The 261,083-nt window shown below is 42.6% G+C and overlaps 3 protein-coding genes across 3 annotated transcripts; all 3 read left to right on the top strand.

The window, feature by feature from the left end:
* The first annotated feature begins 27,887 nt into the window (after positions 1-27,887).
* On the top strand, positions 27,888-57,604 carry LOC134582719 (extracellular calcium-sensing receptor-like). The gene is made up of 6 exons (XM_063439361.1): positions 27,888-28,166; positions 30,001-30,837; positions 45,160-45,387; positions 48,058-48,181; positions 50,063-50,957; positions 57,568-57,604. Exons 1-6 carry the CDS (start codon positions 27,909-27,911, stop codon positions 57,602-57,604), a joined length of 2,379 nt encoding a protein of 792 aa, XP_063295431.1. The 5' UTR covers positions 27,888-27,908.
* A 14,508-nt stretch (positions 57,605-72,112) lies between these two features.
* On the top strand, positions 72,113-144,481 carry LOC134582718 (vomeronasal type-2 receptor 26-like). Its single transcript, XM_063439360.1, has 8 exons — positions 72,113-72,185; positions 75,632-75,755; positions 102,498-102,795; positions 106,046-106,844; positions 119,210-119,460; positions 136,992-137,007; positions 140,543-140,653; positions 143,586-144,481. The coding sequence occupies exons 1-8, from the start codon at positions 72,113-72,115 to the stop codon at positions 144,479-144,481; spliced, it is 2,568 nt and encodes an 855-aa protein (XP_063295430.1).
* A 10,896-nt stretch (positions 144,482-155,377) lies between these two features.
* On the top strand, positions 155,378-250,155 carry LOC134582716 (vomeronasal type-2 receptor 26-like). The gene is made up of 7 exons (XM_063439359.1): positions 155,378-155,438; positions 171,753-171,876; positions 180,758-181,055; positions 192,376-193,170; positions 226,759-226,980; positions 246,110-246,233; positions 249,260-250,155. The coding sequence occupies exons 1-7, from the start codon at positions 155,378-155,380 to the stop codon at positions 250,153-250,155; spliced, it is 2,520 nt and encodes an 839-aa protein (XP_063295429.1).
* Positions 250,156-261,083: the final 10,928 nt, after the last annotated feature.

Here is a 261,083-nt window from a genome sequence, read left to right as displayed (position 1 = left end):
TTCCAGGTCGCCTCTGATCTTAGAATATAAGTTGTCAAGTGCCTGGTTTAGGTTAACATTGGTTATTATAGTTGAAGAATCCAGTGCGCTTGTGTCCAGAGTTTGATCCAGAGAGGATTTGGAGGACAAACTTGAAGTATTTGATTGTGTTTTTGGTGAATAAAAAGAACTGATAGGTTGAGGTTTAGACTTGTTAGTATTATCTCCTTTATCTGTCTTTTTCTGTATTTCTGCTTTATCATTTTTAGGAGCCATTGAAAAAAACAAAAAAAACAACAGGCAGGTGGATTCCCTTCACTCAGAAGCAGGTCACTATATGGGGTAACTACCCTGTGTCCAGCGTCACTTAAAATGTTAACCTGGTAGAAAGTCAGTAGCTTCCCCTATCTCTTCAGCAGATGTGTCAGGCAGAAAGCAATGCCAAGTGATATTAAACAATATCAAGCCATATCCCTAGACTCCATGAAGTTTAGCACCTACTTCAGTGCCTACCCCTACACCTACACCTTAGCAAATAGGATGTTAGAGGGACAAATTATTAGCTTCACGTTACTTGTCTGTAACTGGAGCTGCACTTTTGAGTGTCAGGCTTTGCAGGGAAGAGCAGCCAAAGGGTGGAGAATGCTGGGTCACAAATATACCAAGTAGTGCTGTACGCGTGATATTTGCTGTAGCCAAAATCGATATCTTCTTTAGCTCTGTTTGGTGGAGGCTGCAGCTACTTTCAGATGAGTGAAGAAGCAAACAGGAGGCAGGCACACAGTCAGGCAAGAGATAAGGCAGACAGAGAGATGAAGCTGAAAGCAGGAAAACAGGAAAACAGGGGGTTTGCAGGAATAAAAGATAAGAGGCACGCAGAGAGCAGTAGGCAGGTATAGGTCTACAGAGCATCAAAGTGATCCGGGGCAAGCCAGTGGTGTCTCTTCAGCATCAAATCACCCTTTCGCACAAACTCCACAGAGCCTCACGGAGTCGTGGCATGCACTCAGGCATACATATTATGTCATCTCAAAGACTCTTGTAGGGAAAAATACAGTCTCACACACTGCTTGCGTATAACAGTACCCCCCTTGTATTGGTTTTATAGTAATTTTGAAAGTTACATGGTCAAATATAAGGCTTATCCATTTAATTTTTTTCATTGAAATTTGCCAAATTGGTTTTGTTGCTTTTGAGACCGCATGGTAGCCCAGGAATAAGAATTACCCCCATGATGGCATACCATTTGCAAAATTAGACAACCTATGGTTGTGACAGACCCATCCGTCTGGACTAAACCTATTGGGTTCGTCTGGTTTGCCCAGTACTTATGGTCTCTGAGAGATAATGTGAAGGGTTGTTACCTTTTGCAAGTGACACTTCAAATACAGTCGAAGCTATCGAAGTGCCAAAGTTACCGAAGACCTCGAGGTAGCCGGCATCGGACAAAGGACCACGTGGCGGTGGCCATTTTAACTTCGAACCCGCCGACCCGTACTATCGACGGCACTTCGACACTTCGACGAAAGTCGAAGTACCGACCCACTTCGAACAGGACTTAGCCATTTTTATGCCAGAAAGTGACCGACCGCTCATCCCGAATCCAGGGAACTATTTTGGGCAAGAAAAGGTACCTGCGGTCGGTCATAAAAGGACTTTCGAGTAACTTTTTATTCACTGAAGGGATTGGTGTGATTTTTGAGAATGTTTATGTTTAAAGTACGCTGAATCCGAATATGTGCTTCTTATGTGAATATGATGGATGGGTTTAAAGTTATGAAAAATGTATAAAAGTATATTTCAAACTGTATGTATAATGGGATTATGTGTCACACCAAGGGGATTGAATGTGTGGGATGTAACATCGATGCCAGTGGTTATTTTATGCCTCCCCCTTGGTGTGGCCTGTGTGTGTGGAATGGAAATAAAAGGCAGGCTGGATGATCCAGTCCTCAGTTCATGTTTTACCCTCATAATGGAGCTTGGTCTCGTTATTGGGGGAACCGGGATTACAAGTGACTAAAGACTGCGTATGGGGCTCGGAAGTCGGTACCGTAACAATGGTATTGTAAAAAGGGTATGTCCAGTTGATTCTAGTAGCCACTTAGTCACAAACACTGGCCAAAGTTAGCGTTCATATTTGTTTTTTGCATTTTTACACACAAACAAATATAAATGCTAACTTTGGCCAGTGTTTATGACTAAGTGGCTACTACAAAGGACTGGACATGTTGAATACCCTGGGCTGTCTACTTCTTCAAATAAAATGATATGGTGGGGTTAATTTTAAATTCTGGGCAGCCATATAATCTCAAAGGCAACATAGCCAATCTGGCAAATAGCAATTTACAAAAATAGAAATTGGCAAATCTTATGTTTGACCCTGTAACTTTCCAAATCACCATAAAACCTATACTTGAGGGGTACTGTTATACATGTGAGACATTACTCTACACAAATATGAGCAGTAATAAGTATTATACTGATATCATCATAAATGCTAATTTTGGCCAGGGTTTGTGACTAAGTGTCTACTTAAAAGAGTGGACATACCCTATTTTAAATACCCTGGGTTGTCTACTTTAAAAACATATATGGGGGGCAGAGCCAGCACCCGAGTTAGCCGGCCGCACATTTCAATAGCTCCGTGCGAGACACTGAAATTAACCCATCCGGTGCCGCAATCTGTGAGCACACCGGGCTCCTAAGCTGACACACGGCAGCCCCACACTATGGGGAAAAAGAGCAAAAAGCAGAAAGCAGGTTCGAGCATGGGATCCATGAGCTTTTCTCCACACAGCCTCACAGCCTGCAAGTTTAAAGATGGCGCCTGAAGCTTATACCACACAATCCTCGCACGAGGACAGCTACTATGCAGAGCCTGCAATTCCAAACCGAGCACTACAGGTACCTCAGGGACCCATGGACTTGGGGGACGCTGCACCAGCCACTAAGGCGGATATTAAAGCCTTGGTGAAGGACATTCAGTGCATGTTCCAAGCAGACATGGCACTGGTAAGAGCAGACGTAACCACACTCACCAACAAAGTGGCAAACGTGGAAATAGGCCTGGGGGACACCAAACTAGCGCAAAGCACCACAGACGCGGTGCTGAGCTCCCTCCGCAAGCAATATGCGGACTAACAAGCCCAACTGACTGGCATGGAGGACCGGAATAGGGCAATGAACTTAAAGGTCCGAGGAGTAATGGAGACAATCACCGGCTCTGAATTACCACATTATTGCAGACGGCTTATAGCCACGCTATTGACACCCCCACAAGCAAAATTGGTCACGATAGACTCTTGCTACAGACTCACCAGAGCAGCCTTCACGCCACGCGAAGGAGCCATGATGTAATGATTAAGTTTGTGCGTGACTCTGACGGGGACTGCTCATGGGGGCTGCAAGAGGCTCCCCCCAGTAGCGTTTGAGGGGGCACAACTGGCGTTTAACAGAGACTTCTCAAAACATACCATTTTGTGCGGAAATCCCTCCGTCCGGCCACTCAGCTACTCCAGGAACAAGCCATTCCCTACAAATGGGGCCCACATCGTCCATCATGGACTGTGGCGGAGATCACTCTCTTCGTCCCCAGAGGAGAGGTTCAGAAATCCACTGCCCTACCAACCTGACATGGCAGCACCTGAGCAGGACTTACAAACCTTTCATCTGTTGCAGCCAACAAGAGAGACCCCTGACCCGTTCTAAGTTTACGATCTCCTATGCAGTTCATGTTGTTTCCTTTTTCCCTTTTTTCTTATGCTAGTTCCTAAATTGCGCTCTTTCCATGTCTTCACAACAATGGCTCCGTAAGCCACCGAATAATCCTATATGTTAAGCCACCCCCCCTATTTGCCCCCAGAGTGCGCAAAGTAGCTTGTAACCTACCGATAACTCACTGCAGCAGTCTCAGCTAGCAACCTGGACAGCCCTACCCAGCTATGACATGCATACCCACCCGAGCATACCTGACTTAGGTCCCACGCTCAGTACATTGTAAAGGTGCCATAGTTCCCAATGCGGGACATACCCCGACACCAAGCATACAGGAACTTAAAGCTATACAGACGCAACTTCATTTACCATATCAGTGTCAAAGCACTATAGAAGGGGCGAGAGAGGTCTAACTAGTACCCCAAAAATTCAAATCGGGTAGACCTCACCCACGTGTAACAACTGTAATTAAGCGTAATGGCCTTGAAATGCGAGTATAACACGTGATATTGTTTTATTATGCTGCACCCACAAAAATAAAGAATATATATATATATAGAAAAAAATTCCAGAGCCAGGCACTCCTCCTTGAAAAAAAGCTTTCAAATCTATATATAAGCCTAGGTGCAATCCCGCGTTATATATATAGAAAAACAATAAAGGGAGCACACTAGGTCTTAGTAAAAGTGCAAAATTATTTACTGCATTCCAAAGAATACATCGCTGTGGTATACAAATAAATCAACGTTTCGACCCTGCTGGGTCTTTATCAAGATCATCAAGAAACGTTGATTTATTTGTATACCACAGCGATGTATTCTTTGGAATGCAGTAAATAATTTTGCACTATTACTAAGACCTAGTGTGCTCCCTTTATTGTTTTTCTATATATATATATAAAAACATATATGGTTTGATGGGGTAAATTACATTGACCGGCTTCAAAATGTCCCAAATAGGACATGGGGGCATGATGACCAGCTGTGAAAATTCCAAGTTGGAAAAATGGAAAGCGCACCCTCGAAATAAGGTATTTCAGCCCCCAGAGAACCCGACACACCTATACATGGCTGGTATCCCTGTACTCAGGAGATATTGCGGAACACATATTGGGTTTTTCTTTGGTGGAAACCCTTAAAGTTCTCAGTACACGTATTCTTAAATTTCTATGTGTCTCAAACAAATTACCAATTATTATTGTTAATTTCTTTTTGGCATAGATTGGTGGTGAAATGGTTGCATTAAAAGAGCATGAAAAGAGTCAAAATACCCCAAGTTTAATACCTTAGGTTGTTTTCTTTTAAAATATACATACATGTGATCGGTTATTCAGGGATTCCTGACAGATATCAGTGTTACAATGTAACTTGCGTTCATTTTGAAAATGGTTTTGAAGTATCAAAGTGCTACTTGGACTTACTGCCCTATAACTTACAAAAAAAGATCTTATTAACATTGGGTAATTCTAAAATCTGTACAACATTTAGAAACTATTTAGCATGGGTTTTTCAACAGATTTTAGGGGTGAAAGTTTGGCAAAGTGTGTTTTTTTAAATGTATTCATCATATTTTATATTCTGTTTTATAGTAAATTATATAATATGATGAAAATAATGGTATCTTTAGAAAAAACAGTATATAATATGTGTGGGTACAGTAAATGAGTAAGAGGAAAATTACAGCTAAACACAAACACCACAGACATTTAAAAACAGCCCTGGTCCCAGACGGTAAAAATATTGAAAAGCGGTCTGGTCACTAAGGGGTTAATGCAGCATCCACCTTCTTTTTTACTCTAAAACAAACAGAAATGCAGATAGATAAAATAGTGTAGTATATCCACAAAAAGGTGCTGAAAATGAGGGCAGGGCCAAGCGAACGAGCGAGGAAGATGATGATGAGAACAGCCGAGCTCTATACCTTATCGCTATATTTCAGCGACGAGCCGTTTCTCAAGCTTCAACACCAGGAATCTGTTGCCAGAAGGGGGGTGGGTTACAGATAACCATCTCCAGCTCAGGGAGATACCAACAGGTCACAGTTCCATACATTAAAACATATTACACACAGTAAAACCTCCCGCTCCAGAGATACCAACAGGACACAGTTCCATACATTATAACAGATTACACACAGTCAAACACATTATATATATGGGGAACACTTAGGGGCTCTGCGCCCATGGACGGGAATGGGGTACACACATGAAACCTACACCACTGGATAGCCCTGGGTCCCCACTAGCAAATAGTGGGGCCTTCAGATGCACAGAGCCTGGGAAACCATTGTATACAGTCTGGGGCTCCATGCTCTATGCATCCCCAAAATCAGTTCCACAGCGTTGCCTGGTTTAGTCCAGTAAATTCAAACTTCGTGCCTAAACCATGAGCGCTCCTGAATGGTCAACAAAGCATATTACATAAAAAACAAGGGAAAGGTACAATACACAGAGGAAAACATAGGAATGAGCAGTGGGCATGGTACTTACTGACGGCGGTCCGCCATGTCAGGATTACAGTATGATCCAGCAAATAGAATTGTGTAACACCGAGGACTGATAGGTAACGCAGAGATCTGAGGTATCCCAGAAGAAATCCCACCTGCAGAACTCCCGCATATAATGAGGAGACTTATGGGGGCCATACTAGCCCCCAAAAAAGCAAAGAACATTACATTAGATGGGATATTCCAAATCCCAAAGCCCCAAACAACTCCAGAGTCAGCATCCAGAGACTGGGTGGTCAGATTCAGCAGCGGCAGAGAGACGGCAGCAGTGCAGGCAGCAATAAAGGGGACTTCTCCATTTTTTTTTGAGAATATTTCACTCACATTCTACATCAACCTGTTGGGGGACACCCTGAGATGGAGGAGGTCTATGCAACCCCTCACTACTCTGCTCCGCAACACAATATTCCATACCGCTGGCGATCATCACGACTACTCCACATACTGCAGGGGGATTTCACTCAGGCTGTACAGGATCTGAAGGAAGCCAGCGCCATCCTGGAAACTCTAGGCCTCCCACAAGATTCGCTATCCCACCCGGGAACAAAAGGAACCACTACAGCAGCACACACCTGGAACCCCACAAGAATTGTTAGCCCTATGTTGCAGCCACAACCTGAGGCTAAACAGGACTCTCCTGGTTCCAGGAGGATGATACTCTATTTTACAAACCTTTTTCTAAGTTCACTTGATTTATATGCCAATTTCATTTACTTCTTAAAAGTTTGTAATTTTTATAACGTGTTACTGCTGTGCATAACAGTCACACTAGCGCAATCCACTGGGAGTTATATTGGTCACTAGGCCTGTATCACCCCCACCTCCCCATTAAAACAATTAGATGACTTAATACGATGACGAGCAGAGGGGTAAAATCACAAGGTCCAATGGCAGCCACATTAGGTCCTTACCAGCATAAGGGCATTAGCAAGGCCATTTGAGAGAAAATAGAGGTAAGGGAAAAGCTCAAATGGGATAGACTGCATTCTACCCTTGGTTAGACCAAAAATTGAAATGACCACATAGTTGGCAAACAAGCTACAAAAATATAAAAAACCCTCAACCCATTGCCTAGTACACTATTGTACGTCAAATGCAATTGTCAATTGTGTGTTGTGTTTTTGTTGTTAACTCTATGCAGACATGTACTTGTTTATTCCATCGTTGCTCACTCATGCCGATGGGTTGAGCATAAATAAAGAATAATAAAAATAAAAAAACCAGGGCACATTAAAACAGATGGTTTTTTTTCTAAAAAAATTAAAAGTGCTGAAAATGAGATGATATGAGAGACGGTCACCTTTTATAGAGCCCCATTAATCCCTGGCTCTGCATTGGAAAACACTTGGTGTCAGATTGTGGAGTGACCTCCCCCAAGCAATGATCTGGAACCTGGAGAAGTCTGATATCCAGAAGTGCTAAAGGCAAGTTTATAATTTGCAACACTACATACAATTAAGAAACATTAAAAACTATTAAAACAACAAACAAGTATTGCATGCACTTGATAAAAAAAAATTCTGGTGGTTCAGTCCTGCTGCTGCCAAGAAGTGTTTTGCTGGATAAACCTTCCTCAACAGAAAATAAGATAACTAGAAAGAATATTAGAGGACAATTCATAGTCTGACTTCCAAAAGGGGATGCATAGTATAAAATAGACATGTGACTACCCTCAGCATGACCAGTAGAGTGATGCAAATGATGTAGAGTCTAACCCTGGCCCCCAACAGATTCCATTCCTAGCCTTCCAGCTAAAAAAGACCTCTCCTTTGTGCACTGTAATATCCACAGCGTATTTCCAAGAACTGATGCACTGCTAGCATGGTGTTTACATTACAAACCCAAAATCGTTGTGCTCTCTGAATCGTGGCTGACCGCAAAAATACCTGACTCTGCCATTGCAATATATGGGTATTCATGCCATAGAAATGACAGAGCAAAAACAGGAGGTAGCATTATAATTTATGTTGACAATTCCATAAAGTTTATCCCTTTACAAAACTTAAGCTCTCCTGCCACCTTTGATTTCCTTAATGACACAATTGAGATCCCATGCAGTAAATCAATCATTGTTTCAGGAATCTACCGCCCAACTAGCTCTCCAGTGCATTGCCTGTCTGACATAGCTCATCTCCTTCGTGAAACCATAGCTCAAAACCCAAAAAGTGAACTGTTGGTCTTTGGAGATTTTTAATATTGATTGGCTGAATTCTAAAAATAATAGTTTGCTTGCTCGCTGTTTAAGACTTTGCAGCTAACGCAATTAATCTCCTCCCCAACTTGCATAAACATTAAAAGCCTTAACTAGATTGTATTCTCTCCACTTCTCATGATAGAATCCAGGAGGCAGGTTTCAGTGACCACTGCTTAGTGTACTGCGTGCGCAAAATAAAAGCTACTAAATCCTCTCTGAAGGTTAAAATAATCAGGGCCTTCAAAAAACGTATTCTTGAATCCTTTCTAAATTACATCAAGAACCTCCCATGGCACAGATTAAACCCATTAAATTCCAGATCAAGACTGTGCTGTTGAATTATTTCTGTCCAAACTCCTTCAAGTTTGGAATTTGCATGCCCCGCTGCATAGGATGAGAGTAAAAGGGGCACATATGAATTGGATCACAGCTGACCTCATTCAAATCTACCAGTTTCAGGATTCATTGTGGTCAAAGTCCAAGCGTACTGGCTCTATGAACTATCACTGTGCATATAGAAAATTGTAACCGCGGCTGGTTCCCTTATTTACCACTATAATGTCTTAAAGCATAGAACTTAGCAGGGCTAACCATACAGATATCTTAGCCATAATTTTATATAGTTAGTAAGAGATCCTCTATTTAACATTTATAAATAATTGAGAATACAATATGAAATAAGGATTGTCTTGGAAGCAATAAAGTTTTGTCTTTTTAGATATTTATTATATAAAAATATAAATATAGACATATAAAATCCATTATAGCAGAGTTTATTAGATTAACCCCTTAAGGACCAAACTTCTGGAATAAAAGGGAATCATGACATGTCATGTGTCCTTAAGGGGTCAAACTAAATGCTTGCAAATATCATTAATAGGTTAACATACCCTTCTGAACATGTCATCATGTCAGCCTCTCTGTCATTTTCAGATGGAGCAGCGTCTGTCTCCAAGTCTCTCCTCTGTTTCTTAACATTTTAAAGTTCACCTATTTATACCTTAGGTGTCGTCATTTTAGGGTCACCGTAGTTCATATATGAAAAAGTAACTTTTTTTACTTTATTCATTTTAGGACCTCCCTTACCTTGGCAAAAATACAAGGCCTTTACTAAAGGGTGTATACGTCATGGAACTTTTCCGGAATTAGTTCAAGATGTCATCTTAAAGTCTGGACATCATTATCTACTAAGGTTACCACAGTATATTGTGTACTGAAAGAGTCATAGGATAGCCTTGAAGCTTGTTAATGCATAATTGTTATTGTAATTCGTCTGGGACAAAATGGCGTAAACATATTATGCACTGAGGTTATTGCTTAAAGAAACAGTTATGAAAAACAATATTTTCCATTTCTAACACCATGTCAGTTTGCAATATCTCTTAAAGACAAAGTACACAGTTTAAGAAATACAAAATTTAATTCTAAAACTTGTAATATTTGCATTTGCCCATAACACAATGGCAACATATATGCACAAAACAAACAAAATTGGCCAAGGCCCAATATTTCTGTGAAAATCTCTACAATAACATATCAAACCCTAGAAACTTTTGGAAACTAAATCCACTCCCAACCCCCCACTGTCAAAGTGGACAACCAAACCCTGCAACTTCCCTTAGATGTAGCAAATGCCTTTAACAATTATTTTGTCGGATGCTCCACCACCCTTATTGCCAAGGTAATAAATTACACTCATGCTGAAACTACAAATGTGGATCAGGACCCACTAAATTTGCAAAGACCCAATATAGACAAGTTCAATTTTAGACCTGTACCTCTTAGTGTCATTAAGAAACACCTAATAATTTAAAAATGAAAAAACAGTTTGGACCTGATCAAATCCCAGCAATGTTGTTGAAGATCAGTGTGCCAGCAATTGCTAGACCTGTCACAAATCTAATTAACGAATCCTTAGTGTCTGGATATATACCCAAACTTTGGAAGAATGTGAGAGTAGTGCCTATCCATAAAAGTGGTGACACTACTTTCGTTTCTAACTATCGCCCAATATCATTGCTCCCGATATTGTCAAAAATCTTATAAAAATGCGTCCATATGCAACTATGTGAGTATTACAAACAATCTAATTATCTGACCCCTGATCAATCAGGTTTTCGCCCGAATCACTCCACAACTGCCCTCTTAAAAGTTTGCAATGACATCCAAACTGACATGGAACATGGAGACCTAACTGAAGCTATGTTCCTTGATTTTGCAAAGGCCTTTGGCAAAGTAGACCACACTGTTTTACTGCACAAACTTAAAAACTCAGTGTAACGGATCGCCTGGCACCCCGACTTGGTACCTCCGTTAATGGATGCTCCTAGTGCTTCCTGAGGACTCCAAGCACTCTGGCAGACACCACAATCACTGAATCCGAGAAACCTTTTAAATTCTCCCAAGCATATGAATGCTGTAGACCATTGAATAGGAACCATACGAATAGGCTTGTACTCCTAGCAGTCAACTGGAACAGCATACAATAAATCCTTCCCCCCAATAATGAGACGACACATCACTTTGAGGGTAAAACAGGAACTCTGGACTGGCTCATCCAGCCTGGCTTTTATTACACTAATCCACATACAGGCCACACCCAGGGGGAGGCATAAAATAACCAATCACATACATGGTTCAGCCCACACATCCCCTCCCCTCAGATAACATTAAACCCAATTATCCGGTACACTTTTTCAGCCAAGTTCTGGATGTACCCCAAAACCCGGGGGTACACCTTTAAATCCAGCATCGCTGGATAGCCCTTATTCAGGGGGACAACATATTCAAAATTCAAGTAATTCGGATGAATGGTTCGTGAGATATGGGGTTCCAAAGATTTGACCGACCGCATGGGTAAAGTATCCGAAAACAGTTCCATGCATTTTGGCCCTGCGGTCGGTCACAAACAAGGGAATGAAAACAGGCGAATTGCCTGTGTTATAGAGCCTGGAGAGGGTTTGAATGAATTCCCTTGTTTGTGGGGTTCTTTCTACCGAACGGCGGGTCATTCGGTAGTTTCTATACAAATTTCTGGAAGTATGGAGGTCTCAGCGGTGTTTGCCTAGTCAAGTGTCCGATTTTAGTTCCAGACACTCGACGGCAAAACACCGCTGTTCGGTAGTTTAAGATGGCCGCCGCCACGTGTTTGTTTCCCGAATGGCGGCCACCCAGAGGACAAAGAATACATTACACTGATTGCCAATTACCCGTTTGCAACATTGTTGCAAACTGTAATTGGAGGCACACTTATTCCTGGGTGGTCTGGTTGTTCGGTAGTTTCACTCAATATAATGAATGGAGTGATTCTACCGAACAATCAGATGAATGTTGCATACATATCCCAGGTTAAACTCAACACATAAATACATATGTAATATTAAAGGCAGTATACTGGAATATGTATCACAGTCTTAAAGGGACAGTAGTCCCAAAAGTCCCAATATGTCCATAGATGCTGTTAAAAGGGCCAGTAGCAGCAATATACAGTACAATATGCCCCAAATAACCCAGGGGCCATAGTCAGCAGGTAGGAGGCTAGCAAACAGGCTTCTCCGGGGCCCAGTGGCGAGGTTGGTTTCGCCACACTCAGGTATTGGTGATTGTTCGCTAACCTGGTTTCGCTCATGTATCGGATCAATCGCAATATGTGTCTATTTCTGACAGCGACTCCCTACCTCTCCCAGTCATGTGTGGTGTTCCCCAAGGTTCTATTCTCAGCCCCCTACTATTCACATTATTTATAAATGATCTGCCTAATGTCTGCAAATCCTCAAATGTACACATGTACGCAGACGATAGAGTATTATTTTATTATTATTATTATTGCCATTTATATAGCGCCAACAGATTCCGTAGCGCTTTACAATATTATGAGAGGGGATTTAACTATAAATAGGACAATTACAAATAAACTTACAGGAACAATAGGTTGAAGAGGACCCTGCTCAATCGAGCTTACATTCTATAGGAGGTGGGGTGTAAAACACATTAGGACAGGAATTTGCAATCAAATAAGGTGGGCTGCCCTTTAGGAGAGGGCAATAGACAGGTATGTGAGGTAGGGGTTAGTCTTGGAGGCCATAAGCTTTCCTAAAGAGATGGGTTTTAAGGCACTTCTTAAAAGATGCAAGACTAGGGGAGAGTCTGATGGCGGTAAGCAGGCTATTCCATAGGAAGGGAGCCGGCCGTGAGAAGTCCTGCAAGCGCGAGTTGGCCGTACGAGTGTGGACAACGGATAGGAGGTGGTCACGGGCAGAGCGGAGAGACCGAGAAGGGACATACCTATGGATCTGTGAAGAGATATAAGAGGGGCTAGAGTTGTTCAGTGCTTTATAGGTGTGAGTTAGTACCTTGAATTGACTCCTATAGCATACAGGAAGCCAATGTAAGGACTGGCAGAGGGGTGAGGTGTGAGAGAAATGACTAGAGAGGAAAATCAATCTAGAGTAAGTTATGCAAGCAAATCCGATCTACTACATGTTGAGCCTGTGCTCCAAGACTAGTTTGCAGAGGTAGAAAAGTAGATCACAAAAAACAAACTCTTCCTAAACACTGACAAAACTGTCACAAGGATCTTTGGAACAGTACCTAAATTACACAAATTACAAAATTCCCATCTATGCATTAAAACAAATTCAAATGGCACACTGAACACAGTCCACTCTTTCAAATACTTGGGTATGATGCTAGACCCCAATCTATCTTTTGGCCTCCACATAGAAAAGCTTGCATCTCAACTTTCTCCAAAACTAGGTGCCCTGTACAGAAACAAATCCTGCCTAAGCCCTTCAGTAAAGGAAAAGATTGTACAGCAAATGCTGATGCCAATCGTTGATTATGGGGATGTAGTATATGCATCTGCACCGCAATCAAACATTAATAAACTCAATACATTGTATAACTCGTTCTGCCGCTTTGTGCTACAATGCAATTACAGGACCCACCATTGTGACATGCTAAAAGAACTAAACTGGCTGTCGCTGGAATCCAGACGCACCCTTTATCTTTCCAGCCTTGTGTTTAAGAGCTTTTCTGGAAACTCCCGCCCTACCTGAAGAAAATGCTCTCCTTGGCTGTTCCCACCTCCTATAAGCTCCAATCCAGTACCAGCACTTTATTCAGTCTGCTTCAATATAAAAAGAATACAGCTATATCCTCCTTTTTCTACAGAGTACCGCAATTATGGACCTCCCGCACACTTTAAAATCTTCCCCAAGCCTACAATCCTTTAAGAGATCCCTCTCTACATACCTCAAAACAGAATGCACCTGTTATGGTTCATTATATATTTCCTACCTGTTCTATGTTAAATTTTGTATATATTGTGTTAATATTGTTTTTGTATTTTATTGTACCCTATTGTATTGATGCAATATTTTGTGGACCCAGGACATACTTGAAAACAAGATAAATCTCAATGTATCCTGTAACGGCTACCCAGGTAGTGAGAGGGTATCAGCCGTTGGAGACGTTTTTTTTTCCGGTAAGCTGCTGTATAGTAATGAAGTTGCTTGTTCCCATCCACAAAATCCAAGAGGAGAGTTAGGTTCAGCTGTTAAAAAGCAAGGTAATAATGCAGTAAATCCCCTTCCAAGAATGAGACAAGGCTACGTTTTGAAGGGTCAAGAAGAACTAAATTGTAATGACAAGGATTCTCCTTTTATGCGATTCTGCCCATAAAAGGGAGACACCTACATAATTAGGACAGTAACCAATTACAAACATGGTACATCCCACACATTTCCTCCCCTCAGATAAACAGTTAACATAATTATCACACACGCATTTTTACCCGAGTTTTGGATGTACCCCAAATACTTGGGGTACATCCATAAATCCAGTATCCCCAGATAGCCCCAATCTGGGGGAACAACATATTTAAAAATCATCCCATTCGGTTAAGGGGTTCGGGAGTTATGGGACTTTTAAGTTTTGACCGACCGCACAGGCACACTAGCCGAAAATAGTTCCATAAGTTTTGGCCTTGCGGTCGGTCCTCGTTCGTATGGTGAAAAGGCATGAAAATCTTGCCATCCGTGCATTTCCTGATGATCGCTAAAATCCCTGTATGTGGTATATTCTATCTACCGAACGGCAGCACGGTCGGTGGTTCCAGCACAAATTTACGGTCTTATGGAGGTCTCAGCGGTGTTCACCTACTCGAGTGTCCGATTTTGGTTCCAGACACTCAACGGCAAATCACCGCTGTTCGTGAACTAAGATGGCCGCGAACACGTGTAAAAGTCCTGAAATGGCGGCCACCTAGGAACTGAAACAAAGAGTTTGTGCGTTTCATACGGATTGTAAGTGCCGATCTGGGAGGTAAAATACCACATAATTAAATAGCAGGGTGGTCCGGTGTTCGGTAGTTTGGGTTCGTTTTTATACATACTGAGTCTCTGCCGTACGGGTTGTATGAATAGACGAATACTGTTCAAAAGTCCCGAACTGTGATACAAGTAATCCACATGAACCAGGTAAGCACATTCCACCGTGGTTATAGTCTCTGTTATTGGACATGTACCTGGTTAGTGGGTATAATGGCAGGTTTAGCAATACGTATTCCCAGGCAAAGGTAAGGTTCTGTTACACTGCTCCCCTTTTGTGGAACACTCGGGCAGACCCGGATGATCCTTTTCGGGTCAACTTGGGGCTGTCCGGTCAGCTGTCAGGGTAGGAGTTCTGTTTGCCTGGACAGACCATCCGTGTTCCCATTGAACTTGTTATTGGATATGTACCTGGTTAGTGGGTAAAAGGGCTGGTTTAGCAATACGTATTCCCAGGAAAAGGTAAGGTTCTGTTACATATCCATATTGGTAAAATATTTTATAAATAAATAAATAAGGGAGGCTTGTTATTGCACCATTATATTCATGGTCATATTGACTCCATGTGCTTTTTCTATTTTTATTTTTTATTTTTAATGTTTTAATATTTTTATTTTTTATTTTTAACTGGATCACAACAACCAAATCAAAACTCAAACGACATTATACTGATATAGTGCATTTAGTTTGCTTTGTGATAAATTTTAGAGGTGGGGAAATCAGGTGAATCGCTGCTTGCACAAATATCAGATTAATCACAATTCATCCAAAGGCACACATTTACTGAATACTCAGTTTAAAAGGCATGTTCTTTGCAGGGAGATAAAATAAATACTTTTAGGGGACACATTGTATCTGATCTTCTAAATCTAACATTCCACTATCTGACTACCCACAATCAATTTCAAGTCCTTTAAAGTTCTCAATTTGAAGTAGGATCCATTCTGGTCAATAGACGTTTTCCATTGCCCTGTATAGTAGGAGCCATTCTGGTCAATAGACTTTTTCCTTTGCCATGTATAGTAGGATCCATTCTGGTCAACAGATTTTTTTCCTTTGACCTGTATAGAAGGGTCCATTCTGGTCAATAGACCTTTACCTTTGCCTTGTATAGTAGAATCCATTCTGGTCAATATACCTTTTCCTTTGCCCTGTATAGTAGGATTCATTCTGGTTAATAGACCTTTTCCTTTGCGCTGTATAGTAGGATCCATTCTTGTTTATAGACTTTTTCATTTGCCCTGTATAGTAGGATCCATTCTGGTTAATAGACCTTTACCTTTGCCCTGTATAGCAGGATCCATTCTGGTTTATAGACCTTTTCCTTTGCCCTGTATAGTAGGATCCATTCTTGTTTATAGACTTTTTCATTTGCCCTGTATAGTAGGATTTATTCTGGTTAACAGACCTTTTCCTTTGCCCTGTATAGCAGGATCCATTCTGGTCAACAGACCTTTTTCCTTTGCCCTAGGATCCATTCTGGTTAATAGACATTTTCCTTTGCCCTGTATAGTAGGATCCATTATGGTTAATATACCTTTTCTTTTGCCCTGTATAGTAGGATTCATTCTGGTTAATAGACTTTTCCTTTGCCCTGTATAGTAGGATCCATTCTGGTCAATAGACTTTTTCATTTGCCCTGTATAGTAGGATCCATTCTGGTCAATAGACTTTCTCCTTTGCCCTGTATAGTAGGATCCATTCTGGTCAATAGACTTTTTCCTTTGCCCTGTATAGTAGGATCCATTCTGGTCAATAGACTTTTTCCTTTGCCCTTTATAGTAGGATCCATTCTTGTCAATAGACTTTTTCCTTTGCCCTGTATAGTAGGCTCCATTCTGGTCAATAGACTTTTTCCTTTGCCCTGTATAGTAGGATCCATTCTGGTTTATAGAGCTGTTCCCCTCTCAGTCCCTATCCTACCCCACAAACTCTCTCTTTTACACTACACACATACACAATGCATCCCCCCCACACACACACACAGAGAAACATACAAAGCATTCCTACTCACACACAGACACACCCGAAACACACAATGCATCCCTTACGTTCTCTTACATAATTAATGCCCCCTTACAGACACACACTGCATTCAATTACATACACAGAAATAAACCTTGCACCCCTTACACACACACACACACACACACACAGAAACATACAATGCATTCCTTACACTCAAACACACACTACAACCCCTATAAACACACTACATCCCTTACACAAATTGCACACATAAAACATCCCCAACTCATGGATGGCCATGTAGGTGGATTTATGGGTGGGCATTGTAGGCGTATGCCCCCTAGGGGCCCAGACCTTGAGCTGTGTAAGGGGCCCTAAAAAATGGAGCTGCTTCCTGTTCGTTAATTTTTTGTGAGCACTGTTAAAAACAGTCTCCAGAGAGCCTATTCTACACCAGACCTGTGGAGCCAGATTGAGACCATCATCAGCCTCTTGTCCTCATCTGGTGGTAAGTAGGCAATCCAATATATATTATTAGTGGCACTAATCTCTAATTTACCTCACATTAAATGGATACTATAGTCACCAGAAGCACTACAGCATAATGAAGTGGTTCTGGTGTCTATAGCCTGTGCCTGTAGGCTTTTTAATGTAAACACACTGTCTTTTCAGATAAGACACTTTGTGAAGACTGGCGTTGGCCCATATGGCAGAGCATATGATCGGGGCATTGTGATGTCACATGGTGGGCAGGACATATGGGGGGGGGCAAATTTCTTTTTGCATAGGGCGGCAAAAATCTTTGCACCGGCCCTGCCCTGAGTCTAGTATGGATATCTCTGTATTTTCTGTAGCTCTATATATTATGAGTGAATTGATGAAGTTAAGCCGATTCCACAGGTTAGAAGATGTTGGCTTCAGTATTAAGGGTGCAATCAAATCCCGGTGAGAAATCTTGCACCACGTCATCTAAAACATTCACAAACCGCTATTGATATTACATATTTTATATACATATTTTTACGTTAACCTTACGTTATATCATGTTTTATTCGAACTGACCCTTTTTTCATAAACAGTAATGTTTTCATATTTAAAACCGTTAAAGTAAACTGGGAGGACGTTAATATGGAAGAAATTGCTCAGTCTTGTTAAATGTGCATTTTTTTTGTTAACTTCTAAGCTGACAACAAATGCAATAAAATAATGATGTGCGCTGCTAAATACCATGTTTTACACATTATATATTACATGTCTAAGGTCACACTTCCTGTTTATCTAGAAAAACCTTTTGCTCAGTCAGCTGGTAAAACCCATCTTAGTTTTACTCAATTTCCCAAAGAGCTAGGGATAATGAAAGGTTACAGGTAGTGTAATTATAATGATTTTTAAATCTGCTCAGTCACAGGATTCCTCGCTTTACACATAATTACAGCTTGATGCCCCTCAGGTAATTATCTGAAACAAGGATGGGCTCCTATAAAAAGCTTCTCCAAGAATCCCCCTTTAAAATAATTTAAGGATTACAGCACAGGGATCCAACCCACAAGCTGAATTCGTAACATTGCTAAAAATCAGCCATTAGGACTAAACATTCTAATAAGAATCTGATTTTTCTTGGGAATTAGAGAACAGATTTCCAGTGATTTTCATGGAAGCCACACATTCATCATGAAGATTAGCATCTCTGAATCAATTCAATAACAAGGTAATTCAATATGTTATACCACCTCCTGAACATGCCGTCTATTTACTAGAAATATAAATATTACAGGTAGGTTATAAATTGGGCAGAATTAGATGTATTTTTGTTTTGCTTGTTTGCCAATAAAATATGTTGTAAGGTTTTTAAAGTTACCCAAGAAAAAAATAAAGCGATTTGAAACTAGACAATAATTAATTGTCAACGGATGCTTCGTTGATTAGACAAATGCAGCTTCATTTATTATTATATTCCACATACAGAGTAATAAAGACTGTTTTAGCATTTCATACACTTTGTTTTATCCTTATATTTCCCATATCTCTACTGACAGACTGGGGTTCAATAAGCATTAAAACCAAATAAACACATTGTAATATAGAGAGCATGACGGAGTAACAGACATATTGTAATAAAGAGAGCATGACGGACGGTGTAACAGACACATTGTAATATAGAGAGCATGACGGACGGTGTAACAGACACATTGTAATATAGAGAGCATGACGGACGGTGTAACAGACACATTGTAATAAAGAGAGCATGACGGTGTAACAGACACATTGTAATATAGAGAGCATGACGACGGTGTAACAGACACATTGTAATAGAGAGCATGACGACGGTGTAACAGACACATTGTAATATAGAGAGCATGACGACGGTGTAACAGACACATTGTAATATAGAGAGCATGACGGACGGTGTAACAGACACATTGTAATAGAGAGCATGACGGACGGAGTAACAGACACATTGTAATATAGAGAGCATGACGGACGGTGTAACAGACACATTGTAATAGAGAGCATGACGGACGGAGTAACAGACACATTGTAATATAGAGAGCATGACGGACGGTGTAACAGACACATTGTAATATAGAGAGCATGACGGACGGTGTAACAGACACATTGTAATATAGAGAGCATGATGGAGTAACAGACACATTGTAACATAGAGAGCATGACGGACGGTGTAACAGACACATTGTAATATAGAGAGCATGACGGACGGTGTAACAGACACATTGTAATAAAGAGAGCATGACGGTGTAACAGACACATTGTAATATAGAGAGCATGACGGTGTAACAGACACATTGTAATATAGAGAGCATGACAGACGGTGTAACAGACACATTGTAATATAGAGAGCATGACGGACGGTGTAACAGACACATTGTAATAGAGAGCATGACGGACGGAGTAACAGACACATTGTAATATAGAGAGCATGACGGACGGTGTAACAGACACATTGTAATATAGAGAGCATGACGGACGGTGTAACAGACACATTGTAATATAGAGAGCATGACAGAGTAACAGACACATTGTAATATAGAGAGCATGACGGACGGTGTAACAGACATATTGTAATATAGAGAGCATGACGGACGGTGTAACAGACATATTGTAATATAGAGAGCATGACGGACGGTGTAACAGACACATTGTAATAGAGAGCATGACGGACGGAGTAACAGACACATTGTAATATAGAGAGCATGACGGACGGTGTAACAGACACATTGTAATATAGAGAGCATGACGGACGGTGTAACAGACACATTGTAATATAGAGAGCATGATGGAGTAACAGACACATTGTAACATAGAGAGCATGACGGACGGTGTAACAGACACATTGTAATATAGAGAGCATGACGGACGGTGTAACAGACACATTGTAATAAAGAGAGCATGACGGTGTAACAGACACATTGTAATATAGAGAGCATGACGGTGTAACAGACACATTGTAATATAGAGAGCATGACAGACGGTGTAACAGACACATTGTAATATAGAGAGCATGACGGACGGTGTAACAGACACATTGTAATAGAGAGCATGACGGACGGAGTAACAGACACATTGTAATATAGAGAGCATGACGGACGGTGTAACAGACACATTGTAATATAGAGAGCATGACGGACGGTGTAACAGACAAATTGTAATATAGAGAGCATGACAGAGTAACAGACACATTGTAATATAGAGAGCATGACAGACGGTGTAACAGACACATTGTAATATAGAGAGCATGACGGTGTAACAGACACATTGTAATATAGAGAGCATGACGGAGTAACAGACACATTGTAATATAGAGAGCATGACGGACGGAGTAACAGACACATTGTAATATAGAGAGCATGACAGACGGTGTAACAGACACATTGTAATATAGAGAGCATGACGGAGTAACAGATGCATTGTAATATAGAGAGCATGACGGAGTAACAGACACATTGTAATATAGAGAGCATGACGGAGTAACAGACACATTGTAATATAGAGAGCATGACGGTGTAACAGACACATTGTAATATAGAAAGCATGACAGACGGTGTAACAGACACATTGTAATATAGAGAGCATGACAGAGTAACAGACACATTGTAATATAGAGAGCATGACAGACGGTGTAACAGACACATTGTAATATAGAGAGCATGACGGAGTAACAGACACATTGTAATATAGAGAGCATGACGGAGTAACATACACATTGTAATATAGAGAGCATGACGGAGTAACAGACACATTGTAATATAGAGAGCATGACGGTGTAACAGACACATTGTAATATAGAAAGCATGACGGACGGTGTAACAGACACATTGTAATATAGAGAGCCTGACGGAGTAACAGACACATTGTAATATAGAGAGCATGACGGACGGAGTAACAGACACATTGTAATATAGAGAGCATGACGGAGTAACAGACACATTGTAATATAGAGAGCATGACGGACGGTGTAACAGACACATTGTAATATAGAGAGCATGACGGACGGTGTAACAGACACATTGTAATATAGAGAGCATGACGGACGGTGTAACAGACACATTGTAACATAGAGAGCATGACGGAGTAACAGACACATTGTAACATAGAGAGCATGACGGAGTAACAGACACATTGTAACATAGAGAGCATGACGGACGGTGTAACAGACACATTGTAACATAGAGAGCCTGACGGAGTAACAGACACATTGTAATACAGAGAGCATGACAGATGGTGTAACAGACACATTGTAATATAGAGAGCATGACAGAGTAACAGACACATTGTAATATAGAGAGCATGACAGACGGTGTAACAGACACATTGTAATATAGAGAGCATGACGGAGTAACAGACACATTGTAATATAGAGAGCATGACGGAGTAACATACACATTGTAATATAGAGAGCATGACGGAGTAACAGACACATTGTAATATAGAGAGCATGACGGTGTAACAGACACATTGTAATATAGAAAGCATGACGGACGGTGTAACAGACACATTGTAATATAGAGAGCCTGACGGAGTAACAGACACATTGTAATATAGAGAGCATGACGGACGGAGTAACAGACACATTGTAATATAGAGAGCATGACGGAGTAACAGACACATTGTAATATAGAGAGCATGACGGACGGTGTAACAGACACATTGTAATATAGAGAGCATGACGGACGGTGTAACAGACACATTGTAATATAGAGAGCATGACGGACGGTGTAACAGACACATTGTAACATAGAGAGCATGACGGAGTAACAGACACATTGTAACATAGAGAGCATGACGGAGTAACAGACACATTGTAACATAGAGAGCATGACGGACGGTGTAACAGACACATTGTAACATAGAGAGCCTGACGGAGTAACAGACACATTGTAATACAGAGAGCATGACAGATGGTGTAACAGACACATTGTAATATAGAGAGCATGACAGATGGTGTAACAGACACATTGTAATACAGAGGGCATGACGGTGTAACAGTTCATTTCCTGCATTATTTTATCAGTAGTTATCATGTATGATGTATTTTCCCTCAGTAAACAATATTGTGTTATTTTTTATTATCTCCCACCTCTGACTGAAGACTTTGCCATGCATTCACTACTTGTTCTGTAAGTTAAGGTTTATAAAGCGATTATTCACTAAGCAGCAAGCTGTGACGAATTTCTGACTTGGCAAATTTAAATCAACATCAATACATTTGTAAATAATCTCCAACTCGTTACAATGAAGGTTTATTTCAGAATCTGCTATTTTTACCTAAATTTGCAGTTTCTGCCAGCTGTGCACAATTCTCTGTCACCGAATATTTCACCTTTATTAACGTCACATCAACAAATTCAGACCAACATACACTGCTCTCTCCATCATTTGTCTGCAGAATAAAATCAATCAATCCATCAATCAATTTTCTGAACTCTCTCCCCTCCTGGTCCAGAATGCTTCAGTAGTCTCTGATCATCAGATCTCCAGCCCATCCTTCCCAAATTAACCTTTCTCCGCAGCAAACGACACAATTTACACGGTAAAACTCATTCAGTGACTGTAACACATTTGGAGTTTGTGAAACGATTGCCGTTTTTCGGACCCATTTCTAAATCTCCCCAGATTGAACATAGAGCCTTCCTCACTTCTTCCTTTTCTTCAGTTACTCAACACAGTAACACTATGGTCTGCAGACTGTATACCATCCATTAGGCTCATTGCTACCACCCAGGAGTACTGGGAGTTTGAGTGCAGGGCTTCATTTTGTGTGTGTGATGTTATACCATGTTAAAATGGTAGCACAGGACAGTCAGTATGCTCTGTACTTTGTTTCCATTGTAGCACTGTACAGTCAGTATGCTCTGTACTTTGTTGCCATCGAAGCAATGTACAGTCAGTATGCTCTATATTAGGGGTGTCCAAACTTTTTCTGCAGTGGACCACCTCATCAGAAATCCTTCCCTATAATCATTGCGTATGACGTCACACACTGACTTCACACACTGTGTAGAGGAGGGATTTTGCGCACTACACTATCTGAGAAGCTCTGTGTCCCGACTCTGCTTCAAGTTTAACTGACATGTGCAGGACTGGTGCAAGGAGTTTTTTCTATATCCCCCCCCCCCCCACCTTCCTGTTTCTCCTCAAAAAAATGCATTTTCACCTGTGTGTCCCTTAATCCTCAACTTGAATTTGCCCCCTTTAGTGTTTCTTATCCTCTCTTACCCGCTTTATTGTATCTTATCCCATTATTTGTGTCTCTTTCCACCACAGCTCAATTGTTTGTACCTCTCTCTGTAAGCTCATTTGTGTGCATCGTTCTCCCTTTTCCAACATCTCTCGGTGTCTCTTCTCTCTCCCAGCCCCTTTGTTTGTCTCTTTATCCCCACCCCATCCTTTCTCTGTGCTTCTTCCTCCAGAGCCCCATTTGTGTGTCTTCCCTTACCCCTTCTATACCGCTTTTCCTCCCCAGCCACTTGTGTGTGTCTCTTTTTCCCCTTCCCCTCTGTGTTGTTTTTGTCTCTCTTAGCCCCATTTGTGAGTCTCTCTTTTTTCCTCCAGCCCCTTCTGTGTCTTTCTCCCCAAGAACCCTTGTCTCTTTGTGTCTTCCCCAGGTCCTGTCTGTCTCTTTTGCCCCTTCACTTCCCTCCTGTCACTCAGTCATTGTAGAGTGGCCAAGTGGCAGACCAAGTTAAATAAGCATTTCTTTGCTGTACCTGACCTGACAGGAAGCTGTTCTGTGCTCTTTGTGAGCACTTCCTGTTAGACCTGAAAGAGGATGCAGAAGCTTCTTTACTTTGGTCTGCCATTTGACCACGCTACAATGACTGACTAGATGGAGGTAAGTGCTGTGCGCTCCCATATTGCCAGCTTAATTAGCATTGTACACATGTAGTCAGCAGATGGAAGTGTGATAACACTTCTGCAACTTAATGTCCAGTGGGTCGCATTTGGCCTGCGGGCCTCATGTTGAACACCCCAGCTATATACAATGTTGGCCTGCAGGACGTGTAAACCACCTATTGTCTTTAACATGATCAGACTGGGCAGTGAGTCACTTGATAACCAGTGATCCTTGTTAGTAAATAATGTCTGAGATTTTTTTTAAACCCTATTACAGAGCCAGTCCCAAGCTGAATCTTAGCAGAGAAACTCTTATTATTATAGTGTCTATGGGCTAAGATAAGATGTTCACATAGAGAAGAGACAGGTAAATCTAATAAAGATTCTATAAATAAGCATTATTACAATGCTAAGATGGGCTGTGTCTCTGATCTAATGTTTTCCATGAGTTAACTCTATATTTGACATGCTTTAATCCAATGTGCATTCTGTGACAGGATGGAGCTCTTTCTGTATTTCATCTCAGCTTTTAACCTGCATGTCTTCCTTCTACCTGTCTGGAGTGGCGATGGAGTCCGTGGGTCAGCTCTGGATGGACTTATGAACTGTGAACTGGCCAATGAAGAGAGTGTTGGCTATACTGTGTCAGGGGACATCACTCTGGGTGGTCTATTTGCTCTCCACTTGGATGTGCAATATCCAGAACTACATTTCCGGAGAAAACCAGAGCCATTAAGATGTAACACGTAAGTCTGCATAACCCACTGAATTTCACTTTATTAAAAGAAACAAATAGCAATAATTTGTATTTGATTTTTTTCTGTATTTGTATACAGTTATTCTCAAAGGTTTGCATACCCTTGGAGAATTGGTATATATGTATAATTTTTAAAGAAAACATGAGTGAGCAGGCAAAACACATTGCTTTTATTTCTTATGGGATTCATTTTCATCTGTAGGTTATAACAGAATGGCACAATCATAAAACAAAACATGGCAAAAAAGAAAAAAATGAAATGACCCCTATTCAAAAGTCTGCCCCATTTAGCATCAATGACAGCGTGCAGTCTTTTGTAATAGTTGTCTGTTAGGCACCTTAATCTTGCAGGTGGTATAGCTGTCCATTCGTCTTTTCAAAATGCCTCCAGGTCATGCAATGTCTTTGGTCGTCTTACAAGAACAGCATGGTTGACATCTACCTAGAGTGGCTCGATGATATTAAGGTCAGGAGACTGTGATGGTCACTCCAGAACCTCCGCCTATTTCTGCTGTAACCACTGGAGGGGCAACTTGACCTTGTGCTCAGGGTCATTATCATGCTGAAAAGTCCAAGAGCATCCCGTGCACAGCCTTCGTGCAGAAGAATGTAAATTATTTCCCAGTACTTTCTGATAACATGCTGCATTTTTTCTTGCCATAAATTTTCACAAGATTCCCCATGCCTTAAGAGATCACACACCCCCAAAACATCAGTGAGCCACCACCATGCTTCACAGGGGGATTGCATTCACTATAGGCCTTGTTGATCCCTCTCCAAACATAACGCTTATGGTTGTAACCATAAAGCTCTATCTTGGTCTCGTCACTTCAAATTAGAGTGTTCAGAAACTAAAGGATTTGTCAGGCATATTGTGTAATGGCACCCCCAGGCATAAAACGGGTTTTCCCTTCCAGAGACACAGGCACAGCTACTGAAGACACCAATCCACCGAACCGGAGAAGCATATGAATGTCGTAAACAGATAAACCTGAACCATACGAATGCTGTAAACAGCCGAATAGGAAAAACCTTACGAATAGGTTTACACTCCTAGCAGTCAAACTGGAGCAGCATACAATAAATCCCCCCAAGAACGAGACAAAGCTCTGTGTTGAGGGTCAAGCAGTGAACAGCCAGAGCTGTGGGTTTATTGTTCTTATATACACATTAGTACCACCCACAGGGTTTTGGAAAACAACCAAAAAACACGTACAATACACTCAGACACTCCCACACAAAATCTTCCCCTCTGCCTGTGATACAATTACCTTACACAATGGGTAATGTAATTATAACAGGCAGAGAAATACAGTTTTTCCACATTATTCATAACTTAAAAAGTATGCATCACATTCACATATTTTCAGAATCAGCATACTCTAAATACAAACATACGTCAAAATCATACAAATTGGTCCAGTGGTTCAAAAGATAGATCGTAGTCCTTTGTGACCAAATGAAGCATGGCTTTTCTGCCCAAAACCAGTTCCACAGAGTTTTCTATCCTGGAGATAATTGGGAAGTAATCCAATTATCTCCAAGGACAAAACTCCATTGAACACATGGCAGCAAAAGACAATAAAATACATAAAAATATATAACTGTGCAGCCATTGCATAAAACAGGTGCATTCAACATATCCCCAGATAGCTCAGATCTGAGTGCACATTATTACTGAATGGCGCTCAGATCACATACATACAGTTCAATTGCCATGGAGCCAAAGTCTTTCCCATAGTCTTTCATTATACGAATGGGCTCCATGGCATAGCTATCTGGGGTATCACCGCTCAAACAGAACAAGCACCGAATGACCCGGCTTTCGTGTCTTTGCAGGGGAAAATCTAGCGTTTCAACATGGGGCCATAGTTTAAAGGCAGCAGGCAGGCAACCAGGCTCCTCCAATGCACAGTGGCGAGATTGGTATCGTCACATATTGTAATTGGCTTTTTTGTGAAGGTTTCTTTCTGGCAACCCAACCATGCAGCTCATTTCTGTTCCAGTATCATCGTATTGTGCTCTTTGAAACAACCACACCTTGTTTTTCCAAAGCAGCCTGTATTTCTCCTGAGGTTACCTGAGAGATTTTCTTTGTATCCCGAACTATTCCTCTGCCAGTTGTGGCTGAAATCTTTCTTTGTCTACCTGACCTTGGCTTGGTATTGAGAGATCCCCGAATGTTCCACTTCCTAATAAGTGATTGAACGGTACTGACTGGCATTTTCAAGGCTTTGGAAATCTTTTTATATCCTTTTCCATCTTTATAAAGTTCCATTACCTTGTTATGCAGGTCTTTTGATAGTTTTTTTCTACTCCCCATGGCTCAGTATGTAGCCTGCTCAGTGTATCCACGTGAGAGGTAACAAACTCCTTGACTATTTATACACAGACACTAACTGCAATTTAAAAAGCCACAGGTGTGGTAAATTAACAAGGTCAAACATTCAAGGGTTTGTAAACTTTTGGTAAGGGCTATGTGGCAGACCTCTCTGTCTCTGGATTGTTATTGTAAACTATTTTGTCTGTTTGTTCGCCAGTCCCCGGTTGTTCGTGTGTTTCCTGCTTATATTCCCTAAGAGACGAATGTACTACTGAATTTCAATGTTTACTCATCTGACCGCACTGTTTGTAAGTGCTATAAGTTTGCAAAGGCACACAACAGAATAAATGATCATATTTAGAAAAAAAATCTCAATGCACTCCAATATGTTAAACATGCCTTATTAGAAAACACAAAATAAAAGAAGAAATCAAACCAAAAAATACCTTTGGGATATTGTTATAGTAGAAATGACTGCTGAATGAATGTTTTTTTAAACATGCAGTTTCAGTAGTTGTATTAAATCTTTTTTTCATAAAACTCAGTAAATGTTTAATACCTAAGATAAGATGCATATAACATGATGGAACCCAACTGTCCAAGAAGGTTGTAAAACGCTTTCTATTTCAATGCTATCCGATGCTTTTTTTTCTCCATAATATTGTAGGATTTTACCATATTACAAATTTGAAGTCAAAGAAAAATATAAAATTTTTAATTCAGATTTTTTTTTGTTCGTTCTGTTTAAGATTTCATATTAGGTATTATCGTTATCTCCTATCTATGGTTTATACCATTATACAAATTAACATTTTACCCAACCTCCTGCCAAATGTCACTCTGGGCTTCGAACTGTTTGATTCGTGTTACAATGAAGTGAAGTCATTAATAGGAACAACATGGATTTTATCAGGAAAAAAGAAAATTGAGCCAAATTTTAATTGTCATAAAGGAACCATGCCATTGGCTATAGTAGGCGACATGCCTTCCAAGGCCTCAATTCCAGTGGCTCGGATACTAGGACTGTACAGATATCCTCAGGTAAGCAACTACAAAAACCACAGATAGTCCTACATGTAAAACACAATGTAATAGTAATAAGGCTCCTATATCATAGGGGGTTATTCTGACTGTGGGTTTGTCTTAAATGAATATTCTAAACACCTTGATCATTAGAGCTTGCTTGTACAATCCGCTTAGGAATTCAGTAAGCTATCCTGTGCTAAGCCCTGCACAGGCCTAGCTCATTGGGTGGGAGCATCAGCTGATCACATTTGGCCACTTATCTAAGCATTCACCACGAAGCCTTGCTCAGACAGACTCTGGTTCTCATGTTGAGGTAGAAGAACACACTTAGGTTACACAAGTAAACAACTCTAAAATGCTTTGAATACTTATAATTAGGGTGATGTCGAGGCACTCCTCGCATCATAACCACTACAGCGTGTTGTCGCAGCAAATGTGTTCAGAGCAGTGGTGCATTTTGGATCTGTGCTGCCCTAGGCATGACCGAACTCGGGCACCCCCCTAATTTACATTTACCCCACCCCTTCCTGTCAATGCCACACCTCTTCCTATTAAAGACTAACACACACACTTTGACTGACAGACACACACTCTCAGATACACTGACATACACACACACACTGATTTGACACAATCTGACAGACACATACAATCACTGACTCACTCACAGACACAAACTGGCAGACACACACAATGACGCAGACAAACACTCACTGACACACACACTTACAGAAACACTCAATGACAGGCATACACAATCACTCAGACACACACACATTCACTGACAGACACACTCACTCACAGACACATACTGACAGACACACACAATCCCTCAGACACACATTCTCCCTCACAGACACACACACTTACAGACACACTTAGAGGCAGACACACACAAACACACATACAGGCGCCCTCACAGACACACACAATCACTCAGACAAACACAATCACCCAGGCACACACTGACAGACATACACTCACTCACAGGCATACAGGCACACTGACAGAAATACAGACACTCTGACAGACATACACACACTGACAGCCAGAATGGCAGACACAGACACACACACTGCCAACCAGACACAGACACACACACACACTGCCAGCCAGCCAGCCAGACACAGACACACACACACAGGCTGAGCTCCTTGGGCAGGGAGGGAGGCAGGCATACAGGCAGTTGGGCGGCTAGCCGAGTTCCAAGGCTGGCGGTGAGGGAGCGCTGATTTGTGAGCGCTCTCTGCTCATTATGACGTCATATTCCAGCTCCTGGTATCACTCTGCGCCCGTTTTGAAACTCAGCTAGCCACCTGCCACCAGGCTAACAATTTATTTGCCTGGGCATTTGGGGGCGGCATTTTTTACCGCCCCTGGAAAGTGCCGCCCAAGGCAAATGCCTTGTTTGCCTAGCGGCAAATACGTCCCTGGTTCAGAATGTTCCTTTCAAATATTTACCGATGGTACTGGGTATAATAGAATGTTGTTCTTTTTAAGCTAATTTTGATTTTCAGACTGTTTTGTACAAGTTACTAAGTATATAAAAAGTTAAGATGTAGAAAAGTGAGCCTCTAACCAGGAGCTCATAACTTTTATTCCTCCACTTGCTCCATTTAATTAACAAAATGTATTTTGAAAGGGGTATCCTAATACTTCATACAACAGTATTAACATAGCTGTAGTAAATATATATTGTGTAATAATTATAATAAACATCAATTTACTTTACTTTAATAGAAAATAATTTTTTAAAATGTGAACAATTAACAATACACAAAATATTTACAAGTTCCAATGTATATAAAATAAGAAAAAAATTGACTGTTCCTTCTTATTATATCTGTAGATAAGTTATGCAGCCGCTCATCCAGATCTGAGCGACAAAATCCAGTTTCCATCCTTCCTCAGGACTATCCCTAATGACAACTATGAGGTTTTTGCCATGGCTCGGTTAGCAAAACATTTTAACTGGTCTTGGGTGGGCGTGATAACCTCTGATAACGAGTTGGGAAGATCAGGTAGTCAACTGTTAGTGAAAGAGATCGAAAGGGATGGTGGATGCGTTGCTTTTCTAGAAACACTTCCAATCTACAATTCCATTGAGGCTGTTTATCGCATTTCAGACGTCATCAAGAAATCTAAAGCTACGGTTATTCTTGTGTACTCCACTATGGAGAACCTCATATCTTTAATGGAGGAAGCTTCAGTCCATAACATCACTAATAAGGTTTGGGTTGGATGTGGAAGCTGGTCTATTACTTCAGACTTTCCTAAAAAAGACATTTTAACAACCTTAAATGGGAGTCTTGGTTTGGCCCCTCAAAGTGGAAAAATCCCAGGATTCAAAGACTTTCTCTATAGCATTCGTCCATCTAGATTTGTAGATGACATCTTTATGAAAACATTTTGGGAAAAGGCATTTGAATGTGTTTGGCCAGCAGATGGTTTACTCAACTTTACAGAAAAAATCAAAGAAGAAACCGTGTGGTGCACAGGGAATGAGAGACTGGATAGTATTGATCCAAATATTTATGATGTCTTCCACTTCAGATACACATATAAAGTGCATAATGCAGTTTATGCAGTAGCTCACGCCTTGCATCAGATGAATTCATGTGTTGCAGGCAATGGGCCTTTTGAGAATGGATCCTGTGCAGACATTTATAATCACAAACCATTTCAGGTATTGTACATCATAAGTAAAACTTGTTGTTTTTTATGAAACTACATTGTAATAACTCTATATTAAATTATCCGATTTTTATGTTTTAATTATACTTAAAAATTTGAAATTGAAATTGTAACGGTGTTAAGACCCCTCTGGCATAAAGGAGTAAAAGCGCCGTTTAAACTTCCCCTTTCGCAATAATGCAAACTCCATTCGTATACTCCAACCGTACGAACTGCAACCTGGGGAATGTACCAGTCTCCCGACCGGGACCCATACGGATCCAAAACTCCTGAATACGAAATCCACGAACCGCGGCTAACAGCCGATCAAATATAACATCCAAGCGGCTTACGTTTCCAATAACCAGTCTCTAGCTGTGTAGTAAATATCCCCTCCAATAACGAGACCAAGCTCCGCATTGAGGGTAAAATAAGAACTGGCTTTACTGTGGGCTACCCGCCCGTATTTATGCAGGTCTCCCACTTGGTGGACACTCCCCTAGGGGACCAAATGGGAGACTGTAATGGCAGACAGACATATGGCACTTTTAGATATACAGGCACGGAAAATTCCCACAATGCATCCCGGTTTCCTCCCCTCTGCCCTGGAGATAATCAAGAAGTAATTCAATTATCTCCAGGACAGAGGCAAATCGCCATTTTAAATTATACATAAAAAACGTGTAAAATTGCATAAGTTTATAAGTACCGAACATATTACATTCGTGCAACGTATCCCCAGATAGCCTGGATCTGAGTGCATATTCTTAGCGAATAGCGCTCAGATCCCATACGTACAGTTCAATCGCCATGGAGTCAAAGTCTCTTACAGTCTTTCGGTATGCGATTGACTCCATGGGATGGCTATCTGGGTTAAGTCCATCCGTGCAATCCAAACTCCCGAACAGCCGGTGTTCGTATGCCTTGTCGACTGAGAAGGGCGGTCGGTACTTTGTGCGGTGTTCAGTTGAAAGAGTGTCCGTTTTTAGTTCCATAGAATCTGTGCCGAACACCGCTGGTCTTTCGCATGGTGTAAAATGGCCGCCGCCTCGTGGTCGGCATACGAACGACGACCACCCTGAATACGGTTGGAATGGAGTGGTGTCTGCGGTTAACCACAACGTTCTAATTGGGGCCAAGAGGTTAACCAGCAGCACACTTCTCCCCCGGGTGGCCGTCCGTTCGGTAGTTTTAATCGGTTCTTTCAGGAAATAAACAGGGGTATACGGATAGGCAAATAGACGAAAAGGGGCAAACAGACGAACCAGAAATCTACCCTAATAGTGAGAGGGTATCAGCCGTTGGGGACGTCCTTTTTCCCGGCAAGCTGCTGTGTAGTAGTGGAGTTGCTTATTCCCATCCATGAGATCCAAGAGAAGAGTCAGGCATAGCTGTTAAAATAGCAAGGTGGTTATGCAGTAAATCCCCTTCCAAGAACGAGACAAGGCTACATTTTGAAGGGTCAAGAAGAACTACATTTTAATGACAGGGATTCTCCTTTTATGTGATTCTGCCCAAGCAAGGGAGAAACCCACATAATTAACACAACAACCAATAAAACATAAGGTACATCCCACACATCTCCTCCCCTCAGATAAGCTTGTAACCCAATTAACAGAGACACATTTTTCCCCAAGTTTTGGATGTACCCCAAATATCTGGGGTACATACATAAATCCAGATAGCCCTATTCTGGGGGACCAACAAATAAAAAAATCAGTCCATTCGGTTCAGTGGTTCGGGAGATATGGGACTTTAAAGTTTTGACCGACCGCACAGGCAAAGTAGTCGAAAATAGTTCCATGAATTGGCCTTGCGGTAGGTCTTTGTTCGTGTGTTAAAGTCACAAAAAGGCTTGCCATCCGTGCGCAACTCGACGTTCGCTAGCATCCCCATAGACTATTACGTTTTTCTACCGAACGGCAGGGGGTTCGGTAGTTTTGGCACGAAGTTCCGGTGTTATGGAGGTCTCAGCGGTGTTTGCCTACTCGAGTGTCCAATTTTAGTTCCAGACACTTGAAAGCAAAACACCGCTGTTCGGGAGTTAAGATGGCCGCGAACAGGTGTAAAAGTCCCGAAATGGCGGCCACCCAGGAACTGAAACAAAGCGTTTGTGCGTTTCCCATTTAAGCTGAATGTGCTGATCAGGGAAGTAAATAACCACTTAATTAAACAGCAGGGTTGTCCGGTGTTCGGTAGTTTATATTCGTATAGGAATACGTTAGAAGTCCCGCACTGCTGTATAACAATATCCACACGAAAACAGGTAAGGATCTTCAATTTGTTACAGAAATTAATCTAAATTTGGGCCTTCACGTGGTCGTCTAAATTTCCATTTTCAAAACTGCTATGTAGACTAATCATTAGGGATCAAAAAATGTGGTTCAGTTCGGAAATTTGGGAAATAAAAAAAATGCTACTTTGGCAATTTGGCACTTCTGTTCATTTTGGGACTTTGGCAATTCGGGACTTCGGAATTTGGACCATCTGTAGGGCTCCCTAACTCTAACCCTAACCCTACCCCTAACCTAACTCTAACCCTGACTCATCCCTAACTCTAACCCTAAATCTAAACCTACCCTAACCTTAACCCTAACCCTACCCCTAACCCTACCCCTGTCATAATTCACTGAATTTTTCCTCCCTCTCTTGTTTTGCCACTTTTCAGAAATCTGAAGTACTTTGGCACTTCCGAAAGTCGGCACTTCGACAAATTTGGCACTTTGGCAATTCGGTTCGGTTCGGCACTTCTCAAAGTCGACAATTCAGCAATTTGGCAATTCGGTTCGGCACTTCGGAAATTCGACACTTCAGCACTTCGGACATTCGGAAGCATCTGAATGCCCAAATTGCTCGAAATTCATCCCAATTCTCATTCGGAATGAAACGAATTGTACATGTCTACTAGTCATGAAACAAATGACAAACAATGGACGCACATGTTTGCTTGAGTCAGAGTTTTTTCATGTAGCACCAAAATGGACAATATATATATATTGTTACGGCACCCCCAGGCATAAAAAGGGGTTAAAAGCCGATTAGTAGATCTTCCCCTTGCAGAGTCACAGGCACAGCTACTGCAGAACACCAAACTCCCGAACTGGATACAAGTGAATGCTCCAAACTCCTGAACTGCATACAAAATAGCACTCCAAACTCCCGAACCGGAACCTCACGTATAGCTGCTAGCAGACGAACAGGAAAAGCACCCAAGCGGCTTACACTCCTGGCAATCAGTCTCTAACAGAATACAGTAAATCCCCCCAAAGACGAGATAGAGCTCCGTGTTTGGGGTAAAGCAGTGGTCTGGTTTATTGAGGGCTACCTGCCCAGTATTTATGCAGGTCTCCCACCTGGTGGACACTCCCCGAGGGGATCAGATGGGAGACTGTAACACAGACAGACATGTATCACATTCAGACACACGGTAGTAAAACATCCCCAAACTGCATCCTGATTTCCCTCCCTCTATCCTGGAGATAATTGGGAAGTTATCCAATTATCTCCCAGGACAGAGGCAAATCGCCATTATAGGCGTGGGGACACAAGGACAGTAAAATACTTTAAAATATACAAAGTTACATTTAATACATAAAATACAGACATGTCACATTACCCAGATAGCTGGGATCTGAGTGCACATAACTACCGAATAGCGCTCAGATCCTATTCACACAGTTCAATTGCCATGGAGCCAAAGTCTTTAATTACACGAATAGGCTCCATGGCTGTGATATCTGGGTTAAAACATTCACAAAGAAAAAGTCCCGATCAATCCAGCGTTCGTCTAAACAGCCACGAATAGAAGCAGGGAAGGCTGGAGGCTCAGCGGTGCCTGCACGTAAAAGTGTCCGCTTTTAGTGCACTGATTCCGGGCTGAGCACCGCTGGCCGTCCTGGGAGCTCCATAACACCGCCACCTATCGGCCGCTAAGTGTAACCGCGGCCACCCAGTAACAGTCAATTAAGCTGTGGTTAACCAGAACTACTGGGTGGTCAATTGACAGCACAGGCTAACTTCAGGGAGGTGAATTGTAGGCATACGCCAGCTTCACCGCCTTCAGTATTTTGCCCTGGCAGAAAGGCACGAATAAGCCTTTCTGCAGGGAAAATAAAGTATTTTAAAAGTCCAGTCCATAGTCTAAAGGGAGCAGGCAGGCAACCAGGCTCCTCCAATGCAATGTGGCGAGGTTACTCTCGTCACATATATATATATATTGGTTACTTCTAACTTGAATTGGTTACTTCTAACTTGAATAACGAATAGCAATGATTGATGGTTAGCAGACCAACACTTAATGGTAATTTTATTTGCAGCTCAAGTGAGAGGTAACCAATAAAGGTTAAAAGGAGGAGCATCAATAAAGTCTATATTTATGTAATATATATTGCATAAATATATAAATATAGATTTCCATTTATAGATTACTTTTTGTCACTTGATCGCTGAAACAATGGCAAAAAAAATGCTTCACTTAGAGTACTGCAAAATCTATACCAAGAGACAGAGGGAATCAGGAGTATAATGAGGGAGTAAATGTCAGGCATACCCAGTGTACTGAAAGTTTAGAACAAATGTATAAAACGTAACCTTTAATAAATTCTGGATAAAGATCCTAACTTTAATATACTAATACCACCACCATTGTTTGAAACAATATTGGAATATATTGGAGCGCAAGTAGCAAGAAGAAACTCTGCTATTGGATCAAGCTGAGTGATAGTTATCGATATTGGGGGGGGGGGGGGGGGGGGGGACTATCAATGCCCACTATCTAAAAACTATACCCGCTGGAGACCAAAATAATGTTAAACATATTTATGGATCATTGAGATCTGTCAGAGTTTCCATTACTGGTAAATCCAGCTGCTGACAGATCCCCAGATGGATGAAAACCATAATTTTTTGGTAATTAGACCCCTTGGTTTACCGGGTTCTGATCAGTATAAGACTAGTTATGTGATCCTGCGATCTGTCAGGGCTTTTAGTGGTAATATGTGAAGATGCTGACAGATCACCGACTGGATAACAGATCCTAACAAAAAAAAAGTGTTGGCAGATCGCCAAACGGATGAAAATCGTTATCGTTACAGTAATGTATCCTCTTAGATCAACTCAAACTGATTTGTGGACCTTAAGGGAAGGGGTAAAAGGATAAGGCATTCATCCCTGTTAAGAAAGTATCGAGCTGTAAAAGCAACAGCTACATACGAGATACAAAGTAACTAGTCAACGTCTGTTACAATGTAGTTGTAATAAAAATATCTTTGCTGGTTGTGCCATAGCCGAGACTGAAAACACAAACTGAAGACAAAACAGGATTACGGTAGGATATTTGGCCTATGTAATAGATATTAAAGCTAGTTTCTAAACTGTGCCTTTGAGGGCACCCCTTAACCACATGCCTGTTTTCTAATGTATATTATACATAACACATGTTCAATAGCTGAATGGAAGTGGTGTAGATAGAAATCAGTGGTAAAGTTTCCTCTGAAAAAAAATACATTCCAAATTGAAAATACAATATTTGTGTTTTGTGTTTAAATACAATTCAACTTTATGTTGATTATTGGCACCCTTAGGTCATACAATTACATATTATCTTAACTAACTTTGATTAAAAGCTATGTTTTAATAGAATTACCATCTGGCCAGGGCAATCAGTTGTCCTCTCCTCTTCTCTTAGTTTAATTTATAATTTACATAAGGAAAGAATTGTGATTTTAGTGTATGTTTGTCTGGTGAGAAAATCTGAGCAAGTCTTTTTTAGGCAGATAAGTGAAATAAATCAGTGGACCCATGATGGGAGATGGCAAAGAAGCATACAAAAATGTGAAAAGGTTTCTCGACCCATTAAACATGCACGGAAGCCATACCACGGGAACTGGTAAAGAAATGTAAAAAAAGGAGTCTAATAAATTTTTTGCTTGTTAATATTTCATCGATCTATTTCTAAGATGAAGTGGGCATTTTATTACATTGATCTGAAAAGTGTCTTTATTTTTAGTCTCTAATCTATTCTTATTTATTAAACTCTTTCAAAAAAAAATTCTCTTCTCTACTTAAATTCCACAATTTTTATAGAAATATCCATTTCAGGGAAGGCAACAAAATTTTGAGTTTCATAAATAAGAGAAATTATAAAGAACACTTCTCTGGTGGCAATAAAAGACAGAGTGAGTGCTAAATATAATAATTCATTAACAGAATATGGTCATGGCACAAACAAAGCACAGATAAAAAGACCAATTTGAAATTTTTTACCAAAATCATAAAAAAAAAGCTTCAACTTATCTGCAACACTTTGATACATCTGCCTCTGAGTCTTTGGTAAAGTGCTGCCCAGCACAAAATATGTCTGGCCATTTTTCCCCTCCCCGCCCAGCACAAAACATGTATGGCCCTTTTTCCCCTCCCAGCCCAGCACAAAATATGTTTGGCCCTTTGTAGCGGAGAGGTAGTATAATCCACAGTATCTCCACTGGGTAACAGGAACAGCATAAAATAATCCAGGCAAATAAATACAGCATACAATAATCCTGGTAGCGTTGTAAGAATCCTTCCTTCCCAAGAAGTAGACGACACATAGGCTGGGAGTCAACTGAGCTTTTAATCACAGGTCACAGTATTTATGGGATTCCCCATGCAAGGGGTTTCCCTACTGACATTTCAGGGGTTGTACAGTAGGGGACTACATGGGGAACTGAACAACCTGGACATGTCTCCCATCATGCACTGCTGTACGAGAGGGATACTTCCACTAGAATATACAGTTAAGTGTACAGTTAAGTGTACAGCAGAACCAATATTTTACATGAAAATACATAACTTTTATAATATTCGTTAGATTTAAACAAATGGACGTTCGGTAGATGGCTGTGGTCTGAGCGCACATTTCTTGAAAGTACCGCTCAGATCCCAGCCTAAATAACCGAACATCGCACGAAACACACATTATTTCTAAGTTACATTCAAACTACCGATTGACCTTAGGGAAACACATTACCGAAGGACCGGGGCTCCCGAACGGCTTGGAAGTCCAGCGGTATTCGTGCCGTCGAGTAGCCGATTTTAGTTCCAGGCGCTCGACGACCAAATACCGCTGGGCTAAAAAAGGTTCCAAGATGGCCAACTGCCACATGGTCGGTAGCCGAATGATGGCCACCCTGAATCCCTCTAATTACCGATTGCAACAATGTTGCAATCCTTAATAGGAGCCACACGACCTCCTGTGTGTGGTCTCCCTTCGGTAGTTTGTTCGTTTCACGAACAGTGTTGAAATTCACTGTTCGTGAAACTATTGCATGAATGCTGGTGGTTTTCCTGCCGCCAGCATACGAACGCTATTGTTCACCTGAAACACATTACACATACATACGCTTGGTTCTTAAAGCGATACACACACATTTAAGAAAACATAGTTTTAAAGTGGCTGCTTTTGCCACACCCTTTTCCCTCTCCCTACAAATTCTCCCTCCCTATCGTGGGTTTTACATTAAGGTTTTTTTTTTTAACAATTTGTGTGGAAGTTCAATACTGATGTTCCTCTTTAGGGGTTTGGCCATTTATTTGTTTAACTTGTTGTTGGGTGAGGTAACTACACTCCAGTCTCCTCTGACCTCTGGACATAAACAGACAAAATGCATAAATTTATTTATTTGACTTCCACTTTCTGCCACTTTATTTTGTATTTTGGATGTATACTTTCTATCGAATCTGCAATGCTTATTCTGCCACTGTTGGCACTATTTGACATGACTTGTGCCATCTTGTTGTATGGATGGTGTTTTGTTTTAATTCATGATAAACCATCAACATATACAATAGCATTCCCGGGTGTGAAACTAAAAGAAATCCAAGAAAATATTCCATATTAGGATTCCATGATTTTATTCAAACATTCTGGCAGTGGGTAATGTTTTAATGCCAAAGGAGATGTTTTATCAAATCTGGCTGAAGGTTTTATGATAGGCTGAAATGTTGACTAAGTCTTTACCTTATTTCTGGCATAAAAAAACCCAAAGGACTTCTTGGTGAAAGTAATACATTGTCCTAGATACTATCATTGTCTAACGATAGATCCTTATAAATGTGAAACCAACTCTTATACTTATTGGCAAACTTCACAGTGCATATACTCCTAATAACAATGACTAGTGATGTACCGAACTGTCCGCCGGCAAACAGTTCCCAGCAAAATTAGCGTGTTCACGTTCGCCGCGGCGGGCGGACACATGCGCAGTTCGATCCGCCCCCTATTCGTCATCATTGGGCAAACTTTGACCCTGTGCCTCTCGATCAGCAGACACATTCCAGCCAATCAGCAGCACTCCCTCCCTTCCACACCCTCCAACCTCCCTCCCAGCATCCATTTTCGATTCATTCGGAAGATGCATGCTTAGTGAGAGGAGGGAAAGTTTAGCTGCTGCTGATTAGATAGGGAAATTGATAGCTAGGCTAGGGTATTCAGTGTCCACTACAATCCTGAAGGACTCATCTGATCTCTGCTGTAAGGACAGCACCCCAAAAAGCCCTTTTTAGGGCTATAACATCAGGCTGCTTTTTTTTTTTTTTTTTTTCCTCTGTAATCTAATTGCAGGTGCCTGCCTGCCAGCTTCTGTGTGAGGTTCACATTGGATACTGTGCCTACTTGCCCAGTGCCACCACTCATATCTGTTTTAACAATAGGTTAAGCTTTACATTTAAAATAAAAAAATTTTTTCCACTGTAATAGAAGAGCAGTTGCCTGCCTGCCAGCTTCTGTGTGAGGTTCACATTGGATACTGTGCCCACTTGCCCAGTGCCACCACTCATATCTGTTTTAACAATTGGTTAAGCTTTAGATTTAAAATAAATATTTTTTTTTCACTGTAATAGAAGAGCAGTTGCCTGCCTGCCAGCTTCTGTGTCAGGTTGGATGCCTTGCCAATTTCACAGTCAGTGCCACCACTCATATCTGTTTTAACAATTGGTTAAGCTTTAGATTTAAAATAAATAATTTTTTTTCACTGTAATAGAAGAGCAGTTGCCTGCCTGCCAGCTTCTGTGTCAGGTTGGATGCCTTGCCCATTTGCACAGTCAGTGCCACCACTCATATCTGTTTTAACAATAGCTTAAGCTTTAGCTTTTAAAGAAATCATTTTTTTTCACTGTAATAGAAGATCAGTTAGTTGTCTGCAAGCATCTGGGTGTCAGGCCTACTTCAGCGTGTGCTCTGCAGACCTGTGCCAGCGTGCTTTGACAGTTGCCAATCATATCTGGTGTCTCTTTAGCGTGCTTTTACAAAGAAAAAAGGTTTCCAGTGTAAGCTAATAGCAGAGAGTCAGTGTCCTTCAAGCGGCTCTGTCAGGCCTACTTCAGCGTGTGCCCTGCACAACCCTGCCAGCGTACTTTGACAGTTGCCACTCATATCTGGTGTCTCTATAGCGTGCTTTTACAACCAAAATTTAGTTTCCACTGTAATAGAAGAGCAGTTGCCTGCCTGCCAGCTTCTGTGTGAGGTTCACATTGGATACTGTGCCTACTTGCCCAGTGCCACCACTCATATCTGTTTTAACAATTGGTTAAGCTTTACATTTAAAATAAATATTTTTTTTTTCTCTGTAATAGAAGAGCAGTTAGTTGTCTGCAAGCGTCTGGGTTCGGGCCTACTTCAGCGTGTGCTCTGCAGACCTGTGCCAGCGTGCTTTGACAGTTGCCACTCATATCTTGTGTCTCTATAGCGTGCTTTTACAACCAAAATCTTGTTTCCACTTTAATAGAAGAGCAGTTGCCTGCCTGCCAGCTTCTGTGTGAGGTTCACATTGGATACTGTGCCTACTTGCCCAGTGCCACCACTCATATCTGTTTTAACAATTGGTTAAGCTTTACATTTAAAATAAATATTTTTTTTTCACTGTAATAGAAGAGCAGTTAGTTGTCTGCAAGCGTCTGGGTGTCAGGCCTACTTCAGCGTGTGCTCTGCAGACCTGTGCCAGCGTGCTTTGACAGTTGCCACTCATATCTTGTGTCTCTATAGCGTGCTTTTACAACCAAAATTTTGTTTCCACTGTAATAGAAGAGCAGTTGCCTGCCTGCCAGCTTCTGTGTGAGGTTCACATTGGATACTGTGCCTACTTGCCCAGTGCCACCACTCATATCTGTTTTAACAATTGGTTAAGCTTTACATTTAAAATAAATATTTTTTTTCACTGTAATAGAAGAGCAGTTGCCTGCCTGCCAGCTTCTGTGTGAGGTTCACATTGGATACTGTGCCCACTTGCCCAGTGCCACCACTCATATCTGTTTTAACAATAGCTTAAGCTTTAGATTTTAAAGAAATCATTTTTTTTCACTGTAATAGAAGATCAGTTAGTTGTCTGCAAGCGTCTGGGTGTCAGGCCTACTTCAGCGTGTGCTCTGTAGACCTGTTCCAGCGTGCTTTGACAGTTGCCAATCATATTTGGTGTCTCTATAGCGTGCTTTTAAAACCAAAATTAGTTTTTCACTGTTATAGATTGAATAGCAGTTACTTGTCTTCAAGCGGGTGTCTCAGGCCTACAGTGTGTGCTCTGCAGAACTGTTCCAGTGCACATTGCCAATCATATCTGGTGTCTCTATAGCGTGCTTTTAAAACCAAAATTTGTTTTTCACTGTTATAGATTGAATAGCAGTTACTTGTCTTCAAGCGGGTGTCTCAGGCCTACAGTGTGTGCTCTGCAGAACTGTTCCAGTGCACATTGCCAATCATATCTGGTGTCTCTATAGCGTGCTTTTAAAACCAAAATTTGTTTTTCACTGTTATAGATTGAATAGCAGTTACTTGTCTTCAAGCGGCTCTGTCAGTCCTTCCTTCAGCGTGTGCTCTGCAGAACTGTTCCAGTGCACATTGCCAATTTACGTTGCACTCATTAGAACCAAACACTGTGGGGTGATTTCACCAAGGACCACACGACGGAACAGGATCTGATTTTTAGGGTCCTTCAAATTGAAAAGGAGGATCCGGTATTTATTCTTATATCTGCTGTCAGTACACAGGAAAAGTTTAAATATTTCTTGTTCTACGTTCTCTGCAACTCCACGCACCGACTCATCCAATACGTGAAGATCTGGGGTTTCTCTGACTCTCCTCAGTAGTGTATCAAACAGAGTCTGCACTGTGGTAACACGGACATCTTCAGGACATAACTCAACTATTTGCAGATAGGCAGTCTGCAGCTTCTCTTTTTCACCTGTTCTCTTCTTTCTCTTATGCGTATTCTTGTCTATATGCAGGTGGTCTCTTGCCTTTCTTTTAACCAATTCGTTCCTTCCATGTGGTTTCAAAAGATCTTTGGCATCATTACTTTCAACGCAAATAACGTCATCATAGTTAGTCTCCTCATTATTCACCGGGAAGAGAGTGTTTGCACTGACTACCCACAGCATGCTCTTGCCATTGCCTACTCCACCTTCAACGACAGGGTGCAAGTTCCAAGGAGAAGGATCATTCACTTTATTATCTGTCTTTATTTCACAAGTAGTGCCTGGAACATCCTCATGGGTCACAAGATGTAAATCTGGACTAATGTCAACCCCAGGGTCTGGAAAATCATCAATTTGGAATTTTTCGAATAATCCCAGTGGGCTGCCACATTCTTCCTCCTCTGATGGTATTAAAGTTTGCAGAGATTCACTATGGGGTGGTGTCAAGCATTTTGGAGAACAATTACGCATCTCCATCCCAATACGTTTCAGATGTCCTATCAGCTCTTCCACCCTATGCGATACTATGGGCAGGCTACCCGTGACGTCATTACTCACGGCCCTATTTCACGCGGACACTCTGTGTCAGTGTGTATCATGGTCTCTGTGGACAGGGAACAGTCTCTATTCTGCTCTGTGTCAGTGTGTATCATGGTCTCTGTGGACAGGGAACAGTCTCTATTCTGCTCTGTGTCAGTGTGTATCAGGGGTTTTGAGGACAGGTGTCAATCCATATCTGCCAAGTGACCCTATGTAGGGGGAACAGTCCATATTCTGCTCTGTGTCAGTGTGTATCAGGGGTTTTGAGGACAGGTGTCAATCCATATCTGCCAAGTGACCCTATGTAGGGGGAACAGTCCCTATTCTGCTCTGTGTCAGTGTGTATCATGGTCTCTGTGGACAGGGAACAGTCTCTATTCTGCTCTGTGTCAGTGTGTATCAGGGGTTTTGAGGACAGGTGTCAATCCATATCTGCCAAGTGACCCTATGTAGGGGGAACAGTCCCTATTCTGCTCTGTGTCAGTGTGTATCAGGGGTTTTGAGGACAGGTGTCAATCCATATCTGCCAAGTGACCCTATGTAGGGGGAACAGTCCCTATTCTGCTCTGTGTCAGTGTGTATCATGGTCTCTGTGGACAGGGAACAGTCTCTATTCTGCTCTGTGTCAGTGTGTATCAGGGGTTTTGAGGACAGGTGTCAATCCATATCTGCCAAGTGACCCTATGTAGGGGGTACAGTCCCTATTCTGCTCTGTGTCAGTGTGTATCATGGTCTCTGTGGACGGTGAAAAGTCTCTATTCTGCTCTGTGTCAGTGTGTATCATGGTCTCTGTGGACAGGGAACAGTCTCTATTCTGCTCTGTGTCAGTGTGTATCAGGGGTTTTGAGGACAGGTGTCAATCCATATCTGCCAAGTGACCCTATGTAGGGGGTACAGTCCCTATTCTGCGCTGTGTCAGTGTGTATCATGGTCTCTGTGGACGGTGAACAGTCTCTATTCTGCTCTGTGTCAGTGTGTATCATGGTCTCTGTGGACAGGGAACAGTCTCTATTCTGCTCTGTGTCAGTGTGTATCAGGGGTTTTGAGGACAGGTGTCAATCCATATCTGCCAAGTGACCCTATGTAGGGGGAACAGTCCATATTCTGCTCTGTGTCAGTGTGTATCAGGGGTTTTGAGGACAGGTGTCAATCCATATCTGCCAAGTGACCCTATGTAGGGGGAACAGTCCCTATTCTGCTCTGTGTCAGTGTGTATCATGGTCTCTGTGGACAGGGAACAGTCTCTATTCTGCTCTGTGTCAGTGTGTATCAGGGGTTTTGAGGACAGGTGTCAATCCATATCTGCCAAGTGACCCTATGTAGGGGGAACAGTCCCTATTCTGCTCTGTGTCAGTGTGTATCAGGGGTTTTGAGGACAGGTGTCAATCCATATCTGCCAAGTGACCCTATGTAGGGGGAACAGTCCCTATTCTGCTCTGTGTCAGTGTGTATCATGGTCTCTGTGGACAGGGAACAGTCTCTATTCTGCTCTGTGTCAGTGTGTATCAGGGGTTTTGAGGACAGGTGTCAATCCATATCTGCCAAGTGACCCTATGTAGGGGGTACAGTCCCTATTCTGCTCTGTGTCAGTGTGTATCATGGTCTCTGTGGACGGTGAAAAGTCTCTATTCTGCTCTGTGTCAGTGTGTATCATGGTCTCTGTGGACAGGGAACAGTCTCTATTCTGCTCTGTGTCAGTGTGTATCAGGGGTTTTGAGGACAGGTGTCAATCCATATCTGCCAAGTGACCCTATGTAGGAGGAACAGTCCCTATTCTGCTCTGTGTCAGTGTGTATCATGGTCTCTGTGGACGGTGAACAGTCTCTATTCTGCTCTGTGTCAGTGTGTATCATGGTCTCTGTGGACAGGGAACAGTCTCTATTCTGCTCTTTGTCAGTGTGTATCAGGGGTTTTGAGGACAGGTGTCAATCCATATCTGCCAAGTGACCCTATGTAGGGGGAACAGTCCCTATTCTGCTCTGTGTCAGTGTGTATCAGGGGTTTTGAGGACAGGTGTCAATCCATATCTGCCAAGTGACCCTATGTAGGGGGAACAGTCTCTATTCTGCTCTGTGTCAGTGTGTATCAGGGCTGGGCTTTGAGGACAGGTGTCAATGTTAGGTGATTTCTGCCCTTTATGGATTAAAAGCAGACTCTGCATCAACTGTGCAATTTTCCATGGGAGTTTTGCCATGGATCCCCCTCTGGCATGCCACAGTCCAGGTGTTAGTCCCCTTGAAACAACTTTTCCATCACTATTGTGGCCAGAAAGAGTCCCTGTTGTTTTTAAAATTCGCCTGCCCATTGAAGTCAATGGTGGTTCGCGCGGTTCGCCGGTTCGCGAACATTTGCGGAAGTTCGCGTTCGCCGTTCGCGAACCGAAAATTCTGGGTTCGCGACAACACTAACAATGACCCAACATTCCAACTGTGAAAAAAAAATGCAATTACTTTCTGGTTAATGGCTAAACTCCTAGGACAAAGCTGTAAATTTGATTACTGTTATTTGCTGTTATTTGCTGTATTTATACAGTACTTGTACAATGATCATCCAATATCTTCTTTCATTCTAGCTGCTGCATTACATAAAACATGTTAAATTCAATAACATGGCCGGGGAGACTATATTCTTTGATGAGAATGGAGATGTCCCTCTATATGTAGATGTCCTGAACTGGCAGCTTTACCCCAATGGCAGCAATCAATATGTCCACATTGGAAGTTATGATGCTCGTTCTCCAAAAGGCCAGGAACTCAATATTGATCAGAGCAAGATTGTATGGAATGCAGGACAGGCAACGGTATGTGCCATCTAGCTTTTACATATGCTAATACACTAATACACTCTAAAAATAGTAAACCAAATGAAGAATGCTTTGACTGTCTATTTTACCTTTCTAATAAATAATCTCTTTCCTGCTGACCATCAAGCAGCAGATAGGTTCCTCAAGGGTTGGAACGATTCTGAATTCTCCATTATAAGCACAGACACTGGTTGTGGCAAAGATGCCTCTGGCTGCCTCCTGCCCAAGGACTATGGGACATGTTAAAAGTTGACTTCCATAGAAAATCTGAACCACTGAACCGATCTGAGTGACTTTTGGATATGATGGTCATTCAGATCAGGGCTATCTGGGGATGTGACTCTTGAGGAGTTTCCATGGATTTTGGGGGTACTTTTAGGCGGTTGTAAAAATGGTGTGTTTTTCTGTACCTGGAGATAATTGAGTTTGTACAGTTCCTGACTCAATTATCTCTCTGGCACAGAGGAGGAGTATGTTGAATGTATTGCGTGTATGTGCCTCTCCGCCTCTCCCTGCTTTCCTGTTCTATTGTTTCCCCAGCAGGGCATTGTCCCTAGCTGCTTTGTCCCTCCTCAATCGCTAATCAGCCAATTGCCTTGGTATTGTCTCACCCCACCCTTCCTTGTACTATAGTGCTCTATGTACTCTATTGTATGTAAATTACGCTATTGGGGGTTAAAATGTGTGTATAAATTGTGAGTGCTGGCCTGGATTAAACAGAACTACTCCCAGCTTAAGTCTCAACTCATGTGTGGGGGGGGGATTCTATACTGCTCTTTGGATTACAATACTCTCCTGGAGGAGAGGTCTTCCCACTGGGAGCCGGATCTAGGTGTTGGTCCAGGGTGGGAAGGGACAGGGAGACCCCAGCCATGCTGCTAAGGGGACTACAGTGCTTCTGGTGTCTGGTGCGGTGCTTACAGTATATTACTTGTGATACTAGGAAGCATGATTTGCAGAGGTACCCAGTCGGGGGGTACCAGGCGGTCCGCCACACTGGTCTTTGTCATTATATTCATAACCTATAGAACATGCTGTATAAGAATGACAGCCCACATCTCCACTGATATTAGCATCTGGTTCTGTGTGATACACTGTTAACATGACTGCTGCAGTAGGCAGATTGAATGAACCGTGAAACTGTAAATGAATATTCATTGATCCAACATTGTGCAATGAACTATGCTATAAACATTGACACTAAATGGCCAAATATTCCAAATTATGTCACCCAACCAGATTGGCAACAATTATTACATATTTGAGGTCTACTTTAAATCAGTGTTTTGCACTTTGAAACCCTAGACAAAGTTTAGGACCAATAATAGTTACAAAGCTGTTATACAAAATAGGGACCAAACACATCTAGTAGGATGCACATTAGCAAATTATTGTTCATTCCCTTGGCTTTGACGAAAGTGCTCTAATGGTCGGCATCTTACCAGTTCATTTCTTTTGAGCTTCACTCACACACTTTGCACCTTAATATGCACTCTAATGCACTTTTACATTGTTAACATGGTTTAACACATATACTTTTCTACACTTTCTATCTTGGTCTATACTGTCCAGCTAGCTTTGAAGGGAGAGAGGGACTTTCATTTACTTTCTCCTTTTTTCCTCGGTTCTTTTTGACCTTTAATGGTCTCTTCATTGGTCGGCTCAATACTTAGAGCACCATATGTGACTGTGTGCCAACTAACGAGACCAGGTCCTGCAGTTTACACCTTTTTACAGGAACATATAAAGCTACTTTCTCTTGGAGAGCATGTAAGGGGGGTTGTATTTATTTAGATGTACATATATGCTTATGATACTTTGGATCCCTATTCCTCAGCCCATGAGTAGTGTCCCATTTTGGCCAGATATATTAAAGCCTATTTTTGGTGCCACCCAGTGTCTCAGTGTAGGTACTGCTGTTCCTTTCCAAGATAGCATGTATATATTTTAATCTGGTGGGGTATTTGGGATTTTGGGAGATTTTTTATTTATTTGTTATTATACTTTATGTTTGACTCTATCGGATATGTATATTTATCTATACTTAGCTGGTACTTTTTTGAGGCAGTAATAATTTCCAGTTAGCAATGTTTTCTCTCTTCATTTCCTTTTATGCAACTTAACAATAGTTGTAAATCCCACTGGCAGAGCTAACACCAAGTGGGTAAATAGAAAAGCCTTGCTTTTGAGAGTGAGGGTAACTGCCATACATTTAGGAAAAGTAGACAATGGCATGTCCACGCACCATTGTCAATAAGAACTCCACATAACTTAGGGGTACAGGGTAGCAGATCTACCGCCCACTGATTTTTAAAAAGCCTCTGGGGGTGGGAACTTAGTAGCCCTCTTGCTGCCAGTGGATGGGGACTGAAGGGGGCAGCTTAGTGATTCCCAGGTAAATCTTTGAGCCCACACCTGTCACCTAGGGGTGGGTGCACATGAAAATTCCACCCAAGTTATTTTTCTATTGAACACCTATTGGGTGCCCATCTGTAGGGCCAGAGATTGGGCTGTAATCCTCCACTCCATTATTACATTTTAAGCCTGTACCTGGATCCAATGGGCCACTTATTTGGAATATTAAAGCACATTACTTTGTATTATTATTAAGCTTGGTTACCCCATTATGGCTTTTAATTCTTTAAGATACTAATTATTAAATCTTAGGTTCCCATCTCAGTTTGCAGTAATCCATGTCAACAAGGTCAAAGAAGAGCCACTCGACAAGGACAGAAGATTTGCTGTTTTGATTGTATTCCCTGCTCTGATGGAGAGATCCTCAATCCTAAAGGTGAGAATCATCAACAGTAATGCAGACATGATAACAATTACTCAACATTCCTTTCTTGAAACAGTTTATGAACATAAAATGTAATTCACTATCCAGTTTTAAAATATTCTATAAGTGGGGGGCGGAGCTACCGGCGCAGCGGAAAGGGCGCCATTTCCAGCAGCTCTGACATCTAGGAGCGGAAAAATGGCTAAAAGGCGTAAAAATAAACCTCACCGGGAAAAACGAGTGGTGGGCACATACTCCCGACAACCGGCTGATTCCACAGATGCCATTTATGCAGAAATCGGGCACGAAACGCCGCGCCATAGGTACTGGGGCCTACTAAACACGTGAGCAGAATTAACATCGTGGCTCGGGGCGAGCTTATACTCTGCCGACGCAGACTTTTACTCCCAGGAAGAAATGGGACGGAGGTCCCAAAAACCAGTCCAGAACAACTCCTTACCGCACAGGGACATAAGCAGCATGCTGCAGACTCCCACGCAACAGCAGACTCGAACCGCCACAGCAGTCTCACCCGAGCGGTCAGAGAATGGAGACTCTACACACAGTGCAGCCCAGGCCGCCAGTGACAGCACGAACATGAAACCCGCCGAAGAGTTAACTCCGGCCACAAAACAGGAAATTCAGATTATGCTGACTGGCCTCCAGCAAAATCTCCAGCTTATGTGGCAGGCTGACTTAAAAGGACTAGCAACTGAAGTACAAGCGGTATCGGCCCTCACCCACGCTGCAGAACAAGAGGTACGAGATTTGCGCCAAGACCTCACATCCCTAAAAGACACAGTCACTCAGCTGCAAAAGGCACAAGCTAATGTCAATAGACAAATAAATGTACTGGAGGACAGGGGCAGGAGAAAGAACATCAAAATATGAGGTGTAGCAGAAGAGGTACCACTGGACGAATTGCCCCACTACATAAGGTGCATGGTGGCCTCCCTCCTCCCAAATAAGCAAACAAAACACTTCACATTTGATGGCATATATCGCATCGCTAAACCACGACTAGCACCACAAGCAGCCTCACGAGACCTTATCCTGAGATGCCAGTCCTTCACGGACAAAATTGCTCTGATGACAGCAGTCAAAGGGAAATCACTGCATGACTTCGAGACACACCAGCTTACATTCTTCCAGGACTTAAGCAGAGATACCTTATTGTGGCGAAAGAGCCTGCAGCCAGTCACGTGCATCCTACAAACAGCTGGCATCACATACCGATGGGCGACTCCAAGAACGCTATGGGTGACCAAAGGCGACAAACACTATAAGATTTCCTCCTTGGGGGACGCTCCAGCCCTATTGGCCACACCGGGGCTACCCAATGTCGCCACGGACATTCCTGCTGAACACCCTGAGACTGTACCTTGAAACCGGTAGCGATTATACGCCCAGATTTAAGTTAACGTGTTATTAGTTGAGATTGCACTCCTGTTGTTATACCAGTGATTTTATATTATTTTATAATATTTACAGCCTAGACCTCACCTTACCGGTCAGCCATTACCGGTCATTATTGTTTCTAATAATACGTTCTGCTAGTGTTTTCTTTGCTGGAAAAGAAAAGCAGAAATTATGAAGGATACATGAGTCAGTCTTTCTTTTAAAATTATTTTGAGAAATTACAGTAATTTACTTTATTGAATAAAAAGTAATACAAACATAAAGCAGTATATTCTCTCTGGAAATAAAATAACTTTTTATTTTATTTGAATTAAGACATGCTAGTTATGCAGAGTAACAAATGCATCCCTTGCTTAGTGTGGCTTTTGTGACTCTTTTTCTCATGTGTAAGAAGTAAATTAAAATAGTGATAGTTTTCCTGATTAGCAGTCAAATATGCATTAAAATAATAAAAACAATTATATCTATTTCCAGATGACAGCGAATGTCTCAAGTGCCCAGACGATATGTGGCCGAACACTAGTAAAGAAAAATGTGTCCAAAAACCAGTTCAGTTTCTCTCGTATGAGGAGTCACTGGGATCTTCATTGACCTGTATTGCTGTAACATGCTGTGTATTGACTTTCTCTGTTCTCTGCCTGTTCATTATAAAACACAGGACACCCATAGTGAAGGCCAATAATCGAGAGCTCAGCTATCTCCTCCTTGTCTCCCTCATGTTCTGCTTCCTATGCTCCTTGGTATTCATTGGTCAACCTGAGAAAATGACTTGCATGCTACGACAAGTGATCTTTGGTGTCATCTTCTCCATTTGCCTTTCTGTAATCCTGGCCAAGACAATCACTGTGATCATGGTCTTCAGTGCTACCAACCCAGACAGCAAATTGAAGAGATTAGTGGGACTCCGAATACCAATTTATATAGTCCCTTTTTGTACAGTGGTTCAGGTAGTGTTATGCATTATCTGGATTATCAGTTCTGGACCCTTTGTTGAATTCAACATGGCAGCTGAGGTTGGGACAATAGTTGTTGAATGTAACGAGGGATCTAAAGTGTTATTTTCATGTGTATTGGGTTATATGGGTCTTTTAGCTTTTACCAGCCTCCTTGTAGCATTTTTGGCCAGGGAGCTCCCTGATACCTTTAATGAAGCCAAATTTATAGCCTTTAGCATGTTAGTGTTCGCCAGTGTTTGGATAACATTTATCCCAGCTTATCTCAGCACCAAAGGTAAGTACATGGTGGCTGTGGAGATCTTTGCCATATTATCTTCAAGTGCTGGGGTACTTACATGCATATTTTTCCCCAAATGTTACATTATCTTACTGCAGCCTGAAATGAACACTAAAGAGTATATAACTAGAAGAAAATGGACCCACAGCTTATCCTAAAAAGGTTCTTGAATTATCTTTTTTGTTTTATATCTCAGACACATTTTTCCTCCAACAGGAATGACCAACAATCACTTGGTAGAGGGTTTATTAGATCATTTCATTTTTAGAGATTTGTAACTGGACATTTTATTCAGAAATGTCACACTTCACAAATTTGTTGAAAAAACAAATACATAAATAAAATAATTACTTGGTAGGAAGTTGCATTATGCAATAGAGTGTTTCATTAAATGTGTCTCCATTTCATCATAGGACCAGAGTAACAATATTTTTGATGACAAAGATATCTCCTGTTTGATTTCTTATAACTTGGAGAGTCATTTTGTTGTTAAATGCAATTTTTCTGAATTTGGGCCAATCGGGTGATAGGTTGAATTGTGTGTGCTGTAACATTGACTCAACACAAAGCTTTTCAGCTAACACTGCTTTTTCTGATGGTGCCTGCTTTGTTTGTTTGTTTGTTTGTTTGTTTCCTCTACAAGGTTTTCAGCACTGCAACTGACCATTGTGATGTAAAACTGCCAGACTCAATGCCTTTCATAATGAAATAAAATTAATGATTTAGAAATATACACTTATCAGACACAACATTAAAATCACCTGCATAATATCATGTAGGTCCCCTTCTTGCTGCTAAAATAGCTCTGATACGTTGAGAAATGGTCTCAAACAAACTCTGAACATGTCCTGTGGTATCTGACACCAAGACATTAGAAGCACATCTTTTAAGTCAAGCACGTTGCAAGATGGTGCCTCCATGGATTAAATGTGTTGTTCCAGCATATCCCATAAGTGCTCAATCAGATTGGGATCTGAGAAATTTGGAGGCCAAGGCCTTGAACTCTTTGTGATGTTCCTCAAACTATTCATGATCAATTTTTCCAATGTGGATTATCCTACTGAAAGAGGCCAAATCAGGGAACACCATTGCCATGAAGAGGTGAACTTGGTCTGCCAAGGTTTCCCAGCTGAACATAGCCTGAAGCATAACACTGACTTCTTCCCATAGTGCATCCTGTTGCCATTACTTCCCCAGGTAAATGATACACATGTACCCAGCCATCAACCTGACCGAAAAGAAAACCGAATTAATCAGACCAGACAGACTTTTTCCACTGCTCCAGTCCTGATGTCTCACCTCCCCCCCCCCACCCCCCATTGCAGGAACTTTTGAAGAAGGGCAGGGTCATCAGCTGCACTCTGACCAGTTTGCAGCTACACATCCACATATGCACCCCCCCCTCCCCTCCCATTACTTCACAGGCTCCATCCCAATGAGATTTGGCCTGCACAGTCACTATTTTCTCGTGTAGACATAGAGGTACATTATATTAAAAACATTAATATGGTGGCCCTCATAGGATTTTTAATTTCATTAAGTTTTTTGCTGTTGACAAAACCAGGTGTTTATTAAATAACACTGGTAGTAGTTTCACTAATTCTAAGTGCAAACAAATACAGGTAAACCATACTAAGATTACAGCTGATAAAATGTCTTCACTGGCAGTCTCCCACTGATCACAGAAGCTGGGTGGATATCGAATACTTCCCTAATTCTTTATATGGCTGCTCAAAGAGAATAGATTTTTTGTGGACCACCTGCCCAGCTATGCTAAATTCCATTCAGCTATGGGACCAGGTAACACACAAATATGTACTAAGCACATCCCCTTCCCCAATGAGCCAGTGCCTCACAACAGGGTCTTTCCCCCGGGTCTAAGTGCCAGGGACTTTGAGGGAATTGAGTACACAGAGCTCCAGAGGTACATCCAGAGAAGCAACCAAAGGGTCTCATATCCCTCCTCTAACCATCTTAGTGTAGAATCTAATGAGTGGGGTAGCCACAGATATACCGACCCATGGGAGACTGACCTGGGCCAGGTTTTAGAGGGCAAGGATTGGCAGGACATCTGGAAAGCTTGCGCACTATCCTCCGTTTGTGTAACCCTTCAGGAACAATCATTCAAGAGATTATTTAGATGGTATATTACACCAGTCAAACAACTCCATGTGAAATTGAGCCCCACAGACACATCTTGGCGCTCCTGTGGTGCAGAGGGTACATACATACATATGTGGTGGGAGTGCCCAGTCATCAGGCACTTCTGGACCAGGGTGGTGAATATGAACACTGTAATATTACAAAGACACATCTGTATGTATCTGAACCCATGGGCCTGTCTCCTATCTAGACCCACAGATGGATTAACTCATCATTAACAGAAATTGCTCAACATAATATACCTGGCTGCCTGTCGGGCTATGACCAGAAGGGGATATGTCCTGAACCTCCTCCTCTATCGCTTGTGGTAACTAAAATTAAGGATAATTACCTTATGGCTAAACTGATCTCACAGGTCCATAACACCACAACAACCTTTCAGGGACCTGTGCAAACAGTATGTCAATGGAACAGGGGTGTAGATTTCACAGTCAGAATAATCAAATATCCTATAGTGCAGTGAGGTTTGTTTCTAACCTCACATTTTCACTTTTTGTTAATGTTTTATCTTTTATCTATAATCGAATTATAAACTAGACACCTACTAGGTGTCTCTTTATTTACACATATATGCCAAATACATGGATATCAACCATCTGACGAGCACAACTGACGTCATATAGTTATGTCAGCTCACATTTAGATGTGACCTTATTTGCTGTCATTTCAATGTAAACTGCATACAATGACGTTTGTGTTCATGTATCTGCTTTTATATTTTGCAAAGTAATAGACAAATGAAACATGCTGAATTGCACATATACCATGATATTTTGTCTGTCTCAAAATAAAGAATTTAAAAAAAAATGTCCAACTGCTTTATATAATGAACATTCTGACTAAGGCCTCAACTTAATAAGCTCCAAATGATACTGCTACAAGAACCTCCCAAATGTTTTTAATGTATAAAAATACTTTATTGGTGACTTCTTTAGATAAATCATTAACAAACTTTTTTCCAACAGTATTGCAATATTGAACGATTTAAAAAGGTCTTAATGTAATATTGTTAAATATGCCTTCCAAATTAGCCAAAGATTTTTGGCTAAACCCTTTTTATTTTTGTTTTTAATATTGGAATATTATAAATATATAAAATATAAAATTGTATTAAAAAAGTTAAATATTTTTCATAATGTTAAAATATTTAGAATTATTTGTAAAGCTTATCAAATAATATTAAGCCAAGGGTTTAGAGGTTTGTAGAGGTTATTCATGAAACCATGTATTTATGAGATGATACCGATTGCATCTTTCAGTTCAATAAGAGAAGAGCTGAACAAATATCGGCTTTAAATTAAAATGTATTTGCCATTTTACAATTTCTGGTTTAATGAGAACTCTTGAGTTGAAATGAAATGTAATGGAATTCCCATACACATGAAGACTACATATGTCAATACATAGACAACTGTGAAGAGAAATTTAGACTCAAATAAGGGGACGGCACAAATGTTAAGAAACTAGTTACTTGATGGTAGCTGCTCATAAACGTGTGTGCTGCATCTGTATGTCCTATATGTAGTGGTACAAAGTTGTCAGGAACTATTCTTACATTAGGTGATTTATGCCCTTTATGGATTAAAACCAGACTCTGCATCAACAATGTAATTTTCCATGGGAGTTTTGCCATGGATCCCCCTCCGGCATGCCACAGTCCAGGTGTTAGTCCCCTTGAAACAACTTCTCCATCACTATTGTGGCCAGAAAGAGTCCCTGTGGGTTTTAAAATTCGCCTGCCTATTGAAGTCTATTGCGGTTCGCCCGGTTTGCCCGTTCGCGAACATTTGCGGGAATTTGCGTTCGCCGTTCGCGAATGGAAAATGTTATGTTCGCGACATCTTTACCCACCTGCCAACGTCAAGGCAGACCCCCCAAGGTGGGTCCTAACTCTAACCATTCACCTTGCTTCCTTGAGCCTCTGGCAAACATCTCTAATGAGACAGAAAGGGATATTTTTATATACACCCATAGACATTATTAACCTTTAATAGGGAACACATGGGATGGGCGGCTGCATTGTAACAAGGCTGAGTAATACAAAACATGGATACAAATGCAGAAAGAAAAGTCCTGCGCTCACTCCCATCACTGGGCGGCAGCAAATGACTACAGTACACATTAGCCCCAATATATAGTAAAAACCAAAGAAAAACAAGTTACCTGCGCTCTCTCCTTAATCCCTATGTATTTTTAAACAAATGGAGCTTTTTTAGTTACCTCCAATGGCCATGTATATCTTCTGGATGATAGCAGAATAGCGACCCCTCTAGATTTGCCTCCATGGTAATTGCTAAAGTATGATTGTCCCATCGATTTAGTTCTCAATAAGGGGGTCTGATCTCCTCTAAAATGAGTTTCCTGGAGGAATACTATATCCACCTGCTGTCTGTTCAATTCATGTGCTAGGATTGTGCGTTTTTCGGGCGTGTTAAGTCCCCTTACGTTCAGGGACATGAGTTTAAGATTATCCATCATAAAATGGGTAAAGGTAGGAGCTTCTTGGGCTTAAATGATGCAATGAGGACCTAAACCCAATGGGGGGTGGGGGGATTTGGGGAAAAAACATAAACCAGGGAAACTATATACAGTGTGCATGCAGTGTGCATGCTGCAACCAGATGGTGTCAAGCCCGCTGTGGATCATATGGATCCTGCGTGCTCTTTGTGGCACCTCTTGGGGGGTTGTGTGGTCTAGACCCGTCGAGACTCTAGGCCATCTGCGTATGTGTTAAACATAATTTGGAAATCGTTAGCAGTCTAACATTGGCATATTTTAACTTAACATAACATATCTAATAATGACATAACTATGGATCGAATCCCGGTTCCAGCGTGCCCAGGGTCCTGCATGCCCTCTGGCTGTCTGGGCCCCAGCCACGTGGAACTTTGGCAATAAATTAAACATTAAACAGTAAGTATGAGGGGCGTGGCTAACCGGGAAGCCTGATGGACGCGTTCTGATTCAGCTCCTCCAGACCCAGGCACAATCCGCTGCAATCGGAGAGACACAAGTGACATGGGCAATCCCAGGAAACAAAATCAGGTACAGGGGCAACAGGGGAAGACCCCCACAGCTAAATCGGGCACCCTCACCCGATATTTTAAAGATACTCTCGATCGAGAGTCGGAGGCCGCGGCCGCGACCTCCAAGATGGCGGACACTGATTCCGTAATAGAATCACAGCCACAAAGCCCCCACATGTCGGAGTGCTCAATAAACTCACCAAACAATAGTGAGGATTTAGATATAAAGGATATGCTGAGAAATCTCCCATCTAAGTCTGATATCCAGAATCTCCCTTCTAAATCCGACATACAGAATATGATTGGGAAATTAGAGGCCACACTTCATGCCAAAATGGCGGAGATGGGCTCAGAAATTCAACAGATAAACCTAAAAGTCACTGATCTGGAAGAAGAAAAGGACGTAATGCAGGCCCAAATAGTTAATATCTCCTCAACTCTGGAATCTCACATACACTTTATGTCAGCCACCCAGAGACATATTGACGATCTGGATAATCGTGGGAGAAGAAATAATCTGCGCATAAGGGGGATCCCAGAAACCCTAAATGAAGATTTACCAGTGGTATTAACTGAGCTATTCACCCTCATATTAGGAGACTCTAATGCAAGTCAAATGCTTCTAGACAGGGCCCACCGTTCGTTGCGCCCCAGGGGTTTATCCCAGGATTCCCCCAGAGATGTCATTTGCAGGCTGCATTATTTTAATACTAAAGATTCGATTCTGAGATCATTGAGGGACACATCACAACCACTTTTATTTCATGGAAATCCAATACAGATTTATCCGGATCTTTCCTGGTACACCTTACAGGCAAGACGGGCACTTAAACCAATCACAGAACTGCTACGAAATAGGAACATTAGATATCGTTGGGGTTTCCCCTTTGCACTGATTGTGAATAACAAAGGTAACATCCACCAAATTGCCTCAACTATGGATGTCCCCCCATTTCTAAGAGCTCTGGACCTTCCAGACACAGTTATAATGGACTGGAACTATCCAATACCGAACCAAGAAAGCCTTCAAATATCACAAAGACAGAAATGGACCACCCCAGCGAAAACAAAGAAACCACCGAACAGATTCATCTCACCACATCTTCAACGAGAAAGGCAGCTGAACACTCAAAACCATCTGAGACCAATCTCCAACGACTAATCCTCTCTGTCTACTCTGCATGAAATGGACGAAGATGATTGGGATTCTCCTTCTTCTAAACTCCACTTTAACCAACCACATACAACCCAAATCTATATGCACCTCGCGCATGCCACGTTTGTGACTTATTGAGACGCATGCAACATTGAACACCGAGACTTTCACCTAAACCTGATCGGACAAAGTCGTTGAACCTTTGAAGCAACCACCCTCATGCAGGGAGATTAATGCCTTGCGTTTTCAGGTCGTATGCCCAAAGACAGTCCAGACACACACGCTGGGTTCACAATTCCTAAGTTATACGCATTTTGTACAGCATTTTATATATATATATAGGTTTTATTGTCTAATGATTATTGTTAATAAGTCTTTAAGCTAAGAAAGGTCATTAGTGGCACAACAAATCAGGGACTCCAAGGTTTCCTATTCTAATATTGGAAATGAAACTGAGTCACTCACAAAAGACTCCCTCGAGTAACTGAGGATAAGAAACCACACTTAACTGGTTATGCTTAAGCTAATTATGTATTATACACTTTGATTAGTTACGGGAATTAGACTTACACTTAGAGACCGGCTAGATGACAATTGGAAGTAAACTGTATTTCGTATAAAAAAAAAAAAAAAAAAAAATATATGAAAATAAATAAAAAAAAATTAAAATAATTAAAAAACAACAAAAAAACAAAAACAAAACAAAAAAATAAAAAAATAATAAAACAAAGAGTAACTGGAGTCATCCCACAAAACAGACTATGATCTTAATAACTAATTACTTGAGATCTTCTCACCCACTGTTTATACTATCTGTTCTATTGAATATAGGTCACCTGACCTTCTCTCCTAAAGAGTATTTAAGCGAATAGGATCGATAAGTCCCGGGTCCTAGATACACACCTGTAGCACACAACCCCAAATAAATTACGGTTCTCTCTCTAATAAAGAGATTGAACTACATTCCCCTTAAGGGAAAACAGATTACCCACATTGTGGGGTTTAATCTCCATCAAATCTTTCATAGTCTTACTACACAGTACAGATAACTCTTTATGAGATAGAGAGTTCACAACACAGAGAGAAATACATTTCGGATCTAATATACTCACATCTACGTTTTTAATTACGATTTACCTGTGAAATAACCTTTTTATTCATAGTATCAAGAGGTCAATCTAATTATACTGAAGTGTATTGTTGTTATTGATATTGTTAGTGATACGTTTTATACGTGTTAATTTTCTATTTGTTAACTTCTCTTTTCTTCTCGTTGTTATAATATATATACAGTGGTGCTCGCTAAGTGCCTGACAAATAACTCTACAGACAGCTTATACCACACACCTGTGCTTCTGAGACTGAGACATATCATCGACTGTGAACATTAAATCTATTGCGCAACCAGATGCCCGGGGCCGACCTGGAGGACTCTCTGGTCTCCTATAGGATAATCTACCTGCAAGGTAACCAGTATCACCACCACGCCCCATCCATATACCAAACTTCCCTAAGAAAATTAGGAAGGCTTGGGAGGTTATCGCACCAATAACACCCAATTAACTCTCCAAAATATACTAGCATTGAACACATTCCAAGCACCATATTAACAACCGCACCTTAGTAATGTCCAATATAATTATTGTCACACAAAATGCTAGGGGACTAAATACCCCTGAGAAAAGGTCCATAGCTCTAACGGACTTCCACAGACGTAGGGCAAACTTTGTTTTTATACAAGAAACACATTTTCGTAAAGATGCTGCTCCCAGACTTCAGAATAGGGACTACCCAAGAGGTTACTTTAGCAACTACACTGAGGCTAAGGCGAGGGGTGTGGCCATCCTGGTCAGCCGTCAGACGCAATTCACTTTTCAAGATCAATTACTAGACGATGCGGGCAGATATATGTTCGTGAAGGGTAATTTAGGAAACACTCAAATCACATTGGCAAATATCTACCTACCAAACAAGAAACAATCACACTCCCTCAACAAAATATTACACAAATTATCCTCCTTTTATGAGGGGATTCTTATCATGGGGGGAGACATCAATGTATCCCTAGATGAAATCCTTGACACTACCTCCTCGTCGCAGGGCTATCTGACGCAAACGAGACTACACATGAAAAATATCCTTTATGAAGCTCAACTATTTGACAGCTGGAGAGCGGTCAATCCTAAGACAAAAGACTACTCTTTCTTCTCACCTCCCACCGGCACTTACACACGAATAGACACAATTTTTCTCCATCATAGACACCTGCCCCTGATTACATCAGCATCTTATGGCCCGATCACGTGGTCAGACCATGCACCACTTACACTCAAGCTGACCATACCCTCGATCCCTAAATCCGCTCCTCAATGGAAACTTAATGATATGATACTGAACAATGAGGAAGCTGTTTCCCAAATAAAAGAAACAGTCCCGAATTACTTTAGAGAAAATACCAACTCAGACACGACGCCAATCATGACATGGGAGGCACATAAGGCGGTACTTAGAGGAGAATTGATTAAGATAGCATCAAAACTAAAACGTAAGAGGGAACAAACAATTACCAAACTCACACAAGATATTAAAAATCTGGAAAGTAAACACCGGGGCGCCTCTTCCCTAGAAAATTACAATCTACTGCTCTCTAAAAGGTCGGAACTCACATCGATCCTCATATTAAACGCAAAACGTAAGCTCTCACTCACTAAGGGATCTTACTATACACAGGGAGGCAAAGCGGGGAGATTCCTGGCTCAGGCACTTCAGGCAGAAAGACAATCCAGCTTTGTCTCCGAAATTAAAACGGAGAAGGGCGAACTCACCAGCCACATGCCAGACATACTCAAAGCTTTCCATAAATTTTATACTAACTTATACAACTTGAAAACCTCCCAACCCACCTCACAAGACATACTAGATTTCCTAACACCCAGGATTAAACATACTTTACCACCCATAGATAAAGCATTTCTTGACGAACCCATCTCCATCGACGAATTCCTTCAGGTAGTTAAAACTATCCCCATTGGCAAAAGCCCAGGCCCAGACGGCTTCACTGGGAAGTACTATAAATTACTGTCTCAAATCCTAGCACAACCCTTTACTACTGCATTTAACGCCCACAACTTGTCATCTATCATCCCCAAGTCTGCATTAGAGGCAACCATCACTTTAATACCGAAACCGGGTAAGGATCATACGGCATGTGGCAGCTATCGACCTATCTCATTGATAAACGCAGACATCAAAATCCTCACCAAAATTATGGCCAATAGATTGAAACCTCTATTACCTGGCCTTATCCACCAAGACCAAGCCGGTTTCGTTCCATGTAGAGAAGCAAAACATAACACAACTAAAATTATTAATCTTGTACATTGGGCCCAATCGCGCAAAATAGACAGCACTCTATTGGCTATCGATGCGGAGAAAGCATTTGATAGAGTTAGTTGGGCGCTACTACACCACACAATGCAACAGTTAGGTTTTGGCCCACGCTGGCAAGAATGGTTGAACTCCATATACTCTGCACCGACAGCCAGATTGAGGGTTAATGGCCAGTTATACCAGCCAGTAACCATCACTAATGGGACGAGACAAGGGTGCCCCCTTTCCCCTATTCTGTTCATTTTAATCTTAGAACCGTTCCTTCAGGGTGTCAGAGACAACAAACATATTCAGGGCTTTAAGATTGATAAACAGGAATACAAAGTCACTGCTTTTGCAGATGATCTTTTATTCACGATCGCTAACCCACTCTCGACTTTACCTCACTTAATGGTGGAGATGGAAACATATGGTAAAATCTCCAACTTCCAGGCAAACCTAACTAAATGCGACATTCTTCCAATTCACACAACGGGAAACACGAATATGTTACTACAGTCCAAATTCAACTTCAACTGGGCCTCAGGGTCGATTAAATACCTAGGTGTGCACATTCCAAACAAATTGGAATTGATTTATGCATTAAACTTCCCACCTCTAATAGCTAACATTACTAAAGATTTACAGACTTGGCACAAACCTTGCTTTGGTTGGCTATGCAGAATCAATATAATGAAAATGAATGTTCTACCCCGACTTCTGTATCTCCTACAAACTCTTCCCATCGCAATCCCACGCACCTTCTTCATCACAAGCAGATCCATAATCACGAAATTTTTGTGGGCACACACATCACCACGGCTAGCTCACTCCATCTTGACGAGAAACAAAGGAAATGGAGGAGTAAATCTCCCTGACATTGAGTTATACCACCAGGCATTACATTTACAGAGGGTTTACGAATGGACCAAAAACACACGAACCCAACAATGGGTTACCATTGAAAATGCCCTCCACAGCTTCCCACTACATACATGCGTTTGGTCCCATTCTAATCCTACATCCCCCCTGAAGGGAACCCACAAGTCCCACCCGACGATTGACACAACCCTCAAAATGTGGCACAAACTTAGAAAAAAACTGGACATCTCTCCAATCCCATCTCCGCTATATCCCATCACTCACAATCCCTACTTTCAACAAGGGGACTCGGGCAAATCTTTCGATCTTTATCACAACAACGAGACACTACAGTTACGTGATGTGATACAGAACGGCAAAGTCAAGACCTTACTCCAAATTCTACCGAATGACAACCCGACAGTAATACAACTTCTACACTATCACCAATTAAAACACTTCATCAAGACTCAAAACCTACTACCCCTGGGGGACAGACCACTCACAAAATTAGAACAACTATGCTCCTCACACCCGCTTACTAGGAAAATCTTATCATCAATGTACACACTGCTTAGAGAATCTCAAGAGAATACTCTACCAGGGTATACAGTTAAATGGACAGAAGAGTTGAAGGTGCACTTCACAAATCCACAATGGCACCGCATACTCAAAGCAGCACACACATCTACTATTTCCTTATCAGCACAGGAGAGCAATTATAAAAGATTACCGAGATCACCATACCCCAGCGAAGGTCCACATGATACATACCACCTCTCCAGACCAGTGCTGGAGATGCTTCCAAACAGGAGCAACTCATGCTCACATCTGGTGGCAATGCTCGCAAGTAGAAAAGTTCTGGAACAGGATACATACTATTACACAAAGCATTTTCCAAACCAAATTTACACTAGCCCCAGATCAATACATCTTCCTCATGCCTCCTCAGGGTTTTTCAAAAATGCAAACTGCCCTTTTCCGCCACTTAGTCATGGCCGCCACGCAACTAATTCCCAAACACTGGAAAAAGCCAAACCCTCCCTCGCTCAGGGAGTGGATTCAGAGGGTAGAAGACACAAAACAACTGGAAGGAATAACACATGCTAAAGCAGGGAACTATACGAGATATACCAAAGTTTGGGCTCCGTGGAATACTTTCACGGGATTGGGAACTCAATAGACAATCAACCATACCGTTTCCTTGATAACCGACTGATATTAGGGGAGGGGCCTTCTGGACACGGTCCACGGGCAGCTGGGAGCGCAATACGAAATATGCAAAGACAATAACGTACCTAAACGAATGATGTAGACAACGGTCTCTTTTACAGAGGCGACTAAGGACTTGATGATGTGATTATAGACTATAAAGTCTGGAAATATGTTGTAAGATAAGTAGAGTTAACTATACTTCCATGACCTCACAAGTAATCACAGGCAACTTACTAAAATGTGCAACCGCTCTCATGTTTTACATATTGAATTATATAATGTTATATACCAGGTTTCTATACTCAACTTGTCATTTTGTTTAACCTAATCTGATCAAACCGTTGGTTATGGAAATCACTAAACACAGTGTACAGAATTGTTCAATTCCGAATTCTCCAATCAAAATATCTATGTATGTACTGTTTGCATTTTCTGATTTCATGATTGTTATTTGTGACTATTATGAAAAAACAATAAAAATTTAAATATAAAAAAATAAAAAATAAACAGTAAGTATATAGAGACAAGTATATATAGACATGGCATTATATAGGCAGTAGCTGTGGCAAGCGCCTCTGTGACTCAAGTATGTTTCGCAGAGTAAAAGGATATATTGAGTCTTTTAGGTTGGTCTTGTGTATCATTACAAAATCCCATGGCCACTACTCTATCCCAATTCTCCTTGACCTTTCTGCTGCTTTTGACACTGTTGACTTTAGGTAGCCACAGCAAGCTAGGTAAGTCATATGGTCTCAGAAAGGCTTTTTCAAGATTGATCTATTGGGGTGGGAGGCGGTGGAGCGTTTGTTTGAGAAAGGGCGCTAGTGCAGAAGCCAAGATAGATGCATGGTCATACACCTGGATATGTGGGAATGCCATGCCAAATTGGCTGAGGCTTTCATTAATCCGCCAGCCACTCCAGGTCGCCCCCCAGCCAAACAAAATTAATGAGGTCTTTATTTACAGACTAAAAGAACGTGTGGGGCAGTTGTAAAAATAGTATGCGAAAACGATATTGTTACAATGCATTCTGTAGTGTCCATGTCAAGAACAGCTGTGCCCATTTTTTAAGTAGTGTAGTATATTCGCTCCAGACATTAACATAATTGGCAGCATAAAGGTTTTCGGGTTTTTGGTAAAAATGATTTATAAATATTTCATATTTTCAGATCGCCACTCAAAGTCATGTGTGTTGGTGATAGGTAAGGGTGGTTGCCGGCATGCCAATGCTTAAGGCCTGAATTTTGCCAGTGTTAAGGTAGTAGTAGGATACCTGTCTGTATTCCCATATTAGCTTGAGTAAAGGGGGCAGTGTTTCTAATGGATTGGTAATATATAGCAGAATATCGTCAGTGAATGCTCTGACTTTTATATCTATGCCACATACTTCCATGCCATGTATGATTGAGTTACTGTGTATGGAGATTAGTAAAGGCTCCAGGGCCAGTACGTACAGGAGTGGAGACAGCCCTAATGCATTCCATTTGTAATCTTGAATGGGGAGGAGAGGAAACATGTTTGCAGGATTTGTTCAGAAGGGCCAGAATAAAGAGCAAATATTTGTTTTGTGACTTGGGGGGGACCATAAGATTTTATTACCTTTTCCAGGAAGCTCCAGCTGAGGGGGTCGAATGCCTTCTCGGCATCTAACACTTAGCTCTTAACTATTGGCCATAGGGGATGTTCGCTTTCAGATTGTAAGGGTGGAAGCTATGCCCATGTAATAGGCTGTTGGTTGCCGTGGGTTTCCTGAAGAGAGTGGTAGTAATTTCACCATGATCTAGTATACAAATAGGTATGGGTAATAGGTGCTCACTATAGTTGGAGGGGTCTATGTATGTGGGCTGCAGTACACAGTGCAAGGCTTCCCAACCTCGTGAATAAACAAGCAAACAGAAAAAAGGTGTATACCGCGCCCCCAAAAATTATACGTACATATATCACTGGATAATATGGTACTTTGAACCTCAGAATAACAGAAAAAGAAGAACACAATAATAGTGCAATACAGTATATATAAATGCAAATCAAAATATTATATTATATCCACTCACATTTGCTTGAGCTAACTAAGAGCTCAGCTGTGGTGAGCGTGGGCGGTACAATCCCCGTCTAAGGATATGGTGGTAGTGTAGGTAGTATTGATGCTCCAAATGTAGTGTGCAGATATATATATAGAGACAAAATGAGAGAGAAGAACTCCAATAGTGAAGTAAGTACTGTATATATATTAAAGGAATAAAGTAATGTACTTACATTTACTAGAGAAAGACCTGCTCTAGTATAAACAGCATGGGTGGTATAATCCCCACCTAAGGATGTGTAGATTTCAGGAAGCAAAATAATAAAAATCAATAAAAAGCAAAAAGCTATAAAAAAAGCAAGCTTTTATTGTACAAAATAGTAAAATCCTTTAATAGAATGTATAGGAGAGTCCACTTGACGCGTTTCGCCAGTATGAGGCTTTTTCAAAAGTGTCATGATCTAGTACCTGGATTTTGAGATCCAGGAAAACTAGTTCTCTCACATTGATGACATGGGTAAGCTTTAAATAAATAGTGTTATTATTTAGTGTTTCAACCATCTCTTCAAAGAGGGGGAAATCTCCAATCCAAAAAATCAGCACGTCATCTATATATCTAAACCATTTATATATAGATGCGGTGAATCTGCTGTTTATTGTATATACCATAGTCTCCTCCCACCACCCCAAAAAGAGGTTGGCATAGCTGGGTGCACAGGAAGACCCCATGGCTGAACCCCTGAGTTTTAACCCCTTAAGGACACATGACGTGTGTGACATGTCATGATTCCCTTTTATTCCAGAAGTTTGGTGTTAAGGGGTTAAACAGTACTTCCCATTAAAATTAAAATAATTATGGGTAAGTACAAACCTGAGGAGAGAAAGGATGAAAGTTTGTTCCTGTAGCTTAAACAAAGCAGTTTGGCCAAAAAGTATGCAACTCCTTCTAACCCTTTCTTATTGGGGATATTGTTGTAAAGAGACACTACATCTAGGCTGGCTTAAGGAAGTGTATGGAGGCACAGTAAGATTTTCTAAAGCCAATAGTGCTTGTTTGGTGTCCCTTAGCTGTTGTACAAGGGGTTGCAGTAATTTATCAAGAAATTTACCAGCTCTCTTAGTAAGGCTATGATTACCGGACATGATGGATCTGCCTGGAGGTTTGTATAAATCCTTATGCACTTTAGGAAGGCAGTAAAATGTAGCGACTGTTATATTGGACTGCATGACAATAAATTTGTACTCATTCTCTGTTATGATTTTGTCCTGTAAAGCCAATTGTACGATTGTTTTTAGGTCCTTGAGATAGCTCATCATAGGTGTAACGGCTACCCAGGTAGTGAGAGGGTATCTGCCGTTGGAGACGTCCTTTTCCCTGCAAGCTGCTGTGGAGAAGTAAAGCTGGTATAATCCCATCCACGATATCCAGAGAGAGAGTCAGGTTCAGCTGAAACAGAGCAGAGTAATATTTCCAAATAATCCCCTTCCAAGAACGAGACAAGGCTACGTTTTGAAGAGTCAAGAAGAACTGAGGACTGGAACACCCAGCCTGCTTTTTATTAGAATTACATGCAGTAAGAACACACCCAGGGGGAGGCATTAAATCACCAATCATGTACAGGTTACAACCCACACATCCCCTCCCCTTCGATAAACAGTTAACATAAGTGGGTACAGTAATTCACACAAGTTCTGGATGTACCCCAAAACCAGGGGGTACATCTTTACATTTGGTATCCCCAGATAGCCCTTGTCCAGGGCACTAACATACCGAAAAATCAGTCAATTCGGACAAATGGTTCGGGAGATACAAGGTTCCCACGTTTTGACCGACCGCACAGACCAGCTAGCCGAAAATAGTTCCATGAGTTTTGGCCTTGCGGTCGGTCGCCGTTCGTACGGTGAAAAGACATGAAATCCGTGCCATCCAGCCGAATCTCGGTGGTTGCTTGAATCCCCATACTTGATTAAGTCTTTCTACCGAACAGCAGGGCGTTCGGTAGTTGTGGCACGAATCCCTGGTGTTATGGAGGTCTCAGCGGTGTTCGCCTGGTAGCGTAGCCGATTTTAGTTCCAGACGATTGCTGGCAAACACCGCTGTTCGTGCACAAGATGGCCGCGAACACGTGTAAAAGTCCTGAAATGGCGGCCACCTATACTTTACACAGTGGATTCATGTAAACCGTACGAACGGAGGAAATGGAACGAGCCGAGGATTAAACTGTAATTCCCTTGCTTGGTCAACAGACACCAGGAACTTGTAAGGATCTGTTACAATAGGGTCTCCCCTAAGTGTTTCGTAAGAGGTTTAATCTGTTAGATGTGTCATGCACATATCTATTTACTGGTCTTTGTTTAAGAGAACTATATTACCTCCCTTATCAGAAGGTTAATGACAATATCAGTTTATTTTTGTAATTCAACTAAGGCATTCCTTTCTTGGGAGGTAATATTGGGTGTAAAAGTGTGTGTGTAGGTTTTGTTTTCCAGTTCACTCGTACACATTTGTACAAAAAGATCAATACAGGGGAATACTTTTAGGTTTGGAGTGAACCAACTCAAGGGCCTAAAGTTGGATAATTTTTGTTCAGTTGTTCAGTGTATAGGTCAGTAAGAAGTTTGTATAGTTTGTAATCCTCTGTAGATAATCCCATTTCCTTCATAGTTCTAAGATTTCTCTTCTCGTGAAAGGCATGAAGGGCCAATTTACAACCAAAGAGATTTACGTCTTTTGCCCAATTAAACATATTGGTGGTAGGGGAAGGAACATAAGATAAACCTGTGTACAGGAGAAATTGTAGGGGGAAATTGAACCAGCATCCAATCACTGCAGAGGGTGGGATATTTAAATGTCCGTTATTTTCAGTATCTGCCAGCACTTGGCGAAACGCACGTTGGGAATTAGCTAGCGGAGGTTTTGGCATTCAGATCAGGGATATTGTTTCAGTACCTTTACAAGAAAAGACAAGCCACCTCACTAAGATTTATCAATATTTTATTTATATTTTTCGTTTTCGTTTGTTATTTGCTATTGGTGATGCTGAGGGTGTTGGGAGAAGGGCTTCCTTTTTCCGTTTGGAAGTCCCTCTGTGGGAACGTGGGAGGTAGTTTTTCTTAAGGCAGGATAGGGCACTAGCTATTTAGGACCCATTTACCTGTTCTTGGCTCTTTTCTTCCCTACTCACTCCGATATTAGCAAATAGACAAACAGTCCTAATTCTAAACCTGATTTTTTTTTGTGAACTAACATTTATTAGGATATTTTGATTATAATTTTGATTATAATTTTTCACATCCCTGATTTGGGTTTTTAAGATAATTGATTAAAAGTGATATTTTAATATTATTATTTCATTTAGGGGTTGCTCTCCCACTCTTAGAGGGTAGACTTGAGAGGTTTCAATATTTTCTTACCTCCTGGTCTCCCCTTAAGTTCTTATATTTTTGTTCCTATGAATAGGAGTTACCCCCCCCCCCCCATTCTCGTGAGCAATCTGACATGTTCTCCTTGCTTGAATCAGTTTCAACACCAGGAATAGTTTGTGTGTATTGTGATATCCCTGTCTCTCTGAGAAAAAGCCAGTTTGATTATCAGTAATAATGGAAGGAAGTATGGAGGTCAGCCTGTTAGCAACTATCTTGGCATAAATCTTGGAATCTGTGTTGAGGAGTGATATGGGTCTGACATTTTTGCATACATTGGGGGGTTTACCAGGTTTTGGGAGTGTAACTATGGTGGCCATTAACAACTCAGAGGGTAGAGAGCCAGTGTCAAAGGCCCTCTCATACACTTTGAGTAAGTATTGGGCTAAAATGTGTGCATATTGTTTGTAGTAAGAGTTAGGGAGGCCGTCTGCCCCAGGTTATTTCCCCAGTGGTAGTTTCTTTATCCTGTCCATCACTTCTTGTAATGCTAAGGTTGCTATCTGCTGTTGTTCAATCTAGTGAAGGCTAATGCGTGCAATATAGGAGTCCATTTCTTGTTGGTCGTTGGTGTGTGTTTGTGCATCTTTATGCAAATTATAAAGTTTGGAGTAAACTTTTGCAAATTCATCACCACAATCTCTTGTGGGTTTAACTTTTAGGTACCATTGTCTCCCACAAGGTATGAGATTCTACAATCGGATAGTTTAATTCTGAGCCTGTTTGCCAGGGCTTTGTTAGCTTTACCATTAGAGTGTTAGGTGTTAGTGCGTAGCTTTTATAGGAAATAGTTCTGACAGCATTATTCTCTTGGAGCTTAACAGGGAGTCTAACTTAGGGATTAGTTTTATTATGGCCTGAGATCTGCGCAGTTTGCTTATGGCAATCCACTTATGGTCTGTTATTTCTTTTTAACATATGTAGCATGTCTTATGAACACTCCTCTAATTACTGCTTTTTGAACGTACCACACAGTAAAGTCTGATTCCTCTCTCATAGTATTGTTAGTGAAATATTCCATCAACTCCTCTTGGATGGAGCTAGCGACAGAGTCCTCGAGAAGGTGTGAGTCATTGAGCTGCCAGGTTTCCTTTCTCTTAAACTGTAACAAATCTAGTAGTTCCAGGTATGCTGGGCTATGGTCCGACCAGGTGATATCACCAATAACACAGTTAGCTGTTTGAGCTAGGGCCAAATGGTCTATCAAGAATGCCTCTATTCAGGTTTATGCATTATGGACTCAGGAGTGGAAAGTATAGTCACGTTCTAGGGGGTGTAGGATGCGCCAGCCATCATACAGGTCATGAAGCGAGAGCAGTTTGGCAATGTTTTTCGTAGGTGGAAGCAAGTATTTGTCAGTTTTGTGCAGTAGAGATGTAGGTAGTTCCTTGAATCTGTATTGGGGAAATAGGCAGAGACAAACATGTATAGGATATTGTTGAAGAGGCCAACCAGTATGATATATCTGCCATGGGGGTCGAAATAGTACAAAGATAGATACTAGACATGTACAACTAGTTTCCTTCTGAATGTGACAAATTGCTGAATTTCAAAGTACCAAACCGTACCGAATTGCCGAAGTGCTGAATTGCTGAAGTGCCGAATTTCGGAAGTGCCTAAGTGATTCAGATTTCTGAAAAGAGGCAAAACAAATGAGGGAGGGAAAATTATGTGAATGATGACAGGGGTAGGGTTAGGGGTAAGGTTAGGGGTAGGGTTAGGGTGTAGGGTTAGGGGTAAGGTTAGGGGTAGGGTTAGGGGTAGGGTTAGAGGTAAGGTTAGGGGTGGGGTTATACACTTTAACATCTAAACCTACATACTTGTGGAATGTGTAGGTGCTAATTTATTGTTAGACATGGGTTAAAACAAGTTAAGGGAGGCTAGAGTGCGGCTTCTGAACATTACCATATTGCCATTGTTAGAGTCGTGCTTGTGACCCTTAGCTAGCCTCAGAGAGGGGAGGTCTATTGCTTATTCTCTGGTGTTGGAGGGTGCCCTTACACCTGTACACATTAAACATAGGAAACATAATAAACTTTGAGAATGAATAGTCAAATGAGGCTATACACTGGAGAAAGCAAACAAGTAAGAGTCATTTGTGACATTGAGGTACATCAACGGGAAAATGCAGTAGAGGTGGTGGCAATAGATTGTCAGGTACATTTTTGTTTTTCGTTGCAGCTAACAACTTTACAGACAAGCACATTTTTAAATCATTAAAACATTAGTTCAAGCGTGTGGATTCCCGCATATGTAATTATGATGTGAGAGTATTAAGACCTTATTACTAGTCTGCTTGTAACCACACTATTGATAATATAACAAAATGCTGATTCGTAGATTAAGCTAGTGTGGTTAAACTATTTAATTACTGATTATGTAGCAATATGCTGACCTGTTGTTCCCTAACTACATGCGGGCGTGGAAAGCATTAGACATGCTAGTTAAACCTAGTGTCGTTTTCTAATGGTCAACATGAGTGGGAATGCTTGCTGCAACATCGTTAGGCTTAGTAGAGTAAGGGATTTTTCGCATGTTAACTATGGTTGCTAATTTAGGCGATATATAAAAGTTACGGTCTAGTTATAGTGGTGCGTGGCACGGGAGGCTTAATGTCAGCTAAAGTAGTGAGTGAGTAACTATTGACAAGAAACAGAGAGAACTTAAGCTAGCTAGAGCATGTAAACATGGCTTAGAATAACCACTGTGTGTAGGGGGTCGTGCTCCAACATGGAGAGACCTGTTGCCTAGTTAACCCCTAGGCTTTGTAAGGTGCCTATGTAGGCAATTGAGAAGAGTAGTCTTGCTAACCGGTGAGGTACTCTCGGGTAGATAAGTGTTCATATGGGGACTAAACGTGGACTATTAAAAATAATGTAATACAACGTAAACTGGTAACAAGCAATCAGAGGTCAGTGAGAACCTTGCCCTCCTACAATAGTGTTCTCGTTGGTCCATGTGCATGGGTGACAGCTGAGTGACTTGGGGAAATCGGTGTCCCTTGGAGGCCAGGAGTTAGCGTAGGTCATGGGTAGCCAGTCTATTCGAGCCAGTTGGTGGTTAAACAGGTTTTGAAGGATAGTCATTGCAGTTTCTCACGTGTTGGCCTCGCTTGCAAGTGCAGTCGGTTGTCTGGGCACAAATTCCGCTGCCCTGGCTGAGTCCCAGGTCGGTGGGTTCTTGGGTCTTTCCGCGGGCATTAGTAGTGAGTCCGTGGGTAGGTCCAGCTGTCTCAGTATTGCCGGTGCCTCTTGTATACAGCGCGCTGAGAGTGTGATGTCATCCTTAGTGACCAGCAGGGTGTGAGCCGGGCCCCAGCGGTATCGTACATGGTGGGCTCGCAGGGTGGAGGTTAGTTGTTGTAGGGTCCTTCTCCATGCTAGGGTCGCCCCTGAGAGATCCGCATAGAAAGTAAGATTCATATCGTCGAAGAGGTAGGATGGGTGGTTGCGGACAGCCGTCAGAACTGCGGACCTGTCCCCGTAGGTCTGGAATTGCATTACAACATCTCTCGTGGCAGCAGTCGGCGCTTTGGCTTTGGTGGGCTTTGGGATGCGGAAGATGCCGTCGATTGTTACAGCTTTGACCATCTTCGGATTTAGTAGGGCCGTGAGGAGCCGCCAAGCGACATGTGGCAGCTCAGCATCAGGTATGTTTTCACCGATGCCCCTGACCTTAAGATGTTTTTGGCGTCGTTTGTCTTCGAGCTCTGCCAATCTAAAGTCATTTAGGGTGGATTGTTGCCTTAGCTCCTGTACCTCCAGCTGGAGCTTATGGATTTGACCGGTATGGGTGCTTGAGGTGTCCTCCACGGCTCCCAGTCTTCCAGTTAGGCCCCGCAGGGTGTCCCTAATCGAGGCAACGTCCGCTGAGATTTTGGCGTGGTTTTCCGCCATGAGTTCTCTAATGGCCTCCATGCTTACTGGCGTGGGAGCCGTGGCCGGCAACTGTTGTGTCCTCGCTGGTGGCGTGGTCCGGCATGCCGGGATGTGCTCCCCCCGTCTTCATCCGACGTCTCGGTATAGAAATTCGAGCATCCGCCGTGTAGGGACGCCATGTTTGAACCAGTGGCTCCTCGGGCCTGCCGCCACATCTCGTCAATATTCATGCCCGACGTAGGCTTCTCAGGTTTGAGTTTTTTATTTTTCTTCCCCATTGGATGCGTTTAGGCTTTGTGGTCATTCTGGGGTGATTCCGACCTTTAGAGGAGGGTAAATTGTGTTGTTTTCTCTGTCTTCGCTCAGAGCTCAGCCAACATGCGACCGCTCTCATCAGTCGCTTCCACACCTTTAATTTTTTTGTCAGATAATGTATGGTACTGTGTTGGGATATGTACGGTGAAAATGGCATGGGTATGTGTTTTGTTCAAATGGGTTTCCTGATTGCATGCCACGTCCACCTTATGTCTCCTAAGGTCCTGAAAGAGCAGCCTCCTCTTCCCTGGGTAGTTTAACCCTTTTACATTAAATGTCATTATTTTCATATTTGCACTGAGTGGGTAGTACTCTTAGCTTGCAAACAACACCGCTTCTGGTACAGTCACTTATAATAAGGCTCACATCGTAGCTCTTTGTGAAAAGAGCGGGCCGTAGGTAGAACGGCATGGGGACTCTCTCAGTTTTTATAACTAGGCAGTCCTGTGAAGAAAGATTTACATGGAACGTTATACTTAAGTCCTTATGAGTGCCGTGCTTATAATGTGTACAAGAAGAAATGTCAATGGAACATGGGTGGGAGGGGAATAAGAGCATCAAAAGTAACAATACTGTAATTTGTCTCACAGCATAGGAGGCTAAATGTGCCGAGTCTAGTTCGGGTCATGGTATGGTAGCACTTTATCGCAGGGCAGGGGTGATTATAGCTTTCTCCCTCTTTTTGTGTGGGGATGCCCAACTAACTACATAGGCTCCCTGCTGTGCCTTCCAAGACCTAGAGACAATATGTACAAACTGTCCCTCAGCACCCTCTTTCCCTGTACAGCCATCCCACACATTATATGTCTCTGGATAGATTGTTACTGAGTCCCTCGTTGTCAAAATAATGCCCTGATCAGAGAATCTGTGGCTGAGTTAGAGCATCTTAAAGTTTTACCGGGTTTCAGATATTCTCTGATCCAGTTCCTGTCGTACAGCTGGTGATTCTCGGTCTCACAAAGCAGGGTTCCTGAGGCTCTGGGTGGGACAGAATTCTCACACATTATAAGTTCTTGGGTAGCTCATCACCGAATACCCTTCCTGTCCAAATAGTGCCCTAATTGGTCATCAGGGGGTTGAGTGATGCCTGATCAAAGATTCAACAGATCATGGCACAGTTCTGATCCGACGACCAGTTCCAAGGTGTTTCAGGCTTTCTTTCTGTCTAGGTGGTATTGAGGTTACACAACAACCTGGGATAATCCCCTATCTTTGGATTCCTCTAAACGTCCATTTCTTTTTTTCTTTTTTTATCTTTTTTCATATTTTTGATATATCTTTTTTTCATACATCTTTTGCAACATTTCTCTGTGGATGGACTCATGTATATTTTTCATAGTGGATAGAGGGCTCTCTGCCACATAGTGTCTATTGGCACTTACTTAACTGATATTGTCGGATTGTATTGGGGTTGATTTGTGTTATGTTTAGTGTATTAACTTCTACTATGGTGGTTATGGTGAGATGGGATGTACACTATTTATCATAGGAATTATTCTCTGAGATATTTATTATCTCTACATATTTAAGAAATTTATTTTTGCAAGTATCTGCTTAACATAATTACTTCATATATTAGAGTGCGGTATCATACCCAGATATCCAGCACCTATCCAATGGAAGAGTGCCTGTACACTCCCTTTATTTGTATCTACCTATAATAGAACTATAGCCTCTGTCTGAATCAGCCATCATTAAGGAACATGGAGCATCCTGGAAGTTGTAGTTCTACTATAGAAATAAGAATTTATCATACGGCTGATATATTTGTAATGTTAAGGAAGCAAGCTTTTATGTAATAGACTCCATATCCCCACATTAATTTCCCCCAGTGCCATTTAATACCTAAAACTCACACATCACACAAAGTATTTTTTATGGTGGTAGTTTCCTAGGAGTTGTTGGTCAACTTCCATATATTATCATCATTATTATTATTTATTTAGCGTCAACAAATTCCATTCCACAGCACTTTACAGTGGGTTCACTAGCAAACATGTAAGTGTGACCAGACAAGTTGGACGCACAGGGATTGGGAGCCTGTTCAATGAGCTTACATGATAGAGGGAGTGGGGTATAGTGACAGAGTAACAGAGGGATTGAGAGCCCTGCTCAGTAAGTTTACATGCTAGAGGGAGTGGGGTATAGTGACACAGTAACAGAGGGATTGAGGGCCCTGCTCAGTGAGTTTACATGCTAGAGGGAGTGGTGTATAGTGACACAGTGACAGAGGGATTGAGGGCCTTGCTCAGTGAGCTTACATGTTAGATTTAGTGGGGTATAGTGACACAGTAACAGAGGGACTGAGGCCTTGCACAGTGAGCTTACATGTTAGATTTAGTGGGGTATATTGACACAGTAACAGATGGATTGAGGCCCTGCACAGTGAGCTTACATGTTAGAGGGAGTGGGGTATAGTGAGCTTACATGTTAGAGGGAGTGGGGTATAGTGAGTTTACATGTTAGAGGGAGTGGGGTATAGTGAGCTTACATGTTAGAGGGAGTGGGGTATAGTGAGCTTACATGTTAGAGGGAGTTGGGTATAGTGACACAGAAGGTAAGGGAAGTATAGGGAATTACTTAGAGTGTAAATGAAAGTTGCAGGGAAGGAATCAGTTGGTAGCTGTTAACAGTTTAATTGATATGCTTTTGTGAAGAAGTAAATATCTGAATTGCAAATCCTGTGTAAATACAGTGATTTGTTCACACATTAATTGCATTTGTACAATGGAGACAGTGAATATTTTAGTTTGGGAAGTTACCAAGACAAATTCTTTATAGAAGATTTGAATTTAAGTGGCCTCATCTACACCTTCCCCATGGATGGTTTATAAATATATTATTTGTTTTATATAATTTATCAGTTTTCATTAGTTTATTCATAGTAGTGACAGGATAAAGGTCCTGATGATCTTTTCATTCTACCTGTAATGAAACATTGTTGAGCAGGTAAAAGAGTTTGACGTAAATATGTTTTTCATTGGATTATTGCGTTTTCAAACCAATTATTAAAATTTGAAATTGCATTTTCCGTACTGTATAATTTTCTTTAAATTATACATAAGTTAATTACATAGAAGAGACACCGTAGAGAGTACTACAGAGGACAAAAGATGCTGATTTCAGCTGTAAGAGCAGTCATCGTGCGGAGGAGGCCATGCCATCACACAAGATGTGTTAATCTGTGCTGGACATCCGGCATAGCTCTCTGCACATCAATATCTCCCCGATCAACAGGATTCCACTGGAGAAGAAAATTACAGATTATATTATTTTCTACAATGTACTTTGTACTCTTTGCTGTGCTGATTCTCTTATCATTTCCTTATTTGGTGAGAAGCTTAGAAGAGTCTGGTTGCTCTTTGAATGTTCTTCTCTCAGATAGATACTACCAGGATGGCAATTTTATTATCGGAGGGATCATCTCTGTAACATCAGCCTCCCTTCGTGTGACTTATAGTTATCGACATCGCCCTGATGAATTAAGCTTAGTGCCATGTGTCAAGTAAGTATGTCTTATTTCTACTAAATCTATGAACCAAGGAAAATATTAAACTTCTTCAGGAATTTTGAGATGAATAGTGATACGCAAAAACGAGTTATGTTTTAAGTGTGAATTGTTTGAAATTAAAATTTTAGGCCATTGTAATCAAATTATGAAAATTCTTCAAGTCCACTTTGTTTCCAATTGTTAATATTGGCTTACAATTTGAATCCACTTTGAATTGCCTGCAACTCATTGATATTTATTCCATAGTAATGAATTCAATTCCGTTTCAAATTCAGGCAACAAGTCCTGATTTTGAAAAAAAAAAGCTCACTCAGTAATAGTAACAGCTCGGCTATTTTATCTAGTTTAGACTATGTGTTAAAAACCTGTTTTAATTTGCTAAAATTCAGTTCAACAAAGAATTCCCTATAATGAATATTCCTTTATAATATTTATTCACTAATAGGGAATTGAACTGACAAGTGACTTACACATTTAAGGCTAATAAATAGCCAAATTAGGGGAACAAACTCCTCCAGATTTCTGGATTAGCTCAGCTGGATACATTGCCCATTTATGTTGGCTAATTTTGAAATTCCATATTTTCCTGAACACAATTACTGTTTAGTGCACCAGCTCTAGAACCCAAACTGGAGAAATAGCATTTGTATGATATTTAGCCAAAAGTCATATTAAATGGTGATAAATCCTGGATATCGGCAGTTTTCTGTTCATCCAAAAATCTTATTGTCTTTTCTTTCAAAATGATTTAAGAATGCAATAAAGAAATGCAAACTTTAAGATTGTATTTGCTCTGTAAATAGGGAAGGGGTTTATTTACTAAACTGTGAGTTGTGTTCAGAACTTGCAGAATTGAACCTAAAATAGCTGAGTCCAAACAAATGGTCAGTCGGAGATTGGTTTTCAATGTGTCTATTTTTTTGCTTCATTTTTCTGGTCAGTAATAAACTAATGGCAATCTATAATGGATGGAGATAAGATAAATAATAATTAATAAATACAAATTAACGTATGACCCTTGCTCGGATAACCATAACATCCAATAATCAGTCCAAATATAAGTGTAAGTCCAGAATAAAATGGGAGCCCAAAATGAAGTACAGATCTTATATGAGTCTTATACGAGTCCAAGATAAAGTGCGAATCTTATCTCCAGTACCTATAGCATTAGTGACCCAGCCCTGCGAGCGAAAACAACACAGGGCTGATGGTGCTGATGTCTTATAATATACTTTTAAATATAAGAGATAAAAGGATAGTCCAAATATACACCAGAGCAAATTAGTATGAGGAACTAATTGCTCAAAAATAAATAAACTAGTGGTAGTGCCCAGTGCAGGAAAAAACAGTCACTTGGTGAGTAAAAAAAGATCAATGTATTAATATGTTAAAAACAGAGGTAGGCAGATACACACGCCGTCCTCACCGGATGCCAGGATACAGAGGAAAGAATCACTCGCACATTCCTCATCCATCAGGGTCTGGACTGCAGGTGTATTTGCTTTTTCCACTCAATATACACTGGACTATCTTCCTGCCTCTGTTTTTAATCGCTATTTCTTACTTGGAATATATATTTTACATATTAATACATTGATCTTTTTTTACTCACCAAGTGACTGTTTTTTCCTGCACTGTGGCACTACCACTTGTTTATTTATTTTTGAGCAATTCGTTCCTTTAAAAGAATGAGAACTACCACGACAAGAGGACATAGTCTCAAATTAGAGGGACAAAGGTTTCAAAATAATATCAGGAAGTATTACTTTACTGAGAGGGTAGTGCATGCATGGAATAGCCTTCCAGCTGAAGTGGTAGAGGTTAACACAGTGAGGTAGTTTAAGCATGCGTGGGATAGGCATAAGGCTATCCTAACTATAAGATAATGCCAGGGACTAATGAAAGTATTTAGAATACTGGGCAGACTAGATGGGCCGAATGGTTCTTATCTGCCGTCACATTCTATGTTTCTATCTTTCTATGTTTCTATGTTTCTAATTTGATCTGGTGTATATTTGGACTATCCTTTTATCTTTTATATTTAAAAGTATATTATAAGACATCAGCACCATCAGCCCTGTGTTGTTTTCGCTCACAGGGCTGGGTCACTAATGCTATAGGTACTGGAGATAAGATTCACACTTTATCTTGGACTCGTATAAGACTCATATCAGATCTGTACTTAATTTTGGGCTCCCATTTTATTCTGGACTTACACTTATATTTGGACTGATTATTGGATGTTATGGTTATCCGAGCAAGGGTCATACGTTAATTTGTATTTATTAATTATTATTTATCTTATCTCCATCCGTTATTCATTATTCTGTATTATTTATTTTGTATTTTATTCTGCTCCTGGATTTGCACACTATACTGTATGGTGTATTTTATTTACTGTTTATAGGATTGGGTGAAATCCTTTCATCCAGTTTGTTGAGCTAATTTATTCATTTTGTCTTACTCCCTCTATACCCTCTGTACCATTCACTCTGTGAATACCAGAATCCTACATTAATGACAATGGATGTATTTAAATGTAAGAGGATATAACCATAGAGCCAGCTCCGACGTTCATCCTGCCTTCCTGATAAAATGAGTATTACCATCCGTACCTTGGGTGTCTGCAGAGACAGTCCGTAATAAGTGTGCTTCGATATTATTATTATCATTGTGTATTTATTTAGATTGAGTAAACCCTGCTCTGCATTCCGATACTGATATTTAATAAAGGGGGAATTCGATACATTGCTAAAACGGGAAAACAATCTGTTTCACTTCAACTACTCCGGCCTGCATTTCTGACACTTGTAAAACGTTGATTTAAATTGATAATTCATTGAAAGTGACACTTGGATTTTTAGTCATTGTCAGCAAGTAGCATTTGTTTATGAGCTGTGTAGAATTTCATGTTAATAACAAACATACAAATCTCTATTAACAGTTAAATAACTGCAGTTTATTTTGTATGTTTCATTTTTTGTTTTCTGTAATAAATACTAGTTTCCTAAATCAGAGCTGTCCAGATGTACCAAGGCCAACATGACCTCACATGCGCACATTTCGATACCTTAAAAGGAAACTTTGCTCACCAGAACATCTACAGCTTAATGTATAGAATACAGCTTAATGTACGGTATACAGCTTATTGTACTGTATACAGCTTAATGTACGGTATACAGCTTAATGTACGGTATACAGCTTAATGTATAGAATACAGCTTAATGTACGGTATACAGCTTATTGTACTGTATACAGCTTCATGTACGGTATACAGCTTAATGTACGGTATACAGCTTAATGTATAGAATACAGCTTAATGTACGGTATACAGCTTATTGTACTGTATACAGCTTAATGTACGGTATACAGCTTAAGGTACGGTATACAGCTTAATGTATAGAATACAGCTTAATGTACGGTATACAGCTTAATGTACGGTATACAGCTTAATATACGGTATACAGCTTAATGTACGCTATAGAGCTTAATGTACGGTACAGCTTAATGTACGCTATACAGCTTAATGTACGGTATACAGCTTAATGTATAATATACAGCTTAATATACGGTATACAGCTTAATGTACGGTACACAGCTTAATGTATATAATACAGCTTAATATACGGTATACAGCTTAATGTACGCTATACAGCTTAATGTACGCTATACAGCTTAATGTACGGTATACAGCTTAATGTATAATATACAGCTTAATATACGGTATACAGCTTAATGTACAATATACAGCTTAATGTATATAATACAGCTTAATATACGGTATACAGCTTAATATACGGTATACAGCTTAATGTACGCTATACAGCTTAATGTACGGTATACAGCTTAATGTATAGCATACAGCTTAATATACGGTATATAGCTTAATGTACGGTATACAGCTTAATGTATAGTATACTGATTAATGTACTGTATACAGTTTAATGTATAATATACAGCTTAATGTACGTATACAGCTTATTGTACTGTATACAGCTTAATGTATAATATACAGCTTAATGTATAGAATACAGCTTAATGTACGGTATACAGCTTAATGTATAATATACAGCTTAATGTACGTATACAGCTTATTGTACTGTATACAGCTTAATGTATAATATACAGCTTAATGTATAGAATACAGCTTAATGTACGGTATACAGCTTAATGTATAATATACAGCTTAATGTACGTATACAGCTTATTGTACTGTATACAGCTTAATGTATAATATACAGCTTAATGTACGTATACAGCTTATTGTACTGTATACAGCTTAATGTATAATATACAGCTTAATGTATAGAATACAGCTTAATGTACGGTATACAGCTTAATGTATAATATACAGCTTAATGTACGTATACAGCTTATTGTACTGTATACAGCTTAATGTATAATATACAGCTTAATGTACGGTATACAGCTTAATGTATAATATACAGCTTAATGTATAGAATACAGCTTAATGTACGCCATACAGCTTATTGTATATTATACAGCTTAATGTACGTATACAGCTTATTGTACGGTATACAGCTTAATGTATAATATACAGCTTAATGTACGGTATAAAGCTTAATATACGGTATACAGATTAATGTATAGTATACAGCTTAATGTACGTTATACAGCTTAATGTATAGAATACAGCTTAATGTACGCTATACAGCTTAATGTATAATATACAGCTTAATATACGGTACACAGCTTAATGTATAGTATACCGCTTAATATACGGTACACAGCTTAATGTATAGAATACAGCTTAATGTACGCTATACAGCTTAATGTATAGTATACTGCTTAGTGTACGGTATGCAGCTTAATGTACAATATACAGCTTAATGTGCAGTATACAGCTTAATGAATCATACACAGCTTAATGTATGATATACAGCTTAATGTACGTTATACAGCTTAATGTGTAATATACAGCTGAATGTATAGTATACAGCTCAATGTACGTTATACAGCTTAATGTACGGTATACAGCTTAATGTATAATATACAGCTTAATGTACGGTATACAGCTTAATATACAATGTACAGCTTAATGTACGGTATACAGCTTAATATACGGTATACAGCTCAATGTACGTTATACAGCTTAATGTACGGTATACTGCTTAGTGTACGGTATACAGCTTAATGTACAATATACAGCTTAATGTACGGTATACTGCTTAGTGTACGGTATACAGCTTAATGTACAATATACATTTTAATGTACAGTATACAGCTTAATGAATTGTACACAGCTTAATGTATAGTATCAGCTTAATGTATAATATAAAGCTTAATGTATAATATACAGCTTAATGTACGCTATACAGCTTAATGCACAGTTTACAGCTTAATGTACGATATACAGCTTAATGTATGGTATACAGCTTAATGTACAGTATATACAGCTTAATGTACAATATACAGCTTAATGTATGGTATACAGCTTAATGTACAGTATACAGCTTAATGTACAGTATATACAGCTTAATGTACAGTATACAGCTTAATGTGCGGTATACTGCTTAATTTATAGTATACAGTTTAATGTACAATATACAGCTTATTGCAATTGTTCTGGTGTATATAGAATGCCCCTACAGACATTTTAATGTAAACACTGTCTTTTCAGAGCAAAGATAGTGTTACACTGCTGCCTAGGGCACCTCTACTTGTTGACTGAGTCCATTTGAGAAAATAAGAAGTTATTGAGTTGCTAGCCTGCTTGAATTTAATGGCACATCTATGTTCAGAGCTCAGACTGCAGTTAGCGGTTCCATTCCACCCCCTCTATTACAGAGCCTGCAGTTAGCGGTTCCATTCCACCCCCTCTATTACAGAGCCTGCAGTGTGCGGTTCCATTCCACCCCCTCTATTACAGAGCCTGCCGTGTGCGGTTCCATTCCACCCCCTCTATTACAGAGCCTGCAGTGTGCGGTTCCATTCCACCCCCTCTATTACAGAACCTGCAGTTAGCGGTTCCATTCCACCCCCTCTATTACAGAGCCTGCAGTGTGCGGTTCCATTCCACCCCCTCTATTACAGAGCCTGCCGTGTGCGGTTCCATTCCACCCCCTCTATTACAGAGCCTGCAGTGTGCGGTTCCATTACACCCCCTCTATTACAGAGCCTGCAGTGTGCGGTTCCATTCCACCCCTCTATTACAGAGCCTGCAGTGTGCGGTTCCATTCCACCCCTCTATTACAGAGCCTGCAGTGTGCGGTTCCATTCCACCCCCTCTATTACAGAGCCTGCAGTGTGCGGTTCCATTCCACCCCCTCTATTACAGAGCCTGCAGTGTGCGGTTCCATTCCACCCCCTCTATTACAGAGCCTGCAGTGTGCGGTTCCATTCCACCCCCTCTATTACAGAGCCTGCAGTTAGCGGTTCCATTCCACCCCCTCTATTACAGAGCCTGCAGTGTGCGGTTCCATTCCACCCCCTCTATTACAGAGCCTGCATTGTGCGGTTCCATTCCACCCCCTCTATTACAGAGCCTGCAGTGTGCGGTTCCATTCCACCCCCTCTATTACAGAGCCTGCAGTGTGCGGTTCCATTCCACCCCCTCTATTACAGAGCCTGCAGTGTGCGGTTCCATTCCACCCCCTCTATTACAGAGCCTGCAGTGTGCGGTTCCATTCCACCCCTTTATTACAGAGCCTGCAGTGTGCGGTTCCATTCCACCCCCTCTATTACAGAGCCTGCAGTTAGCGGTTCCATTCCACCCCCTCTATTACAGAGCCTGCAGTGTGCGGTTCCATTCCACCCCCTCTATTACAGAGCCTGCAGTGTGCGGTTCCATTCCACCCCCTCTATTACAGAGCCTGCAGTGTGCGGTTCCATTCCACCCCCTCTATTACAGAGCCTGCAGTGTGCGGTTCCTTTCCACCCCCTCTATTACAGAGCCTGCAGTGTGCGGTTGCATTCCACCCCCTCTATTACAGAGCCTGCAGTGTGCGGTTCCATTCCACCCCCTCTATTACAGAGCCTGCAGTGTGCGGTTCCATTCCACCCCCTCTATTACAGAGCCTGCAGTGTGCGGTTCCATTCCACCCCCTCTATTACAGATCCTGCAGTTAGCGGTTCCATTCCACCCCCTCTATTACAGAGCCTGCCGTGTGCGGTTCCATTCCACCCCCTCTATTACAGAGCCTGCAGTGTGCGGTTCCATTCCACCCCCTCTATTACAGAGCCTGCAGTGTGCGGTTCCATTCCACCCCCTCTATTACAGAGCCTGCAGTGTGCGGTTCCATTCCACCCCCTCTATTACAGAGCCTGCAGTGTGCGGTTCCATTTCACCCCCTCTATTACAGAGCCTGCAGTGTGCGGTTCCATTCCACCCCCTCTATTACAGAGCCTGCAGTGTGCGGTTCCATTCCACCTCCTCTATTACAGAGCCTGCAGTGTGCGGTTCCATTCCACCCCCTCTATTACAGAGCCTGCAGTGTGCGGTTCCATTCCACCCCCTCTATTACAGAGCCTGCAGTGTGCGGTTCCTTTCCACCCCCTCTATTACAGAGCCTGCAGTGTGCGGTTGCATTCCACCCCCTCTATTACAGAGCCTGCAGTGTGCGGTTCCATTCCACCCCCTCTATTACAGAGCCTGCAGTGTGCGGTTCCATTCCACCCCCTCTATTACAGAGCCTGCAGTGTGCGGTTCCATTCCACCCCTCTATTACAGAGCCTGCAGTGTGCGGTTCCATTCCACCCCCTCTATTACAGAGCCTGCAGTGTGCGGTTCCATTCCACCCCCTCTATTACAGAGCCTGCAGTGTGCGGTTCCATTCCACCCCCTCTATTACAGAGCCTGCAGTTAGCGGTTCCATTCCACCCCCTCTATTACAGAGCCTGCAGTGTGCGGTTCCATTCCACCCCCTCTATTACAGAGCCTGCAGTGTGCGGTTCCATTCCACCCCCTCTATTACAGAGCCTGCAGTGTGCGGTTCCATTCCACCCCTCTATTACAGAGCCTGCAGTGTGCGGTTCCATTCCACCCCCTCTATTACAGAGCCTGCAGTGTGCGGTTCCATTCCACCCCCTCTATTACAGAGCCTGCAGTGTGCGGTTCCATTCCACCCCCTCTATTACAGAGCCTGCAGTGTGCGGTTCCATTCCACCCCCTCTATTACAGAGCCTGCAGTTAGCGGTTCCATTCCACCCCCTCTATTACAGAGCCTGCAGTGTGCGGTTCCATTCCACCCCCTCTATTACAGAGCCTGCAGTGTGCGGTTCCATTCCACCCCCTCTATTACAGAGCCTGCAGTGTGCGGTTCCATTCCACCCCCTCTATTACAGAGCCTGCAGTGTGCGGTTCCATTCCACCCCCTCTATTACAGAGCCTGCAGTTAGCGGTTCCATTCCACCCCCTCTATTACAGAGCCTGCAGTTAGCGGTTCCATTCCACCCCCTCTATTACAGAGCCTGCCGTGTGCGGTTCCATTCCACCCCCTCTATTACAGAGCCTGCAGTGTGCGGTTCCATTCCACCCCCTCTATTACAGATCCTGCAGTGTGCGGTTCCATTCCACCCCCTCTATTACAGAGCCTGCAGTGTGCGGTTCCATTCCACCCCCTCTATTACAGAGCCTGCAGTATCACACTGCATTACAGAAAGCAGGGGCTGATAGTAAGTTTCTGAGACCCCTTCAATTAAACTTTACACTAAGAAATTAATTTGACTGTGGATGAACTAGATTAGTTTCTCCAGTTAAATATTTTTGTGTATTTTAATAATTTAATTAGCTGCTCAGAAGAAGGCCAATAAAATCAGCTGCAGCTACATACAGTATAACTCGTATTAATCTGCAGGAAACTCGTCCATGATTGGTGGTCCCCATACTAACATTCAGACCATGCTTTACAGGAAATAATCATAATCTGGGCAGTACAGGATTTAACAACATGATTGTTGTGGTGTAGTGTGTATAAATAGGTCTCTTTGTTGTATAGTGTTTGTAAAGAGGTCTGTTTGTGGTGTAGTGTGCATAAATAGGTCTCTTTGTGGTATAGTGTTTGTAAAGAGGTCTGTTTGTGGTGTAGTGTGTGTAAATAGGTCTGTTTGTGTTATAGTGTTTGTAAAGAGGTCTGTTTGTGGTGTAGTGTGTGTAAATAGGTCTGTTTGTGTTATAGTGTTTGTAAAGAGGTCTGTTTGTGGTGTAGTGTGTGTAAATAGGTCTGTTTGTGTTATAGTGTTTGTAAAGAGGTCTGTTTGTGGTATAGTGTGTGTAAAGAGGTCTGTTTGTGGTATAGTGTGTGTAAACAGGTCTGTTTGTGGTGTAGTGTGTGTAATAGGTCTCTTTGTGTTATAGTGTTTGTAAAGAGGTCTGTTTGTGGTATAGTGTGTGTACATAGGTCTGTTTGTGTTATAGTGTTTGTAAAGAGGTCTGTTTGTGGTGTAGTGTGTGTAAAGAGGTCTGTTTGTAGTGTAGTGTGTGTAAATAGGTCTGTTTGTGTTACAGTGTGTGTAAAGAGGTCTGTTTGTGGTGTAGTGTGTGTAAATAGGTCTGTTTGTGTTATAGTGTTTGTAAAGAGGTCTGTTTGTGGCGTAGTTGTGTAAAGAGGTCTGTTTGTGGTGTAGTCTGTGTAAAGAGGTCTGTTTGTGGTGTAGTAGGTGTAAATATGTCTGTTTGTGGTGTAGTGTGTGTAAATAGGTCTATTTGTGGTATAGTGTGTGTAAATAGGTCTGTTTGTAGTATAGTGTGTGTGTAAATAGGTCTGTTTTTGGTATAGTGTGTGTGTAAAGTGGTCTGTGTGTGTTGTATTATGTGTGTAAAGTGGTCTGTTTGTAGTATAATGTTTGTAAATAGGTCTGTTTGTGGTGTAGAGTGTGTGTAAAGAGGCCTGTTTGTGGTGGTGTGCGTAAAGAGGTCTGTTTGTGTTATAGTGTGTGTAAAGAGATCTGTTTGTGGTGTACTATGTGTATCTAATGCTGTAGTGTATGTGTGTTTCTGGTAAGAGCTAGTGGGACTAATAATACAAACAGTCTGCATGTGACGAGGTTCTGTTCAGAGGCAGCCTGGCTCCCCATGGCATTAGACCATTAGATAATTAGATTAGATAACTGAATAATATTTTTTAATATATATATATATATATACCCTCTGATGTAGACGCTATGTACGCTTGCTTTCTCTTATATATAATGTTGGTGCTCAGTAGCAGCATATCCAAATATAGAAATATATAATTACTTTTTTCCTTGACTTAATATTTATTGAACATTTTTTTAATCTATATAAAATATTTAGAAATAGACAAAAAAAGACAAAAAAGAAAACAAAAACAGCAGACAATAATATCAATATCTTTTTTTTTTTCCTTTTTTCTAATTGTTTAATCATAGGGAAGTAAAAAGGAGCAGGCAAAAGAAAAACAATCGATTCCCCCTTCCCCTTTTCCCTCCTATTTAAGGCACATTTTCAAACATTGTATTTTAACCTCCCCATTTATACACACTTTCCACAGGGCCAATTATATTATTTAAATACAATATCAAGGCATTTGTAAAAAAAAAAGGGGAAGAGAGAAGGGAAAAATTAATCTCCTTCTTTTATTCTTTCCTTTCTCTCGTTTATTATGAAATGTTCTTCAATTATCATAACAGGGTTCAATTACCTCTTAACGTATGCATTATTTCATTGTAGAGGTGAACAATTTCCTCTTTATTATTAGTATAATGCATAGCTTTCTCTGTCTTTAATTGATGGACTAATTGCAATATAAAATTAGGTCTCTGCGGAACTTCATTTGTTTTCCAGTGTCTAGCAATTACCATCTTGGCTGCCGTCAGGCAATGAATCATTATTATCTTAATAATGAGGAAGGCTGAACTTGAAGGACATATGTCTGTCACGATTCTGGGAACCAAAACACACTAACATACACACAGAAAAGGTGCAGGACCAGACCTTAGAGTGGCCGGGCTAAGCACACAAAGAATAGTCAGGAGACAAGCCAAGTAAGGGGAACCAGAAGACAGAATAACAAGAGACAAGCCGAGGTCAAAGGGTAGGAGAAAGTCGCATGGTCGGATAAACAAGCCAGAGAGTACCACAAGTAGCACAACAATACTAGAAAGCAAAGACCACAACAGGGCAGAGAGAGACAGGAAAGGTAAGTATTTAAACCCATTGCTTAACTCTGATTGGATAATTTCCAATCAGAGTTAACAATCACACGTGGGAGATATTTATACCTCCCACTGTGATTGAGGCACTGTGCCTTTAATGCCGGGTCAGGTGGCTGACCCCAGCGTTTACAAAACTGGGCGGTCTATCAGCGTGCAGCATCATGCATGCTGCCGCTGGGGGATGAAGAGGAAGACGCGGGCAGCATCCGAGGCTGGGAGGATGCCGCTCGCCGAGCGCACGAGGAGAAGGGGACCGCGGACGGCTGGAGGGTGAGTGCCGCGAGCGGACTGCAGCCTCCCCTCGCAGCCGCCCGCGGGATCCTGACAATGTCTCTTTTCAGCCTGTGTAACTATGTAACTTTCTGGGTCACATTTTCAAAGTTCAAACGTAAAAGTGCGCTTTCTGTCCTCTTTGCCAGCCTGGGGGCACCTAATTGATTTATAATTCTGTATAATGCTGTCCATAATTGCGCAATAGATGGGCAGGTCCACCAAATGTGTGTAATAGATCCAACCTCTTTGCTACATCTCCAGCACAGTGTGGAGTGTAGAGGAGACATCTTAGCTAGTCTTTTGGGCACCAAATACCATCTCTGCATTACCTTCACATAGGTTTCCAGTATATTCAAACAGAGAATAACCTTCTTTGTTCTAATTAAAGAGTCGCACCATTCTTTATACGATATTTTTATACCAATTTCAATTTCCCATTTCCTCAGGGCTGAAGGCTGACTGGATTTAAATCTAGTGCTCAGTAACACTGCTGCGCATTAGTAAACTGTATTTAGATTTCTTTCACAGAAGATTAGTGATGTACCGAACTGTTCGCTGGCGAATAGTTCCTGGCGAACATAGCGTGTTCGCGTTAGCCACAGCACGGTTCGATCCGCCCCCTATTCGTCATCATTGAGTAAACTTTGACCCTGTGCCTCACAGTCAGCAGACACATTCATGCAAATTAGCAGCAGACCCTCCCTTCCAGACCCTCCCACCTCCTGTACAGCATCCATTTTAGATTCCTTCTGAAGCTGCATTCTTAGATAGAGGAGGGAAAGTGTAGCAGCTGCTCATTTGATAGGGAAATTGATAGCTAGGCTAGGGTATTCAGTGTCCACTACAGTCCATGTGATCTCTGCTGTAAGGACAGCACCCCAAAAAGCCCTTTTTAGGGCTAGAACATCAGTCTGCTTTTTTTTTTCTGTGTAATGTAATTGCAGTTGCCTGCCTGCCAGCTTCTGTGTCAGGCTCACAGTGGATACTGTGCCCACTTGCCCAGTGCCACCACTCATATCTGGTGTCACAATAGCTTAAGCTTGCATTTAAAAACAAATAAATGTTTTCACTGTAATATATTGAATAGCAGTTAGTTGTCTGCAAGCGTCTGGGTGTCAGGCTTTCAGCGTGTACTCTGCCAACCTCTGCCAGTGTACTTTGCCACTCATATCTGGTGTCACAATAGCGTGCATTTAAAAAGAAAAAAAGTTTTTCACTGTAAGCTAATAGCAGTTAGTTGTCTGCAAGCGTCTGGGTGTCAGGCCTTCAGCGTGTATTCTGCCAACCTCTGCCAGTGTACTTTGCCACTCATATCTGGTGTCACAATAGTGTGCACCTCTCAAGATACCACTCACCCAACCTGCCGCCACCACCAACACTAGCACCACAGCCGCTTCACTTGGTATGTCAGAGGAGTTATTTACACATCCGTTTGAAGAAATGAGTGATGCGCAACCATTATTGCCAGAGGATGTAGATAACAGGGATATGTCTCAGGCAGGCAGCATTACACACATGGACGTACGGTGAGATGATGATGATGTTGTACCCGCTGCTGCTTCCTTTGCTGAGTTGTCAGATACAAGTGAAGCGGTTGATGATGACGATGTGTCCATGGATGTCACGTGGGTGCCCGCTCGGCAAGAAGAAGAACAGGGCGAAAGTTCAGATGGGGAGACAGAGAGGAGGAGGAGGAGACGAGTTGGAAGCAGGGGGAGTTCGTCGCAAGGAGCTAGTGGCACAGTCAGACAGCATGCATCGGAACCCAGGGCCAGTCCGACAGCACGCCAATCAACGCATGCTGTGTCCACCACCAGAATGCCGTCATTGCAGAGCTCAGCAGTGTGGCATTTTTTTTGTGTGTCTGCCTCTGACAACAGCGATGCCATTTGCAACCTGTGCCAAAAGAAACTGAGTCGTGGGAAGTCCAACACCCGCCTAGGTACAACTGCTTTGCGTAGGCACATGATCGCACATCACAAACACCTATGGGATCAACACATGAGTACAAGCAGCACACAAACTCAAAGCCGCCATCCTCCTCCTGGTCCAGCATCTTCAGCCTTGTCAACCACTGCTGTCCTCCTTGCCCCCTCTCAACCATCTGCCACTCCGTCTCTCGCCTTGAGCAGTTCCCGCTCATCTGCCCACAGTCAGATGTTTGAGCGTAAGAAGCCAATGTCAGAAAGTCACCCCCTTGCCCAGCGTCTGACAGCTGGCTTGTCTGAACTATTAGCCCACCAGCTTTTACCATACAAGCTGATGGAGTCTGAGGCGTTCAAAAAATGTGTGGCTATTGGGATACCGCAGTGGAAGGTACCCGGACAAAATTTCTTTGCACAAAAGGCAATCCCCAACCTGTACTCGATTGTGCAAAAGGAAGTAATGGCATGTCTTGCACACAGTGTTGGGGAAAGGGTCCATCTGACCACTGATACCTGGTCTGCAATGCATGGTCAGGGCAGGTATATTACCTACACTGAGCATTGGGTAAACCTGCTGACGGTTGCCAAGCATGGAATGCGTGGCTCTGCAGAGAAGTTGGTGACACCGCCACGACTTGCAGGCAGGCCTGCTGCCACCTCCTCTACTCCTCCTACTCCATCCTCTTCAATAACCTCCTCAGCTGAGTCCTCTTCTGCTGCTGCGTCTTGCTCCACATCAACGGCACCCCCCCAGCTCCCCAGGTACTATTCCACATCTCGGATACGGCAGTGTCACGCCGTCTTGGGTTTGACTTGCTTGAAAGCAGAGAGTCACACCGGACAAGCACTCCTGTCCGCCCTGAACGCACAGGTGGAAAATTGGCTGACTCCACAGCAACTGGATATCGGCAAAGTGGTTTGTGACAACGGAACAAATTTGTTGGCGGCATTGAAGTTGGGCAAATTGACACATGTGCCGTGCATGGCACATGTGTGTAATCTGATCGTACAACGCTTTGTGCATAAGTACACAGGCTTACAGGACGTCCTGAAGCAGGCCAGGAAGGTGTGTGGCCATGGCGCTCTTTGAAGATATCCAGTGGCGAAACAACATGCCTGTGAGGCGCTTGATTTGCGATAGCCCGACATGTTGGAATTCAACACTCCTAATGTTCGACCACCTGCTCCAACAAGAAAAAGCCGTTAATGAATATTCGTATGACCGGGGTGCTAGGACAGCCTCTGGGGAGTTGGGAATTTTTTTGCCACGTACTGGACGCTCATGCGCAATGCCTGTAGGCTCATGCGTCCTTTTGAGGAGGTGACAAACCTAGTCAGTCGCACCGAAGGCACCTTCAGCGACATCATACCATTTGTTTTCTTCCTGGAGCATGCCCTGCGAAGAGTGCTGGATCAGGCCGTAGATGAGCGTGAAGAGGAAGAGTTGTGGTCACCATCACCACCAGAAACAGCCTTATCAGCATCGCTTGCTGGACCTGCGGCAACGCTGGAAGAGGATTGTGAGGAAGAGGAGTCAGAGGAGGAATGTGGCTTTGAGGAGGAGGAGGAAGACCAACCACAAAGGGCATCCCAGGGTGCTCGTTGTCACCTATCTGGTACCCGTGGTGTTGTACGTGGCTGGGGGGAAGAACATACCTTCATTGAGATCACTGATGAGGAGGAACGGGAAATGAGTAGCTCGGCATCCAACCTTGTGCAAATGGGGTCTTTCATGCTGTCGTGCCTGTTGAGGGACCCTCGTATAAAAAGGCTGAAGGAGAACGACCTGTACTGGGTGTCCACGATACTACTAGACCCCCGGTATAAGCAGAAAGTGCCTGAAATGTTACCAAATTACAACAAGTCGGAAAGGATGCAGCATTTGCAAAATAAATTAAAAAGTATGCTTTACACAGCGTATAAGGGTGATGTCACAGCACAACGGGAATCTAACAGGGGAAGAGGTGAAAGTCATCCTCCTCCTCCCACGTCCACGCCGGCAAGGACAGGACACTTTAAAGATGTGTTGTTGATGGAGGACATGCGGAGCTTTTTAAGTCCTACGCATCGCCACAGCCCTTTGGGATCCACCCTCAGAGAACGACTCGACCGACAGGTAGCAGACTACCTCGCCTTAACTGCAGATATCGACACTCTGAGGAGCGATGAACCCCTTGACTACTGGGTGAGCAGGCTTGACCTGTGGCCTGAGCTATCCCAATTTGCGATAGAACTTCTGGCCTGCCCCGCTTCAAGTGTCCTGTCAGAAAGGACCTTCAGTGCAGCAGGAGGTATTGTCACTGAGAAGAGAAGTCACCTAGGTCAAAAAAGTCTAGATTACCTCACCTTGATGAGTGATGGATCCCGAAGGGACTGACAGTGGGCGATACATTCGACTAAAAAAGGCCTGATGAGATGAGGTGCCTTGGGCTAAAAATGGTGACCCTATGTAGGAGGAACAGTCCCTATTCTGCTATGTGTCAGTGTGTATCAGGGTCCCTAAGGACAGGTGTCAATCCATATCTGCCAAGTGACCCTATGTAGGGGGAACTGTCCCTATTCTGCTTTGTGTCAGTGTGTATCAGGGATCATTAGGATAGGTGTCAATCCATATCTGCCAAGTGATACTATGTACGGGGAACAGTCCCTATTCTGCTCTGTGTCAGTGTGTATCAGGGTCTCTGAGGACAGGTGTCAATCCATATCTGCCAAGTGACCCTATGTAGGGGGAACAGTCCCTATTCTGCTCTGTGTCAGTGTGTATCAGGGTCTCTGAGGACAGGTGTCAATCCATATCTGCCAAGTGACCCTATGTAGGGGGAACAGTCCCTATTCTGCTCTGTGTCAGTGTGTATCAGGGTCCCTGAGGACAGGTGTCAATCCATATCTGCCAAGTGACCCTATGTAGGAAAGACCACACGGACACGTAATCATGTAGATAACATGATCAGTGGTGCAAGTTATGTAATGGGCGATAGGTATACGTTTGCACCACTGTTATCTTTCCTATGTAGGAAAAACGGACTTGACACTACGGGATCGCATGCGTGGACATCGGTCCGGAATTATGACGGCTTTCCGAGTCAACAGAACAGATAAACCTGTTGCTAAAAAATTGCCTACACTAAGATTTACAGCTATTGATCATGTCCCTCCTCTTGCCCGTGGGGGTGACAGATCTAAAGCTTTATTACAGCGTGAGGCTTCTTGGATTTACAAGTTGGACACTGTGGCGCCTAAAGGATTGAATGATAATATAGTATTTTCTGTGTTCTTATAATTCCATCGATTTTGCCAGTTCTTTCACATCTTTTGCTTCTTCCTCTTTGTTATTCTCCTTTATTATCCTTCTTTATGACTTAACTTCAATTATACAAGGTCTTTTTCTATTCTATTTTATTTATTTCATTTATTTTTTTAATTTCATTTTTCACTTTTTCTTTATCTTTCATTTTTATTTTGCATTATATACTCTTTATTGTTAATTTTTCTGATGTATACTAGCCTGTAGGATCCAATAGGTAGTGATAGAGTTGGGTATTTTTGAAACTTGACCATAAGCCTTTATAGGTTCATTGGTATATATGTGCATGGGTGTAAGTACGTGTATGTAATTATGTACATGTATTTATATGTGTGCACGTGTATACTTAGTTCCTTCTTTCTGTTATTTTTTTTACCTGTTATGCATTATTATTATTTTTTCTCATCTCTCTTTTGTTACAGTATTCACTACTGATTATTTATTATGTATTTTTAATTAATTTTTTATTGTTTTTTTATGTTTTGTAATCATTCGTTTGTATTAATTAATTTTGGGTTTTCCTTTTCATAACTATTTTTTGGTTAATTATAGCGTGTGCTATGCACCTAAGTCATTACTTTTGGTTCATTATAAGTGACTATTATGGTCATTTAGATTAACTTGTTGACTCTAAAAATGCATTTTGTACTTTAGCAATTATAGCAATGTACTTTAGTCTGTTTTTATTTTCAGCAGACTTCTGCAATAAGATGTATCTGTTATAAGCATTTTTGTATTTACAGCTCCTGAGGGACACCCCTATTTGGTGATTTGGACTTTCTCTCTATCACTAATCACATATTTATTTATTTTACCACACTATATTCACTTTGCCAGTTGGTCTACACCTCTTAGTCTGCCCATTTTTAAGTATCTGTTTTGTTATATATAGAGATATATATAGAATCCTCCTTCTAGACACTTTTGTGTCTGTTTCTATATACAGATCCCGGACCGGGGATGTTTTCTAACTTTTTCCTTTCACTATACACGGCGTCATTTGATCGCCTAGAAATCACGTTCGTTCCCCGCGATACGTCATAACGTGATGACGTGATCGCGGCTTCCGGCACTTCCAGGTTGGTCTCTATTTGCAGGTTGATCGGTTCACGAGTTTTCTTCTCACTTCATTGGTATGTCACTTAATTGTTAGATGTATATATTGTCACTTGTGTGTATGTTCAGTGATCTTGAAAAAGACCCTGAGGGGTCGAAACGTCGATTTTTTTCACTGATGTACTGATGATTTTTTTCACCTAAATAAACCAGTTTCCACTTCACTGAAGACCTGTGAGTGCACCCCTTATTTTATATTTGTATATTTTGAACGCGGGTAGCACCTAGGCATAATAATTTTCTTGTTTTTTGTAAGGAGAGTGCCAAGCTGTTCTACATTATATCTATATACGCACACATGTATAATAATTATACGTAAATATTTATGTAATAATTTTACATAATTAGGTCATTTTAATAATTACAATTAGCAGGACCAGCCTGACAACCCAGGCCAAAAGTCCAGGGAATTTAATTTGCTAGCACTATATTTAACCCTGTAACTTCCCAAGACACCATAAAACCTGTACATGGGGGGTACTGTTTTACTCGGGAGACTTCGCTGAACTCAAATATTAGTGTTTCAAAACAGTAAAATGTATTATAACGACGATATTGTCAGTGAAAGTGATATTTTATGCATTTTTCACACCCAAATGGCACTTACTCGTACAATATAATTATTGTGATACGTTTTACCATTTTGAAACACTAATATTTGTTTTCAGCGAAGTCTCCCGAGTATAACAGTAGCCCCCATGTACAGGTTGTATGGTGTTTTCAAATGGTAGAGAGTCAAATATAAGGCCTGCGTTTCAGTTTTTTCACATTGAAATTCGCCAGATTGGTTACGTTGCCTTCGAGATCGTATGGTTTCATTCTTTTGTGGATCAATTCTCAAAGTTTATATTAAAGTGTTGTTGTACAAAACAATTTAAGTGGATTTAATTACATAGTGCTCTCTATAAGTAGTATCTACTAGGTATGTTGTGTTTTTTTACAATTCTTATCGCTCCAATTCATATCAATATACTTTCAACCTTAGTGACTATTTACTAAATAACTGCATTCAGTTCCTGACATATCTCAAAGCTTCATCTCCATATGCCTAGGCATATCATACGTTTATTACTTCATAGAAGGAAGAAACACCACCATATGGGGTGAGGGAGAAAAGGATGAGGGAAAAAAAGGTTCAATCAAGGCATATCCATCTCTATTTGCTTAAGCTCTTTTCATGTAATACTAGACTTTTTCACCCAAGCAGCCAGGTTACCTGGAGAGTCAAAATTTTCAATTCTGCCATTCCAATGAACTCTCATTCCAATGAATGATGTGGGAAAACCCCATCTGTAGATAATACTTCTCTGTCTCAAAACAGACAACTCTTCATTGAAGCTTTTTCTCCAGGTTCTGGTAAAAAAGAAAAGTCTTGGAAGATGCTTAACTTCTTAAATTTATCTTCCAAAATAGGTTTATTTCTCATCGCGGCCATGATTCTCTCTTTAGTGTGATAAGAATGGAGTTTCACCATTACATCTCTTGTATAAATCTCTGGGGCAATTTAAGGTCCAGGCAATCGATGATTTCAGTCAATTTAGTAGTCATGTGATTCTCCATCAGGAATAACATTTTTGAAGAATTCCAAAAGAAAGCTTTCTAATTTATCGTTGGTTATTGGAATTCTGACATTGATATATGTGCCTCTTTAACTATGCTAGGTTTTGCATCCACAATATCTTCCATACTCTCTTGACTCAATTTTTTTTTTGTTGAGTAGGAGAAAAAAATCCTGATAGCCTTTTTCTGACTGTGGTTCCTTTCCTTCTCTTTTCTTCTTGTCTTCTTGGATCTTTTTTGTAGCCATTTCAGATTTGTTTGAAGTAAGTAGGAGGGGGAAAAAAAGCAGAAGAGAAAAGTGGGCCAGAGGCCTATTAAATATTCTCTTATTGAAGCAGCTTTATCGTTATATACAGTTGTAATACTGCGTTCTGTAACTTTAGATTATAACCAGACTGCCTTTCCCTCTCGGACAATTTTTTTTTCTTTTCTTTTTTTTCTTTAATATGAGTAATCAAAGTGGAGTGACTGAACATAAGAGTCTCTTTCCTTCTCTTTTTTTCCTTTCTTTTTTCCCTTTCCTTTCCCTTTTACTCCTGAGGTCCTGCTCTGTTTGAGCTTATATCATTTCTGAGTTTCCTCTCCCTCTTATTTCCCTTCTTCTCCCATCTCCTCCACTTTATTTCTCTCAGTTTCTTATTTCTCTTATTTCTGCTTCAAATCTCTCCTTTCCCCTCTCCTCCAAGGCTTTCACTGACCGCCGGAATCAGTCTTTGTTCATATTTTTTTTACTTTGCTTAATAATTCAAGTGCTGGTGATCCAGTTGCTTGTCCCACTGGTCGTTCTTTTTCACCTCTGTGTTCTCCTTGTACTGCAACTCTGTCAGCTTTGTGCTTTGTACTTCATGCAGGGTTACTTCCCTCATGAAGCTCAGCAACACCCACCAAAGTACCTCACTTGCGTCCCAATATCCTGGCGTACTGGTAGTCACAGCCAGGATAATCAAGGCGAGGGGGAGCCCTTCAGTTTACGTTGCTCACTCCACGCGGCCACCCATAGTCCCGCCTCACGATGCCAATGTCTCACGTCGTACACCCCGAAACAATCCACCATGATGTCATTTTGGTGCCAAAATCAAGTAATCTGAGGCCTATATGAAGCCAGTGTTGTGAGGTACATGCTTTTATCCACTTGAGAAAGCCCTAAGGGGAGAAAAGTATTGTGGTATTTAATTGCTATATTTTATTAAAGGTATTTTGGCCATTTTCAACTTGTGAGTCAGCCATTTTACTCTTTTATTTATTTTTAACTTTATTTTTTTTCCAGTGAGAATATTACTCTAAAGACTCCTTGGTGGGGATTATACCACTCAAGCTTTAACCATTGAGCAGTTTGCCTACTCAATAAAATGTGAGTAACCACTTGGAACTTGCCTAGGCAGCGAGCCTGCATAGTGGGGCTGATGGTAGCACCATTAGCATGGAGGGAGACATAAATGGGAGTAGCAACACTTGAGGGAGGAAAGACCAGAAGTTCTGTTTTGGGCAAGTTGAGCTTAAGGAAGTGGGCAACCATCTAGTTAGAAATAGCAGAGAGACAGTCAGAGACACTAGTCAAGAGGGACAGGGAGAGATCAGGGGAGGACAGATAGATGCATGTGTCATCCACAAAGAAGTGATATTGGAAACCAAAGGAGCTGATGAGTTTACCAAGGGAGGCAGTATAAATTGAGAAAAGTAGGGGACCGAGGACTGAACATTGGCGGACACCAAGAAAGAGGAATTGGGGGGAAGAGGCAAGCCAGAAAAAGAAACACCAAAGGAGTGCTGGGAAAGGTAGGAGGAGCACCAGGAGAGAGCAATATCTTATAGACCGAGATTACAGAGGATGAACAGATAGAATAGTGACCATGAGATTTTGCAATGAGTAGATCATTGGATACTTTGGTCAGAGTCGTTTCCACAGAGTGCTGAGCATAGAAAACAGACTGAAGCTAGTCGAGCAGAGAGTTAGACTTTAAGAAGTCTGTCAATCTCACATACACAAGTATTTCAAGGATCTTAGACGGTAGCCAGATAGGGCAGTAGTTGGACTGGGAGTTAGGGTCAAGGTTGGGCTTTGTTAGAATCAGAGCTATTGTTGCATGTTTAAAGGGTGATGGAAATATGCCAAAGGAGAAGTAGAGATTGAGATTTTTAGTGAGAGGTAAAGTAAGAGAAGGAGACATATTATGGATGAGATGCAAGGGAATAGGATCAAGGGAGCAGGTGGTGGGGCAGGAGGACCAGAGCAGAGCAGAACCCTCTTCCACTGTAGCGAGTGCAAATGAACATAGAACTGCAGAGGGAGTGAGGTTGGAGGAAGAATTGTGAGGGGAATGAGAGAGATGAGAGTTCTCTTCCCTGATTGTAGATATCTTGTCAGTGAAGTGAGTTGCAAAGTTTGTGGCCGTTAAGTTGGTAAGAGGAGGAGGAGTAACAGGGCGAAGAAGAGCGTTCAAAAGTGTGAAATAGGGGGGCAGGGCCCTAATGGACTTGTACACTGTTTGTCAACGAGTGGGCAACTTCAGCTAAGCACGCTGACCCGGGACAGCGAGTACACACTGTGACTAAAGTAACCTCGCCACTGGTTCTTGGAGGGGCCTGCTTGCAAGACTCTTGACCCAGGACTATGGCCCATGTATTAGACCATGGTTCAGGACTGTGGAAAGGCTTTGTTTGTGCCTTTTTACCCTCTATGGTTCGGTATGTGGCACTTACTGAACAGATTAAACTAATGCTGTTCGTATACCGAATGAACTGTCGAATGGACCGACCACACACAATAATCGTGTGCTGCTTATTATTACCCTTATTGACCTCCCTGACTTATGTTAACCGCAACATTCTAAGTGGTTAGCTGGGTGGCCATCGTTCATATGTATGAACATGTGGCAGTGGCCATCTTTAGCGGCAAACACATACAGCAGTGTTTGGATGTCGAGTGCATGGAACTATAATCGGACAGTCAATGGCGCAAACACTGTTGGGACCTCCATCTCTTCGTACATTTGACTGGATTCCCTTGAGAAGAGTGGCGTTCGATGGAAACACACTCCCGAACAATAGACACAGACTAAGTATACATACGAATTGGTTACATTCATATTTCTGTTATAATGTAAACTGCCAAACTAGACCGACCGGAAGCCCTGATTCTATGGAACTATTTTGGGCATGGGACCATGCGTGCGGTTGGTCAAAATAAGACTTCCACGAAATTCCAGAACCCCTGAACCGATCTGGGTGATTTTTGGATATGTTGTTAACCCAGATTGGGGCTATCAGGGTATATAACTTTTGTAGGGGTTTGTGTGTTTTGAAGGTATTTTTGGGGTTTAGAAAAAAAATTAGTTTTTTTGTGCCTGGAGATAATTTAGTTACTACAGTATCTGACTCAATTATCTCCCAGGCATAGGGAAGGGATTGTATAATTATGTATGGGAGTGTCCTGGACCTGGGGGCCAATGTCATTGGTTTGTGTACTTTTGTTGCAGGTTACCATCAGGTCTAGGGGGAGTGCCCTTGCATTGTGGCTACCAAGTGTCATCTCATGTGTGGGGGAAACAGCTGTATCTGCTCTAGGGATTGCTATATCACGATACTCCCCTGGGTTATAATCATATAGCTCTTGTAAGAGCAGCTGGCTACACTCTCTGGAGTAGGAGAGGTTCACCCACTGGAGCTGGATCTTGGTCTTGGGTCCAGGGTGGATGGAGGACGGAGTGTTCCCAGCCAAGCTGTAACGCTGGAAGTGGGAACTACAGTGTTGATTGTGTCTGGCGAAGTGCTCGGTCAGCACTAGGAGCATCAATTGGCAAAGGCACCCGGTCGGTCCACTTGAATAGCAGCCAAGCACCTGGGAGAGACGGCCACTCTCCCGGGATGACGCAAGCCCCCAACAAGTCTGCTTTGGAGCCCTGAGACCCCCCCCCCCCCTTTGGAGCGGTGGGGGTTATCCCAGTTCGCTCTGGGAACACATAACTACCCACTACAAGGGAATCTCCCACTCACCAGCCTAACTCATGGCGTTCCCAAAACGAGAGCACAAGCTCACCCAATCCTGAAGACAGAGTTTCAAGGCCTGTTTCGACAACATCTTCCGGGAATTCTGGGCTAAAATATGAAGCAGATCCCCAGCCTCTACTCCACATGATAAACCTGCCACCCAAGCTGCTGAGCCAAGAGTGCGACCACGTTCTGGAATGGAGAGTCACGGGGGAAACTCCCCACCTAAACTCCCCACATTCCTGACGGACTTTCCGGAGGGTCACCTGATGCCGGGCCCGGGAACCCGCTAAGATCTTACGGAGGATCCGCAGACCTGCTGCAATGCACCCTCACAAGACCTGGACTTCAGAGGGCAACAAACCCAAGGGCAGAGGCATGTATGAAGTTCGCACACCAGTTATGCACAGTCTGGAACCGGACTGTAAAGTGCGGCCAAAGCGAGGTGTGGGGTGAATCCCTGAGGATAGAGACTCTGCTCTGTAGCTATTAATTGAAGTTTATCCTGTTTATAGTGCAGGGATCTCCATATAATGAACACAATTACAACTACTTATGACAAGTACCCGGTGACATTACAACATTCCGGTACATGGTAGCATATTCTATTGTACTAGCACTAGCCTAGTGTACTTAATAATTAGAAACTACCATGTTATTTATTATATTTTACGCAGCACATCAGTTAACCTTCCTGTCAGGAATTCCCTCATCTGAATGCCTTTTTTGGGTTATAGACATACCCTGACATGTTTACCTAATATCTTAATCAGTCACTCTTGCCTGGACACTGTCTCTAAGCTGTGGGCATTGGCCACATTCTGGTTTATAGTATATTACCCCTGCTCGGTTCGGCACACTTGCTCCCATACCTTTAATACTCTCCTCAACATCAGTGAGCCCAATGTGAAAACAGCTGGGGATTCCCCTTGTAGACTCAGCACGGGTAGTCGCCAGACTTAGCCTGATACTTATCTCCCACCTAGTCTAGCATATATGTCCGTGAGGAAGCAGTTATTTAAACTAAGCATGCCACTCTACTGTTTTAAAGTGTTTATATTTTTATTTTTATTTCATAGGTCTAGACCTTCTTGCAGATAGTTAAATGTTATATGCTCATTCAACCTAGACATACCTGACTAGCATGTTATAACCTACATTTAACAAACAAAAAATGTGCAAGAAATCTGAATGCCATGACATTGTCATAAAATGTTTGTTACTACTTGGGTTTGCGCTGCTGGTGTGGCGTGGCAAACTTGCTGTGTTTACTATTTACACAATAAAATATTGATTGACAAAAAAAAAAGTGTGTAATAGTCGTTTGGGTTCACGGGAGAGTGTGTTTATGAGGGTTTTGAAGTAATTTTCTTTTGCAGAGGAAAGAGCCAAGCTATTAGAGCGCAGCATAAATTTATAGTAGAGAAAGTCAGATGCGGAGTGAGACTTTCTCCAACAATGTTCAGCAGTTCTGAAACGGTAATGGGACTGGAAAGTTTGGAAATCATCTGTGGAAGAAATATATGTGAGGCCTGCAATAAAGCTGAGGGAGGGGGTTATGCATCTAAGCACAGAGATGGTTATTCAAACAAAAACACAATCATTTATCAACATGTATGACCCCCTAGGCCAAAAGTATCAACAATGTGGGGAAATACATTTTTTGTTAAATAATTATTGGATTATTCAAATCCCCACCCCCTATGTACACTATATATATATATATATAATCCTTTGAGGTTGTAACATCACTGCAGATTTGGGATTTCTGTGGGAAAAGCAAGTCTTATGGCTTGACTGGTGTGCAGATGTGCATTGGATCTTGTACAATCTACAACCCCTGTACACAAACATACACACTATATCCCTGTTACGACACTCACCGCCAGGGGAACGAAGCCACCGTTTAGTAGATAACCCCCTCTCTCCAGAAATGCAGTTTTAGTCCAGCCGATCGTCAAACTCCCGAACGGAGCGTACGAACACGGCAACTCCCGATCAGCAATCCATCCGAAATCCTTTCACAGCTAGAAATAAACGAAAACGCTGTCCCAATAGTAAATCCCTCCACAAACGAGACCAAGCTCCGTCTTGAAGGTCAAACAGGAATGTGTTTAATGGGGGCTACCTGCCCGGTATTTATGCGGGTCTCCACAAGGTGGACACTCCCCTAGGGGACCTTGTGGAAGACTGTAAAACATATTGGACAGTAGCCAATCGCAGTGGCTTCAATATAAGACCTTCCCATTTTACCCATAAATCCTTCTTCTCTATCCCGGAGATAATTAGGAAGAAACCTAATTATCTCCAAGGATAGAGACCATCGCCATTTTAAAACATAATAAGAAAAATACAATAAAATACATAAAGTCAGAAATACCGATTGTATGTGTTTCGTGTAACGTATCCCCAGATAGCCTGGATTTGAGTGCATATTCCTACCGAATAGCGCTCAGATCCGATGTACATAGTTCGATCGCCATGGAGTCAAAGTCTTCCACAAGTCCTTCAATATACGAATGACTCCATGGGACGGCTATCTGAGTAAAGTCCATAACGAAGGAAAGAAACTCCCGAACTGACCGAACTGACCGTGTTCGTACGCCTCAACGAAATAGAAGGCGGGCAGCAGCTTCCAGCGGTGTTCGGCAGATAAGGTATCCGTTTTTAGTTCCATAGGTTTTGCACCGAACACCACTGATTCTCCTCATGTCCCAAAATGGTCGCCGCCTCGTGGTCGGCATACGAACGACGACCACCCGTACGAATGGAATGGAGGGGTGTCTGCGGTTAACCGCAACGTTCTAATTGAGGTCAATGAGTTAACGAGCAGCACACTCCTCTCCTGGGTGGCCGTTTGTTCGGTAGTTTCAATCGGTATTAGGGGAAGCATACGAACAAGGGCATACGGACAGGAAATCCACGAAATCAAGGCAAACAGACGAACCAGCAATATAAGTCTATACAGATGATTTTGTCACAATCCCCTAGACACAAACTATACAGACCATCTAAAACATTGTGAGATACGGATACAGTACATGTGCGCATAACTTCAGGGGTAATACTAATAAGAAAACTTATAAATGGCTAGCCCACCCAGAAAGGAGGTGGGGGCATCCACTGAAGGTACTTGTCAGCTTGTTATCAAGCATGCCAGGCTAACAGACAGCCTCTTCACCAGCACCCACCACACAGGACCCATGCTAATATTTTGTCCCAATCTGTCGCAAATGTCTCATGTATGAGTGGCTAATTTATCTGTCTCGTTAAGTCTGTGTGGCTGCTTTTCTATGTCTGAAAGTGAAGCTCTACGTTTGCTTGTGGTTAATCGGCAATGCTATGCCTATAGCTGTTTCAAATTTAAAGGCATCACTGCAAATTATGTATGCATCAATGTAGAATTTATTTTACTAAAATCTATTTTCCCTTTAGGATAAATCTAATGTCCTACCAGAATTTGGTGGCCTTTGTATTTGCAATTTCTGAGATAAATGAGAATCTGGAAATTCTTCCTAATATAACTCTTGGATTCTACACAGCTGATCCTTGTTTTAGTGAAAAACAAGCAGTAAAGGGAATACTTAACATCATTTCAACAGAAAAATACTCCACACTTATACCTAACTATAGCTGCGGAACATTACAGAAGCTGGTGGGATTCGTGGATGGGAAATCTTCTCAAGTGACTCTCCTGCTGGCCAGAATGTTTGGTACTTACAAGATTCCACAGGTAAAATACAATAAGATAGGAGGCAATGTATGCTCGGCCTTATCGCATGTCTACAAAAGGCCAAGCTTTAGTTTGTTATGTACTTAAGGACACAAGCAGTTTTGGCATTTGTGTTATGTATGTGTTTAACAGCTATTTCCATATTTTACATTTATTACACCAACACATATTATATAATGTTTTTTAAAGGAGTAACACAATACCCATAATGTCTGACTTTGCCATTATCTTGTGAAGTTACACCATTTTAGTTTCTACTGTTAGAATGTTGATAAATACATTTGATGGATTTGTGTCTCATTTTAGGCAGCTGGTGGCTCTAAACAATAAGGAGGGGTGGGCCTATTGCTCTCTTTCTAAAAATGACCACCCCCTGGTGACTTGGAATCACCAAGCCCCTAGTCACCCACCCATAAAAATACCCTAACGTATCTCCCCTAGCATAATAGTGAGCGGGGGGCTTACGCAATTCTAAGACACTGAACGTCCATAGGAAAGCATTGAGTAATGCTTTTCTATGGGCGGTTTGAATGCGTGCGCGGCTCTTGCCGCGCATGCGCATTCGGAGCTGAGAGGCGGAGGGATCCCAAGCGCCATGGGAGTCCGGCACTGGAGAAAGGTAAGTGCTGAAGACACACACACACACTCTGACGAACAGACGCATACACACTAGCTAACAGACACACACATTTACTGACAGAGACACACTCAGCGACAGACATACATACACACTCACTTACAAAATATACACTTCCACTGACAAACACACACTCACTAACAGACATCAAACATACTCACTAACACACGCACAGACACACTCACTAGCAGACACACACTCAGCAGACACACGCACTCTAACACTCACACTAACACACACCAACACTCACACTGACACACTCACACACACACTAACACACACACACTAACACTCACTCACACTAACACTTACACTAACACTCACACTAACACACACACTAACACACACTAACTAACACACACACTAACACACTAACACACACACTAACACTCACACACTAACACTCCCACTCACACATTTTTTTTTAAATTTAATCCCCCCAGCCTTACCTTTTGGAGTGCTGAGGGGATTCCCTGGAGTCCAGTGGTGCTACTGGGCTCCTGGGCGGCTGGTCACTGGGCGGGTGGGCAGGCAGGCCGGCGCGCGAGGGAGCACTCTCCCCTGAGTGCTTCCTCTTCAGCTCCCTCGCGCACCGCGTAGGGATGCCGGCGTCATCTTCCGGCCCCGGTATCAGTGCGGTGCGCGAGGGAACTGAAGAGGAAGCACTCAGGGGAGAGTGCTCCCTCACGCGCCGGCCTGCCCGCCGGGTTTCAGCAGGGCCAGCCTCGGGGGGGCCTGAGGTGGTCAACTCCTTATCCCCCCAAGAGAAGAGGCTGGCCACAGTGCATACATACCGGGTCGCAGGGGCGGCCGGGCCCCCTAGTATGTACACCACTGCATCTATCTATCTCTGCATAGAATTAACTTGTAGGGTGGGACAACCAAATGCCCAAGTCTAGTTTAACTCCAAGAAATTGACTTGCTAAGTATCCAAACATTGTGTACATTTTTAAAAGACATCAAAAATGAATTAAGATCCTGTTCGCCTCCATTCCACACCAAGAGGAGATAGTCAATACGTTTGTGGGGATTAATTTAATTTTTTTTTTTAAATGGCACAATTCCCACATGCAAATTTACTTCCTGTTGCATTACTTCCCTCCGCCGACCCACACAGACCCTCTCCTGCCGCGCAGCACACCGAAGGATACTCACCTCCCTCGATCCTTGCAGACTTCCTCCTGCCACGTGGTTTGACAGAACTACGCAGCCGCGCAGCAGGACGTCTATATATATATATATACAAAAATAGAAAAATAGGAGCTGCACTCACGGTCTTAGTATCAAAGTAGAAAAATAATTTATTCCATGTGTCACAAACGACGTTTCGGTCCGCTCAGGGACCTTCCTCAGGATAAAGTGAACCCTTTATCCTGAGGAAGTTCCCTGAGCGGACCGAAACGTTGTTTGTGACACATGGAATAAATTATTTTTCTACTTTGATACTAAGACTGTGAGTGCAGCTCCTATTTTTCTATTTTTGTATACACTATCGAATCCTTAAAGGAACTGGCACCTGGCAACTGCATTGAGCAAACTTTACTTAAAAACTTTAAAAGCGTGAGTGCAAGGATATTGTCTATATGTATGTATATATATATATATATATATATATATATATATATATATCACTCTTAAAGTGACCACGTCATCATTGTGATCCTAATCTGTTTTGGATCGCAGTGATGACGTGGACCTATCAGAACATAGGTAGGTCTATTTAAGGCTTTTCTTGACCCCGGCTTTGTATTTGACTTGTGTTCTCTGGTACCCTGACCTCAGATTCGTATTTGACTCGTGGTTTATGGAATCCTGACACGGCTTTGTCTTGACTCTGAGTATTCCTGTTATACCTGTCATTGATTTATTCTTGACTCTGTTTCTTGTTGTATTAATACGCAAGTCTGGACATTCTAAGGCTCAGTAATAAATCTTTCGGATTCCACCTTTTGTGGTTTCCACTTTCCGGCATGTTTGGGTACGACTCCCGTGACCGTTCCCCATAGCACTGCCACACCATTGGAGTTAGTACTGTCCATAGGAAAAAAAATAATTGTGAGTTAATAAGAAAAATAAACAATCAATTATAAATTACTGTAATTCACTAGAAAATATAGAAAACTTAGCTGTCAACGTAAAGGGTACCTTTTTCCTGTTTTTTTTTTTTTTAATTTATTCTGTAGTCACTTGATATATCCGTTCTGGAACCTTACAATGCCTCGGAGTTCTGGTTTCTGCCAGCATTTATATAAATAATCCAACAGTTTTAAAAAGTCTGGCATGAACATTAAAAGAACAGTCAAACATACATCTGAAAATTTTGAATAGACATAAAAAACAGGCATTGTAAAAAATCCCCCTGATACACCTAAGCCAATAGCAATAGAGAGAAGAGACAGGAAGACCTTTTGATAGGAGCTAGGGCACTAAAGCTATACTTGTGACATATATTCATACAACCTCCTATTGAATAGCAGAGAGAATAACTAATTTTGTATTAACTTGTCTTGCACTTTAATATGTATTTATATTGTTCACCATTCACAGTGTTCATTTCTTTTCAAATTATTAACAAACATAATTATATTTTATTCATATTATATTAATTTTCAGATTAGCTACTCCTCTTTGGATCCCATCCTAAGTGATAAAGTCCAGTTTCCATCTTTCTACCGCACTGTCCCCAATGAGAATGTCCAATACAAGGCAATAGTCAAGTTGTTAAGATATTTTGGCTGGTCCTGGGTCGGAATGTTGGTTTCCAATAACGAGTCTGGGTTGAAGGCCAGTCAAGTGATTCAGGAAGAGCTCTCTCTACATGGATACTGTATTGCCTTCTTGGAATTTCTCCCATATCGTAGCCAAATAGATGATGCATTTATAGCAAGAATTGCTCACATTTTGAAAACCTCCAAAGCCAATGTTATTGTTATTTATGCAGACCGAGACTATATATTTGAATTACAAGTCACACTGTTCATGAATCCCAGCCCTGAGAAGATCTGGATAATTTCCTCCCAGTGGAACTTATCTGAAGGAGTTGATTTTTATTTCCTATCATTTGAGCCATTCAACGGCAGTTTGTCTTTCACGATTCATACAAAAACAAGTCCAAACTTTGAAGATTTCTCTCAAAATGTTAATCCTGTCAGTTATCCAAATGATTTCTATATTGATCGTGTATGGATGGAGCTTTATGACTGCAATTATATAAGAAAGAGTGGTGACTTTGAATTATGCATGGGCAATGAGACAATCCAATCTAAAGAATACAGAAATATCCATAAATACATGTCTCAATACAGTTATAGTATATACAACGCAGTATATGCTTTGGCACATGCTTTGCATGAATTGACCTCTGAATTCAATAAGGAGCAAATTATAAATGAGATCCAAGCATGGAAGGTGAGTGTGAAAATATAACCAATTGGATTAGATTAGATTAAAACTTGTACATTTGTTTTTATTTGTAACCATATGCCGTATTTCTGTAAAACATTTTGAAAATTATGTTATAGGACTTGGTGTCCTGCCCCACCTTTGGCAGCAGTTGGGGCGCTAATTATAATATTCAGAGGGGAGGACACAGTCTCCCCCCCGCCCCCCAGCACCCACCAAAGGGCACCTGACGGGAGCTCTAATTAAATAAGGGAGGTGTACATGCCATTGTCCACTGCTCCAAATGATGGGATGCCTGTCCTCTCTTAATAACAAAATGTCTTCCGAAAAAAAATAAAAAACACGTCACAATATAATTAATTAATTTTCACCAATGGGGGGCTCCAGACAGACTAAACTGTGAAAGTGGGAAAAGCCCTTAGAAAGGTTGTTGCAAAGCTTACAATATGAGTAAGTGTACTACACTATATAATATGAGTAATGTGAATTACCCACCGGCCACATAATTAACAATCGCATCGCCAAGGTTTTTTTTTTTAATTATTAGCTGCTGAATTTCAGGCTGAAATTCGGACCAAATTCAGGATTATTTGGGGCCTGAATTATAAAATGTGGACTTTGTTGAATTGTGTGACTCTACAAATGTCCCCATACAAAGCTATTCGATTTGATTTGATAAGGGACCATTGAACTTCAGTGACGGACACATACAGAGTTAAAGCTCTTTAGAGATGCAATTTCTCCTTGTTAGTAGAGCATCATTTATTGGTTGAATAATTTCAATTCTGTGCATATTGTACGTGTGGCATTAGCACAAATAACAAGTAACACTTGTCCAGTGGCACTGCCCTCCCTCTGTGCTGCCCAAGTCCTCCTGTCAATCTATCCTTAGAATGTAAAGACATCGGCGACGGAGGATCAGGCTGCGGGGAGAACTTGGCCTCAGCCTGGGATTACAGGTAAGGTTTTGCTATCTTTGATTTTGGAGTATCCCTTTAATCCAATTTAAAACAAATATGAAGTTTATTTACTAACGATTTAATTCTAGCAAATTAAAAACAAGCAATACTAGGTAACAGCAGCCAAGCTGGGTTTGAATATTTCCAAGACCACATATTTTAGCCTTGTCTTGTCTATTGGCTTTCTAGTCACTACAAATTCGAGTTTAGAGAATAAGTCTCATTATTAGTGGTTAATACTAACACCGTTAACATTACAGTTTACTGGAACGCACTTCACCAAATTCAAATAAATCTTAACCTGCACGATTACAATGAGAGTGATGAGAGTTGCAGAAAATTGAGAAAAAGTGTATTGATACACTATAATATAGTATGAGTTATACATGCTACCATTTATTGGCAATGCTTTATGGGAGTGGGAGTATTTGGGTTAAATTCCTTTTCCAGCAATACAAGCTGATAATCACATGGGGGAATTTTACATGTGAGCGGGTTTTCCCAATAGGAATTCACTTTTGATGTTGTTTCAAAGTATTTTTAAAACCCTGGCAAATGATTTGCGTATTAGATATTATGAGCACAAACACGGGTTGATATGCTGTATACATAGAGGCATACTGGCAGAGGGAGTGCAGCACTAGGCTCCGCCAATCACACTTTAGGCTATGCGCCTTGCATTAGGCTCCGCCCATCACACTGGTGAAGTGGTGCTGTTCCGCAGAGCGACTGACCCGTGCGTGCTCCAGCTGAAATTCCACTATTGAATGCTGCTGCTCGCACAGTCTCTACAGAGTTCCACCTTGTGGGCACGTCGCATATGAGGCAGGGAGCAGGAAGGTCAAAGTTACGCTGCAGCGCAGACAGGCGAGCAGCAGCAGTGTGAAAATGACGAAAGCGCGCACAGCCTCTTCAGTGAATGTAACACCCTGTTCCAAGTTGAGGATCAGTCTGGTGATGGCTTCTGGCACCCAGTGCTCTTTTTACTGAAGCTGCATCAGGGTCCTGGTATGTGGCCTCACAAACGCTGGTGCACCCTGCAACAGACCCTGCTAATCCATTTCACACTGTGACTCCTAACTTCATCATCAGGCATACTGGGTCCCGGTCGTCCGACCACCGCCCAGACAGTGTCTGGATCCCGGTCACCGGGCTTCTGCCCTCAATGTGAAACTTCGAATGGCTCGTTAAATCTGGTACGAACCCGTACTTTGCAGTTCGGGTTCGCTCAACTCTATTATTTATCCTTTGATCGCGCCATTTGTTACTTGGATAAATGGTAATTCTCAAGCTAATACATGCCGATGAGTGCTAGGGGACGGCCGCTCAGCTTTTGCACCCTGCTCCCTCTTATGCTGTGCTTGTGCCTCTGTGTGACCACCGCCTCTTCCTCCAAACTGCACACGTCACTCGCATGACCTTGAGTCAATGTGGGGTCTAGGACCTCATCAGCCTCCACATCATCTTCCACCCACTCCTCAACCCTGGCCTCCTTGCCGGTCTGCACACTGCAGAAAGCCACAGCACTTGGCACCTGTGTTTTTCCAGCACGTAAACTCTGCAAAGGACATATGGAAATGGTTTTAGAAATGTATCCAGGCAACAGTTTTCCCTATAAACTGACCTCTCAGTCTGACTTGTGAGGGTATTGCCCCCGATATTGTTATATTGGTATTTGACGGTTCTATTTGACTGTCAGATATGAAGCGCAGGCCGCAAATGTAATGTAGCGGAGTAGTAGTATTATCCACGGTATCTCCGCTGGTAGACAGGATAAGCAAATCCCAAAACAGGCAAAATGCAGGTAGCGAAGTTACAATCCCTTCCTCCCAAGAACTAGACGACACATAGCTTGGAGGTCAACTGAGGTTTTTAATTACAGTCACAGTATTTATGTGGTTACAGACACACAGGGTTTCCCAAGTCCTAATGCAGGGTTTGTCCAGTAGGGGACTACATGGGGGACTGGGTTTTATACATATTTTACCCAGCATACATTGCTGTACCAAGGAGATACTCATCCCAGCATGCATTGCTAAGGGGAGTATCCCTTGGTACAGAGGAATACAGTTTTTATATTAAAATCCATAACTCATAACATAATATTTCTGTTATACAGCTTTTTAACCCTTCATTACATAGCTGGGACCTGGACGCACAGTTAAGTGAACTTGCGCCCAGATCCCAGCACAATTGACTGAACGCCGTTCAGTTTCCCTTATCAGGCTCAATTCGTTTAAACGATTGCCTGAACTGAGGGAATTAAACTAAAACGGTAAACTCTGAACGGCTTGGAAGTCCAGCAGGGCTTGTGCTGCCGAGTAGCCGATTTTAGTTCCAGGCACTCGACGACAAAACCCCGCTGGCTTTCCGCGAACAAAGATGACCGCCGCCTCATGGTCGGTACACGAATGGCGGCCACCCGCAACAAACCGCAATTAGCTGCGATACAATGTTGCAAAGTACTTAATTGGAGAAACACGGACGTCTATGGGTGGTCTCCCATTCGGTACTTAGCTTAACCCACGAACAGTGCGGGAATTCACTGTTCGTGGAGATGTAGATTTAACATTAGCGGTATTCATGTGTTTGAAACACACGAATGCCGCATACATGGTAACATACAAAGCATAGCAATAACATTACATTAGTCAGTTTAAATCCCAATTTACAGTCTCTGAGTGGCTGAATTTGCCACAATGCTCCCCCAGAACCAAGCCGGCATATACAGTCTGATCCCAACGGATCGGCTTGGGGATGTCCGGAGGAGTAGCCACAGATCACTTTTCAAGTTCAGTTTGTCTGGATAACCCGTCGGCATTGCCAGTTAGCTTTCCCGGGCAGTACTGGATTGTAAAGTCAAATGGCTGCAGCGCCAACCTCCAGCGCAGCAGCCTGGCATTGTCTCCTGACACCTGGTTCAGCCAGACCAACGGGTTGTGAGCTGTGAGTAGTGAAAATGTTTTTCCATATGGCTGCAGTTTCTTGAGGGCCCACACCACGGCAAGGCATTCCTTTTCGATGGCGGCGTAGCTTACTTCTCGGGGTAAAAGTTTTCTGCTTAAGCAAGCTACAGGATGCTACAGGATGCTCCGACCCGGTGGGTGGCTAATGGGGTATACCCGGGAAGGTTGGAAAAGGTGGCTCCCTTTTCCCTAATTAAACTTTGGGCCTGGGTTTGCTCCTGTGAATTCAAGCGCTCCCCTAACTGTACTGCGGCTAGATCCTCTTTTTGGGTTTCTCTGGCGAGAAGGTCTGGTAGTGGCAGGTTATCCGCATCCTCTGAGGCACATATTGCGGTCACCTCCTCCGTGCGCTCGTGGTAGGGATTCAGCATGTTTACATGGAGCATGCGTCTGCCCCCTGCCCCAGCGCATGGGCCAATTATATAGGTGGTATAGCAGATTTGCTCCACCACCTTGAATGGGCCCTGCCAGGAGGCCTGTAGCTTGTCAGTAGGGACGGGTCATAGGATTAGCACCTTCTGCCCGACCTGAAAGCTGCGGTCCCTGGCCCCCCTATCTAACCATCTGCGCTCTCTTTGCTGAGCCGCTTGGAGGTTGGTACGTACGGTCTGGGTTAACACCTCCAAGCAGTCTCGGAATTCCAGCACATAGGGTACAATAGGGGTACCATTAGTGGTCACTCCCCCCTCCCAGTGTTCTCTGATTAAATCTAGTGGGCCCCTCACCCTCCTTCCGAACAATAATTCAAAGGGAGAGAACCCAGTGGATTCTTGGGGAACTTCCCTGTAGGCGAACAGCAAGCTGGGTAAAAATCGTTCCCAGTCTTTCTGCGTGTCTATGAACGTCCGAATCATTTGTTTTAGCGTTCCGTTAAAACGTTCACAGAGACCATTAGACTGGGGGTGGTAGGGGGAGTTAAGGATGGATTTTACCCCACATACTTTCCAGAGCTGGTGAGTGACCTCTGCCGTTAATTGGGTGCCTCTATCCGAAATAATCTCCCGGGGCAATACCATGCGGGAGAATTTTCGCATAAGGGCATCCACTACGGTCTCGGCATGTACATTAGTTAAGGCCACTGCTTCGGGATATCTGATGGCGTAGTCCACTATGGTCAAGATGTACTTCTTGCCGGAAGGACTGGGTTTCTTCAGTGGTCCTATTATGTCCACCCCTACTCTACTAAGGGGTTCATCTATTATGGGTAGGGAGTGCAGTTTAGCTTTATATCTGTCTCCCCTTTTTCTGACCCTCTGGCAGGTATCACAGGTATTGCAATATTGTTTAATATCCTGTGAGATACCTGGCCAGAAGAAATTTTGAGTCAGTCGATGTTTGGTTTGGCTGATTCCTAAATGACCTGACAACGGTATGTCGTGCGCTATGCGCATTAACTCCTGCCTGTATTTCCGAGGCACAATTAACTGTTTTATGGGGATGGGAATAGATCCGGCTACTATCTTCTCGGTGTAACGGCACCCCCAGGCATAAAGATCTTCCCCTTCCAGAAATACAGGCACAGTTACTGCAGAACACCAAACTCCCGAACTGGATACAAAATAGCACTCCAACTCCTGAACTGGAACCTCACAAATAGCTGCTAGCAGACAAACAGGAAAAGCAGACGACCAGCTTACACTCCTGGCAATCAGTCTCTAACAGCATACAGTAAATCCCCCCAAGAACGAGACAAGGCTCCGTGTTGAGGGTCAAGCAGTGGTCTGTTTAATGGCACCAAAAGAACCTTCTTTTATGACAGTTTCCCTTAGGTAGGACCACCCACAGGGTGTTACAAAATAACCAATCATACACGTAGATTTCAGAAGACACTCCCAGCATTTACACACAAAATCCTCCCCTCTGCCTGTTATACAATTATGTTACACAATGGTTTAACATAATGATCACAGACAGTAAAAATACAGTTTTTCCACATACCCTCTAACTTTAAAACCAGACATCCAATCTCCATAAAAAGATACATATTTAAACTCAGCATACTTTAAACATAAACACTCTCAAAAATCATACCAATCCCCCCAGTAGATAAAAAGATAGCCGGAAGTCCTTTATGACCGGCCGCAAGCACATTTTCCTTCCCAAAACAGTATCATAGATTTGGGCTGTGCGGTTGGTGAATTTCCTGTAGAAAAACGGCTAAGTCCCATTCGAAGGCACGAACAGGTCAGTTCGTGCAAATAGCACATTAAAACAGGATGTTCGAATTGTCGAATGTACTTCGACTTTCACCGAAGTGTCGAAGTGGACGCGACGGTAAGGGTCAGCGGTGTTCGTGTATTTGAGTAGCCGATTTTAGTTCCACAGATTCTTTAGCATACACCGCTGACCGTGTTCGACTAAATTAAAATGGCCGCTGCCACGTGTTCCTTTGTCGAATGGTGGCCACTTCGAAGACTTTGACAACTTCGGCACTCCGGCTGCATCCGAAGTGCCATATAAAAAGTGCCAAACCTTCCCCAACAGTATTTAAAGGGCCAGAATGAGTGACATAAACTCTGGTATGGCCGAATACTGTTTTTAAAGGGCCCAATCTCCCAGGGCCATAGTCCAGAGGCAACAGGCGGGCAACCAGGCTCCTCCAATGCAATGTGGCGAGATTGGTCTTGTCACACTCGGCATACCGGTATAATAACCCTTTATCCCAAGCATATTTTTCTCCTTCTAGGCCTGCCTGGTTCTTGTGTATTCGGTCTTTATAAACCTGCAGGAAAGGATCTAGGGTGACCTCGCTAACAAATTCTAAAGGGCCATCCCAGGGTAGGACAGTGTGATCACTTACCTGAGCCTCAGAGTCGGTGGGTGGTGCCGTGGTGAGGTGAGCTCCCCCAAGTCATTTCCCAAAATAACATCTGCTGGTAAGTGTTGCATCATCCCCACCTCCACCTGCGCTGCCCCTGCTCCCCAATTCAAATGTATTTTGGCAGTGGGAACTTTGTAAATGGCTCCCCCTGCCATCCAGACTGCTATAAAATCCCCTGTGAGTTGTTCCTTTGGAACCAGATGATTCCAGACCAAAGTGATGGTGGCCCTGGAATCCCTCAGTCCTTCCATACGCTATCCTTCGATATGGACCACCTGTCTATGGCTTTGGCGGTTGTCCGATGCCGCTTGCACCGGGTCTACCTCGTGGAGCGTGCCTAGCGGTTCTTCCATCTGCATGGTGGTGGATGGCTGTACAAATGCTCCAGTCTGAAAGCAGTGTACGGCTGCTCTAGGAACAGGTGGTTGTCCTTGGTTGGGCCATGATGGTCGTGCCCTGTTCCAGGGACAATCTCTTTGTACGTGTCCCAGTTGGTTGCAGGTATGGCATCGGATGTGTGCCCAGTTGTTGTATCTGGGTTGGTACTGATTGTAGGCCCTCCCTGATCATGGGGGTCCACCACGGCAGGCCGGTGGGTGCTTGGCTGGGGAAATACCTTAGGTAGTGAGCGCTGTTTTCGCCTAGTGTCTTGGTGCTCGTCGGCTAGTTTAGCGGCGTCTTGTAAGGTACAGGGTTTACAGGGTTTACAGTCCCTTATCCAGTTCTGCATCTCTGTGGATAATCTCCGGTAAAATTGTTCTAATAGCAGTAGTTGCATGAGATCCTGCTTAGTGGTTGCTTGCGCTGCCTCAATCCACCCGGTGGCTGCTCTTTGTAGTCGATGTGCAAACTCAGCGTGAGAGTCCTTCTCCTGTTTTCTCAGGTCCTGGAATTGGAGTCGGTAGGCCTCGGGAGTAATGGCATACCAGGCGAGGATGGCTTGCTTTACTTTTTGGTAATCCCTGCTGTCCTCATCCGGTACGGCTCTGTACGCCTCCGATACTTTACCAGCCAGCAGGGGTACTTGATCGTGTGGCCCAATCTCATGCAGCTGGCACAGTCTTTCAACGTCCTGCAAATATCCACCAATATCGCCCTCTGTGTCTGTGAAGTTTTTAAACGCTTGGTAGGGAATTTTTGGTTTTCCCTGTATGATGCTGTGTGGAGCCAGTGACCCCTCTATGGATGGCTGGTTTGTTTGTTTCTGTTTAGCCATGATGTATTCTTGCACATCTGCCATGATCCTGTCGAAAGTCTCCTGGGGTGGTGTGGTTGGGTACAGAGCTATCCTGCTCTTAAATTCTATTTCAAATTCTTTTGGCTCCTTCCTCATTGGAGGTGTTGCAGCAGCTGCTGCTCTGTCTCCTTCCATGAGCTCTGCGATTGGAACAGCCTTTGCCTTGTTGCTGGCTATTGTTCCTCTCGCCTCTAGTAACTCCTTTAATGTGCTCCGTTTCAAAAGTGTATAGTTCGTTTCCAGTCACCGGCTGTTCGTGTGTTTCCACGTGTTCCCGAACTCCGGTTTCATCCAAATGGTTGTACTCACGAATTGATGTTTCTTTCATTATGTTCATTTTAATTCTGCCGAACGCTGCTTTGCTGTGCGGTAAAAATCCCGTCGCTTGACACCAATTGTAGCGGAGTAGTAGTATTATCCACGGTATCTCCGCTAGTAGACAGGATAAGCAAATCCCAAAACAGGCAAAATGCAGGTAGCGTAGTTACAATCCCTTCCTCCCAAGAACTAGACGACACATACGTTGGAGGTCAACTGAGGTTTTTAATTACAGGCCCAGTATTTATATGGTTACAGATATACAGGGTTTCCCAAGTCCCAATGCAGGGTTTGTCCAGTAGGGGACTACATGTGGGACTGGGTTTTATACATATTTTACCCGGCATACATTGCTGTACCAAGGAGATACTCATCCCAGCATGCATTGCTAAGGGGAGTATCCCTTGGTACAGAGGAATACAGTTTTTACATTAAAATCCATAACTCACATAATATTTCTGTTATACAGCTTTTTAACCCTTCATTACATAGCTGGGACCTGGACGCACAGTTAAGTGAACTTGCACCCAGATCCCAGCACAATTGACCGAACGCCGTTCAGTTTCCCTTATCAGGTTCAATTTGTTTAAATGATTGCCTGAACTGAGGGAATGAAACTACCGAAAACAGTAAACTCTGAACGGCTTGCAAGTCCAGCTTGTGTATTTAGCACCCCAAAAAATTTCCGGCTTGTGTATTTAGCACCCCAAAAAATTTGAATTGGTCAAACTGCGCTGTAACCACAGTATTCAACGGTTCTATTTGACTCTCAGATATGAAGTGCACACCCCAAATTTACTTTTTATCACCCCAAAAATTTGAATGGGTCAAACTGCGCTGTATGCACAGTGTTTGACGGTTTTATTTGTAGGAGTTTGGACAGAAATAATTCAACTGCACAGTCTATATCAGGGATTAGGTTTAATCTGTGACATGGGAAGTTCTTGATGTCATTTAGAAAGGATTCAAGAATACATTTTTTAAAGGACCTGGTGATTTTAACCTTGGGAGAGGGTTTTGTAGCCTTTATTTTGTGCACGCAGTACACTAAGTAGCATGCGCAGCCTATTGCATTAGGGTGTGCACCCTAAAGCACAAGCACACGCGGCATATATATATATATATATATATATATGTATATATACACACACACAAAGCTGTGTGTGTGCTGTGTGAGGGTGCGGTTAGTGTGATGTGTGTGTGAGGGTGCTGGTAGTGTACTATGTGGGTGAGGGTGTTTGTGTGTGCGTGCTTGTGATGGTGCTGTGAATGTACTGTGTGTCAGGGTGCTGTTTGTGTGTGTGTGCGTGCTTGTGAGGGTGCTGTGAATGTACTGTGTGTCAGGGTGCTGTTTGTGTGTTTGTGTGTGTGCACTTGTGAGGGTGCTGTAAATGTACTGTGTGTGAGGGTGCTGTTTGTGTGTGAGGGTACTGGTAGTGTGCTGTGTGTGTGTGTTTGTTAGGGTCCTGTTTGTGTTTGTGAGGGTACTGTTAGTGTGCTGTGTGAACGTGAGGGTGCTGTTTGTGTAATGTGTGTGAGGGTGCTGTGTGTTTGTGAGGGTGCTGTGTGTGTGGGTGCTGTATATGTGTTGGTGCTGTATATGTGTGGGTGATGTGTATGTGTGTGGGTGATGTGTATGTGTGTTGGTGCTGTATGTGTTTTGGTGCTGTGTATGTATGTGGGTGCTGTGTATGTGTGTGGGTGCTGTGTATGTGTGTGGGTGCTGTGTATGTTTGTAGGTGCTGTGTATGTGTGTGGGTGCATGTGTGTGGGTGATTGTGGGGGGTGGAGGTGTGGGTACATTACTTAATATCCCCCCTCCCTTCTTACTTTATGTAGGGAGGGGGGATCCTTCCTTGCTGCCTTCCCTGGTGGTCCAGTGGAGGTGGGGGCAGATCAGTTATCCCCCCTCCCTCTTACCTTATGCCTGGGAGGGGGATCCTGCGGCTGCTGCTGCCATCCCTGGTGGTCCAGTGGAGAGTGAACTCTAGCCCCGCAGCGCTAGAGTTCACTCACGCGAGATCTGAGCGTTGCCGCGGCAACGCTCAGATCTCGCGAGAGGAACCCGGGGGAGCTGCTGGCAATAGCTCCCCGGGTCCTCTCCTGCCTCCCTCCATGCCTGTGAGCCGGTGAGGGGAGGCTGAGAGCAGAGCCGGTGCTCGGATAGCGCCGGCTCTGCATGAGCCGGCAGGGGAGATCCTGAGATCTCCCCTGCCGGTCTCAATACATAGGCGTGCCGCAGGGATTAGGGTGTGCCCAGGCACACCCGGCACACCCCGTGCGCACGCCTATGCTAAGTAGTGGTAACTGAAACTGTTGGGGAGAACACCGGCCTCCTGGATTCTATCAGGAGAAGTGGAGAGAATCCAATCTAGCAGGGTATGGTTAAGGCTTTTAATGCTTATGCGAGTTGGGGAGGAAATGAATTGCGTTAGCTGCAAAGTCTTGAACAGCAAGCAAGAACTATTATTTTTAAGATTCAGCCAATCAATATTAAAATCTCCAAAGACCAACAGTTCACTTTTTGGGTTTTGAGCTATAGTTTCACTAAGGAGATGGGCTATGTCAGAAAGGGAATGCACTAGGGAGCTAGGAGAGTGGTAGATTCCTGCAACAATGATTGATTTACTGCACGGGATCTTAATTGTGCCAGAAAGGAAATCCAAGGTGGCAGGAGAGCTGAACTTTATGGAATTGGTAACATAAATTAAAATGCTGCCTCCTCTTTTTGCTCTGTCATTTCTATGGCATGAATACCCACGTATTGCAATGTCAGGGTCAGGTATTTTTGCGGTCAGCCACGATTCAGAGAGCACAATGATTTTGGGCTTGTAATGTGAACACCATGCTTGCAGTGCATCCATTTTTGGTAGTAAGCTGTGGATATTACAGTGCACAAAGGAGAGGCCTTTTTTAGCTGGAAGGCTAGGAATGGAATGTGTTGGGGGACCAGGGTTAGACTCTACATCATGAGTAATAGGAATTTGGACATAATCTTAGTTTGGTAGTATTGCAATTAAAGTGTTTTTATACTTTTGTGGGGTTGTGGGTGGGGGTTGGAGGGCTTGATGGAAACAGATAAATTACAGCAACAAGGCAGGCCATGATGTAAAGGAATCTGGTTCTCAGATTGTGGTGAGAGGTGCTTAAGATGGTAGTGGTAGGAACATGACAGAAGTGTGAAGAGGGTTACAAAGAATATTAACACGGCCAAATGTGGAGCCATATACAGGAGGGGAGGCGATGAAATCAAAAATGAAATAGGTTACAAATAATGCATATATGGTGAGGAAGTAGTACTTACACTACACATATGGCTAGGTACAGAACACAAACATGGTCAAGCTCAACAGCGTGGGGATGATAATGGAACAGTCTGCTGTTTTCCTCCTTGCGTCCTCCTTGGTGAACTCCCTTGGTAAACTCCTAGAATTCAGGTTACTTATTGGAAGTTGGCACTTGATGGATAGTGGCACACAGATGGAATGTGGCATGTGCTCCCTTTGGTTGTATTCTCCCCAGTATCTTAACTAAAAAAGAATACTATTGAGTTGGTTATTAGATTATGTAAAGGGTATTGTACAATGTGTCTTGGTGTCCAGCGGGAAATTAAGTTATCATGTCTTGACCTAATTATGTCCCAGACACCAAGACACCAGGGAGTGGTTTGCATTGTTCTGGCTATTATGGCCAGGTAGCGGTTTGCATTGTTCTCCTATTTTGTGTAGGGGGATACATGCAAGTGTTTTCCCTGAAATAAACAGTTCTCTTGTTTTACCCGATACGACTGGTCTTGTCCACTATACAGGGGAATTTTACAAAGTTACAGAGTGTTATGATCACTGTATGCTGTATCTGAATACAGGACTGAGAGAGGTGACCAAGGGACACTAAGAGACCCTGCTACCCATGACAGGCATATCGGAAGTTATTAACATGTTCATTACTATAAAACAATAGATTGTACTCAATTTCCATTTTACCACAAATATCCACAAATATAATAAGTTATGTAAAACAGCCAATGCCAGTATTGACATTTTGTATTCTGTATTCTTGATAGCCTCAATTAAGGTTTGCCACTATATCTCTTTTTTTTTCAGGTTAATAAATACTTAAAAAACATGCATTTTATAAACACAGCAGAGGAAGATATTTATTTTGATGAAAATGGAGATTTTAATTCTCAACTTGACATTTTGAACTGGATTGTAAACCCAGACCAATCTATTGATACCATTAAAGTTGGACACTATAATCAACAATCTCTCCAAGACCTAACAATAAATAAGGAAATGATAACATGGAATCCAGCATTTCAACAGGTGGCTGCAACACTTTATGTATAAAAGTCTACTTTTTATAAAATGTTACTGATTCTTTAGATATGTGTTTAACCTCCCTGGCGGTATGATTATGTCAGGAATTTTGTACCAAAAGCGGTACCATTTTTTTGCATTTGAATTACCCGCCCAGTTCCGCCCCCATGAGCCTCTGCGGCTCACAGAGACGGAACCAGGAAGTCAGATGGAGGCATCCGCCGGGGCTCTCACCGGCAATCACAGCGCGGGGACATCGCTGGATCGCAAGGAGAAGTTAACCCCTTCAGGACGGAGTCAATAGTGCACGTTCTGATCAAAACAAAACGTAAACAAAAACTGGAATTTGCGCTATATGTCTGTTCACCCGTAGTTCCCCTCTTTCAAATTATATGCACCCACACTTATTATATATCATTTTGTTCAGGAGAAACAGGGCTTTAATCTATCATTAACTATTCATATATGGAACATCATTTATTATGAATAAAAGTAAAAAAAATGTGAGAAAATAAGATTTTTTTTTAAATTTGCATTTCCGTCTGACATTTTAACTGTGAATGTCATAATACTTTTAGGTTTTACTGCAAAAAATGCACATATTTGTAATCAGCGATGTCTCACGAGTACAACAGTACCCCCCATTAACAGGTTTTATGGTGTTTTCGAAAGTTACAGGGTCAAATATAGAACATTCCATTTTCAAATTGAAATTTGCCAGATTGGTAATGTTACCTTTGAGACGGTGTGGTAGCCCAGGAATGAGAATTACCCCCATAATGGCATACCATTTGAAAAAGTAGACAAGCCAAGGTATTGAAAGTGGGGTATGTTTAGTCTTTTTTAGTAGCCACTTAGTCACAAACACTGGCCAAAGTTAGCGTTCATATTTGTTTTTGTGTGAAAAAAGCAAAAAACGAATATTTGGCCAGTGTTTGTGACTAAGTGGCTACTAAGAAAGACTGGACATACCCCACTTGCAATACCTCAGGTTGTCTACTTTTGCAAATGGTATGCCATCATGGGGGTAATTCTCATTCCTGGGCTACCATACGCTCTCAAAGGCAACATAACCAATCTGGCAAATTTCAATGTGAAAAAAATGAAATGCAAGCCTTATATGTGACTCTCTAACTTTCCAAAACACCATAAAACCTGTACATGGGGGGTACTGTTATTCTCGGGAGACTTCACTAAACACAAATATTAGTGTTTTAAAACAGTAAAACATATTACAACAATAATATAGACCATAAAAGTGCAGTTCGCTTGTAAAAAATGCAAAAAACTTCACTTTTACTTAAAATATCATCGTTGTAATACAATTTACCAGTTTGAAACACGAATATTTGAGTTCAGCGAAGTCTCCCGAGTAAAACAGTACCCCCCATGTACAGGTTTTATGGTGTCTTGGAGAGTTACAGGGTCAAATATAGTGCTTGCGAATTAAATTCTCTGCACTTTCTCCCTGTGTTGTCAGGCATGTCAATCAAATTTTAATTAATCAAATCACATAATTACGTTAAAAGATTATTTAAATATACATGTAGAATTTTAATATATATGCATTTATAGGTATTTAAATTCTACGCGTATACTAATGTAATCTTTTATGTAATTATATGTATTTATCTATATATATATATATATATATATATTTGCGGTTATTTGTATTTTATATATATATATATATAGATATATATAGAATGTAATTCTAAGTGTATTTTGTTACCAATATATATATATATTAATAACAAAATACAGTTAGAATGAAATTACATATGCATATTGTGATCCTTGTTAGTAGATAGCACGGTCCTCTAGGGCAAAATATGCACAGTCCTTTTATTTTCTTATAATCCCGGCAACTTTATTTGTAAATTTACACATCAGGCAGCAGCAAACGAAACATAAATGCAATGATGTAACACAAATCCCTACAACAAAAAGCCTAGCTCGTCTGAGCACTAACTCACAGCAGATTCCCTATCTATCAGGGGTTAAACTATAACAAAATTTGTGGGTTTCACCAACCTAGTGTATTTGTCTGCTCTCAGCACTCCAGTGCTCCAAGCCAGCCTTGACTGCTTCTTCTCAGCACTCCTAGTGCTCCAAGCCAGCACTCCCAGTGCCTCAAGCCAGCACTCCCAGTGCCTAGTCTCCTTGACTCTCTTACTGGAGAGAACACCCTCTCTCCTACCTGCTTCCTAAGAGGAAGCCAGCAATCCCCCTGTACCTGCCTAGCAGGGAGTGGTTTATTCCCACTGCTCCAGCTGATCATCTGCAGCTGAGTAGTGGGTTGGAGACTGTCCAAAAACCCTGGCCTGGATCTTTGTCTCCCAAGAAAACCACTAAACTGTGGAGTGGAGCATTGGCCCTCCCTTCTCTCCAAATACTCCACCCCAGGGGCCCATAACTAAACAACGCTTTGTGTTGTACAAAACACAAACTACATATACTCCCCCTGGGGTTAAATGGCTTCTCTGCCTTCACTTTATCACATATCCTCCCCCCCCAGCTCAGACCCATCGGGTCGAGCGGCCTTAAAACACAAACCGTGAACATTCACGTCACCTAGGGCTGTACCAGCCCTGACTTGCTCCTCAGTTACAGGAAGTGGCCTATTGTAGATGGCCGCTACCTTGCTCCCTTGTAGTTTAAGGAACCCCCACCCAAGTGGATAACCAAAACAGTTAGCTACCTCAAATCCCAGATAACGCTTAGCAGTGTTAGCGGTCAAACCGGCAGCCCTTACATTACTCACAACTAACTGGACCTTCATCAGGTGTGCTACCCAGTCCACCATGTGAATCACCACATCACCAAGGTGGGCAGCTGCATACTCTTGCTGGAACAGAACACTTTTCATCAAAGTAACCTCACTCCCTGAATCTATCAGTGCTTGTGCGCTCTTCCCTACCACCATCACCACTTTTATCTGTGCTGTACCACCACCAGTCACCATACACCTCTTTAAGCAGGTCAATACAATCCCATGCAGAACCCTTATTACTATGTCATATTGTAGTGGCTCTTCACTGTCAGGACAGTTATATGCAATATGTCCTTGCATGTGGCAGTTGAAGCATCGGAGTTGTTTCTCAGTCTGGTCTTGTAGCCAAAATGGGGTTTTTAGGTACGTTCTACCATCATAGTTATATTGTCCTCCCTTTCCATTTTCCGCTTTCCTTTTCCCTGCTTTATCTCCTTCACTTTCAGGTCTTTCTTTTTTCGTACCCTCATTTTCACTATCATCACTACCGGAGCTGCGCTGCAAGGACTTCTTATTCGTCTTAGGGTCAGGTTTAAAATCATCCTCACCGTCGTCAGATGACACAATTTTCCTCTTCATTCTAGGAAATTCATCCTCTGAATTGTCTTCTATCTTAGCGGGCTTTTCATCCTCTGAATCAGAAGGAATACTTTTAGGAGGAGCTTTATCGTCATTAATAACCATTGGCTCAGGTACATCATCATCAGAATCAATAACTGCACGCTTAGCAGGAACTTGATCTTCAGTATCGCTTGCTGTGTGCTTCGGGGGAGCCTCATCGGAGTCACTTCCTGCCTTCTTTGCTGGAGCATTATCTTCAGAGTCGCTCGCTGAATGTTTGGCAGAGGTTGTCCGCTTAGACAGATGCTTTGAAGAAGCTACATGTTTATTGTCAGCTACACGCTTCAGAGGAGCTTCATCTTCAGAGTCACTTTTTGCGTGCTTTGCAACTTTCTTTCGCTTATTGGCAGCTATGCGCTTAGCAGGCGTCTCATCTTCAGAGTCACTTGCAACCCGCCTTGCAGGAGCTTCATCATTCTCTGATCCACTGGCACCCCCTCTCCTGTCCTCCTCTGCATCGCTATGTTCATTCTCGTACTGGTGCCCTGAACTTCCAACTTCATTCGCTTCGCCCTCAGAGGCAGAGTCACGCTCATCCTTCACTGGAACAGGTCCCTCCGTGAAGGGCTCCACAACATCCTCCATCTGTTCTGTGAATCCCTGGGAACCAGGGGCGTACCTAGAGCATTTGGCACCCGGGGCGGACCCTGAGTGTGGCACCCCCCCCCCCATAATAAAAATGTAAAAAAACACCCACATATTTTTTCAATATTTTCAATACCAGTGCTTTTGTAGAAAAGGGCTGGTGAGAACCTTCTAGAAAACTCCTGCCCTGCCCCTTTCTACAAAGCCCCTGGTCTCGCCCTTCATATAAAAACCCTGCACCCCGATCACATAAATTTCATTCACTCCCTACACATAAAAATCCTGCACACCCCCTTAATAAAAAACCCTGCACACCCCCTTAATAAAAAACAAAAACGTGCACAACCCCTCTTAATAACAAAAACCTGCACACTCCCCTTATAAAAACCCTGCACACCCCCTTAACAAAAAAACAAAAATCTGCAGTGCACATCCTCCCTTAATAAATAGAATACTGCAACCCCCTTAATCAAAAAAAACCTGCACCCCCATTATTTAAACCTCCCCCTTTAATTCTTTAATCCACAGCCCCCTTTAATTAATCCACACCCCCCTTAATTAATACACCCCCCTTAATAAATCCTCACCCCCCCTTAATTAATACACCCCCTTAATTAATCCTCACTCCCCCTTAATTAATACACCCCCTTAATCAATCAACACACCCCTTAATTAATACACCCCCCTTAATTAATCCACACACCCCTTAATTAATACACCCCCTTAATTAATTCTCACTCCCCCTTAATACACCCCACTTAATTAATCCACACCCCCTTAATTAATCCACACCCCCTTAATTAATACACCCCCCTTAATTAATCCACACACCCCTTAATTATTACACCCCCTTAATTAATCCACTCACCCCTTAATTAATTCACTCACCCCTTAATTAATCCTCACTCCCCCTTAATACACCACCCTTAATTAATACTCACTCTCCCCTTAATTAATAAACCCCCCTTAATTAATCCACTCACCCCTTAATTAATCCTCACTCCCCCTTAATACACCACCCTTAATTAATACTCACTCTCCCCTTAATTAATAAACCCTCCTTAATTAATCCACACCCCCCTTCATTAATACACCCCCCTTAATTAACCCACACCCCCTTAATACACCCCCTTAATCCACACCCCCCTTAATTAATACTCACTCCCCCCTTAATTAATACCCCCCCCTTAATTAATCAATACACCCCCTTAATTAATACACCCCCCTTAATTAATACACCCCCCTTAATTAATCAATACACCCCCCTTAATTAATACACCCCCTTAATTAATACACCCCCCTTAATTAATCCTCACTCCCCCTTAATTAATACACCCCCTTAATTAATCAACACACCCCTTAATTAATACACCCCCCTTAATTAATCCACACACCCCTTAATTATTACACCCCTTAATTAATCCACTCACCCCTTAATTAATCAAATCACCCCTTAATTAATCCTCACTCCCCCTTAATACACCACCCTTAATTAATACTCACTCTCCCCTTAATTAATCCACACCCCCTTAATTAATCCACACCCCCTTAATTAATACACCCCCTTAATTAACCCACACCCCCTTAGTACACCCCCCTTAATTAATACTCACTCCCCCCTTAATTAATACTCCCCCTTAATTAATCAATACACCCCCCTTAATTAATACACCCCTTAATTAATACACCCCCTTAATTAATACACCCCCCTTAATACTCACTCCCCCCTTAATTAATACACCCCCCTTAATTAATACACCCCCTTAATTAATACTCACTCAAACCTTAATTAATCCTCCCCCTTAATTAATCAATACCCCCCCTTAATTAATACACCCCCCTTAATTAATACACCCCCTTAATTAATACTCACTCAAACCTTAATTAATACACCCCCCTTAATTAATACACCCCCCTTAATTAATACTCACTGAAACCTTAATACACCCCCCTTAATTAATACACCCCCTTAATTAATATACCCCCTTAATTAATACTCACTCCCCCTTAATTAATACAGCCCCCTTAATTAATACAGCCCCCTTAATTAATACACCCCCCTTAATTAATACACCCCCCCCTTAATTAAACCTCCCTCCCCTTTAATTCTTTAATCCATTATCCACCCCCCCCCCCCTTTAATTAATTTAGCCCCATCACATAAAATTACTACTTACATTTTATTGATGCCTTGACGACTGGGTGCCTCACCGCCCGGATCCTTCCGCTGAAGATCCGTGAAGGCGGGCTGACGGCGCTGCGCACGACGTCATCACGTTGCGCGACGCCGCGGCCCGCAACACTCCTCCCCTTCTCATCCTTGTAGTAAGTCCTGCCGGGCCGCAAAGGTGCTGCGGCTGTGCGCAGCGTAATGATGGGGGCCGGGGGGTGACACATGACACCGGACGTCATGGCACCCCCCTAGTCAGTGGCACCCGGGGCGGGCCGCCCCCCCCGCCCCCCCCTTAGTACGCCACTGCTGGGAACCTTCCTTGCTTTCTACGGTTAATGCTGCAGGTGTCACCTCTATATCCTCAGGGGGTTTGCCAGGGAGGCTGTCTAGAGCAACCTCCTCATGCATGAATGCAGCCTTTGATCTCAGCTCCATCCCATCATACTTGGCCTGGCCTGGTATGGAGCGCTGTTCTTGTGCCGGAGGCCCAGACTCCCGGCTTAGCTCATCTTTCCTTTGCCTGGTTTCCTCCCCAGGGGTATCCTCTGATTGCTCGGCCTTGAGCAGCCACCTCTCAATGTTAGCAATGCTTTCCTCTGGGCTGTCTGGCGGTCTCCCTGCTCCCTCAGGGGTGTACAGAGACGCAGTTATGGCCTCTCGCTGGGTCATGACAGCCCCGGTATCAAACAGCCGGTCAGGCATTCCGAGCTCCGCCTTTAATTCCATGGCTGTGTCCCCAGAATCTGCCAGCTGTTCCAGGTAGTCAGTGCACCCAGGCCTTGTAGCAGCAGCAGGTGTCTCAGAAATATTTAATTCTGCTATGCCAATGTCATCTACATTGTCACTTTCGACTTGGTTGGGCTTAGGTGCAGACATACCCATCTTGTCACGACAGCTTGGTTCTGTAACTGTCGCTCTCTCTTGACTTAGATCAGAAGCAGCTACTTTGCCTTTCTTATTTTGACTTCGTTTTGCCACTACTTCTCTGCCTTGCTTTTCTCTGCCAAACTGTCCAACAGCTGGTTGCACTTTTTGGGTAGCCTCTTCTACTAAACAGTGCACAGTATTTTTTAGCTCAACTGGGGTGCTTTGCTTCTCTCTATTAAGCTCAGCTCCTTCGCTGTTGTCTTCTCTGACTCCCCAAGTCAGTCTGCTTCTCATGCCTTTAACTTGTTCACTTGGGTGAACATCAGCGGCTTCTGCTTCTGCTTCATTTTTCTTTCCCTGGCTGTATCCACTAGCTTCACTTGCACCTTCCGGGTGGGTTTTGCTTACGACCAACACTTGGCCTTGCGTACATTTATTTCTCATCTTTGCAGTTTTCTTTAGGATGTTTCTGCATGCTTTGGTCTTATCACCTTTACATGGGGTATTTTTACTTGTCTCATGCTTTATAGCACAAACCGACTTTACACTGCTGGCCTCAGTCACAGTCTTTCTTTCTCCTTTCGTTGCCTTGGGAAGATTTCTCAGTACCTTTCTATTTCCAAATGCCTTTCCAGCTTTCTCTTGAAACATGCAAGATTCAGTGTCTGAGCTTGAAAATGTTTTAGTTTCCAACTCTTTTTCTAAGACTTCATCTGTTGTGATGTCACTCAGAGCAAGTTTGAGGCTTTCACGTGAAGCTGCAATGTTTTGATTTTCATATAAACACTTGTCAACTTCAGTAATCAGGTTGTCTTGTTCGCCCTTCGGAGTCCTCTGACCTTTCTTACTTTGGCGCATGTCATCAGTGTCACCATCACTGCCTCTTGACAATTCCGCTTTTTCCTTTAGTTTTGCTGGTCTCATTGCTACCTTTTTTTCTTTTGCTTTTTGTTCCTTGGAGGATCCAGCTGCCTTTTCACTCTCTTCCACGTTATCACTACTTTCAGGCTCAGTTATATCCTTCTTGCCTTCTAATTCCTGTTCTCTCTCTTCTGCGTGTTTCTCAACATCACGCTTTGCTTCCTCCATGCTTTTCAGCTTGCTAAAGACTTCTTCTACTGCCTCTGTTATCTCATGCAGGATGTCAGTAGCTTGGTTACGGGGTCCCTTGTCCCCACGCTCCCTGCAGGGGGCAATCTGCAAATCCTCAGTAAGGGCAGCTCTATGCTCCTGCTGAGCGTCCCTCAGGTTCTTAACCTGTGCAGCCAGGAAACTGTTTGTGCCTTGTTGTTTAGCGGTTGCCTGTACCACAGCCTTCAGCAGGTCCTCCATTATAGCACCACGCAGGTAACAGTCTTAAAGGTACAGTGTTTTTTTTTTTTTTTCGATTAGCAGGTCTGACAAAATAAAAGTCCTCAATAAGCAGACCAACGGATGACTGGCACACCCACAGACCCTCAATGTGCTACTGTGCCTGCATTCTCCACCATATTGTGATCCTTGTTAGTAGATAGCACGGTCCTCTAGGGCAAAATATGCACAGTCCTTTTATTTTCTTATAATCCCGGCAACTTTATTTGTAAATTTACACATCAGGCAGCAGCAAACGAAACATAAATGCAATGATGTAACACAAATCCCTACAACAAAAAGCCTAGCTCGTCTGAGCACTAACTCACATCAGATTCCCTATCTATCAGGGGTTAAACTATAACAAAATTTGTGGGTTTCACCAACCTAGTGTATTTGTCTGCTCTCAGCACTCCAGTGCTCCAAGCCAGCCTTGACTGCTTCTTCTCAGCACTCCTAGTGCTCCAAGTCAGCACTCCCAGTGCCTCAAGCCAGCACTCCCAGTGCCTAGTCTCCTTGACTCTCTTACTGGAGAGAACACCCTCTCTCCTACCTGCTTCCTAAGAGGAAGCCAGCAATCCCCCTGTACCTGCCTAGCAGGGAGTGGTTTATTCCCACTGCTCCAGCTGATCATCTGCAGCTGAGTAGTGGGTTGGAGACTGTCCAAAAACCCTGGCCTGGATCTTTGTCTCCCAAGAAAACCACTAAACTGTGTAGTGGAGCATTGGCCCTCCCTTCTCTCCAAATACTCCACCCCAGGGGCCCATAACTAAACAACGCTTTGTGTTGTACAAAACACAAACTACATATACTCCCCCTGGGGTTAAATGGCTTCTCTGCCTTCACTTTATCACAATATATAATTTATATTAAATTTTGTTTCAATATTTTATTTATTTATTTTATTATTTTATTTATTTATTATTTTAATTATACGTATTTATATATAATATATATAGATGTACATCTATTATATATATAATATATATACATATTATATATATATATATAAAAATATATTTAATTTATTTTTACACTTGTGTTTTATTTTTTTTTTATACTTCCCACCAGCAGGGGGACTGTCTGATATTTCAAACAGTCCCCCTGCTGGCAGATCCACAGCCAGCTATAGAGGGCCATGTGATCGCTCTTTGAGAGCGATCACATGGCCCCCGGGGGCCTGATTTGCCGTGGGAGGGCTGCCTGGGCTGTGAGGCAGTCCTCCCGAAGCAGATCGCGGCGGAGGTAAGTACATCTTACCTCCGGGGGCTGGAAGCTGCCAGCTCTGTTATCTACCCCGAGCGTGACTCGGGGTTACCGCTTCTGGCAGCGAAAATTAACCCCGAGTCACGCTCGGGAATACCGCTAGCCTGGTTAATAAATCAGAAGAAATGATTACACGGCAATCTGAGTCTCTGGCAGTGCTATCAGTTCCAGTCTGATCCTCTAGTGATGTCACATGGCTACCGGATCAGTTCTAATAAATGTGATATGTGATGTGGCAGCTGATGCAGTGGAGGCTCATCCTAAGGGGCAGTTGGGGCAGTTGGGGCAGCACTACACAATTTTATGTTGCAAGAAAACAATTAACAAAATAGAAAATAAACTATATATCATAATTACTCAAATTAAGTTTCCAAAATTTGAATGCACATTAGATTTGATGGCACATTACATTCGGTTAAAAAATTCAAAATTTTCTGGCAAATTGCATTACAGCGATTTAAAACTGGTGAATGGAAACTAGTGAATTAAAACTGGGGAATTGAAACAAACTAATTTAAACTCACAAGCTGAAGCACACAAATTCAAACACACAAATTCAAACTCACAAATTCAAACTCACAAATTTAAATTCACAAATTGAAACACACAAATTCAAACTCACAAATTGAAACTCACAAATTGAAACACACAAATTGAAACACACAAATTCAAACTCACAAATTCAAACTCACAAATTCAAACTCACTAATTGAAACACAAAAATTGAAACACACAAATACTCACTCACAAATTCAAACTCATGAATTGAAACACGCAAATTAAAACTCATGAATTCAAACAGGCAAATTCATACAGGCAAATTTTGTTCCTGAAAGAGGGCTTAAACAAACTAATTTTCCTGGCACTATAGTGCCCTGAGGATGCCCCCACCCGCAGGGTCCCACTCCTGTGGCGCTGGGAATCTCCTCCCTCTTCTTCTAAAGTCTAAAAAAGATAAAAAATAAAAAAGTCTCACTAATACGTAGAGTAAGGTAATGCAAGGTAAAGTACCTTACTCTACGTATTAGTGAGACTTTTTTTTTTTAGACTTTTTTACCTCCATTACATTTCATTATCTGGACTAATTCATTGTGATTCTGTTCACTTATTATGTATTTTATTTTGATCCTGTTGTTTTAAGTGAGATTTTCCCCCAATGTCTCCTATACTTATTGATAGGTTTACCTGTTGGTGTTTAATCCTTTTAGACCATTTTTGTTTGGTCTTTACTACTTTTAGTCTACTAATATAGGCCTTTTAGCGCAGCCCTTAACCCCATCTTTTCTACTTATTTTACTAAGGGTTTTGAGGGATTCTCTTATTTGGGTTGCTGCTTTATATTCTAGTTATTTAGCGCTGACTCTTCCCCCCCCCCCCCCCCTTTTTTTTTTAAACCTAGATGGACCTGGCACCCAGACCACTTTACTGAGTGGTCCTTTAACCCCTTAAGGACACATGACATGTGTGACATGTCATGATTCCCTTTTATTCCAGAAGTTTGGTCCTTAAGGGGTTAAGAAAGAATAGACTTACCATGTAACATTAACATTGAAATACCATCAATGTTACTATGGTATATGGCAATAAACATTTCTATTGTGGCACAATGTTGTAAAGTAGTATCTTCTTGTATAAATGCGCATTACATTCACCAGAAAAAGCTTTGTTCAGCTTCCAAGTTTCAAAAATTGAGGAGCTCATTAGATTCGATCGTGCTTTAGAGTAAATATGGTATTTCAAAAAAATAAGAAAACATACACTTTTGACTCATTGTTGTATCTGTCTCTTTAATAATAACTTCTACAGTTTCCTATCCCTCTCCCCTCTCATTTTGATTGATGTTAATGATTCGGGGAAGCATAAAGGAAGCATGGGCTGAATTATAGTAATTTGTCAAAACACACAACATTCCAGATAAAACAGCTTGTTTTACTTTGATTGGTGGTTTAACAGTTTGGGTATAATAATCCAGGTCAGAATCTGTCCATCACAATGCACATTCACAAATTATCATTCAGCAGACAGTCACACACACAGAGTCACGCAAGTGAACAATAATTTTAAGTACTATTTGACTGCTGGAGCTCTACCAGCCAGCAGGGTAATAGTTAAATAACCCGTGATGGCGGGAGGATGAAATATGTGGGGGATAGATAGACATTGTCCTCCCCTATAACCTCATGGGTGGGGAACGTTAAAATGTTGATCTTTTTATACAGATCACTGTACTCTACCCTGCCCACACCCATGGGCATCAGATTGTGGCTGCTGGACAAAATACATTGGGGATCTGCCCCTACCCATGGTCAGTGTGTTGGGACTAGTGTAATTTTAATGAGAGAAGAATTAGCTCCTCGCCCCAACCCATTGGCGGCAGGTTGGGGCCTAGTATTCATATTCATGGTGGTGAGTGGGGGGCTCTAATTGAGTAAACAAGGGATGATGGATATGCTTTTGTCCACCTCACTTAAAAAATATATGCATACTATCAGAAGCCTGATTTTCCTTGAATTCTACTGTTCTACACACCCAAAAGAGGCCAAATAAAAATTCCCAATTGCCAATTCATCCAATGAAAAAAGAAGAAAATTCTGATTAACAAAAAATAAGAAGCAAATTAAAAAATGCAGACACAATATAAGTAACCGATCTTGGTTACCACAGACAGCTTTCCCATGCTATCTCAGCTATTATATCACATGGGAAATTTCCCATGCTATGCATTATGAGAAGGCACGCTCTGATTAATAAGCCCATGGCAGGTGGAGGCATTTGAAGATTTAAAACCTCCATTATAGTAATATGGGATATTGTTGACCCCAAAGTCTTTTTATTCATTTTGCTTTTAGGTTTTTTTAATGTAGTGACTGACTAGCATGCTCTGTCCAGCCTTTACATAATATACACTCACATTGCCGAGAGTTTTAAACTATTTGTTTGCTGGATCCAAGAGCTTCACTCCTACAGTTAAGCAGCTGACCTTACTGGCTGGAAAATTGTTACACCTCCCAGTGCTTCCACAGCCTTTAGTGCCAAGTAGTCTACAAATACCCAGCAGCTCATGACTTGGAGTGATCTTGTGTGTGCATGTGTTGCCAGTGACTGAGCTTGTATGTGTGTGTGTGCCAGTAAGTTTGTCTGTAGTGAACATGTGTGTGTTTGACAGTGAACTTGTCTGTAGTGAGCATGTGTGTGTCGGTGAGCTTATCTTAGCAAGCTTCTGTGTGTATTCCAGTGAGTTTGTCTGTAGTATGCTTGTGTGTGTATGTCAGAGAGTTTTTTTGTACTTGTGTGTGTGTGTTTACCAGTAAGCATGTCTGTGTGTGTCATTGAACGTGTGTGTGTCAGAGAGAGTGTCTGTCAGTGAGCCTATTTATGTGTATCAGTGAGCTTATCTTTTTGTATCAGTGAGCTTGTTTGGGTTAAATACGATTTTCCGTCAGCTAGCCTGTGTCTCAGTATGTTTGTACCTGAATGTGCGTAAGCACCTTGATTCTATTCTTTTTCAGCCATTCTGTTCTAGATTTGCTAGTGTGCTTGTATTATTGTCCTGCTGCATGACTTAAGTTCTTTGGAAATATCTCATGCTGTGTAAAATGACTCTCTGATTGGTTGATTGAGAGCAACCAATCAGAGTGTTTTAAGTCAAATTACACAGCATGGGAACATTCCAAATAACTTTCAAACGCTGTGATGCATTCTGTAATGCAATTTGCCAGAAAATTTGTCAGAGCACTCTGATTGGTTGGCTTGGAATCAACATATCAGAGTGCTCTAAGCTTCCACCGCCCTGCAGAGCTCATTCTGCGTGGAGCCGTCCATGGGTGGAGAAGGATTAATTTTAGCATCAGGGTTTTTAAAAAAAAAAAAAATATGTTTACAATTAGTTATATGATGTATAAAAAGTATGTATGTTCATTTTATGAGATACCTGCACCTTATATAGGTTGAAACGCGTTGTGCTATAACCTGCTTTTTAAAAAAGTTTAAAGTTAAATAAATACTTTTAAATCTTCACCTTGGACCCTGGAATCTTTGTTTCAAAATAACATCAAGTTCCTGAGTTCCTGTGGGTGTGACTGCTGGAAATCTACCTGATTACCTGATCTAGCTCTTCAGTGAGATGATATGCACCATAGGTCCAGAGCCAACTATAATAGGCTCTAAAAAGTGTGAGTTTTCTGACTACTTTTATCCAAAAAAATAGATGTTAAATACAGGTTACATTATCTGTATTTGTTTTATATCTGTTTATCATAGGAAAAAGAAACTCCACAACAGTAATTACTCAAAAATGTTATGTTTTAAAGGTGAATTATAAATATCTATGTGCGCTAATCACTTTATTTGGTTTCAATGCAGGAGGAATTAACCTCCTTTTTATCAGTATGGGGGTCATAGTGACCCCCATACTGATTCATATTTAGTGTTAAATGACAGTGAGTAGCCACTGGTTGCTTGCTGTTTAGGCAACATGCCCCTACTCACGGCATGCCGTGAGAAGGAGCATACGGGGGATTTAACTTCCCTTTTATTTATATGGGGATTATAGTGATGCGATAAACCCACTGCACCCCACACACTAACACTGCACCCCCACACACATTCTGCATCCCACACACTGGACCCCTCACACACACTGGACCCCTTACACACACACTGAACCCCTCACACACACACACACACACTGGACCCCTCACACACACACACTGGACCACACACACACACATACTGGACCCTTCACACACACTGGACCTCTCACACATAGACTGAACCCTTCACACACACACAACATCTCTCACACACACTTACACACTGCACCCCTCAGACACACACACTGCGTCCACACGCACACTGCGCCCCCTCCCCACACACACTACTGCCCCTATCAGCTACTAAAGGCCCTATTCCCTACTATAGCACCTATCCCTGCAGACCCCAGGTAAGTGTTCAAACATTTCTTAAATGGTTTGACAACTTACTCTAGGAGAGCACTCCTAGCACCATAACTCCTGGCACTCCTGGCACTCCTTGCACCATAACTACTACATAGGGCTTTTGTGGTTATTGTGCCTGGATTGTTCCTTTAAATAATCTACTAGTGCCCTGTGATAAACTCCCCTTCTTACTGGGACACAAACTTACACACCAATAATAACAGAGTTACAATATAAGGCACTCCCACACATGGCATTGCATGTTTCTACATTAAATTTAATCTGCCAATTGAATGCCCAGTCACCCAGTCTATTGAAATCCCTCTGCAGCAAGGCAATATCCTGCTCACATTGTATTACTTTACTGAGTTTTGTGTCATCTGCAAACAATGAAACATGATTTTCAATGCTTTTTTCAAGATCATTTATAAACATGTTAAATAGAAGGGGTCCCAGAACAGAACCCTGAGGGACACCACTTGCCACCTCTGTCTAACTTGAAAATGTACCATTAATGACAACTCTCTGTACTGTATTTTAAAGCCAATATTTTACCCAAGAACAAAAATGTTAATCTAGACTGATTTCTTTGAGTTTGAACACTGATCTATCGTGTGGAACTGTTTTAAATGCCTTGGCAAAATCCAAATAGATCACATCCACTGCAACACCCTGATCTATACTTCTACTTACTTCTTCATAGAATGCAATCAAGTTAGTTTGACATGACCTGTGCTTCATAAAACCATGCTGATTTTTGCTGATAACCACATTCTTCACAAGGAATTTCTGAATATTATCCCCTAATAACCTTTCAAATACTTTCTCAGCCACAGAAGTTAAGCTCACATGTCTGTAATTTCCAGGCAAGGATTTTGAACCCTTTTTGAATATAGGAACCACATCTGCCTTCCTCCAATCCTCCAGAATACTTCCTGAAAGAAAAGTATCTTGAAAGATTAAAAACAGAGGTTCACTTATTTCCACAGTTAGTTCCTTAAGTACTCGTGGATGAATACCGTCAGGCCCTGGAGCTTTGTTTAAAACAAATTTGATGTCCTGGGTTAATTTTACCAGCCACCACTTAGTGAAAGTGATAACTCTCCATTTACGTTGATATTCTGTTGCCAACACAAATATTCAATATCAGCTGGGAGTTATAGTAATACTCTTTTCTGAAAACTATTTAACCAACAAATACTTTTCAGCTACTAATGGCAAAGGTAAGTATACTTTAAACCACTAACTGTTGCAGATCTTCAACCTCTGTTAGGTAGTTGCTATTTGACAAACCCTAGTAACATGGAGATGTTATGGAAGAAATCCCTCCCTGTCCACATGTATTGAGGAGCACAGAATGGAGGCAGAGTGACCCATAGTACCACGGTGACTGGGTATCCACTGGCACTACGAAGGAGGGCAGGGCAATGAAGGAAATTAATATTTTCATGTTTGTGGACTGGCAATTCTCTGCTATGGTTTCTTTACAATTGAATGTATTATTGTTACAAATGTTTATTATACATGCAAAGGAGCTTGACATTCCTGTGAGCTAATGGAAGAAACTTTAATACCTCTCCTTGTGGATTTGGACTCCATCGGATTCTGAAATATACCTCTCACCCACTATGCATGTTTGAGTGGTATAGGAAAGACAATTAGCAGGTAGAATATAGTGGGGGCAAGTTTGATAACCCCTCAGCCCTCACATTGATACCCCATCTTATCTTTAAGGACATGACAGGGTAAATTGTTTAAGCAACCCCTGGATTCATTAGGAAAGAACAATTTTACAGTTTTTCTGCCCCACCCAGGTCCTTCTCTTATGAAACAGGGACCATCTGCCCCACTCTTAATAACATAGATCCTCTGCACCCCTGAATTGTGTGGTGTGAGGATAGAGAGACTATTATTAATATGTAGTTTGGGGAATCCTGTTATTGTAACGGCACCCCCAGGCATAAACGGGGTTAAAAGCCATTTAGGAGATATTCCCTTCCAGATATACAGGCGGCTACTGTAGACACCAATCCACAGAACCGGAGAAGCATACAAATGCTCTCAAACATACGATTGCTGTAAACAGCCGAATAGGAAAATCCATAAGAAAGGTTTACACTCCTAGCAGTTGAACTGGAACAGCATACAATAAATCCCCCCCCAAGAACAAGACAAGGCTCCGTGTTGAGGGTCAAACAGGAATAGACTGAGCTGTGTCTTTATTGGCCTTATATACACATTTTACAGACAAAGACCCACCCAGAGGGTTTTGTGGAACATCCAATCAAAACATACAACACAGATAAACACTCCCACAATGACATCACAATCCCACCTCTCTATCCTGGAGATAATTGGGAAGTAATCCAATTATCTCCAAGGACAGAGGCAAAACTCCATTAAGCACATGGCAGTAAAAAGAGAGTAAAATACAATAAAATACACAAGGTTACATTTATTACATAAAATACAGACATGCAACATATCCCCAGATAGCTTAGGTCTGAGCGCACATTATTACTGAATGGCACTCAGACCACACACATACAGTTCAATTGACATGGAGCCAAAGTATTTTATTACACGAATAGGCTCCATGGAATAGCTATCTGGGTTAAATTAGTTCATTCAGTAAATCTGTGAATGAACCGGCCGCGTGTGAACTGCAGACTGCTGCCATCCAGTGTTCAGTATGCGTAGCCGCAGCCACCCGGTATAGTCAATTAAGCTGCGGTAACCACGGCTTCTGGGCGGTCAATTGGCGGCGCTCGCCGGCTTCTGGGCGGCCAATTAATGGTGCCTGCCAGCTAACCGTGGTTCCTGGTAGGCCAATAGATGGCTGTTTGTTCGGTAGGTAGAATATACCAAACGCCCGGGCAGAAATACATGAATAGACCTTTCTGCATAGGAAAATAAAGTATTTAAATCCCGGTCCATAGTCAAAGGGCAGCAGGCAGGCAACCAGGCTCCTCCAATGCACAGTGGCGAGATTGGTCTTGTCACAGTTATTTATTACATACAAATGCTGAACAAAGCAGAATTTATTCTTTAGATCATTGTATACTGGCAGATTCCTGCATCAACAGTATTTTATAAATTTACTTCATCAATTGTATTTTATATTTTTACTGTATTAACAGTATTTTATATATTTACTGCTTCTAATAGAATTTGGCCATATACATAATATAAAAATGCTATTATTTTATAATAAAAAAGTAACACTAGTGGTCATCACTTATAAACCAAAGCAGAACAATATGAGTAGGGAAGCAACCCTATAAAAGGGTTTCCATCAAAGGCCTTTGAAAACAATCAAAGACAGGTAACACAATATATAAGATATAATAAAAATTATACTCAACAGCATAGGTGGTATGATCCCCACCTGGGATTCTTTGGAGTAGAACCGGGTAAAAGTTGTATATGCCAGGTGGTTTGAAGAATAAAATAATAAAATAATAAAAGATAGTGGCACAAGTACTACAGTGACCAAAATCTATTTATTAGTTAAAAGGCAATTATAGTTACGTAGTTATATAGCCAAAAAGAGACTTGCGTTCATCAAGTTCAGCCTTCCTCACTTATGTCTCTGCTGTCAATCCAAAAGAATGAAAAAACCCAGTCTGAAGCACTTCCAATTTTGCAACAAACTAGGAAAAAATTCCTTCTTGACCCCAAAATGGCAGTCAGATATCTACTTGGATCAAGCAGCTATTAGCCCACTAATTAGAAATGATATCCCTGTATGATATGTTTTTGGAAGTATTTATCCAATTGCTGTTTAAACGTCTGTATGGACTCTGATAAAACCACCTCTTCAGGCAGAAAATTCCATATCCTTATTGCTCTTACTGTAAAAAAACCTTTTCTTTGCCTTAGATTAAATCTCATTTCTTCCAGCCTAAATGTGTGACCTCGTGTCCTATTTATAGCCCTGTGTATGAACAGATGTCCAGATAATGGTTTGTACTGCCCCGAATATATTTGTATAATGTTATCATATCCCCTTTGAGGCGCTGTTTTTCCAAACTAAAGAGATTTAAATTTTTTAACCTTTCTTCATAACTAAAACGCTCCATTCCTTTTATCAATTTTGTAGCTCGTCTTTGCACTTTTTTGAGTGCCATGATGTCCTTCTTTAGAAAGGGTATCCAAGATTGCACAGCATATTCAAGGTGTGGTCTTACCAGCGATTTATAAAGAGGCAAAATTATATTTTCAGCCCGAGAATTTATGCCCCTATTTATGTATGACAAAACCTTACTGTCCTTAGTAACTGCTGATTGACGTTACATATTGCTACCTAATTTGTTGTCTATAACAATTCCCAAATCCTTCTCATGTGTGGTTATCCCTAATTCACTACCATTTCAGGTGTAAGTTGCTTGTGCATTCTTGACCCCGAAGTGCATAACTTTGCATTTCTCTACATTAAATTTATTCTGCCATTTTAGTGCCCAGTCCCCCAATCTATCTAAATCCCTCTGCAGCAAGGCAATATCCTGCTCACATTTTATTACTTTACAAAGTTTTGTGTCATCTGCAAACACTAAAACATGGCTTTCAATGCCTATTTCAAGATCATTTATAAATATGTTCAATAGAAGCAGTCCCAAAACAGAACGCTGAGGGACACCACTTACCACTTTTGTCCAGCCTGAAAATTTAACATTAATGACAACTCCGTCCTTAAGCCAATGTTCGACCCAAGTACAACTTTATCCTTAAGCCAATGTTCGACCCAAGTACAAGAATATTAATCTAGACCAATTTCTTTTAGTTTGAAGACTAACCTCTTGTGAGGAACCATATCAAATGCCTTGGCAAAATCCAAGAAGATCACATCCACTGCAACACCCTGATCTATACTTCTACTTACTTCTTCATAGAATGCAATTAGGTTAGTTGTCTCGTAAAACCATGCTGATTATTGCTAATAGCATATATCCAAACGTGTTTCACAATAAAAGGTTTTATCAATGGAGTAAAAACACTCAACCTGGCATGTTGAAGTTTATATAGGTATAATACAAATTAAAATTGGTGCCAAATTGCTTTGTCCAATAGCAGAATAGAATGTGATTGCATATAGAATGTGATTGCATATAAATAACAACATAATACATTTAAATATTTGAAGATCTAACATTAGGGGATCAAAATGTATATAATATTACATAAAACAAGCATTTCTAGGTTTATTTTCGGTATTGATTGCCGAAACATGTCGTCAGAGCATCATTATTATTATTATTATTATTATTATTATTATTGCAATTTATATAGCGCCAACAGATTCCGTAGCGCTTTACAATATTATGAGAGGGGATTTAACTATAAATAGGACAATTACAAATAAACTTACAGGAACAATAGGTTGAAGAGGACCCTGCTCGATCGAGCTTACATTCTATAGGAGGTGGGGTGTAAAACACATTAGGAAAGGAATTAAATCATAATAGCAGGCTCGCTATGCCTTATGGGGGCTGTAGTGCTGGGTTAATAAACTACATGTCGGCAAATATATTTGCCGACATGAGAGCCAGCCACAAAACTTGGCTCTTTGTTGGAAACCGGACAGGGAGGGGGAGTGTTTATGACCACATATTTAGTGGTGGGAGATAGATGGGTTAACTAATGTATAACTAAATTAAAAAAAATAGACGTTCACGGCGGCCATCTTAGGGGGGGGGGGGAGGATGAATGGAATAGGTATGCTAAACAGGTATGGCAGCCATATTAGGTGTGGAAAAACATTAAAAGGCCAAAATGCATTTGGAAGTATGTTTATTGCCTTTATTAACTAATAAATAGATTTTCGTCACTTTAGTATTTGTGCGATTATCTTTTATTGTTTTATTCTTCAAACAAACCTGCCATCTACAACTTTTACCCTGTTGTACTCCAAAGAATCCCATGTAGGGATCATACTACCGATCTTGTTGTCGTAGATCAGTTAGCCTGCTCTAGCTTTGTGAGTATAATTTTTATTATATCTTACCAAGTATTTATATTTTATTGAGAGCACTATCCTTGCCTTTTATTTTGTCGTTTCGGGTTCCCGACACTTCCATCATCAAGAACATTCACACCATATCCTTTAAGTGGGGATACACACCAGAGTTGGCTTAAGTTGTACCAAATGAGAGAGTAACCCTATTATTTTACTGTCTTATCTATACCCAGTGAGACGTAATGCACTATTAGCTTCTTCACTTCTTATCGCCCCTCTCTGCACATACGGACATCTGTGAAGTGTAAAGAACACCACCGTCTGGCTCTAAGACCCTATTGGTTTCAAGTACCTTATATAAGACTTTTGGAACTATAAAAAAATATACCTACATGTTATTGTTGTATTGTGGCGCAGCCCTACCCTACCTTTGTGTTAATGTTTTTATAATATAGTTTTTATTCAGATAAAACATTATGAATTACAATGAAAAAAAAATAAAAATGGACAGACAGACAGATAAAGCTATTGTGTGTTTTATTTCCAGACCCAGCACTCAGTGTGCAGTGAAAGCTGTATCCCTGGGTACAGAAAATCCTACAAACAATCCCGGTTCTCCTGTTGCTACGATTGTGTCCATTGTCCTCAAGGTGAAATAACCAATGACACAGGTAAGTGAATGTCTTGGAATCATTCAAATATAATATCCTGTTCAACTCATTAAAGGGACACTATAGTCACCAGAACAACTACAGCTTATTTAAGTTGTTCTGGTGAGTAGAATTATTACCTTCTAGCTTCTGTTTACATTACAGCCTAGTGATAACTTCGCTGGCCACTCCTCAGATGGCTGTTAGAGATCCTTCCGGGGTCATGGCTGCCTAAAATGCATCTAAACATTCGGTATCTACTCCCTCTGCATGCAGACACTGAACCTTCCTCATAGAAATTCATTGATTGAATTCATCTGGAAATGCTGATTGGTCGGGGCTGTGTTTGAATAATGCTGGCTCTGCCCCTGATCTGCCTCCTTGTCAGTCTCAGCCAATCCTATGAGGAAGCATTGTGATTGGATCAGGCTACCACTTCTGATGATGTCAGCAGACTGCTTGTTTTTCTGAGGCAGACAGGGCAGAGCCAGCAGCTTCAGGCTTGAATACAGTAAGATTTTTACTATATTTATGGAGGCATTAGGGGCCCAGGGGGGCTAGATTGTGGTTTTACATAATACATGTTTGTGTTCCTGACCCTATAGTGATCATTTAAGGCTCTAGGTACTTTTATGTTTTGCACCAACAATGTAATATGATAATATAGAGATCTGCATATCCAGCACTCATTATTTAGGGATATTAGATTAAAAAAAAAAAGGATTTTGTATTATGGAATGTGAAGCTAGAGATGGTAAAGTCGAGATTTGAGGGTTAAATCCTTTAAGTTATATCCTTATGCCACTTACTTGCAACAAACAACAGACTGGCAAGACAGACGGCATAAACCCCTACCTGATAGATTTAGAATTGACTGACTCAAAGGACACTTGTCCTGCCTTAATTAAGTTGGATAGGCTTCATACTCCTCCCTTAATTTGGGGTGAACCTGACAATTTGGTTTGTATGAAACAGCACATACCAGTTGACCAAATTGGGTAGACCGAACATCAACCGTACATCGAGTTTTCAATCTCCCACCAATCAAGATCCTTTAAGTACATACTTTGCATCCTACTTACATGCATTAGTGAACTAGCTTCCCAGTATAGTCTTAAATGTGGCAACCTCAAAACCTAGCTTTGTAGGCCTATTCAGCTGTTTTTGAATCTTCCCAGATACAATTCTGCAATCTTAGACCAGGGCAGGCGCATTCATAAGGTGGAACAAGCGGCCACTTGCCCGGGGATCGTTATATTGGAGTGGCACACAGCGCTCCCTCCTGCCAGTCCTGCCAGTAACCTGGTCGGACTTAAAGGAAGTGCTTACTGAGAGAACACTTCCTGTCAGTCCGGCCGAGTAAAGGAAACTGGATGGGGGGGTGGAAGAGCACTATAGGATAGGGGAGGGGAGATAAAGAACACTATGGGATGGGGGTTGTAAGGAACACTATGGGACATGGGCGGGTGGTAAGGAACACTATGGGGGGGTGGTAAGGAACACTATGGAACAGTGGGAGGTTGGGGGAAAAGAACACTATGGGACAGGGAAGGGGGAGGAAAGAACACTATGGGACAAAGGAGGGGGGAAAGAACACTATGACACAAGGGAGGGGGGAACTACACTATGGGACAGGGGAGTGGGGAAAGAACACTATGGGACAGGGGAGAGGAACATAACACTATGGGACAGGGGAGGGGGAAAACACTATGGGACATGGGAGGGGGGAAGAACACAATAGGACAGGGGAGGGGGAAGAACACAATGGGACAGGGTAGGGGGGAAGAACACAATGGGGGAGGGAGGGGAAGAACACTATGGGGGATGGGAGGGGGGACACTATGAGGGAGGGGGAAGAAAACTATGTGGAGGGGGGACTGGGGGGAGAACACTATGGGGAAGTGGGTGGAGAACACTAAAAAAGATGGAGGGGAGAGGAACAATAGGGTGGAGAGAGAGGAACATTAAAGGGGGGCACTAAGGTTCAAGGGAGGGAAGGGAAAAGGAACACTGGGGTAGAGGGTCCTTTAAAAGAGAAGGGAGAGGAACATTAAAGGAAATGAGGGGGCACTAAGAGAAAGGTAAGGGGGGTAAAGAACACTAATAGACATAGAGGGTAGGAGAGAGGAACACTAAGGGACATGGAGGGGAGAGTTGCACACTGGGGTGCCTGAGTAGGGAGAAAGACACAAAGAGGGACATGAGGGGGGTGAATGACACACCGATGGGCCTGGGGGTGAGGAAGTTCACAGATTGGCTGGGGATGAAAGTGACACACAGAAGGGCCTGGGGGTGGAAATACAAAGGGTCTGGCGTGAAAAAGACACATAGGGGCTGGATTAAAAAGAGACACAGAGTGGCTGGGAGGAGATAGACAGGCTGGTAGTGGAAGAGAAATACATAAATGAGCTGGTAAGAGTAAAAAACACAAACGGGCTGGGAGAGAAGGAGACACACAAATGGGCTGGGGGGAGTAATACACACAAAGGGGGTTGTGAAAGATACACAAGGGAGGTGTAAGACACACAATGGCGAAAAATAGGGGAAAAGATACACTAAAGGGGGTAAGACATTTTAAAAAAAGGTGGTAAGAAGAAAGAGGTGGGTTAAGAGGCACACAGGTAAAGATGCTTTAGGGTGGGGGATGGGGGGGAGGTGGAGGGCACCAAAATCATCTTAGCCTGTGTACCCAAAAGTCCTTGCACTGACACTGTGCAGTACTGCCCCAGGAAGCACCTCTAGCAGCCATCTGAGAAGTGGCCAGTGGAGTTATCTCTAGGTTGTAATGTGAACACTGCCTAAAGGGGATAATTCTACTCACCAGAACAAATACAATAAGCTGTAGTTGTTCTGGTGACTATAGTGTCCCTTTAATATATAACATTTTGCACAGAACTCCTCAATGAAAATATTTTAACATTATCTTTTTAAATATATTATGTTCTGTTTATAGATATGGAAACATGTACAAAGTGTCCAGACCGTCTATGGCCTAATGAGAAGAAAGACACATGTATCCCTAAACTCATAACATACCTCTCCTATGAAGATCTACTTGGTGAATCTCTGGCTGTGGCATCAGTGTTGTTATTTCTTATCACTTGTTTGGTTACAACTATTCTCATAAAACATCGAAATACCCCAGTTGTGAAAGCTAACAACCGAGATCTAAGCTTCATTCTTCTCGTCTCTCTAAAAATTTGTTTTTTATGTTCTTTGCTATTTATTGGTTATCCACATAAATTAACTTGTATTCTAAGACAAACTGTGTTTGGAATAATTTTCTCCATCTCTGTCTCATCCATTTTGGCCAAAACAGTGACAGTTATTATTGCATTTAATGCGACCAAGCCGGGAAGCAAGTTAAAAAACTGGGTTGGATCCAGATCTTCTAATTCCATTTTACTGTGTTGTTCCTTGATACAAGTAATAATATGTTGTGCATGGTTAGGAATTTCTCCTCCTTTCCCACATGAAAATATGGAAGTTGAAGTTGGGACGATAGTAGCTGAATGTAATGATGGGTCACAGATTGGATTTTATAGTGTGCTGGGTTACATGGGATTTCTGGCCTTTGTTAGTTTCTTTATAGCTTTTTTAGCTCGGAACCTTCCTGATATGTTCAACGAAGCCAGGTTGATCACATTCAGCATGTTAGTATTCCTCAGTGTGTGGATCTCCTTTATCCCAGCCTATCTGAGCACCAAAGGGAAGTACATTGTGGCTGTGGAGATATTTGCAATCCTGACATCTAGCACTGGGTTTCTGGGGTGTATATTTATTCCCAAGTGTTATGTTATACTTATTAGACCAGAAAGAAACACTAGGGCATTCATGATAAAACAATAATTGAAGAAATTTGCATTCTTTAAAATGTGTGTATTTAGCAACTCAAATTTATGAATATATTTAATAAATTAATATTTAAAAAAAAAATACTGCTTTCTGATTAATTTGATTTATGCTTGTAGGGGAAGCTGACAAACAGTGAGATGACTAAAAATATTTTGTAAAACTAATATTTATGAATACGCTGTACAAGATATGTTTAGGCAGATAAGATGCATAGTTAACAAGAGTTAAAATATACTCTAAAAGGAAGACCTAGATGGCGAAATAAAACCAAAAGCAACATGAAATATATCCACCCAACCCTATATATCAACATTAAACAGTGCATAAATGGAGACTCGCCCACACAGGCACTGGGTAAAGCAAAAATAGCATTGTCAGTGGTGTCAATTACTGGATGTTTTTTACTGGTTGTGAGTGGGGTGTTTCAGTGATTGTTGGTAAAATTTAAAGATGGTGGGGAGGCTTAACTGTAACTCCAAAATTTGACTCTGACCCTGCCTAGTCCCTTCTTTTTTATGTTATTACTTAGAAATAGAAGAGTAAATAGAAGAGAAAATGATTGGGAAGTGACAGTGCCAATTTAATGCCATTCCCATTATTAGTCCTGCAGGAGTCCCCTGCAGGGCCAGTGCTATCCAAGCACCGGCCCTACTATGTGCCTTCACAGACCAGTGATCTACCTCCCAGGTCCGAAGGAGCTGTGCTGGCAGCCGGCAGGGAAGGAGTTCTTTGGAGCCCAATCCCAAGAGCTTTGAATCCATTATCAACAGTGCTGTCTTACATCTCTCTGTACAGGGTGCTGCATTGGCATTGCCCAGCATGCAGATAGAGCACTGGGCCCACTCTTTGGGTGCAACTGCATGCCCCATGAGAAGGCCACACTCTTAAGGTCTTTGGGTACAACTGCATGCCCAATGAGTGGGCCAGATTAGCAAAGAATAGTATCTTCATCAATGGGCCTAATAGATCCAACACCTTGTCTTGTGAAGACTTCAACCCCTTCTCGATGCCCTTCCTAGGGTCCCCGCCAGCCCTGGACATGAAAAAAACAGTACCGTGGTGTCAAACTCCGGATTTTTAGCCACCTTGTCTGAGAGGAGGGGCGGGGGCATTCCGCTTGTAGGCGTGCCTGCACTTCCTTGTCTGGTGGCTTGCGGGGCCAATAGTGGATTAATTGTGCCAGACGATCCAGCTGTGTCCATTCAGACGACCTGGGCTGTCATATAGGCCATGGATCGAACATGGGTACCCCAATTTCGTCCAGAAAATACCCTTCTCCAGTAGTTGTGGGCAGAGACGTGCAGGTACCCTTTTCTTGGTACTCATCAACTAGCACGGGTTCGATCATGTACTTGGAGTCGGAATGGGTTTGGTCTTGCCAGTCCTCCTCGTCAGAGGCAGATCTAACTGCGTGCCACTCGTCCACCATGTCGAGATTCTGAGGCGCACCAAGATTGTCTTCATCTGAAGATTGGTTTGGGGGAGGGACTTTTTCAACTGAGCATTGCCCCTGGACTTGCTCTGCATCGGGGGACTGGAGAACCAGAGGATACCCACATATGGCAACTCAAGCAATCAAAAAGGCACAGTGTATATGGCTGTGAAGCTCAATATATTCCCGCATAGCAATTACACCTCAGTCTATGTCAGTCTGTTGTCAGCAAACAGCATGTATTTGTAATTATTATTATTATTTTATTTATATAGCGCCAGCAAAATTCAGTAGCGCTGTACAATGTGTGGACTAACAGAAACGTAATTGTGACCAGACAAATGGATGCACAGAAACAGAGGGGTTGAGGGCCCTTCTCAATGAGCTTACAATGAGTGGGGTTTAGTGACACAAAGGGAGAACTAATGAATAGGTTGCTGTGGAAGACCACCTGTTACCCTGACTGGGTACGTCCGCCAAACACGCTTACTAGCTATCGCCAGGACACCATCAGCACTTCAGCCCCTAGCCACTGATGCTTGGCCAGGGTCTCACCATTGCTCCCACTCCCACCCTGGACCAAGGTCCAGCTTCCAATGACCAAAGCTCTCCTTCCAAGCAGGTATTTTCCCCACCTACCTTTTACACTGCAGCCTTTCTTCCAGGCAGGTATCGTCCCCCCTGCCTATACCTCTGCAGCTCTATTTGCATTGATTATAGTTATTGTGGCTTTCTGGCCTAACTCTCTTGCTTTATCCCAGGGCTAGAGGGATCCTGCAACAAGCAAACAGGTCAGAGGATTCTGTCACTGGGATCCCTACCAATCCATACAGGAGACAAGTTCCTATAGGAACTAACATACAAAACTTTATTTTAACTCGGGACTAGCCCATATGTTCATTACACTTAGATTGCTATGACAACTTCAATAAAATTACAAACAGTCAAATCATAGCAGACAACATACAGCAACTTGTTATAACACAATGGCATATATATAAAGGGACAGGGAAGACAATAATAACCAGAAAATATCTCTCCTGCCTGCAGAATTAGCAATATGCAAATCTACCTGAATATGCAAATTAGCAAGTCTTGCTATTCAGGTAGTGCATATCGCTGTTGCTAGATCCTTGCAACCAACAGGTGGCGCTGTACAGGCTCCACAGCCAAATCCACCCAGTTAATTGCAAGCATTATCAAGACAGGAGAGCAAACTGTAGCGGAGAGCTGATTTCTCACAGCTATTCTCCACTTTAGATCCAAGGAAGGCTCAGGAACAAGTCATTAGTAAATCCACAGCAGAGTTTCCAACAGGTAAAAAGGTACAGCAATATCCCCACAGCACTCCCAATAACTGGACGACACACAGTTTCAGGAGTAGAACTGACAATCGTTTATTCCAAGGTTTCTTATAAAGCCTGCTCCCATGCAAGGGAGGGAACTACAGTAATTATGACAGTAACCAATGCAGTGCTTGTTACCTCCCACACATCTCCTCCCCTCAGAGTGAGTCATAATCCCCTTAACTTGTACAGTACTTTACCCCAAACTTAGATGTACCCCTAAAACCATCACATATCCTTAATATTAGGGTACCGCTAGGTAGCCCTGATCTGGGTGAATATAATATCCAAAATTCACCCAGATCGGACCAGTGGTTCGGTAGTTACAGGAAGGTGAAGTTTGACCGACCGCACACGAGTTGGTATCCGAAAAGGGTTCCATGAGAATGGGCCCTGCGGTCGGTCTCCGTTCGGCAGTTAAAACAGACATTTATAACTGCCATCCATACTTTAATTCACCTAGATAGTGATTCCCGCATTCGGTACTTTGTTACTACCGAATGGGGATTCGTTATGTCTCTCCGTTCGGCAGTTACGGAGCTCTGGAGGTCTCAGCGGTGTTTGGTTGTTTGAGTGTCCGATTTGAGTTCCAGACACTCGACGACCAAATACCGCTGAGATTTTCATGCGTAAGATGGCCGCCGCCACGTGTACGCATGCCGAATGGCGGCCACCCAGATACAATGTTAATGAGCCGGTTAACTTGCGGTTTGGAAAGAATGTGAACCTTAATTGCTGGCACACTTCTCTCCGGGGTGGTCCCTCTATTCGGTAGTTTCCATAAGCAATTAGTACGGATGGAAACTACCGAATAACACACAATTCACACTTTAAATAGACGAATAGCAATTCAACACAGGCAAAATTATAACGAATATAGTCACACAGGCATTTTGCAGGACAGGCTTACTGCGTTCCGCTACACTGCTCCCCCTTGCCCACAAGCCGGCATACACAGTCTGATCCCACACGGATCGGCTTGGGGATGACCGGGGTGCTCACGGATCATTTCTCCAGATCAGTTTGTCGTGACAACCCGTCGGCGTTTCCATTTTGCTTACCCGGGCGGTATTGAATGTTAAAGTCAAAAGGCTGCAGCGCCAAACTCCAGCGCAGCAGCCTGGCATTGTCCCCAGCCACCCGGTTCAGCCAGACTAACGGGTTGTGATCCGTGAGCAAAGAAAAAGCCTGTCCATACAAATAGGGTTGCAATTTCTTCAAGGCCCACACCACAGCCAGGCATTCCTTCTCGATGGCGGCGTAGCTTACTTCCCGGGGTAAAAGTTTGCGACTGATGTAAGCCACTGGATGTTCTCCGCCATCGGCCCGATTTGGCTTAGTACTGCCCCCAATCCAAACATAGAAGCGTCTGTGTGAACAAGAAAACGTTTAGTTGGATTGGGAGCGGCCAAGGCATTAACAAGTGCATCTTTCAAGTGTTGGAATGCCTGCTCACACTCCGGGGTCCAGGTTACTTGGCGGGGAAGGTTTTTACGTGTTAGGTCAGTGAGGGGTTTGGCCAGGGCACTATAATTGGGCACAAACTTCTGGTAATACCCTGCTGTCCCTAGGAAGGCTAACACCTGGGTTTTAGTTTTCGGGGTAGGCCACTGTGCTACCGCCTCTACTTTGGCTGGTTCCGGCTTTTGCTTACCACAACCCACTCTGTGGCCCAGGTACTGTACCTCGGCCATCCCAATGCTACATTTCGCTGGTTTTAGGGTCAAACCAGCCTCCCTGATCCTGTCTAGAACCGCTCCTATATGGGCCAAGTGTTCCTGCCAGGTATCGCTAAATATGGCAATATCATCGAGATATGCGCAGGTATAGTCTTGGAACCCGTCTAGGAGGCGGTCCACCATCCGCTGGAAGGTAGCCGGCGCGTTTTTCATCCCAAACGGCATGACCTTAAATTGGTACAGGCCGAATGGGGTGACAAAGGCGGACTTAGGGATGGCGTCCGGGGCCAAGGGAATCTGCCAATACCCTTTACACAAATCAATAGTGGTAAGGTATTGACCCCTGGCCATCCGGTCCAGTAACTCATCTATCCTAGGCATCGGGTATGCGTCGGATACTGTCTTTTCATTCAATCTCCTGTAGTCCACGGAAAAGCGGGTCGTGCCGTCCCGCTTTGGTACGAGGACCACTGGAGAAGCCCAGGGGCTATCTGAGGGCTCAATTACTCCTAACTGTATCATCTCCTCAATCTCTTTGCGCATATTCTCCCGTACCACTTCAGGGATGCGGTACGGGGTCTGGCGCATGGGAAGTTGACCAGGGGTTTCTACTCGGTGGGTAGCCAGAGGGGTGTATCCAGGTACATTAGAAAAGGTCTCCTGCTTTTCTTGCAGTAGTTGTTGTACCTTGATACGCTCCTGTGGGCTCAACCGATCCCCCAATACAACTGCTCCTAAATCCCCAGCCAGCTGTCCGTCCTCTAACAGATCGGGGAGGGGTAGGCTGTCGCCTTCTTCAGAGGTGGGGGCGCAGATAGCCGTCACCTCCTCTGAACGTTCCTGGTAAGGTTTCAGCATGTTCACATGGATCATGCGTCGCCCCCCCATTCCCTGCGCAGTGGCCAATTATATAAGTGGTGTCACATCGTTGTTCTACCACTCTATAAGGGCCTTGCCAGGCGGCCTGTAGCTTATCGTGTCGGACAGGTTTTAGAATTAAAACTTTCTGCCCGACCTGAAAGCTGCGGTCCCTGGCGCCTCTATCGTACCAGGTGCGCTGACGCGTCTGAGCTGCCTGTAGGTTTTCCTTTACCGTCTTTGTGAGCGCTTCCAGGCGATCTCGGAGGGCCAACACATAGGGTACAATAGGGGTGCCGTCAGCGCTACGGTCTCCCTCCCAGTGTTCTCTAATCAAGTCCAGGGGTCCCCTTACTCTCCTCCCGAATAGCAGTTCAAAGGGGGAAAATCCCGTAGATTCCTGCGGCACCTCCCGGTAAGCAAACAGTAAGTGCGGCAGGAATTTTTCCCAGTCTCGGTGAGTCTCTGCGAAGGTTCGGAGCATCTGTTTTAAGGTGCCATTGAACCGTTCGCAGAGCCCATTAGTCTGGGGGTGGTACGGAGCACTAATTATGGGCTTAATTTTACAGAACTTCCAGAGTTGTTGGGTGACCTCTGCCGTGAACTGAGTGCCCTGATCCGAAATGATCTCCCTGGGTAACCCCATCCGGGAGAAAATCTGCATCAGCGCCTCAGCCACCGTCTCTGCATGTATATTAGTTAAGGCTACTGCCTCGGGGTAGCGAGTGGCGTAGTCCACTACGGTAAAAATGTACCGTTTGCCCGATGGGCTAGGCTTCCGGAAGGGGCCTACAATATCTACGGCAACCCTATGAAAGGGTTCCTCAATTATGGGTAGGGGGTGCAGCTTCGCCTTACGCTTATCCCCCCTCTTTCCCACCCTCTGGCATGTATCGCAGGTATTACAATACCTGCGCACCTCCTGGCTAATCCCTGGCCAGAAGAAACTTTGGGTCAGCCGATATCTGGTACGGCTGACCCCCAAATGTCCGGATAGCGGAATATCGTGCGCTATCCGGAGTAATTCGGTTCGGTACCTCTGAGGTACCACCAGCTGTCTGGTAGCAATGGGGTCTGACCCAGCTATCTGTTTACTCATTTCCCGGTATAATAACTGTCGGCCCCATACAAATCTTTCCCCCTCCGCCCCCGGTTGGATAGAGGTGACCTTGTCTCGGTATACCTGTAAGGTAGGGTCAGTGATCACCTCGGCTACAAACTCGTCAGGAGGGGCCCAAGGGATACAGTCTAGGGAAGGGGAGGAATCTCTTACCTGGACCTCCGGCAGTGCGTTGTTGTGTTGGGTGCGGGCCTGTTGCCTGGTGACTACTGGGTGTGCTTCCTCAGTAGTTTGTGGTTCAAATGCGGAGGTGAGTTTGCCCAGATCATTCCCTAGGACCACCTCAGCAGGTAATTGCGGCATTAGTCCCACTTCCACATTCCCGAACCCCGCACCCCAATGCAAGTGTACCCTGGCTGTGTCTAGCCGATACACGGCTCCCCCTGCAACCCTGACAGCCACAGTCTTATTCAGTTTGGCTTTGTCAGAAACCAAATGACTTTGCACCAGGGTGATGGTGGCTCCCGAGTCTCTGAGCCCCTGCATAGGCTTCCCTTCCAGATACACGGTCTGCCTATGGTGCTGTCGATTATCTGCCTGTGCTTGTAAGGGGTTGGCCTCATGTAGCACTTCCCACTGTTCCACAGTCGTGACTGGAACGGCAGAGCTGTAGGGAAGTGGTACCTCGTCCTGGTAGTGATGCGCTGCTGCTCTCGGTGGTGGTGGTGGAGGCCCTGGTCGGATCCAGGTGGTGCGGTCTCTAGACTGCGGACAATCTCGTTGGAAATGTCCCCACTTCTGGCATCGGTGGCATTGCACAGAAGCAGGTGTGCGGTATCTCTGCTGCGCTGCCGCTGGTGCTGGTGGAGGAAGTTGTCTTGGTGGGGGTTGAGGGTTAGGAGAGAAGGAATTCCCCCCTAGTGGCCGCATGGCAGGTTTGGTACTCACTGCCTTGGTTTGTCTGCGAGCGTCCATAAAATCATCTGCCTTTTTGGCAGCCTCGGTGAGGGTGGTGGGGTTACGATCCCTCACCCATTCCTGTAGTTCTGAGGATATCCCCTCATAAAACTGCTCCAACAGCAGCATTTGTAACAAGTCCTCCATGGACCGCGCTTTACTCGACTGCATCCACCCAAGAGCTGCCCTTTCTAGTCGGCAAGCCCACTCTGCGTGCGAATCTTTGTCCGCCTTTTTCAATTCCCTGAAGCGCCTCCGGTATGCCTCTGGTGTTATTGCATACCGGGCCAGGATAATCTCTTTTACCCGGCTATAGTTCCTAATTTCAACATCAGGTACAGTGCGGTAAGCTTCAGCTGCCCTTCCTGACAGCCGTCCTGCTAATATGGGTACCCACTCTTCCCTTGGTATGTTATGCAGCGTACATAGTCTCTCAAAGTCTTGGAGGAAGGCATCTATATCCTCCTCTGCTTCCACATACGTTTTAAACGCTTGATAGGGAATTTTGGGCTTACCCTCTTGTGTCACAGCTCCTGCTGCACTTCTTTCCGGTGTTTGTGGTCTCCTGTTTCTCATCACAAACTCCTGCACCTCTGTCATTGTTTTAGAGATGATCTCTGTTGGTGGGTTTTCCCCATAAAAGGCCAGTCTGAATTGTAAATGCCTTTGGAACTCCTCCTGTTCTGTTTCAGGTCTTTGTTCCGTGGCCTGGACCTCTTCTGCTCTGTACTCTGCCATTACTTCGGTGATAAGCGTTGCTTTGGATTTGCTGCTGGCAGAAACACCTTTCGCTTCCAGAAGGTCTTTCAATGTGGTTCTCTTTAGCGTAGAAAGGTCAATCTCCATTAATCCTTGTTCCTCTGTGAGTCTGGATCCCAGCGCTGCCAACCAATGTAGCGGAGAGCTGATTTCTCACAGCTATTCTCCACTTTAGATCCAAGGAAGGCTCAGGAACAAGTCATTAGTAAATCCACAGCAGAGTTTCCAACAGGTAAAAAGGTACAGCAATATCCCCACAGCACTCCCAATAACTGGACGACACACAGTTTCAGGAGTAGAACTGACAATCGTTTATTCCAAGGTTTCTTATAAAGCCTGCTCCCATGCAAGGGAGGGAACTACAGTAATTATGACAGTAACCAATGCAGTGCTTGTTACCTCCCACACATCTCCTCCCCTCAGAGTGAGTCATAATCCCCTTAACTTGTACAGTACTTTACCCCAAACTTAGATGTACCCCTAAACCATCACATATCCTTAATATTAGGGTACCGCTAGGTAGCCCTGATCTGGGTGAATATAATATCCAAAATTCACCCAGATCGGACCAGTGGTTCGGTAGTTACAGGAAGGTGAAGTTTGACCGACCGCACACGAGTTGGTATCCGAAAAGGGTTCCATGAGAATGGGCCCTGCGGTCGGTCTCCGTTCGGCAGTTAAAACAGACATTTATAACTGCCATCCATACTTTAATTCACCTAGATAGTGATTCCCGCATTCGGTACTTTGTTACTACCGAATGGGGATTCGTTATGTCTCTCCGTTCGGCAGTTACGGAGCTCTGGAGGTCTCAGCGGTGTTTGGTTGTTTGAGTGTCCGATTTGAGTTCCAGACACTCGACGACCAAATACCGCTGAGATTTTCATGCGTAAGATGGCCGCCGCCACGTGTACGCATGCCGAATGGCGGCCACCCAGATACAATGTTAATGAGCCGGTTAACTTGCGGTTTGGAAAGAATGTGAACCTTAATTGCTGGCACACTTCTCTCCGGGGTGGTCCCTCTATTCGGTAGTTTCCATAAGCAATTAGTACGGATGGAAACTACCGAATAACACACAATTCACACTTTAAATAGACGAATAGCAATTCAACACAGGCAAAATTATAACGAATATAGTCACACAGGCATTTTGCAGGACAGGCTTACTGCGTTCCGCTACACAAACTAACATTTAACCCCAAACAACTGCATTACACACACACAGTGCACCCATAATGGACACAGGGTGACTTAAACATGGGAGTCATTCAGATACCTAATTGAATTGTCCATTTTAAGCTCTTGGTGATGGTGACTACCATCACATATCTCCCCCTACCGATGGAGACTAACCTGGGAGTAGACTCTGAACGGGTTTTCCCCCCAAGTTAGGTCATTTTGTTGATTCCAAGGCCAAAGCAATGTTCAGGAGAGAATACAGTTTTAAAAGAGTCACTTACCCATGCAATCTCGCGATCTCCCATAGTGTGTAGCTGCTGCTGAAGAGAGTTGTCAACTACACCGTCTCCCTTAAATCCTATCAGCACTGGAGAGAATTCAGAGTGGCCAGTGTCTCTAAATCAATAAGTTGGGGATTTGGAACAACTGCACCACATTCTAGGATTACAGTAGTAGAGACTGTAGTCCCCTCCATCAATGCGGTACAAAAAACCTTCTCCTTTTTTAGTTGGGAACAGATGCCAGCTGCACTCTGCCCTGATGCCAGCACTTCAGCTGGTGGTATGGTGAGCTATAGGTGCCTCTCTACTCTCACACATGCAGGAGCAACAGCAAGTTGGGGGCAGAGGACAATGGCCCTTTGTCCCGATTCCAGTGCTTCAGCAAGGGTTATGGTGAGCTCCTCATTCTACTGCTGAGGAGAGAGCACACTCAGCTCCTCACCATGGAACTATTTCTGCCCCTGGGGAGATGGTCCAGATGTCTTAGCTCCCATTTGCTCTGGCTGACGCTGGGGAGGAAGACCGATTGTCTCTGCTCCCGGTAACTTGAGCTGCTGCTGGGGAGGGGGGAATGTTACTCTCTTCTCCCTTAATGACTAACTACTAGTGGAGACATGTCTGAGTGGCTGAGGACCCCATACCATTGGGTTGGGGATCTGGGCCAACTGCTCAGCATCCAAGGATTACACTGGTGGATGTTGTAGTCCACTCCACCAATACAGGACAAATATCCTCTTTTAGTAGTTGCGGACAGAGGCCAGCTGCACTCTGTCCCGATGCCAGTGCTTCAGCTGGAGGTGCAGTTAGCTCCTGGGGCTCATCCACCAATGTAGAGCTCTCCTGCACTCTCACACCTGCAGAAACAGCAGGTTGGGGGCAGAGGACAGTGGCACTAATTAACACTAATGATGCCAGCACTTCAGCTGGAGTGGTGGCTGCAACTTCGATGGCTGATACTCGAGAGTCCTGCACCACCAACTATTGTAGACAGAGTTTAGCAACACTCTTCTGCTGAGATTGCACTCAGTTGCTGGGAAAGTAGGCTGGCTACCTTTACCTCCTCTCACTGTATTGCAATCTGCCGCTCGGGAGTGAGGCCAACTAAAACTAACTCCACTTCCTTGGTTGAGATCTGCCACTAGGTAGCTGGCTGCTTGTACCTCCGCACTCTGGGTTCCCATCTGCTGCTGGGGAGGGAGGCTAACATCCTCTGTTGTAATGTCAATTAAATCTGTGGGCACATCTTCCTAGATCAGTTGCACCACCTCTGCCGAAGGCTGCAGCAAACTTATTTTCACTGGAGACCTCCTCCCCTCATCTTAGCCATCAGGAACTCATGATCTCTCTTGGCTTGTATATCGATGGTCACCTGGTTCCAGGTCTACAACAGAAAAAGAGTAAGCACTAATTAACAGTAAGGCAGCAACCCTAAAAGAGGAGATCCCTCAGACACTTTCAGATACAGAGAAAAATGATAGAAAAAGAAATAAGGGCTGAGCCAAATCTAATATTGGGAGATAAAAACAATATATAACAGAAGTCCCAGATGAAAAAGTCCAAATAAACAATAAATAATCATGAACAAATCCAAATGGAATGATCACACTCAGATCAAATGGTGGGTAGCGTGCTTGATCGTGAATAGTATCCTCAGTGTCTTTATCCAGGTATATCCACTTATATGAAAGACAGAAAGTAGAGGTGACCAATTGATACCGGAGAAACTGACGGAAGCGAAGCACAGAGAGATGGACACAGGTTTCTTCAGGAAGGAAGAGATTCTTTATTGGATCACCGATCGGGACTCAGAGGGACTAATGTCACCAAAATACAGCAAGTTCTGAGCCCCGGACAATAGTGCAGGCTCCTTATATAGGCACATAACTCCTCCCATATTAAGCTCCACCCGCACATTCTCTTAACCAATCAACACAAATAAGAATTAACTTCCTGTTTGACCGCATGGCCTGTCCAGCACAATGGAGGAGGGGAATACTATATCCTGTATTCTTGCACATGCTCCGTACACTACTGATCGTATCTTGCCTCGTGCAACCAACTGATCGATACGTCAGCATATGCACGTACACATGCCACGTGGTAATCTCGGCCTACTAAATTTATTTTTACAGAGATTCCACCACATTCCCCCCTTTGATGCCTCTTGATATTTTACAATTACTTGAGGCATCACTTAACCTTAGTTTGCATACACCGCAAGTTACCTTGAACCAGACCAGACTTATCTTATGATGTGAATCTTCAACATTCATCTTCCTGCATTGGTTCTCCCTGATCTAGAGCCTTATATTTATATATTGCCATTATCTGTGCAGCAGCCTTCCTCTCTGCTATTTTCTATCAGGCTTTGCACAGACCTAACTACTAAGGGTATAAGACACGGTAGAAGTAGACACAACATTAAAATCAGTAGGACTCCACCTACCACTGCCTTAAGCCCTCCAAACCACTCATACCAGCTACCAAACCAACTACTTGGATTATACCCTTTCCATACCTGAGTAGGCACATGCGCTAGTTTAACCATATGGCTAGTAAGCTCAGCTATTGCTTGCCCTTCGTCATCTATTTGAAGACAGCAATTGCTTAGGTTAAACTTCCCACATACACCTCCCTCTACTGCCAAAAGGTAATCCAAGGCTAATCTATTCTGGTATACTGCTGTCCTCATCCTGGTATTATGCTTCGCTAGGAGATTGAGCGCTTGTGATGTCTCGTTAGTAATAATCTCAACCACCGCCTGTAATCTTATAATACGGTTGAGCATATAAATAGGGGTTCTATAACCAAAGGTACCATCTTCTGCCCACGTGGCTGGCCCATAATAATCTATAATACGCTGGGGAGGCCATTCATTATCTTCCCAGGCGCCTATCTCTATGGGTCCCCTTTTCTTCCTATGATTCACATTATACACTTTAACACCTAAAGTCTCACCTGTTTCAATAGGTAACAAGAAGAAGGATGGTTTGAGCATACCCAACACACATGCCCCATCCCAGTCCTGTGGCAACTCCGAATAGGCTTTCTTACCACAGATCCAGTACAAATTTGCTGGGGCTCTCCAGGTAGATGTGATAGATAGATCAAACCACACATCCTTTAAATTGGCGTATCTAGCAAACGGGTTAGATGGTTCTGAGACATTTGAAGCCGACCACCAAGTTGTATTTTTAGTATCATCATCATAAGCTTTTTGCCCTAGACAAGTTAATTCTCCTACAGAAGTATTATACATTATTCCTTTCCTTGCTATGCAAACATAACCTATGATGGAGGTCTTTAATCTCCACTCAGATTTACCTCTAACACTCATATGATAATCGGCTTGTGAAGATATTAATTGTTCAACTGCCTCAGAACCGGACATTACCTCCTTTGCTTCCCAAGGCCATTGGTCTCCCATGTTAGTACCTCCACACACATAGCAGTTGGTAACATTAAGACTACCGGCAATACTTTCGGCCAAATCAATGAACAGGTTTTTAGCATTATGGGGGATCTTATTATCTATACTCATCTCTTCATAAAAGGAATGGTATACTTGATGAGTCTGGGAGGATACCGTATCAGTCTCTATCCCTATAAACAATATTGTCCCAGGATCTAAACCCGTCCCGTATATTTGAAACCCAAATAAATTGCCATACTTGTCTAAGAACTTGTCGGGGTTATTTATAAGTATATGGACTGGGTTGCATTCCATAGACTTACAATATGGGCTAGTCGGCAACTTAGTCACTATCATGTCCTTGTCTACTGTCTGTCCCCAAGTTGCCCACCCCACACAAGACCAATATGGGCAAAAGTTATACTCTCTATTTGGGCATCTAGGACTCACATATTTATTTTTACTACTGGGACAAATATATTTATCATTAGACCCATACGTCCTCTCCCATCTAAGATCCCCACATACATTCCACGGATTTCTACCACTTGATATCGCCTTACATGCATCAAATAGCAGAACACCCGAAGAATGTACGGATTCTAACACTGTCTTATTAATTAGGGTCCCCTGAGGATCTCCATTCCTGAGAGTCAACCAAATTGTACGGGGTTGATACTCTGGACTGAAGCACTTAGGTTCTCCTACTCCTAAATGGCACACACTATAGTCTATATTTAGGTATCTACATCTCGATACATCTCCTTTACACTCGTATTGTGAATGCCAAATTAGGGTTTGGGAAATATGGTTACCTGTTCTCGTAGTCTTAATGCATACCTCACAGCTAGGAGTGTCGGTACCTCTACCTTCCTGAATATAAAAACACACATAAATAAACATTATCAAAAACACATCTTTCGCCGTCATCCTCAGTCTTCGTCCGTGCGAAGGCACCTCAGCTTCCAGGATGTAAGGGCTGCAGGGAATGGAGTTCTGCTCGTCTTCACAGGTGTCCCTTCGAGACTTTCCTGGCTTATATACTATGTGCTGGTGAGCGGACAGGCTTTATTATGGCCGTCTAAAACACTCACTTCACCAAATCCCTGTAACAATAAAATTTGTAATCCACAAAAGCTCCTCGTTACTCCGACTGAGTAGTGCGTTTTAACCGGATCTTGCAGGGATTCTCTGGATCTGCTGTAACTTGCCAAGAATCGACTGCTGCTGGTTTAACCCTGGAGTGATGTATCCACGGAGTCACTTCGGCTACTTTTATCGCTGTAGGGGTAGACAAAAGAACAACATAAGGACCTCTCCACTTGGGCCCTAACGGTACATTATTCCACTCTTTAATCCACACTTGATCTCCTGGATGGTAACTATGAACTGGGGGATAAATATTCACAGGTAATCTATCTTGTACCCATTTCTGTACCTCCTCCATAGTCTTACCCAACTCTACAACCTGCTGCCGGGTAATTCCTTCTCCCAACTGACTCAAGTCCCCCCTTAAGTTACCAAGTACGGGAGGTGGTCGCCCATACATGATTTCAAAAGGAGAGAGGCCCATCCTTCTGGTAGGGGTACTGCGGATTCGCAATAGAGCTATGGGTAAGAGAACGTTCCACTTAAGTTGGGTTTCCTGACACATTTTTGCCAACTGGTTCTTAATAGTTCTATTCATTCTCTCTACCTTACCAGAGCTCTGGGGTCTATATGCAGTATGAAGCCTCCACTTTATACCAAGCATATGAGTCAGTTGTTGTAGGCACTGGTGAACAAAAGCTGGACCATTGTCCGATCCTATAGAACAGGGTAGTCCATATCGGGGTATTATTTCTCGTAACAGGAATCTCACAACTTCTCCTGCTTTCTCTGTACGAGTAGGACATGCTTCTACCCAGCCTGAATAGGTGCACACAATTACCAACAGGTAACGATGTCCACCCGATTTAGGCATCACTGTAAAGTCTATTTGTAGATCGGACATGGGGAGCCCCCCCATAAACTGGACTCCTGGTGGCTTTACTGGTCCTTGTCTTGCATTATTTTTAGCACACGTTACACATCTGCGTACAATGGCCTGAGTCAAGTTGGACAATCTTGGTATGTAGAAATGTTTCCTGAGAGATTCTTCTGTACTGTCTCTCCCAGAATGTGTCCCGTTGTGATAGTTTTGGACAATTTCTACCGCTAGTGATGCTGGTATGACTATTCTTCCATCTTCTAGCTGATACCACTTGTTCTCCAAATACTTTCCTGGTTCAGTCTTTAACCACTCCTCTTCTTGAGCTGTATAAACTGGAGTCCATTGAGACAGTGGGGTTGGTATTAGAGCAGCTATATGCCCCACATACTCCTGTCTTCCCGATTCAGCGGCACGCTTAGCTGTACTGTCTGCCATCCGATTTCCCTTGGTTACATCACCATCTCCTCTCAGATGCGCTCGACAATGTATAATACCGACTTCTTTCGGCTCCCACACTGCTTCCAATAGTTGTAGGATTTCAGCTGCATACTTGATTTCTTTGCCTTCTGAATTCAGTAGTCCTCTTTCTTTATACAAAGCTCCGTGGGCATGAGTGGTTAAAAACGCATACTTGGAGTCCGTGTAGATGTTCACTCTTAAACCTTCAGCCAATTGTAACGCTCGTGTCAGTGCTATCAATTCTGCCTTTTGTGCTGATGTTCCTTTCGCCAGTGGCCGAGCTTCTATCACCTTGTCTATTGTTGTTACTGCATATCCTGCATAGCGGATCCCTTTCACATAACTACTGCCGTCGGTGTAATATTGAACATCGGGGTTCTGGATGGGAAAATCACGAAGATCTGGTCTACTTGAAAATACTTCATCCATTACTTCCAAACAATCATGTTGACTTTCAGTAGGCTGTGGCAAAAGGGTAGCTGGTTTTAAGGTGTTTACAGTCTCTAAATGCACTCTTGGGTTTTCACACAACATTGCTTGATACTTGGTCATACGGCTGTTACTAAACCAATGATTTCCTTTGTAATCCAACAACGTCTGTACTGCATGTGGGACTCGTACATAAAGTTCTTGACCCAGAGTGAGTTTATCGGCTTCAGCTACTAGCAGGGTGGCTGCAGCTACGGCTCTTAGACAAGGTGGAAGTCCGCTGGCCACTGCATCCAGTTGCTTAGACATGTAGGCAACAGGTCTTTGCCATGATCCCAAGTACTGTGTCAATACTCCCACAGCCATTCTTCTTTGCTCATGTACATACAGGTAGAATGGTCGTGTGTGATCAGGTTGACCTAATGCTGGGGCACTCATCAAAGCCTTCTTCACATCTTCAAATGCCGTTTGCTGTTCTTGAGTCCATAAGAAGGGGTCGTGCTCTGTACCTTTGATAGCTGCATACAGAGGTTTTGCCAGTATCGCGTAGCTGGGAATCCATATCCTACAGAAGCCTGCTGCCCCCAAGAATTCTCGCACTTGTCTTCTATTCTTGGGTATCGGTATTTGGCACACAGCTTCTTTTCTCTCTGGCCCCATAATTCTTTGACCTTCAGAGATATGGAATCCCAGATATTTGACAGTTGGCAAACACAACTGAGCCTTCTTTCTAGACACCTTGTATCCTGCCTTCCAGAGAATGTGTAGTAGATCGTGCGTTGCTTGCTGACATATTTCTTTTGTAACTGCTGCTATCAACAAGTCATCTACATACTGTAACAATACACACTCTCCTGGGATGGACTCGAAATCCAGTAGATCTTGACTTAAAGCTGAACCAAATAGGGTAGGTGAATTTTTAAACCCTTGGGGCAGTCTTGTCCAGGTCATTTGGCGTTTTGAGCCCGTTACAGCGTTCTCCCATTGGAAAGCGAAGATACATTGACTTTCTGCGGCAATTCGGAGGCAAAAGAAGGCATCTTTGAGATCTAAGACTGTGAAGTAAGTAGCCCCGCCCGGAATTAAAGCAAGCAGGTTATATGGATTGGGCACGACTGGATGTATACTAACAACCGCATCATTGACTGCTCTCAAGTCCTGCACAGGTCGATACTCATCTGTACCGGGCTTTTGAACAGGCAGCAATGGGGTGTTCCAGGGGGAAGTACAGAATTTTAGGATACCATACCGTATGAACAGATAAGATTGTATGTTCTTCTTGGCCTTCTGCGGGATGTGGTATTGTCTTAGGCTCACTGGATAAACCCCAAGTTTTAGTTCGATTTTAATAGGTGGAATATTGCGGGCCAGTCCTGGTGGGTTGTTCTCTGCCCAAACTCCTGGTATGTTGAATAAGGACTCATCACTCCTAGGGTTTTGGCTAGTCAACACTGTATAAAGTCGCCACTCTTCTTCCTTTGGTACGGATAATGTCATAATACCTGAAGGTCCATTAAACTTTAAGGATGTTGTTCCATTTGGTAGGAACGTAATCTGCGCTTGTAACTTAGATAGCATATCACGTCCCAGCAATTGGACTGGACATTCAGGCATATAAAGGAATTGATGTTTTACTACGTGGCCTCCCAATGTACAGAGTCGACTTTTAAGAACCGGTTTTTCAGCACTTCTTCCAGTTGCTCCTATCACAGTAATAGTCCTTCCAGATGGAGGAGCAACTAGATTAGTCACCACTGAATGTTCAGCACCAGTGTCGATCATGAACGCACTCCTTTTCCCCCCTATTGATACATCGACCATAGGCTCCGCTCGACCAAGGGGGATGGAGCCCGGTCGGTATCAATAGTCCTCCATGACCGTGTCAGCCAATCCTACAAAGTCCCTACCTTCTCTATCGCGGGACCTTTGCGCTGCTGGAAAATACCTGTCTTCCCTAACACTTCCTCTGTTCCCATTACTCCCTCTATTACCATTACTCCCTCCGGGGCCTCCTCTACCTCTCGCTCTGCCTCTAAAGTTTCCGTAACCTGCCCTGGGTTGGTCTCTCTCGTACTGCTCTCTTTGTGGACATTCGTTCCTCCAATGCCCTTCTTCCTTGCAATACGCGCATTGATTCCTACTCAAAGGCTCCCTATTCCATCTACTATCGCCTCTATCCGGGCCCCGTCTATCTACGCCTGCGATCGCTACCGCTAGCATATCAGCCTTTTTACGCATCTTGCGCTCTTCCTCTTTCTTACTTTCTGTTTCCCTATTCATATAAACCTTATTCGCTACCTCCATTAGTTGGGTGATGGACATACCTGCAAACCCTTCTAACTTTTGTAGCTTGCGCTTAATATCTCCGTAAGCTTGGCTGACAAAGGCGGAGTTCACCATTCGGGAATTATCTGCGTCTTCCGGATTAAAGGGGGTATACAAGCGGTATGCCTCCAATAATCGGCCATAAAAGACACTGGGCGCTTCATCACTTTTCTGAATCACCTCAACTGTCTTCGACATATTAATAGCTTTCTTTCCTCCGGCTTTCATGCCAGCAATTATAGCGTCTCTATAGGCTCTGAGTTGAACCATATCAGCACCATTTACGTTCCAATCGGGATCGGTGTTGGGATAATGTGTTGCGGCCCATGCTGCTGGATTAGCTTGGTTCAAAGCACGGGCTCTATCCTCTAGTGCTTTAATGGCTGCTTGATTAATTCTTGTCCTTTCCTCATTGTTAAACAAAGTCATTAATAACTGCTGGCAATCAGCCCATGTCGGATTATGTGTCTGTACTATTGAGGTGAACAGATCAGTCATAGCTTGTGGTTTCTCAGTATACGAGGAATTGTGGGTCTTCCAGTTTAAGAGATCGGTTGTAGTGAATGGGACATATACGAAGACTGGGTCAGCATGTGCCATTTGTCCTGCGGCATCGATATAGGCTGACCCGGGATTCAGGCGAAGAGGCATCTGATAGTGCTTTAATTGTTGGGTACCGGTCAGTTGTCGGGTTTGGATGGGGCTACGTAGAGGGGCGTCAGTCATGGGTTCCGGTCGGGGAGAGATAGGGCATGGGGATGTGGGAACTTGGTTTTGGGAAAAGGTTGTAAATAAAACACTTCGAGTCGAGCTAGAAGAAGCTTGACCGGAAGTCTGAAGTGGCGCCAAATCAGGATATTCGGATTTAATGGGGGTTGGTTCTGATTCCGGAAGGGGAGATTTAGTACGAGAGGGGGTGGATTCTGTACTGGAGGAGGAAGCGGAAGTGGATGAGGGTAATGAGGGGAGGGTTGCAGGACTTCCTGCATTTGCGTCACTTCCTCTTAACGGAAAGTAAGGGGGCGGCAAAGGGATCTCGGACTCAGGGGGCGTGTCCAAAATGGGCCTAACACCAGTCCTAGTGGACAAACAAGTCCTAGCTACCATGAGGCGACATTGCTCCTCGTGGCATGTCTGAAGCCATTTTGGCGAGTCATTTATGGCCTGTCTCCAACAATCAATATAAGGAAACTGGCCGTAAAGTTCAGGCCTACCTGATACAGCCACGTGTAAGCGCTGTACCAGAGTTGGATCCAAACTGCCACGTGGCGGCCATGCCGCAACCAAAGTAGGCCACTCCCTAGTACACAAAGTGACCAAACGTACAGGAGACATTTTAACCCCAAAATCACATGTTTTGAATCCCTTTTTAAAATTCTTCACCATACAACCTAAGGGATCCGGAATCGTTGACTGCGACGCACCCATACTTAACAATGGAACGTCGTCGACAACGAATACTATACACGCGTACTATTCAACAGTCACACCCGTTTCCTCTGGCAACAGCACCACGTGGTACGGTTACCAAGTGAAACGTACACAATAATACAATAAACACTCAGGGAATTCCCGTACACACACAGCTGTTACACCAGTCACTATATAATCAATATTATGCCCTTTGGCGAAACTATACAGTCACCCACGCTATAATTCTCTATATACGAATTACCCGTCTATAACACACCCCAGTAACATCGTCTTTTACAAATAGCGGTTACAGTACGGTTAGCATAGGTCAAAGCACAAGTTAAGGTCACAATACAATTATTAGTGGTTATGGTGTTAAAACATGCAATAGACGACAATGATTAGTACTTATATACAGTGTCAGTAAATATACAGGGTTATGGTACCGTGCACTATAATACAGCAACACACTATTAACACTCTCGCTAGACGGCTGAGCTCGCGCTATCTAACAAGATATACACTTTACTAAACAATCTTTATCACATTTACAATTCCCAACTAAACTATTGGCCAGTACCTTGAATGGACTACCTAAAACTATATACACCCGTTTTGGTTAGCCACACTGCCCAATCACCACATATAGCGAGCTAGAGAACCGAATTTACACAGGCGCCTCTTAGTCGCACTATCAAAAGTCTAGTGGGTTCCAAATTTACACGCCTTCCCACTTAGCCCAGATAGGTTGAGAGCTAGCGAACCGAATTTACACAGGCGCCGCTTAGTCTCCCGGTCCCTCCGACCTAGCGAACGTAATATACACCCTAGAACGCTAGTCTAGACAAGACACCGGTGTCCAGCTAGGGCTATTTACACCAGGACCCCGCCTGACTAACAAAATCAAACGGTCTGACTAAAGAGCGTTCGATCGAGCGGTGCGCCTTCGCTCCTTCCCTCCGACAGAGGGGGCAGATACACAGATTCAAAACCCCTTTGGGCCTACCGCACAATCGGTATACCCCTAGTGGGTCCTGCCGTCTAAAACAGCAGTTGTCTTACCTCCTCGTTCCTGAACCTGAGTTCACACTCATCGACGGGGACACCCCAGCACTTCTCACGTAGAGGCCGATGATCTCCTGGACAACGGACCAGTGGCGCCGAGACGAAGGGAGGTCCACGCAGAAGTTCAGGGGTGCAGCCGTAGAGAACGTGGGCAAAGATAGACCGTCTCACGCCTCTGCCTCTCAGCTACCGTTGAACGATGAGCTTCCCGGCCAATGCACCAAATGATACCGGAGAAACTGACGGAAGCGAAGCACAGAGAGATGGACACAGGTTTCTTCAGGAAGGAAGAGATTCTTTATTGGATCACCGATCGGGACTCAGAGGGACTAATGTCACCAAAATACAGCAAGTTCTGAGCCCCGGACAATAGTGCAGGCTCCTTATATAGGCACATAACTCCTCCCATATTAAGCTCCACCCGCACATTCTCTTAACCAATCAACACAAATAAGAATTAACTTCCTGTTTGACCGCATGGCCTGTCCAGCACAATGGAGGAGGGGAATACTATATCCTGTATTCTTGCACATGCTCCGTACACTACTGATCGTATCTTGCCTCGTGCAACCAACTGATCGATACGTCAGCATATGCACGTACACATGCCACGTGGTAATCTCGGCCTACTAAATTTATTTTTACCGAGATTCCACCACACAATAGTGCAATATGTACAATCCAATATATTCGCTATACGGAAAAAGATGGTAGTAAACTCACATTTGTAGGAGCTTATAACTAGCTCTAACGTGGAGGGCGTACAGCGGTATAATCCCTGCTTATGGGATATATAGTAGATGCCTTCCGTGAGGGGTATGTCCAACACTCAGGAGAGGGGTAAAAAGAGACAACTGATAGTGCTCACTGTATAAAATATAAAAAATAAATTAATAAAATACTACTCACAAGAGTAGAGCAGGCTAACTGCTCTCTGAAGTCAGCGTTAGTGGTATGATCCCCACCTAGGATATATTGGATTACTAGTTAGTAGAAAGCCAGGAGAAGGTAAAATAGCAAAAAGTGTATTTAAAAAAAGATTATTGGCACAAATAAGTAACCAAAAAAACTTTATTTAGCTTTAAAATACACAGAAATAAATATCCATAACGCGTTTCATCTAAACAGACTTGATCAAATGGATTAAGACATACTACCTGGCTAGTGGCTTTAACCCCTTACTGATCAGACCGTTTTTAAATTTTCTTACCGTTAAGGACCAGGGCTCTTTTTACATTTCTGCGGTGTTTGTGTTTAGCTGTAATTTTCCTCTTACTCATTTACTGTACCCACACATATTAAATTCAGTTTTTCTGGCCACGAAATGGTCTTTCTAAAGATAACATTATTTTCATCATATCATATAATTTACTATAAAATATGATGAAATAATGTAAAAAAACTAACCTTTTCTAACTTTGACCCCCAAAATCTGTTGCGCATCTACAACCACCAAAAAACACCCATGCTAAATAGTTTCTAAATTTTGTCCTGAGTTTAGAAATGCCCAATGTTAACATGTTTTTAGCTTTTTTTTGAAAGTTATAGGGCTATAAGTAGAACTTTGCTTTTTCCAAACCATTTTGTTTTTCAAAATTAACATTTACATTGTAACTGTAGCGGTACTTACCCTCTCCAGGGGCCGGGCTAAGTCCTCTTTCCCCGCCTCGCACGGTCCTGCAACTGCACGAGCCGTGCGCGGCTCGTCCGACGGGGAGGCGTGCACTGACCACGAGAAGCGGCCACATGACTCGCCTGGCACTGGGGGCGCGCCGAGCATAGCGGGCGCACTTTTAAAGGGACAGTGGGAGCCAAAAATAAAAAAGGTCTCCCATTGGCCCATGTCATTCCACATTCCCCATACACTCACATTTTGGGGGCGTGTATATGACAAGGGCCAATCAAATTAAACTATTAGGTATTTATACTCACCTTTCCCTTAGCTCCCTGCCCTATCGTGGTTTCTGATTCAGTTCCCTTTAGTGCTTGCTCTGTGTAGTTGTGTTTTTTTTGTGCTTGACCTTGGCTTTGTGCCTGACTCCGTTTTTCTCTTTATCCCTGATTTGTCTTGTTCACCGGTTTCCTGACACCTGTGTACCAGTCCTTGGCTTGTTCTTGTTTACGCTGTCTCTCTGTTCCCTTGACCTCGGCTCTTTCTTGACTCTTTTCCTGTCCACGTCGAGTCCGGCCCTTCTAAGGCCCGGTAAGACGTATCTTGTTATCTTGTCTCTCGTTGGACTATTCTTGCGTGTTGGGTTATACTACCGTGACAGTAACATTGTAACACTGATATCTGTCAGCAATCCCTGAATAAACCCCACAACCCTCATCACAATACCCTGCCCTTTACCAAAATTCATTGTGCACTCTGGAATGCCCGCTCCATCTGCAGTAATTTAAAAAAATCAACAACCATACATGACTTTTTCATCTCAAACACACTCACACTGCTTTCACTTACAGAGACCTGGCTGTCCCCCTCTGATAGCGCTACTCCTGCCTCTTTATGTTTTGGTGGGCTACAATTCTCTCACACTCCCAGACTCAACTGTAATGGAGGCGGCATAGGCATCCTTCTCTCCCATCAATGTACCTTTCAACCAATCATAACTCCCCCTGCCCTATCCTTTTCTTCTTTTGAAGTTCACACTGCCCACTTATTTAAACCCACTCCTTTAAGAATTGCTATTATCTACCGCCCCCCTGGTTATCCTAGACTATTTATTGAGCACTTTTCTTCCTGGCTTCCCCACTTCCTCTCATCTAGTACTCCTTCCCTTATACTTGGGGATTTCAATATCCCAATCAACAACCCCAATTGCACTGATGCCTCTCGTCTGCTCTCTGTAACCTCCTCCTTTGGACTTACACAATGGTCCAATTTAGCAACCCATACAGCAGGAAACACTCTTGATTTTGCCTTCACCAACCTCTGTACTGCCTCTAATCTTTCCAATATTCCTTTTCCTCTATCTGACCACCATCTGCTGACTTTTGACATTGGCATACCTGAGACCACAATTGAACATCACTCTCACAGAAACCTCCAATGTCTTGACCTAGAGCATTTCTCCACTAATCTCCAAACTCTCCTTTTACCTATCTCAAACCTCACCTGTCCTAGTTCTGCAACCTCCTTCTACAATTCCACCCTCTCCTCTCAACTAGACATCATGGCACCTTGTACATTTAAATACCGCAGGCGCCCCCAACAACAACCCTGGCACAACAAGCTCACTTGATACCTCCAAAAATGCTCCAGAACGCTGTTGGAGAAAGTCTCACTGTGCATCTGACTTTCTCCACTATAAATTTATGCTGAGCTCATACAGCTTGGCTCTTTTCTCTGCAAAAGTTAATTACTTCAATACCTTCATAACCACACTCTCCCACAAACCCAAATGACTATTTCACACATTTAACTCTCTTCTAGGCCCTGCTGTTCCTCCTCCACCCACTAACTTGACCGCCTCAGACTTTGCAACTCACTTCACTGACAAGATCTCTACAATCAGAGAAGAGATCTCCTATCTTTCTTCTCCCCCTTACTATACTTCCCCTAACTTCACTCCCTCTGCTGTTCTATGTTCATTTGCACCTGCTACATTGGAAGAGGTTCCTGCTCTTCTCCAGTGCTCCCGCCCCACCACCTGCTCCCTAGATCCAGTTCCCTCGCATCTCATCCATACTCTGTCTTCTTCTCTTTCTCCACCTCTCACTAAAATTCTCAATCTCTCTCTCACCTCTGGTATATTTCCATCGCCCTTCAAACATGCAACTGTAACCTCAATTCTAAAGAAGCCCAATCTTGACCCTAACTCCCCATCCAACTATCGTCCTATCTCGCTACTGCCTTTTGCATCCAAGATCCTTGAACGAATTGTGTATACGAGATTGACAGACTTACTCGAGTCCAACTCTCTGCTAGACCCGCTTCAGTCAGGTTTCCGCGCTAAGCACTCTGTGGAAATGGCACTGACCAAAGTATCCAATGATCTACTCCCTGCAAAATCTCGTGGTCACTACTCTATCCTAATTCTCCTTGACCTGTCTGCGGCTTTTGACACTGTTGATCATCAACAGCGTCTTCTCATCCTCCGCAATATCGGTCTACAAGATACTGCTCTCTCCTGGTGCTCATCCTACCTCTCCCAGCGCTCTTTCAGTGTTTTTTTTTCTCTGGTTTTGCTTCTTCTCCTCAACTGTTGGTGTCCCCCAAGGTTCAGTTCAGTTATTTTAAATAGTGGTATGAATGCCGATATTATATCCAAACACACACCCGCAATGGGACTCAAGCATTACATATAAACACACCCTTTTTATTAAAACACTAAAATAATACACAAGCACCCACTTCAATCAAACAGAAATACTACACACAAAAAGACACCTGCATTTAAAAGCCAACACAACATACAACATCCTACACACCCTTGTACACAAACGCAAACACTACACATGAGTACACCACTGCATTCCAATGGCAACAGTACGTACAAATACACCCCTACATGCACACATATACTTTATACAAAGACATGCTTACATTCAAAAGCACAAACACTGCTTGCAAAGACAACTTTGCAAGGATGGGCAATTTACTTCTCTAATATTATCCTGACTTCTTGTGTCACTATACCCCACTCCCTCTAGCATGTAAGCTTATTGAGCAGGGCCCTCAATCCCTCTGTTCCTGTGCGTCCAACCTGTCTGGTTACAAAAACGTGTCTGTTAGTCCACCCATTGTACAGCGCTGTTGAATTTGTTGGATCTATATAAATAATAATAATAATAATAATAATAGCATTATTGGAGTTGTACAACAGATGTTGATCTACCTTTTGGCCTCTCTTTGGCACTAGAGGGGGTCCTACAAAATATGATGCACCATGGCCCTTTCTGCATTAGTTCCCCCACTGTGTGTCAGTGTGGGGATATGTATGTATCTTTGTGTAACTGTGACAAACGCTCCTTCCCACAAACATTTGCCACAAACTCCTGGAGGAGTGTGGAAGCTGGCCTCCTGCCCACCGACTATGGTCCAGGTCTGAGACACTGTTTGGGATTTACCCTGCCCAGCCACCATTAGTAGCTTTCTCTGGGTGCCCCTGGTTTGTCACTTTCCCTTCATTCAAATGGAACTGAACGCTAGCTCCCTGGCGGCCGTTCGCAGGAACCAAACCCACAAATGGTCCTCAGTGGTTTGTAGCCGTGACCGCTATGAAACTAATTTCTGCATGAGGACATTGTGGGTCCCCGGTCACCCGCCGTAAATGTTATGGAACTGTTTTTGGCATGATATTTCAGCCACAGGAGCTCCCTAAAGTAAACCGGCCAAAACACCAAACACCCTGGAACTATTTTGGGCATAGGACCATGTGTGCAGCCAGTCAGAACTTTAATCCAGTGGCATTCCCCTACACTGCATTGATCTGAACGCTATTTGTACAACTTGGGCGCTGAGATCACAGCTATTTGGGGATGTATAATATGTAGGGTTGTTGAATGTTTTTATGATGTTTTGGGGTACTTTTAAGTTTGTATGTTTTGTGTTGGGCTCTCTGTTCCTGGGAGATAATTAGCTTACCGGTCTTTAACTTAATTATCTCCCAGGCCCAGGGATTCCTGGGAGGGGCTTGTGTTGAATACAATGGAGACTCCCTGCTGGGGTCTGTGCGTAAAAGCACAATCTGGAAGTTGCAGTTCAGCTATAGAAAGAAAAATAAAAGTATTATCACATAGCTAAACATTTAAAAGAGATTTCTCTCCATAGACATACATCAACAGGGCACTATCACAGCTATATTGGCAGGCTTATTATTTCATTAAATACTAGCCATTATTAGCTATGTTGAGGAAGCAAGCCTTTGTGTAATAGACCCTATATCCCATGAATGTATTTTTATGGGGCAGGCTTCCTAGGAGGTAACTGCCATATATTCAGCCCTTTCACCGCTGATAGGATGGAGCATAACAATCATTTTCTGGCAGATTGGCATTTAGTAAATATCTAAATTGGAGCTCCTATGTAAATACAGTGATTTCTTCATATCTGGATAGCATTTGTACAATGTAGACAGTAAATAGAGAAGGTACAAAGACAAATTCTTTATTAAAGATTTAAATTTAGTGGCCTCATCTACACCCCTCTCTTGGACGGTTTATAAATATATGTTTTATGTAAATTATCAGTTTGCTTTAGTTTATTGATAACTTTTAATATAAATATGTTTTTCATTGAATCATTTTTTTCGTAGCCAATTATTAAAATTCTAAGTTGCATTTTCCGTACTGTATAATTTCCATGATTTATACCTGAGTTAATTACATAGAAGAGACACCGTAGAGAGTACTACAGAGGATAAAAGATGCTGATTTCAGCAGTAAGAGCAGCCATCGTGCGGAGGAGGCCATGCCATCACACAAGATGTGTTAATCTGTGCTGGACATCCGGCATAGCTCTCTGCACATCAATATCTCCCCGATCGACAGGATTCCACTAAAGAAGAAAATTACAGATTATTTTATTTTATACAATGTATTTCGAACTCTTTGCCTTTTATATTTTGGTAGCATTTCCTTATTTTGTGAGAAGTTTAGATGAATCAGGCTGTGTTTTGAATGTTCCTCTCTCAGAAAGATACAACCAGGATGGCGATTTTATTATCGGAGGACTCATCACTGTAAATGTGGCCTCAACGCTTACCACTTATGATTATCGACTGCGTCCTGCTGAATTAAACACATATACATGTGTTAAGTAAGTATGTCTTATTTTTACCAAATATCTGAACCAAGGAAAATGTTAAACTTCTTTAAGGAAATTGGGATAAATTATGATCACAAAATGTAATTTCTCTAAACAGTACTATTTGTATTACACAGCCATGGTATAATGCTGCCGCCCACCCCATGTGTTTCCTATTAAGGGTTATTAAGCATGTAGGGGTTCAGAAAAATACCCCTCTCTGTCTTGTTAGAGATATTTTTGCCAGCAGCTCAAGGAAGCAAGGTGAAAGGTCAGTGTAGGACCTACCTAAGAGGTTTGCCTTGACGTTGGCAGGTGGTCATCCCTCAAATGGCCATTGGAGTAACTACATAACCTCCATTTGTTTAACTATACATAGGGATTTTGGAGAGAGCGCATGTCATTTTTTTCTTTGTTTTTTACTGTATGTATAGGGGCTGATGTGTACTATGGTTGCTGCCTCCCAGGAGTGATGGGAGTTTGAGCGCAGGACTTATTTTTTTGTATTTGTATTCACTTTGTGTTTCACACCGCTATGTTACAATGCTGCCGCCCATCCCATGTGTTCCCTATTAAGGGTTAAAAAGTATATAGGGGTTTATATAAAAAATACCCCTCTCTGTCTCGTTAGAGATATTTGCCAGAAGCTCAAGGAAGCAAGGTGAAAGGTCAGTGTAGGACCTACCTAAGAGGGTTGCCTTGTCTAAATATCTGCAGACAAGCCACATGGACATTTCAAAAGCTCTCATGAACATAGCCTATTACATTATAGGGGACCCTTTACTAGAGTTAGATTAACCTATTATATTATAAGGACCCTTTATTATATTTAGATTAGCCTATTTTATTATAGAGACCCTTTATTATATTTAGATTAGCCTATTATATTATATGGAGCCGTTATTATATTTAGATTAGCCTATTATATTATAGAGACCCTTTATTAGATTTAGATTAGCCTGTTATATTATATGGAGCCGTTATTATATTTAGATTAGCCTATTATATTATAGAGACCCTTTATTATATTTAGATTAGCCTATTATATTATATGGAGCCGTTATTATATTTAGATTAGCCTGTTATATTATAGGGGTCCTTTATTAGATTTAGATTAGCCTGTTATATTATAGGGGCCCCTTTATTATATTTAGATTAGCCTATTATATTATAGAGACCCTTTATTATCTTTAGATTAGCCTATTATATTATAGAGACCCTTTATTATATTTAGATTAGCCTATTATATTATATGGAGCCGTTATTATATTTAGATTAGCCTATTATATTATAGAGACCCTTTATTAGATTTAGATTAGCCTGTTATATTATATGGAGCCGTTATTATATTTAGATTAGCCTGTTATATTATAGGGGACCCTTTACTAGAGTTAGATTAACCTATTATATTATAAGGACCCTTTATTATATTTAGATTAGCCTATTATATTATAGAGACCCTTTATTATATTTAGATTAGCCTATTATATTATAGGGAGCCTTTATTATATTTAGATTAGCCTGTTATATTATATGGAGCCGTTATTATATTTAGATTAGCATATTATATTATAGGGATCCTTTATTAGATTTAGATTAGCCTGTTATATTATAGGGACCCTTTATTATATTTAGATTAGCCTGTTATATTATAGGGACCCTTTATTAGATTTAGATTAGCCTATTATATTATAAGGACCCTTTATTATATTTAGATTAGCCTATTATATTATAGAGACCCTTTATTATATTTAGATTAGCCTATTATATTATAGGGACCCTTTATTAGATTTAGATTAGCCTGTTATATTATAGGGACCCTTTATTAGATTTAGATTAGCCTATTATATTATTGGGACCCTTTATTAGATTTAGATTAGCCTGTTATATTATAGGGACCCTTTATTATATTTAGATTAGCCTATTATATTATATGGAGCCGTTATTATATTTAGATTAGCCTGTTATATTATAGGGGACCCTTTACTAGAGTTAGATTAACCTATTATATTATAAGGACCCTTTATTATATTTAGATTAGCCTATTATATTATAGAGACCCTTTATTATATTTAGATTAGCCTATTATATTATAGGGAGCCTTTATTATATTTAGATTAGCCTGTTATATTATATGGAGCCGTTATTATATTTAGATTAGCATATTATATTATAGGGATCCTTTATTAGATTTAGATTAGCCTGTTATATTATAGGGACCCTTTATTAGATTTAGATTAGCCTATTATATTATAAGGACCCTTTATTATATTTAGATTAGCCTATTATATTATAGAGACCCTTTATTATATTTAGATTAGCCTATTATATTATATTATAGGGGACCCTTTATTAGATTTAGATTAGCCTGTTATATTATAGGGACCCTTTATTAGATTTAGATTAGCCTATTATATTATTGGGACCCTTTATTATATTTAGATTAGCCTGTTATATTATAGGGGACCCTTTACTAGAGTTAGATTAACCTATTATATTATAAGGACCCTTTATTATATTTAGATTAGCCTATTATATTATAGGGGTCCCTTTATTAGATTTAGATTAGCCTGTTATATTATAGGGGTCCTTTATTAGATTTAGATTAGCCTATTATATTATAGAGACCCTTTATTATATTTAGATTAGCCTATTATATTATAGGGAGCCTTTATTATATTTAGATTAGCATATTATATTATAGGGGACCCTTTATTAGATTTAGATTAGCCTGTTATATTATAGGGGACCCTTTATTAGATTTAGATTAGCCTGTTATATTATAGGGGCCCTTTATGAGATTTAGATTAGCCTATTATATTATAGGGGCCCTTTATTAGATTTAGATTAGCCTGTTATATTATAGGGGTCCCTTTATTAGATTTAGATTAGCCTGTTATATTATAGGGAGCCTTTATTAGATTTAGATTAGCCTACTATATTATAGGGGACCCTTTATTAGATTTAGATTAGCCTATTATATTATAGGGGACCCTTTATTAGATTTAGATTAGCCTGTTATATTATAGGGGTCCCTTTATTAGATTTAGATTAGCCTGTTATATTATAGGGAGCCTTTATTAGATTTAGATTAGCCTACTATATTATAGGGGACCCTTTATTAGATTTAGATTAGCCTATTATATTATAAGGAGCCTTTATTAGATTTAGATTAGCCTACTATATTATAGGGGACCCTTTATTAGATTTAGATTAGCCTATTATATTATAGGGGACCCTTTATTAGATTTAGATTAGCCTGTTATATTATAGGGAGCCTTTATTAGATTTAGATTAGCCTATTATATTATAAGGAGCCTTTATTAGATTTAGATTAGCCTACTATATTATAGGGACCCTTTATTAGATTTAGATTAGCCTATTATATTATAGGGGCCCTTTATTAGATTTAGATTAGCCTATTATTTTATAGGGGTCCCTTTATTAGATTTAGATTAGCCTGTTATATTATAGGGGTCCCTTTATTAGATTTAGATTAGCCTATTATATTATAGGGGACCCTTTATTAGATTTAGATTAGCCTATTATATTATAGAGACCCTTTATTAGATTTAGATTAGCCTGTTATATTATAAGGGTCCTTTATTAGATTTAGATTAGCCTGTTATATTATAGGGACCCTTTATTAGATTTAGATTAGCCTATTATATTATAGGGGCCCTTTATTAGATTTAGATTAGCCTATTATATTATAGGGGTCCCTTTATTAGATTTAGATTAGCCTGTTATATTATAGGGGTCCCTTTATTAGATTTAGATTAGCCTGTTATATTATATGGGTCCCTTTATTAGATTTAGATTAGCCTATTATATTATAGGGACCCTTTATTAGATTTAGATTAGCCTATTATATTATAGGGGACCCTTTATTAGATTTAGATTAGCCTGTTATATTATAGGGGTCCCTTTATTAGATTTAGATTAGCCTGTTATATTATAGGGAGCCTTTATTAGATTTAGATTAGCCTACTATATTATAGGGGACCCTTTATTAGATTTAGATTAGCCTATTATATTATAAGGAGCCTTTATTAGATTTAGATTAGCCTACTATATTATAGGGGGCCCTTTATTAGATTTAGATTAGCCTATTATATTATAGGGGACCCTTTATTAGATTTAGATTAGCCTGTTATATTATAGGGAGCCTTTATTAGATTTAGATTAGCCTATTATATTATAAGGAGCCTTTATTAGATTTAGATTAGCCTACTATATTATAGGGACCCTTTATTAGATTTAGATTAGCCTATTATATTATAGGGGCCCTTTATTAGATTTAGATTAGCCTATTATTTTATAGGGGTCCCTTTATTAGATTTAGATTAGCCTGTTATATTATAGGGGTCCCTTCATTAGATTTAGATTAGCCTATTATATTATAGGGGACCCTTTATTAGATTTAGATTAGCCTATTATATTATAGAGACCCTTTATTAGATTTAGATTAGCCTGTTATATTATAAGGGTCCTTTATTAGATTTAGATTAGCCTGTTATATTATAGGGACCCTTTATTAGATTTAGATTAGCCTATTATATTATAGGGGCCCTTTATTAGATTTAGATTAGCCTATTATATTATAGGGGTCCCTTTATTAGATTTAGATTAGCCTGTTATATTATAGGGGTCCCTTTATTAGATTTAGATTAGCCTGTTATATTATATGGGTCCCTTTATTAGATTTAGATTAGCCTATTATATTATAGGGACCCTTTATTAGATTTAGATTAGTCTATTATATTATAGGGGACCCTTTATTAGATTTAGATTAGCCTATTATATTATAGGGGACCCGTTATTAGATTTAGATTAGTCTATTATATTATAGGGGTCCCTTTATTAGATTTAGATTAGCCTATTATATTATAGGGGACCCTTTATTAGATTTAGATTAGCCTGTTATATTATAGGGACCCTTTATTAGATTTAGATTAGCCTATTATATTATAGGGGACCCTTTATTAGATTTAGATTAGCCTATTATATTATAGGGGACCCTTTATTATATTTAGATTAGTCTATTATATTATAGGGGACCCTTTATTAGATTTAGATAAGCCTGTTATATTATAGGGATCCTTTATGAGATTTAGATTAGCCTATTATCTTAACCCCTTAAGGACACATGACATGTGTGACATGTCATGATTCCCTTTTATTCCAGAAGTTTGGTCCTTAAGGGGTTAAAGGGAGCCTTTATTAGATTTAGATTTGCCTGTTATATTATAGGGGCCCTTTATTAGATTTAGATTCGCCTGTTATATTATAGGGGTCCCTTTATTAGATTTAGATTAGCCCCTTATATTATAGGGACCCTTTATTAGATTTAGATTAGCCTATTTTATTATAGGTTTTTTTTTGAAGTTTTTCTATTAAATTGTTTAAATAATAAACATTGCAATGAAACAAAACATTTTGCCTAGAGAGAACAACAGCATAGACCAGCACCTTAACCGCATCTGGCATTAAATAGGGGCAGATTATTATGCCTTAATAGGGAAGATATGGGATATGGGCAGCATTGTTACATGGCTGTGTGATACAATCATATAAAATTAAGTCCTGCGTTTAAACTCCCACTGCTTCTGGGCGGCAGCAATGACTAAAGTACACATCATCTCCAATACATCTCTTTAGCTTGCAATGGTATTCCTGACACCTTGTATAACTTATCACACATTCGTTGAGCTGCAATACTGAGACTGAACATCTCCGCTGTAATTCTCTGGAGCTGGAAGGGAAGAACTGGTTAGTGAATATAGCCCATCCCCCATTAACTGGACGACTCACAGTTCTGAGAGTCAACTGATTTGTATTACCCCACACACTGCTTTTTATCCGCAGCCCCATAGTATGTGGTTTCCAGGACAAGTTGACAGGGCATTTTCCCATGATACACTGGGTCTGAGAGAATTGAGCTGGAAATTTTAGATAACTCAATTATCTCTCAGTTACATAAAATATATAATTTTTATAACACACCCTAAAAACATAATGAAAACAGTACAGGAACCCCACAATTCTTATGTCCTCGAATAGAATGAATCTGAGTGCACAACATATCCAACAAGCACTCATATTGGTTTGGTGGAACAAGATCGCTATTCGGGAGAAGATTTCACCGGCTGTCCATGAGGAGATGCTCCGAAAGAGTTCAAGAGAATCCAGGGCTGTAACCGGTCTTGGTTCTGGAGTTCCTGTATGAACAACAATGAACGCTCCCCCTGGCTCTTTGGTAGTGATTTGTCCCCCAGTCGGTAGATCATATCTCCTGAACGTGGTTCGTGTAGTTGTTTGGGAAAATATACAAGCAGCAGTACCATCTTGACAGGGGTTCGCGGTAACATGTAGCTGAAATTAGTTCCATGTACCGCTGCCTGTGTTTGGGAGACAAAATGGCTTATGCAAACCATGGTTATTCAAACAGCGGCCACCCAAGTACTCCTTAATTGCGGTTAATAGCCAGGGGTGGTTGGAGTTCTAAGTCAATAACTAGTGGAAACCACACACATTCTGTTTGGTTACCGAACAGAGGGATACAGATTTGTTCATAAGAACTCAATATGAGTTTGGCAACCCCAGGGACCAATGCCAGGTCTGCCACACTTTTATTGCTTTTTTTTATAAAACATAACAATTAATCGTTGAAAACAAACAAGTAATGAACATAGTACAATTAAGAAAAAATAAAAAGTAAAAAAAAAAGAAGAAGAAGAAAAAGAAGTAAAGAAGGGGGAGAGAAGGGACACTATTCAGCAGAACTGCTTACATTTTGTTAAAATTGACCTTATTATATGATCACTATCCGAGCCTAGTGTGTTTGACCTCCAATTTCTTGCAATCAGTGTATTTGCCACTACTATTAATATCAGAATAATTAGTTTCCTAATGTGTTTTGGTAAACCTTCCGGTAGCATAAAATAAGTATCAACCTTCTGAGATTGGCTGTTTAATACCTGTAGCTTTGTGAAGTATGGATTGTATGCCCACCAAATAAGTAGACAATAGGCTCCACCATATGAGTAGCATAGTGCCAATAGCAGATTGATATCTCCAGCACTTCCCGTTTTCATCTTTCTCTACATGTTTTAATCTAGTAGGAACTAGGTACCATCTGTAAATCATTTTCCTCATCAATTCTATTTGTGTTGCACATAAAGTAAGTTACTTCTTCAGTAATGCTAATGCTATGCCTTTATAAAACTATATGTTCTCAAGGTTATCCCTTACCTAATATGTTTATAACAAGTAGCGGGAATCCTAACAGCTGGTTTCTTCTTGAAGCTTGTTTTTTTTGTTATTCCAAACTAACTGAAGCTACTACGTTTTTGTGAGTTCGCAGGAAGAAGTCATTTGGGATTTGTATCTGTACATTCCTGAACAGGTATTGGAGCTTTGGTGAAATAACCATTTTTACTGCCACAATTTGGCCTATATATGATTTTTTTTCTAGGATTCAAATGTGCTTTGTCTCTTTTGTCAATGGAATCAGTCTTCTGCATCACTGAGTTTCGTATTGTATAGTTATGGTATAGCTAGGTGTTAAATTATTTTTGGTTTCTCTTGAATGAACTCAATTGAAGAATTATTTTAAATAAGGGTATATTTTTAAGAGACAAATAATAAATATAATTTTTTCCTAAATATACTTAATTGAAGATAAGTTGCAATTTGAACAATAATATAAACTGAAGGATGAATACCAGTTTATGAAAAAATTTAGAACACATTTATTAGAAGTTAATTCAATTACAAATTTGAAGAGAATAAAAGTCCAGTACAATTCAATGGAGTATAACCAGTTTGGTAATGAATAACTTAAATGACTAAGCAGGTAGATGTAGCAAGCAGATGAAGAGTTAGCTTGTATTTGTAGAGTAACTTGAATTAATCAGCAGATAGATTCAGTGAGCAGATGAAGGGTTAACGTGTATGATCAATATTAGAATATATTAGAAATAGTTTGAGTTAGAAAGGAAAGTTTGATACTTGCAATAATTGATGATAGTTCTTACTGCTGAGATGGAAGCAGAGTGTGAATTAAATTAGGTAAATGTTTTGATGTTCAAGTGAAGCTTGTAGAATTCAAAGTGTTGTTTTTAGTTTCAAGCCAAAGTCAGTAATTTTTGAAGACAGCAGTGTCAGTATTCAGTCCATGTTCGATACACCAAGGAAAGGATAATAAGAGCTCAATATGCCACTTTGAATCACTAAGTTTACAAAATAACTGAGCATTTCAAAGGCAGCGCGGCTGGATTCAATTAGGTTAGCGTCTTATTTCAGACGTGGAGGAGGAGCTTCCTGATCAGCGAACTTGGGTGATCTTAAAGGCATGACAATAGGCCTGAGAGTCACAAGTGCCTTTGTAAAGGCAGTAGCTGATCACAGTCTAGGCAGAGTTGTGTATATCTGCCTGGGAGAAGAGCTGAGGAGGCAAAGGCAGAGGGAACAATACCTGCCTGGAAGGAGACCCATCCCAGTCAAGCTTTGGCGACATGGTCTGAAGTGCTCCAGAGTCCCCTGTGGCAGTGAGAAAAATAATAATATAGTGCACACTGTGAAATGGGTAAGTGCAAATAGATGGAAAACTACTAACTAGCATAGAGCAAAAATAGACTGTGCTCAATCTATGCACTATAGGTGGTGCGTTCCCCACCAAGGAAAGTAATGTCTAGAAGGCGGCTAAATAAAAGAAGAAACATTCAGGAATATTGAATAAATCATCTATCTTTATTCTAATGCAATAAAAACACAAATTTACTATTTACTATTAGGGGTGCTGCTATTATTAACTAGTTTATGCTTTGAATATGCATATTTATCTAACAATTTCAAATTTATTTTACAAAAATGTATTTTAACCTTTCAGGATAAATCTTATGTCCTACCAGAATTTGGTGGCCTTCATATTTGCAATTTCTGAGATAAATGAGAATCTGGAAATTCTTCCTAATATAACTCTTGGATTCTATACTGCAGACCCTTGTTTTAGTGAAAATTATGCAGTGAAGGGAATACTTAACATCATTTCAACAGAAAAAGCATCTTCAGCTATACCTAACTATCGTTGCGGAACATCAATGAAACTGGTGGGATTCGTGGATGGTATATCTTCCAAAGTGACTCTCCTGCTGGCCAGAATGTTTGGTTCTTACAAAATTCCACAGGTAAAATACAATAAAATAGGGGGCAATGTATGTTTAGTCTTGTAATATGTTAAGTTTGCTTGTTTTGAACTTGAGGACACAAGCTATTTTGGCAGTTTTGTTATGAATGTGTTCAACTGCAATTTCCGTCTATTTATTACACCAACATATATAAAAACATGTTTTAAATTTGGTTTCCATGGAATTATTTTTGGGCGACTCCACGTGTGCGGTCGGTCAAAACTTTTCCCCATTGTGATTCAGCCGTGTTTGCAGGATCTGAGCACTATTTTGGCGCTCAGATCCAGGCTATCCAGGGATATAATACTTGTGGGGGTTCCTATGTGTGTTATGTGTATTTTTGGGTGTCTTTTAGCTGAAGTGATGACTATTAGAAAAACTGTTTTCAGAGACATATGTTTTAACAAGAGGGTTCAAAAGGATGTTTCTCCAAGTGCCCTCTGAACTACAGATAAATCCCTGAAACGGAAGAACAACTTACAAAGAAGTCTAAGAAATATGATGGTTTTATAGAATCTTTGAATTAGGATATTTGTAGTTAAATATGTGACAAGGAAATGACTCAAGGATGACAGATGAACTTTGAGAGTTGAGACACTCAAGACCAGTTATAAAGCCATCTTGACGAAAATGTGGAATTATGTACATAGATGGGTGGACTTGTAGACAGTAATGCACCCATGTAGGAATTAATGCCAGATCATGAAATTTATCTTGGATTTAGACTATCTGGCCTCTTGGAAACAGGGAGACGCAGGACAGGCATCTGGATACAGGGAAACTCAGGGCAGGCAACTGGATGCAGGGAAACACAGAGCAGGCCTCTGGATACAGGGAAATGCAGGACAGGACCCTGGATACAGGGAAATGCAGGACAGGCCTCAGCATCACAGACAGGTAGTGGCACTGTGAGGTACTGCACCACACTGAGAATAATCCAAGTCGTGAAAAACGGCTACGTCAGAACCATCTATATTCTAAAGTAGAGAAATGCATCCTTGAAGCACAGCAAGTGGAGTTCCTTGACTTCATTAATAAACCTGAATGTGTGGCAATGGATCCCCAAAAAATTGAAGGTTGTTCAACCACTTACAAATATCACTAAGAAAAGTATCAAGTGGTCCTGGCCCAAAAAGCCCAAAAGTATTTAATCTATGAAAATATTTCTTTACATAAGCTCCTATTCTCCAATTATCCAATTTCAAGAAATCATATTTTCTTGAGGTTAATGTCTCCAATATTGCCACCGGAGCCATTGACTGATGCTGAACTTATTTACAACATTGGAGATAAATGGAGAAACCTTGTTGGTGATTATGACACAGTGTCTTTGACAAATGGAAGCATCTCTTGGAAGGTGCCACTTACTCCATTACAGTCTTCATAGACCACAAGAACATAGAATATATCCATGTCAGGATCAAGACAGGGATCCAACACGCAGTGTACTAAAACTATAAAGACGTGTACCGGACCTTAGAGTGGCCGGACTAACGTCAAGCGAACAAAGAATGATCAGGGACAAGCCGAGGTCGAGGGAATGAGAAGACAGGTAAGCGAAAGCCGAGCCGAGTATAAGGGTAGGAGAGGGAAGCAAAGTCAAGATACAAGCCAAGTCAATAACCGAAGAACAAAATGAATAAGAACGCACTGAGGGAACAGACAAGCTGAAACCACGACAGGGCAATGACTCACTGTAAGTGAGTACATTTTATACCCTGTTTCTTTAATTGATATCCACGCCCCCAAAATGTCCTGGTTTGAGATTTCCCGCGGGTCGTGACGTCATTGACGTCATGACGTCGGCGGAATTGCGCCGCGTCATAAAAGGGGGCGGGGCTATCACGGCCGGCGTCCAAAGTGCCGAAATTGCTGGAGGAGAAGGAGGTGAGAGTGGCAGGTACCATGACAATCCGAACCACAATACATTTGAACCCCCAACAAGCAAGTTGGGCATTTTGTCCTGGATCAAAAACCATAAAATCAGACACCTTATCAAGGCTGCTCTGCACAGAATATGCCACAATAAACTCACAGGAGACAGGAGACGTATTTATAATATTTCCCTTTGAGCAAAGCAGGAAGGGGAATTGGATGTACTTGTCCATCTAGGGACAAATGACTTGTCTTGCAAAGAGGTTTCAGAGGTAAAGGAAGTTTTTAGTGTTTTTGCCAATGATATATGGCAGGTTGCTTCCACACTGTTATTCTCTGAAGTTCTGCCTGTGCATAACACTCAGAACGACGGGCGGATGCGTATTAGGGACTTTAACTTGTGGCTTGGTGAATTGTGTCGGGAGGAAGGATTTGGCTTCATTTCTCATGTTAGCTCTGTTTGGAATGGAAATTAACTGTACAAAAAAGATGGTTTGCATCTTTCTCAAAAGGGAACAAATGTTCTCAGTAAGTAGTTCAGAGGTTTTGCTAGGATGTATTTAAGCTGGGAGCGGGGAAGGGGGCAAAAGGGTGAGGAAACATCAATCCATTTGCCCCCCAAAACAAGGACAGAAGGTGCCTGTAGCAAGTGTGTTAAAAATTATACGCTTAAAGTCATGTCTACAAATTCTCACAGTTTAGGGAATAAGATCCATGAACTTGTGGCAATAATGGCAACTGATAATGTAGATTTAGTCGCTGTTACTGAGACAAGGTATAATGAGAAAAATTACTGGGACATAGCAATACCAGAGTACTCTTTATATAGAAAAGACAGGGAAGGCAGGAAAGGGGGAGGGGTGGCCCTGTATGTGAAGGATAGCATAAAATCTAGCCGAATAAAAGTTAGTGAGGCAAACATAGAGTCAGTTTGGGTTACGTTAGATTTTAGTAATCACACAGTAACTCATGTAGGTGTAATTTATAGCCCCCCAGGACAAATAGAAGAGTTAGATAATCTACTAGTTGAGGAAATAGATAAAGACAGCAAAGGGGGAAGTTATCATCACAGGTGACTTTAATCTTTTTGATGTGAATTGGAAAACCAAAATAGCTGCTTGTGCCAGGAGCACATATTCTAAACTCCCTACTGGGATTGTCTCTAAAACAAGTCATTGAGGAGCCAACTCGTAAAGAGGCCATACTAGATTTAGTGTTAACAAATGGAGATTTGGTGTCAGATATTACTGTAGGTGAAAGTTTAGGATCCAGTTCTCATCAGTCAGTGTGGTTTAATATAAGAACAGTGACTGAGTCACACCACACAAAAACAAAAGTTTTAAACTTTAGAAAAACAGACTTTTCTAAAATTAGAATAATGTGTAAAGGAGTCATTATCAGACTGGAACAATTTAAATGGAGTCCAAGAGAAATTGGATTATTTAAAAGTTGCACTGCTGAAAGCAACAGAAAATTCCATTAGGCTTGTCAGTAAGAGCAAAAAATTAAAGAAACCACCGTGGTACTCGGCAGATGTGGCCAAAATAGTAAAAAAAACTAAAAGTTAGCATTTAGTAATTATAAAAAAAAAAGCAGAGTGAGGAAGACAGAATGATCTATAAGATTAGGCAGAAAGAGGATAAGCAAGTTATAAGAGCTTCCAAATCTCACGGAGAAGAGAAAATAGCACAGTCAGTAAAAAAAGGGGACAAAACATTTTTTAGATACATAAATGATAAAAGGAAAGTAAAACAAGGATTAGTTAGATTATAAACAAAAGAAGGAAGGTATGTAGAAGTGGATCAATGCCTAGCTGACTGCTTCAATTAATATTTGTGTTCAGTATTTCCAGATGAAAATGAAGGAAAAAGGACAAATGAGTCATTTGTTACATGTGAGTTTACAGAGGAAGAGGTTCTATTTCAACTGTCAAAAGTCAAGACAAATAAGTCAATTGGACCTGATGGAATACACCCAAAGTTTTTAAAAGAGCTTAGTGGTGTACTAGCAAATCCATTAACAGATGCATTTAACCAATCATTGTTAACAGGAGTAGTGCCAGAAGATTGGAAGTTAGGGAATGTTGTGCCCATTCACAAGAAAGGTAATAGGGAGGAGTCGGGCAACTATAGGCCAGTAAGCCTTACTTCAGTAGTGGGGAAAGTGATGGAAACCATGTTAAAGGATAGGATTGTTGAAAATCTAAAAACACATGGATTTCAAGATCAGAGACAACGTGGGTTTACTTCAGGGAGATCATGCCAAACTAATCTTATAGATTTTTTTGATTGGGTAACTAAAATAATAGATCAGGGTGCTGCTGACCTATACCTAGATTTCAGTAGGCTTTTGACACTGTTGCACATAGAAGGCTTATCAATAAACTGCAATCTTTAAGTTTGGATTCCAATATTGTTGAATGGGTAAGGCAGTGGCTGAGTGACAGGCAACAGAGGGTTGTAGTCAATGGAGTACATTCAAAGCATGGGCTTGTCACCACTGGGATATCTCAGGGATTCTCTTTAATATTTTTGTTAGTGATATTGCAGAAGGTCTTGATGGTAAGGTATGCTTTTTTGCTGATGATACTAAGATATGTAACAGGGTTGATGTTCCATCAGGGAAAAGCCACATGGCAAATGATTTAGGTAAACTAGAAAAATGGTCAGAGTTGTGGTACCTGACATTTAATGTGGATAAGTGCATCTTGGACATAAAAACCCAAGGGCAGAGTACAGAATATTTGATAGAGTCCTAACCTCAACATCTGAGGAAAGGGATTTAAGGGTTGTTACGGTTACTCCCAGGCTAGCTGGAAGCTGGATCGCTTGGATAGTCTGCATCCCAGTTTAGAGAGAGAGAGAAGCCGCTTTAGCTCGATATCCAGAAGGATCCTGTAAGTTAGAACAATCCCACTAGCTATTTTACAGCTAGGATACTCTTTTCCCCACAAAACGAGTCGAGGCTGCGATTTGAAGGTCAAACAAGATCTGGTTTTAATGGCACACAGGGATCGGTATTTATGCAAAATCTCAGGTCCAGGGACAGCCCCCTCTGGACCTGATGGGATACATGGATAACACAAGGGATCAACCAATAAGAATACATTGTATCATTTGAATTTGCTACCACCCAGCTTGGAGATAATAAATCCAATGGTTAGAGTAATACAATTATCTCCAAGCGCCCAAAACCCATGTTTATTTTACACACAGAAAACAGATTAAAAATACATAACTCTAGCATTTTAGTATATACTTTGGTACTTTCACCATTCATTTTGTAGCTCTGGTCTGTGTGTTCTAGTTCACCGAATAGTGACCCAAACTCACGAACCCTCTGCTGTATTTCATCATGATAAAGTCTGTTCGTGTATTTGGTCGCAGGCTGGAGATGGCAGCCATGTTTGTGGGTTTAACAATAGGCAGCGGGACCTCAGCGTTAACTCGTGGAACTAATAACGGACAGAGTTGTGCCCGAATCCCCGCTCTCTGGCTGGATGTCGTCGCTGTTCGGAATACAAATTTAGCCCGCCGTGAAGGGGACCTTAACCTGCGGTTAACCGCAACATTTCACATTCTAATTGAGGCCACATGCCAGGTTGAAGGTGGTCCCCATTCGTGACCCTTTCGGTAGTTTAACCTTTGGGAGATAAGGCATGAACGGATATATCCTGGGGCCGTCAATTAGCCTGCGGTTAATCGCAAACTGCAACTCCCTGGGTGATCAATTGGTGGCACACTCTCCCAGCCAGGTGGTCGACCGTTCGGTAGTTTGAGAGGTGACCGGGGTTAAGTGGCGGCACACGCCAGGAGCCGGGTGGTCGGTTGTTCGTTTAACAAACCGGTGTATATATAATCCATTCGGGAGAGGGTGCAGAATTCAAGTACCGAAGCCATAGTATCACAAAAGAGCCAACATAATCTGTGTTTGTAACAGTTTTGTAACAGGGGGGATTATTTCTGATGACTTAAAAGTAGGCAGACAATATAATAGTGCAGCAGGAAATGCTAGCAGAATGCATGGTTGTTGTCAGGGTACTCACCTGTGAGACAGACGGCCAGACGTGGTCGCTCCTGGAATTCCCAACAGGGGACTTGAACCGGGGAACTTATCTATCCTAGTCCTGCTCTCTGCCTCTGAGCCACAGCAGCTTTACCAGAGACTACTGATTCCGGTCTTGTTCATCCTGGCATGGCTACTACACCGGGGGCTGCACCTTGACTTGTCTGTGTCTCACCTGACTCTGATCTATCATCAGCAGGGTATTTAAACCCAGCCTCGCCCTGTACTCAGTGTCAAGTCTTTGATCTTGTGTTGCTGTGTCGTACCAGTGTTCCAGTTTATCTCCTTCGTTTATTTGACCTCGGCTTGTGACTACGTTTATTCTGACCTCTGGCATCCCTTGACTTCGGCTACTCCTTGTTGTTCCTGACCTCTGGCATCCTTTGACCTCGGCTATCCCTCGACTATCCTGCTGGTTCTGTCCTTGCCTGTCCTGCGTATTTGGTACTGCATCCTGCACAGCCCCCGTGCACAGACCCACAGGCCAGGTGAATTCTTACCTGACCACCTTGGCCTGTGGCTATCTGCAAGGGTGAGCGACATATCTGCGCTACAGACTCCCAACTCAGGTAAGACCCTGACAAAAGACTTGACCAATATGGAGTCCGCAGAGATGTGCTCACCCTCACTCCAGCAAGTGTCCAGCCTGGCCCAGACTGTTTCGGAGTTGCAGCAGGACATTTTTTCTCTTAAAGGCGCAGTACATCCAGCCCCGGAACCCTTTGTCATCATGCCCGACAGATTTGATGGTAACTACATGTCCTTTCAGTCATTCAGGATGGATTGCGAGGTATTGTTTTCTTTAAAGCCTCGAACTTACGCCACGGATTTCATCAGGGTCAGAGCGGCTATCAACCTGTTGTCTGGACGCATTCAAGTTTGGTCTTACCAAATGTTGCAGAGGAAGAGTCCTGTCCTTGTCAGCTGGGAATCCTTTATTATTGCTTTGGACTCACAGTGCAGGACCACTAAGCCCAAGCCAGCTCCACCTACTAAAAAATCGCGGAGTCTACGTTACCAAGGAACCGAGTACTATCACCACACCCCAGTGATGCCCTCTTATGATCCAGTTCCCAGGAAAACTCCAGAGGTATCCTGTGTTCCACTTGATCCTGAGGAACCTATGCAAATTGGACGTGTCCACTGAAAAGTCACACCTAGGGAGAGGGACCGAAGGAGAAGCCATGGTCTGTGTTTTTACTGTGGAGAAGGAGGACACTTCATCACGCTTTGTCCTGTTCGCCCTCCTAGACCTCCAGCTCTCCGACTGGGTAATAATATTCTTCGTCCAGTGTACACCGCTTATCAGCCTAAAGAGCTACAAGGGAGCCGTTATTCCTGTCCAGGCTTGGCTTCCATGGAAAATGCTATACCCCCTGCTCCAGAGTCGTCTGCATCTACTACCAAAGTTGCTTCCTGTAGTACCACCACTACTTCCTGCCCACTTGAAAAGGATTTACCTATGGATTGTGTCATTGCTTCTAATGGCACTACGGTCTGTAAAAATGACCTAGAAGTGTTCGAAAAAGCACTGCTAGCTACGAGCACTGTCCCTTCCGAAGTTGTGGAAATTTTTGTCACCCCTACCCGGAACCTAGACCGATCGTCAGCCGTACCAGAAGCTGGTACTGGGAAATCCCGAGCTAATCAGGGATTCCATACTGAGGACTTTCACTATGGGGACTCAATGGATTCTGAGAGTGACTCTGGAGAGACGGATTATTTCTATGAGGAGCCTACTTACGCCCAGAGGTCGTTTTTGAAGGGGGAGGTACTGTCAGGGTACTCACCTGTGAGACAGACGGCCAGACGTGGTCGCTCCTGGAATTCCCAACAGGGGACTTGAACCGGGGAACTTATCTATCCTAGTCCTGCTCTCTGCCTCTGAGCCACAGCAGCTTTACCAGAGACTACTGATTCCGGTCTTGTTCATCCTGGCATGGCTACTACACCGGGGGCTGCACCTTGACTTGTCTGTGTCTCACCTGACTCTGATCTATCATCAGCAGGGTATTTAAACCCAGCCTCGCCCTGTACTCAGTGTCAAGTCTTTGATCTTGTGTTGCTGTGTCGTACCAGTGTTCCAGTTTATCTCCTTCGTTTATTTGACCTCGGCTTGTGACTACGTTTATTCTGACCTCTGGCATCCCTTGACTTCGGCTACTCCTTGTTGTTCCTGACCTCTGGCATCCTTTGACCTCGGCTATCCCTCGACTATCCTGCTGGTTCTGTCCTTGCCTGTCCTGCGTATTTGGTACTGCATCCTGCACAGCCCCCGTGCACAGACCCACAGGCCAGGTGAATTCTTACCTGACCACCTCGGCCTGTGGCTATCTGCAAGGGTGAGCGACATATCTGCGCTACAGACTCCCAACTCAGGTAAGACCCTGACAGTTGTATAGGGAGAGGTATTAGCAGTAGAAAGAGAGACAAGATATTCAGAGCAAGAAATTCAGAGCTCATGCCATTGTACAGAACACTGGTGAGACCTCACTTGGAGTTTTGTGCACAGTACTGGAGTCCGTATCTCCAGAAGGATATTGATACTTTAGAGAGAGTTCAGAGAAGGGCTGCTACACTGGTTCATGGATTGCAGGATAAAACTTACAAGGAAAGGTTAAAGGAACTTAGTATAACTTGGAAGAAAGACGAGGCCACTTTGATATGATAGAAACATTTAAATGCATAAAGGAAATCAACACAGTAAAGGAGGAGACTGTATTTAAAAGAAGAAAAACTACCACAACAAGAGGACATAGTCTTAAATTAGAGGGGCAAAGGTTTAAAAATAATATCAGGAAGTATTACTTTACTGAGAGGGTAGTGGATACATGGAATAGCCTTCCAGCTGAAGTGGTAGAGGTTAACACAGTAAAGGAGTTTAAGCATGTGTGGGATATGCATATGGCTATCCTAGCTATAAGATAAGGCCAGGGACTAATAAAATTATTTAGAAAACTGGGCAGACTAGATGGGCCGAATGGTTCTTATCTGCCGTCATATTCTATGTTTCTATGTTTCTAAAAAAAATACAAAAATAAAGAACATAATTTTGTGTGGAGAACTGACATGTTACTACAAACTTACAAAATCTACCTCATCCTCTTCACTTTCTGTTTCTTCTGAAGATTATCTCATGTCTCATGAGAAGATGTATGTGCCAAAAATCTGTTTGAACATCTTACAACATTTTCATGATACACCCAGTCACTGTGGACAAAGGGTTGATACAGCATGTTCAAATATATTTCTGGTGGCCTTCTTTGAGAAAAAAATTACAAAGTTATGTCAATTCTTGTACTCTATGTGCCAAATCCAAGACTTCTAACAGAAGAACGACAGGTTTAACGAAACCCTTACCAATCACCCGTAACTGCTACCTATGCTCAGTATTCTGTGCCAAATGCTGTGATCAGTTTCTCCTTGATCCTGCAAATAACAAACAACACGGACACCCGTGAAAAAGTGATGAAACACAAAAAAATTATAACTTAACTGATAGGTACACGGCCTCCCAAGGTTATCTCCCAGCTGATAACCAGGTAACAGGACTATATAATTGATGGGATATTGCTAGTGTACCTATGATAGAGGACAAAACATAGTGCAAATATTGCTAATAAACTGTAGTGAAAATTGCCAGTGATCAGAATGCACTCACATATTCCAGAAAAATAAAGCGTGTTATAGGTGCCTCCCCTAGATGGAAATGGGGGGTATGTCCCTTTAAAATTCCCTCCTCAAGTGATAGCCGATAGGGTATCCAGGTCAGCACGAAATCTCACAGACAGCAACCAAAGGAATACTTTAAAGGCGATTTATTCACTTGGAAAAGGTTAAATAAAACAAAATATAGTAAAAACAGATAAGAAAGAGATGCTGGTCCTACGCGTTTCGTCCTTATACAAAAAGGACTTCCTCAGGGACCTCTTTCAGCAAATCACATTTAACAGGTACATAAAATCAAAAACAGCATCCTAAAAACGCTAACAATCAAAAGCTATTATATAGGGCTAAACCCTGCAAGTCATTGGTGGAATAGTGGGTGTCTTCTAATTGCCTGGTTCCAATTCGTCGAGGTTTTCCTCTCAGGTGTAGCTGTTTAGCCGCGATGAAAAAAAACGGGTCCGTTCGAAGCTCCAGCCACTTCCGCATTCGTCATACGCCACGCCTGCGTCACGTGTATAATTGCCGATCACATGATCTTTGTGCGTTCCACGCTCGGGAAGAAAAATGGCTGTGCGTTCCACAGCGTTTATGACAGCTTAAAGAAGCGTTTAGTGTTTAACTCAGGCCACTAGGAATAAAAAACTGTTAGAGTATATTCTTTGATCACATTAAAAATATATATATATCCCAGTCAAAATTAATAATAATAATATGTCCTCTAAATATAATAATAACATTAACCAGTTAAAATGAATGAAAAACTTCCCATCCAAGTTAATCATTCATTGTATCTATTATAATTTTACTTGATTACTGATAATACTAATAGTGGAGTCATACAATAGCAGCAATATTTTTTATCATAATAACCATCAACCATAATCTATCAATAATGCTGATAATAAATTCATATATTAATAACAATGTTGTTATCATAATATCCATTAAAGTGACATAGATAATCACCCTTCAATTGTGAATTCATTTTATAATTTTTTTTATATTTGATTACACATCCATATTGTATAAGATGGTTAAACAAGTGATTAAACACTCAAAATTTACTCAAAACTAAAATGACCATATCGCCATTATAACTCCATTTTATGTGAAGTGACATGAATATTTATTTATATATTCGGTTACATATCCATATTGTGTGAAATAGCATAAGTAATTAAACACTCGTTCCAAAGAAGGTGACATAGGAATTGTACATTTTACTACTAAATTAGTATTGTATTTTACTAGGTGTTTGAATTGTATTATATTATATTCTACTGTGTATTAATTTAAAGATATATACATTCAATTAATTCAAAAAACAAACAATATCCATGTCCACATTCAAACCCCTAGGGGTGATCCTGCTCTGAATATCTGGTACATGAACTTTGTCTTTGTCTCACCTGACCTATTGACTGCCTGGCCTCGCTTCAGCTTTATCCTTGCCTGTACCTCACTTCAGACATTATCGGTTTGTTACTGCATTCTGAGCTCTATCTACGAAACTGTGACAGAGAAATGAATGTAATTTATAATATTCATACATCCTCCAATTGAATAGCAGAGGGAATCACACATATAGCATGAAACCTTCCTACACTTTAATATGTATTTATTCTTAATGTTCAATGTATATTAACTGCATTTTATTTTCAAATGTATAACCTTCATAATTATATTATATCCCTACTATATTAATATTCAGATTAGCTACTCATCGTTGGATTCCACCCTAAGTGATAAAGTCCAGTTTCCATCTTTCTACCGCACTGTCCCCAATGAAAATATCCAATACAAGGCAATAGTCAAGTTGCTTAGATATTTTGGCTGGTCCTGGGTCGGAATGTTGGTTTCCGATGATGAGTCTGGATTGAAGGCCAGTCAAGTGCTTCAGGAGGAGCTCTCTCTACATGGATACTGTGTTGCTTTTTTGGAATTTCTCCCGTATCGTAATAAATTAGCTGATGCATTAAAAGCAAGAATTGCTAAAATTTTGAAAACCACCAAAGCTAATGCTATTGTTATTTATGCTGATCAAGACTATGTATTTCAATTACAAACCTTATTATACATGTATCCGAGTCCTGAGAAGATCTGGATCATCTCCTACCATTGGAATTTGGCTGAGGGAGTTGAATTCAGTTTTCTAAGCTTTGAGCCATTCAACGGCAGTTTGTCTTTCACGATTCATACAAAAACAAGTCCAAACTTTGAAGATTTCTCTCAAAATGTTAATCCTGTCAGTTATCCAAATGATTTCTATATTAATCGTGTATGGATGGAGCTTTATGACTGCAATTATATAAGAAAGAGTGGTGACTTTGAATTATGCATGGGCAATGAGACAATCCGATCTAAAGAATACAGAAATATCCATAAATACATGTCTCAATACAGTTATACTATATACAACGCAGTATATGCTTTGGCACATGCTTTGCATGAATTGACCTCTGAATTCAATAAGGAGCACATTATAAATGAGATCCAAGCATGGAAGGTGAGTAGGAAAACATAACATATTCAGATTAGTTTATACTTATACATCAGTTTTTATTTTTAAACATGTTATCTTTTTGGATAATAACATTAAAATTCAGTTAAATCATATCACTGGCTGCTAATTTAACAGCCGCTCTATATGTCCTGTCATGTAATAGGAATCGAGTTACTAATCAAACTGATCCCACAAGTAACAGATTGAATCCATAGAAGATACAACTCAAACTTGCAAAAACAGGCTATTCTTAATTTATTAACATGCTTGCACTGTGAATGCTTGTGGCTTTTCTCTGGTGTCTCCATAAGTGGGGTACCAGAGCACAAAATGACCAGGAAAGTGTATTTTTCATGTGTTTGGAGTCTGTTTGTGGAACTGCATGTGTAGAGTGAGCTGGTTATGTTGTGGTGTTTTGTGCTAATAGGTTGGTTTCAGTTGTGTTGAGTTTGTGGGGTAGTATGTGTGGCTAGTTAGTATGTAGAGGGGATGTAGTGAATGTGTGCATAGGCGCTGTAGTGTATGTGTGAAAAAGATGGTAAGTGTGTGTGCTCAGGGATTATAGAGTGTGTTTGCTTAGAGGATCTAGTGTGTGCATAGGGGATCCAGAGTGTGTATGTCATAAATATGTGTGTGTCTATAAGGGATTCAGTGTGTATAGGGGTGCCCGATGTGTTTGTAAAAGATGCAGTGTGTGTGTAAGGGTACAATGTGTGTGTGTATGTGGCTGGTGCAATGGTGTGTGAGGTATAGTGTGTATATGAGGGGTGCAGTGTGTCTGTGTGTGTGTGAGTGAGTCTGTGTGTGTGTGAGTGGTGCAGTTTTTATGGGAGGGGTGCAGTGTGTGTGAGGTACAATGTGTATGTGCATGTGGTAAAGTGTGTGATTGGAGAGGTATTTTGTATGTGAGTGGCAGATTAATGCATAGATATATATATATATATATATATATATATTTAAATAAATATACGTTATATCAACCCTTTCTTCTTATCTTTGCTCAAACATTTAGATATTTTCTGCTGGTCCTAGTAGAGAGTGAACTCGCCTGTAGCTCCTAAGGCTAGAGGTCAATCTCGCAAGATCAGAGAACTATCATGGTAACCACGGCAACACTCCAACCTTGCCAGAGTAACCTGGCAGAGATGCAAGCCAGAGCTCCCGGGTCCTCTTTTCCTCTTCCCTCACTGACCCTCATGGCACACATAGCAGGGCCGACGCTTGGATAGTGCCGACTCTGCAGATTTCTCTTGAAGGCCTCGGCGCATGACCATCAGCCCAACCGGCAGGGCCTCCACCAGAAATTTTGGGGCCCCTAACTGTGCTCAGGGTCTGGGCCCTCGGGGGCCCGCCTCCAAGACCGCCCACAGGAATACACACAGACACAAACACATTCACTGATACAAAAGGACACAGATACACGCACACACACATACATACTAATAGACACACATACTGATTGTAATGGATCGACCGGCACCCGGACTGGGTACCTCCGTTGAAGGATGCTCCTAGCGCTTCCTGAGGACTCCAAGCACTGCAGCAGACACCATAACGACCGTAGACTCCTTCATATAGCAAAAAAGGAACCAGCTATTCCAAGAGCTTAGCAGTGATACAGCAAGGGAATATGACAAGCATAGCAATCCCTTGTAGCAGATACCCCCAATAAGAGACGACACTTCAAATTGAGGGTGAAGAAGAACTCAGGTTTAATGGCAGGTACTCTGCTTTTATGCAGTGCTCCCCTGCAAGGGAGACACCCACAGACAATTAGGCATTAACCAATCAACTATCGGTTACATCCCACATATTCCCTCCCCTCTGCTTGGGAGATAATTGAGTTTCTCACTGTATCTCCTCAATTATCTCCAAGCTAAAACTTAATTTTTTTTATACATTTTTATAACTTTAAAACTATACATTCAATCTTAATATTATTAATCAGCACACTTAAAATATGAACATACTCAAAAATCATGCAAATCCTTCCATTAGTTCAAAAGTTAGTCGGAAGTCCTTTGTGACCGACCGCAGGCACATTTCCATGCCCAAAACAGTTCCACAGATTCAGGCTGTGCGGTTGGCCTATTTCTGCCCTGAAAATAACAAAGTTCCATCCGAAGGCGGCGTTCGAATCGTCGAACGCACTTCGACTTCTGTCGAAGTGTCGAAGTGAAACCGGGGTTGTGTTTCCGTGGTGTTATATTGTCTACCAGAGGTCTGTTTTACACCCAGAAATGACAAAGTCCCATTCGAACGTGGGATTGAATCTTCGAACGGGACTTAGTCTCCAGCCGCAGTGTCGAAGGGTAGGGGAAGGTACAGCGCACCGCGTTCAACTGGATTAAAATGGCTGCCGCCAAGTGTTCGACTGTAATGGTGTCCACTTCGACGACTTCGGCACTTCGACGACTTCGGCACTTCGACTGCATCCGTCGAAGTGCCAGTTTAAAAGTTGTAATACTGCTCCACAGTATTTTAAGGGCCGGGAACAGCATACAAAACCCCATTGTGCCCAAATACCGAAAAATTTCCCCATGCACATGTCTAGTAGTGAACGTGTGTGTGTGTTAGTGAGCTGGTATGTAGTGAGCTTTTATGTAGTGAGCATGCGTGTGTCAGTGAGCTCGTCTGTAGTGAGTTTGTGTATATGTATACACACACAAGCTCACTACAGACAAGTGCACTGACAGACAAGCTCACTGACACACACACATGCTCACTACAGACAAGCTCACTGACTCAAGCCACACACAGTAAACCTGTCTGTCAGTGCATTTGTCTGTAGTTAATAGACATGCGCAATTCGTTTCGGTCCGAATATGAATTTGGACGAATTTCGGGCAATTAGGACATTCGGGTAGTTCCGAATGTCCGAATTGCCAAAGTGCCGATTTGCCGAAGTCCCGAAGTTCCGAAATTACAGAATTTCCGAAGTGTCGAAGTGCCGAAGTTCCGAAGTGCTGAAGTGCCGAAGTTCCGAAGTACAGTATTGCCTAAGTACTAATATACTTACCCAGTGAAAGAAGAAGAATGTTACATTGTATACGATTTTAAATAAAAAAGTATACAAACATATCCAGGATTCAGCTGTGAGCATTTGCAACACTTACAACAATCAAGTAACATACATTCATATAAAATGTAAGTTACTTGGCCAGTCAGTGTAATGACAGGAATGAATAAGTAGATAACTCCCTAATTCCCACGGTATTAGGGAGCAATCTACTAAAAGGCTGAAAGACCTAAATTGGTCTTTCAGTCAAATGTACTAATACTAAGTAAAGATTACTTAGTATTAGTAAATTATGCCCCTACTCGCTATACCGCGAGCAGGGGCATGTCTGGTAAACAGTGAGCAGCCTTTGGCTGCTCACTGTTAAAAAAAAACCCCCAAAAACGTCCCACTTCCCGAGCCCCACCCGCGACCTATTGCCCCCCCCCCCCCGGGGCCCCCACCCCTGAACGGCGGGTGGGGGCCCTAATATAAAATAATGGTGGGGGACCTATTAAATCAGAATAGAGGGGGACCTAATGCCCTCCCCCTGGCCCCCACCACTCTCTGATTGGTGGATTAAGTAACCAATCAGAGTGCTATGAGTCAAATTACATAGCGTGGGAAAATTCCAAAGAACTTTCCCACGCTGTGTAAAATGACACAGAGCACTCTGATTAGTGGATTTCAAACCAACCAATCAGAGTGCTGTGACAGGTAAATATAGAGACTTACCTGTCAGTCTCTTCATTTACCTGTCAGAGCACTCTGATTGGATGGCTTAAACCCACCAATCAGAGTGCTCTGAGCCTTATTGCAGGGTGGGGCAAGGCTTCATAAGCCTTCCCCGACCTGCAGAGCTCAGTCTGCGTGGAGCCTTCCATGGGTGAAGATGGATTTTTTAGGGCCCCCACCCACTGCTCACGGGTGGGGGCCGGGGGAGAGGACAATAGGTCCCCCCCTTATTAGTATTGAGGGCCCCCACCCACCGCTCAGGGATGGGGGCCAGGGGGGGAGGACCTTACTTCCCCCCCTTTTTAGTATTTAGGGCCCCCACCTGCCGCTCAGTGGTGGGTGCCAGGGGGATGACATAAGTTCCCCCCCTTATTAAAATTTAGGGCCCCCACCCGCCACTCAGGGATGGGGGCCAGGGGGGAGGACATTAGGTCCACCCCCTTATTAGTATTTAGGGCCCCCACCCGCCGCTTAGGAGTGGAGGCCAGGGGGGAGGACATTAGGTCCCCCCCTTATTCCAATGTAGGGCCCCGACCCGCCGCTCAGGGGTGGGGGCCGGGGGGGGGACACTAGGTCCCCCCCTTATTAGTATTTAGGGCCCCCTCCAACCGCTCAGGGGTGGGGGCCGGGGGGGAGGGCAGTAGTTCCCCCCATCACTTTACATTAGGGCCCCCACCCGCCGCTCAGGGGTGGGGGCCGGGGGAGTAAAGTGTGTGTGCTCAGGGATTATAGAGTGTGTTTAAAAGCCCCAACTCGTGCGTCACGGGTGGGGGTTCGGGAAGGGAGACTCTGTTTTTTTTTTTTTTTTTAAAGTGAGCAACCACAGGCTGCTCACTGTTTACTTAACATGCCCCTACTCGCGGTATAGTGAGTAGGGGCAAAATTTTACTTAGTATTACTTAGTATTAGTAATTTTACTTAGTATTAAATTTTGCTGAAAGACCAATTTAGGTCTTTCAGCCTTTTGGTAGATAACTCCTTAATACTGTGGGAATTAGGGAGTTATCTACTAAGCGGCTGCACATGTCCCAAAGTGCCGAAATTCAGAAATGCCGATGTTCCGAAATTCCGAAGTTGCTGAAGTTGCCAAATTTCCAAAGTTCTGAATTTCCGAAATTGCCGAATTTCCGAAGTGCCGAAGTGTCGAAGAGCTGAAGTTCCGAAGTTCTGAAGTGCTGAAGTGCTGAAGTGCCGAAGTTCCGAAGTTGCCGAAGTTCCGAAGTATTGAAGTGCCGAAGTTCCGAAGTTGCCGAATTTCCAAAGTGTTGAAGTGCCGAATTGCCGAAGTCCCGAATTGCGAAAATCACGAATTTCGGAATGCCGAACAGAACCGAACATTTTCCCCATGCACATGCCTAGTAGTGAACGTGTGTGTGTGTGTGTGTTAGTGAGCTGGTATGTAGTGAGCTTGTATGTAGTGAGCATGTGTGTGTCAGTGAGCTCATCTGTAGTGAGTTTGTGTATATGTATACACACACAAGCTCACTACAGACAAGTGCACTGACAGACAAGCTCACTGACACACACACACATGCTCACTACAGACAAGCTCACTGACACAAGCCACACACAGGGGAAGGCTAGCAGCCTGAGGTCTGGGGGGCAAATCCAGTCAAGTGGCCCATTGAACCACAAAATCATCTCACTATCCATGTCAAACACTAACAAACACACACTCACTGAAAGGCACACGCACACACTCACTGACAGACAGACACACACACAGAGACAGACAGACACACTGTTACAGGTATACTGACTCACACAGAAATACATACTGACACACACACACACATACAGGCATACCGGCTGACAAACACACATACAAATTGGCACACACACTGAGACATCCTTGCACACACATAGACTGACATAATGACACACACAGACATACTGACACACACACACATACTGACAAACACACACATACTGGCACACACACACACACACACACACACACAGACACACACAGACATATTGACACACAGACATAATGACACACACACATACTGACACAGACAAACATACTGACACACAGACATACTGACACACACAGACATACTCACACACACACACACACACACACTCACACACGCACAACCACTTTTAAAGTCAGTTTCCTACATTTGCTGGTACCTTTCCTGGGGTCCAGTGTGCTGGCTAGAGTGCATGGGAGTTGGGGTCTGGCTCTGCTTGTTGTCTCTCACACTGCCTCATGGCATTGCCTCTCTCCTGCATGGCTCATTTTCTCTTTCACCATGGGAGGAAGTTACTCACGATCTACACTTCCATGCTGCCATAATGGGGCCTGGTTGCGCTGTTAAAGGGCCACAGTACCCAACTGGGCCCTTTGCTGAAACATGCTCACCGTGTGGCCCTGAGTGTATGGGCCACCTGGTGGGCTCCCTCAGTGTGTGGGCCCTGTTACCAGCACCACAGGCCCATGGGGGTGGGGACATTTTTTTAAATTGTCTTTTTGCTGGAAAGACGGCCCTGGATTTAGAGCAGCCTGGGGGGCAATTGCCTCTCTTCTCCCCGTCCCAGCCCGCCCCTGTATATGTGTGTGTGTGTGTGTGTGTATATATATATATATAAAAAAGGCAGGCCAGCTTGATTTCTCTTCTGAAGGACGCCATACCGCTCCCCATAATCGTTCAGTCTGGCAATTTGCATACCGTGACTTCCGGTCTGTGGAAGCCATTTTAATTATCTTCAACTGGTGGGAACGCTTACCTGTTCCTGCAGCCCTTGGTAATCCGTTTCACTGTCTTCCAACTTTCCAGAGCCTTGACAGGACTTCCATACCTGCTCCAGTCACTTCACCCAGCCTCTTTATATAAGCTGGAGTGGCGTAGCGCCGCACACACATGAACTCTTATTAGTGTAGGGAGAGGATGCTGCAGCTGTGAGGGACAGCTTAGGAAAGAATTCTGCAAACTAGTACATTAGTGGGGTGCACTTCATATCTGAGAGTCAAATAGAATCGTCAAATACTGCTGTCACATTGCAGTTTTAAAACGTAAAAATGTTTGGGTGCTAACCTGCTAAATAGTATTTTAGTGGGGTGCACTTCATATCTGAAAGTCAAATAGAATCGTCTAATAGTGTGCTTACAGCGCAGTGGTAAACATTATTATTTTTTTAAAATCTTTTTTATTGAGTTTTTCACCATAATTACATTTACACAAAAAATAGTAAAACATTCATATACACAAACAAAGGAAAAAAAAAAAAGACAAACAAAAAAAACCAGAACCCCTCCCCCCCGAGAGTTCTCCAGACTACCGACCCCTCTATCACAGTTCAGATGGTATTAATATTACATTTGTAGTAATTTTTCTCCCAACTATCCCATAGGTTCCAGTTGTCATTCATAAAATTTGCATTGATCCTTCTCCATTTTAAGTTGGTAAACCAACTGTATTGTTATTAACTTGATGTTAAAGGGGGTGTCTCCCTTCCAATTTCTTGCTATTACTATTTTACAAGCTATTAAACAATGAGTAATTAGAAATTGTTTTATTTTATTTAATTTTGGCCATTGGCAATGTAATAGCATTACCTCCCTTTTTCCTCTCAACATTTCCAACACTTTATATCCATACCTGTATCAAATTTAGATATTTTAATTGGCGTCACATACCTTTGATTAGCCATCTTGAAATGTGTTTCTATCAATACAAACGAGTGAACATATTTATTGATTTTTTTGAAAGGTAGATAGCCATTTCGTTAGTTCTATATTTATTTTTAAATCAGTATTCCATTTTTTAATAGCACTGGGAGGAACAGAACCATACAGTGGCTCCAACATTCTAACATGTCTAGAGAACAGCTGCTTTATTTTATTCTGATATAAGATTGATTTTAATATATCCTACATCTTACCCTCTGTAACTAACACGACCTTCTCCAAATAATGGTTTACTCTAACATAGGTATAAACATCTTTAGCAGAGATCTTGAACTCCTCTACCAGCATTTTATAAGGCTTGATTTTACCATCTTTAATCAAATCTTTTAGTGTATTTATTTGATTTTCTCTCCATGATTTTAAGGAAATGTTATCCATATTTAGCTCTGTTATATTTAAATTTTGAAAATCAAATATTTTTTTGGCCAAATCAATTTTTTTTCCTTATTTTTTGCCATATTAGAATAATCTGTCCTAAAATATATGATCTAGATAAATATTTTTTTTTTTTTGTATTTGAGATTAACTCTAGGGGAGTTGGCTAGTTTATAATTCTGACCACCACCATACTTCTTCTTTGTTTTGTTTTAGCTGATTAGCCATAACATGCGTAATGATCACTGCTTCATAATATTTTATTATATTTGGGTAGCCTAAGCCTCCCTTCTTTATTCCTCTTGATAGTAATCCATTTTTTATTCTATTTTTTTTCACTCGCCATACGAAGTTAGAGAAGGCTGTGTTAATCATTGTCAGCCATGCTTTCGGTATTTCTAATGGTAGCATTCTAAACAGATACATCCATTTTGGTAAAACGTATGATTTCAGAATATTTATTCTTCCTCCCCAGGATACTTCTAATTTTCTCCATTCTTTTAAATTTTTATTAGTTTCTTTTAAGAGATCCATAAAATGTATTCGCATAATGCTTTCTACGTTTTTACAAATTTTGATTCCTAGGTATAAGAATGTTTTGGCTTTAGTAAAGCTATATATTTCTTGATAGGAATCTATCTCTTGATTTGACATATTAATATATATTGAAATTGATTTTGTTTTATTTAATTTGTAGTTTGAAACTGCACTATATAGCTCAATTTCTGATTTTGCACTTAATATTGAAGTTGACGGATTACTTAAAAATAAGATAGTATTGTCAGCATAAAGAGATACTTTCAATTCTTTTTGTTTTGCTATGAATCCTTTAATATATGCATTGTGTCTAATTCTATTAGCTAGAACCTCTAATGTTAATATAAACAATAAAGGGGACAAAGGGCATCCTTGTCTGGTCCCATTATTCAATTTGAACCAGTCTGAGCATATGCCTGGGACAATTGTTCTTGCCTTTGGGTCTTTATATAAAGCTAAAATTGCGTTTAGCGACCATCAGTGTATACCTAGTTCTTCTAAGGTAAACTTCATAAAGTCCCAGCTAACCCTGTCAAAGGCTTTTTCAGCATCTTAAGACAGGATCAGCATGGGACTCTCTTTCCGTTGTTATATGTCTAATACATCTATCAAACGTATAATATTATTGCTTGTCATTCTATCCGGAACAAAGCCTGTTTGATCAGGGTGAATTCATTGTTTCATAACTTCTTTAAGTATACTAGCTATAATAGAGGAGAATATCTTAATATCTACATTTATTAGCGATATTGGACGATAACTTTGGACTTTAGTTGGATCTTCCCCTGGTTTCAATATGGGTAGGATATTTGCTTTTAGCATTTCGTCTGGAAATATGCCTTTTTTAACTGCAGTATTAAAAGTATTTTTTAGATGACCTATCAATTGGGATTTAATTGTTTTATAAAATGTATTCCCAAAGCCATTCGGACCTGGCGTTTTTTAATTTTCTAGACTATCTATTACTGTATTGATCTCTTCTTCCGTGATCTCTTTATTTAGATTATTCACTTGTATTTCTGTTATTTTATTCAATTTAGCTGATTTAATATAATCTTTTATTATTTCTGAAGGAGTAGTTACTGAGAGACTATATAAGTTGGCATAATACTCATGAAAAGCTTTTCCTATCTGTTCTGGAAGAAGGGAGATGGTATCGTTGCTTATTATTTTATCAACCTGATTCATTGTATTTCTTTTTTTCAACATATTGGACATTACTTTATCAGCTCTATTAGATTTGTGATAGTATTTAATTTTAAGTTTATACATATTTGTTGTGATTTTTTCATACATTTTTTCCTGGATCTCTAATTTGATATTCTCTATTTTTAACTGATTATCCTTGGTTGGGTTTACATTATTTTTCTTAATTAAATTATATATTTCAATATGGAGATCTTGTAAGTTAGCGCCATTCTTTTTATTCTTTAATTTATTCAGCATTATACAGTGTCCCCTTATTACTGCTTTGAATGAGCACCATAGAGTATCGTTCTCAACTTGTCCATTGTTATTTTCTTGAAAATAACACATGGTCATTCTATCTATGTAATCTTTATATTGCTTATTTAATAATAAAGTATCATCCAACCTCCAAGTTGTATTATTACTACTCTTTAATCTGTTGTTGTGTAGTTCCAGGCACACACTATCATGATCTGACCATATTACTGGTTTGATTTCTATTTTATAAGTTCTGTCTATCAGTTTTGAATCTCCAAAGATAAGATCTATTCTAGAATAAGAATCATGGGGCCAGGAGTAAAACGTAAATTCTTTGACTGCAGGATTATTAAGTCTCCAGATATCAAATAGTCCTTCTCTTTTCATCAAGTTATTAAAAGTCCTTGCATTTTTTAGAACTTGTTTATCCCAGGGAATTTGCCTTTTCAGAGAACTTGTCTATTAGGGGCTCTTGTGTGCAATTAAAATCCCCAGCATAGAACTTTATACCTACTCCTACTTTCTCAGCCCTATTTAATACTTTTCTCAAAATGCTTATGGGATTTTTGTTGGGCAAATAAACGTTAATTAGAGTAAAAGGTTCATCATTAATTGTCCAAACAAGAATGATAAATCTCCCTTCTAAATCTATTTCCATGAGTTTTATATTTATTTTTAGATCTTTTGCAAAAAATATTGCAACACCTCCCTTTTTTCCCTCCTCTCTAGAAGCGCATTGTAGCGGAGAGCTGATATCCCACAGCTATTCTCCACTTACGATCCCAGTGAGGCTCAGGAACAAGGCAAATATAAATCCACAAGCAGAGTTTCCAGCAGGCTAAGTATACAGCAATATCCCAACAGCAATCCCAATAACTGGACGACACACAGTTTCAGGAGCAGAACTGAAAGCTTTAATCATACACTTTCTTTTAAAGGGTTCTCCCTTGCAAGGGAGGGATTTACAATAATTAGTACAGTGTCCAATAGTACAGTAGTTACCTCCCATACCTCTCCTCCCCTCAGTGTGACACATAATCCACTTATAACTAGTGCACTTTTACCCCGATTCTGAATGTACCCCAAAACAACCTGGTACAGTTATTTAAAGGGTACCCCCTGGTAGCCCTGATCTGGGTGACTAACATATCCAAAATTCACCCAGATCGGACCAGGGGTTCGGGAGTTAGGTGGAGGGTATAATTTGACCGACCGCACACGAGGTGGTATCCGAAGAGGGTTCCATACATTTTGGCCCTGCGGTCGGTCTTCGTTCGGGAGGTGAATTGCATATAAAATACTGTCATCCATGGTCGATTTTCCCTTTATGTGAATCCCCTCGTTCGGTACTTTGGAAATACCGAACGGGGTTTTCATTAACCTTCCCGTTCGGGAGTTATGGAACTCTGGAGGTCTCAGCGGTGTTCGGGTAATCGAGTGGCCGATTTGAGTTCCAGCCACTCGACGACCAAACACCGCTGAGATTCGTATGCGCAAGATGGCCGCCGCCACGTGTACGCATACGAACGGCGACCACCCAGATCCATACTTAACGAGCCTGTTAACCTGCGGTCAGAGAAAGTGTGAACCTTAATAGCTGCCACACTTCTCTCTGGGGTGGTCCGCCAGTTCGGTAGTTTCCGTTCACATAGTGTACGGATGGAAACTACCAAACAACATACGTTAAACACATAGAAATATACAAGCAATGCACAAATTATTAGACAAATTACATACTGCACACGGTTACATACGAATAGTACAGGACAGGATTAAGGTATTCAGCTACACGCATATTTTTAAAGGAAAAGGTCTACTGGTCCATCTTTTTTCATCCTGTTTACGCCAGTGTGTCTCTTGGACCATAACAAATTGAACAGTTTCTTTATTATTACATTATTGGGGTGCACTTCATATCTGAGAGTCAAAAATAAGCTTCAAATACTGTGGTTACATCGGAGTTTTAAAACTTAATTTTTTTGGGTGCTAAACTGCTAAATAGTATTTTAGTGGGGGGCACTTCATATCTGAGAGTGAAATAGAAGTGTCAAATAGTGCGGTTACAGCGCAATTGTAAACATTCTTATTTTCTGGGAGCTAATCTGCTAAATAGTAAATTTGGGGCGTGCTCTTCATATCTGAGAATCAAATAGAAGCGTCTAATAGTGTGCTTACAGCGCAGTTGTAAACATTCTAATTGTTTTGCTGCTAATCTGCTGCTTACATTGGAGTTTTAAAAAGTATTTTTTTTGGTGCTAAATAGTATATTTGGGGTGTGCACTTCACATCTGAGAGTCAAATAGAAGCGTCAAATAGTGCGGTTACAGCGCAATTGTAAACATTCTTATGTTCTGGGTGCTAATCTGCTAAATAGTACATTTTGGGGTGTTCACTTCATTTCTGAGAGTCAAATAGAAGCGTCTAATAGTGTGGTTATATCACACTTTCAAAAAGTATAATTTTATGGGGTGCTAAATAGTACATTTGCGGGCTGCGGTGCATTTCTTGCAGTCCAATAAACGAAAAAAAAAAATTTTTACATTGTCGCCTGACATAAGACATCTGTTAGTTTGGTGTGTGAACGCAAAGAATGAGGAGAGCTTCAAATAAGGAACGTGGCCCTGGTTGTGGTGCTTCTGGTGTTGGTGGAATCCCTGTTTCAAGGAGAGGATGTGGTCGATCTGTGCCAGTTACACGCACAAGTGAAACACGCTCCTCATGTGCGAGTATGCGACAGAACCTTCAGTGTTATTTGGTAGGCCCGAATACCTCTCTACGAATGGTAAGGCCAGAACATGTTTAGACGATAGTAGTACATTTGCAGGCTGCGGTGCATTTCTTGCAGTCCAATAAACTAAAAAAAAAAAAAAATGACTGTTGGCGGTTACATTTCCGCCTGACATAAGACATCTGTTAGTTTGGTGGGTGAACGCAAAGAATGAGGAGAGCGTCAAACAATGTTTCTGCACATTGTTTCCCACCCGGTGCCTTGCTGAAATCTCAGAGTTGGCACCTGCAACCCATGGCCATCTGTCTATCACCTCACTCCCTTGCAAATCACCCAAGCAGTCTGAGCCACAAGTCATGCAACAGTCTCTTATGCTTTTTGATGACTCTGCTGGTGGGGTTTCCATGGGCCATCCACCTAGTCCTGCCCCAGAAGTGGAAGAGATTGAGTGCACTGATGCACAACCACTTATGTGTCAGGATGTGGACATGCAAGAACCACCGCAGCACGTCTCTGATGATGACGAAACACAGGTGCCAACTACTGTGGCTTTTGGCAGTATGCAGACCGGCAAGGAGGGCAGGGTTGAGGAATGGGTGGAAGATGATGTGGAGGATGATGAGGTCCTAGACCCCACATGGAAGTTTGCAGGAAGAGGTAGTGGTCGCACAGAGGCACAAGCACAGCATAAGCGGGAGCAGGGTGCAATAGCGGAGCGGCCGCCCATAGACGCTATGCCTGTTACTGCCCACCGCACCCAGGGTCCAAGCACACCAAAGCAAGCTCCAAGGAGTTCCCTGGCGTGGCAGTTCTTCAGACAATGTGCTGACGACAAAACACAAGTGATTTGCACGCTCTGCAATCAGAGCCTGAAGTGAGGCATAAACGTGCTAAACCTGAGCACAACCTGCATGACCAGGCATCTACATGCAAAGCACAAGCTGCAGTGCAGTAAGCACATCAAAAACCAAGAAAGGTCTCAGGCTCCTCCTGCTTCCTCTTCTGCTGCTGTCTCGGCCTCTTCCTCCACCTCTGGAGTGACAGTGGCACCTGCCACCCCGCAAACAGAGGATGTGGCAGCAATGCCACCATGCCCGCCACCATCCCCAAGCATCTCCACACTGTCCCATGGAAGCGTTCAGCTGTCCATCTCCCAAACACTGGAGACAAAGAGGAAGTACGCCCCTACCCACCCTCGAACCCTGGCCCTGAATGCCAGCATTTCAAAATGTGTGGCCTTTGAAATGCTGTCATTCCGTCTGGTGGAGACGGACAGTTTTAAAAACCTGATGGCGATGGCTGTCCCACAGTACGTGGTTCCCAGCCGCCACTACTGGGCCTTATGCGGACAGCAGTTTGGCGCATGTCCTTCCACCACCGAGGATTGCAGGGCATTTCTCTTTGTCTTCTGTTGCCTACTCCTCCTACTCCGCTTCCTCCTCCTCTACCACCACCTCATCCGGGCAGCGTAACACCTTAACCACCAACTTCAGCACAGCCAGGGGGAAACGACAGCAGGCTGTTTTAAAACTGATATGTTTGGGGGAAAAACCCCACACTGCGCAGGAGCTGTGGACAGGCATGGAACAACAGACCGATGAGTGTTTGTTGCCACCTAGCCTCAAGCCTGGTGGTGTGCGATAATGGGCGAAATCTCGTAGCAGCTCTGGGTCTAGCCGGTTTGCCGCACATCCCTTACCTGGCACATGTGCTGAATTTGGTGGTGCAGAAATTCCTGAAAAGCTACCCAGATATATCAGAGCTGCTGCAGAAAGTGCGGGCTGTCTGTGCGCGCTTTTGGCGTTCTCACCCTGCTGCTGCTCGCCTGTCTGTGCTGCAGCGTAACTTCGGCCTTCCCGCTCACTGCCTCATATGCGACATGCCCACAAGGTGGAACTCCACCTTGCACATGCTGGAGAAACTGTGCGAGCAGCAGCAGGTGATAGTGGAGTTTCAGCTGCAGCACTCATGGGTCAGTCACTCTGCGGAACAGCACCACTTCACTACCAATGAGTGGGCCTCCATGTGAGACCTGTGTGCCATTTTGCACTGTTTCGAGTACTCCACCAACATGGCCAGTGCCGATGATGTCATTCTCAGCCTTACTATCCCGCTTCTATGTCTCCTTGAAAAAAACGCTGCGGCGATGATGGCACAGGAGGATGTGGCACAGGAGGAAGAGAAAGAGGGGTCATTTCCACGGTTATCAGGCCAGTCATTCACAAGTGGCTTGGAGGGTGGGTTCCTGCAACAGCATAGGCCAGGTACACAATTGTCCAGCCAGGGCACAGTTCTGGAGGATAAGGAGGAGGATGATTAGGATGAGGATGTGGATGAGGAACCGTGTTCACAGCAGGGTGGCACCCAACGCAGCTCGTGGGCATCACTGGAGCATGACTGGGGGGATACGGAGGATGATACACCTCCCACAGAGGACAGCTTGTCCTTGCCTCTTGGCAGGCTGGCACACATGAGTGACTAAATGCTGCAGTGCCTGCGCAACGACTGCCGAGTTGCACACATTCTAACTTGTACTGATTACTGGGTGGCCACCCTGCTGGATCCCCATTACAAGGACAACGTGCCGTCCTTAATTCCCTCACTGGAGCGTGATCAGAAGATGCGCGACTACAAGCGCAAGCTGGTAGACGCGCTGCTGAGGGCATTCCCAACTGACACCGGGGGCTCAGTGGAAGAACAAGGCAAAGGCAGAGGAGGAGGAAGAGGTTGCCAATGCAGCTGGGGCACCGCCAGCACCTCAGAAGGCAGGGATAGCATGGCAGAAATGTGGAAAAGCTTTGTCAGCATGCCACAACAACCAGCACCACTATCTTATATGGAACGTCTTAGCAGGAGGCAGCATTTCAGCAACATGGTGGAACAGTACGTGTGCACACGCCTACATGTACTGACTAATGGGTCTGCCCCATTCAACTTCTAGGTCTCCAAATTGGGCACATGGCATGAGCTTGCCCTTTATGCCTTGGAAGTGCTGGCCTGTTCCTGCAGCCAGTGTATTGTCTGAACGTGTGCTTAGCACGGCAGGGGAGCGTTATCATAGACAAGCGCAGCCGCCTCTCCACATCCAACGTGGACAAGCTCACGTTTATTAAAATGAACCAGGCATGGATCCCACCAGACTTGTCTGTACATTGTGCAGACATTTATACCAGCCTCACCCAGCCATTGTTATACTCGAGTGCACTTATTCTTTGTTTTCTTTTTTTATATGTCCCAATATTTTGGGGGCTACCCCAAAAAAAACAAACAAAAAAAAAACAACAACAAATAAAAAACAGTGTTAACTACCTCCTCCTCCACCGCCGCTTCCACCTACACTGCCACGGTGTATACCCAGATATATCAGAGCTGCTGCAGAAAGTGCGGTCTGTCTGTCTGTAACTTCGGCCTTCCCGCTCACCGCCTCATGAGACTGTGCGAGCAGCAGCAGGCGATTGTGGAGTTTCAGCTGAGTGGAGTTTTTCTTTTTTTATATGTCCCAATATTTTGGGGGCCCAATTTAAAAAAACAAAAAAACAACAACAAATAAAAAAAACAGTGTTGGCTACCTCCTCCACCGCTGCTTCCACATACACCGCCACGGTCACCGCCTCCTCAACCTATGGGTCACTTAGTATAAACTATGTACACATTAGCAGAGGCTTGTGAAGGCCTTTTCTCCATGCAGCAGGAGTTGAGCATTTCTCCATGCATCAGGACTGCAAGAAATGCACCGCAGGCCGCAAATGTTTATACTAAGTGACCCATAGGGTGAGGAGGCGGTGTAGGTGGATGCAGCGGTGGAGGAGGAGGTAGCCAACACTGTTTTTTATATATATATATATATATATATATATTTTTTATTTTTTTTTATTAGGGTAGCCCCCAAAATATTGGGACATATAAAAAAAGAAACTTTTGCAGCCTGTGGTGCATTTCTTGCAGTCCAATAACGGCATCAGGTTTTTAAAACTGTCCGTCTCCACCAGACGGAATTACAGCATTTCATTGGTCACAAATTTTGAAATGCTGGCATTCAGGGCCAGGGATCGTGGGTGGCTAGCGGGGTACTTCCTATTTTTCTCCAGTGTTTGGGTGATGGACAGCTGAACGCTTTCATGGGACAGTGTGGAGATGCTGGACAATTGTGTACCCACCCTCCGAGCCACATATGAATGACTGGCCTGATAACCGTGGAAATTACCCCTTTTCCTCCTGTGCCACATCCTCTTCCATCATTGCCTGAAGTGTTTTTTCAAGGAGACATAGAAGCGGGATAGTAAGGCTGACAACGGCGTTATCAGCACGGGCCATGTTGGTGGAGTACTCGAAACAGTGCAAAATGTCACACAGGTCTCACATGAAGGCCCATTCATTGGTGCTGTTCCGCAAAGCGACTGACCCGTGCGTGCTCCAGCTGAAACTCCACTATTGCCTGCTGCTGCTCGCACAGTCTCTACAGAGTTCCACCTTGTGGGCATGTTGCATATGAGGCAGGGAGCAGGAAGGTCAAAGTTACGCTGCAGCGCAGACAGGCGAGCAGCAGCAGTGTGAAAATGCTGAAAGCGCGCACAGCCTCTTCAGTGAATGTCACACCCTGTTCCAAGTTGAGGATCAGTCTGGTGATGGCTTCTGGCACCCAATGCTCTTTTTACCGAAGCTGCATCAGGGTCCTGGTATGTGGGCCTCACAAACGCTGGTGCTCAACACCAGGGGGAATGCGGTTCCCCTGCAACAGACCCTGCTAATCCATTCCACACTGTGACTCCTAACTTCAACATCAGGCATACTGGGTCCCGGTCGTACGACCACCGCCCAGACAGTGTCTGGATCCCGGTCACCGGACTGCTGCCCTCAATGTGAAACTTCGAATGGCTCGTTAAATCTGGTACGAACCCGTACTTTGCAGTTCGGGTTCGCTCAACTCTATTATTTATCCTTTGATCGCGCCATCTGTTACTTGGATAAATGGTAATTCTCAAGCTAATACATGCCGACAAGTGCTAGGGGACGGCCGCTCCGCTTTTGCACCCTGCGACCCTCTTATGCTGTGCTTTTGCCAATGTGTGACCACTGCCTCTTCCTCCAAACTGCACACGTCACTCGCATGACCTTGATTCAATGTGGGGTCTATGACCTCATCAGCCTCCACTTCATCTTCCACCCACTCCTCAACCCTGCCCTCCTTGCCGGTCTGCACACTGCAGAAAGCCACTGCAGTTGGCACCTGTGTTTTTCCAGCACGTAAACTCTGCAAAGGACATATGGAAATGGTTTTAGAAATGTATCCAGGCAACAGTTTTCCCTATAAACTGACCTCTCAGTTTGACTTGTGAGGGTATTGCCCCCGATATTGTTATATTGGTATTTGACGGTTCTATTTGACTGTCAGATATGAAGTGCAGGCCGCAAATGTAATGTAGCGGAGTAGTAGTATTATCCACGGTATCTCTGCTGGTAGACAGGATAAGCAAATCCCAAAACAGGCAAAATGCAGGTAGCGAAGTTACAATCCCTTCCTCCCAAGAACTAGACGACACATAGCTTGGAGGTCAACTGAGGTTTTTAATTACAGGCACAGTATTTATGTGGTTACAGATATACAGGGTTTCCCAAGTCCCAATGCAAGGTTTGTCCAGTAGGGGACTACATGGGGGACTGGGATTTATACATATTTTACCCAGCATACATTTCTGTACCAAGGAGATACTCATCCCAGCATGCATTGCTAAGGGGAGTATCCCTTGGTACAGAGGAATACAGTTTTTATATTAAAATCCATAACTCATAACATAATATTTCTGTTAAACAACTTTTTAACCCTTCATTACATAGCTGGGACCTGGACGCACAGTTAAGTGAACTTGCGCCCAGATCCCAGCACAATTGACCGAACGCCGTTCAGTTTCCCTTATCAGGCTCAATTCGTTTAAACGATTGCCTGAACTGAGGGAATTAAACTACCGAAAACGGTAAACTCCCGAACGGCTTGGAAGTCCAGCGGGGCTTGTGTTGCCGAGTAGACGATTTTAGTTCCAGGCACTCGACGACAAAACCCCGCTGGCTTTCCGCGAACAAAGATGGCTGCCGCCTCGTGGTCGGTACACGAATGCCGGCCACCCACAGCAAACCGCAATTAGCTGCGAAACAATGTTGCAAAGTACCTAATTGGAGACACACGACCGTCTATGGGTGGTCTCCCATTCGGTACTTTGCTTAACCCACGAACAGTGTGGGAATTCACTGTTCGTGTAGATGTAGATTTAACATTAGCGGTATTCGTGTGTTTGAAACACACGAATGCCACATACATGGTAACATACAAAGCATAGCAATAACATTACATTAGTCAGTTTAAATCCCAATTTACAGTCTCTGAGTGGCTGAATTTGCCACAATGCTCCCCCAGAACCAAGCCGGCATTGGGGATGTCCGGAGGAGTAACCACAGAGCACTTTTCAAGTTCAGTTTGTCTGGGTAACCCGTCGGCATTGCCATTTAGCTTTCCCAGGCGGTACTGGATTGTAAAGTCAAATGGCTGCAGCGCCAAACTCCAGCGCAGCAGCCTGGCATTGTCTCCTGACACCTGGTTCAGCCAGACCAACGGGTTGTGATCTGTGAGTAGTTAAAATGTTTTTCCATATAAATATGGCTGCAGTTTCTTGAGGGCCCCCACCATGGCAAGGCATTCCTTTTCGATGGCGGCGTAGCTTACTTCTTGGGGTAAAAGTTTTCTGCTTAAGTAAGCTACAGGATGCTCGCGGCCATCTGCTCCGACTTGGCTCAGTACTGCTCCCAAACCAAACATAGAAGCGTCTGTATGAACGAGAAAGCGTTTAGTTGGATCAGGAGCAGCAAGGACAGGTGCGTTAACAGGAGCAGTTTTAAAATATTATATAGCAGTAGCAGACGAACAGGAAAAGCAGAATGAGTGTTCATACTCTGGGGCCCATACTACTAACTTAGGAAGGGTTTTGCGGGTTAGGTCGGTGAGGGGTTTTGCCAGGGTACTGTAATTGGGTACAAATTTTCGATAATACCCTGTGGTACCTAAGAATGCTAGTACCTGGGATTTAGTGCTGGGGGTTGGCCATTTGGCTACGGCCTCTATCTTGGCCGGTTCTGGCTTCTGTTTGCCACTGCCTACTCGGTGTCCTAGGTATTGGACTTCAGCCATCCCTATGTGGCACTTACTGGGTTTAAGGGTTAACCCTGCCTCCCTGATATGGTCTAAGACGGCTCCTACATGGCTCAGGTGGTCGGTCCAGGAATAGCTAAAAATCGCTATGTCGTCCAAATAGGCGCACACGTATTCCTGAAACCCATCTAATAGTCGGTCTACCATGCTCTGGAAGGTGGTGGGGGAATTTTTCACTCCGAATGGCATGACCTTAAACTGGTACAGGCCAAACGGAGTGACAAACGCCGACTTAGGGATGGCGTCCTCGACTAAAGGAATTTGCCAATACAGGCACAGCTACTGCAGAACACCAAACTCCCGAACTGGATACAAAATAGCACTCCAACTCACGAACTGGAACCTCACAAATAGCTGCTAGCAGACGAACAGGAAAAGCAGACAATCAGCTTACACTCCTGGCAATCCTGTGCATATATAACCTATAAAATAAAGAAATAAGCGTACTGTGAAGAAAATAGACTTTTGTTTAATCTTTTCTTCTTGGTTCGGGCTTTTTCCTACAAGTATTGCATGTATATTGAAGCTATTGGTTCGGTAGTTTGAAACTACCGAACACCGACCACCCTCCTGGCTCATTAACTTCAAAAGAACCGACTATTAAGTGCTCCCTGTGCGGCCGCTGTTCGTATAGCTGAACGCCACATGGAATAGAAAACGGCGGCCATCTTGTTTGCACGAGGGGAGTCAGCGGGACTTGGTCGTCGAGTGTCTGGAACTAAAATCGGACACCCGACCTCGCGAACCACCGCTGAAACTACTGAACGCCTGCTTCCTTTAGTTACCGAACAGCCAGGAGAGCGCCATTCGGTAGTTCTGTTCATACGGACAAGGGGAGCAATCGCTCCTATGAGCCAGGAGGATCTATTTGGTATTTTGTTCGTTTTTTACCCTTTTCTGAATTGACCGACCGCACATGCTGAATTCGTGGAACTGTTTTTGGCTGGAGCCTCGTGGGGTCGGTGAAATGTGACTTCCATACTTTTTAAGAACCCCTGGACCGATCTGGGTGAAATTTGGATATGTTTGACCCCCAGATCGGGGCTATCAGGGGATATGTGGGGATATTTGTGGATACCTTGTGTGGAAAGGGGTGTTCCAACTTTTGGGAAAATTGTGTGCCCTCTGCCTGGAGATAATTGATTTACTCCTTAACTTATCTCAATATCTCCCAGGCAGAGAGAAGGCGGGGGTTACTGTAAAACTGTATGGTGATTTGTTATTGTCTTTTTTTGTGGTGGGAGGTCCTCTTGCAGGAGGATTTCTCATAAAAGCCAGTGTGTTATCAATAAACTTCATTCCTGTTACACCCTTCATGAATGTAGTGATCTGGTATTGGCAATATTAAAATATTATATAGCAGTAGCAGAAAAATAAGAGGGAATAAGAACAAAATACACTTTAGCTCTAAAACTGGAAAGAGAGGATATCACCAAATCCTACTGTTACGGTTGCCTCCAGGCTGGCTGGAAGTTGGACCGTAGAAAAGGATGCTCCTAGCACTCACCAAAGGACCATAAGCACAGCAGCCACCATAAGCACTGCAGACTCCACGAACCACCGCTGCTGGGCCGTCTGCTCTGCACCCTGGACCTACGACCAGGCTCCAGGTTCCAATAGGCGAACCTCTTCCTTCTGTAGAGCGAAGCAGGATCAGGAACAAGAGCTCTTACAAGAGCTCAGTAGCTAAGGGAGTATGAAGAGCATAGCAATCCCTGTAGTTATTATAGCTGTCCCCTACAAACATGAGTCAAGGCTGCAAGTTAGAGGGTCAGAAGAGGTCTGAGGTGCTGGCACACCCAACCTGGTTTTTATTATGGTTGTGCACATACAGGACACACCCAGGGGGAGGCATAAAATAACCAATCAAGTAACAGTACAACCCACACATCCCCTCCCCTCAGATAAGCAGTTAACATAATTGTTACATACAGTAAAAATACAGTTTTCACACATACTCTGTAACTTTAAAACCATACATCACATTCACATAAAAATACATATCCACAATCAATCCATTCAGGGGAACAACATCAGACCAGGGGTTCAAAAGTTAGTAAAAGTATCTTTTGTTCCCCTAGCTGTCAGCATAGCAAACTGGCTCAAGCAGGTTTTACAGGGGCCTCTATCCTGGAGACAAAGGGGAAGTAATCAAATTATCCAGGGCTATAGGCAGACTCCATTGAGCACATGGTTGCAAAAAGACATAAAACACTTTAAAATACAGAAAGTCACCTTTTACACATAACACACAGACATTTCACATATCCCCAGATAGCTGGGATCTGAGCGCACAAAACTACCGAATAGCGCGCAGATCCTATTCACACAGTTCAATTGCCATGGAGCTAAAGTCTTTCCCATAGTCTTTCATTATATGAATAGGCTCCATGGCATAGCTATCTGGGGTATCACCGCTCACACAGGGCCATAGTCATAAGGAAGGAGGCTGGCAAATAGGCTTCTCCACAATCCAGGGAAGCAGGGCAATTTTCCATTTAAAGGGCCAGTTACAAATAGCAGTTTTTAACACCTACAAAGTATAAAAGAAAAATAGACACTAAAATGTCAAAACAAACGGCTTGATATCTTACGATAAAAAGGTCCAAGGGCACTTAGTGGGTTGTAGTGGTTATCGTGTTCGGCATGTTCTTTTCATGGGATTGACACAGAAGCTCCCATGCCACAGGCTGCTGAAAAGGAATAACAGCTTGCCTCCTGCCCATAGACTGTGAGCCTGGTCACATACTTTAAAATTATATATAGGATATGGGGATACCTTGTATAATCATCAAGTCATTCTGTAAAATTTTGACATTTTATTTATTTATTTATGAAATACTTAACAAGGAAGGATACATTGAGATTTGTTTTATCATTTTCAAGTATGTCCTGGGTCTACAAAATATTGCATTGTTACAATAGGGTACAATAAAATACAACATTTTAGAAGAATCCTGCTTAGGTAGGGTGGGAGCTTCCCAGAAAAGCTCTTACACACAAGGCTGGAAAGATGAAGGGTGCGTCTGGATTCCAGCGACAGCCAGTTTAGTTCTTTTAGCATGTCACAATGGTGGGTCCTGTATTTACATTGTAGCACAAAGCGGCAGAACGAGTTATACAATGTATTGAGTTTATTAACCCCTTAACACCGCAGCCAAATGTACAAGTTGTGAACGAAACAAAACGTAAACAAAACCTGGCATTTGCGCTATATGTCTGTCCAACCGTAATTCACCTCTTTCATATTAAATGCACCCCCCCTTATTATATATCATTTTATTCAGGGGAAACAGGGCTTTCATTTAATATCAAATATTTAGCTATGAAACATAATTTAATATGAAAAAAATGGGACAAAATAAGATTTTTTTTTATTTTTTTCGTTCTACATGACATTTTAACTGTCAATGTCATAATACTGTTTGCTTTTACTGCAATAAAATACACATATTTGTATTCAGCAAAGTCTCACGTGTAAAACAGTACCCCCTATGTACAGGTTTTATGGTGTTTTGGGAAGTTACAGGGTCAAATATAGCGTGTTACATTTGAAATAGAAATTTGCCAGATTGGTTACGTTGCCTTTGAGACTGTATAGTAGCCCAGGAAATAAATTTACACCCATAATGGCATACCATTTGCAATAGTAGACGACCCAAGGTATTGCAAATAAGCGATGTCCAGTCTTTTTTAGTAGCCATTTGGTCACAAACACTGGCCAAAGTTAGCGTTCGTATTTGTTTGTGTGTGAAAAATGCAAAAAACGCCAATTTTGGCCAGTGTTTGTGACTAAGTGGCTACTAAAAAAGACTGGACATACCCCATTTGCAATACCTTTGGTTGTCTACTATTGCAAATGGTATGCCATCATAGGGGTAATTTTCATTCTTGGGCTACCATAGGGTCATAAAGGCAACGTAAGCAATCTGGCGAATTTTAATGTGAAAAAAATTAAACACAAGCCTTATATTTGACGCTGTAATTTTTGAAAACACCATAAAACCTGTACATGAGGGGTACTGTTGTACTCAGGAGACTTCGCTGAACACAAATATTTGTGTTTCAAAACAGTAAAAAGTATTGCAGCAATAATATCGTCCCTGTAAGTGCTGTTTGTGCGTGAAAAATGCAAAAAACGTCACTTTTACTGGCGATATCATGGTTGTAATACATTTTACTGTTTTGAAACACTAATATTTGTGTTCAGCGAAGTCTCCCGAGTAAAACAGTACCCCCCATGTACAGGTTTTATGGTGTCTTGGAAAGTTATAGGGTTAAATATAGTGCTAGCAAATTAAATTCCCTATACTTTCGGCATGGGTGGTCAGGCAGGTCCCGCTAATTGTAATTAATTAGGATACCTAATTATGTAAAATTATTACATAAATATATGTGTAGAATTAATATATGTATATATATATATATATGTGTATATATACGTATATATATATATATTTTTTTTAATATTTTTATTTATATATAGGTATATATATAGTGATATATACGTATATATTTATGTATATAGATATATATGTTATTTCGTTCTACGTGTATTTTGATATAAATATATATATATTAATATCACAATACAGTTAGAACGAAATAAAACACATCTATATATTTTTTTATATTTTATTTTTAATTATTTATTTTATTTTATTTTTTTACGTATTTACATAATTTTTTTTATATTATTTATAAATATATATATAACAATAATTATATATATATTTAATCAGTATCAGTCTACGTGTAATTTGATATTAATATATATATATAATTATATATATATATTAATATTAAAATACACCTAGACGGTGTATGTGTGTGTGTATGTATATGTGTATATATATACTTAGATCATATATATATAATATATATATATATGATCTAAGTATAAAATTTTTTTTTTACACTTTTAACATTATTTTTATTTTATTTTCAGCCAGCAGGGGGACCAACTGTCATTACAGTTGGTCCCCCTGCTGGCAATGCCTGAGCCAGCTATCCCGGCCATGTGATTGTGAGGTCCTCGCAAGGACCTCACTCTCACATGACCGGGAGGCACCGGAGGAGGAAGATGTGCCGCGGGGGGGCTCCCTGGGAGTCCCCCCAACCGCGATCGCCGGCGTGGGACCGCCGGCGACCGGGTAAGTTACTAAAAACCGGAGGGCGTACTATTACGTCCGGCGGCGTTTAGAGCCGCTTTTAAAAGGACGTAATAGTACGCCCTCCGGACTTAAGGGGTTAATGTGGGATTGTGGTGCAGATGCATATACTACATCCCCATAATCAATGATTGGCATCAGCATTTGCTGTAAAATCTTTTCCTTTACTGTAAGGCTTAGGCAGGATTTTTTTCTGTACAGGGCACCTAGTTTTGGATAAAGTTTAGATGCAAGTTTTTCTATGTGGAGGCCAAAAGATAGATTGGGGTCTAACAACGTACCCAAGTATTTGAAAGAGTGGACTGTGGTCAGTGTGCTATTTGATTTTGTTTTGATGCATAGATGGGAATTTTGTAATTTTTGTAATTTAGGTACTGTTCCAAAGATCATTGTGACAGTTTTGTCAGTGTTTAGGAAGAGTTTGATTTTTGCGATCCACTTTTCTACCTCTGTAAACTGGTCTTGGAGCACAGCCTCAAGCTGCAGTAGATCGGATTTGCTTGCATAGATTACTGTCATCTGCATATGTGTACATTTGAAGATTTGCAGACATTAGGCAGATAATTTATAAATAATGTAAATAGTAGGGGGCCGAGAATGGAACCTTGGGAAACACCCACGTGACTGGGAGAGGGAGGGAGTCGCTGTCAGAAATGGACACATATTGTGATCGATCCGCTACATATGACTGAAACCAGTTTAGCGAATGATCACCAATACCTGAGTTTTTTAGTTTGTGAAGTAGAATGTCATGGTCTACTGTGTCAAAGGCCGTTGCAAAATCAGGGAAAATAGCTCCAGTTAGGTCTCCTTGTTCCAGGGCTTGAGTCCTGCAGGAACGCGTGGGAACGGCGTTCCTGCACTTTTTCCACAGCAGGAACGCCGTTCCCATTACTAGTCCTGCAGGACCCAGGGCTGGCACAAGCGGCTGCCAGAGCAGGGGGGAGGACAAATCCGAATCCCTTGCCTCTGACTGGGGACTCGGATTTTTAAACTCACCTCTCCCCCTGCAGTCAGTGGAGTTGTCCGGCCTCTCCTGATGATGTCAGTAGGAGGGGGCGTGACTTTCTTTGCTCTTCTTACAGGACCGCTGGGGAGCAGAGGAAGTCACGCCCCCTCCTCCTGACATCATCAGGAGAGTCCGGCTTACTCCACTGACTGCAGGCTGCAGGTTCCAGATCCTGTCCCACCCCTCCTGGCCCAAGATAAGCCTCAGGGAGGGGGGAAGACACTTTATCTTTTTTTTTTATCCCTTTCCTCAGTCCCTGTCCCCCTATTTAAGTTCCTGTCCCCCTATTTAAGGCCCTGTCCCCCCTCCTCAGTTCCTGCCCCCCTCCTTAGTCCCTTTCCCCAGTCCCTGTCCCCCTCCTCAAGCCCTATCCCCTTACTCAGTCCCTGTCCCCCTCCTCAGTCCCTGTCCCTGTCCCTTTCCTGAGTCCCTGTCCCCCTATTTAAGGCCCTGTCCCTCTTCCTCAGGCCTGCCCCTGTCCCCCTATTTAAGGCCCTGTCCCCCTATTTAAGGCCCTGTTCCCCTTCCTCAGTTCCTGCCCCCCTCCTCAGGCCCTGTCTCCCTCCTCAAGCCATGTCCCCTTACTCAGGCCCTGTCCCCCTCCTCAAGTCCCTGTCTCCCTCCTCAAGTCCCTGTCTCCCTCCTCAAGTCCCTGTCTCCCTCCTAAAGTCCCTGTCTCCCTCCTCAGTCCCTGTCTCCCTCCTCAAGTCCCTGTCTTCCTCCTCAAGTCCCTGTCTCCCTCCTCAAGTCCCTGTCTCCCTCCTCAAGTCCCTGTCTCCCTCCTCAGTCCCTGTCTCCCTCCTCAGTCCCTGTCTCCCTCCTCAAGTCCCTGTATCCCTCCTCAAGTCCCTGTCTCCCTCCTCAAGTCCCTGTCTCCCTCCTCAAGTCCCTGTATCCCTCCTCAAGTCCCTGTATCCCTCCTCAAGTCCCTGTCTCCCTCCTCAAGTCCCTGTCTCCCTCCTCAAGTCCCTGTCTCCCTCCTCAAGTCCCTGTCTCCCTCCTCAAGTCCCTGTCTCCCTCCTAAAGTCCCTGTCTCCCTCCTCAGTCCCTGTCTCCCTCCTCAAGTCCCTGTCTTCCTCCTCAAGTCCCTGTCTCCCTCCTCAAGTCCCTGTCTCCCTCCTCAAGTCCCTGTCTCCCTCATCAAGTCCCTGTCTCCCTCCTCAAGTCCCTGTATCCCTCCTCAAGTCCCTGTCTCCCTCCTCAAGTCCCTGTCTCCCTCCTCAAGTCCCTGTCCCCCTCCTCAAGTCCCTGTCTCCCTCCTCAAGTCCCTGTCTCCCTCCTAAAGTCCCTGTCTCCCTCCTCAAGTCCCTGTCTCCCTCCTCAGTCCCTGTCTCCCTCCTCAGTCCCTGTCTCCCTCCTAAAGTCCCTGTCTCCCTCCTCAAGTCCCTGTCTCCCTCCTCAAGTCCCTGTCCCCCTCCTCAAGTCCCTGTCTCCCTCCTCAAGTCCCTGTCTCCCTCCTCAAGTCCCTGTCTCCCTCCTCAAGTCCCTGTCTCCCTCCTCAAGTCCCTGTCTCCCTCCTCAAGTCCCTGTCTCCCTCCTCAAGTCCTTGTCTCCCTCCTCAAGTCCCTGTATCCCTCCTCAAGTCCCTGTCTCCCTCCTCAAGTCCCTGTCTCCCTCCTCAAGTCCCTGTCTCCCTCCTCAAGTCCCTGTCTCCCTCCTCAAGTCCCTGTCTCCCTTCTCAAGTCCCTGTCTCCCTCTTCCCTCTTCATATATATATATATTAATATTAAAATACACCTAGACGGTGTATGTGTGTGTGTATGTATATGTGTATATATATACTTAGATCATATATATATAATATATATATATATGATCTAAGTATAAAATTTTTTTTTTACACTTTTAACATTATTTTTATTTTATTTTCAGCCAGCAGGGGGACCAACTGTCATTAGAGTTGGTCCCCCTGCTGGCAATGCCTGAGCCAGCTATCTCGGCCATGTGATTGTGAGGTCCTCGCAAGGACCTCACTCTCACATGACCGGGAGGCACCGGAGGAGGAAGATGTGCCGCGGGGGGGCTCCCTGGGAGTCCCCCCAACCGCGATCGCCGGCGTGGGACCGCCGGCGACCGGGTAAGTTACTAAAAACCGGAGGGCGTACTATTACGTCCGGCGGCGTTTAGAGCCGCTTTTAAAAGGACGTAATAGTACGCCCTCCGGACTTAAGGGGTTAATGTGGGATTGTGGTGCAGATGCATATACTACATCCCCATAATCAATGATTGGCATCAGCATTTGCTGTAAAATCTTTTCCTTTACTGTAAGGCTTAGGCAGGATTTTTTTCTGTACAGGGCACCTAGTTTTGGATAAAGTTTAGATGCAAGTTTTTCTATGTGGAGGCCAAAAGATAGATTGGGGTCTAACAACGTACCCAAGTATTTGAAAGAGTGGACTGTGGTCAGTGTGCTATTTGATTTTGTTTTGATGCATAGATGGGAATTTTGTAATTTTTGTAATTTAGGTACTGTTCCAAAGATCATTGTGACAGTTTTGTCAGTGTTTAGGAAGAGTTTGATTTTTGCGATCCACTTTTCTACCTCTGTAAACTGGTCTTGGAGCACAGCCTCAAGCTGCAGTAGATCGGATTTGCTTGCATAGATTACTGTCATCTGCATATGTGTACATTTGAAGATTTGCAGACATTAGGCAGATAATTTATAAATAATGTAAATAGTAGGGGGCCGAGAATGGAACCTTGGGAAACACCCACGTGACTGGGAGAGGGAGGGAGTCGCTGTCAGAAATGGACACATATTGTGATCGATCCGCTACATATGACTGAAACCAGTTTAGCGAATGATAACCAATACCTGAGTTTTTTAGTTTGTGAAGTAGAATGTCATGGTCTACTGTGTCAAAGGCCGTTGCAAAATCAGGGAAAATAGCTCCAGTTAGGTCTCCTTGTTCCAGGGCTTGAGTCCTGCAGGAACGCGTGGGAACGGCGTTCCTGCACTTTTTCCACAGCAGGAACGCCGTTCCCATTACTAGTCCTGCAGGACCCAGGGCTGGCACAAGCGGCTGCCAGAGCAGGGGGGAGGACAAATCCGAATCCCTTGCCTCTGACTGGGGACTCGGATTTTTAAACTCACCTCTCCCCCTGCAGTCAGTGGAGTTGTCCGGCCTCTCCTGATGATGTCAGTAGGAGGGGGCGTGACTTTCTTTGCTCTTCTTACAGGACCGCTGGGGAGCAGAGGAAGTCACGCCCCCTCCTCCTGACATCATCAGGAGAGTCCGGCTTACTCCACTGACTGCAGGCTGCAGGTTCCAGATCCTGTCCCACCCCTCCTGGCCCAAGATAAGCCTCAGGGAGGGCGGAAGACACTTTATTTTTTTTTTTTATCCCTTTCCTCAGTCCCTGTCCCCCTATTTAAGTTCCTGTCCCCCTATTTAAGGCCCTGTCCCCCCTCCTCAGTTCCTGCCCCCCTCCTTAGTCCCTTTCCCCAGTCCCTGTCCCCCTCCTCAAGCCCTATCCCCTTACTCAGTCCCTGTCCCCCTCCTCAGTCCCTGTCCCTGTCCCTTTCCTGAGTCCCTGTCCCCCTATTTAAGGCCCTGTCCCTCTTCCTCAGGCCTGCCCCTGTCCCCCTATTTAAGGCCCTGTCCCCCTATTTAAGGCCCTGTTCCCCTTCCTCAGTTCCTGCCCCCCTCCTCAGGCCCTGTCTCCCTCCTCAAGCCATGTCCCCTTACTCAGGCCCTGTCCCCCTCCTCAAGTCCCTGTCTCCCTCCTCAAGTCCCTGTCTCCCTCCTCAAGTCCCTGTCTCCCTCCTAAAGTCCCTGTCTCCCTCCTCAGTCCCTGTCTCCCTCCTCAAGTCCCTGTCTTCCTCCTCAAGTCCCTGTCTCCCTCCTCAAGTCCCTGTCTCCCTCCTCAAGTCCCTGTCTCCCTCCTCAGTCCCTGTCTCCCTCCTCAGTCCCTGTCTCCCTCCTCAAGTCCCTGTATCCCTCCTCAAGTCCCTGTCTCCCTCCTCAAGTCCCTGTCTCCCTCCTCAAGTCCCTGTATCCCTCCTCAAGTCCCTGTATCCCTCCTCAAGTCCCTGTCTCCCTCCTCAAGTCCCTGTCTCCCTCCTCAAGTCCCTGTCTCCCTCCTCAAGTCCCTGTCTCCCTCCTCAAGTCCCTGTCTCCCTCCTAAAGTCCCTGTCTCCCTCCTCAGTCCCTGTCTCCCTCCTCAAGTCCCTGTCTTCCTCCTCAAGTCCCTGTCTTCCTCCTCAAGTCCCTGTCTCCCTCCTCAAGTCCCTGTCTCCCTCCTCAAGTCCCTGTCTCCCTCATCAAGTCCCTGTCTCCCTCCTCAAGTCCCTGTATCCCTCCTCAAGTCCCTGTCTCCCTCCTCAAGTCCCTGTCTCCCTCCTCAAGTCCCTGTCCCCCTCCTCAAGTCCCTGTCTCCCTCCTCAAGTCCCTGTCTCCCTCCTAAAGTCCCTGTCTCCCTCCTCAAGTCCCTGTCTCCCTCCTCAGTCCCTGTCTCCCTCCTCAGTCCCTGTCTCCCTCCTAAAGTCCCTGTCTCCCTCCTCAAGTCCCTGTCTCCCTCCTCAAGTCCCTGTCCCCCTCCTCAAGTCCCTGTCTCCCTCCTCAAGTCCCTGTCTCCCTCCTCAAGTCCCTGTCTCCCTCCTCAAGTCCCTGTCTCCCTCCTCAAGTCCCTGTCTCCCTCCTCAAGTCCCTGTCTCCCTCCTCAAGTCCTTGTCTCCCTCCTCAAGTCCCTGTATCCCTCCTCAAGTCCCTGTCTCCCTCCTCAAGTCCCTGTCTCCCTCCTCAAGTCCCTGTCTCCCTCCTCAAGTCCCTGTCTCCCTCCTCAAGTCCCTGTCTCCCTTCTCAAGTCCCTGTCTCCCTCTTCAAGTCCCTGTCCCCCTCCTCAAGTCCCTGTCTCCCTCCTCAAGTCCCTGTCTCCCTCCTCAAGTCCCTGTCTCCCTTCTCAAGTCCCTGTCTCCCTCCTCAAGTCCCTGTCTCCCTCCTCAAGTCCCTGTATCCCTCCTCAAGTCCCTGTCTCCCTCCTCAAGTCCCTGTCTCCCTCCTCAAGTCCCTGTCTCCCTCCTCAAGTCCCTGTCTCCCTCCTCAAGTCCCTGTCCCCCTCCTCAAGTCCTGTCCCCTTACTCAGTGCCTGTCTGCCTCCTCAGTCCCTGCCCCCCTCCTCAAGCCCTGTCCCCTTACTCAGTCCCTGTCTCCCTCCTAAGTCCCTGCCCCCCTCCTCAAGCCCTGTCTTCCTCCTCAGTCCTTGCCCCCCTCTTCAGTCCCTGTCCCTTTCCTCAGCCCCTGTCCCTTTCCTCAGCCCCTGCCCCCCCTCCTCAGCCCCTGTCCCCCCTCCTCAGCCCTCCTCAGCTTCGTCAGCTCCTGTCCCCCTCCTCAGCCCCTCAGTTCCTATCCCTTTCCTCAGCCTCTCAGTTCCTGTCCCTTTCCTTCCTGTCCCTTTCCTCAGGCCCTATCCCTTACCTCAGCCCATGTCCCCTTCCCTTGGGAGTGGATTGGGGGAGTTTGTAAGTTATTTTTGACTCTCCAAATGTTTCTAGGGTTTGATATGTTATTGTTTAGATTTTCACAGAAATATCAGGCCTTGGCCAATTTTATTTGTTTTGTGCTCATATTTTGCCTGATGCACAGTGATAGTTCATAGAGCCAGTACGCTTGAACTTTGACCACAATGAATCCTAAAACTGGTACATTTGAATGAGGTCAGCTGTGATCCAATTCATATGTGCCCCTATTACTCTCACCTTGGGGCATGCAAATTCCAAACTAGGAGTTTGGACAGAAATAATTCAACTGCACAGTCTATATCAGGGATTAGGTTTAATCTGTGACATGGGAAGTTATTGATGTCATTTAGAAAGGATTCAAGAATACATTTTTTTAAAGGACCTGGTGATTTTAACCTTGGGAGAGGGTTTTGTAGCCTTTATTTTGTGCATGCAGTACACTAAGTAGTGGTAACTGAAACTGTTGGGGAGAACACCGGCCTCCTGGATTCTATCAGGAGAAGTGGAGAGAATCCAATCTAGCAGGGTATGGTTATTGTTTTTAATGCTTATGCGAGTTGGGGAGGAAATGAATTGCGTTAGCTGCAAAGTCTTGAACAGCGTGCAAGAACTATTATTTTTAAGATTCAGCCAATCAATATTAAAATCTCCAAAGACCAACAGTTAACTTTTGGGGTTTTGAGCTATAGTTCCACTAAGGAGATGGGCTATGTCAGAAAGGGAATGCACTAGGGAGCTAGGAGAGTGGTAGATTCCTGCAACAATGATTGATTTACTGCACGGGATCTTAATTGTGCCAGAAAGGAAATCCAAGGTGACAGGAGAGCTGAACTTTATGGAATTGGCAACATAAATTAAAATGCTTCCTCCTCTTTTTGCTCTGTCATTTCTATGGCATGAATACCCACGTATTGCAATGGCAGGGTCAGGTATTTTTGCGGTCATCATCGATTCAGAGAGCACAATGATTTTGGGCTTGTAATGTGAACACCATGCTTGCAGTGCATCCATTTTTGGTAGTAAGCTGTGGATATTACAGTGCACAAAGGAGAGGCCTTTTTTAGCTGGAAGGCTAGGAATGGAATGTGTTGGGGGACCAGGGTTAGACTCTACATCATGAGTAATAGGAATTTGGACATAATCTTAGTTTGGTAGTATTGCAATTAAAGTGTTTTTATACTTTTGTGGGGTTGGGGGTGGGGGTTGGAGGGCTTGATGGAAACAGATAAATTACAGCAACAAGGCAGGCCATGATGTAAAGGAATCTGGTTCTCAGATTGTGGTGAGTGGTGCTTAAGATGGTAGTGGTAGGAACATGACAGAAGTGTGAAGAGGGTTACAAAGAATATTAACACGGCCAAATGTGGAGCCATATACAGGAGGGGAGGCGATGAAAACAAAAATTAAATAGGTTACAAATAATGCATATATGGTGAGGAAGTAGTACTTACACTACACATATGGCTAGGTACAGAACACAAACATGTTCAAGCTCAACAGCGTGGGGATGATAATGAAAATGTGGATTGAAGCACTGTCTGCTGTTTTCCTCCTTGCTTCCTCCTTGGTGAACTCCCTTGGTAAACTCCTAGAATTCAGGTTACTTATTGGAAGTTGGCACTTGATGGATAGTGGCACACAGATGGTTTGGTTGTATTCTCCCCAGTGTCTTAACTAAAAAAGAATACTATTGAGTTGGTTATTAGATTATGTAAAGGGTATTGTACAATGTGTCTTGGTGTCCAGCAGGAAATTAAGTTATCATGTCTTGACCTAATTATGTCCCAAGACACCAGGGAGTGGTTTGCATTGTTCTGGCTATTATGGCCAGGTAGCAGTTTGCATTGTTCTCCTATTTTGTGTAGGGGGATACATGCAAGTGTTTTCCCTGAAATAAACAGTTCTCTTGTTTTACCCGATACGACTGGTCTTGTCCACTATATGGGGGAATTTGACAAAGTTCCAGAGTGCTATTTTCACTGTATGCTGTATCTGAATACAGGACCGAGAGAGGTGACCATGGGACACTAAGAGACCCTGCTACCCATGACAGGCATATCGGAAGTTATTAACGTGTTCATAACTATGAAACAATAGATTGTACTCAATTTCCATTTTACCACAAATATCCACAAATATGATAAGTTATGTAAAACAGCCAATGCCAGTATTGACATTTTGTATTCTGTATTCTTGATAGCCTCAATTAAGGATTGCCACTATATCTCTTTTTTTTCAGGTTAATAAATACTTAAAAAACATGCATTTTATAAACACAGCAGAGGAAGATATTTATTTTGATGAAAATGGAGATTTTAATTCTCAACTTGACATTTTGAACTGGATTGTAAACCCAGACCAATCTATTGATACCATTAAAGTTGGACACTATAATCAACAATCTCTCCAAGACCTAACAATAAATAAGGAAATGATAACGTGGAATCCAGCATTTCAACAGGTGGCTGCAACACTTTATGTATAAAAGTCTACTTTTTATAAAATGTTACTGATTCTTTAGATGTGTGTTTAATAAATCAGAATAAATGATTACACGGCAATCTGAGTCTCTGGCAGTGCTATCAGTTCCAGTCTGATCCTCTAGTGATGTCACATGGCTACCGGATCAGTTCTAATAAATGTGATATGTGATGTAGCAGCTGATGCAGTGGAGGTTCATCCTAAGGGGCAGTTGGGGCAGTTGGGGCAGCACTACATAATTTTATGTTGCAAGAAAACAATTAACAAAATAGAAAATAAACTATATATCATAATTACTCAAATATAATGTGCACCTTTTTTGGAAAATTAAGTTTCCAAAATTTGAATGCACATTAGATTCGATGGCACATTACATTCGGTTAAAAAATTCAAAATTTTCTGGCAAATTGCATTACAGCGATTTAAAACTGGTGAATGGAAACTAGTGAATTAAAACTGGGGAATTGAAACAAACTAATTCAAACTCACAAGCTGAAGCACACAAATTCAAACTCACAAATTCAAACTCACAAATTCAAACTCACGAATTGAAATTCACAAATTCAAACTCACAAATTCAAACTCACGAATTGAAACTCACAAATTGAAACACACAAATACTCACTCACAAATTAAAACTCATGAATTCAAACAGGCAAATTCATACAGGCAAATTTTGTTCCTGAAAGAGGGCTTAAACAAATTCATTTTCCTGGCACTATAGTGCCCTGAGGATGCCCCCACCCGCAGGGTCCCACTCCTGTGGCGCTGGGAATCTCCTCCCTCTTCTTCTAAAGTCTAAAAAAAATACAAAATAAAAAAGTCTCACTAATACGTAGAGTAAGGTAATGCAAGGTAAAGTACCTTACTCTACGTATTAGTGAGACTTTTTTTTTTTTTATATACGTTTGTACCTCCATTACATTTCATTATCTGGACTAATTCACTCTGATTCTGTTCACTTATTATGTATTTTATTTTGATCATGTTGTTTTAAGTGAGATTTTCCCCCACTGTCTCCTATACTTATTGATAGGTTTACCTGTTGGTGTTTAATCCTTTTAGACCATTTTTGTTTGGTCTTTACTACTTTTAGTCTACTAATATAGGCCTTTTAGCGCAGCCCTTAACCCCATCTTTTCTACTTATTTTACTAAGGGTTTTGAGGGATTCCCTTATTTGGGTTGCTGCTTTATATTCTAGTTATTTAGCGCTGAGTCTTCCCCCCCTTTTTTAAAAACCTAGATGGACCTGGCACCCAGACCACTTCATTGAGTGGTCCTTTAAGAAAGAATAGACTTAACATGTAACATTAAAATTGAAATACCATCAATGTTACTATGGTAAATGGCAATAAACATTTCTATTGTGGCACAATGTTGTAAAGTAGTATCTTCTTGTATAAATGCGCATTACATTCACCAGAAAAAGCTTTGTTCAGCTTCAAAGTTTCAAAAATTGAGGAGCTCATTAGATTCGATCGTGCTTTAGATTCGAGTAAATATGGTATTTCAAAAAAATAAGAAAACATACACTTTTGACTCATTGTTGTATCTGTCTCTTTAATAATAACTTCTACAGTTTCCTATCCCTCTCCCCTCTCATTTTGATTGATGTTAATGATTCGGGGAAGAATAAAGGAAGGATGGGCTGAATTATAGTAATTTGTCAAAACACACAAGATTCCAGATAAAACAGCTTGTTTTACTTTGATTGGTGGTTTAACAGTTTGGGTATAATAATCCAGGTCAGAATCTGTCCATCACAATGCACATTCACAAATTATCATTCAGCAGACAGTCACACACACAGAGTCACGCAAGTGAACAATAATTTTAAGTACCGTATATACTTGAGTATAAGCCGAGTTTTTCAGCACTTTTTTTGTGCTGAAAAACCCCAACTCGGCTTATACTCGAGTCAATAGTCTGTATTATGGCAATTTGCATTGCCATAATACAGACTGGGGCTGTGGGGGCTGTCAGAGAGTTTACTTACCTCTCCTGCAGCTCCTGTCAGCTCTCTCCTCCTCCGCGCCGTCAGTTCAGCACCTCGGTCAGCTCCCAGTGTAAGTCTCGCGAGAGCCACGGCTTACACTGTGAGCTGACAGAAGAACTGAACGGACGGTGCGGAGGAGGAGGGAGCTGACAGGAGCTGCAGGAGAGGTAAGTAACATCTCTGCAGCCCCCCCACTGAACTGCCAATGCTGGACCACCAGGGAAGGAGAGCCCCCCTCCCTGCCATATATCAAGCAGGGAGGGGGGACGAAAAAAATATATAATAATAATAATTAAATTAAATAATAATAAAAAATAATAATAATGAAATTAAATAAAAAAAACAATAATAAATAATAATAAAAAAAATTAAAATAATAAAAAATATATAAAAAAATTGCCCACCCCCCACCAAGGCTCTGCAACACACACACACACACACACACACACACACTGCACACATACACACACACTGCACTCATACACACACTGCATTCATACACACACTGCACTCATACACACACACTGCATTCATACACACACACTGCACTCATACACACACACTGCACTCGTACACACACACTGCATTCATACACACACACACTGCACTCATACACACACTGCATTCATACACACACACTGCATTCATACACACACACTGCATTCATACACACACACTGCATCCATACACACACACACGCTGTACTCATACACACACGCTGCACTCATACACACACTGCATTTATACACTCACACTGCATTCATACACACACTGCATTCATTATACACACACTGTAAATATGCAATTAATATATTTTTTTTAGGATCTAATTTTATTTAGAAATTTACCAGTAGCTGCTGCATTTCCCACCCTAGTCTTATACTCGAGTCAATACGTTTTCCCAGTTTCTTTTGGTAAAATTAGGGGCCTCGGCTTATATTCGGGTCGGCTTATACTCGAGTATATACGGTACCTTTTGAATGCTGGAGCTCTACCAGCCAGCAGGGTAATAGTTAAATAACCCGTGATGGCGGGAGGAAGAAATATGTGGTGGATAGATAGACATTGTCCTCCCCTATAACCTCATGGGTGGGGAACGTTAAAATGTTGATCTTTTTATACAGATCACTGTACTCTACCCTGCCCACACCCATGGGCATCAGATTGTGGCTGCTGGACAAAATACATTGGGGATCTGCCCATACCCATGGTCAGTGTGTTGGGACTAGTGTAATTTTAATGAGAGAAGAATTAGCTCCTCGCCCCAACCCATTGGCGGCAGGTTGGGGCCTAGTATTCATATTCATGGTGGTGAGTGGGGGGCTCTAATTGAGTAAACAAGGGATGATGGATATGCTTTTGTCCACCTCACTTAAAAAATATATGCATACTATCAGAAGCCTGATTTTCCTCGAATTCTACTGTTCTACACACCCAAAAGAGGCCAAATAAAAATTCCCATTTGCCAATTCATCCAATGAAAAAATAAGAAAATTCTGATTAACAAAAAATAAGAAGCAAATTAAAAAATGCAGACACAATATAAGTAACCGATCTTGGTTACCACAGACAGCTTTCCCATGCTATCTCAGCTATTATATCACATGGGAAATTTCCAATGCTATGCATTATGAGTAGGCACGCTCTGATTAATAAGCCCATGGCAGGTGGAGGCATTTGAAGATTTAAAACCTCCATTATAGTAATATGGGATATTGTTGACCCCAAAGTCTTTTTATTCATTTTGCTTTTAGGTTTTTTTAATGTAGTGACTGACTAGCATGCTCTGTCCAGCCTTTACATAATATACACTCACATTGCCGAGAGTTTTAAACTATTTGTTGGCTGGATCCAAGAGCTTCACTCCTACAGTTAAGCAGCTGACCTTACTGGCTGGAAAATTGTTACATCTCCCAGTGCTTCCACAGCCTTTAGTGCCAAGTAGTCTACAAATACCCAGCAGCTCATGACTGGGAGTGATCTTGTGTGTGCATGTGTTGCCAGTGACTGAGCTTGTATGTGTGTGTGTGCCAGTAAGTTTGTCTGTAGTGAACATGTGTGTTTGACAGTGAACTTTTCTGTAGTGAGCATGTGTGTGTCGGTGAGCTTATCTTAGCAAGCTTCTGTGTGTATTCCAGTGAGTTTGTCTGTAGTATGCTTGTGTGTGTATGTCAGAGAGTTTTTTTGTACTTGTGTGTGTGTGTTTACCAGTAAGCATGTCTGTGTGTGTCATTGAACGTGTGTGTGTCAGAGAGAGTGTCTGTCAGTGAGCCTATTTGTGTGTATCAGTGAGCTTATCTTTTTGTATCAGTGAGCTTGTTTGGGTTAAATACGATTTTCCGTCAGCTAGCCTGTGTCTCAGTATGTTTGTACCTGAATGTGCGTAAGCACCTTGATTCTATTCTTTTTCAGCCATTCTGTTCTAGATTTGCTAGTGTGCTTGTATTATTGTCCTGCTGCATGACTTAAGTTTTTTGGAAATTCCCCATGCTGTGTAAAATTACTCTCTGATTGGTTGATTGAGAGCAACCAATCAGAGTGTTTTAAGTCAAATTACACAGCATGGGAAAATTCCAAATAACTTTCAAACGCTGTGTAAAATGACTCAGAGCATTCTGATGCATTCTGTAATGCAATTTGCCAGAAAATTTGTCAGAGCACTCTGATTGGTTGGCTTGGAATCAACAAATCAGAGTGCTCTTAGCTTCCACCGCCCTGCAGAGCTCATTCTGCTTGGAGCCGTCCATGGGTGGAGAAGGATTAATTTTAGCATCAGGGTTTTAAAAAAAAATGTTTACAATTAGTTATATGATGTATAAAAAGTATGTATGTTCATTTTATGAGATACCTGCACCTTATATAGGTTGAAACGCGTTGTGCTATAACCTGCTTTTAAAAAAAGTTTAAAGTTAAATAAATACTTTTAAATCTTCACCTTGGACCCTGGAATCTTTGTTTCAAAATAACATCAAGTTCCTGAGTTCCTGTGGGTGTGACTGCTGGAAATCTACCTGATAGCTCTTTAGTGAGATGATATGCACCATAAGTCCAGAGCCAACTTTTGATAGGCTCTAAAAAGTGTTAGTTTTCTGACTATTTTTATCCAAAAAATAGATGTTAAATACAGGTTACACTGTCTGTATTTGTTTTATATCTGTTTATCATAGGAAAAAGAAACTCCACCACAGTAATTACTCAAGAATGTTATGTTTTAAAGGTGAATTATAAATATCTATGTGCGCTAATCACTTTATTTGGTTTCAATGCAGGAGGAATTAACCTCCTTTTTATCAGTATGGGGGTCATAGTGACCCCCATACTGATTCATATTTAGTGTTAAATGACAGTGAGTAGCCACTGGTTGCTTGCTGTTTAGGCGACATGCCCCTACTCACGGCATGCCGCGAGAAGGAGCAGACGGGGGATTTAACTTCCCTTTTATTTATATGGGGATTATAGTGATGCGATAAACCCACTGCACCCCACACACTAACACTGCACCCCCCACACACATTCTTCATCCCACACACTAGACCCCTCACACACACAGGTCCCCTTACACACACACTGGACTCCTCACACACACACAGACACTGGACCCCTCACACACACACACACTGGATCACACACACACACACACACTGGACCCTTCACACACACTGGACCTCTCACACATAGACTGGACCCTTCACACACACACAACATCTCTCACACACACTTACACACTGCACCCCTCAGACACACACACTGCGCCCACAAGCACACTGCGCCCCCTCCCCACACACACTACTGCCCCTATCAGCTACTAAAGGCTCTATTCCCTACTGTAGCACCTATCCCTGCAGACCCCAGGTAAGTGCTCAAACATTTCTTAAATGGTTTGACAACTTACTCTAGGAGAGCACTCCTAGCACCATAACTCCTGGCACTCCTGGCACCATAACTACTACAGAAGGCTGTTGTGGTTATTGTGCCTGGTTTGTTCCTTTAAATAATCTACTAGTGCCCTGTGAAAAAATCCCCTTCTTACTGGGACACAAACTTAATAATAACAATAATAACAGAGTTACAATATAAGGCACTCCCACACATGGCATACGATCCCTCCCCTCTTCCTGGGAGATAATTGAGTCAATTACTGTATCAACTCAATTATCTCCAGGCAAAAAGGGACATTTTTTATAGACATTCTTAAAATACTCCAAAATCACACATGAACCCCATAAAAGTATATCTCTTGATTGCCACGATCTGGGTGAGCAAAATATTCAAAAATCCCCCAGATCGGTTCAGGAGTTCGGGATTCGTATGGAAGTCTTATTTCTGACTGACTGCATACGAGGCTCCTGCCCAGAATAGTTCCATAAAATCAGATTTTGTGGCCGGTCTCTTTTGTGGACTTCAAATGTCCAAACAAAATCTCGAATAGCTGTTCGTGGAAATGCTAGCTGTGTGCCCCTTGATCGGGAGATGGTTTTCACCGAACGCCACCTCTTTCAGATGGATTGGAACAAAATGAAGTGATCCTGGGAGTCTCAGCATTGTTCGGGACGCTAAGTGTCCGAAAATAGTTCCATACACTTGACGACCAAACACCGCTGGACGTGTTCGACAAAACAAGATGGCCGCTGCCACGTGTTCATGCATATGCACCCAGTGAACCACTTAGAACTTTCAGAGTTGTGGTTAGAGCAAGTGTCAATAAGGTCAATTGGCGGCACATGACTGCTTTGGGTGGTCCAAGGGTTCGGTACAACATTCGGTATACGAACCAGCTGGGGCAAAGTCTGTTCGGTTGGGTTTGTATACCGATCCAGGTGAAATTAATAAAAAATTATGTCCAGGAACAGGGCATCTGTTACACCCCTCTCAGGCAACATTTTTTAACATATTTAAACAAGAGGTTTAAATATGTTAACCTTTCTCATAGCTAAAATGTTTCATTCCTTTTATTAATTTTGTAGCTCGACACTTTTTCTAGTCCGATAATATCCTTCTTTAGAACAGGTGCCCAAAATTGCCCAGCAAATTCAAGATGTGGTCTTTATGAAGAGGCAAAATTATATTCACATCCCGAGAATTAATGCCCTTTTTTATGCATGACAATACCTTACTGGCCTTAGCCACGGCTGATTGACATTGCATATTGTTGCGTAGTATGTTGTCTACATCAATTCACAAGTCCCTCTTATGTGTTGTTATCCCTTTCGCTACCATTAAGGGTATAAGTTGCTTGTTCATTCTTTACACCAAAATGTAGAACTTTGCATTTTTCTACATTAAATTTAATCTGCCAATTGAATGCCCAGTCACCCAGTCTATCGAAATCCCTCTGCAGCAAGGCAATATCCTGCTCACATTGTATTACTTTACTGAGTTTTGTGTCATCTGCAACCAATGAAACATGATTTTCAATGCTTTTTTCAAGATCATTTATAAACATGTTAAATAGAAGGGGTCCCAGAACAGAACCCTGAAGGACACGACTTGCCACCTCTGTCTAGCTTGAAAATGTACCATTAATGACAACTCTCTGTACTGTATTTTAAAGCCAATATTTTACCCAAGAACAAAAATGTTCATCTAGACTGATTTCTTTGAGTTTGAACACTGATCTATCGTGTGGAACTGTTTTAAATGCCTTGGCAAAATCCAAATAGATCACATCCACTGCAACACCCTGATCTATACTTCTACTTACTTCTTCATAGAATGCAATCAAGTTAGTTTGACATGACCTGTGCTTCATAAAACCAGCTGATTTTTGCTGATAACCACATTCTTCACAAGGAATTTCTGAATATTATCCCCTAATAACCTTTCAAATACTTTCTCAGCCACCGAAGTTAAGCTCACATGTCTGTAATTTCCAGGCAAGGATTTTGAACCCTTTTTGAATATAGGAACCACATCTGCCTTCCTCCAATCCTCCAGAACACTTACTGAAAGAAAAGTATCTTGAAAGATTAAAAACAGAGGTTCACTTATTTCCACAGTTAGTTCCTTACGTACTCGTGGATGAATACCGTCAGGCCCTGGAGCTTTGTTTAAAACAAATTTGATGTCCTGGGTTATCAATTTTACCAGCCACCACTTAGTGAAAGTGATAACTCTCCATTTACGTTGACATTCTGTTGCCAACACAAATATTCAATATCAGCTGGGAGTTATAGTAATACTCTTTTCTGAAAACTATTTAACCAACAAATACTTTTCAGCTACTAATGACAAAGGTAAGTATACTTTAAACCACTAACTGTTGCAGAACTTCAACCTCTGTTAGGTAGTTGCTATTTGACAAACCCTAGTAACATGGAGATGTTATGGAAGAAATCCCTCCCTGTCCACATGTATTGAGGAGCACAGAATGGAGGCAGAGTGACCCATAGTACCACGGTGACTGGGCATCCACTGGCACTACGAAGGAGGGCAGGGCAATGAAGGAAATTAATATTTTCATGTTTGTGGACTGGCAATTCTCTGCTATGGTTTCTTTACAATTGAATGTATTATTGTTACAAATGTTTATTATACATGCAAAGGAGCTTGACATTCCTGTGAGCTAATGGAAGAAACTTTAATACCTCTCCTTGTGGATTTGGACTCCATCGGATTCTGAAATATACCTCTCACCCACTATGCATGTTTGAGCGGTAAAGGAAAGACAATTAGCAGGTAGAATATAGTGGGGGCAAGTTTGATAACCCCTCAGCCCTCACAATGATACCCCATCTTATCTTTAAGGACATGGCAGGGTAAATTGTTTAAGCAACCCCTGGATTCATTAGGAAAGAACAATTTTACAGGTTTTCTGCCCCACCCAGGTCCTTCTCTTATGAAACAGGGACCATCTGCCCCACTCTTAATAACATAGATCCTCTGCACCCCTGACTTGTGTGGTGTGAGGATAGAGAGACTATTATTAATATGTAGTTTGGGGAATCCTGTTATTGTAACGGCACCCCCAGGCATAAAAGGGGTTAAAAGCCGTTTAGATATTCCCTTCCAGATATACAGGCAGCTACTGTAGACACCAATCCACCGAACCGGAGAAGCATACGAATGCTCTCAAACATACGATTGCTGTAAACAGCCGAATAGGAAAATCCATACGAAAGGTTTACACTTCTAGCAGTCGAACTGGAACAGCATACAATAAATCCCCCCCAAGAACGAGACAAGGCTCCGTGTTGAGGGTCAAACAGGAACAGACTGAGCTGTGTCTTTATTGGCCTTATATACACATTTTACAGACAAAGACCCACCCAGAGGGTTTTGTGGAACATCCAATCAAAAAATACAACAAAGATAAAAACTCCCACAATGACATCACATTCCCACCTCTCTATCCTGGAGATAATTGTGAAGTAATCCAATTATCTCCAAGGACAGAGGCAAAACTCCATTAAGCACATGGCAGTAAAAAGAGAGTAAAATACAATAAAATACACAAGGTTACATTTATTACATAAAATACAGACATGCAACATATCCCCAGATAGCTTAGGTCTGAGCGCACATTATTACTGAATGACGCTCAGACCACACACATACAGTTCAATTGCCATGGAGCCAAAGTCTTTTATTACATGAATAGGCTCCATGGCATAGCTATCTGGGTTAAATTAGTTCATTCAGTAAATCAGTGAATGAACCGGCCGCGTGTGAACTGCAGACTGCTGCCATCCAGTGTTCAGTATGCATAGCCGCAGCCACCCGGTATAGTCAATTAAGCTGCGGTTAACCACGGCTTCTGGGCGGTCAATTGGTGGCGCTCACCGGCTTCTGGGCGGCCAATTAATGGCGCCTGCCAGCTAACCGCGGCTCCTGAGAGGCCAATAGACGGCTGTTTGTTCGGTAGATAGAATCTACCGAACGCCCAGGCAGAAATACATGAATAGACCTTTCTGCATAGGAAAATAAAGTATTTAAATCCCGGTCCATAGTCAAAAGGCAGCAGGCAGGCAACCAGGCTCCTCCAATGCACAGTGGCGAGATTGGTCTTGTCACAGTTATTTATTACATACAAATGCTGAACAAAGCAGAATTTATTCTTTAGATCATTGTATACTGGCAGATTCCTGCATCAACAGTATTTTATAAATTTACTTCATCAATTGTATTTTATATATTTACTGTATTAACAGTATTTTATATATTTACTGCTTCTAATAGAATTTGGCCATATACATAATATAAAAATGCTATTATTTTATAATAAAAAAGTAACACTAGTGGTCATCACTTATAAACCAAAGCAGAACAATATGAGTAGGGAAGCAACCCTATAAAAGGGTTTCCCTCAAAGACCTTTGAAAACAATCAAAGACAGGTAACACAAAGGTAGCATAGGGCTGCACCACAATACAACAATAACATGTAGGTATATATCTTTCTAGTTCCAAAAGTCTTGTATAAGGTACTTGAAACCAATAGGGTCTTAGAGCCAGATGGTGGTGTTCTTTACACTTCACAGATGTCCGTATGTCCAGAGAGGGGCTATATAAAGTGAAGCTAATAGTGCATTAAGTCTCACTGGGTATAGATAAGATCTTAAAATAATAGGGTTACACTCACATTTGGTAGAGCTTAAGCCAACTCTGGTGTGTATAGCGTACAACGGTATGATCCCCACTTAACAGGTATGACGTGAGTGTTCTTGATGATGGAAGTGTCTAGAACTGAAAACGACGAAATAAAAGGCAACGATAGTGCTCTCAATAAAATATAAATATTTGGTAAGATATAATAAAAATTATACTCAACAGCATAGGTGGTATGATCTCCACCTGGGATTCTTTGGAGTAGAACAGGGTAAAAGTTTTATATGCCAGGTGGTTTGAAGAATAAAATAATAAAATAATAAAAGATAGTGGCACAAGTACTTCAGTGACCAAAATCTATTTATTAGTAAAAAGGCAATTATATAGTTACGTAGTTATATAGCCAAAAAGAGACTTGCGTTCATCAAGTTCAGCCTTCCTCACTTATGTCTCTGCTGTCAATCCAAAAGAAGGAAAAAAAAAACAGTCTGAAACACTTCCAATTTTGCAACAAACTAGGAAAAAATTCCTTCTTGACCCCAAAATGGCAGTCAGATATCTACTTGGATCAAGCAGCTATTAGCCCACTAATTAGAAATTATATCCCTGTATCATATGTTTTTGGAAGTATTTATCCAATTGCTGTTTAAACGTCTGTATGGACTCTGATAAAACCACCTCTTCAGGCAGAAAATTCCATATCCTTATTGCTCTTACTGTAAAAAAACCTTTTCTTTGCCTTAGATTAAATCTCATTTCTTCCAGCCTAAATGTGTGACCTCGTGTCCTATTTATAGCCCTGTGTATGAACAGATGTCCAGATAATGGTTTGTACTGCCCCGAATATATTTGTATAATGTAATCATATCCCCTTTAAGGCGTCGTTTTTCCAAACTAAAGAGATTTACATTTTTTAACCTTTCTTCATAACTAAAATGCTTCATTCCTTTTTATCAATTGTGTAGCTCGTCTTTGCACTTTTTCGAGTGCCATGATGTCCTTCTTTAGAAAGGGTATCCAAGATTGCACAGCATATTCAAGGTGTGGTCTTACCAGCGGTTTATAAAGACGCAAAATTATATTTTCAGCCCGAGAATTTATGCCCCTATTTATGCATGCCACAACCTTACTGTCCTTAGTAACTGCTGATTGACATTGCATATTGCTGCCTAATTTGTTGTCTATAACAATTCCCAATTCCTTCTCATGTCTTGTTACCCCTAATTCACTACCATTTCAGGTGTAAGTTGCTTGTGCATTCTTGACCCCGAAGTGCATAACTTTGCATTTCTCTACATTACATTTATTCAGCCATTTTAGTGCCCAGTCCCCCAATCTATCTAAATCCCTATGCAGCAAGGCAATATCCTGCTCACATTTTATTACTTTACAAAGTTTTGTGTCATCTGCAAAAACTAAAACATGGCTTTCAATGCCTATTTCAAGATCATTTATAAATATGTTCAATAGAAGCGGTCCCAAAACAGAACCCTGAGAGGCACCACTTACCACTTTTGTCCAGCCTGAAAATTTACCATTAATGACAACTCCATCCTTAAGCCAATGTTCGACCCAAGTACAACTTTATCCTTAAGCCAATGTTCGACCCAAGTACAAGAATATTCATCTAGACCAATTTCTTTTTGTTTGAAGACTAACCTCTTGTGAGGAACCGTATCAAATGCCTTGCCAAAATCCAAGAAAATCATATCCACGGCAACAACCCGATCTATACTTCTACTTACTTCTTCATAGAATGCAATTAGGTTAGTTTGACATGTTTCATAAAACCATGCTGATTATTGCTAATAGCATACATCCAAACGTGTTTCACCATAAAAGGTTTTATCAATGGAGTAAAAACACTCAACCAGTTGCATGTTGAGGTTTATATAGGTATAAAACAAATTAAAATTGGCGCCAAATTGCTTTGTCCAATAGCAGAACAGAATGTGATTGCATATAAATAACAACATAAGACATTTAAATATTTGAAGATCTAACATTAGGGAATCAAAATGTACATAATATTACATAAAACAAGCATTTCTAGGTTTATTTTCGGTATTGATTGCCGAAACATGTGGTGCGCGTCGTCAGAGCATCATAATAGCAGGCCCGCTATGCCTTATGGGTGTCAGGATCGGGACAGGGATCCAACACGCAGAGTACAAACAGGAGAAGTTACGTATACCGGACCTTAGAATGGCCGGACTAACGTAAGGAGTAAGCAAAGAATGGTCTAGAGACAAGCCGAGGTCGAGGGAACGAGAGAGCAGGTAAACGAGAGACAAGCCGGGTCAAAAAGGTAATAGAGGTAAGCAGGGTAGAAATAATACGAGCCGGGTCAGAACCAAAGAGACAAATAGAAATAAGAGCGCTGAGTGACTAGACTAGCTAGAACCACGACAGGGCAATGAACCAATACACAAAACCTTATTTTATACCCTGGTTCTAAATAGATGATCACGCCCCCGACGAGTCCTGATTCGTGCTCAGGACTTGATTGACAGGTCGGAACGGATAGTCGTCATGACGTCGGCTACTAGAGCCGCGTCATAAAAGGAGGCGGATCAGAGGCGTCCGGCGTGTAAACGGCCGAGAGGACTGCGAGGAACGAGTGAGTCAGCCCCTCTGAGAGGGCGGAATTCTAAGTGTCTCACCTCCTCTGAGGTAGAGACAACAGGTACCCTGACAGTACCCCCCCTCTCAGAAACGCCCACCGGGCGGAAGGAACCGGGACGAGACGGAAACCGGGAATGAAAAGCCCTGCGGAGGCGAGGAGCATGCACCTCCTCCTGGACCACCCAAGACCTCTCCTCAGGAACATATCCTTTCCAGTCCACAAGATATTGTAACCTCCCCCGAGAAATTCGAGAATCGAGGATGGAGTTGATCTCATACTCCTCCTGGCCCTCAACCTGAACAGAGCGAGGGGAGAGTGCAGCGGAGGAAAACCTGTTACAAACTAGAGGCTTCAACAAGGAAACATGAAAGGAGTTAGGAATGCGCAAGCCAGGTGGAAGGGCAAGGCGATACGCAACAGGATTAATTCGAGTCAGAACCTTGTAAGGACCAATGTAACGAGGCGCAAATTTCATAGAGGGAACCTTCAAGCGAATGTTTCTGGTACTCAACCATACCCTATCCCCTGGAACAAAAACCGGAGCCGCCCTTCTACACTTGTCTGCGTGTTGTTTGAACAACGTGGAATTATGAAGGAGAATTTGTCGAGTCTGATCCCACAACTTCCTCAAATTGGCAACATGGACATCAACCGACGGTACCCCTTGGGAAGGGGAAACCGAGGGAAGAATAGGTGGATGAAAGCCATAATTCATGAAAAAGGGGCTAGAACGAGTCGAATCGCAAACGAGATTGTTGTGTGCAAACTCCGCCCAAGGAATCAGACCGACCCAATCGTCCTGGTGTTCGGAAACAAAACAACGCAAATATTGTTCAATCTTTTGGTTGGTGCGTTCAGCAGCTCCGTTAGACTGGGGATGATATGCAGAAGAGAAATTCAATTTGATACCCAATTGAGAACAAAAGGATTTCCAAAAACGGGAAACAAATTGGGGACCTCTATCAGAGACAATTTCGGAGGGTATACCATGTAAACGAAAAATCTCTCTCGCGAATATCTCAGCCAATTCGGGAGAAGACGGAAGTTTAGGTAAGGGCACGAAATGAGCCATCTTAGTAAACCTGTCAACCACCGTGAGAATAACAGTCTGTCTTTTAGAAATAGGCAAATCGACAATGAAATCCATAGCCAAACAGGACCAAGGTCTCTCGGGAATTTCCAAGGGGTGCAAGAGCCCACAAGGAAGCGTATGAGGTTGCTTAGTCTTCATACAGACCTCACATGCCCCGACAAAATCCTTGATATCCTTACGTAATGAAGGCCACCAGAAATCTTTAGAAATCAAGGAACACGTCTTGCGTATGCCAGGATGCCCAGCCACCTTGCTGTTGTGAAAGCACTGCAACAGTTCCAGTTGGAGTTCAGGAGGAACGAAGTGCCGTGCCCCGGGAGCCTGTCTGGGAGCCAGATGCTGTACCCTCATGATCTCGGCAAGCAACGGGGGGTGTATCCTGAGATTCGTGTTGGCGATAATATTGCACTTGGGAACTACAGAGGACAAAACCGCATCAGATATAGTAGAGGGTTCATGTTGGCGAGACAAAGCATCGGCCTTAGAGTTCTTAGAACCAGGTCTATAAGTGAGCACATAATTGAAATGAGTGAGGAATAAGGACCAACGAGCTTGCCTGGCGGACAAGCGCTTGGCTTCCCCAATATAGGACAAGTTCTTGTGATCTGTCAAAATAGTAACAGGGTGCAAGGTCCCTTCCAATAAATGTCTCCACTCCTTTAAAGCCATAATAACCGCTAATAGTTCCCTGTCACCAATGTCATATCTGCTTTCAGGCCCAGACAATTTCTTGGAAAAAAAAACACATGGATGTAACGGTTTATCCACACCTAATCTTTGAGACAAGATAGCACCTATACCTGTCTCTGAGGCGTCTACCTCGAGTAGAAAAGGCAAAGACGTATCAGGATGAACTAAAATCGGTGCTGAAGCAAAAAGATCCTTGAGTGTTTTGAAAGCAACGAGAGCTTCAGTAGACCAAGTCTTAGTGTCAGCCCCCTGTCTAGTCATATTGGTAATAGGCGCAATAATAGACGAGTATCCTTTAATGAAGCGCCTATAATAATTGGAGAATCCAATAAACCTCTGAATGGCCTTGAGTCCCCTGAGCAATGGCCAATCTAAAATAGATTGGAGTTTAACCGGATCCATCTTAAACCCGTCCCCAGAAATAACGTACCCAAGAAAGTTTATCTGAGACTGGTCAAAACTACATTTCTCCAATTTGCAGTACAATCCATGTTGTAGAAGTTTGCGCAATACCCTTCTGACTTGTCTGTGATGAGTCTCAATCTCACTAGAGTGTATAAGGATATCATCCAGATATACAATAACGCAATCATGTTGAAATTCCCTAAGAACTTCATTAATCAGGTCCTGAAATACTGCTGGTGCATTACAGAGACCAAAAGGCATTACTGTGTACTCATAGTGCCCGTAACGGGTATTGAAAGCTGTTTTCCATTCGTCTCCCTGTTGAATTCTCACCAAGTTATACGCCCCTCTGAGATCTAACTTGGTGAAAATTTTGGAGCCTTTTAAACGATCAAAGAGCTCAGTAATCAAAGGAATCGGGTAGGCATTTCTAATAGTTATTTTATTCAATCCCCGATAATCAATACAAGGCCTTAATGTACCATCTTTCTTATTCACAAAAAAGAACCCGGCCCTGGCAGGGGAGGAGGATCTCCTAATGAATCCCTTGTCCAGGTTCTCACGAATATACTCCTCTAAGACTAGGTTCTCCTTAGTAGATAAAGGATATACCGTGCCCCTCGGAGGCATGGTACCGGGCAAGAGTCTGATCTTGCAGTCAAAGGACCTGTGTGAAGGTAGAGTGTCAGCATTCTTCTTGTCAAAGACTGCCTTTAAATCCAGGTATAGGGGTGGTATTTGTAAGTCTGTAGATTGGGTAGAATTAACCAGTGTGTCAGCTACGCAAACCGGTGAGACCTTCTGTAAGCACCTGCTTTGGCAACCTTGACCCCAAGAGACTATTTCACCCAATTCCCAATCGATAATGGGGTTATGTTTCTTAAGCCAAGGATACCCCAAGACTATTGGAACAGAAGGAGATGAAATAAGCATAAAAGATATACCTTCCTCGTGTAAGATACCAACAGTTAAGTTAACAGGTATGGTCTCATGAAAAATAACAGGTTCAGATAATGGTCTACCATCTATGGCCTCAACGGCCAAGGGTCTATCCCTTAGCTGGGATGGGATAGAGTGTTTAGTGACGAAGACTTGGTCAATAAAGCTTTCAGCAGCTCCGGAATCTATCAACGCCATAGTATTTAATACTCCCTTCTCCCAAGCTAAAGAAACAGGTAGTAGAAGCCTATGATCTTTATAGTCATGTATAGAGGACAAGATAGAAACACCCAAGGCCTGTCCTCTAGAGGAACTTAGGTGCGAGCGTTTCCCAGGAGGTTAGGACAGTTTAGGCGTAGGTGACCTCTTGCTCCACAATACATGCACAACCCCTCCCTTCTCCTGTACTGTCTCTCCTCTTCTGAGAGATGAGTATTGCCTATTCTGGAAGCGCTAAAGTTGTAGATTCAGGACTTTGGAATGAGGGAGCTAGTCTAAAGGAAGGTCTACGGGTTCTATCTCGAGTGTTCTGTCTCTGTCTTAAACGTTCATCAATTCGAGAAATAAAATAAATTAAATCCTCCAAACTTTCAGGAAGCTCTCTTGTGGCAACCTCATCTAGAATTTCGTCTGATAGTCCGTTTAGAAATACGTCCATATAAGCCTGTTCATTCCACTTGACTTCTGCTGCCAAGGATCTGAACTCTAAGGCATAATCAATAAGGGTTCGGTTATGTTGTCTAAGACGTAACAGTAGTCTAGCAGCATTAACCTTTCTACCTGGAGGATCAAAAGTCCTTCTAAAAGCAGTGACAAAGGCATTATAATTATAGACTAATGGATTATCATTCTCCCACAAAGGATTACCCCATCTCAAAGCTTTATCAATGAGTAGTGTGATTATGAATCCAACCTTCGCCCTATCTGTAGGGTAGGAGCGGGGTTGTAATTCGAAATGAATACCTATCTGGTTTAAAAAACCTCGACACGTATCCGGAGAGCCACCATAACGTACAGGGGGAGTTATACGGGATGAAGCACCTACTGTGGCTACCTCTAGGCCTGAACTTACAGGAGAGATGAATGCAGTACGCATCTCTTCTGATTGGTTACTAGAACGAGATAGTAAGGCTTGCAACGCTAGAGCCATCTGGTCCATTCTATGATCCATGGCCTCAAATCTAGAGTCAGGAGAACCGACCTGAGTGTTTGTACCTGCAGGATCCATTGGCCCTGTCGTAATGTCAGGATCGGGACAGGGATCCAACACGCAGAGTACAAACAGGAGAAGTTACGTATACCGGACCTTAGAATGGCCGGACTAACGTAAGGAGTAAGCAAAGAATGGTCTAGAGACAAGCCGAGGTCGAGGGAACGAGAGAGCAGGTAAACGAGAGACAAGCCGGGTCAAAAAGGTAATAGAGGTAAGCAGGGTAGAAATAATACGAGCCGGGTCAGAACCAAAGAGACAAATAGAAATAAGAGCGCTGAGTGACTAGACTAGCTAGAACCACGACAGGGCAATGAACCAATACACAAAACCTTATTTTATACCCTGGTTCTAAATAGATGATCACGCCCCCGACGAGTCCTGATTCGTGCTCAGGACTTGATTGACAGGTCGGAACGGATAGTCGTCATGACGTCGGCTACTAGAGCCGCGTCATAAAAGGAGGCGGATCAGAGGCGTCCGGCGTGTAAACGGCCGAGAGGACTGCGAGGAACGAGTGAGTCAGCCCCTCTGAGAGGGCGGAATTCTAAGTGTCTCACCTCCTCTGAGGTAGAGACAACAGGTACCCTGACAATGGGGGCTGTAGTGCTGGGTTAATAAACTACATGTCGGCAAATATATTTGCCGACATGAGAGCCAGCCACAAAACTTGGCTCTTTGTTGGAAACCGGACAGGGAGGGGGAGTGTTTATGACCACATATAGTGGTGGGAGATAGATGGGTTAAATAATGTATGAATAAATTTAAAAAATAGATGTTCACGGCGGCCATCTTATGGGGGGGAAGGATGAATGGAATAGGCATGCTAAACAGGTATGGCAGCCATATTAGGTGTGGAAAAACATTAAAAGGCCAAAATGCATTTGGAAATATGTTAATTGCCTTTATTAACTAATAAATAGATTTTCGTCACTTTAGTATTTGTGCGATTATCTTTTATTGTTTTATTCTTCAAACAAACCTGTCATCTACAACTTTTACCCTGTTGTACTCCAAAGAAACCCGGGTGGGGATCATACTACCGATCTTGTTGTCGTAGATCAGTTAGCCTGCTCTACCTTTGTGAGTATATTTTTTATTATATCTTACCAAGTATTTATATTTTATTGAGAGCACTATCCTTGCCTTTTATTTTGTCGTTTCGGGTTCCAGACACTTCAATCATCAAGATCATTCCCACCATATCCTTTAAGTGGGGATACACACCAGAGTTGGCTTTAGTTGTACCAAATGAGAGAGTAACCCTATTATTTTACTGTCTTATCTATACCCAGTGAGACGTAATGCACTATTAGCTTCTTCACTTCTTATCCCCCCTCTCTGTACATACGGACATCTGTGAAGTGTAAAGAACACCACCGTCTGGCTCTAAGACCCTATTGGTTTCAAGTACCTTATATAAGACTTTTGGAACTATAAAAAAATATACCTACATTTTATTGTTGTATTGTGGCGCAGCCCTACCCTACCTTTGTGTTAATGTTTTTATAATATAGTTTTTATTCAGATAAAACATTATGAATTACAATGAAAAAAAAATAAAAATGGACAGACAGATAAAGCTATTGTGTGTTTTATTTCCAGACCCAGCACTCAGTGTGCAGTGAAAGCTGTATCCCTGGGTACAGAAAATCCTACAAACAATCCCGATTCTCCTGTTGCTACGATTGTGTCCATTGTCCTCAAGGTGAAATAACCAATGACACAGGTAAGTGAATGTCTTGGAATCATTCAAATATAATATCCTGTTCAACTCATTAAAGGGACACTATAGTCACCAGAACAACTACAGCTTATATAAGTTGTTCTGGTGAGTAGAATTATTACCTTCTAGCTTCTGTTTACATTACAGCCTAGTGATAACTTCGCTGGCCACTCCTCAGATGGCTGTTAGAGATCCTTCCGGGGTCATGGCTGCCTAAAATGCATCTAAACATTCAGTATCTACTCCCTCTGCATGCAGACACTGAACCTTCCTCATAGAGATTCATTGATTGAATTCATCTGGAAATGCTGATTGGTCGGGGCTGTGTTTGAATAATGCTGGCTCTGCCCCTGATCTGCCTCCTTGTCAGTCTCAGCCAATCCTATGGGGAAGCATTGTGATTGGATCAGGCTACCACTTCTGATGATGTCAGCAGACTGCTTGTTTTTCTGAGGCAGACAGGGCAGAGCCAGCAGCTTCAGGCTTGAATACAGCAAGATTTTTACTATATTTATGGAGGCATTAGGGGCCCAGGGGGGCTAGATTGTGGTTTTACATAATACATGTTTGTGTTCCTGACCCTATAGTGATCCTTTAAGGCTCTAGGTACTTTTATGTTTTGCACCAACAATGTAATATGATAATATAGAGATCTGCATTTCCAGCACTCATTATTTAGGGATATTAGAGTAAAAAAAAAGGATTTTGTGTTATGTAATATGAAGCTAGAGATGGTAAAGTCGAGATTTGAGGGTTAAATCCTTTAAGTTATATCCTTATGCCACTTAATTGCAACAAACAACAGACTGGCAAGACAGACGGCATAAACCCCTACCTGATAGATTTAGAATTGACTGACTCAAAGGACACTTATCCTGCCTTAATTAAGTTGGATTGGCTTCATACTCCTCCCTTAATTTGGGGTGAACCTGACAATTTGGTTTGTATGAAACAGCACATACCAGTTGACCAAATTGGGTAGACCGAACATCAACCGTACATCGAGTTCTCAATCTCCCACCAATCAAGATCCTTTAAGTACATACTTTGCATCCTACTTACATGCATTAGTGAACTAGCTTCCCAGTATAGTCTTAAATGTGGCAACCTCAAAACCTAGCTTTGTAGGCCTATTCTGCTGTTTTTGAATCTTCCCAGATACAATTCTGCAATCTTAGACCAGGGCCGGCGCATCCATAAGGCGGAACAAGCGGCCACTTGCCCGGAGAGCGCTATATTGGAGTGGCACACAGCGCTCCCTCCTGCCAGTCACTCTGTGTAGCATGGCCAGCAGAGTAATGCGCACCGCGGTACAAGAACATCTGTTTCCTTAACCAGGTCGGACTGAAAGGAAGTGCTTACTGAGAGAACACTTCCTGTCAGTCCGGCCGAGTAAAGGAAACTGGATGGGGGGTGGAAGAGCACTATAGGATAGGGGAGGGGGGATAAAGAACACTATGGGGCGGGGGGTTGTAAGGAACACTATGGGACATGGGCGGGTGGTAAGGAACACTATGGGGGTGGTAAGGAACACTATGGGACAGTGGGAGGTTGGGGGAAAAGAACACTATGGGACAGGGAAGGGGGAGGAAAGAACACTATGGGACAAAGGAGGGGGGAAAGAACACTATGACACAAGGGAGGGGGGAAGAACACTATGGGACAGGGGAGTGGGGGAAAGAACACTATGGGACAGAGGAGGGGGGAAAACACTATGGGACATGGGAGGGGGGACATAACACTATGGGACAGGGGAGGTGGGAAAACACTATGGGACATGGGAGGGGGGAAGAACACAATAGGACAGGGGAGGGGGAAGAACACAATGGGACAGGGTAGGGGGGAAGAACACAATGGGGGAGGGAGGGGAAGAACACTATGGGGGAGGGGAGGGGGGAAACACTATGAGGGAGGGGGGAAGAAAACTATGTGGAGGGGGATAAACACTATGGGACTGGGGGAAGAACACTATGGGGAAGGGGGTGGAGAACACTAAAAAAGATGGAGAGGAGAGGAACAATAGGGTGGAGAGAGAGGAACATTAAAGGGGGGCACTAAGGTTCAAGGGAGGGAAGGGAAAAGGAACACTGGGGTAGAGGGTCCCCTAAAAGAGAAGGGAGAGGAACATTAAAGGAAATGAGGGGGCACTAAGAGAAAGGTAAGGGGGGTAAAGAACACTAATAGACATAGAGGGTAGGAGAGAGGAACACTAAGGGACATGGAGGGGAGAGTTGCACACTGGGGTGCCTGAGTAGGGAGAAAGAGACAAAGAGGGACATGAGGGGGGTGAATGACACACCGATGGGCCTGGGGGTGAGAAAGTTCACAGATTGGCTGGGGATGAAAGTGACACACAGAAGGGCCTGGGGGTGGAAATACAAAGGGGCTGGCGTGAAAAAGACACATAGGGACTGGATTAAAAAGAGACACAGAGTGGCTGGGAGGAGATAGACAGGCTGGTAGTGGAAGAGAAACACACAAATGAGCTGGTAAGAGTAAAAAACACAAACGGGCTGGGAGAGAAGGAGACACACAAATGGGCTGGGGGGAGTAATACACACAAAGGGGGTTGTGAAAGATACAAGGGAGGTGTAAGACACACAATGGCGAAAAATAGGGGAAAAGATACACTAAAGGGGGGAAGACATTTTAAAAAAAGGTGGTAAGAAGAAAGAGGTGGGTTAAGAGGCACACAGGTGACAATGCTTTAGGGTGGGGGATGGGGGGGGAGGTGGAGGGCACCAAAATCATCTTTGACTGTGTACCCAAAAGTCCTTGCACTGACACTGTGCAGTACTGCCCCAGGAAGCACCTCTAGCAGCCATCTGAGAAGTGGCCAGTGGAGTTATCCCTAGGCTGTAATGTGAACACTGCCTAAAGGGGATAATTCTACTCACCAGAACAAATACAATAAGCTGTAGTTGTTCTGGTGACTATAGTGTCCCTTTAATATATAACATTTTGCACAGAACTCCTCAATGAAAATATTTTAACATTATCTTTTTAAATATATTATGTTCTGTTTATAGATATGGAAACATGTACAAAGTGTCCAGACCGTCTATGGCCTAATGAGAAGAAAGACACATGTATCCCTAAACTCATAACATACCTCTCCTATGAAGATCTACTTGGTGAATCTCTGGCTGTGGCATCAGTGTTGTTATTTCTTATCACTTGTTTGGTTACAACTATTCTCATAAAACACCGAAATACCCCAGTTGTGAAAGCCAACAACCGAGATCTAAGCTTCATTCTTCTCGTCTCTCTAAAAATTTGTTTTTTATGTTCTTTGCTATTTATTGGTTATCCACATAAATTAACTTGTATTCTAAGACAAACTGTGTTTGGAATAATTTTCTCCATCTCTGTCTCATCCATTTTGGCCAAAACAGTGACAGTTATTATTGCATTTAATGCGACCAAGCCGGGAAGCAAGTTAAAAAACTGGGTTGGATCCAGATCTTCTAATTCCATTTTACTGTGTTGTTCCTTGATACAAGTAATAATATGTTGTGCATGGTTAGGAATTTCTCCTCCTTTCCCACATGAAAATATGGAAGTTGAAGTTGGGACGATAGTAGCTGAATGTAATGATGGGTCACAGATTGGATTTTATAGTGTGCTGGGTTACATGGGATTTCTGGCCTTTGTTAGTTTCTTTATAGCTTTTTTAGCTCGGAACCTTCCTGATATGTTCAACGAAGCCAGGTTTATCACATTCAGCATGTTAGTATTCCTCAGTGTGTGGATCTCCTTTATCCCAGCCTATCTGAGCACCAAAGGGAAGTACGTTGTGGCTGTGGAGATATTTGCAATCCTGACATCTAGCACTGGGTTGCTGGGGTGTATATTTATTCCCAAGTGTTATGTTATACTTATTAGACCAGAAAGAAACACTAGGGCATTCATGATAAAACAATAATTGAAGAAATTTGCATTCTTTAAAATGTGTGTATTTAGCAACTCAAATTTACGAATATATTTAATAAATTAATATTTAAAAAAAAAATACTGCTTTCTGATTAATTTGATTTATGCTTGTAGGGGAAGCTGACAAACAGTGAGATGACTAAAAATATTTTGTAAAACTAATATTTATGAATACGCTGTACAAGATATGTTTAGGCAGATAAGATGCATAGTTAACAAGAGTTAAAATACACTCTAAAAGGAAGACCTAGATGGCGAAATAAAACCAAAAGCAACATGAAATATATCCACCCAACCCTATATATCAACATTAAACAGTGCATAAATGGAGACTCGCCCACACAGGCACTGGGTAAAGCAAAAATAGCATTGTCAGTGGTGTCAATTACTGGATGGTTTTTACTGGTTGTGAGTGGGGTGTTTCAGTGATTGTTGGTAAAATTTAGAGATGGTGGGGGGCTTAACTGTAACTCCAAAATTTTACTCTGACCCTGCCTAGTCCCTTCTTTTTTATGTTATTACTTAGAAATAGAAGAGTAAATAGAAGAGAAGAGGAAATGATTGGGAAGTGACAGTGCCAATTTAATGCCATTCCCATTATTAGTCCTGCAGGAGTCCCCTGCAGGGCCAGTGCTATCCAAGCACCGGCCCTGCTATGTGCCTTCACAGACCAGTGATCTACCTCCCAGGTCCGAAGGAGCTGTGCTGGCAGCCGGCAGGGAAGGAGTTCTTTGGAGCCCAATCCCAAGAGCTTTGAATCCATTATCAACAGTGCTGTCTTACATCTCTCTGTACAGAGTGCTGCATTGGCATTGCCCAGCATGCAGATAGAGCACTGGGCCCACTCTTTGGGTGCAACTGCATGCCCCACGAGAAGGCCACACTCTTAAGGTCTTTGGGTACAACTGCATGCCCAATGAGAGGGCCAGATCTGCAAAGAATAGTATCTTCTTCAATGGGCCTAATAGATCCAACACCTTGTCTTGTAAAGACTTCAACCCCTTCTCGATACCCTTCCTAGGGTACCCGCCAGCCCTGGACATGAAAAAACCACTACCGTGGTGTCAAACTCTGGATTTTTAGCCACCTTGTCTGAGAGGAGGGGCGGGGGCATTCCGCTTGTAGGGGTGTCTGCACTCCCTTGTCTGGTGGCTTGCGGGGTCAATAGTGGATGAATTGTGCCAGACGATCCAGCTGTGTCCATTCAGACGACCTGGGCTATCATATAGGCCGTGGATCGAACATGGGTACCCCAATTTCGTCCAGAAAAAACCCTTCTCCATTAGTTGTGGGCAGAGACGTGCAGGTACCCTTTTCTTGGTACTCATCAACTAGCACGGGTTCGATCATGTACTTGGAGTCGGAATGGGTTAGGTCTTGCCAGTCCTCCTCGTCGGAGGCAGATCTATCTACGTGCCACTCGTCCACCATGTCGAGATTCTGAGGTGCACCAAGATTGTCTTCATCTGAGGATTAGTTTGGGGGAGGGACTTTTTCAACTGAGCATTGCCCCTGGACTTGCTCTCCATCGGGGAACTGGAGAACCAGAGGATACCCACATATGGCAACTCAAGCAATCAAAAAGGCGCAGTGTATATGGCTGTGAAGCTCAATATATTCCCGCATAGCAATTACACCTCAGTCTATGTCAGTCTGTTGTCAGCGAACAGCATGTATTTGTAATTATTATTATTATTTTATTTATATAGCGCCAGCAAAATTCAGTAGCATTGTACAATGTGTGGACTAACAGAAACGTAATTGTAACCAGACAAATAGATGCACAGAAACAGAGGGGTTAAGGGCCCTTCTCAATGAGCTTACAATGAGTGGGGTTTAGTGACACAAAGGGAGAACTAATGAATAGGTTGCTGTGGAATATCGAAACGGGTGGGTGTACCAGTGCTAATGTGAAAAGCCAAAAATAACTATATACCAATTGGTTACAATCTAATACAATTTTAGCTGCTAAAACACCAAAATCTTATCTTAAAACAAAGGAATGAAATATAGGGTGATGGTGAAGCGCTATATTTGGATATAATGTAAGAAATAGAGAAAATACTGGAAATCGCTGAATATACCTGAAAAATCTTTTTTTCTCTTTTGAAACCTTAACCTTGATATAAGATTCCTTAAAAGTATAAACACAGGGGGCGTGTCCTAGCCGCGCATGTGATCGGACGTGCTTACCGGAGCTCTCCCGGACCGCGGCACGAAAACGGCTTCAAACAGCGTGTAAACCTTCCGAACACCCCCTAAAACGCCACAACCTGCAGGGCAAATACCCCAGCACCTCATGGCTAACAAAAAACTAAACTCAATTCCCTCCTAGAGAGGCCGCAAACCTCGGAGCCGCAAAAACAAAATGGCGCCGACGGGCAGCAATCACCAGGCCCAGGCCCAAGCCCAGACACAGGAGACAGCCAGCAAGCACTTGGCAACCCTGCTACAGACGCCTCTATCAGGCATATTATGAAATAACTACAAACCTCCTTCAAAGCAGACCTCCTGCAGATGACTGCTGATATCAAAGCAGATATACATAGCATAGGGGAACGCACTACCCGCCTGGAGGATAGAACAGAAGAACTAGTGGAGGCGCACAACTCAATGGCAGATGCATACTCCTCCCTGAAAAATAGAGTCAGAGAACTAGAAGAAAAAGTGGCAGACCAAGAAGACAGGAGCATGGGGCATACCCGAAAATATCACACTACCAGATCTTCCCAGGTATGTCAAAGACCTATTCAAGGCCTTAATCCCCTCCCTGTCGGAGTTTGACCTCATCCTGGACAGGACACACCGGCTCCCCAAGCCCAAACACCTTCCCCCTGACACCGCCAGAGACACCATAACCAGGGTTCACCACTTTACGGTCAAAGACAGAATTATGCAAAAAGACAGAACCACCAACCCATGGCCAGAACCATACACTAACATCAAGCTCTTCACAGACCTCTCCTCGGCTACCATGACCAAACGCTGTACCTTTGCGCCTGTGACAGAGGCGCTACGAAGCGCGAACATCCCCTACAAGTGGGGCTTTCCCGCAAAGCTGCTGGTCAAGAAGAATGGCACCATCCAAGTCATCACACATCCCGAGGAAGGCAAAAGACTGTTCCAAGAGTGGGGAGTACCGATCCCATCCAAAAGCCCGCAGAAAACACAACTGAAGGCCCAAGCTTCAAAGTTACCTACCAGAGAATGGTCCCGAGTGCCCAGATCCGCTCACATACCGGCAGAAGTGGAGTCTTCACCGACTTGAAAAGTTCATAGACTGTTTCCACACCACCAAAACCAAGTGGACTTACCATACAGGTTTATACTTATTTTGCGTTTCAATTTAATGCACAACTAATGTTTGACTTTATATATATTGCAATGTTACTAGAAGGTTGAAAACGTATGCCGCGGAGGGTGGATCACACCCGGTCGCTCCGTGCTCGGACTCAGACTATCGTATATCCCATCCCCATCAGGATCTCGATACTCTGACCCCGAGAGGTATACCCCCAAGGCTCCAGTAGCCATATTTCTCCGTTGCCTAGAGCATCCCTCGTCACCGAGAGGTGACACACGGAGTATTGTACATAGTTTCTCCCCGTTACCCCTCCCCCTTCCCTTGTGAGTACACCCAAAACACCCACCCTACATCGAGCCCCCTGGGACCCTGCTGTCTAAGGGGACAGCGCATCCTACAAATACAATATGGTGATTAAGATTATGTCTTTAAACGCAAAAGGGCTTAATTCCCCAAACAAACGTAGACTGGCCATACAAGAAGCGAAGAAATGTGGTGCGCTAGTAGCATTCTTCCAGGAGACACACTTCAGGTGGAAAGATAGACCCAAATTCACATCCAGATGGTTCCCCCACGATTTCCATACATGTTACACAGCCAAAAAGAGGGGTGTCTCCATTTTAATAAGTAAAGAAGCGATCTTCTCCTTGGTCCGCAAGATCACGGATAAGAAAGGGCGATACTTAATACTACAATGCCTACTTAATAATACACCGTACACTCTAGTTAATATCTACGGCCCAAATGATAATCAACATGATTTTCTAACTTCAACCCTGGCAGTAATTGATATGTATAGATATGGGGAGGTAATCATTGGAGGCGACACTAAATTCTTATTGGATGCCAAGTCTGACTCATCCACTGCCATAGGTCTCTCACGAGGTACTATGCGACAAAGAACGGCCCTAGCAACTAAGGCATGCACTACGCCAACCTCCCACCACTTAGTGGACCCTTGGCGTATCCTCCACCCCACAGAAGTGGATTATACATGTCATTCTACAGTGCACAACAGCTACTCACGCATCGACCGCTTTCTCATTCCTGCCACATTAATGCCGAAAGTGGTAGAGGCTTCTATCGGTACGATGTCATGGTCCGATCACGCGCCTATCACCCTTAGCATCAATGAAACATTCCCTAATAAAGGGAGAGGCTCGTGGAGACTAAATGAGACACTTCTGGCAGACCCCTCCATAGTTACACAAATCACCACAGACCTCCAGCATTACTTTGCGGAAAACATGACACACGACACCTCTGTAGAACAGCTTTGGGTAGCACACAAAGCAGTCATCCGAGGCAGTTTCATAAAACACGCCAGTAGAGCCAAAAAGTTAAGACTAGCAGAATACAACGCACTGGTTTTGCAGATTGCCACACTGACACACTCTAACAAACGAGACCCATGCAAGAACACCCAAAAAACCCTACTGGCTCTCCAAAACCAATTAAGAAATATAGAACTAAATAAGACAAATTATCTCTTGCGCAAAGCTAATCACAACTTCTTTGCCAATGGGAATAGGGCAGGTGCCAAACTGGCCTCTCAATTAAAGGAGAAAAAAGTCGCCTCCAGGATTTACTTCCTAATCAATAATAAAGGAAGGAAGGTTTTGAATCCACAAGATGTTGTAGACCTGTTCGCACAATACTACAGTGAATTATATAATTTAAAAAATGACCCCAACATGTTCATACCATCAAACGAAGACATTGACAAATTCCTGACAGGCCTCGACCTACCGAAACTACAAAACGGAGACTGGGACTTGCTACAAAGACCCTTCTCCCCTAGCGAGCTCACGGAAGTTATCTCTCAACTTCCAGCACACAAATCCCCAGGCCCTGATGGTTTCATGAATGCCTACTACCAACAATTCTCCACCATCCTTTCACCACACCTACTAAACTTTATGAACCACTGCACTACCAAAGGTGCACTAACAGATGAAACACTGCTATCCCACATTCCCACTCTCCCCAAACCTGGCAAACCCCCCACCATATGTAAAAACTTCAGGCCTATCTTATGGGAATAATGGGAATAATCTTATGTACATATTTTTTTGCGTATTTTACAGTTTTATACTATGATATATTCTTTGTGTTTATACTTTTAAGGTTGCTGTGGAAGACCACCTGTTACCCTGACTGGGTACGTCCGCCAAACACGCTTACTAGCTATCGCCAGGACACCATCAGCACTTCAGCCCCTAGCCACTGATGCTTTGCCAGGGTCTCACCATTGCTCCCACCAGGGTCCAGCTTCCAATGACCAAAGCTCTCCTTCCAAGCAGGTATCTTCCCCATCTGCCTTTTACACTGCAGCCTTTCTTCCAGGCAGGTATCACCCCCCCCTGTCTATACCTCTGCAGCTTTATTTGCATTGATTATAGTTATTGTGGCTTTCTGGCCTAACTCTCTTGCTTTATCCCAGGGCAAGAGGGATCCTGCAACAAGCAAACAGGTCAGAGGATTCTGTCACTGGGAACCCTACCAAACCATACAGGAGACAAGTTCCTATAGGAACTAACATACAAAACTTTATTTTAACTCGGGACTAGCCCATATGTTCATCACACTTAGATTGCTGTGACAACTTTACAAATTGACAAACAGTCAAATCATAGCAGACAACATACAGCAACTTGTTATAACACAATAGCTTATTTATAAAGGGACAGGGAAGACAATAATAACCAGAAAATATCTCTCCTGCCTGCAGAATTAGCAATATGCAAATCTACCTGAATATGCAAATTAGCAAGTCTTACTATTTGGGTAGTGCATATCGCTGTTGCTAGATCCTTGCAAACAACAGGTGGCGCTGTACAGGCTCGACAGCCAAATCCACCCAGTTAATTGCAAGCATTAGCAAGACAGGAGAGCAAACTAACATTTAACCCCAAACAACCGCATTACACACACACAGTGCACCCATAATGGACACAGGGTGACTTAAACATGGGAGTCATTCAGATACCTAATTGAATTGTCCATTTTAAGCTCTTGGTGATGGTGACTACCATCACATATCTCCCCCTACCGATGGAGACTAACCTGGGAGTAGACTCTGGACGGGTTTGCTCCCAAGTTAGGTCATTTTGTTGATTCCAAGGCCAAAGCAATGTTCAGGAGAGAATACAGTTTTAAAAGAGTCACTTACCCATGCAATCTCGTGATCTCCCATAGTGTGTAGCTGCTGCTGAAGAGAGTTGTCAACTACACCGTCTCCCTTAAATCCTATCAGCACTGGAGAGAATTCAGAGTGGCCAGTGTCTCTAAATCAATAAGTTGGGGATTTAGAACAACTGCACCACATTCTAGGATTACAGTAGTAGAGACTGTAGTCCCCTCCATCAATGTGGGACAAAAAGCCTTCTCCTTTTTTAGTTGAGAACAGATGCCAGCTGCACTCTGCCCTGATGCCAGCACTTCAGCTGGTGGTATGGTGAGCTATAGGTGCCTCTCTTCTCTCACACATGCAGGAGCAACAGCTCTAGGAGCCTCTCTACTCTCACACATGCAGGAGCAACAGCAAGTTGGGGGCAGAGGACAATGACCCTTTGTCCTGATTCCAGCGCTTCAGCAAGGGTTATGGTGAGCTCCTCATTCTACCGCTGAGGAGAGAGCCCACTCAGCTCCTCTCCATGGAGCTCTTTCTGCCGCTGGGGAGATGGGCCAGATGTCTTAGCTCCCATTTACTTTGGCTGACGCTGGGGAGGAAGACCGATTGTCTCTGCTCCCGGTAACTTGAGCTGCTGATGGGGAGGGGGGAATGTTACTCTCTTCTCCCTTAAGGACCAACTGCTGCTGGATACATGTCCAAGTGGCTGCTCAGCATCCAAGGATTACACTGGTGGATTTTGTAGTCCACTCCACCAATACAGGACAAATATCCTCTTTTAGTAGTTGCGGACAGAGGCCAGCTGCACTCTGTCCCGATGCCAGCGCTTCAGCTGGAGGTGCAGTTAGCTCCTGGGGCTCATCCACCAATGTAGAGCCCTCCTGCACTCTCACACCTGCAGAAACAGCAAGTTGGGGGCAGAGGACAGTGGCACTCAGTCCCGATGCCAGCTGATACTCGAGAGTCCTGCACCACCAACTATTGTAGACAGAGTTTAGCAACACTCTTCTGCTGAGGTTGCACTCAGTTGCTGGGAAAGTAGGCTGGCTACCTTTACCTCCTCTCACTGTATTGCAATCTGCCGTTCGGGAGTGAGGCCAACTAAAACTACCTCCACTTCCTTGGTTGAGATCTGCCACTAGGTAGAGAGGCTGGCTGCTTGTACCTCCGCACGCTGGGTTCCCATCTGCTACTGGGAGGGAGGTTAACATCCTCTGTTGTAAAGTCAATTAAATCTGTGGGCACATCTTGCCAGATCAGTTGCACAACCTCTGCCGAAGGCTGCAGCAAACTTATTTTCGCTGGAGACCTCCTCCCCTCATCTTAGCCATCAGGAACTCATGGCTTGTATATCGATGGTCACCTGGTTCCAGGTCTACAACAGAAGAAGAGTAAGCACTAATTAACAGTAAGGCAGCAACCCTAAAAGAGGAGATCCCTCAGACCCTTTCAGATACAGAGAGAAATGATAGAAAAATAAATAAGGGCTGAGCCAAATCTAATATTGGGAGATAAAAACAATATATAACAGAAGTCCCAGATGAAAAAGTCCAAATAAACAATAAATAATCATGAACAAATCCAAATGGAAGAATCACACTCAGATCAAATGGTGGGTAGTGTGCTTGATCGTGAATAGTATCCTCAGTATCTTTATCCAGGTATATCCACTTATATGAAAGACAGAAAGTAGAGGGGACCAATAGTGCAATATGTACAATCCAATATATTCGCTATACGGAAAAAGATGGTAGTAAACTCTCATTTGTAGGAGCTTATAACTAGCTCTAACGTGGAGGGCGTACAGCGGTATAATCCCCGCTTATGGGATATATAGTAGATGCCTTCCGTCAGGGGTATGTCCAACACTCAGGAGAGGGGTAAAAAGAGACAACTGATAGTGCTCACTGTATAAAATATCAAAAATAAATGAATAAAATAATACTCACAAGTGTAGAGCAGGCTAACTGCTCTCTGAAGTCAGCGGTAGTGGTATGATCCCCACCTAGGATATGTTGGATTACTAGTTAGTAGAAAGCCAGGAGAAGGTAAAATAGCAAAAAGTGTATTTAAAAAAGATTATTGGCACAAATAAGTAACCAGAAAAAACTTTATTTAGCTTTAAAATACACAGAAATAAATATCCATAACGTGTTTCATCTAAACAGACTTGATCAAATGGATTAAGACATACTACCTGGCTAGTGGCTTTAACCCCTTAGTGACCAGACCGTTTTTCAATTTTCTTACCGTTTAGGACCAGGGCTCTTTTTACATTTCTGCGGTGTTTGTGTTTAGCTGTAATTTTCCTCTTACTCATTTACTGTACCCACACATATTAAATTCAGTTTTTCTGGCCACGAAATGGTCTTTCTAAAGATAACATTATTTTCATCATATCATATAATTTAATATAAAATATGATGAAATAATGTAAAAAAACAAACTTTTTCTAACTTTGACCTCCAAAATCTGTTGCGCATCTACAACCGCCAAAAAACACCCATGCTAAATAGTTTCTAGATTTTGTCCTGAGTTTAGAAATGCCCAATGTTAACATGTTCTTAGCTTTTTTTTTAAAGTTATAGGGCTATAAGTAGCACTTTGCTTTTTCCAAACCATTTTTTTTTTCAAAATTAACATTTACATTGTAACTGTAGCGGTACTTACCATCTCCAGGGGCCCGGGCGAAGTCCTCTTTCCCCGCCTCGCACGGTCCTGCAACTGCACGAGCCACGCGCGGCTTTTCCGACAGGAAGGCGTGCACTGACCGCGAGAAGCGGCCACATGACTCGCCTGGCACTGGGGGCGCGCCGAGCATAGCGGGCGCGCTTTTAACCCCTTAAGGACACATGACATGTGTGACATGTCATGATTCCCTTTTCTTCCAGAAGTTTGGTCCTTAAGGGGTTAATGGGACAGTGGGAGCCAAAAATAAAAAAGGTCTCCCATTGGCCCATGTCATTCCACATTCCCCATACACTCACATTTTGGGGGCGTGGATATAACAAGGGCCAATCAAATTAAACTATTAGGTATTTATACTCACCTTTCCCTTAGCTCCCTGCCCTATTGTGGTTTCTGATTCAGTTCCCTTTAGTGCTTGCTTTGTGTAGTTGTGGTTTTTTCGTGCTTGACCTTGGCTTTGTACCTGACTCAGTTTTTCTCTTTATCCCTGATTTGTCTTGTTCACCGGTTTCCTGACACTTGTGTACCAGTCCTTGGCTAGTTCTTGTTTACGTTGTCTCTCTGTTCCCTTGACCTCGGCTCGTTCTTGACTCTTTTCCTGTCCACGTCGAGTCCGGCCCTTCTAAGGCCCGGTAAGACGTATCTTGTTATCTTGTCTCTTGTTGGACTATTCTTGCGTGTTGGGGTATACTACCGTGACAGTAACATTGTAACACTGATATCTGTCAGCAATCCCTGAATAAACCCCACAACCCTCATCACAATACCCTGCCGTTTACCAAAATTCATTGTGCACTCTGGAATGCCCGCTCCATCTGCAGTAATTTAAAATCAACAACCATACACGACTTTTTCATCTCTAACTCCCTCACACTGCTTTCACTTACAGAGACCTGGCTGTCCCCCTCTGATAGCGCTACTCCTGCCTCTTTATGTTTTGGTGGGCTACAATTCTCTCACACTCCCAGACCTTAACTGTAAAGGAGGCGGCAGGCATCCTTCTCTCCCATCAATGTACCTTTCAACAAATCATAACTCCCCCTGCCATATCCTTTTCTTCTTTTGAAGTTCACACTGTCCACTTATTTAAACCCACTCCTTTAAGAATTGATATTACCTACGGCCCCCCTGGTTATCCTAGACTATTTATTGAGCACTTTTCTTCCTGGCTTCCCCACTTCCTCTCATCTAGCACTCCTTCCCTTATACTTGGGGATTTCAATATCCCAATCAACAACCCCAATTGCACTGATGCCTCTCGTCTGCGCTCTGTAACCTCCTCCTTTGGACTTACACAATGGTCCAATTTAGCAACCCATACAGCAGGAAACACTCTTGATTTTGCCTTCACCAACCTCCGTACTGCCTCTAATCTTTCCAATATTCCTTTTCTTCTTTCTGACCACCATCTGCTTACTTTTGACATTGGCATACCTGAGACCCAATTTACACCACCGTCTGAACATCACTCTCACAGAAACCTCCAATGTCTTGACCTAGAGCATTTCTCCACTAATCTCCAAACTCTACTTTTACCTATCTCAAACCTCACCTGTCCTAGTTCTGCAACCTCCTTCTACAATTCCACCCTCTCCTCTCAACTAGACATCATGGCACCTTGTACATTTAAATGCCGCAGGCGCCACCAACAACAACCCTGGCACACCAAGCTCACTTGATACCTCCAAAAATGCTCCAGAACGCTGTTGGAGAAAGTCTCACTGTGCATCTGACTATAAATTTATGCTGAGCTCATACAGCTTGGCTCTTTTCTCTGCAAAAGTTAATTACTTGA

Source organism: Pelobates fuscus, chromosome 13 (genome assembly GCF_036172605.1).
Source record: "Pelobates fuscus isolate aPelFus1 chromosome 13, aPelFus1.pri, whole genome shotgun sequence".
NCBI classification, from domain to species: Eukaryota; Metazoa; Chordata; class Amphibia; order Anura; family Pelobatidae; genus Pelobates; species Pelobates fuscus.
Note: the sequence above shows the minus strand (reverse complement) of the source record. Positions and strands in the feature narration are given on the sequence as shown.

Excerpts from the sequence above, each read along its gene's own strand:
- LOC134582718 (XM_063439360.1), top strand. The coding sequence starts at position 72,113 with ATGTTTGAACCAGTGGCTCCTCGGGCCTGCCGCCACATCTCGTCAATA. Across the intron at positions 72,186-75,631 it reads GCCCGACGTAGGCTTCTCAG|ATAGATACTACCAGGATGGC; the intron begins GTTTGAGTTTTT and ends TTCTTCTCTCAG. Across the intron at positions 102,796-106,045 it reads GTACTTACAAGATTCCACAG|ATTAGCTACTCCTCTTTGGA; the intron begins GTAAAATACAAT and ends ATTAATTTTCAG.
- LOC134582719 (XM_063439361.1), top strand. The coding sequence starts at position 27,909 with ATGGTTTATACCATTATACAAATTAACATTTTACCCAACCTCCTGCCA. Across the intron at positions 30,838-45,159 it reads ATAATCACAAACCATTTCAG|CTGCTGCATTACATAAAACA; the intron begins GTATTGTACATC and ends CTTTCATTCTAG. Across the intron at positions 50,958-57,567 it reads GAGTATATAACTAGAAGAAA|CACAACAAATCAGGGACTCC; the intron begins ATGGACCCACAG and ends GGTCATTAGTGG.
- LOC134582716 (XM_063439359.1), top strand. The coding sequence starts at position 155,378 with ATGATCTCTCTTGGCTTGTATATCGATGGTCACCTGGTTCCAGGTCTA. Across the intron at positions 181,056-192,375 it reads GTTCTTACAAAATTCCACAG|ATTAGCTACTCATCGTTGGA; the intron begins GTAAAATACAAT and ends ATTAATATTCAG. Across the intron at positions 246,234-249,259 it reads TGAAATAACCAATGACACAG|ATATGGAAACATGTACAAAG; the intron begins GTAAGTGAATGT and ends TTCTGTTTATAG.